The sequence below is a fragment of the Abramis brama genome (genome assembly GCF_963993115.1).
Source record: "Abramis brama genome assembly, chromosome: 3".
Taxonomy (NCBI): domain Eukaryota; kingdom Metazoa; phylum Chordata; class Actinopteri; order Cypriniformes; family Leuciscidae; genus Abramis; species Abramis brama.
Genome location: NC_139965.1, coordinates 17,883,867 through 18,172,224, shown reverse-complemented (window position 1 = coordinate 18,172,224; position 288,358 = coordinate 17,883,867). Strand labels below are relative to the sequence as shown.

The 288,358-nt window shown below is 36.9% G+C and overlaps 5 protein-coding genes and 1 long non-coding RNA gene across 10 annotated transcripts; 3 read left to right on the top strand and 3 right to left on the bottom strand.

The window, feature by feature from the left end:
- The first annotated feature begins 2,179 nt into the window (after positions 1-2,179).
- Positions 2,180-9,212, top strand: rhcga (Rh family, C glycoprotein a). 2 transcript variants are annotated; one of them, XM_084108917.1, is made up of 11 exons: positions 2,180-2,528; positions 2,679-2,871; positions 3,089-3,239; positions 4,224-4,371; positions 4,480-4,646; positions 4,735-4,872; positions 4,958-5,094; positions 7,703-7,827; positions 8,191-8,264; positions 8,419-8,495; positions 8,929-9,212. In XM_084108917.1, exons 1-11 carry the CDS (start codon positions 2,303-2,305, stop codon positions 8,960-8,962), a joined length of 1,470 nt encoding a protein of 489 aa, XP_083965043.1. In that variant the 5' UTR covers positions 2,180-2,302; the 3' UTR covers positions 8,963-9,212. The 2 variants fall into 2 exon arrangements, with proteins under 2 accessions (XP_083965043.1, XP_083965044.1); XM_084108918.1 differs by having other exon boundaries at positions 2,268-2,528; positions 8,419-8,547.
- A 36,345-nt stretch (positions 9,213-45,557) lies between these two features.
- On the bottom strand, positions 45,558-59,227 carry LOC311078788. The gene is made up of 4 exons (XR_014605272.1): positions 59,106-59,227; positions 56,794-56,859; positions 55,166-55,406; positions 45,558-46,888 (listed from the first exon to the last, which is right to left on the bottom strand). It is a non-coding gene; the product is annotated as an uncharacterized lncRNA (long non-coding RNA).
- Positions 59,228-66,089: 6,862 nt separating this feature from the next.
- On the bottom strand, positions 66,090-92,252 carry kif7 (kinesin family member 7). 2 transcript variants are annotated; one of them, XM_084109818.1, is made up of 19 exons: positions 92,140-92,252; positions 89,290-89,680; positions 88,633-88,833; positions 86,608-86,995; positions 85,386-85,929; positions 85,056-85,223; positions 84,059-84,256; positions 82,587-82,735; positions 81,147-81,271; positions 80,852-81,013; positions 78,140-78,342; positions 75,013-75,210; positions 73,945-74,070; positions 72,311-72,487; positions 72,007-72,222; positions 70,520-70,726; positions 68,864-69,062; positions 68,439-68,600; positions 66,090-66,765 (listed from the first exon to the last, which is right to left on the bottom strand). In XM_084109818.1, the coding sequence occupies exons 1-19, from the start codon at positions 92,155-92,157 to the stop codon at positions 66,386-66,388; spliced, it is 4,212 nt and encodes a 1,403-aa protein (XP_083965944.1). In that variant the 5' UTR covers positions 92,158-92,252; the 3' UTR covers positions 66,090-66,385. The 2 variants fall into 2 exon arrangements, with proteins under 2 accessions (XP_083965944.1, XP_083965945.1); XM_084109819.1 differs by having other exon boundaries at positions 85,056-85,199.
- Positions 92,253-108,484: 16,232 nt separating this feature from the next.
- Positions 108,485-119,420, bottom strand: mrps11 (mitochondrial ribosomal protein S11). 2 transcript variants are annotated; one of them, XM_084110180.1, is made up of 7 exons: positions 119,253-119,420; positions 118,571-118,687; positions 117,861-117,959; positions 117,262-117,391; positions 116,454-116,519; positions 110,574-110,637; positions 108,485-110,031 (listed from the first exon to the last, which is right to left on the bottom strand). In XM_084110180.1, the coding sequence occupies exons 1-7, from the start codon at positions 119,330-119,332 to the stop codon at positions 110,021-110,023; spliced, it is 567 nt and encodes a 188-aa protein (XP_083966306.1). In that variant the 5' UTR covers positions 119,333-119,420; the 3' UTR covers positions 108,485-110,020. The 2 variants fall into 2 exon arrangements, with proteins under 2 accessions (XP_083966306.1, XP_083966305.1); XM_084110179.1 differs by lacking the exons at positions 108,485-110,031; positions 110,574-110,637 and adding an exon at positions 113,529-113,864.
- Positions 119,421-119,679: 259 nt separating this feature from the next.
- Positions 119,680-123,553, top strand: mrpl46 (mitochondrial ribosomal protein L46). Its single transcript, XM_084109567.1, has 4 exons — positions 119,680-119,935; positions 121,156-121,357; positions 122,302-122,472; positions 123,034-123,553. Exons 1-4 carry the CDS (start codon positions 119,696-119,698, stop codon positions 123,279-123,281), a joined length of 861 nt encoding a protein of 286 aa, XP_083965693.1. The 5' UTR covers positions 119,680-119,695; the 3' UTR covers positions 123,282-123,553.
- Positions 123,554-160,739: 37,186 nt separating this feature from the next.
- ntrk3b (neurotrophic tyrosine kinase, receptor, type 3b) lies at positions 160,740-286,432 on the top strand. Of its 2 annotated transcripts, XM_084108181.1 has the most exons (18): positions 160,740-161,287; positions 180,500-180,574; positions 187,399-187,470; positions 216,041-216,109; positions 222,652-222,806; positions 223,801-223,943; positions 224,031-224,172; positions 230,478-230,783; positions 231,367-231,381; positions 232,629-232,678; positions 232,772-232,874; positions 260,138-260,326; positions 270,658-270,788; positions 273,789-273,961; positions 276,942-277,185; positions 281,213-281,251; positions 283,051-283,209; positions 284,977-286,432. In XM_084108181.1, the coding sequence occupies exons 1-18, from the start codon at positions 161,040-161,042 to the stop codon at positions 285,160-285,162; spliced, it is 2,499 nt and encodes an 832-aa protein (XP_083964307.1). In that variant the 5' UTR covers positions 160,740-161,039; the 3' UTR covers positions 285,163-286,432. The 2 variants fall into 2 exon arrangements, with proteins under 2 accessions (XP_083964307.1, XP_083964308.1); XM_084108182.1 differs by lacking the exon at positions 281,213-281,251 and having other exon boundaries at positions 160,759-161,287.
- Positions 286,433-288,358: the final 1,926 nt, after the last annotated feature.

The following is a 288,358-nucleotide window of genomic DNA, read 5'->3' as shown; positions in this document are numbered from 1 at the left end:
GTGTCACATGATCTATATTCTGTGGAATAATATGGAAAGAAGAATGAAGTTGTGGAGAGAGGATGCCTTCAGATTAAAAAACATCTAGCCTAATGATATGTTCTCTAATGGCTCTGTCAAAAATGCTAAAGCTAGCTATGTTAGAGTTCAGAAGTGTTAAGATTATTTTGAGGCTGTTTTGTGAAACTCCCCAGGCTCAGCCCCTCCCTCCCTCCATCTGAGAACACAGCAAGCACCTTAACTACGGGTCATTAACATGTCAAAGGTCTTCACACCTAACAGCCATCAGTGTTTCAGCTGTGAATGGCCATGACATTTCACAGATTCCTGTATATGTCCATGTAGGCCAAGTATCTGGGTATTTCTGGAAATGTACTGTTCTGTGTAACTTAGCTCAGGTTTTTTTACGCATACATCCGGCAAACCTGAAATTACACGCAAGTTTACCATGGCCAGAAATGACCAGATTCGACCATTTTCATGCAGTGCGTACCTGAAAATTGTGATGTTTCCCTGGTATCTAAATATTTAAACCACTGACCCAACCAGGCTAGTAGAAAAAAATCCTTAGCGTTGAGCCCTACTGGAGCAGCTCTTAATATTCACTGTGCTATTAGTTTTTCTCAATTGCTTAAACGCATTTCTTGAACTATGCCTCGTATTCTCAAAACGGTAAACACAAATCCATAACGTCTCACCCAATTCCCCAAACGTGTGTAGAATTTTGCAGTGACAGTTCAACAAATCTGACTTATGTGTCAAAACAGGGGAATAGTGTAATTTAGGAAAATGGGTGTGCTTTTTGATAAATGGAATTTTAGTTCAAAAGCCTGGTTATAGTGTTGAAGCAATCAAGAAAAACTGTAAATGAAAGATAAAATATGAGAGCAATGGAATAAACAGTGAAAGTAACAGAAGCTTCTACAATACATTTTAAGCCAACTAATTTGATTCATATTATTTTGGGTTCTCTACCCAATTTTTTTTTTTTTAAATTACAAATGCAATGAATATGCAGGTGTTGGGTATAGACCTCGTGCTAGAAAAAGTGGTATCGGAGAAATCCTAATATTTTCATAATGAGGTGATCTGGTTATGTAACACAGCAGTTCAGCTACTTCAGAAACACTGATAGTATCTGGTATGTACCCAACAGAGAACAATGTCAAGCATGAGATATTGACTGTTTAGATGTGTCTTATGACTTATGAGTTGAATGCCTGCAAAAGAAGCTTGATAATAACTATTAAACTGGTCATGCTCACCTGGCTATCTCTTTAAGATAAAAAAAAAAATTTGCAGAAAATGCAGATTTTAATAATAATAATTAATTACATTTATATAGCACTTTTCTCTGCAATCAAATCGCTTTGAACATTTTTCTTTTACATAGAAATATAATTAATGACAGCATCACTCAATTTATGCAACATCATTAATTCAATATTTTTAGGTTAAAATGTACATATACTGTATAAATGAAGCAACATTTATGTTTTGTAACTGAGCACTATTTCACTAACACATTCTTAATCATTTTTAATGATATTTTTGCCTTCACTAGGTCCTGTAGTCAGATTTTTTTCAGACAGATTTTTTATTAAAAAAGTAGAAATATGTAGTCTCTTATATAATTATTTTAGAATAAAATGTTGTTTAACCTAGTTTTATCTTACTCACGCTGCTGAAAAGTTCAAGTCAACTACTTGTGTAGAGTCTAATGATCAGGAACTGAATAGATAATTTTTTTGTTGCATGAGTTAAAAAGGCGATTTGATTTATTCAGATACTCAAAAGAAGTGCAGTTTTTGCCCTGTAGACCAAAAGAGACAAAGCAGAATAAAGAGCTACATTGAAAGTTTCCTACTCTTGCGTAACATGTTTGCCCTGATTTTCTTGATTTTGACTGTTTGCACAGCAATCTAAATCGGTTATATTATATAAAGTCCAAAACTTCTAGTAGTGGTAAAAAAAAAAAGCAAAGAAAATAATCTCACCTGAAGGTGAATTGCAGTTGTCAAAGAAGAGGGTCTGAATTGTCTATAGTCCAAGTGTAATTATAATTATGTCTAGTAAGACTAGTATGACCTCTTTAAAAAAAAAAAAGAAAAAAAAAGTCACAAGACAAGATATTGATCAGTCTTGTCAGGTGACTGTCAGACACCCTGATTTCATTTCCAGAAGACAGACCTGCACCAGGTGAGCAGTGACACACCTCCAGATCCCCAGCTATAAATGCAGCTGCACTTCACTCAGAAATTACAGGAGAACTTCACCCAACAGGTCATCTCTTTACTTCACCATGGGGAACTTCGTTGACTGCTGCCGAGGCTTCTGGTGCGGGACCAAGAACCCTAACGTCCGGATCAGCCTGCCTCTGGTCTGCTTCGTGTGGCAGATCGCCATGATCATCCTGTTCGGAGTGTTTGTGCGTTACGATGAAGAATCAGATGCGCACTGGTCTGAGCACAAACATCAGAAGAACATCACGAGTGACATCGAGAACGACTTCTACTTCAGATACCCAAGTGAGTTTTCATGTTCTGCAGGGTTGGATACTGATAAGGCCATTAAAATCAGTTTATAGGTCAAATTTGTAATGAATAAAATAGTTTTGTTGAGCCTTCGGTAGGTAGAAAGTTACGGAAGTTAATCACCTTCTCGACCACTTTTCTCAGGTTTCCAGGATGTACATGTGATGATCTTTGTGGGTTTCGGCTTTCTCATGACCTTCATGAAGCGCTACAGCTTCGGCGGGGTGGGATTCAACTTTCTCATCGCTGCCTTTGGTCTGCAGTGGGCTCTGCTCATGCAGGGCTGGTTCCACTCTCTGGACCCGACTGATGGCACAATCAAGATCGGGATTGAGAAGTACGTTTTGCACCTCACTATCTTCGAATAACTTCTTTTGATTCATTTATTTAAGGTCCTTGGTTCCTCTTGCACAAAAAGAATGTGCCATATAGTGGCATCAGAGGGCCGTTTAAATCACCACATTGCAAATGTGACTGTCTTGAACAGTGCATCAGAAGATGGTGACTTGTGTGATACAGCTGATATTCATCATTTCCCATCTTGCTTTCACCAGTATCATCAATGCCGACTTCTGTGTGGCGGGATGTCTCATTGCATATGGAGCTCTCCTGGGAAAAGTCAGTCCAGTTCAACTGATGATCTTGACGCTATTTGGCATCACACTGTTTGCGGTTGAGGAACACATCATTCTTTCTCTTCTCCATGTGAGTAGCAGTGTTATTTTAGTATTGTTTATATACTCAGAGCTTTTATTGTTATACTTTTCATTTTCATTTTAGTTACATATTTATACATTTTGTTTTCAGGGTAATTATTGTTAACTAAAATTAAAACTGAAACCATATAAACATTTTCGTTACTTGAAATTAAATAAACGTTAACTGAAATAAAAGAATATATATTTATATAAAAAATGTACTTATTTTATTTCAGCTAGTTTCAAACGCACCATTTCTCATTTTCTTCTAGTTTAAGTACTAAAATAACTAAAAATAAAAATAACTAGAACTATGCAGACATAAAAAAAGAATAAAAATGACAAAAACTTTGCTAAAATTAAGTCATGAAAATAAAAACTAATTTAAATTATTATAGTCTATCAATGATACTGAAAATAATACTGTTTGCTATGTGCATTCTTTTTTTTTTTGACCATTTAGAATATTTTTTATTTATTTGCAGTTATTAATTTCAGTGCTTTGAATTAAACAAAATTAGTTTTTCACCTAATAACGATATTTTATTTCAGCTTTATTTCAATTAAATGGATAGTCATCTTTTACTCAGCCTCAAGTTCAAGTTCCTCAAGTTCAAACCTGTACGAATTTCTTTCTTCTGCTGAACACAAAAGAAGATATTTTGAAGAATATGAGTAACCAAATAGCTGATGGGCCCCGTTGACTTCATAGTATGGGGAAAAAAATACCATGGAAGTCAATACCGTCAACTGTCTGGTTACCGACATTCTTCAAAATATCTTCTGTGTTCAACAGAAGAAAGAAACTAGTACAGGTTTGGAACAACTTGAGGGTGAGTAAATAATGACAGACTTTCATTTTTTGGGGGGTGAACTAACCCTTAAACAAAAATAGTTTTACTTCTTGATGATAACTCAGGTGAGTAGCCATCATCCTGAAAATTTCTGCCTAGATTAAGAGATTTTATTAAATTGTTCTTGCGTTTCACAGGCTCGTGACTCTGGCGGATCCATGGTCATCCACACTTTCGGAGCCTACTACGGTCTGACAATATCATGGATTCTTTATCGACCGAAGCTAGACCAAAGCAAGCATCTGGGCAGCTCTGTCTACCACTCTGATGTCTTTGCTATGATCGGTATGTCATGACTGAGTCCTTTTTATATGTTACACACCCTTGATAAGATCTTACATGAGCCGCTTTCAAAAAATCCAGTCCTTTATCTGAAGACGTTTCCTCTTACAGGGACCCTCTTCCTCTGGATGTTCTGGCCCAGTTTCAACTCTGCCATCTCAGATCATGGAGATGGTCAACACCGGGCGGCCATAAACACATACCTTGCTCTGGCTTCCTCGGTACTGACTACATTTGCCATATCCAGCCTTTCAGCCAAGAAGGGAAAACTGGACATGGTAAGTTACAGCACTACATTATGTCACAATTACGTCTGCAGCATCCTATCTGTGTTTCTTAACATTGCACCTGTTTTGTGTAACATAGGTGCATATCCAGAATGCAACTCTGGCTGGGGGCGTCGCGATGGGAACAGCGGCCGAGTTCATGATCTCACCCTACGGTTCTCTCATCGTGGGCTTCATCTGTGGGATAATATCCACGTTCGGCTACCTGGTGCTCACTGTGAGTGTGACAGAAGAGCAGATTTGAGCGTCATTTGCGCTGTGTGAACAGATTCATTTATACCTGCTTTTTTTCCCCCATGCAGCCCTTCATGGAGAAGTACATGAAGATTCAAGACACCTGTGGCGTCCACAACCTGCATGCCATGCCCGGCATCCTCGGAGGAGTTATAGGTGCCATCACAGCGGCTACTGCCAGTGAGAGTGTCTATGGACATGAGGGGTGAGTGTGACTGTTTACTTTCTATTAGTATACAATTCAATTTAAACATTTAAATCATACAAAGATGATTTATTTGTAAAAGTCAAGTCAAATGTATTTATATAGTGCTTTACACAGTACAGATTGTTTTCAGGCAGCTTCACATTAAAGGTGCACCATCTAGCACTTAAAAACAAAACTGCGTGCATTTTGCCGAAGACGATTGTTTTGGTTGTGGATGAACATGGTTATTTCTCATAACTAAAAGAGAGAGAGAGAGAGAGAGAGAGATAGTATCCTACTGCTAATAAAACATTCACTACTGGGCTTAAGAGATATAACCAGTTTAGATGGAAAGGATCTCAAGCTGACTAGCTGAAGACATTAGCTTTACCCAACCCAGGGCTCTACAGTGCGAGTAATTCACTCGCATTTGCGCCTAAAAATAGTTATGTGCGAACTTGAAAAATAATTTACGAGCACAGTGCGCGAGTGACGGGCTGTTCTCAATACACTGAAGACAACAGCGCGATGAAGCGAAGCATACCATTGATTTCACATGGAAAGCAAGCAAGAGGACAGGGTCGCAACTGCGTGATGTGAACATTTGATGACGCGCTTAACTTTATTCAAATGGGAGCGACGATTCGCAACCACTGAGCCAATCACTGAAATAGTGTGGGAATGTGCGGGAACTGCTGGATTTTAAGTGAGAGAGTCCTCCCAACAGTGCTAAAAATAAACGTGTGAGAGCGTGTTATTGGCTATATGTCATGTTATAGCCAGATATGATGACGCTACTGCAACACGCATCACGACAGATGAGCGATCCATTCATCAAGCTAACGCGAAAACTGCCGCGAATTAAAGTGAAAGTAAGTCGTAGACGCTCATCACACAATCATATTCATTAATAGTAAAGAAACGAAATGATATTAGGCTAACGGTTACCAGTGCTGCTGTCGCTCTCTCCTATCGCTGATTTTTTTAAATGAGCTTATGATGATCAATAAAATGCTGGTCATATCTGTTGCTTTTGGTGACGTGAACTAGGCCTACATTAAATCTGCATATAACGCGGGAATAGAAGATCCGATTTAGTTTTGCGAAAACACACAATGTGACTAGGTGTAAATGGAATCATTTTGATCAGTAAAAACGCATGAAATCGTTTTGATCAGTAAAAACGTATGCAGTGACCAGGTGTAAACAGGCCGCTACACCATAAAAAAGTAAAGTAAACACTTAGTGAGCTAGATACGCAACACAGTATGAAGCCTATAGTCATTATCTCAAAAGACCAAGTGCAAAAAAAACAAAATAATGAACTCCCGCACACTATCAATAGGCCTACTTGCAAATGAGTATCAAAATTTTATTAGCAACCCACCAAATTTTATTTTAATTATGTCCCACCAAAAGACCAAATGCATAAACTGAAGTTACGACCAAAACAGTCCACACTGAGGACAGGAAGACGACAAAAACTCATTTTTGATGTAACTTAATATTGGCTACTGCAAGTACTGCAAAGGAAAAAAGCAAGCAGGCATTTGTTTTGTTTTTAGCACTTTATACTTTATTGAGGTGTTCATTCTTTTTATATATTTTATATAAGTAGGTTAAAATAATAATTGCATAATTATTAAACAGGTAACGTTAGTTCACCCAAAATAGAAAATTCTGTCATTTATTACTCTCCATCATGTCGTTCCAAACCCGTAAGACTTTCACTCATCTTCGGAACACAAATGAAGAACTTTTTGATGAAATTGAGAGATTTCTTTCCCTCCATTGACAGCCTACACAACTACCACTTTGATGCTTCGAAAAACGTTCATAAAAAGATCATAAAACTAATCCATATGAATTGAGCAGTTTAATCAACTTTTTTCACTGTGCTCCTATATTTCTTTGTGCGCTCCTAAATTTTTTCATTTAGGAGCACATGTACTCCTTGGGAAAAAAGTTAGCGTAGAGCCCTGCAACCCGATCTCACAGCAATTTGTACGAATTAGCCACCTTTTACTCACTCGTACGAATTCGTACAAATTGGTCATGAGACAGCGTCGCTATACCTGTTAATATGGCGAGTGACATGTATGCGATTTCCCACAAAAAACATCCTGCCCTGTCTAAAATATAGACACTTATAATAGGCTTACTACAGTGAATCAGGGAAAGACAAAAACACGTTTTGGAAGAAGGATTGATGATGTATTATTTCAATTTCGTTAATTTTGAACAAAAAAGTTATAGTATACCTTTAATAAATTGTTTTAATATAGTCCAATCATGAAATGACTGCAGTAAAGCAGCTCTACAAAAGGCAATAGTGTCATTACTCAGCTCAGTTGTTTCAATTCAGTTTTATAAGAATGTCAGTGTTGCACAGTTCATCAATTATGAAACAAAGTCAGTTCAGCTATAAGCAGCTCTGCAGTGGCAATAGTGTCATTATTCAGAAATTCAGATTCAATTTAGTTCAATGTTGCAAAGTTAGTTTCATCATCAAGTTCAAATTTTGTTCTCTTCTCAGATAAATCGATAATATTACTGAATATTGATAGTCTTTTTTGAATAGTAAAAGTGTGTATATGTTGCTGATACAAATCCTTTTCTTTTTCAGGTTGGTAAACACCTTTGATTTTGAAGGGGACTTTGCTAAGAGGACACCTGCCACGCAAGGAGGCTTCCAGGCAGCTGGTATTTGTGTTGCTCTCGTTTTTGGAATCGTTGGTGGAATTATAGTAGGTGAGCATCCAAAAAAGAAAAAAGAAATGATAGGGATAAACTGAAATACTGTCCATCCACACGTAAGAATATAAAATGTAGCAGCTGCACAATGTAATATAAATATATGTCAGTGTTATTTTAGTATCGAGATATTACATTTTTCTTTTACAAATATTTTTGTTGTATTTTCTGTTTTCATTTAATTAATATCCATAATTATATATATATATATATATATATATATATATATATATATATATATATATATATATATATATATAATTACAGTTATTGTTTATTTTATTCCAAATAATGAAAATGTATTTGTGTTATGGTTTTAGTTTTAGTTAACTATAATAAACCTGGTATATGTATATACAGGTTGCATCCTGAGACTGCCATTCTGGGGAGACCCATCAGATGATAACTGCTTTGATGATGAGGTGTACTGGGAGGTGAGTGTATTTGTATTTCATTGTTGCACAGCTAGGTGGCACTATAGAACTCAAATGAGAATGTAATTATATATAAATGTGACAAGTAGCCTGGTTTCTTCTATACAGTGTCCAAGGTCTGAGTTGTGTTTAAATAAAACTCATTCTTTTACAGGTGCCTGAAGATGAGGAGAGCATCCCTCCCATTCTAGAATACAACAGCCACATGGTCGGCAAAACTGCTGACAGGATGTAAGGATGGACTCCTAGATTCTCTTGATGTTATGCAAAGAGACACTATACTGTAACTATTTATATACGATTGATCAAAATATCAAATGTTTGTCATTTTATTTTGTTAAAATTCTCTATATTTGAAGTAAATTGAACTTTGAAGTGCTTCTTGCATTCTAATCCATCACCATGAGATGGCAGTACACACCACATAATAGACTTCCAGCTTTATGATCACAGTAACGGAATGATCGAGTAACTGTGTAGTAGCATTTCAGTAAAGAAATGAATTACATCAACTCTATTTTTATACAAAATGACTAAGATGATGTGTCAGATTGACTGTTTTATATATTTTGTTTCTGTTATTTGGGAACTATTTAACTACCTATTAATGAATGAATTAATTGTTTTAGTCTAAAATATTTCTTTCTTTTTTTTCATCCTTCAGGTCAGATACTAACTTCTCTGTGGAACAAAGCTAATGCAAGAATGAAGAAATCCACAATGTCTTTATGACACAAGAAGATGAACCTGATCACATCATATTGGGACAAAATAACAATAATTAAGAGACAGAAAGAATGTTCAGACCAAGTCTGTGCTGAAGAGAATCTAGCCCCTGTAATACCTTTAGGAGGTATTGGCCTGCAAGGCTAAAAGGGTCAGCTCTTAGTTCAATTTCAAGTCTGTGTGTTTTACAGTCCTTAAATTAATTTAATCAAGATGTTTATACATGTATAATTTCTGAAACTAATGCATATATATTTCATAATTCACCAGTACTAGTTCTAAACTTAAATTATATTAAGTTTCAATCATTCTGTAAAAGAATGAAATAATAATTATAGTACTTTATCATGTTTGCAATGTTAATGAATTGACTAGATTATTACAGTTTTGACATGATGAATGTGTTAATAATGTTAGTTATTTATCTATAGTTATTTTCAAGAGTACAGTGATGTGATATTGTTTCCTTCCTGGCTATTATATTTGATCAGGAAGGATTAAATGAGAACTTTTGAGAGCTCAATGTGTCTGCAGACCATGTAGAATGATAGCAATATTATTTCTTTGGATTTTTAAATTATAAAGCTTTATATTCTTTGCTATTTTAAAAATACTATAAAAAAATAAAAAGACAATATTACAATCTTCAACTCAATGACTTTACATTGGTGCTAGATGTTTGTTTGTTTGTTTGTTTAACATTTTTACTAAAGGCAATACTGCACTTTATAATTTAACTAACTGTTGCTTTAATTCTCTCAAATATACATTAAGGCAGCTGTGCAAAACGTCCATTTAAACCTCTCTTCTCTGACCAAATCGCTACTATACTTTTTCAAATATTACCTTTCATTAAAGGGTAATTCCGGTATTTAGCACTTTGAGTCTCTTTTCTGGTTTGTTTTGAACTAGAGTGGTGGACAGAAATTTTGACGATGGGTCCTGTCTCGACTTTTTGACTTGTTTAGAATCGCCTTTGACCGCTTCAGAGTGGCTGGCTACGGGCATGCACAAACATGTCCTTAAAACAACCCTTAAAGGAGACATATCATGCTTTTAAATTGTTCCTTTTTACATATAAATCATACATTTGTAGTCTATATAAAGCGGAACTGCAATGCTTGGGTCTGAATTCCTCATTATTATAGCTCCACAGGCTCCTTTTCTACCCCTTTTCTGATGTGCGTCTGAGAGCAACTCGTTTTGGTGCGGTCTCTTTAAATACAATTGAGACACTTCATACCCCGCCCCCTCTCCAGTTTGCAGAGGTTCAACTCCACCCAGTTCGGTCATTTTTGTAGTTTGATAGCAGAGATACGATTATCTAGCGGGACAGAAACTTTTTATTCACACGTTATTAACAAAATGTCAACAACGGAAGACTTGTCCAGCCAGCCTTACATGTTCGAGCCAGAGTCGGAGCCGGAGCGAGATGAAAATGAAGACGACGAACCTGCAGAGCAACGTCTTCATGGATGTATCGCAATGGTGTGTTACTGTATTTACACATGAAACTTTGGGCTTCCGACCTTTTACCACTGTGTCGATTTATTTTGATTAATATGTGCGAGGGAGAGAGAGCAAGACAGCGTCTAGTTTGGAGACGGTGAAGTCTTGTTTACACTTTCGCCTGGCTCCGAAGAGAGAGAGAGAGCGTGCGCGCGACCGGGTCTCTCTCTCTGCTCGTTCTTTCAGTTAAACATGCGCCCTGTCACGCGAAGCAGTTCATCTACATTAGACGGTGTAATGAAGCGTGTGGGTTACTACATCCAACAACCGAACATTTTAACTTACCCTCTCGTAACTTCTGCATCCTTTAGCTTGGACTACAAAATTGCAGCGAGAAATAAATATGGCGGATTGCTTGAAGTGTTGGGCCGGAAGTCAGTGTCCTTATTTGGCAGTTCCGCTGCAAATACTGTGACGTAATAGTTCAAAAAATGTCATAGATAACAGAAAAATTGGAACAGGTTGAAAAGTATGACCAAAACAGAATATAAAGATATCAACGAAGCACCTGAAGAGAATAATTTCAACTTTTCTGTACTTCTAAACACTCCAAATATACAACTAAATGCATTTAAGGGCTAAAAAAGTGGATTTAGCATGATATGTCCCCTTTAACGTTCGTTTTCAAAACTGTGCAACTCACTGAGTGGTTAGTGGTGTTCGTTGATGATTAAAAACAAATATATCGGCGCAATGTATGATTTAAATCCGTGTTATTTGCTATAGTGGAACTATTTTTTCAGATACCTCACAACCGCGTATAAACTTCCGCTCGAGCGAAAAGACTACAACCAAATGTAAACAGCCCCTTTTTCCGTTTCCGGTAGCGCAGTAATATCAACGAGCAATGAGTCCTCCAACAGAAATCAATGGGATTTTACAAAATGCCAAATAAAACACAACAGAAACTGTATTTCGCTACGCTACTTGTTTTGGAACATCAACGAACATCACTAACCACTCGGTGAGTTGCACAGTTTTGAAAATGAACGTTCAGGGTTGTTTTAAGGACATGTTCGTGCATGCCCGTAGCCAGCCACTCTGAAGCGGCCAAAGGCGATTCTAAACGAGTCAAAAAGTCGAAAAATTTCTGTGTCCACCACTCTAGTTCATCCAAAACAAACCAGAAAAGAGACTCAAAGTGCTAAATACCGGAATTATCCTTTAAGTGTGTAATATAGCTGTTTGTGAATGTAAAAGGTCTGCAGTTATTGTCTCTTAAAAGTAAGAATCGATTCTGAACTGCTGAAACAAGTCGCCTGCAATTCCTGTCACACTTCCTGTTACAAACCTTTGTAACAAATTTGCATAGTGCGTCTATGGTCTTCATTGGCTGCCCACAAACAATGTCGACTTTGCCCCGCCCTCAAACACTGTAGTTATGTTATCTGTACATGTCGAAAAGATGCTTTTCTGTGCTGTGAATCCACATTGCATGCACTTCAGAAGAATGAGGACTCGCGCTAAAATTGATACGAAAAAACAGACGCCATTGTTACTGATCATACCGCTGTGTATCAAGTGCTGAGGAGCTGAAATTCAGATATGGTAATAAGCGTTTTCGTTTCCAATGCATTGTAAGCGGTAAACCAATCAAACTGACTGGGCCGTCTGACCAATCAGAGCAGAGTAGGCTTATAACTCTATTACATATAAAGGTTTTGACATGGACTTAAAATAATTTGATTGTCTTTTGACATGGCAGAATTTTTTTAAACAAATAAATCTTGTTAATGAATACATTTGTTTGGTTACTATTAATGATCAAACACTAGATTTCTGGTTTCATTTCATTAAAATTGCTTAAACGTTGCTTTGAATATAGGGTGACCACCCGTCCCGCTTTGCGTTGTACCGCACAGCATTTTCAGCCCTTGTCCCGCACGTCGCATATTGATAAAATGTCCCACATTTTCATCAGTCTGTCGGTTTTTAATTATCATATTGAGAAAACGTGCATGCTTTCTTTTGCCTTTTTAAGAAAGCATTTTATTTATTATTTTTGCGGCATAGTTTTTGACCTATATTTAACAGCGCTTCGTCAGAAGTACAAATACAACAGCCGTCTTTTAAATCCTATCCAATGGTTGAAAGGAAAGGAGTAAACATGGTCACTAGTAGGTTGTGACGGCTGTCAATCAAAATGTGGAGCGGTGATTCGTTCCATGTGTTCCCTGTCAGAAAACAAATGGATAATTCGGTCAATTAAAATTAAAATTTAACAGAATTTATCAACTTGTTGCCTGCTGTGGTTGTTTTGATTCACATCCTTTCTAAAAATATGAAAGTTTTTGGTTTAATATATTCTTAATATATAAGACTGTCAATGATCTAATTTCATTTTATATTTTATTTGTTCATTATTTATTTTGTTGGATTTTAATTGGACTTGGTCAGAACTGTTTGAAAAATAGTTATCTGCATGATGCCTGCTGCCTTAGGGCTCAGTGATGTTGAATTTAAATGATGTAAAATAAAGACATGTTATGTTACATTGTGATATAATGGTGTTTTCTGGAAGGGACTAAAGAACAAAGCATTTTTATCAGCTGAAAGGCAGAATACAAATGTTTTTTTATTTAGTTAGATAAACATTATATAACAGTTTCAGGTTATGTTTTAGTGTTGGTAACATGTCCCACATTGTCCCACACAAACTTATAATCGTCCCACATTTGGTTTGTTTGATGGTGGTCACCCTAGTTGAATACCGTGTAACTGCTAGAGACGCGCAGCGATTAGCGGTTATCTAGAGTCTGTCAAAATCCCAACAAAACGTTGTTTAATTGAGCTGCTGGTCATCTGTTAGCGTGCTTTCTGGTCACCCTCAGGCCAGACTCCTCCATTCTAATGGAAATAGACTCCTTGTAGAGGGTCAAACGGGGTCAATTGGGTCATTTCCTGATCAATCAGCGTGACATTTAATGAACTTCAAATACGCACTGCTTTTGTGAATCAGCACAGCAAGACGCCGATGATGGTGTTGAGTGATTTCGTGTCTTTATGAAGGACTTCAGTTTGTGCATGATTTCATGTTCATGAATTTAATAGGTCTGCTATTATTAATGCTACTGACTGTGTAATACTGCAGACAAAAACACTCAGAATAGGCTGAGTTGAAAAATGAATATTATATCTGCAGAGTATATTATGGATATTGAGTACAATATATACATTTTAGATGCATAAAATACACAGAAGACCAATAACAACATTTCCCAAAATGCGCAGTAGAGCACACTGTATCCCACAATGCAATGTGCCCGACTTGACCCTCCATTTCCAGTGTGACAACTGAATTTTGGCTCAATATTTGTTCTGACTGACAAAACTTTAAGCACTGAAAAGTTTGCTTCTTTTTTCTTTTTTTGTATACTTTTTGTTGTTGATTTTTTTGCTTGTATTTGTTTATTTGATATTATTCATTCAGTTTGACTTAGATTGTGGATACTATCTATATTTAAAATTTTTACAATGAAAAAAGTGCTGTTTAATTTTGAGGCTGGAAACAATACACAATATGTTTATTGAGCACAATATAATCAGCTGTATTGACAGAATACACGGACCTACTATTTTCCAAAATGTTGAGTATACAAAGCACACTGTATCCCACAATGCAATGTGCTCGACTTGACCCTTCAATTTCCAGTGCGACAATTGAATCAACCACAATTTTTATTATTTGGTTGGTTCATTATTTGCTCTCTGACTGCCAAAAGTTGAGATATTTATACAAAATTGGATAAAAAATGAAAAATATCAGCAAAAATTATTTCAATGCATTTACTCATTGTTTGTTATTATCTTCCAGCTTATACAAATCTCCTAATTACACTCTAGTATGCTGCTTTTTTTCTTTTTTTCTTTTTTCTTTTTGTTGTGCACTTCGTAAATATTTGTTGTTTGTCTTTGTTTTATTATTCTATGCAGTTTGGTATAGATTGCGGATTCTATCACCATTTTTTGGTCCATGTTTACCATAAACTTTTCAAAAAAAAAAAAAAATCTCCAGTGCTATTTTCCCTCTATGTTTTGCAGTGGCTTTTTTGAAGCCTCCTTGAAGTCAAAGTAAAAATAAATAAAAATAAAGTCAAGGCACATATACACAACAGCTCACTCAGGTTTGAGGGATTACAAGGTATAACCGCACGCCAGCACGTCCACTGATTCCGATCGGCTTTCCCATGGGGATGAGGAAGAGGGAGGCGGAGCCCGGAGTTAAGGATCTACCGCCGCATTGGGGCTGAGCGGCTGAAAGCAAGAGAGCCGGGGTCAAATCTCTTCTCCTCTCTAATCAAACAAGTCTGCAGGGGACGGGGGGGTCAGGGTCTGAGGAGGGGGAGGGTGTCGCTCCTGTAACAGAGATGTTCTGGCTAATCCCCTGTGTGAAGGGGAGCGGGCAGGTGGGCCGACCCAGCCTTAGTTTACTCTGAAAAGAACTGCCAGCGGAGTTAGAGCGCCCAGAGATCCACACTTGGATCACATAGCTCAGAGGCTGTGTGTGGAACCACTTGGCCTGCCATTGTTCTACATGGCCGGTCTTGTCTGAAAAGCTGTAGAAAGCCTGTAATCAGATTAAAGATTGCCAGGATGAAGGGGGCTAGTTTTTCTTTTCTTTTTTTCCTCTTTTTTTTAAGAGAACAGGGAGGGAGATTGCAGCCCCTCTAATCAGTACCTGCCATTGAAGAGCAGGAGAGGAGCTAAATAACTCGGCAGGGAGTGTGGGTACAAGGGCCTCATGGACAAATTGGCCTGTTGTTGCTTGGGTATAATGGTGGGCAGTGAGTGTGGGGGGGTGTTGGGGGGGGCTGGAGGAAAGGTGGTGTCTTTCATTCAGCAGTCTTTCCCCTCCTGACCTGACAATTATATCACTCTTAAGGGCTGATTGGCACTGGCTGATTGGTACATCTGTGTCGATAGACCTTTTTACCCAGAATCTGTCACTGAATCCTTCGGTACTTGTGGTCAGGGGAAAAAACACTTCATTTCGCTTGGGTCCCAAAGCCGAAGGTCCTGTTTAAGGGTTAAATTGAGTTTCTGAAGAAATGATGGGAAGAAGTTCTGTGGCTGTAAGATCAAATGGCTGTTTATATTGTAAACACTGCATGACAGATAGTGTGAAATATGTAGTGAGATCGTAATGAAGAAAACGGTAAATTCTTCTTATTTTTAAATTGTTTTTTAAAATATGAATATTTATACAAACAAACATTTTAATATTAAAATATTTGAAAAACTACGCGAAATCAAAGTCAGGTGCAGCCAACATGCAGGAAGCCATTTTGTCTCATAAAACAGGAAGTGATCCTCGTGACTGTGGCTGCATCCGAAATCGCATACTTCCCTACCATACTTCCATACCATACAAAATCATGTTGCATTTAAGCATGTGAATATAAATAAGACCTTTCATAATCTTGGGCCCGGTTTCACAGACAGGGTTTAGATTAAGGATTAGGCCTTAGTTCAAGTTGGACATTTAAGTAGCTTTTATAAATGCGCATTATAAAAAACAAAAAACATTATTGGTGTGCACCTTGAGACAAAACAATGGCACTGACATATTTTATGTCAGTACAAGTTGTTTTTAGTTAAAACAGCTCAAACATGCATTTTAGTCTGGGACTAGGCTTAAAGTCCAACTGAAATCAAAATTGACCCTATTTACTTTGTTAGCGCATATTACTAGTCTTGTGGTGAACAATTAATCCGTGCAAGTTAAAACACAGAAAAAAATTGTTTGCCGTCGTAATCTTTAATCAAAGTCTGAAAAGTTACTTCCGGTCTGGAATGGCGTCCCTTCTCTGATGACGTAGGTTTGAGGACTTGGGTTGGGAAACCCTTAACCACTCCCCTCAAACCGTTAGTCTGCTATGAGTGAGAGATGGAGAGGAGGAGCGCTAGAGTAAAACCCTGCCCTCTGTTCAATATTCCGTTTCACTGGGAAATACGTCACAGCACTGGAGAAAAGTCGTTTGCAACTTCCGGTTCACGCGGACTTTAAGCCTTGTCTGTGAAACCGGGGCTCGGTTTCCTAATAGAGAAATGTCCATATATAGCATCATGGGCTCTCAATCCAAGCCCTGTTTGTCATGCTAATCCTTATTATTTGTCCCCTTGTTAGAGAACCTTCCTTCTCTCATGTGTTGGTTTTCCCAAACTGCTTCTCATGTCGGCCGTTCCTTTATACATATTCATTGGTTTCTACCACCAAGAGCATTAAGCCTTGTTAAAACAGAATCAGGCTTTTTCAGTGTGACATGAATCCATTCGCATGGGTCAAAGGGTCAGGTTTGAGAGAATATGACCCCATGGACAATAAATATAGGGGTCCATTTACGGCAATGCATAGCAGTCGCTCTCTTTGATTCGGACACAAGAGGAAATTTATGGTGGTGGGACAATAAAGATGGAGCACGAGCAGCTTAAACTAAAATGTTCTTCTAATTAGAGGATCCACCTGCATTGGGAAAAACATGAATGGATGTGGGAGGGATGAAGCAAGAGTCCATATAATGGCAGTTCTTTTGAAAACATTATTTGCATTTTCAGTCACTCTCTGTGCTTGATTGGTGGGATACTGGATGAGAAAAAATACATTTTAGGATTATGTTGCAAAAAGATAGCTTTTAGGCTACATTTGAGATATGGCCACATAATAATGAATGCAGGTTCCTTTAAATTAGAAAAATAGGCCACACGTTAACGTACGTTATAAGCACGCGCTGCAGTTTTGTCGTCTGTTGTTTTAAATGCTTAAGCTTGTTAAAGCAGGATGGATTCTGATTGGCTGTCAATCTTTTTATTGTTCATCAGCTGGAATAATTTTTTGGCGGGAAAGTGATTATCAATAAAGTCGGCATGAAACAGTTAGTATATAATACTTGCGATTGTCTTTTCTTCCCAATTGTGACATATCCAAGACAAATGGCTTCTCAAACAAGAAAAAATCTAGGGCGGGGCATGATTTTGTACATCGTGAATTGATTGGATTGTTGGATGGTTGTGGTCTGCTATTGGTCGATCTCTTGTGAGTGACAGGTTGTCCTGCTCTTGTGCCAGTAAATACATCATCAGAGAAGTTGCGGGGAAGATTTTTTGGTTAAAGATAACAAGGGCATATTAATAAAAATAATAATAATAATGTGCACTGATAAATCATTCATAATAAATACTGCAATATTCCATTAAAAAGCAACAACAATTGTCATGATTTCATGGTCACTTAACCCTGTTCACACCAAGGATGATAACAATAAAAATATAGTTTTCAAAATCATTCTGAATTTAAAAGAATAGCTGAGTCCTCACCACAGCTATAATGTTAAATGGATAGTTCACCCAAAAATAAAAATTCTGTCATGATTTAGTCACCCTCAAGCTGTTCCAAACCTGTATGGATTTATTTCTTCTGCTGAACATAAAAGAGGATAATTGAAAAATATGGGTATATCTTCAAAATATCTTCTTTTGTGTTCAGCAGAAGAAAAAAAATCATACAGGTTTGGAACAACTAGAGCGTAAGTAAATGATAACAGAATTATAATTTTTGGCTAAACTATACCTTTAACATCAAAGAGGAACATCCCTTTTTTTCCAGCTGATGAACAATGAAAACATTGACATCCTGCTTTAAGAGCTCCAGCATTTAAAGCAGCAGACAACAAAAATACAGAGTAATAATAAACAGAACATGGCGTGTACGCTGCAAGTTATCATTTTTTGGTGTGAACGGGCCTTTATAGATGAGGTGTGTACTATTTTTTAAAACTATATCTTTATTGTTATAGTTATTGTCCCTGGTGTGAATGGGCCTTTACTGTGGTTCTCTTCTTTAACACATTAATCTCACCTTTTTTTTATTTGGCCAGTCCTTCTTTTCTCAGCTCTCCTATCAGCTGTGCACTGCTCAATATGGAGGAGGAGAATGGAATCAATAGATGAACACATCTGTCGTGTTTAAAGAGACGGTAGCCTTTCCTGTTCTCAGTTCTACGTTCCCACCCCCAGAGTGACAAGCACTATAAATGAGGATCTTAAGCCATGTCAGCACTAGAATTACAACTAATTAGGAGGTGGAACCGATGATTATGGTCGGCTCCTTTAAGCCAATGCTCAGGGAAAAAAGGGGACTAATTGGTCGGGATAAACTGATTGGCTCCTTTGATCGATTCCTCTGTTGAGTGACACAGACAGGGACAAATTATTTTCCTTCAGTGGACATGGAAAAAGGGTTTCTATACCTGACCAAGAAGAAGAAAAGCAGAGAGCTCTGAAGTAGGGATGGACTTACAGGGCAAGCTGTCAAACAAAAGCACTTGAGCAAAGGAAACACCTCTCTCCCTCTGTTCCACCATCTGCTGGTGTTTAACATGTGTTTAAGGTGATGTGCAAAGGAGGCACGTAGTCATTAGCTGCATTTTTGCAAGTTTCTTATGTAAAGTTTCTTATTGACTGATGTGTTCTCTGGGTTGTGGAGAACATTATATTTTCCAGCTCAAATTGAAGAGAATTTTGTTTGTAAAGCAGCAGCACCTGTTTAGCCAATAATAGTTTACATGTCACTAAGATAACGTCATGTTTATTTTATTTCCACATGTACCATGGTAATACCATGGTATTCATTGAAATACATATGTAATTTGAAAATTAATTAGTATTATTTGAATATTAATTAGTATTTGAATATTATAATATATACATTATATGTCTATGTGGTGTTTATAAGACAGACCATGTGCAAATTCAAAAGTCAACATCATTGCTGAGTATTTTATCCCTAAAACGGCAGTGAACCAAAGACAGTCTCAAAAACGCAGTTTGAAATCTGCTGTGTAGCGTGTGAATTATGTATATGAGGTATATATTATGATGTTATGATGAATTATATGCCTTTCTCCACTGATGTTTTATGATGTTCAAAGGGTTTCTAAGGATGCTGATTGTTAGAAGGTAGCTGTCTGACTCTGAGATGGCGAATGGGAACATGGTTTTTGTTACATTAGCAACACATTATTAGCTGTTTGACAATGTAGTCAAGCAAAAAGCTAATCATATTAATTACTGTTATGTGTCCAATGTTGTAAAGAGCGATACCATTGTGTAGCATTTACTACAGTAACTTGAGTAAAGTTGACCATCTACCAGCTGGTGTGAGTGAGTGGAGGTGGGGCTAATATCCATATTCATGGATCAGAGTATAAATGATGCAAAAACATTCACAGGAATTTTTTTTAAAATATGTGGTGATCAAATATGAGTTTACATAAAAAAGTTTTGAACAACTTTTGGATTATTATTTTTGTTATCCCAGATGATGGCTTCACTGGCTTTAATTCAGAAGAATTAATTTCTGAAGAAAAACATTTAAAGAAAAAGTCACAGCTTCTACTGAATTCAAACAGCATAAAGTCAAATATAAGTTGGCCTATGTATTAATCAGAAATCCTAAATCCTTTGCATTGTATTAGTGTTTTTTAGATTGGCTCTGATTTTTAGATCTGAGGTGAAGTGCATCTGTGAAGTGAAGAAAGCGGTAAGAGAGATTTTAAAGCATATTTTTTTGTGTGGCTTACAGATAACCAATACTTACAATATTTACTTTAAATGCTGATGTAGAGTTTTGTACATTTTAGACGTTTTCCTCTTTGTTTATGTTAACATTCATTATAAAGCCAGTTCAAATGCTTTCTTTTTCAAGATTACAAAAACTTGATTTAATTTAAATAACACAAAGCAGAGGAACCTACAACAAGATTCACTATACTGTTAAAAAGTTAGGGGGTCAGTAAGATTAAAAAAAAAATTTTTTTTTAAAAACGTCTCTTATGCTCACCAAAAACTCCATTTATTTGATTAAAATACGACAATATTGTACGTCAATATTATACTATTTAAAATAAATGTTTTCTATCTGAATATACAGTAGTGGCCAAAAGTGTTCAGCCTAAGAAAACTGACATCTTTTTAAATATTATTAAAATGTTTTAAAGATTTTAAAAGCATATTGCATAGTTGAGTTTGGAGTCAATTATTTGTAATAATGCATGAAACATGCCTAATTTTCAGCATCATTACTCCAGTCTTCAGTGATCCCTAAGAAATCATTTTAATATGCTGATTTGCTGCTCAAGAAACATTTCTGATTATGATCAATGTTGAAAACAGTTGTGCTGCTCTAATATTAATAGTGGGAACTGATTTTGCTTTGTTTTTTGTTTTGTTTTTTGATGAACAGAAAGTTCAAAAGTAAAAGTAATTTTTTTCTAACAATATACAAGTTTTTATTGTCACATTTACTGCATCCTTGCTGAATAAAAGTAATTACTTAAAAAAACGGAGACAAACATTTGTATTATGTGAAGTGACAAATAAAATGTCCATAAATTCTTGTATTATTCACATGAGTATCACACCAAGAGGTTTATTATATGGTCTAGATAATTGACAGGTTTTTGTGTTGCAACTGAATATATAATGGACAAAAAATCGATCGAAGCTTAAATATTTTTTAAAAATGCAGGGGAAAAAGTTGCATCTCGTCATAAAGTTGTTTCCCGCCCAAAAATCGGCTCAGGAGCCCCTTGTATCCTCATTCCCACCCCCTGATCCGGAGAGGAGACCCAGCGTCATCTGTGTGCGCTGCTGCCAGCAGCCCTTGTGAGGTTTTTGTAGAGGCCCCGTTGGATCTTGGAAGCAAAAAACAACAGATTAGTCATGATCTTATCCACCAAGTATCTGCCCCTTTCTTTTCTCCATCTGACAAGTGTCTGAGAGGGGGAGGCTCCGCTTTTCAGAGCCATCAGATGAACTTCACACCAGAAAAAGAGGTGGGGGATGCGGGGAGAGGGGCGTCTTTTCAGTCACACTTAGAGAAGCGCCCTTCTCAGTTGCAGGGGCCTTGTTGCTAAGGTATAAGACCTCTCCATCTCTATGCTCTTGTTGCTAAGGATGAAGCCTCTCTGTCACTGGACAGCAGTTGCTAGGCAGGGCAGAAAGTGGAGGAGTGCACGCTATGCCGTCTGGCAGCATTGTTGTCTTGGTTGAAACATCTCTTTCTCCTGATGTTTGCTGAATGACAGGTCGGTTGCGTACCTCACGTGGGACCCGATTCCTTGTGAAGGGGACCCCAGACTTACTGGGTGGTACCATCGAACAAAACGCTGCTTTGAATGCAATGGGCTGAATATGGGCAGGGCCGGTTTCCCTGATTGCTCTTTGGCTGATTTCCACTATATTTCTATATAGACCAGGAGCATTGCTAGCCTTTAGGGCACATGCCCCTATCAATAAAACTGTCCCTATAGTTTGATACTTTTTTATGTACTGTTATGGGTATGGGATATGAATTGTCTTCACCTGCAGTAGAGTCGTTCACAAGCTGCATGTGCAATAAAAAACTGCTTCATCACTGACAAACGAAAGAAGTCACTGCCAAGATCTGTTTACAAAAATGGTTGTAAATATCCATCTCATCCGATGCTCTTTTTGTTTTGTTTTATAAAGTATCCTGATACTATTTCAATGTAAGAAACCGCTGGAAACAATTCAGTCTGCAGAGGTGGGTGGTAACAGTGACTACGTTTACATGCAGCCAATAACCCGTTCAAAACCGGGATATTAGCAATAACCTGGTCGCGCACGGCCATGTAAACACCGGCAAAAACCCGGATATGCTCATATCCCGGTTTTTAAAAACCCGGATATGATCCCTGGGGTACCCCTTTTCTAACCCGGATATTTGGTCATGTAAACGCATATCGGCATATCCCCATCAAAAGGAACATTGATTTATGTTCTGCGCATGTTCTATTCGCAAGGAATCTTGGTCTTTTGAGGAGAGACGGCGCATACAAAAACCCGCGTGCAGTATACCGGAAGTAAACAAGAAGTAGAGGTAAACATGGCGAGACGCAGCACAGCACCACACTTTTGGAGCGAGGAGGAAAGCGCAAACAAAGGCGATCGCTATCTGCCCCGAACTATTCACTATCCACGTGCTGCTGCTGTTGTTGTTGTCTTTGGATACAGGAAGAAGAATCGGAAATGACACATATTGCATCTTAAAGGGTCATTCCACCCGTGGAGACATGAATGTGTATTGAAAGTGGGTCATTTATGTAGAAGAAATGTGAAATTATTTTTGAATTTGGAGCTTTCTAGACTGAGAAAAGCCAGAAAATGTATTTTTGGCTTATGTGGATGAAAGACAACAACTCCCAGAATGCACTTGCTTCGCTGCCCTACAAGGCCACTCCCAAGCCACGCCTACCGGTAAGACAGCGAGCGCAGTTGAAAACAACAAGGCAAGGCTAGGCTACGAGTGAGTCTCCGTGACGAGTTTGCCCAAAATGTCCGGGATTCGGCTTTTGCGTTCTACAGTAGCCATTCATCATGTTTACTGTGGCGAGCAGGACGAGGCTGAGGGGCGCGGGAGAACGGCGCGAGGCCGGTGGCGTGATTACTGACGACCGACACCTGTGAGGCACTGTTCTCGTATCTCGCACGGAGGAGCAGGTATTTTCTTAGCAATGGTAAAACACACATCAACCGATCACGCCACCGGCCTCGCGTCTTTCTCCCGCGGCGCTAGCCTCGTCCTGCTCCCTGTATTACTGTGATTACTGATGAGCGCGCCTGTGAGATGCACCGGTCTCATGGGCTATCTCTCACGGAGGTGCGGGTATTTTCTTAGCAATGTTAAAACGCAAATCAACCGATCACTTGTTTAGCATTCATGTAAACATTACATTCAGATTCACCAATCGGGGTGAATTCAGTTAAATTGAAACAAAAGGTGAGCATGTAAACAATGAATGGCGACCGCAGAAAGCAAAAGCTGAATCCCGGACATTTTTGTCGATCTCGACGGCCGGACATGTCCGGGAAAAAGAGTATGGTAACCCCTACTACTCAGCTTTCTTCGTCCATGTTTTCTGCAGGTTTCTGCCGGTGAAATCAAACGCACTGGCACTGATCTGTGATAGGTCTGTTAGCGCATTAGGTCCAACCCCCTATGGGCGGGTTTGAAAGGGTGGATCTAGTGCTTGTAGTCTCAACAGAAATCCCCCCCACAAATGACGATTTTTGCGTCATTGTAGGAGGAAGTGTAAAGAGGTAAATACAGATTTCTCTCGTCTCGGGGGAAAATGAAAAAATGTTGCATGACCATTCAATAGTATGACTGGGTTTCTAACAATGCAAAGCTTAATGCAAATGGGTGAAGTGTCCCTTTAAGGTTGTCTGTACGTCCAGACGCTAACCGTGCGTAGCCGTTTACATCGGGATATTGCCAATGGATTACAAATTCCATACAGGAGTAACTCTCTCTGCTCACGCATGTAAACGGGTTATTCCGAATGTTTCAGAAACCCAAATAGTGACCTTAACCCGACCATAACCAGAATTTTAACAGCTTGTAAACGTAGTCACTGTACATTTACTCCATTACATGTAAGAGTTTTTAAGAGTAGATTTAAATGCAGGTACTTTAACTCGAGTACATTTCTAATGAAAAAAAAGAAGTATTTTCATTAGTATTGACATTCCTCTCATTACTTTATTTTAATGCAATACATGGGTCATTTTTTCTTGGGCATAAGCAATTTCCCATTCACTCTTTTGAGTCGATTCAAAGACTTGATCAAACAAGTTGGCAAAACTGGCTAAATTGGTTCGCGAATCAGTTTGAATGATTTGTTCAGTTTCCTGCACACACTGAATCTTTCTCACTTGGAGTCGTAACAGGAAATTTAAGAACATCAAGAGTGCTGGATGAAGTGCCCGTGGACCTACAGAGTCAATTGAAAGTGAATCTGCAAATGCATCCTGTAAAAAATGACATGATCAATAAGTCATGACCACATATGTTTTTACATTACTTCAACTCATCAAAATAAGCTAAGCCATTATTAGCCATAATTTTTTTTAAGTCAGTGTAATGTAATTTAGTTGAAATGACACAGCCAAATGTAAGGCAGCAAGTGTTATTTTTTACAGTGGCCAGCAATGAAGATCTTTATTAGTTGAACATCTGCGTATCCTGTTAGTGAACGATTCCACGGGTATAGCTACATTCGATTTCATTTTGATTTAATTTCATACAGGTAATACACTTTACAACCAAACAGATTATTACACTAACTACACAATACCACTACTACAAAGTAGCCTATGACATTACCAGTTTTTTGGACATATAGGCCTACCTTGTATACATTAAATAAGCTACCATTGTTCACAGAGTATGAAATGAACACCCACCAGCACGCAATTTGTGGTATTGTGAAGTGGCGGCGAACTGTTCGTCTTGAAAAGGAATGCCTTTGCTAAGACACAGTTAACCAGTTTACACGCGCCTGCAGAAATCCAATTCAGAAATGATCCGAAGTAACTAACTCGCTACTTGAGTAGTTTTTTCATTGGATACTTTTTTTTCTACTTTTATTCAAGAAACTATTAAGATTATTACTTTTACTTTGAGTAAATATTTCTAATAGTACTTGTACTTTTGCTTGAGTACAGTTTTTGCATATCCGAATTAATCAAACTGAATCACAAACAATTTCAGACCTTTTTGTAAAGCTGTTTGAACCATTAGCCTAAATGAAAAGTGATTCACTTGCGAATCTGGAAACACATGACTTGATTGCTGAAATAACATCAGGGAAAATTATTCTCATATAAGGTAATCTCCATTGACAGGCAAGGGTCAGTAATATTATACTGGGGCACAGAATATTTTAAGGTCAAGCGATACCCCTATTATATAGATCTTGATTTGCTCAAATGTGTCCAATAAACCATGAGTTTGAAAAGGTAATATTGGAATATGCTGTTTTCTAGCTGTCATTGGCAACCTAATTAAATAATTAACATAAATGCTCCCAGGTAAAAACAGACAACACTGTAAAAAATTTCTAACCCTCCCAAATCAAAATTTTCAAGTGACCGATAACATCTAAATTTTTCAATTGGCCCAAGTGAAATTCTTGTTGCAATAGTCTGTTAACATTGGCTCAATGAGAAATAATACGTCAGACTAATTGAAAAATTTAGATGTTATCGGTCACTTGAAATTTTTGACTTGGGGATGTATTTTTTTTTTACAGTGAATATCTTCCACAAAAAGAGCCCCAGACAGTCTCTTGCATCTAAACCAGGGTCCAGAGAATGGTCAATGGGGCCTCTACATACTAAGTTTCCAGGACATAAAGCAGAACTGCTAATGCACAATCACAACTCAGCCAGACTCCATTTATCAAAGCATGCATATTCATATCTCTGCATGCAGCTCTGAGAACCAAAGAACACGTGAGGCCCCTGGGAAACGTTTTGGGGTTCCCAGAGTCTTGCTTCAGCATGACAGCACCACATAGGATGCATGAGGGGAGATACGCCCTCAAAAGCCTCTTAATAGACACCATCCCAGACAGACCCTTGTCTGGAACCAGACTGAGCAATGTTCAAGTGCAAAGACTGCCAGACGAGGATGGGTGGAGCTGGAGGGGTGGAGTCACGTTACTCCATTGACATCACAGACATCACCGTCTGATCAGATTTCTGGCTTTCAAAAGTGTATGCTTTTGCCTCCCACGACCATCGGAGGATGCAATTCCCAGACACTGGGGTCAAAAAGTCAGTCTGAGGCAACTAATCTGCCATTCTGTAGACTAGACTGCATTGCAGATGCGCCGTCTATTGTGTTCAATCCATGGGAATTCTCACATGGCGGCTGAAATTAAACCATCAAAATGAAGCCGTTGTTACGTTCTAATCCCTTGAGCATTTCGGGTTATGTATCTAAAGATTCTTGACAGTACTGCAATTGCAGTAATTCATATACGTGATTATATTTGAGACGTATTCTCTATGACAGAACATTTAATCTCTCCTTCAGACATTATACAAGTGTGAAACACTAAGATGGGCTCATGCAGGAGCACATCCATTTACCACTGTGAGGAATTTTTCACAATATATTGCCATTCAGAAATTATTGGTATCCTAAGGCTTTGTACAATGACTCATAATACTGTAATAGCTTAATACTTTGACCTCGAGCAGTGGAACAAATCTATATGGAATAATGAGTCATTTTAACCTTGCTCATACCTTCCATCATCCTGATGGTTTTGCATTTGCAAATCAGTTATTTACTATTGCTAGCTGTTAAGCATGTTGAGGTGTCTAAAATGATTACTTGTGCGATTCATTAAGTGTAATGATTGCTTTGCATTCCAAAGCCAAGGAAGCATTATCGACCCTGCCGACACTCTCATATACTGCTAAACAAATTCAAGAGTGTCTACATGAAGTGTGAAGTCAAGTGCCTTTCATGCCCTTCATAATCAACAGACATTTATAGGAAAATAGAACAGCATGTGTGAAAGAAGATTTCAAGGGTTTGCCTTCCACATAGAGTAGGATTTTGTAGGCTATCTATTCATCTATCTACAGTAGGACTGATTTATCTAATGAAGGACTGAAGCTATTCTTAAGGCAAATGATAGCCTGATTAGAGTTTTGATATCAAAATAATGTTTTGTTTTGTACTGTAACTGTTTTATGTAGTTTTTGTTTGGATGGTAAAACCAAAAGTAGTAATGATCAATGTGAATCTTCCACATACATAAGCCAAAGATAATTTTATGACTGTTAGTTTTTCAAGGACTTAACATTACTTACTGTGTGTATTGTTGATTCATGCAACAGCAGAATACCTCACACAAAGCATTGCACCCATGGTGTAATAAACTGACTACAATAGCCTATAGCATGCAAGAAGTTTAACTGGCAAATTGTGGCAATCCAGTATAGACATCCGGGGTTGCACTATTCAACAGTGGTAACCAACATACACAACATGCACTATCACACACAATTCTGATCCTTTGCTAACTAAGAACAGACCCACAAACCCGTTTCACAATTTTTCAAAATCTTTGAGAGCATTTGGACCCAAACCAGGTCAAAACTCATCCAGCAGCAAGGCACACTGGGAAACTGGTGACACAACATGTAGTATTTTATCTTGTTTACACTGTGATTTGTCAAATGTTGTTCAGCAGCACAAGGGTTTCTCTGAGGTGAGTTAGTATCTTTTTGTATTGTGTTTAAGTATTACCACGTATTGGTCTTAATTCATAAACTCCAGCTGGGTTCCTTAGTTTGACCTGCCTGAGTAAGTGCTACTCTAACACTGTGCTAAAGGACTGAATCAACTTCAATATTGATTTTTAACAGTGTGCTTAAAAAAACGATCAAAAGATGCAACAGGTTTCAGAGTTCACCGGTCCTCCTTCACTGCTACACTACCTCATTCACACTCTGGACTGCATTTCCCAGCATCCCTCCTGGTTCTCATCTGCACTCATTCAACTATCACCCGCACCTGTCACTGATCATCACCTCACTGATAAAAGCACACACCTCGATACACACATTATCTGGTCTCGTTTGAGCAAGCTCTACTTACCTGCACTCCCAAGCGCCAGCGTTTCTTCTGTGTGTAGGCCTATTTACTCCCTCGTCTTCTGTCCTTGTGAGTAGATTACCTGTTAAATTACCTCTACCCAGACAAGGTGTGTGCATCCCCACACCACCGAACTCCTCATTTACGATCCCCACCATCACCTGCAAAACAGTAAATCAAATTGCTACCATCCATTTATCACCACGAACTGCTAGTACTATTCTGAATTACTTGCCTGTTTTGCCACACTGTAAAAACATAGTTTTTGGAAATGGAAAATTACATTTTGGCTCAATAAATTACTTTCCAAATAACTCTTGCTGCAAAAATATGCCTTGTAGGCTACTGTGTGTGTGTGTGTGTGTGTGTGTGTATGTATGTATTTACCGAAAATTGTTAATTGTGCTCAGTCAATCTATCAAGTCGAAGTGAAAAAGCTTGTGTTGGCTGAGCAAGTCCTATGTCCAAAATTGTATGCGCAAAATGCGCCTGAGGGAAACCGTTGATATAATTCAAATGCAGATGCGCGGGAGAGCTCAACCATCCGTTGCTGAAGTGAAGACAGAAACAAACATTCTGAAGAGAATACAAATACTCATCGCCACAAGTTTCCAGACATTTGAGGTGAGTATTGAGCACTGAACTCCGAAACCCCGGTAAAAAGTTTAAGGCATTTTGTAGAATCTCATTGCTTTCATGATCCTGTTTTCGATGTTTCCATTTACAGGGTATACATTTACATAACCCGTAGTAGGCTAATAAACGATAAAGAAAAATCTACATCGACTTACAGTCATCCTCATTATATAATTAAGTAGCCTAACTTTTGTTTTGTCACTTGCCAGATGTGATGGATGGGAACTTTGTCAATAATGTTAGTTTTTATTTTGATTTGCATGTTTTTAACAGTGCTGCTTTTGAAAGTTTTTCACATCAAGACATCCTGTTATGCGGAAGACTTCTTGAATGTATTCAGTGTTTTCCTTAATTTTAATAAGATTTTCACCAAATATCCCGTTGGAATGGATTTATTAAAGTATGTGATAAAATGTCAACCCTGTTGTCTGTTTTGTATTTTCCTTAATGTATTCCCTTTTCTTTTTTTTGTGAGAAATGAACAATTGCTACTTAAAAAAAAAAAAAAAAAAAATAATTATTTATATATATATATATATATATATATATATATATATATATATATATATATATATATATATATATATATAATTTTTTTTTTTTTACTTCCTAAACATATTTAATTGAGCCCATGTTAACAGACTTGCCACAATTGATCAAATCCAGTTCACAGAAATTCAAATAGGCCAACTGAAAATTTTAGATGTGAGCAGTCACTAGGTGAAGAGGTCTGAAGTTTTTATTATTACTTAGTGCATTTACTCACTTGCTGTAAAGTTCTGCCATTTTCTCTAATCCTTCGCCTTGCGTTTGCGATCCCACAGGCTTATGCTCAATGATTATAAAACCACTCTTTAGTATACTATCAAATCTTTACTAAACTACATCTCACTGTATTTCCTGCTGTCTCTCACCCAGTCCTGCTATTTAAATACCCTTTTTAAAGTCATGTCATAAATGGTTTCTGTTCCCCTAACCACCCAAGATCTAGCAGTTCTCCAGTGCATTTCTTCTCAGCTCTGTGGCAAAGCATTTGAAAGGATGTAATTATGGTTATAGACATAACACTAGGATGTCCCATTAGGGTGTAGTGGTGGGTGATTACACAGGTGCCATGTTGCAGAGCACAGGCTGTACTATTAAAAAGCATGACCTATGGTGAGTGTCCACTCATCTCTGCCAACATTAAAGTGAAATGAGAGTTGATTACTAACCTCTGGCCCCAGGCTGGCTGCTGATTGACATCCAGCTCAGTTCCACACCACTCTGTTGCCCACCAAATGGGACCATGCTTCAACAGTGGTAGCTAGCCATCGCGTTTGAGCATATAAAAAAACTTTAGTTTTATTCTCAGATCCTAAAACATCAACAACAAAAGTTGACTGCATTGCATTTGTTAAAGATCTGAGCTTGAAACTGGAAAGTTGAAGGTTTGAGACCTGTAAAGGACAAATCTTGACCTGTCATCATTGTGGTTAGGGTTACTGTCACAAATATACTGTAAACTACTTTGTAAAAAAGTGTCATGTAAAAGACTTAGTAATGACGTGGTTGCCAAGACATACAGGGGGGACAGTAGTACATATGAAAGTGCTATATAAATGCCTTCATTCATTCTTTGTGTTTTTTTAAGCCTATGAGGTTGCTTTAGGTGGTTGTCAAATCATTGATATATTACAGGTGTTCTAAGTGGTAGCAGATACAGTTGCTAGGGTAGTCTGGATTGTTGCTGGGTAGTTCTCTGTAGTTTTTAGCATGTTGCTTTGCCAATGTGTACTGAGTGGATTGGGCATAGATATGCAGTTGCTAAGGTGTTCTAAATGTTGTGAATGCAGTTGATAGGGTGGGCTGCTAGTTGCAGTAGGCCTACCGCCGCTACCTATATGCAGTTTGTAGGGCATCAAATCCCAGGGGCGGCACCATCTGTTGCTTAAAAAAAAAACTTTCATTCTATATTATTTACATAAAAATAAATCTAAGAATACATAAACACTTTGAAGTATTTTTGAAGCACACGCGATGCAACATTCCCGCATCCGCCCCCACCTCATGTTTGCTTCATGGCTGCAAATGATACCAGGAAAAAAACAACAGCAGTCTGGCTTTGAGAAGCGAAAAAGAAAGAAATCCCAAAATGAACCCCAAGCAGTGCATCACTTAGCATAGCATCATTTTTGGCTATTGGAGTTAATGGGCGATATTAATTAAACGTGTTTAACCACGATAATAGTAATTTGACCACCATTATCGCATCTGATTTGATACTAATTCAATTTATAATTTCAAAGTCTATTAGGTGCTCGATTAAAAAAAAAAAAAAAAAAAAAAATCCCGTAGTTTTAAAAAATATACATTTTCATTAAAAAGACCCAGTGTATGAGCAACACTAATGCTTTCCTTAGCAGCTTGTACAACATTTAAAACTAAGCTGTAAAAACTCTCCAAGCGCGTGCATGCATGAAGGCCAGCGGTGCATTGCAGCACCAGGCAGAAAGAGGGCAGCCGATTCCCAGCACAACGCTTCAGGAAAGAGGGAGATCATTGAAGAGGCGGAGGCAGGGAGGAGTACTGTGAGGGTCTGGGAGTGCGCGAGGGGGTGTTTGGGTGAGAGGCGACAGCGTGAGTATTGTTCCAGCGCCTGACTCGCCACTCTCAAGAGGCTCGGGGTTCCCACGGTCCGCACAGCAAACAAACGCACCTCAGCCTTTCTTCCCCTCGCTTTGCAGTGATGTCATTAATTACCATCAAAATGCGCGCGACGGCGAACGAGAGTGTGAGTCTGCTCGCGAGTGTATATGCGTGTGAGGGAGAGAAAGAGCGAGCGAGGCAGCCATAAAGAAAGGGACCATTGTCTGTTCTGAAATAAAGAAATCTCCACTGAACCATTATAAATGGTTAAGGCTGGAAAATGCACCAAAATGCAGGGTTTGGTGAGTTATAGTTGGGCTGTCACATCTTGTCAGGAGCCCACAAATAGTGATGTTCAAATGCAAACAGCCCTGGCCTCTGAGAGATACCCCTGTTTTATACTATATTCTCAGTTCTGTAACTCTGGCTTGTATTTGAACATCAAAAAGAGGGAGAGAATGATCTTTTTCAACATTGGCAAAGATACTGTGTGTGTGTGTGTGTGTGTGTGTGTGTGTGTGTGTGTGTGTGTATCTGTGAGTTTACATAGCTATAATTGGTGGACAGAATTGTCCATTCAAGTTGGCTAAATCTGACAAAAGTTCCCTTTGTTGGACATTTAAAAAGAAACGTCCCTTTTCCAGGATACTATATTTTAAAGATAATTTTGTAAAATCCCCAAAAAATCTTCACAGATCTTTATTGGAAAAGGTATAAACAATGTTTTTCATGCTTCAGTGAACCATAAACAATTATTGCTCATGCACCTGTGGAACAGTTCTTAAGACACAGTTTACAGACAATTAAAGGAAAGGAAAAATAGAAGTGGTCTAAATATTAAAACATGTACATTTCTGCGGAAGTCTCAGAACCAAAAAAAAGTTAATCCAATCATTGCATTCGGTCTGAATGCAATGATACGATGTCCTACCTGCCTGTCAACATATAGGCCATGTATTTCCATATGTGCAGACATTACACGTCATCAGTGTGTTCCTTAAGGCTATGCAGAGTTGTAGACAGACGTTCACAGAGCACCACAAACAAACAGCAGCCACCTTTTACAGTTCTTCCTGAACCAAAACAACGAGCTTATGCTATTCCCGCCATGTTATAACCGTAATTACGAGAGATGGCAACCTGTGATGTTCACGTCAGTCGGATTTATGCGTTTCTATATCAACACAATCAAGTCCGAAATGAATCTGCAGAAGTCAGGTTCATGTAAGAGCTCTGTAAGTTGTTTACATTCATTACTATTGTAATATTATGTGTTTTGAGACATAAAGGTAATTTAACGCCGTGTCTCGTGACGCTTTGCAGAGGCTGTTGTGTGCGTTCATGTGTTTTGAAGGAGGCGTGGCTTTGGAGACGCTCTGAAGGGAGGGTGGGATATCATGCTTTCAAAGCTAGCTTGCTATTGCTAGCCTCTCCGAAATTGCCTACCCTACCTTTAAAGGGGTGGTTGATAATGATTTCACTTTTTTAACTTTAGTTAGTGTGTAATGTTGATGTTTGAGCATAAACAACATCTGCCAAGTCACAATGCTCAAAGTTCAAAGAAAAGGGAGATATTTTCTTTTAAAGAAATTGCTTTTTAAGGACTACAACAAACGGCTGGCAGGGACTACACAACATTCCTCCTGGGTTAGTGACATCACTAACCCTAAAATTTACATAAACCTCGCCCCCGGGAACGCGATTTATAGATTATCATGACAGAATATGCTAATCAATGATTAGAGGATAGTTAACTCCACATCAGCTACATAAATTTAAACATAAACAAAGTTTGTGAAATTTTCAGAGCACAAGCTGTTGTAGCTCCGCCCCCCATTCTGGGAGCTGCTGCTCATTTGAATTTAAAGGGACAGATACAAAAACAGTGCATTTTTGCTCACCCTTAAAAATTGACAATTTTAACACGCTATATAAAAATATCTGGGGGGTATTTTGAGCCAAAACTTCACATACACACTCTGGGGACATCAGAGACGTATTTTACATCTTTTGAAAAGAGCATTATACCACCCCTTTAAGGTTGCTACTGGCTCTAAAAAACGGCAGGAGAAAGATGCCTAAGGGTCCCTGCTGACCTGTGTGAACATGCTATAATCCTGCTGCAGGGAGGCATGAGGACTGCAGATGTAGCCAGAGCAATAAACTGCAATGTCCATATAATGTAAGACGCCTATAACAGTGAGACAGAGAGACAGGAAGGACAGCTGATTGTCCTTAGTGCCAAACCACATGTAACTGTCACCCTAGATGTGTTGTTAATTCTTTGAGGGTAGCATGGGTTAGGTTAATGCCTATATTTAAAAACTAGAAATGTGTATAAATGACCATAAATATCTGATGGTTCTTCATCTGGAATTATATTTTTAAAAAGATTCATAAAGATTTTTCATTATAAAAATGCACTTTAGTCAGTAAAAATAATGTTAGGATTACTCAGTAATTGAGGATGGCACATCTTCAATTGCTATTATTTAAAATTTTGTTTGAATTATTGAGAGTAAATGTGTACATTTTTGTGTGTTTGGTTAAATTTGAAAACTCCTCTTTAGGGACATTTGGGGATGCCCTCATTTGGAAATATAATTTGTGAATAAAGTGGTTTTTTTTTTCACTTTTAAAAATGCTATGGGCTCATTTAAAAGCTTAGTAAATGTGTGTAGACGTGCATGCCAATTTGTGTGCATTTGTTTGTGTGTTTGCTCGCATTGTCTTTCCTTTAAGTGCCTGAACACTCTCCTAATCATGTTTTTATGCATGGATAGAAGCATGTTTTTAAGGATGCCCAGTACCGGCGTCTTTCTGAATGCAGCAAATCTCTGACGGGCATTAGCGGTGCCCCGGCAGCATTGTGCCCTGGAATGTGAGTGAAATGACCCGAACCTCCAATCTAGCACTCATTACTTCTGGGTTGCCCAGCGGATGAATCCACACGAAACACTGTCCTGCCTCATTGTGCTGTGTGTGGACCCACAAAGATTGTTTTTAATGTTCATCCACTGGAAGTGATGGCGAGTCTGCACCATCAAAGCACAAGCAGATAATTGTGGGCATCTGATCTCTCCAAGGACATTCAGTGTTAATTGGGAGCTTCAAATGGGCAAAGCGGGCAAAGTGAGGAGAGTGTTTTGTTTGTGCCGTACAAAGCGAGAGGTAAACTTTGCTCAGGCCGTGAGGTACATCTCAGCCCCTGACTGGACGCCTTGTTCTCTTCTGCAGGGCAGGCCTTGTGAAAAGGCACATCTACCTCATTTATTCAAAGGCTCTCGGACATCTCGATAATTTTAAACAATGACCTCCACTCAGAATGAAGAGTGGGATGGAAAGAAATTATTTTTCCTGCTGATTACTAATTATTTTTTTTGTTTTTAGCTCATTGTTGCAAACCAACCGTGAAAATCGTGTTATGTATTTCCTGATCTTTCAGGTCAACTTTCTCTACTTGGCACAAAGGAATTGTGGGATAATACTTGAAAGGATTGCTGACTGGCATGATGGGCTTGCCATTACAAGCTTGACTGCCCCTGTTGCCACAAGATGGTGCCACCGTGGCATAATACTGTCCAGAGACGGGCATTGTTGGCTTCTTTGACACAGAGTCCTGGTCTTCCATCTTCTTATGTATGTGCCGTTGCTATATTATACAGTATTTGAATGTGTGAACAAAGTAGAGCTGCACAATTTTTAAAAATAGATATCACGATTCTGAATAGACAACTAAACAAAATAACGTAATTTTAGAGGTTCTGACCAAATGTTAATTGTTGCAGTCTGTTTAAAAAATATTTAATCAATCCGAATTAATTAGCCTACTTTTAAAAAATGGCGGTTTAAATGAATGATTAATGACTCACTAAGATTTCACTTTAATTACTGGATGAATCCGCGTTTTTGAACGAATCTCTGGAATGAATGATTCAGCGACGAATACATTTTTTAACAGTCACTTGTCGCCACCTACTGGTGTGTCATGATGTAATTGATGCAATCTTTTATTTGAAGGTAAAGTTTCTTTCAAAAGGTGATTTCCTCTATTTTGATCGCTACCGTAGACAGGCGTTTATATCCGAACTATAAACTTTATCCCAGTAGCCTACTTCTGTGATAATTTGAAATGTTTGTTAAGCTGTTTCATACATGGCCTATACATGACAACTGCTCTATCTGAGTCTGTTTAACGATTAATCGTGCAGCTGTAAAACAAAGGGCATTTCCATATATGGAAAAAATTATATGGAAGTCAGGGCTACCGTCAACTGTTTGGTTACCAACATTCTTTAAAATATTTTCTTTTGAGTTCAGCAGAAATTCTTGGAACAACATAAGGGTGAGTAAATGATGACAGAATTTTCCTCTTTGGATGAACTATCCCTCTAATGGGGTCTTTTAGTCACACAAATAAACTTGAACCCTGTTTATTTGCCTTGAGCTTTTGCTGAAGTGATCTTTTAAACATGTTTGTATCTGCATTATGCTATAGCCACACTGCCCTTAAAATGTGTGTAAAAATGTATGTATATATATTATTCAAGGTAGCTCAAATTATATGTAGCTTCATGATTTACATGATAAAAATCAGTATCAAGTGTATCTGTGCCTCAAGTGTGATGTACAGTAGTTCAAAATGCCATTGATTTATTCCTTATTCAAGGGAAAGTAAAGAAGGTGCTTCAAAATTGCTGTTATATAGGCATGACATTTATAGTTCATTTAAGATTGGGAATGAACATAATTGTAATTAATGAACATTGTTTTGTTTGTTTTTCTGATTGGCTTTGGCAAGAAAGCATATTTTACAAATATAATTCTATTTGTCACTTCTTAAATAAAGGGACATACAATTCCTTGTAAACATTTGTTTTTGATAAGTTGCATGTTACACCTTAGTCTAAATCTCTGCTAAACTGAAAAATTAAAGATGTGTACACAGTGTAAAAAAAAGAAGAAAAAAAAAGAAGAAAAAAACTGAAATAAAAAGATAAATTATTACTTAAAAATAAAGGTTCCAAATAGGGGTTTTCTATGATGCCTCAGAAGAACCATTTTTGGTTCCCCAAAGAATATTTAAGTGAACAGTTCATAAAATAACCATTAATAATCTAAAGAAACTTTCCACTATCTTTTTTGCAGTGGGAAGATTCCATAGATGTTAAAGGTTCTTCATGGAACCATCAATGCCAATAAAGAACCTTTATTTTAGAGTGTAACTTTATTTATAGAGTGTATTTTAGAGTGTGATTTTAATTAAGAGTGTAACGACAAATTGTTCTACAGTTTATGTAATGTTGCATTTACTTAGAGTTCTAATAATCTCCATTACTTGGACATTTTATGTTCTAAAACTACATGACTCAAATGTATATACATATGCAATATTCTCAGAGAAAGAGTCTTATCAACACTTTATTTTGTCAAAACAAACCAAAATAGCTCGGAAACACAGCTTGCCACATACCTGGGTGGCACTAACTGACATCTCGGGGGGTTGCCAGAGTCTCAACCCCCCCAAATCTTTCATTGCCTTCCCTCTTTCAATGGGCTACACTTTACTCAATGCAACGCAGGAAGAAGAGGACGAAAAAAACAGTCAACAAATCACAACGTCCCCTTGCATGTGAAAAGAACCACAGCAGTGTGTACTTGCTCTCACAACGGCCGGAGTGCATTAACATTCTGTGTTAGTCCTGTGCAGGATTCTGGGCCCTGAAAAGGCGAAGCTGAATCGCTGTATGAGTGTGGTGGTCTGCTGGACAATGACTCCTCTGTGTGACTTCCTCTTTTTTAACTTCCCTCTTTTGACAAGTAAAAACTCCCTCACTGCACTCACAAAATTAATCGAACTTAAATGGCTCATCTTTTCAGGTTTTCTCTTGGTCATCACCAACTCCCACTTTGAATGTCTCTGTGAGTTATGGTGCAAGCGTTGCTGAATGGAATGAAAAGGACACTTTTCTCAACCCTTAGATATAAGCTGATTCATTTATCCTCTTTATATAGCCTATTATTATAGGCCTATGTTTGTTGATAATTTAGACAAGCTTTTCTAAATCTAAATGTTAGTGAAGTAGATTATTATTTTTGAACTATGCAAATGTGTTGAAATTTTCTGCATACTGACTATGTGGTCTCATATCTGATTGTGCTTGTACAAGTTCTCTTGGTTTTATGATTTTATTTTCTGGTGATAATCCATCTAGCACTAGGTTCCATTTTAATGAGTATAGGCCTAGTTTAGTTGTTTTTTTGTTTTTGTTTTTTCATCATGTTCTGCAATACAGAATGCTTCACATAGAAACAATCTTTTTTTTTTTTAAACAAGTTTGTTTTATAGAAGAGAGATACATTTTTATGCAATTTGCTTCTTTTTTTTTTTACATAGAAATGTATGAACTTGCAGCTGTTCAAATTGTTTATAATCTTTCAGATGCTTGAAACTATATGGAGAAATAGTTTTTTTAGAGTTTAAATGTTATTCTTAATTTTTTTTATTTAATATATAATAAAAAAAACACATATACACATTATAAAATTAATACCAGTAATAATTATTATTATTTAATAATAATAATAATTATTATTATAATTATTATTATTATTATTATTACATTCAGCATCATGTGAATTGCAATGACATTTCGGAGACGAGTGTCAAATCTCAAAACTGATAAAAAGCTTTACACGTGGAGTTTAGAATGTCTGCGTTCCTTTGTCATCAGGTCTTTTGTCTACTCATTATCGTCTCAGAAAAATCCTATAGATAGACTACCATGAATACTGAATCGTTTCTATAGAGACAAAGACATTATGACTTGTATTGATGCTTTAGCAGCATATGTGGAAAACAGTCATGCCCATAATGCATTTTCAAACTGAATAGAAAATCAAATGTCATTCTTGGACATTGAACAGTATAGGTATTATTCGAATTCAAAAGCTTGTTCGTAATAATATTAATAGCCTACATCAAAATATTTAGATATACACGACATAACCTATTATACAACACATTTGTTTTAACTGTAGTTACAAGTCACCCTTTTAGTTATTTCGTTCATTTAAAACATACTCTGTGAGATGTAAAAGGCACATATATCTCAGATTAATATTGATTCTCCATTGGTCGCTTTAATGCATTAATTACGCTATAATTTGAAAGAATGAAAAGTGCTTTTACGAAATACGTATATGCTTAAGCAACATTTCTGATCTCATATGTGAAACAAAGGCTCACAGACTAATGCAAGTGTGCAATTAACCAGAGGCCCATTTGGCAGTGCGCCAAATTAGGGGAATATTTGCATCACGAACAGTAGAGATTTTCAATGAGAACGAAAGATGAGGGTTCATCTGAAAAACAGCTTTGTAGTATTAGAATGAAAAGTACAGCACATCCTGAAAACTTCATTAGAGCATTTATTTTCTTTACAAGATGAAAACGTTCTTAAAAATGGTATTAATTAATAATATAATTCTTAATGCATGTGCTTTCAAAGATTACGTAATTTGATAATTGTTCAAATAGTTCAGTGGCTACACTCTTCATGTGTTGCTGCATTCAAGTGTCTTTTGATGTGACAATCAATGCTGTTCATTTCCCTCCTTGTGATTTGCTTATTTAATTCAATCTTATGTTGATTCCTCTATTTAAAGGGCCCCTACAGTCGTCATTAAAAATAGCTGTGGCTTCTGAAAGATGCCAGTGGGAACATATTTTAGAAATATTTGATGTTTAATATTTGGACAACACTGTTCTTTCGAATTGGAACGATTTTTTTCCCCCTGATAAGCCAGTATATATTTGTTTAATTAACATTTAATACATCTTGTCCATATAATTAGTTAGAATTGTTATCTCAGTGTAAAAAATATTTTCATGATTTGTTATCAAAACATTTGTCAACATCAAATGATTCAGATAACATAATATGTTGAGTTTCTGTTGATTAAACCTATCTCCTTCATTGTATTCATTCAAATTAAGTTCAATGAACTCAGAATTAAGGCAACCAAGTTACTTAAATTCTAAGTTTAACCAACAATTTACTTACAGTAAATAATGTACTTTTTTATTTTTTTGCAGTGTATATTTATACATGATCTAAGCAATTATATAATTGTTAACAATTAAAAAAAACGCATAAGGCACATTTGGTTGCATTTTCGTTAGCAGCATATGCATCCATCATGGCGGGTTTTTGTACTGGAGCTCGTCTAGTGTTGGCTACGCGCCAAATGTGGCACCTTCCTCTTGCCAAGTGTTACATTAGCTGTAATTATGTGTAAAGGGTCTTTTCTGTGTGCTGAACACTGCACCACAACCACTAAAAGCCAAGTCAAAATGGAATTACAGCAGCAGACCTCATGAACCGCAGAGACAGGCTATTTATTTAGGCCTCCATGAGTTTTCAATCGACAACTCTAAAACTTTTCCTTTCTCTCAGACATGGTCAGATTTTAAAGTTACTGGACAATAAGCCATTAACACATTGTTAACTGCTTTAATAAAAGATGAGCATTATTTTTAATATATATCAAATATAGTAGGCCTATACGTTTGATAGGCCATTGTTGTAGGCTAAATAAATATAGCGCTTTATTCAATAACGTTTAAAATATATATTTTTTATTCACAATAACTGTGTGATTTGATAGCCATATGAGAATGGTTGCTGGTGTTTACCAGTACAAGGAAAAGACTGAGGCTAAAAGATCTGTTTATTCTCGCGATACAACGAGGTGCAATGTGACATCACACACAATTAGCCTATGCATAAATTAACTCGCGATAATTAATGTTGTTGATGCCTTGATGTTCACACAGTTTAATATCCACCCAGCAGCATACACCAACGCACATCCCCTAGATGGAGGCGTAGATCACTGTGGGGTAGGCTATCGATACTTTGACTATTTAGGGTTTATATTCATATGAGCTGTGCCTATAGTTCAGTATAATAGCATGCGTCTGTTTCAGGATAAATTCGAGTGGTTGTTCAATGCCTTGTTCAAAGGCTTGTCTTCTATTGTTGTTATTCCAGCCAAAAGATGTCGCCTTTTTCCTTTAGTTCTGCAGATGAGTGAATAGGCAGTACGCGTGGGGTGCACTTGACGGGAAAAAATTGAGGTCTCCGATCCTCAGTGTCTCATTATTATTATTGGAAAGCCATTAATAAACATGTGTTACCTTTAAATCAAATATGCATTATATTGCATTATCAACAAACAATGAAAAGTACAGTAGGTGCCCATCTGCCTCATTAGATATTCGCCATTCATCAAAGAGGCAGGGGCATTTGTTAGACTCTTGCGCACGCGCCTAATGCCTCAAACCTGTCTGTCACTGGGCAATGAAAGAGCCAGTCATGAGCTTCAACTTACTATTTAGTAATAAAAAGAAATCGCTTCCCTCATTGATCCATGAAAAAGCATTCAAAGAGTTTGCTTTATGAAGGCAAGCGTGCATATCAGTTTGTTACGCGCGGTTTTGGGTAGATTTTGACAGTGTTATTGTTGTAGAGGTAGACTAATTGTACTCTATTTTCATAAAAATGATACTCAAAATATGGGAAGACCATTCACCGTGGCTTTTTATGTTAACGAGAGAAAGCTAGTCCCGTAGCAGCCCTAATGACAGGGTGAGGCGACATAGATGCCTACATCAAACTATAGAAAAACTGGACTCATGCAGCCGGGGGCTTAAGATATATTAAATTACCATGATTGGGAATTTAGGCATGGTTCAAGCCTGTTGAAGAGGCTGGGGTGTCTGAAAGTGGTACTATTCATCTCGGAAAAGAGGGTCAGAAGGTCGGGGAAGTTCACAGGACCTGTTCCTATTCTTATGCTAACTTACAATACAGACTTTAATGCTTACTGGTTTGGAAGATATAAATGATTGGACAATAATCCCGGCGCTCTTGGCTTTGCTGAGCTGCTCTGTTGCTAATTGCTGCTCGTCTGGCTCTTAATGAAAGACTTTCGGTGTCGAGCTTTTTTTCTCTCCGTGGATCTTTCAGTATTTTGGGGATCGCATGTAAGGGGAGACCGAGGAGTGTTGCAACACATTCTCTACGTCATGTAATTCAATGTTATGTGTCTCAAACTATGACATAAAATTCAATTTTTTCTAGGAAATCTATGACGTAAAATTAATGTCAGATGTAAAGAATGCTGTCCAACAGAAAACACAGACAGTTTCAATTTTGTGCATGCATTTATTGTAGTTGGCTAATCAAAATAATATTTATCTCATCAGCACCCATACTCTTATCTCGTTTTAAATATGTAAATTAAAAATGTAAATAGCCTACACGAAACATTTGAACTTAAAAGAGTAAATAAAATGGGAAACAAAATCAGAAATAAATGATTAAGATGAACAGTTCTGCCGTTTATTATCAAACGACGTGGTCGAAAATCCATACACTATAAAACAAAGGTTCTTTTTTTTTCAGCGATGCCATATAATAACCATTTCTGGTTCCCCAAAGAACCTTACAGTGAGCAGTTCTTATGAGTTTTTTAAAAAAAGTAAAGAACATTTTAATTATCCTATCAATGCAGAAACTTTTTCCACTATAAAAAAACCTTTTTGTGCTATGGAAATTGAAAGGTTCCATGGATTTTAAAGGTTCTTCATGAATCAATGGCAATAAAGAAACTGTATAAAACTAGACGTGAATTTATTTCTCTAACTTTATTCTCTCTCTCTCTCTCTCTCTCAACTTCTACTGTCACCTCAGGGGGTGGTCCTCATGATTTTAGTCATGTATCTTATTTCTAATGTTTAAACGTCCCTCCAATGCTAGTTTGTTTGTTTACTTTGACCATTATAACGAAAAAAAAGTGTGTGTTTTTTCTCCCCAACATCAGGCCTAAAGATTATTTTCTCAGTGCATGCTTTTTTAATAGGTGAGCCCTCAGTGCCTCTTTGTATAATAGTTGCTATTTGTCTGCTTATGACAAGCAGAAAATCCGGGCAGAATAAATGAATGAATACAGACGATCATACAGTGCCACGTGACTTAACACCTGCAGTTAGCGAGCGCACTTGGTGGTGGGTCATTTCCGGCCTTTTTTTTTTTTTTGCGTTCTCATGCTTTATATTTAATACAAAATATGACGCAAGGATATACATGAGAATTCACCAGGATAGGAGTGGTGAGGGTGTACATAGCCTAATAATAGGCTCATACAATGGCGTCCTTTGATGTTTGGAAATGTTTTATATTTCGACGCTTATTTTTATTCTCTAAGCTTTAACTGAAATGCATTTGCATTGTTTATTTTGACCAAATAGCTTATTTTGTCCCGACATTACAGGGCACGCGAAATAAATCTGTGTTTTGTAGCCTAAATAGAAATATCTGAAGGCCTAAATCTTATGTATCTAGATGCTTTCCACTAAAAATATTGTCTTTTAAAGCAAAAGGAATAGTGGGAAACAGGAAACAAAGTCATGTCATCAAATTCATGTCATCTCTTTTATCTTCATTATTCGATTGGCCCTTTGGGAATAACTGGACAAACCACTTGAACCTTGCACATGACCTCTGACCCTTGTGTCAGCTGTGACAGTTCTCAAGAGACTATATGTTGACATCAACTTCAAATGACACTGAAGAGCTTCGATGAGGTCCACTCTTCGGACTGTTGGATTGCAGACTGGTTAACATTTATATAGTTCTAATGACCCATTCAAATGGATTTCATGGTGGTCTGACTTTTTTTTATTTAGGTTATTTTCAAGACAGGTATGCATGTTGATTCAGTTGCAGAATTTCACTAATAACATAGCCTAACACTTTCCACACCCTCACCAGTTGCCATTATGCATTGATGTTATTTAAGAGGCTTGTTTAGAGCAAAGGGTCAGTCTGGTCTGGTCAGTGCTGTATCAGTCTGCCTCCTTGGTCCACCATAAACAGGTTACAACCCTCTTCTATTGTCTAAACCGCAGAGGTCAACCAAGACAAGCTGTGGTAAATATAGGGGAGATCATGGAGTGTGTGTGTGTGGTTTTTTTTTCTGTCTCCAACATTGATACATCTTCACATAAATATTCTCTAATTTGTTGTTTTTTTAATGAAAGTTTTTTTTTTTTTTACTCTACAACCTAAAATGTGTAAATTATTGGCAAGTAGTCTACAAAGAGAGCTTGTTACACCTGTCGTGATGTTGAAACATTAATAGAATAGACATTTTGAACATTTTCATTTAATAGATAGAACCACTATAAGAAAGAAAATACTGTTGCACTTTATTTTACAGTAGGCTACGCGCTCTTACGCGCACGTGTACGTAAGAAATGTAATATAAGGTAGGCCTAACTACATGGGTTAAGGTTGGTTTAGGGGTAGGTTCAAGGTTAGTATACCTAGTTACGCAGTTATTGTAATAACTATAATAAGTACATTGTATGTACATGGGGAATAGGACTGTAAATTAAAGTGCTACCGAAAATACATTTTAGAACAGGCTAATACGCGAACAACTCTAAAGACAGTTATCCAGGAGATTGTGCTCAGTCTTTCTGTATAGGCCTACATTAGAAATGGTTACAACCCTTACCGTCTGGTCAGGTAGGCTATAATATTTTGAATTAACATATAGCCTAAATGACAAGGTTGAGTGTATTTCAAATTAAACACGATAACCTGCTGAATCATGATATCTAGCCCATATCACTTAACATATTTTTAACCAAAATAAATTATAAAGCAGACGTGAACTTATTTTATTGCCTCTTCCTTTTTAGTCTTGTAAATCCTTTATATTTTTACACAGAGTAGCCTATTACAACTTGATCTTCCACCTCAGATGAGTGATGCTCATGTGTGATTTCACCCCGTAGCTGATTTCTAATTGTAAACTAATGGTTACACCTTACCCCGTGTTATAGCAGTCCGGGGTCTTTCCAACAATATTAACTTGATATCCGACGACTAACGAGTCTCCTGTTTCTCCACAGGCTTATGCAGATATGAACGATCTGTGCTTGTTAGGGTTAGATTGCTGGAAATCTAATACAGAGGTTGTTTACTGCTTACTGTAAATTGAATAGCATACACGCTGGATCTTCGTTCACCCCTCAAATAAATAAATAAATAAATAAAATAAAATAAATGAATTCTGTTGATATTTCAGACCTCTTGTCTTTTTTAATTAATTTCCTTCTGTTTATTTATTTAACCCGAGCCAATTCCACCATAATATAAATGTATAAACAGGTGGGAAGGATTTTCATTATCCAACAACATTTCAAAGTTTCCGCATCTCTTTTAAACTATTTTTTCTCGGATAAAGCTGAAGAAAAAAAAGTCTCACCTTTAACATGGGTCGAAATAGTTCATGCACAGTAGGCGACCCATAATTTGTGCTCAACTATTTCAACGTATTAATTTAACCATGCTGCCTGCAATACACTTTAATAGATTTTAAAAAGATAATTCTGATATTGTTTATATTTTTAATCTGTTTAGCTCATCTGTAAAGACTTTGCGATCCACAAACACTAAATGTAACAGGATGGGGGTTTTAACGTTTTGATAGGCTACATGAAAAGTATTAGAATATTGAACTTCCGACATTGATTTAAGGTATTCCAAGAAAGAGCAGGCCTATCATAAAATATAGCGCACATTAAGCCAACAAGCTATAACCGCACGATTTCACCTTGATCACAGAACACAGAATATCATTGCTAATTTGTATAAAGGTTTAGCTGAGGTTTGACGCTTAATGAACGATTAATTTACAGGACTCCCAACTCTTCAAATTGTTTTGTGGTTTTGTGATTCTGGAACCGCGGAGGGAAAACCCATTCAAATTCAATTTTACTTAAAGATTGAATCTTGTGAAATTTGGCAAAGAGACATCCATTTTAACTTTAGATGTGTGAATCATACTTTTTACGACGCAGTGTAATTTAACCAGTGTTTTACATTAGGTGTATTTCTCATCAGCTGTCAAGGTGTTTAAATGAGTATTCCAGCTCAGTCATAAAAATTTTAAAACTAATTTTTTGCTTATAATATCCTCAATGTTTACTTTATATGTTACATATTTTGATACTCTTTACAACTTAAAAATATGCGTCACATTATCTCAGTAAATAGAAACAATCATTGACAGAAACTCTGCCAATTAAGAAAATCCCATTGAAAATGTTTGATCTCCTTCCCAAATCTTAAAAACACAAACACATCACCTTAAGCGCATTAAGCTGACTCATTCTCAGCCCAAATGTTGTTTTTCGTGTGTGTGATTTCTGCATCAATAAGGGAGGTGACTCATTGCTCGTTATTTTCCACACTTTATTATGTGCTGTCCAAGGTGCTGACAGGAGTGCCAGAACTCTGAGCCGTCAAGCTGCTTACAAAATAGCTTGTGGCCACTACATGTGAAGCTGTGGTTGACGTCCACATCCTTTTTAAAGTTCATTTCTATACCGAAATGGTTTTTCAGTGTCAACAACCATTCAGACTAGCTTTAATGCATGTTTATTAGTAGGCTGCAGTTTATCATTCATCACATCACATCGTTTTATCATTCATCACATGTTCATACATCACACAATCAGACAAATTTAGCTATAATTAGCCTACATGTATTAAACACCATATACATAGCCATGCATGTTAAACAATTTTCTGTAAATCAAATGAAACGTACATTTTGTAAATATAGGGCCTTATTTATAAAGTGTCGCGTATGAAACCGTCCTACACTTGATCCTACGATAATTTCTCAAGTGTGTGTATACGTGTGATTCAGAGAACGAACATGCGCACAAAAAACGTGCGTTCGCCTCTCTTCCAGATGTGAAATTTATAAATCGCAAATGATCTTGAAATTGTGCGCAGCTGAAAGGTTTCAGATCTCCGCCTTGTAAACGCCGCCTAATGGCGTTTAATGTCATTAACATATAAAAGAGCTTCAGTCAACGTCCAAATCCTTTACTTGAGAACGGCGAGCGGCAAGAATTGCTCAGATTCCTAAATAACTGCAGTACTCCGCCTCTCTGCCACAAGGAAAAGTGCGTACGTCTGCTTAGACCCTGACGTGCTTCTAAGCACTTTTTCCACGTAAAAGATATAAATATGAACGTTGGTGTGGTTTTTAGCTCATGCACACTCTCAAATAAATGAGGCTCCCCATCTCAAGCATGAAAGTTCATTTTATGCAAGACAAGGAAGCATTAAAAAAGGGCGGATCACAGATATTGACATTTGTTTCAATAATGCCAAATCTCATTGTAAACATTTGACACATTAAGGCACATTATTCTCTTCAGTGTGTACAAAACTAATAAGATTGTCCGACACATTTTTTAATATCTAAGAATTAACTGGGTGAACAGCCCAAATGTGTTCCCAATCCACATACCCATCCGGTATTAGTGTTTGTTTGAAGACTGAACGGTTTTAAGACACCCAGTGAAATCAATTAGTGCACATTTTGAAATCCATCCCTCACGTCTGCTTATTTAATCTTCACAGCGAACCATCTGGAAGAGATGCTGGACGCTGGATTCCTGAGGTGATGTGATTGACCATTTGAGTCAAACGTAGCTGGATGGCCTCAGTTTCTCCGGAAGCTGATGACAATGATGGGAATTTTGGACAGGAGCCTGGTTAGAGAGAGAGAGAAAAAACAAAAGAAGATAAATATCACATGGCTTACTGTTATGATACATAAATGTAAGATAACATAATGGAATGGACAACAATGTGCACAATCAAAACTCAAGTGAAGATTACAGTGATGTTAATCAGTGCCATACATTATAAAAACGATATGAAAAAGAACATTAGAAATAGATGCAAAGATATGGAGTTGCATGGTCACAAGGGATAAATAAAGCCTCTGACGTTGTTTTCTACATTTCTGAAAGGAAAATAAAATACTTCTATAATAGAAAAATAATCCTGTGTGCCAAAACTTTAATGTCTCAAAACATCTGATCGACTGAAATGCAAATGACAACCATTCTCTTCTATTTTCTGCATTTCTTCTCTTCTTTAGCTGGTTTCCTAATCTAGTTGTCTAATAAACCTGTCATTGTGTACTAAAACGATTGTTGGCTCTTTGATGAATGCTTTGTTTTTCTTCTGCAAGTCTCTTTGGATAAAAGTGTCTGCTAAATGCATAAATGTAATGTAAATGTCTATGGGAAGAGTTTTTAGAATTATCAACCAGTCTAGCTACTACGAAAATGGTGAACCGAAACACAACACAACGCAACGCAATGCAAACACACAACCTTCAACCATTTTTAATGGCTTTTGTTTTTCACCACAAATAGATGAAAGAGGAATTATGGGTTTGTAACACACCTAAAATTCAAAGGTTGCAGATTTTGGAAAGGTTGGAATCCATATTTGTGGCTTTTTCAATTGTTCATTTTAATGAGAGCAATCAAGCATCTAAATTACTGTGTGGTAATACGTTTTTTCTTTGTGTGTGTGTGTGTTATTCTACAATTTTCACCATGTTCACTCAGCTTAGTCATTATAGTCTTAAAAGGATGACATTTCGAGATAATTTTAAGTATTTTATTTTTGCTTCAAATAATGCGGTAAAACAAATTTGTTATATCTAGAGAAGGGTAATGCATACAACTTCCCGACACCTTTACATTCATTGACCGTATTTGTTTACAATTCCTCATTCTTCATTTGCTTCCAAAAGTGGTGCGAATCTTTTCTATACCCCGTCAGCCTCAGAATTTGTGTACGATTTGTACCAACGCCATTACCAGTTTTCCCAAATTATATGTAGAGAGGTTTATGGACAATTTAATCCCTGCAGGAGTCTTGGCAAGACCCTTTTCTCTGTCAATTTTCACCCTCTGCTTCATTCAAGACCCCTCTCTCTTTCTGCGCCTCTACAATGTGGGGTTTCTTTCTGTCTCTTTTTTTATATTCCTGCATATCTCCCCCCCCCCCCCCACCCCCGTCCCAAAACCCTCAGACAGCATGCAGCTTATGCAAATCACTGGCCTTTTATTCTCAGTTCTCGTCCTCAGCCTTGAATGAGACCTCAAGAAAACACACACTCACTCAACTCTCACTTGTTCTCATCACCACACTCTACTGTAATGAGGACAGAGCCCTTCATGACATTCTATGTTGATTATAGTAGACCTATAATATTAAAAAGTTCCTGATATCTTCGCAACTGAGCAAAGGCCTAAGAGTGGAACTTGTATTCACACTGTAGAACCAAAGGCCAGGGATCATTTTTACCATCAGCCTCAGATATTGTTCCTAGATGAGAAGTTGCGATGAGGAGGATTATGGGATGGAAGTAGACTAGACTTTTTAGTGGGGGGTGGGGGGTGGGGGTGCTGTTTACCAAAGTCACTGTGACAAGAGGAGGTGGGGGGCTGATGAATATAAAGTGCTTGCTGCCATTCCCAGGGTCTAGAACACACACACACACACACACACACACACACACACTCACACCCAAGTACGCTGTGTATATATAAGAGTGTGTGTAAGGAGGGGTGAGCCAACCAGCCTGACTTCCCTCAGACACTTTGACAGGCGGGCCTTTTCACCAACGCATTGCTGGGCCAGCCAGCTCTCGCTCCCTTAGCAACGGCCCCCTCCAGCCGGCCACCAAAATGACAGGGGTGGGGAACAGGGGCAGATAGGGTGTGGGTTACAAGGGGTGAGCTGGTTCACAGGGGTGGATGAAGAAGTTCCCAGTCTGGCTGGGACTCCTACAGACATTGAACTTGAACTTGACTCTGAAAGAAATGACGAGGATCGCACATCCTTTCATTTACTCACCTTAACGAACACAAAATCATATTTCTCTTGTCCGTACAATGAAAGTCAAAGGGGTCCAATGTTGTTTGTTAACAATGGAAGACGTTTTATTTTTTGTGATGGTGAACCATCAATTTTTAGAGTAATCATGATAGATCCACAAATGACGTTTCAAGAAATTCTAAAACTTACAACATTGAACAACATATATTTCTTTTCTATGTACACTTTAAAAGCGATGGTAATTCTCCTCATTAGGATGTAAAGTGGGCAAAAAGCGAAGCAAAGCTACAAAGTGAGGATAATTATATCCCAAGGTCTTTTATAATGGTGGGGCCATGATGGAGGTTTAAGTGTTCCCTGGTCTCCACTCTCCTGTTTTTGAATTCCTAGTCCTGCCCTTTACTCTTGCGTCCTCCAGGATACAGTTTATTGACGTTCCTGTGAGTGGCTGCTTTAAGGATTTGCAGAGAAGACCTACAGCTTCGGTCTCATTTTATTGCTTTATTACTAAAAATTACATTGTCAGATCTTTTCAACGCAACTCTAGACAGGCTATTCCAACCTCATCTTTAGCACTCTTCATTGTTATCAACAAAAGAAAAGTCTGAAATAACCGCTTTCCAAAGTGACCTCATTTTTTTCAAGGTTATGCTCTCAATACGATACAGAACTTATTATTTTAATGGCACAGAATGAATAATAAGGAACAAAAAAGTGCATTTGTCATTTAAACTGATTTGAAGTCACGTGAGGGTACTTTCATATACTTAGATTCAGCGTAAAACCCCACTTTAATGCATTATTCATAAATTCACCCTTTCAATAAATTCATGTTGTTCCACACTTTCTTTTTTCGGTTGAATATACACACACAAAAAGATATTTTGAAAGGCAATCTTACTTTTTTTGAGGTTTGGAGCAACATGAGGGTGAATGAATGACGATTTTCATTTTAGGGTGAACTATCCCTTTAAGGTACAATGCTCACTTTCATCCATCTGTCAATCTTAGCAGCAGGTCACGATTAAGGTGCCGTATAATTCAGTGATCCTAACGTCTCCATTGTCGTTATGGATTACCTGCGTCTAATAGTTCAGTTTAGATCTACCACTCTGCTGACTGCGGTTCTTTTTGCTGCCTGTTATTCCAGCCAGAGGAATCCCAATCCCAAGCTTTTCATGACCACTCGTCCAAGGACGGGGAGAAAAAGGTGGGGGAAAGAATTTCAAAGCTCCCCCGTAGCTGATACAAAGCTAAGAACAACCCTTCGCGGGATAATCGTGTTTATCCCCAGATTAAAACGAGATCGACAGCTGAGGTATCCACAAGGGGAAAAGAAGGGGAATTTTCCCATAAAACACACAATGGTCTTTAACACGAACCCAAGAGATGCTTCTGAGTCATTTCTCTCCACTGTTCATTTCTCAGTTATGACCACTGATGAAAGCCTACCCTTGTTAAGTGCCTTCGTTAACACTATCCATTCTCAACCTTTCCTCGAGAGATGACTTCGGTAACGCATGGCAAAAATATGACTCCTCTTTCTTAGAAAGCACCATAAGCCTCTGCTGTCATATTATATACGTTTCCAAAGCTAATGTGGCACAAAGTTTTTATCAGAGCAAGAAGAGCAAGAAATGAAATGTCACAGAGCTGGCTTTTAGAAATAAATATGTGAAGCCCTAGCAATGGACATAAAGATGACATATGATGGGAAGAAAACTGTTAGTATGCCAGACAAATATTCCCAGATAGCCACCTCCCATAGGCCTTTGATATTAACATGCCAGCTGCAGCAACTGCCACATGGGGCCACAGACTGAGCCAGACAGTAAAAGCCCTCCCCCTCCACATCTATTCTCCACCAAACACATGTTTCCTCCATATTTTATTGTTCATCATCAGTGTATTTATTAACGTCAATTGTTTATCTCACCCTATTTTTTCCCCCACCGAGAACAGAAAACCTCAGTTGGTGACTGTCCTCGTAGGCTTTGTATGCATCGCTTTCAAGTCCTCCAACTGTTCTGCGGAACTTTTTTTTTTTTTTGATTTTATTTAGCATAAATAATTCCTCCTTTCTTTGTGATTCCCCTTTTTGCTTTGCTGTGAAATACTGTCGCTGTCCCGGTGTAAACTTTCTCTGTGGTTTTCTGTATCACTGTCTCCATTTTGCTGGGTAATATATTGTAATGGAGCTTTAATTAATAGCTTGCCCAACTGCTGTGCCCTAGCAGAAGGGGGGAGAGGAACAATATCCTACAAATTCAACTTGAATTTTACATCCAGAATGCATTAATATATGCTTTTGTTAATATATACTTTGTCAAAGCGATCCATAGAAGAACCATTTTTGGTTCTCCAAAGAAGCTTTCAGTGAACAGCACCATTTTGTCTAAGATTTTTATACTCTAAAGGAATTGAATAGTTCCATGGATGTTAAAGGTTCTTCAAGGAACCATCAATGCCAATAAATAACCTTTATTTTTTATGCATTATATCAAATAAATAGAAGATAAAACGTGTATAATGTAAAATACTGCCCCTTTAGAATACACACGGATATGAATTACAAACCCTTTGCATAACAACTCGATACTCTAGCATGCACTGCAAAAATACGTCACATCTACTCGCGCGAGCACACATGATTGTGCAAATGATCACGCAGTTCCGGGCTGCACAAGCATACAATGGCGCTAACACACTGCACGGATGAGAAATAAAGCCCTCAGCCGTTCCCTGAGGATAGTCTCTTAGGGTTTTGGTGCTAATTTAGGCATCTGGCTCTGTCTGGGCCTGAGCATCTTTCTCAGCTTATTACCCTCCACTGTCTCTGGCACTCCATCCGTACAGACAATGGTGGGAAACAGGGGGGACCGCGGACCCACGTCAAGTACTCGCCGTACAATGCTGCCATTGTAGAAGAGGAGAGGGGTCTGGAATAATAATGTGGGCACTATCAAACTGTTTACCAACACAGAGCCTACAGCTGAAGATTTGTTCTTTATTTATCGCAAATCATCATTTGTGGTATTGCTATTGATGCTTGAATATGTGTAAGGAGAGTCTGTGTAAAAAAAAAAAAAAAAGTCTCAAAACAGACTGACTTTCTTGACACACACACACACACACAAATAAAACACATTTATCATATACACAGATGCAAATGACCTTGTGCTAAAGTGATTATTGTGCCAGACACCTTGGGAGACATTTCAAGGATTTGCCCTTTTCAGTCCATGGGAAAAAAAATATAATCAGAGTCATACCTAAAAATCCACATATGCCACATCCATCAAGCACATTAAGCTGGACCGCTACCAGACAGTAATCCAAATATGACAAGGAATATGATTAGAATTTCTTGAAATAATTCCATTTGTGCATATATGCTTATATGCATTTGGACTGGAATTATTTCACAGCAATATAGTGCAATTGTTAAAAAACAAAACAAAAAAACATTTAATTTTTACCCATACTTGTATCCGGACTCAAATATTTGCGTGCGCATTCTGTTTGACTGAAAACACAAAGAACTGGTAAACCACAAAAACAATACACAGTTCAGAGCGTGATTTGCATATTGAAAACTGGAAAAATCTGGTATGGGTTTGGCACCGTGCCAAGCGGCATAATTAACACTTTTCAGCCACTGCTCTGCAGCAGTCACATTATGCTCTGACAAGCATCCACTCCCCCTGCTCGACCGCATATACTCACACAACCAACACCAACACATGCAAACCTGAACATTTATTCTTGCTTCATATATTCGTGAATACAAATTTGCTGTTAAACCATCTCCAGTTCTGATAGTGTTATTTGCCACCTAGGAAAATGCAATGTTGTTGTGTAACAGTGTTGCATTAGACTCTCTTTTCAAGAGTAAAAAATGAGTTCTGTGTCCCTATCTGAGATTTTTAAGCACTGAAGGTCTTTTACATAAAACCCTGAGAGATGCAGAGGGAGGAAACCCCTCCCCCTCCTGCAAGATACACAGCCTAATTAGAAATTCCATATTAAAGGTGCAGACTCTCATTTCCATGCTACTATTTTGTCTATGGATGAGTTTAAAATATATAGAAATAGAGACTCTTAGTCGTCGAAAAATCCCCCCGCATGTAGACGGAGATAACTATTTCCATAAATTAATAACATCTACTGACACAAATGGGCTGTGTTAAATCTTAAATCTCTAGCTTTGTGTTACACCAGTTCACTGTGTGTAATCATGGGTTTTTAAGGCCCATGAGAAATCCTAAAACCTATGGGTATTTCTTTTAAAAAAGGACAGAAATTGTTCTTGTCTGTCACATGCAAATCAGAGAAAGCAATATTGCAAAAATAGTGTTTGCATCCAGAATAGACAGATTTTTACACTGCACATTTGAGTGTGTATTCATCCCTGGAAATTTCCAGAATGCATGTAAACACTATAGATCTCTGCTAGAAAAAACAAAGCATTTCTTAACGCAGATAGAACATAAGCACAACAATAACATCAAAGTCTTTTTTTTTTTTTGTCTTTGCTTTGAAATGCAACAATTTGAATTCAAATTTAAATTGAAACATTCAAAATATAGAGCATTGCCACGTGCCGTTTCTAAAGCGCCACTGTGCCTTTAATTGGGGGCTCAGTCCTCTCTGCTTGTTCCTATGCAATTATGTTAATATGCAGAGCTTGTCTGGTCTTTTTCATTAACAGAGGCGCTTGCATCATTGTTTCCTTTATTTGTAAGCTCCACGGGCACCTTCCGTACATCAGTGATCTTTTTTACACGTCTTTTTTGATGGGCTATTCTGCCAAGCCTCCTCTTTTTAGGATAAAATGTCAGTCCTTTTATTTTTCATTTATGGACAACGAGGTCTTTTAGGCACACAGGGTTTCCACGCTCAGTAAGTATGCAAAAACGGTTTTCTGTTATTACGAGGAGGATTCAATGGCTTTAAATATTCAGTAGATGACGCATCATTTGTCTCATCTTCGCATCTCAATACATCTCAATGTATTTTGGATATTTGCGTTTTATTCATGTGTTGTTTTGGTTAAAGCACAAAAGCCATCTGTTTTCCTAGAGCAAATATGTTTCAGAATGCCTGTGTTCCACCTACTTTCATAATTTTCTGCAACAAACACACCAGCACAGCTCTGCGTATCACCAGCAATCCATTATGACGCAACCATTCACCTTTGTGAGGAACATTTCAGTGTCTTCCATCCATTTCAATGACATAACACGCAGCTCTCTGTAACCAAGCGGCCTGCGTAAATTTCCGTTTACCACGTAACATCCTAGTGAACCGAGAGAGCAATGTGATGTTTTGCATCTCTCACTTTCTGACCAGCTAATGATACAAACTGTGGCTATTTTGCGAGGCACAAAATATCATTAAAAACATGGCACAGCGTGAGAGTCGGTAGACATCTTCTCCAACATTAAAGTCGGTACATGCTTTTTGTAATGTGGTGAGGGGCACTTGGCACCTTTGTGCCAGCGATTTAGTGTATCATTAAGCAGCAGAAACAAAAGTGCTCTTCAGTCCAGGTCGACTCAGTTGCGCTGGTCAAGAGGATGCAGTGTGTCAATTAACTTAGTCTCTCGAGTGAGTTCGAGCAGCTCTCGCTTTTTTGGTTTCATCTGAAAATCTGGTCACCTGGTCATTTTTTTTGTGTCATCGTTGAACTGGCATGGCTCAGTATTTAGTTGCACGAATTTGTCCTTTGCAAGCGCATAACACAACCTCCAGTCAATTAACGGGGTGAGTGCGTGAATTAATAGCTACGTTCCGTTTGAAAATATGTATACAGAAGCACGAGGGCTTCATTTGCCTTCAAAACTCGCTATATATCAGCAAGAGTGTGTGCATATAGATAACGGGGCTAATTAGTCAGGAAAGATGAGAGTGTGATAGTCTTTTTAAGGAAAATGATTTGGGCGACAGGGCCTAATCTTACGCTCAGAACAACCACGAAACACATTCAATCTTTTTTAGAGACAAATTCGTGTAAGCATTTGCCCCATTGGTTTGCTCAACATTTCAAATTCCCTTGCAACACAACCGGTCGAGCTAAAATCAGTCGCAATATCTAGTCTGATATAGGCAACGATGCAGCTTACCTCATGCCAACACAGCCATTTTAGGAAGCAGCAGCCAGTTTCTCCATCAAGATGGCTTCCTGAAAGCACACCCCTCATTCAGACTTGCAGTCTTCCAGCATCTGGTGGTCCGTGGCAACTGGCAGCCTCTTTGTCCCCATTGGCACTTGGGATGTAGGCTCTCACTCCTTTCTTTTTTCCCTCTTTTCTCCGGGGGCACAGATGGCACTAAATGCTTCCGTTGAAGAAGAAGGGAGGGGAGCTGGTTGAAGAAGGATGAGGGTTGACTATTATTTTTCTTTTCTTTCATTTGGACAATTGCACCATTTTTTCCCTCTCTCTCTCTTGCTCCAAAAAGGCAGTGTAAATGGCTGGCAAGGGGAAACAAGAAAATAAAGGACAAAAAGCCCCTTTTTAGCACTGCCAAAGCAGATGTCATGGCTACTACTATATATCATTTCTTTGGATTATATAAGCGGTAACATTTCTTCTTGCTGTCATGCTAAGCAACTTCACCAGGGACAGACAATCCCCTATTAGTAATGTTAATAGTTGTGCATTAGCACTACATGAATCGTGCAAAGGCACGCAAGTCCGGCTTTTTGTGTTATCATAGCTGTGCGATTACCTATGCTGGTCACTGTGAAGGTATACTGAATCAGCCCACATCAATTACTGTCCACCCATAATTTCATTGAATAACCCTTATTCAATTGTGCTAGGTAACCGGTTTAGCTGGAAAAGATCATTGTTAATGAATGATGACAGAATTTCTTTGCTCACATTAATTTTACATAAAGTAATATGCGATGTGATAGTGGCCCATACATTCTTATCATTATCGAGATGGAGACGGACATATAATTTCCTCTCTCTGATCATTCATCGCATTGAAGCCTTTGGCCTAATGTCCTGCAGTCACACTAACCACGTATTCTCAGCCATGTTAAAACACATCGCGATTTAGATTTATTTTCGTTCTTTTTTTTCACACGGGTCATGCCTTTGAGGGATTTGTCTTGAGATAATTATGCGCTTTGTGTTTTTTTCCTGTTATGATTAACAGCTATAGCGAGCCCTTTCCTTATTCATTTGCTAATATGTGTGTGTGAACTGCACAACGTCTGCCCGAAACGATTCGAAAAGCACAAGTAAACATATGCCATACAGCATAATGCAACATTAATATATAGAATAATTAAGAGAGCCTTTTGGATTATGACATGCACTTTTACTGTAAAGAAATTATTTGTGGCCAGCACAAATATGAAACTGATATTAGTGTCTTTAAAGGAAAAATATCTATAACTGACATTTATATATGCAATTTGTCAAAGAATGCCTGAGGATCGTTGAGGCTTTGATGAGAGGGAAAAACTCGCATATGCATAAATACAGAACATGAATATGCATATATGTTAGAAAGAGAGATAGATAATAGATATATAGATTTTCTGATGAAAGATTCATGTAATGCATGTAGTGTCTTGGACTTGATTAAGGATTACTATTTGCATTTTTGCTCCTTTCAAGTGCATGCATTCATTAGCATATACTTTATGATGTAGTGTGTGTTTGAATTAGATTAACTATACAACTAATTGTTCTAATTACAATGTTGCATTGTAATACGCTTTGATTGCACTTACCAGATGGCGTTTTCTCCCTTAGCTCCAGTCCTCTGGTCTCTCACAAAGACACTGCAGTTTGAGAGGCTACAGTAAGTTGGAGTAATAAAAGAAATTAAGATGAGACAATAATCAGAATATTTTATTTTTACATACAAACACACATACATTTTATTCATTAATTATTATATATAATTTACAAACGAAAATAAATAAATAAATAAGCCAGACAACCTTGAATTAAAAAGTTGACCTAAGGCCTAATTTACACCTTAAATCACACTTGTGAATGTGAATGCATGTGAAACTTACAAATCTCTTCTTTTTTTTTGGAGAGTGGCAAATATAGAGAATGTAAATCTGCTTAGTCAGCTCATTACACTTTTTTTTTTTTTGGTCTCTATAATTTCTTTGTGAGTTCTTACAATTTTACACCTTTTTTTTCTCTTTAAGATGTAATTATCAAGATCATTTTTTTTTCTTCTATTCATTCAGTTTAATTGGCACTCTGATAGTGTTTACACATCCTATTTTGTAGCCTTAGAAACCTTTCTGACTGTTTCTGAAAATAAAAATATGCATCTTGTGTATTTAGTATTATCCTTAGAGCAGTAAAACAAGGACTTTCAGGCCAGGAAATTTACTAAGTCCAAATCAGGTTAAATTTTCCTACATTTTAAGTAGCCTATACACGCCATTGGATTAAAAAAAAAGCAAAAAGAAAAAAGATATTGCGTCAGGATTTTTTTTTTTTTTAGTTGGTAGGCTAGTTAAGTAGTTTGTTGTCTCACTAGAACACGTATTTTACTCAGACTTTTTTATTTAATGATAAAGTATTTTTGAATATAGGCTAGGTTTACTAAAGAGCATCGTAACACACAGACTGTGTGTGTGTGTTGCTCTGCGTGACGCGGGCTTCCAAAAGCGCTTACACTTCTTATGATTTTGAACTCTAAACATTTTCAACTTACATTTTGTTTAGTCTTTTTTACAGTGGTGTAGGAGTGCTGTCTCACAATTACGTCTTATGTCATAAAAAAAGGACACAGGGATAAAATATAAGCGGATATTTTCCGCTTCATCTTTGACGTGTATAGGCCTACAGCCAGATTAATGGCCAATCATAATGAAGCTGCTTCAGCATGATGTCATTGCTTATGATTTGTGATTGCTAGTGAGTCAATGACGTCACGTTAATTTTTTTTTTTTTTTTACCCAGATCGAAGTTGTTCAAAGATGCAATAAAATTCAATTCATACAAAAATGACTTGAATGGCCAGCCTCTTTTATAATTAACAATTTTTTCTATATATAAATATATATAAAATATATATTTTGGGAGGCAAAAATGTCTAGCAAGTGTATATAAAAAAGATAAAAATTATTTCGTCTGAAATCCTTTAAAATAAATAAATGAATAAAAATGTTTCATAATTTTGTCTCTAAATCTGTCAGTGTGACCAACACGCAGGAAGCCATTTTGTACAAGATATGTTTAAAATTATCATCTTAGGATGAGTCTGACATTCTCATGTCATAATGAGAGAAGAGATTAACAACCAAGCATTTGAGCGCTAATTTATCTTCGATTAGTAACAGACTAATTGTAAAATCCACATGGAGTCCCTTTTTCTAGATCATACCAAGATTGAGATCCGATACACGCGCATTATTATAACGCAGGCCTCATTTGCGCGTGTCAGGTGCGGAACAAAAGCAGGCGTAATAACAGCAATGAGTTTTGCCTGGTTTAGGTAAATGATATCGGGTGGTTTTAGTTTGGGAATGGGAACTAGCTAGGAAGTTTATAAACTTAGTCCGCGTAAAGTTAACAATGCACAACACTAGGCTACTGACAAAAGTTTTTCATTTGCATGAAATTTAAAATACAAAACAGTCCTACAAATTAGCAACTAGATTGTGATGTATAGCCTAAGTAAATAACTGCTGTTCATTAAGCTTTCTTTTATATAGCTTTTTAAATAGCCTATTTGTCAGACTAAACACCACCTTTGCCAACAAAACCAATATTGATTGGGCAAATGCTAACTTTAAGAAACAATTAAATAATAAGCAATAATAAAAAATAAATAATAGTGTAAATGTAGTCATTTTATATAGTGCCAAACACGTTAAATCGTTTTCTTTTTTTAAACAAAGGCACTACGTTTACGAAATTGTCTGAAATTGAAATAGTGAATGTGCTCACAAACGTGCACGCGCCCAAAGGTGTATTGAAAATAATAAAGGCTGAAACATTATTTATGATCGTATTCCTTTACATTGCAGTGATTTAAAGTGCCTGTATGATTCACACAGAGGGGCCTGCTTACCTCATGCAGTTTCCCTGCAATCATTGCTTCAACTTGTCCACATGCAGTTAAGGAGGACGTTTCTACTTTCGGTTATCTAGCTTTATGAAGGAAGATAAACACTCATACAGCTAGATAACCAAAGACAGCAACTACCTCCTGTCAACACTTTTTAAATGTGGAACATCTCATAAAGTTGACCTGATAAATGAAAACAGGGTTAATGCGCAATAAAATAAATGACACTCAAATTCCATTTAATTGACTCTTTTTATAGACCTGTACTGTTAACAAGTCAAGTGTTGAAAGGACTTGTGAGGTTCTGAATGTGGATTATGTGGTGAAGACATAATCCACAAGTTGCGGTTTCTGTCTGGATGCGTTTCAAATTGAGCCTTTGGAGTTATTGTCAGGGTTTCCATTCATCAAACCGATTTAAACAGGATTGTGTCCCTGCCTTCCGGTCAGTAATAATCTCTTAAAATGACGATTATTAGGTCTAACCATTTCATTTGGCTCGTTAGGCCCCAACAATCACACCACATGTCTACATCATGCATCATTTATGCCGTGCATTATAATTCAGAAACTGCAAAAGGTAAGGCCTTTTTGCAGTTTGATTTCAGTCTAAACCCAAATAGTTTATAAAAGACGTGCATCATAAGCTAAATGTAGCCTAAAAATATAGAGCGTACATTATAGGATAAATATATAGGCTACAAGAGTTCTTCACCAAAACACATGCCACTCATTTCAAGATCAAGGTATTAAAGGGCTAAAGAACCACAAATGTTCCAGATATGCTATATGCACCTGCTGAGAGTGCACAAAGTGTTCAGGGGGCCACATGCACTTACCACTGAACATGGCCTTGTCTGTCACATGGGGTCAGTTATAAGCAATTCATGTCAAATGTTAGGATTATACACATATCCATGCATTTGTACAAATATGCATTTAAAGTCAACTTATGGACTACAGTCTAGAGTTCTAATTTATTGTGACCAAACAGTGATTCAAGCTGTACTATGAGTCCGTTCGTTTTAAAAACGCACAAAGAGTAAGCAGAAATAATTGAGGTAATTCAAAAAATCTTACTTTAAACAATTGACGGACATATTCCTCTCTGTCAGAAAGTAAGCTACGAGTGGCCGTGTGTCGGGGACAAATAGAGGTTCCCGTGCGTCTTGCGTTAAAGAACATGACGCTGAAATCTGCGCAGACGTATCTAGTCAGAAGCCAAACTCTTCCGTGCATCTCTTCAGTGATGCGTTTTCCGTTCAAAACTCGCAGTCCTTAAGTATTCAGCCATCGAATGTTTTACGTCTCAGCCATCCAGGGATTGGAACGGGCAGTTTAATTTCCAAGATGGGGAATTCCACCCTTGAAAAGCATGCTTACAGTGTTCGTGCATGGACGTGAGAGGAGACGCAAGGTTTACTTTATGAAAAGTACACCTGCACGCGATGTTCTCATTCGCCCTGTGCATCTGATGTTCTCTCTCTCCGGCTTGAGAGAGTCTAGTTTCTGACTAAATGCATCCTCCTCTGGCAGTTCTCTCCTGCAGTGACGTCACTCCAGCAGCAGGCAGCCGAGCGACCAATCACACGCGCGTGCTCCTTTTCACCCTCTCTCTCTCCCCTTTGCGCGCGCGCTTTCCCTGGTTTACTGAGTGCGCGCGCGTCAGAGTGTCGCCTATAGGTTCCAGAGTTCCTATAGTTACCTAACCTAAAATGAATTAAGTCATCACTAGTTTCAGCATTCCCCTGCAATATTTGCCTTTTGAAATGAGTAAGAGGTTTGTGAATTTTAAGTGATGAAACTTTGTAAAAGTAGGCTATATTTATCCTTTTAAATTTGCGCACATTTACATGGTAACTCACTATAGGTAGCCTACATCTTTATTTGACTGCACTCTTACTCTGTTATCATGTGTCTCATTGCTATGTTTCCAAGTAAGCTGCCCGAACCGATGACAAAATCCTTGTGTGTGCAAACACACTTGTCCAATAAAGCTGATTTTGGGTCTGAAAAGAAAATGCAAGGGTGTAAGTGCAACGATGCTTTAAAAATAAATCTGATAACCATAGGTTGTAGAGAATTATATTAATAAGGTGGATTATGGTAATGAGGGACACTTTTTGCAATTGTGACTTGTGTGCCATATTTCCATATATGAACCCAAAACAATATGCTATCAAAATCTTATGCCATTATGAAATCCTCAATATGCTCCTTTATTAAATCATGAGAATTATTTCAGATACTGTACTCAAAATGAACATGGCACATATATTAGTGATTCTTGTGGCGTAAATCGAGATGAGAATTTTGTGGATTTTCTAATGCGGAAGAGTTCGCGCTGAAATCCTATAAGCTGTTTTGGGTTAGAAATAGTTTAATTTTTACGAAGCAAACTTGCAAAAACACTCCTGGTTAAATGCGCGTACACATGTTTGCTTTGTTAATTTAGTAGACCTACAGTGTTTGCTGTCTTTATCAGTTTAGCCTGTTCACATGTGGAATGTTAAATACAACCATATTGCCTAACACAGAAGTAATGTACCTACTATTTAAAATAATGTATTATAAATATGTCAGACGGGAGCAACAATAATAACCAATGAAGTAAAATGAAGTTAATAAATAGCACAAAAAAAAAAAAACCGATTTAAACTTTGGAACAGGGAATGTCTTTAAAACTGTTATTTAACTTCTATAATCTGCACATGGTAAGACCATGGAATATGTATTTTCAAAAGCATGTGTTAAGCAAATTGTAATGATAAAAGCACTTCATAACAGAATAAGTTCTTACCAGTCATGGACTCATCATGGTCAAGGATCCAATTGTCCTCTAGTGTCTAGTCCAAGGTTTTGAATCCTGATCTTAAAACAAATAATATTGCTGCATAAGCCAAATAATTTAACAAAAATAGGCCTACATATGTGGCATTTAACTTTCTTAATACACATTTTCACTTCTGAAACAGCCTGGGACGACAAAGATCACTTCAATATTCTAAACAGATTTTAACAATATTATTGCAACTTTTGATGTACAAATAAATCACTAATATAATTTGAACATTTTATTTATAACAAATTCATATCCTCAACATTAATTTTGTCTAAATCCTAGGCTATGTCACTGACCTTTGAATGGTCTTCATTAGAGGTAGGCTACTTACTGTTTGATGATTTTTATGACCACAATTATGGCATTTGGGGAGCGCGTGTGCGGAAAATTCTGTTGGAAATTGGTCATAATAACTTTGATATCCACTGCATCTGTTTGCTCTGATTGGCCCACTGTATGCTCTTTTCTAATAAAAAAGAAATACATAATTGAAATACTCTCATTCCTTTTCTCTTCATCGTTTGTTTTAATTATAGGCCTCATCTTCTGTATGACATTCTAAGCATTATAATTATCATTATTAGCTATTATTATTATTATTATTATTGAAGGTTCTTATGGGTCTGGCGCAAATAGTTTCGTTTCGTTTTTTTAAGGAGTTTAAAAGCAATCTTCACTTTACAATTTATTAGAATTACTTTATACGAATACGCGCGCACAATTAGCTGAATGTGCGTTAATAATTAGGCCTACTCAGTATACGTGAAAAATGCATGTGTGCATTTTGTAGGGCTTAAGAATGTCCATTCTGATGGCGGATAGCCTAAATGATGTTATTTTCTTGACCCCGCCACACGTTATGAAGGGCGTTTAAGTGAAGAGTCCACTCTGTTCATTCACAAAGGTCACTTGGTTTGGGTTAAATGTGGCTGTGAGTGTCTCGTGCACTGCATCAGCTGAGTGTCACGCAGAGCATCGCTTGACATTATACAGCACTTTACTATGTTGATTTGAATCTATAGAGAACTAAACGGGAGTTTAACCAGACAATGAGCCTTTCGCAGGCTAACATCAGAAGAGCGCATTTCTATCTCGAGGTTCTTGGGATAGATAGACAGATCTCTGAGATAGATAATGACCTTGGCCTTGGTTACATTTTAAATCACAGTCTCCATGTTAACTGATCGCCTAATTTATAATAGATAAGCTAGAAAGACTTTTGTGGTAGCCTAGGCTACTGCTTGTAAAATCGTTATTAATATCCTTATTGCTGTAGCTAATTGCTTATTAACACGTGATAAGTGGACACTAATGTAAAGTGTTGCAGGCCTTTTATAATCCTGTAGCCTAAAGTTTCACAAACGCGCGTAATGAAGGACATGTAACGTGTGCAAACTACAGTTTAAACAACAGCGACCCTTAGCGGTGAGTCTTCTCATCTTCAAGCGAGTATTCAGGTGCTTCATATAATTAAGTTTAAACGCTTTTTAAGATTTTATAAAGTTGCGTGAGTTCTGTGTAGAAATCCCTATTTTCAATGTTTTATATATTTTTTTATTATTATATTTGACCTAGATATTTATGCTGCGGCACTGAATTGTCATTAGCCTATGTAATGGTTTAACATTGTTTTCCATATTAATGACAACGATAACCAGCCACCCCTAATAAAACAAATACAAAAATTGGAAAATTTGTATCTAATCATTTCGACTAAAACGATACAAGCCTTTTGAAATGAGAATTTGTTTACAAAATGTTTGGCTACCTATTTGTTTAATACAATCTAATCTTAAATTTGCTTATAGGCTACAGCTTATACAGTTATGTCTATTGGTGGATTTTAATGTTTGTTTTTTTTTTTTTTTTACATTGTAGCCTAATGTCAAATGATGTTTATTAAGAGTGCACAGTCATCACTAATGTGCAATCATTTAGACAATTTGTTAATACATAGGCCTAGTCTATTTAATGTCTATACAACATCTTTAATAAATCTACAAAAGAAAGAAAGAAAGAAAGAAAGAAAGAAAGAAAGAAAGAAAAAAAAGAAAGAAAGAAAGAATCGAACGGATTTGTCTATTTTACTTTTTTATTTTTGCCATTGAAGGTCGTTTTTTTTACACATTTGTAACTGTTTCTTTGTCATTCATTTATGCCTATTTACTCGTGCGTGGTCAATAGTCCATACTGTCTGTGGTTACAGATTTACATGTGCACATTTATAACAAAATATAGAAACTCCAACCTAAATCATCAACCAACCAAGATGATCGTTGACCATTCAAAAACCAAAGCATGTAAAATAAACTTTGGCTACCTGGATGGTTATCAACAATCATAAAAAATACACAGGGCCCCATAGCCTCATTCATAGGTAATGTATTTTTCAATTGATCAAATAGGCTTTTTGTCCGTAATGACTTGTGTTGTTCTTTTGATAAAACTGATTTGATTCCCCAAAATATCACAGAATAGCACATAAGCCTATAAAAGCACTAAACATATTATACGCAGACTTTTAAATCGAAATAATTCTCTTCTGTTTTCAAACTCTATTTTTAAATCAACTTTCCCATAGAAAAAAACGGGAATAGAAAAGTAAATTGAGACATAACACATAGACTACAGCGGTCTAGATCAGAAAATCTTGAAGTGTGGGCTTATACCGCCACCTGGTGGTTATTTACGCACTATCATCTTGTTATTCACCTTATAATAAATCTAAAGCAAAACTCTCTTTGAAACTTCACTTGTTAATAGGCCTAATTAAGTGCTCTAATTGAGCAAGATAAGTAGCCAAGCAGTTAGTGAACTGTATTGTAAAATTGTAAAATTACGACCCCGGCAGGACTCGAACCTGCAATCTTCTGATTCGAAGTCAGACGCCTTATCCATTAGGCCACGAGGCCTACAAAAAAACATCACTGATCACGTGTCACACTCCAAACGATAGAACATTATATCCACCTTATTTTTCAGGTAAGAGCGGCTTCCAGTGTCATTTGCTTCCAGTTATTTTTAGCTGTACAAAACAGCTCGTTATGCTGCTTGATATTGCAAACTGATATTTCTTACCATATTATTTTAATGTAGTGTCTTAATTATAAACACGCGGGTTTGTAGCGTAAACACTTTTACAGTTCACTGAACTTTGATATATTATTCTCGTCATTTCCTTATAGCGACTAATAAATGTAAAGTCTCGAACATTCATAGAAAACACCATACTTCCGTGTTGAAAAATGTGTTTTCGACACCGACAGAGGGCGTACGTTTATTTTTTTAGCATCAAGCATCTGGAGGGGCTAAATATATGCTGTTTCTAACAGAAGTAGAGAGGAGATTCCTCAATTAGGTTATCTTCCTCCAAATGTTGTTTTTGCTTTTTATGAACTGTGTACCTAAAGAGGTTGCAAATATTCATCACTTCCACCGATGGACCAGAGGAGGGCGCACGCAGACAAAAGATCACTTAGCCCTTCATGCCACCTGTAAATCGAGGTTATTCTTGGTTATGACAGCCAATCACGTTCCCTGCTGCAACCAAGATTCGTACTATTCTTGGTTATGACAGCCAATCACGTTCCCGGATGCAACCAAGATTCGTATGCTATGGCCAATCACGGCGTTTGAGTCGTTAAATGTGTCGTCAAATGAGTCTTTTGACTCAAATTCAGGTTTATGTTACTACAAACCAACTTGGCTATTAATTGTTAAAACCAGACAGTAAAAATGAGTAAATACGCTTTTAGCTATCGCGCATAACGTTAGTCGCTGCGTACAAAGGATACAGATGATAGGCATTGGTGGTATTGAGCGATTTACACATCTCTGCTTACGGCGTTACGTTTTACGCCGCTCTAACTGATTTATTTAACACTTTTAGAATATAATTACATAAACGTACAGTATATACAGATGTATAGACTTTTATCAGGTGGTCAATATCACATGGGCTACATCATGCGGGCCAGTGGCGCAATGGATAACGCGTCTGACTACGGATCAGAAGATTCTAGGTTCGACTCCTGGCTGGCTCGTTCATCTTTTCCAAATTCACTTACAATCGCGATGTGTTTAGTCTTGCTTCTTCGTTATTATACTTTATTTGTTTTTGATTTCAAATGAAATGTGGTCTGATTGAAGAATTTTTGTTGTGTCAATGCAACAGTTTTTATTTCACTATTTATATATAAAAAAAAAAAAAAAAACTTTACATTCACTAAAATTTTGTCCAGGAGTGTCAGAAACCTGCAACAGTTCCCTAAAAAGTGCTTGAAACGTGACCAAATGCATCTACAGTACATTTCAAAGATAACCGATGACCGACAAAGTACAAGTAAATAATTTCAGATTTTTTTTGCAATAAAAAAGAGATTCAGTATAAAAAAAAAAAAAAGGAACGATACTGAAGATATTAACTGTACAAAGTTCTTTACTACATTGGATTTTTCCGAACATCAATTATTGTTGAATTGGAATTAAGTGGTCCCGTGTTAAGGCTCGATCTCCTTGATTCTCTCCGTGGTCTTGTGAGGGGCAGGGAGGCCGTCCCACTCCACTGTGTGGAATTCAGACCAGGCTGAATTATTCTGTTATTTGGCAGTTCACAAGCTGCTCTCTGCCTGAGCTCCTCCATGCTGTACTGGTCCTCTGTGGGGAGAGAAGAGCGCCTCCATGTCGGAGGAAGAGGGGCATGAACCAGCTCCCGCATCTCTTCTCTTGACTTCTGAACTCTTTCCGACTCAGGCTTCAGACTTCCATCTTCAGTAACTCTGCCTTGGATCCCACAAGAAAGCCGACCGTCACAATTTGCACCTGAGGAAAGGTGTAGTAAAAAAAACAAAGATGGTAAAAAAGTAAAAAATCCTGAAAATTAAAAATGTGGTTCCAGCCCCATATTTCTTGCTTGATTCCAAGAAACAAAGATTTGCAGTCTGCATTGCAATGCATCACAACATGACCAAGGAGTGCCTGCAAACCTGGCATGTTTTTTGTCCAAGGCACCATTTTATAACTAAAACACAAGCACAAGTGAGATCTTTGAACTCTGGCAGTGGATAACGTCTTAATTTAAATCTGTTCCTTGCACACCAACTTCAGAAGACTTGAATATAATCCTACAAATCATATGGATAACTCCTAATTATGATATTTTGAGCTTTGATGGTATAAATTGCACCAAAAAAAAAAGTTTGGTTTTATTGAAAAAAGAAAACATTAGGCCAGAACAACAAGATTTAAAGTGCCCCTATTATGGATTTTTGCACAATTCCTTTCATTCAGTGAAAAGGTATAATAATAGGGGAGAGTGTGTAATGTAGCTGTATGTGAATGTAAACAGTCTACATAGTTGTAAAGCTGAAAGTGCATCATAAATAAAGTTATTTTATCTCAAAAGAGAGTTGACTCTAACCCGCTCGTTTGGACTTAAAATCTATTTTCGTGAAGTTCACACGTCTCAACTTACTACATTTGCATAATGCCCACCTACGTTCTGCGTGGATAGGACATCTTGCTGTAGCTTGTTCGTGGGGATAAATTCAGTTTATTTTCACTTCCAAAGGATGAAGCTGTGAAGAATCAGTGGTTAAAATTCATCTTTACTACGATACCACAGCAGTATAATCCCTTCATTTTACTGACTACTGCTTCTCAAATCTCGGAGTTCAACATGGGATTCGCAAAACGCTTGCTTGCTGGCGGTTTTTTTCAGACACGCAGTAGACCAAATCAAAACAGACTGAGCTGTCTGGCCAATCAGAGCAGAGTAGCTCACGGAAAGGAGGGATTTAGAGAGATTGATTCATCCATCGAATCGTTTGAGAATCAATGAAAAATGTGGTGATGTGCAATGTATATTATGAGAAAATTAAACCGTGTTTTGACCTTTGATGCATGTAAACCTGTTGTAGGAGACCTTCAAAACAAAATTAGGAGACTTTAAAATAGCATAATAGGGGCACTTTAAAAAAGAACAAGTTTTTAGAAATATGTTTTTAGATTAATGTTTCCTTTAAGACCTAATATTTACTTTACTTCTTAGTAGTGCGGTCGAATCTATTAATTGCATCTAACATAAAGTCTTTGTTTACATAATATACTTTATATAATATATGTGTGTGTGTGTGTGTATATATATATATATATATATATATATATATATATATATATAATTATTATTATTATATTTATATATAATATATATATATACGTCTGTGTGTGTGAGAGTGTATGCATACATGCACACACACACACATACATACATACATACATATAAATATAAATAATATACACACACATGTAAACAAAGGCTTTTATGTTGGATGCGATTAATTGAGATTAATTGATTTTACAGCATTACTTGGTGAAAAAACAACTAATTTTATGAAGGTGGGGGAGGAGACTGTAAAAAAAATAAAACATTGACTCAAATACTGAGCATTTAAAAAAAACATTGAAAATGAACATTGTTACCGAGTCGTTCTCACCTTTGCTTTGTTCCCCAGCATGATTTACAGGGCCACACATTTCCCTCAGTTTGATGTTCAGCTCCTGATTTGCTATTTTGCAGAAGTTCAGCTCTTTGCTGAGGTTGTGGATCAAGCACTCATACTGCCGCTGTCTACCAGCCAGACCCTCATCCATTTGCTCTGGAAACACAATAAATCGCCAATACTTTCACTTTATTTGCTCATAATGCAAATCCGTGGATAGTATTGCCAGTTCAGAAATATATCTACAGCTGCTATGAACAAACCAGAGATACATTCTCCAATGTTGTTTTGCAATTACACATTAGCACTGGCTATGTTCTATAACCATGGATAATAGAGCATAAAACAAGGATAAATCTAGTGAATGTTCTTGAGTCTGTGCTTATGTGGATGAAGACTGCAGGAGTCGGGACTCAAACCTCGGCACTGCTGCAGCAGAAGCTGGATGTTTCTCTCGAGTTCTTTCTGCTGCTGGGTGAGTCTGCGATCCGCCTCGAGCTGCTGTCTTTCCAGAGCTGCTTCCAACCACACAACCATATTCTGCTGCTCCTCGACTCTCAGCTCCAGCTCAGCTAGAGCCAGCTGCAGCCTCCGTTCTTCCTCCCGAAGACACACAACCTTTTCAACACACACCAAGCATTATATCAATCATATGCTTAGCTAAAGAGTGGCAGTTCAAGCAAATATTTCAATTTACTTGCACAGTGCTTTCACAAGGCATGCTGTTCCAAAATCACACAATAACACAAGTCTTCACCTTTCCCTGATGTGTTAAACAGCTAAACTAATAAGCTGTATTAAAAGGAAGCATGAATATAAAAATAATGTGAGAAAACGTGTTTCTACATTTGCCAAAACTGGGTAAATGTGACCACTCAGGCTAGAAGCTAATGTGTGGCTGTGATAAACACTGATAAAATGTTGTTATTGTTTGACAAAGAACTGGTGCTGGTCTGCCAACTGAAACGATAATAGATCGCACCTCTTCAGAGGTGGACGAAGTACACAACTTCCTTACTTGAGTGAAAGTATAGATACTGCTGGTCAAATATTACTCCATTACAAGTAAAAGTTGTAAAGACCTATTTTTACTTAAGTAAAAGTACAGAAGTACTCGTTTTTAAAAGTACTTAAGTATCAAAAGTAAAAAGTAAATGTCAATGCATTGTTTTATTATTGTTGCATTGTTGTATGTAATACTTAAAGTACCGTATGCCTCTAAATCTATGCCTGCATACCTACCCTCATATCAATATCAAATTTATTTCTAGAACACAGTTCCAGTAGTGGGATTAAATGTGAGATTGAATAAGTGCTCCCAATAACGTCCACAATGGTTTCGGACACCCAAATGCCTGTTCCCTCAAATATGGCCCTATTTAAAGTTGGCTTTTAGTATGAATATGTTAACCTTACTGTTATCTATAAGCTAGTGTGCTCCAAAAAAGTGACAAAAGTCGCATTTAGAAGACCAAACCCAACGTTGAAAATGAAAATCAGGTTTATGTCTGAATCCAATGTCAGATTGACGTTGATCTCCAACGTTGGACAGACGTTGTATTGTGGTTGAAAATTAAAAACTCGGGTTGACGTCAGAAACCAACATCAGTCGGGTTCTGACGTCAACCCGACTTTTATTTTCAATCAATATCCAACGTCAATCTGATGTCGGGTTCTGATGTCAATCAGATGCAGGGTTCTGACATCAACCCGACTTTCATTTCCAACCACAATGCAACCCCTGCAACCAAAATCATCCACTGACTGATGTTACTTTTTACTCAAGGACCTTGACAGATAGAATTGTAGTGGAGTAAAAAGTACGATATTTGTCTTTCAAATGTAGTGAAGTTAAAGTAAAAAGTTTCCAGAAAAAATAATACTCAAGTAAAGTACAGATACTCAAAAAGTGTACTTAAGTACAGTACTCAAGTAAATGTACTTTGTTACTGTCCACCTCTGCACCTCTTCGAATATCACTCACCACCACAAACAAGTACACTTAAGTGTCAGCCTAATAACTTCACGAAGAAGGTTAATGAGAATAATCTGAGGAAACTCGGATGCCGTCTGACCTTATCGAAGTATTTACAAAGCAGAGCTCTAGTTTCCGAGCCGGACAGGTTGGAGAGTTTGGCCATCAGGTTCATCTCCCACTGGGTTAGCATGCTCCCTGACGCCCGCAACTGCCTCTGCCTCTGGGTGATCGCCTCGTTTTTGTACTCGATAGCAGCATCCAGAGCCTCAATGGCCTCGTCCAACTGGAACAGTGTTCGCTCCTCCTGATGTTTAACAGAGGACAGGGCAGCTTTAATAAATGGAATTCGCACATCATGCAAACAAGGTTGGTTTGGAAGTTTTCACGCCAAAAGTTGCAGAATTCTAAAATTCTAAACCATAATTTTGGCTAGGACTTTCTCATTTCAAAAGTTAAAATTTTAGAATTCTTAAAACTTGCAAGAATTCTAAAAGTTTAAAAATTCTAAAATTCAATTTCAGAAGTTGAAATTTTAGAATTCTTAAAACTTTTAAGAATTCTAAGTTTGACTTCAAAATTCTAAAACATAAATTAGGATGGATATTTTAATTCCAGAAGTTAACATTTTAAAACTTTTAAGCGTTTAAGAATTCTAAAGTATAAATGTGGCTAGGATATTCTAATTCCAGAAGTAATTTTTTTTAGAATTCTTAAAAGTTTAAGAATTCTAAAAGTTTAAGAATTCTAAAATTCAATTTCAGAAGTTGAAAGTTTAGAATTCTTAAAACTTTTAAGAATTCTAAGTTTGATTTAAAAAAATGTAAAACATAAAATTGGATAGATATTCTAATTCCAGAAGTTAAAATTTTAGAATTAAACTTTTAAGAATTCGAAAACTCTAAAGCATAAATTTAGCTAGGATATTCTAATTCCAAAAGTCAAAATTTTAGAATTCTTAATAGTTTACAGCATTTAAGGTTGGAATACACTACACAACTTTTAAAATCTGAGGCATCATACTCTTGCTGATTGTAAATATATTTACAGAGAAAAACATCATACACTAAACAACTGAGGATCACACACTACTAGATTTTCAAGTCGTTCCAAACACAACAAACTCACACAGAAACATGCACCTTGCTGCTAGGAGACGCATTGGATGGAATCATAGTTTAAAGATAAAAAATCTAAGTGTGTGCACATCATACACTACATGATTTTAAATGAAATGTCAATTTCAACTACCGAAATTCTGCAGACTGGCTAGTGTTGACTCTTCCAGACAGCAAATTGGGGCAAAAATCTGGGAAAAAGTGTGTATTAAAAGTAAAGTGTAGTGTATTCCATTAAGCCTTAAGTTAGCTAGGACATCCTAACTCTACAACTTTAATCATTCTAAAATTCTGAAGCCTGCAAATGAGATGCATAAACATGTTCTGTGTGAACTGGCCTCAGAATTATAATGTTGTAAATTATAAAATGATGCAAACAAATCTGAATGGGGATTTCACAATTCTAACACATTCAAACAATGTTTATTGGGAAGTACTTCTAAAATTCTGAAAATCAAAGTGATGTCACCTCAGGAGAGAGCAGGTTGCCCTGTCTCAGTTTGTCGTCCAGTTCCACCCTCTGTTTGAAGAGCTGGTCCTTCTCCTGCCGGAGGTTGGAGATCTCCTGTCTGATCTGCTGAGAGTCCTGAGCGCTGCCACTACGCAGAAGACCGTTCCTCTCAGTGAGCTCCCGTTCCAGAGACTCGATTCGGCTCGACAGGGTCAACAGGTCTTTACTGAGAGCCTGCAGAGAAAATAGGCCATACCAATTTTTAAAGACTCATAAAGGGGTGTATGATGGGACGAAGCAAAGCCACAAAGTTTACACAGACCTGACTAGAGCGAAGCTTTTTGGATTCCAAGCCACTGCGTTCCAAGAGCAAGGCCTCTTTTTTGGCTAAGATCTCCTCTCTCTTGGTCAGCTCTCCTTCCAGGTCATCAAGTCCACGCCGTTGACCCAGAACCTTCTCCATTTCCTCATCAAGCCAGCGTTTCTGCTCCTCTATCTTCTGCTCAACCACAGATATTTTGAATACAATTCTTTATATATTAAATACATGGAACTGCTTCTGAAACGTCAAATGATCAAATACGTTTTGCAAAAATATATGGGAATATACTGCAAAATATAATGCAATATATTACATAAAACATTTCCATATATGGAAAACTAGTGCTTATATTTTTCAATATACTGCAAAATATGCATTGACCATGTATGGCTATATATTAATACATATAAAATGTTTATAAATGAAGACAAAAATAGCATTACATGTAATATTCACAAAATTGTATCCTTTAGTGTGTACATATGTATATTGCACATACATGTTCCCATATAAATGTGAATGTATGTGTATATATACACACACATTTACGGAATGAGTTACAACAGATTTCTAGTTTCCAGCATGCTTTGCTTCTGACTGTTAAAGGAGAGCAAATGTTTTGATTGAAATTAAGTGTTATTTAATGTGTTTTGCTCAAAATTATTTATGGGGGAGATTTGTTAGTGTTTAATGTTCTATTATTTTGGAATTTAAAAGGTTTTCTGGTATATCTGAGAATTTGGGGTTACCATTGTGCTGAAGAGTAGAGCCCGTTGTTACGTTGACGATTGGCCAAAACCACCATCAAGACTATAATTACTATATTTTAAAAGTAATGGCTGTGCCCTCCTCAGCACTGTGATAGTCTCTTGGTTAAATACTTTAGTACATGCAGGTGTGCTTGTGCTTTTGTGAATTAGCTTACAATTATGAAATATTTATAATGTAAATGATTAAAAATATATATATCATTATATATTTCTCTATAAATGTGTGATTATGCTGCATAAGCAAATATATCTGTGATCTATTACACATGCAGTACCATATCTGATCACTTATACATCTATATATTATGAAGTGTATTACTGAATATAAAATTACATACATTATGATATACATTATGTATTCAATATATTGTAATATATTAACACAATATATTATTCTGTATATTTTCAAATATACTGTTAAACCATTAAAGATATTGATCATTCATATATATAGGGAAATATATTTTCTTTTCATAAGGGTTTACTCATCAGATGCTGTTATTCAAAGTGGAACTGCATTCAAGGTATACATTTTAACTATATGTTATTAATTCCCTAGAAATCAAACCCACAACCATGACCTTAGAAATAGCAAATGCATTGCTTCAAGGTAAATAACATACAAAACCTGTATCAATATCAGGCTGAGAGGGATTTGGGCAACAAAATGAACTGTTGAAACAAGCTACTGAAATATACCCTCAGCCACAAGGAAACAATAATAAAAGCCTTTCGAACGTCAGTCAAACTATTAAACACCATGTCTGAGCAAACAGATCTAAAAATAATATTTTATTGCGAGGTAATAGCTGTGGGAAGGGTTTGATGAAAAGACCACAATTTCGTTTTTCTGTCTGAACCCACCTGCTGTTCCTCTAGTGATACGACCGAGCCGTTACTTCCACTTCTCCTCTGTCGCTGGAAGGCAGCGATTTCCTCCGTCTTAATCCTCAGAATTTTCTGCTGCTGTTCGTTCTTTATCTCCAGCTCCTTTGAGAAAGAGAAAGACGCTGTTTGGTAAATCATTCACTATTGAAAAAACAAGAATAACTGGGAGGCTCTGTAGATTTGTATTGTACAGAATACAGAAACAAAAATGACTAATGCAGGCCCTTACAGAACAGAACTGAGGAAAAAAACCCTGTGATGAACACTCCAAAAAAGACCATTAAATGTGTAATTTCTGCAACACCAGCGGCACCACACAAAGAAAGGCCTGATCTGAAGTGAACAAGACAGAAAAATAGCATAAATTGTATATTTTATGAAGAAATTTTATGTTTTTATTTTATACACTACTACTCGAAAGTTTGGGTTTTTGTTCATGTCTCCAAAGATGCCTCACCAAGGCTGCATCCATCTGATAAAAAATACAATAAAAACAGTAATATTGTGAAATATCATTACAATTTACTCCCGTGATGGCAAAGCTGAATTTTCAGCATCATTATTCCAGTCTTCAGTGTCACATGATCCCTAAGAAATCATTCTAATATGCTGATTTGCTGCTCAAGAAACATTTCTTATTATGACCAATGATGAATCCATATTTTTTGGTGGAAAAGAAATACATTTTTTCTAGATTATTTGATGAATAGTTTAAAAGAACAGCATTTATAAAAAAAAAAAAATCTGTAACATAATCAATGGTTTTACTGTCACTTCTAAAGTCAGTCACTTAATTTCTCTCTCTTTACGAAAATATCTTACTGAACCTCAAACTTTTAAACGGTAGTCCATTTTATATTTTATGAAAAAAAAAACAGTATAGAAATAATTATTTCTGCAATTTCACTGCTAGTGAAGCATAAATTACACACTTCACTTTCAATTACATCTGTACTCTGGATGTCTCCCAGGCTCCGTTCCCCATCTGCGCCGATAATAGACCGAACGCAACACTGAGGTCAATCGCACAGCGAGTCGGCTCACCTTGACTCTGTGCTTTCCTTTCTGCATCTCACTCTCCAGCCGTCTCTTCTGCTGGCTCTCCTCTCGCAGGCGGCGCTGCAGAAGGTCCTGCTGCTGCTTCATGTTCTGCACGTTCCTCTCCAGCTCCTGCACACGGCGCTCGCTCTGCGCAGACAGGGAGGCCAGCTGTGCAGTGTCCCGCTGCTTCTGCTTCAACACCTGAAGGCACAGCACATGTGCAGGGCTATATTTATATTGCCAGAAAGCCAGAATATACAGAATAAGAATGATGAATTGCTGTAGCATAGATAGGGACATTTCTTAATGCCTCCGTTAACTTATTCGAAGGTTCTTCAGATATGATAACTGAACCTGAATGCTGCTCTTTCAATAAATATCTGCAGTATATATATATATATATATATATGTATACACAGTGAGGAAAATAAGTATTTGAACACCCTGCTATTTTGCAAGTTCTCCCACTTAGAAATCATGGAGGGGTCTGAAATTGTCATCGTAGGTGCATGTCCACTGTGAGAGACATAATCTAAAAAAAAAAATCCAGAAATCACAATGTATGATTTTTTAACTATTTATTTGTATGATACAGCTGCAAATAAGTATTTGAACACCTGAGAAAATCAATGTTAATATTTGGTACAGTAGCCTTTGTTTGCAATTACAGAGGTCAAACGTTTCCTGTAGTTTTTCACCAGGTTTGCACACACTGCAGGAGGGATTTTGGCCCACTCCTCCACACAGATCTTCTCTAGATCAGTCAGGTTTCTGGGCTGTCGCTGAGAAACACGGAGTTTGAGCTCCCTCCAAAAATTCTCTATTGGGTTTAGGTCTGGAGACTGGCTAGGCCACGCCAGAACCTTGATATGCTTCTTACAGAGCCACTCCTTGGTTATCCTGGCTGTGTGCTTCGGGTCATTGTCATGTTGGAAGACCCAGCCTCGACCCATCTTCAATGCTCTAACTGAGGGAAGGAGGTTGTTCCCCAAAATCTCGCAATACATGGCCCCGGTCATCCTCTCCTTAATACAGTGCAGTCGCCCTGTCCCATGTGCAGAAAAACACCCCCAAAGCATGATGCTACCACCCCCATGCTTCACAGTAGGGATGGTGTTCTTGGGATGGTACTCATCATTCTTCTTCCTCCAAACACGTTTAGTGGAATTATGACCAAAAAGTTCTATTTTGGTCTCATCTGACCACATGACTTTGTCCCATGACTCCTCTGGATCATCCAAATGGTCATTGGCAAACTTAAGACGGGCCTTGACATGTGCTGGTTTAAGCAGGGGAACCTTCCGTGCCATGCATGATTTCAAACCGTGACGTCTTAGTGTATTACCAACAGTAACCTTGGAAACGGTGGTCCCAGCTCTTTTCAGGTCATTGACCAGCTCCTCCCGTGTAGTTCTGGGCTGATTTCTCACCTTTCTTAGGATCATTGAGACCCCACGAGGTGAGATCTTGCATGGAGCCCCAGTCCGAGGGAGATTGACAGTCATGTTTAGCTTCTTCCATTTTCTAATGATTGCTCCAACAGTGGACCTTTTTTCACCAAGCTGCTTGGCAATTTCCCCGTAGCCCTTTCCAGCCTTGTGGAGGTGTACAATTTTGTCTCTAGTGTCTTTGGACAGCTCTTTGGTCTTGGCCATGTTAGTAGTTGGATTCTTACTGATTGTATGGGGTGGACAGGTGTCTTTATGCAGCTAACGACCTCAAACAGGTGCATCTAATTTAGGATAATAAATGGAGTGGAGGTGGACATTTTAAAGGCAGACTAACAAGTCTTTGAGGGTCAGAATTCTAGCTGATAGACAGGTGTTCAAATACTTATTTGCAGCTGTATCATACAAATAAATAGTTAAAAAATCATATATTGTGATTTCTGGATTTTTTTTTTAGATTATGTCTCTTACAGTGGACATGCACCTACGATGACAATTTCAGACCCCTCCATGATTTCCAAGTGGGAGAACTTGCAAAATAGCAGGGTGTTCAAATACTTATTTTCCTCACTGTACTATGACAGTCCTTTTATCATTTTATTTTATATTTGGTATTAATTTCCAAATGTTCTGAACGTAATACTTAAAGGCACACTATGTAATTTTTCGCCACTAGAGGTCGTTTATTCAAAACAAAGGCGTAGCTTGATGACACTTTGATTTCGCGGAATCATGGGAGTTGTTATCTTCACCTCTACAGCCGATGGAGAATACGACAGGACTCGGGCAGAAATCATATTCATGGATGACCGGTAATGTATTAAAGATTTATTAATGTTACGAAGGCTGGTGGAGCGATTGCTAATGAGAGACAAGTGCGACACACGGCTCAAGAGCAGTGGAGTTTTTACCATGCTGCAGACGCCGCTTCGGTTTCTTCCAGTCATGCGTATGTCGGGTAATGCAGAGCTGTTTTATCATATTAGATGCATTTGAGTGTGTTGAAAGTTGTTATAAAGCTACTCTGTGTGTTCGCTCGGCGGCTACTATATGATACACTTGTTGCACACTGCAATGAGCTAGATCGATATTAGGCATGGTAAAAATGGTACTCACGGTAAATCAAGACTAACTGTGTTGAGCTGTATAACAATGATTAGTTTTCAGTCGATGAATATATCCGAACAGTTGATCACCTGTCTAATAAAACACATAATATATTAAAGCGTCTTTGGTGTTTCCATGCTTTCTACAAAATATAACCGGAAATCGAGGGTAACGCGGGTATGATGTCATTGATAGGCAACGCACGGATACGGTCCGTGTCCTGGTTAAAACTGCTTATTTCTCTGGATTTAAACATTCTTAGACTATGTGAGATAAGTGCACAAATCAACAAAATATATAACATTGTTCTAGAGGTTTTTGAATATTTTGATCCAAAAATCTTACAAAGTGTGACTTTAATGCTGTTATATACCTAAAAAAAACATTTATATATATTTTTTCTATATTTTGTAATTTGTGTCTTTGCTTCTCCTTTTATTATCGTTTCAGTTCATGCTGTAGAAATACTGCAATTTTGATATTGTGACAACCCTAAAACCTTTATAGAGAAACGCCACTCAAAAGAGATTTCCATAATGATGCCTTTCGGCAAGGCAAAGCTGGCAGACACAGACCTGAACTTTGCTCTGCGCAGCTGCGATTTTCCTCCTGCACTCCTGAGCTTTAGAGCGGTCAGCGGCATTACGGCCACCCTGAACCTCCAGGTCCTGCAGCTGCTTTTGTGCCTCTGTAAGCTCCGCACGGGCCTGCTCCACCTCGGCTTCCAGCTCAGAGATCTTACAACTGTACTGTCTGTTCATGGCCTGGGCATCCTTACCTACAGAGAAAGACAGGACATGACCATTATAACAGAACACTGATAATGATGAACTCATAATGGACGATGAGAAAAGTTTGGGGTCTGTATGTTTTAGAAGACAAGGATGCGTTAAATTGAACAAACGTGACAGTAAAGACATCCATAATGTTACAAAATATTTCCATTTCAAATAAATGCTGTTCTTTTGATATTTCTATTCATCAAATAATCCTTAAAAATAGATAACACAGTTTCCACAAAAATATTAAGCACCAAAACTGTTCTCAACATTGATAATTATAAGAAATGTTTTTTGAGCAGCAAATCAGCATATTAGAATGATTTCTGAAGGATCATGTGACACTGAAGACTGGAGTAATGATGCTGAAAATTCGATTTACATTGAATAAATTAAAAATTTAAACTCAATATAAACATTTTTTAAAGTGAACAGTAAATATTAAATAGTAACTATTTTTAAAAAAAAAAGTTATTAGAAATTGTAATATAAAATTTTTTCTTCAGTTTTTTATCAAATAAATGTAGCCTTGGTGAACATAAGAGACTTCTTTCAAAAACATTTAAAAAATCTTACCAACACTGACCTTTGAACAGTAGTATATGTTTAAACGAGTTGCTACTGTTTCATCACTTTCTAATGCAAACAATGAATTTTATAGAAAATTCAATATGTTTCTTTTTGGAGATCTAACTCAAATCATAAGTCCCATTAAAATGTGCCATCTGTTGGAGTCGTGACCTAGCGGTTTGCATACACGCTTGGATATATTGAGTTGGGGTGTCGTCATGCAAAATAAAAGTGAACATTTACAGATAAGACTATAACCATAAAATATCCTTTAAGCAGCTCTCAAGCACATTAAACAGCACAAGCATCTGTCACAAAACACTGGGCACATGAAACTCAATGAGCTTTTTTAAAGCATTTAATATAACATGCTCCCACGCTTTGGACTTGTATCGTGAATGTTTCCGCTGCAGCAAAGCTCTGTGACCTCTGCCATTTTGTTTCATAGAAATGTGTTTTTCACTGCTGTAAAGTGGTACAACTGATGATGGTTCCTGATTGCACAGACAGATGGTGGAATTGGTTGTTAATACTTTTTTCATTATTTATTATTAATGATTTTATTCATTACACATTGTTTGGGCGGATAAAGTGCTGCAGGGATGACGTATTTCACGACGAATAGGTCATTATTTTTGTAGGCCAACCTGGAAGAGCTGATAGGATTTTTCCATTGGACTGAAGTGAGTTTATGAAGTATAAGTGAGGCTTTATATTTTGTTATACAATTAAAAAAGACTGTATAATTGCATTTCTTCAACTAAATAAACAGTTTTTTCTTGGTAATTATTCAGTAAATTAAAGGCGACATATTATGCAAAATTCACTTTTAAATTATTTTTGAACATATTTATGTGTCTGCAGTGTGTGTACACAACCACATTTTACATTGTGGTAAAAATCCATCCACCCCGTTTGTTATTTTCCCCATAAATCTGAAATTGAACCTCGCCAGAGCATTTAACAGCAGCATTCAAGTAAGAAATGTATTCTTTTTAAAGACACAAAGCTTTTCAATCAAGATCAGTGAGTGATTTTCTGTTTTCCTTTAGTTGTTTGTACCATATTAACAGCATATACAGCAGTGGGTACTGTATATTACGGTGCGTCACTTTAATACACAGATCTAATATACATCAGACATAACCGACTGTGTTTGTGAACTGTGTGTTTTTGACATAATCTTGAGTGTATTTGACAGTTTAAGCGCAATAAGACGTGAAAGAGAAATTAGTTCAATTCTCAAGGGATGCGCCGTCTGACAGGCAGCTTTCTCTGTGTGTGCGCTCAGAAAACCATATATCAGAAGTTTAAAAATGATATGGCTTTATGCAAATAAATGCATCCAAATAAAAAACTTTCAGGATGACGAAGAACTGCAATGCCACGTGAGCGTGGCCGCCATATAGATGATAATCAAAACCAAACAGATTTTGTCAGTTTGAGTATCCGAGGCATGAGCTGTAAAGGCTCTGCCCACTTCTGGAAAGCAGGTTGGGAGCAGCAGCTCATTTGCATTTCAAGATACATGCACGAAAACATCCCTTCCACTCAAAAATGAGCATTTGCAACATGGTACAATAAATGATCCGTGGAGAATTTTGAGCTGAAACTTTACAGACACATTCTATGGACACCTAAGACTTATATTACATCTTGTAAAAATGGGCATAATAGGTCCCCTTTAAGTAAACACAGGCAGTCGTAAAATAGAGAACTAAAGAAACAAATTGAAAGCAATTGAAAAAAATATATAAATCATGTAAACTGCTTTTCCAGTTGAGATTAATGCAATTATCATAATAAGTGCATACAAATATTTCCAGGCATTTCAGTCTGTACTATATACTACAGATACTGTAGAAAACATGTTTTATGTTATTTTAATATTGACTTTTATTTTAGTACTGGTGCAATAGGTTTTCCCAATGACCTCACCTGTTTTGACCAGCTCTTTAATGAGTTCCTCCTTCATGCGGATGGTGATGGAGAGCTCTCTGATCTTCTGCTGTGCCTGGAGAAGCCCTCTCTCCGAGCAGAACTCACCTCCAAAACCTCTCACGCTCTCCCACACCGAGCTCTCGCCAATGCTGCTGTTAGCTGGAGAATCAATCAAAACAAATCAAAGTGAACTGACTGAATGCTGGAAGGAAACTACTGTGGACCGGAGTCCTTCCGTGAAACACTGAGACCCTCAAGGCTTGTCAAATGTTTTCAAGGATGTTTAACTCACATGTGCGTCTTGTGCATTGTATGCCCAGAGGATGGCCAAGCCCAAGCGCCTGAGGCAGCGGAGCCCTGGCAGAAGATCCTTGGAGCAATGGAGCTTCTTTTTTCGTCCAGGTTACATTGATAGATCTGACAAAAAAAATGGCAATGCTAAATAGATTTCTAAATACAGTAGATAGCCATTCCTCAATTAAAGGGGCTACATGTAAAATTCAGAAACCCTTGTTATAAGTGACACCGGTGGCTGTTAAGTGAACTGCAGCCAGCAACTTATTCCTTGTGCTTGCACCTGTACTCACGTAATGCACAAGAAACTGAACGTGATTCAGGGCCGGAGTGGGGCCACTTTTCAGCCCGGGAGTTTCAGGCCCAAGAAAGGGCCCACTTTTTCCATGGTGGAATTCCAAATTAACACTTTTTCCAAATTGGATAAATGAAGCAAAAGTTCAGCTCTTACTATTGTGTAGTTTGTATTAATACCATGGTTCAACAAATAATGTAAAGGTTAAATAATAATTCACTTAGACTTTATAAGAAGCAGTTGCGACTTTATTTCACGCAATTCTGACTTTATATCTCGCAATTCTGACTTTATAACACGCAATTGCGACTTTATTTCACGCAATTCTGACTTTATATAAAGTCAGAATTGCGAGATGTAAACTCGCAATTGTGAGATAAAAAGTCGCAATTATATTTTAAAATGTTTTATTCTGTGGTGGAAACAAGCTTCCATACCTCCTGGCCTCTTCCTCCCATCCATCCTCCCTGACGCGTACCGTTACGGTAGGGCCGGCCCAGCTATCGGTAGGCGGTGCCGCGGTAGCCTACCTGATTAAACGTTTTAGAAAAGACGGGCTATGTGTAGCCTAATGTAACTAACGTGACAAATGTGGAAAAAATCCTCGACCAGCCCAAAAGTGAAGCGGCCCACCGGGAATTCTCCCGATTCTCCCGATTACCCACCCCGGGCCTGACGTGATTCAAGGCCCAGATATTTATTTTTTATTTATTTTTTGCTTAAAAGTAAAAATAAGTTGGAAATATCTTTTCAGTGATATACTGTTAACAAACATCCTGACGCTGTCCACGCTGTTGAGAACGATGTTTGGATGAATATGTAAATATGTTCTGTGTGCTTTCCTCTAAACAACAAAATAACCACACAACAACAAATGACAGCCGTGAGAAAACAGCAGTCAAGAAAGCACCTGAGCATAGCAATCGGGCTGCAATTCACCAGCATCATGTCGAGTCCTTCACATACAATTCAGTCTGCAGGCTTTCACAGACAACCTAGAAAGTCGAAGGTGATCTTGTTTTTTACATTTCGATACAAGCGGATCAAACATTGGCAATAATAAAGCGATCAATACATGGAAATTCTTACACATAGCCCCTTTAACCTTCTCATCAGCATTATGAGTAATACCATCTTCCATACTTGCGTTTATCTCTGGTGGTTTGAACATGTCCATCTTCATCTCGGTTCACTCCTTTTCCAGAAGTTTCATAGTATGCGTTTCCATGTCCGCTGTCCCACTGGGTCTGGTCTGAAAATGAGCTACTGTCCACTGACGGACCCATTTCAACCTAAAAAACATGAAGGTAAAAAAATGTCAACCGCAAATCATTTGAATTCATATTAATGCGCTAAATCTATATCTACAATTTGAAAAAAAATAATGCTAATGAACTATATTATTTGGGAGAAGAAATTATTTTATTAGTATATTTAACAAACTCAAAATATTTTCAATAATCATTTTTTTAATAATAATTAGAATTTATAATATTTTGGGGGTTGTTAGGGCACCAGATATACTGTAAAATACCTGATATACACACACGACTGCACATCATTTAAATTCATATTAATGCTGCCAAAATTTGCTCCCCATGCATTTATCTGATAAAAAAAAATCCAGTAATATTGTGAAATATTATTACAATTTAAAATAACTGTTTTCTATGTTAATATATTTAAAATTGATTATTGTGATGCAAAGCTAAATGCAAAGCAGTCACATGATCCTTTAGAAATCATTCAAGAAAGATTTCTTATTATTATCTGCTTAATATTTTTGTGAAAATATATATTTTTATTTAAAAAAGGAATTTATTTGATTTTTTGTAACAATGGAAAAACAGTTTACTGTCACGTAATGAATTTAATGCAACCTTGCTGAATAAAAGTATTAATTTTTCCACAAAAAAAAAAAAAAAGACTTACTGATCAAACTTTTGAACAGTAGCTTTAGATTACATTAATAATCTTGACTAGGACTGTAAAATATAAACACTAGAATGTGAACCAAAGTCAAAGTCACTGTAAACGTATGTGTTTCTGTTGTTTTATCCTCCTTTTGCAATTGACAAATTTTCAATAAACACAAACAAATAATATAAGTGACAAATACTTTATAGTAAACAACAATATAGGCAAGCGTAAAATTCAGCAAGTTACTTCATCACTGCTGTTACAGCTGATATATTCTCGTCACTGCCATCTGTCGTTTCGGAGAACGGCTGGTGCCAAGCGAAAGCACAAACAAGGCTTAACACACAGCCGCTCATGGCTTATTGCTTTAATAAATAACCCTATTGTCTCCAGACAATACATCAAATGCCAGCTTGTCATACAACAGGCTTGAAAAGTGGGTTTAGGGTGTATAATTGTCTATTAAGAAATCACAGTGTTATCTTGGCAATTAGCAGAATTTGTTTGGATCAGAGAATATGTGGGTGAAGTAAAAACACAGAACAAGACAGCGTGTGTGACAACTGTTTGAAGATGTTTGTGTACTACTAACGGCTCAGCCCAGGTGGCGGCAGCTGTGTATTGTATCTTGAATTAAAATTGATGCGTGTTTGCGGCCGAGGATGCTGTGATACAAATCAAAACATATCAATTACCTGTCTGGCGAGGCTTCTGCCCACATCACCGTCGCAGGGAGGAGTGAGGCGGCCGGAGCTGTCGGATGTCTGCAGCAGTGAGTGGATAGGAGCAGTGTGAGGTCTCTGTTTCAGGTGGAGCAGTCCCACTCCACCAGGCTGGGTTAACAGACTGTGAAGCTCTGCTATTAGATCCTGCTGCTCTTGTAGCTTATCGCTCTAGGAACGAGAGAAAACAACAAGCAGTTAAATCCTTGTGAAAATACCAAAGATGTCCCCAGTACTGGTTTAAGGATTAAGTGTGTTCAGACAGAAGACAGTGTTTTACCAATGCATTTTCATGATTTCCCTATGACATTTCCAGTTTGTTTGTAATTACTGGATAAGGATTTAAAAAAAATCATTTTTGATTCAGAATAGTTCACTGCTAAATTACCCTTGTGGGTAACACTTTATAATAACTGCAGTCAAGCATTTGTAAATAGTTAATTCATCATTTATAAAGCATTAATAGACATTAATAAACAGTTTATAAATACAGCTATAAATGTGTTATTCTTGATTTATAAACATATCTATAATGTGTTTAAAATGTGTTTGTATTTTCATATTTTATTAATGATCAATTCATCATTTTTTAAGTATTACATTATTTACAAGCCAGTTATTTAGGAGTTGTCAGTGGTTCATAAGATCATCTAGAAAGTGTAAGTAAATTATTAATAAACTATTTAAATGTACATTTATACATATTATTTAGACATATAGTAATAGTTACTCGGTGTGTTAATAAATGCTTTATTAACACGTATTCCTACTGTAATTCATGATTAATTCAGGTAGTTATAAAACATTTAGTAGTTGTCAGTTAACTATTTTTGCGAGCTCTAAAGTGAGGACTATAAAGCTTTTACAAAGGAGATTTGTAAAAACTCTGGAATATAACTGGAACATATAACACAATTAAATCTTCATTCAAAAACACAACTAAAAGCGCAGAGAATTTCAATCCCCTCACCTGCTGTTTGTATTGTTCCATGGCATCTTCCAGAGCAGCTAGAAAATCAGTGTTTTCTTGTTCTAGTTGCTGTATCTGGGCTTGCAGATGGGAAATGTAGTCCTCGCGGTCTCCGTTCCAATCCTCTTTGACATGGTCAGGATCCTTTGGCATAAATAAATCCCACTTCTGTGAGAATTATGCAGATAATCACATAGTTTACATCATGCGAGCATATCTGAAATTAATGCTTCAGAAATAATGACCTGACAAGATGCATAATTGCCATTTTATGATGAAGTGTTAAACATAAAATATTCATATTTGAAAATGGATGTGCCTGCAGCCAACCTGGTTGTTCAATGCTGCCCGCCCCCTTTTTAGCGCAGTGCTGTCCTCAGTAGAGCTGCTCTCAATGCCACTGTCCAGCCCCGATGCTGAGGTCAGGCCGCTGCGTTCCTCCTCAACGGCACAAAGCCACTCTTTCACCCGCAGGAGCTGACCTGCGTTCAGAGTTCCTTCCCCCTGCAGCTCCGTCAAAAGCCTGTAGGCCGAGTCTGTGCACGTCCGGTAGTGGCCGCTCTCTGCTTGCAGCTTTCTCACGTCCAAAAGCTCAAAGGGCCGAAGCCTCTTCTCGGGGTCAGAGCGAGCGATGATACGGGTTTCAGAGCGCTGGCGGTTTTCAAGAGCTCGTCTTAGCGCTTTGATCTGGAGTTCAAGGCCCTCGACGCGGTCTGGTTCCCCCCGGCAGTTGACTGTGGCCCGGTTCTGGATGTTACGAGCCCGCTTGGCATAGTTGAGTGTATTTAGGCTCTCATCAAAGTCTGAGGAGGAAGGGCTTATGCAGGCAATCATGAGGGTTTTGGCGTTGCCTCCAAGAGAATCCTTTAAGATCCTGACAACAAGATGCAACGCAGATTTACATCTTCAACCTCGAAAGCCTTTAAACTATATAAAGGCGATGTTACACATTACACACTCTTTCCAAAACTCTTCCCTATAAAAATACCACTGAGAATATTTCAATCAGAGATAGGGAAGGTGAGCAGCAAAGTGTGAAAAAGAAGTCTCTTATGCTCACCACGTTTCATTTATTTGATCAAATACAATACAGTAAAAATACTACTGTTTTTTTTTTGTTTTATTTTATTAACACTATCAAAATTATTCATAACATTTTATATTTTACAATGTAATTTATTCCTGTGATGCAAAGCTGAATTTTCAGCATCATTTCTCCAGTCTTCAGTGTCACATGATCCATCAGAAATCATTCTAATATGCTGATTTGCTGTTCAAGAAACATTTCTTATTATTATAAACAGTTGTGCCATTTAATATTTTTGTGGAATCATTGATAATTTATTTTTATGGTTTCTTTGATGAACAAAAGGTTCAAAAGTGCAGCATTTATTTGAAATGGAAATCTTTTATTAAATATGTTTTCTTTACTTTCACTATTCCTCAGTTTAATGCATCCTTGTGGAATAAAAGTATTCATTTCTAAAAAAAAACAAAAAAATAGTGATTCTTGCATTAGCAAACACTACTATTAACATAAAAAGATTTGTACCTGGCGATTTTGGAATCCCTGTATGGAATATGGGTGCCTTTTCTTTTGGGGTCCCCAAGCGCTCCAATGACATTTCCGAGAGCGAGAAGTCCACTGTTGATCTGAATGCTCTCCTTGAGCCGTTCACCAGTGTTGCCGGTTTTGAGGATTCGCTCCGATCCAGCCAGGTCCACAAAATGGAATTTGGAAGAGAGGATCTGCACAGTCCCGGATGCTGCTCGAGAACCTCCACGCCTCTGTTCCATGAGCACCGTGAAGATGGTGTGAGAGCGACTGGAGTGGGGGTTCATCTGGGTGGCCCCTGTGTGACGGGCCGTCTTTCCTGACTCTAAGAGACTCAGCACCTCGTCAAGTCCCTCCACTTCACATTCCTTCACACCACAAAGCACTGTGGGAATACACAAAAGATGTCTTTCTTTTTCTGAACAGTCACGTATTACTGAAAAACACTTCAGCAATCTAAAATTTCCTGATTAGTCAACTAGTCTAAATGGGCAGTTTTGAAGAGTCACAACACAAAACGCTAAAGTTGTGTCCCAAATGACGCACTATTTACTCAACAGTGTAGTGTATGAACTTTATAAGGTTATTTTGTCACACACCCCCCCGCCCCGCTACATAATTAAAGCTGCAACAGTCAAGTGCATGAAATGTCCAACATTCCACAATTCGTTTTTTCTGTTAAATAAATGCATCATCTGGGTATTTAAATTACACTTTTCTTTTTGGAATTTTCAGTGTGAACAAATGACTTTTTCTACTACAAAATGGCATGGAATAGTACATAAGTACGCAAATTGGGACACACCTTAAAGGGATAGTTCACCCAAAAATTAAATGTTGTCATTTACTCACCACCTTCAAGTTGCTTCAAAAGTGTATGAGTTTCTTTCTTCTATTGAACACAAAAGAAGATATTTTGAAGAATGTCGGTAACCAAACAGTTGACCGTTGACTTGCATAGAAGGAAAAAAATACCATGCAAGTCAATGGATACCGTCAACTGTCTGGTTACCAACATTCTTCAAAATATCTTCTTTTGTGTTCTGAGTCTTTTATCTTCTGAGTAAATGATGACAACATTTAAATTTTTTGGGTGAACTGTCCCTTTAAGTACATAAAAAACAGAAACAGAAAATGAAGCATTTTAACAAAGGAGAAGCATACCAAAAGTAAAAATAAGGGGTCTTTTTCGACTTATGGGCAGCTGACATGATTTCAAGTTTTATGTGCAATGTGACATACTATAATTAATCCAAAAAAAATAAAAATTAGGGGAAAAAAATTCAACAATAATTCTTAGAAATGTATTATTATGTATTATAGAATAACATTATTTATAAATATAAATTTTTAAACAATAATAATTCTTTAATAAATGGAGCAATTCCAAGAGGGTCCTCACACCATCGGTGCTCGGGCCCTAATTATTTATTTTTATGATTAAAAAAAATTTAGTCAGTCAACTAGCTTTACAGGAAACCCACAAAGTAGTTGATTTTGAGAAAATGTACACTAGCATTCGAAAGTTTGGGCTCAGTAAAAAAATGTTATTAACACTTTTATTCAGGACTTTTTATAAATGCATTAAATCGATCAAAAAGGACAGTAAATACATTTTTAATGGTACAAACATTTTCTGTTTCAAATGTTCTTTTGAACTTTCTATTTATCAAAGAATCTTGAAAAAAAAATATTACAGTGTCCACAAAAATATCAAGCATAATATTAAAATAATTTTCTACACTGATAATAATAAGAAATGCTTCTTGAGCACTGCAGCAAATCAGAATATTTGTAAAGGATCATGTAACACTGGAGACTGGAGAAATGGCTGATGAAAATTCAGATTTGCATCAAAGGATTACTTTCTTTTCTGCATTTTTGGTCAAATAAATGCAGCACTGGTGAGCATAAAATACTTTAAAAAAAATATCTCACCAAACCCAAACTTTTGAACGGTAATATAGTTTTGCACATCCCTGCTTATTCTACATCTTGCATCAGTTTTCCTCGCAAACTTACCTATGTTGCCCTTTTCATCCTCTCGAATATGTATGTCTTTACTGGCCGTCTCAACTTCCAAAAGGTCTCTGAAGACCTCTTTGTAAACCTCCATGTACGACACTCGGACAGAGAAGTCAACGAGGTCATTCTCATCCAGCAGTTTGAAGATCTCGGCCACAGCTCTGGGAATGATGCCCTGCTCGTCATCCCTAAAAGCAGCTGCGGCCAAAAAACCAACAGAAGGTTAATGAATAACTCTATGAGGCAGAATGCTAAAACGCAAGATCTCAGATTGCGAGTGGAGCGGTGGCAACTGAACCGGGGGAGGTGTTGCTGGCAGAACGAACGTGCAAACTTGTGGAAGCATTTTAACAAGACAGACAAAGCCTTTCCTATCCTTAATGTGAATCATGTCTGGTCTAGATGAAGCACATTTATAATAATATGCTGTAAGGAATTAAACTTAGGCATGCTTTTGATCTGTTTACTCAACACATTAGCTGCCACAATACTCAATACACCTCCAATAAAATAAAAACATTGCACTTCTATATATTGATGAATTTTACATCATTGACACTATTATTTTACTGTTTATTAATGTGAAGCTGATTTGAAACAATCTGTACAAGCACTATGTAAATAAATGTGACTTGACTTCCATAAAAGACTTACAAATGTTGGCTTCTCCAATGGTGTATGTTTTGCCTGAGCCGGTCTGCCCATAGGCAAAAACCGTGGCATTGAAACCATTAAAGAAGGCCTCGATGAGAGGTTGAACACAGTCTGTATACACATCCTCCTGTGTAGAGCTTTCCTCAAACACAAAGTCACAGTGGAAGTGGCGGCCATTGCCCAGGGTGACCCTCTTCTCCTCTGGATCTGAAGTGATGCAACTCTCATGGTTGTGCAAAATCTCTTTGGGAAGCAGGGGACGCACCCGGATGGCCACCTGTACAGCGGTTTCCTCTACCTTACTTTGGCCAACTCCTTTGGGAGACATTTCTGAGATGATTAGCAGACCCTCATTACTTCTGTGGTGCTGTGATACTGCTTCCTTTAGGCGCTGAATTAAATAAGAAATATGGATTAACAGAGTAAAGGCCAGGGCAAAACATCTTTGACAAAGACCTTTCAATTAACCTCTAGGTCAATAATAATAGGGTCATTCCATGTCAACTCAACCTGAGGTTCTGAAGAAAGACTAACATAAATAGTGATGATAAAAGGCAAAATATTAAATACCATATATAAATAATTTTTAGATTAGATTAGAAGGTCTATTAGTAAATTATTTTGTCTTTAGCAATCTTTGTAGCATTAAATACCAACTGAGACAGTTTTTCCCCCAAAGCTAGCATGCCTGTAATTTAAAAAGTACTAAAGATTTCTCAATATATTTTTAGATTCTGGTTCTTAACAAACTTTTCTTTTGGTATCTTCATTTTTTTAAGTGTGGCTCAGTGTGGCTCCATGAGTAAAACTGTTCAATTGTACACATTTTCAGTGGTCAAAAACCAATTGTAACTTATGAAGTATTAAAGATAACTCAAGTTAATAGACCTAGGTTTTATGCCTCTTAAGGCATTGTTGTTGCTCTCCCCAGGTCTAATAACTCTTGGTAGCACCAGAATCAGTTGAAATGAACAAAAACTGAATCCCTGAAACTGATTCAAATATATAATCCTATGAATAAACTATTATTTCGAGCAAGTTAATGCCTCAACTTGACCATTTCAGTATTTTTGGTATGTTCAATGCAGTTGTTTTGATAGAGATACATTACTATTAACATTATTTGTTCATCAGACATTCCTATTTCAATACAATGAGTATCAGCTGTTTGAAAGTTGCCCATACTTGGTTTTCAACAATTTGGAGCTGCATTGAGATCCTCATATCTCTGGCAATGGACCATAGCCTATACCCTACAGGGTCTTAAAAATGAAGATACCAAAAGAAAAGTTTGTTGAGAACCAGAATCTAAAAGGATATTGAGATATCTTTAATACCTCTAGAGTTACAGACAAGCAAACTTTGGAAAAAATAATATTTTGGTACTAAGCAATTGTTTTGGAGAGTAACGAGATACATTTCTAGTTTATTAATATTATTTAAGACATTCCTCTTCAAAAGTAAGTATCAGCTGTGTGCAAAGTGAACCACATTTGTTTTTTTGACCACTGAAAATGAGTTCAATTTAACAATTTACTCATGGAGCCACATCGTGATCCCAATATCTCTGGAATTGAAACATGTGCCCTTTACAATTAAGATACTAACAGAAAGATTTGTCAAGAAATTATAAAAGGATATTAAGATATATTTAATACATCTTGAGTTACAGGCATGCAAACTTTAAGGGTGGGGGAGTCTCCATTGGCATAATGAAAGGATTGCTAAAGAAGACCACAGAATTTACTAATCGACCTCTTAATTTATAAAAAAAAAAATACACAAAGTCATTTTCTCCCACTTGTAATTTGGCTTCAAATCTCAGGTGAAAACTGTCATTTTGACCCCCTCTACAAAATAGTGGATTACTCAGTAAATATACTGTGACATTTAACATTTTGGATGTCATCAATACTAATGGTTGCCTTCAGAAAAAAAATATTATCAAAATAAAAAATGTGGTTGATTTGACATGGAATAACTCAATCACTTTAAATAAAAATTAAGCAACATTTCTATTCTACTACAATTTCTAAATTTCTACACAACACTAAAGCTGAAAATAAACAGATAATTGAATATACATACATATACATATGTATTTTTTTATGAAATGCATATCAAACAAGCAATATTTTTAAAAAAGCATATTAGAATTTTTTAGTTAATGCAAACAAACATTAAAATGACATGGTTTAGCTGATGGAATGGTATTTGCTTACGTATAATTTAGTAAAAAAAATTTTTTAATGGTTTAAAGTGCATCTTTTGTAATTGAAGTAACATACTGATCTGTCACAACATAATAAACCAATTATGAAAAACAACTATGCAGACAAACACAATTTATGGAACAACAATCACTAGGCTAACTTTTATACAATAAATTAAAACAACTAAAAGACAATAAAACTACAATCATGAAATAATCACAATCTACAAACGAAACAATAGACCATAAACAAACAACTTTCAGTGTTCGTATCCAAAACTAGTTTTGAGAAAAGTTTCATTTGGATCGAAACAAAAACATGCAACAGCAAATAAAAGTATTTCCTAACACATTTCCAACACAACAAATGACAACAATGACGAGATATGGAAAGTCTCAGCGAGTTCATAACTATGCAGAGGAATGTGTTTAACTTTTTTCCCTAGAGTCAGATTAGCCTAGCCGCTAGCAAATGTATTAAAAGTTAAAATCTCTTTTAACACACACAGCACACACTGAAAACAAAGCTCAAAACACGCACGCGTGGATTTGCCTGCAACACATATAGCGCGTGCACGCACGCAAGCTGCAACTGTTATGTAAAGTTTTTAGTGGTTTTTCATAACTTCCAAACTTACTGTTGTTTCCGAGTCCATCAATCTGAGTCCTCAGGGCACATCCCATTCCTATTCCCAGAGCCCATTCCCTGGATCCAGACCAGCCCATGACGAGCGCAGTGGATGCAGTGATGTCATTCAGTCGGCTCCCCAAATGCCTGAGTAAAATCTGACTTGCAGCGGCTCTTTGTTTAGTTTTGTTTGTTGTGATATTTTGATATGCTAAAGCTAACTAACTTAGAGAAATTATCTTTATCATGAAACCTATAAAACGAAACCTTTGTGTTTCACAAACAAGTGAAAAGTACCATTGTGTTTGCATTTGTAATAGTGATAATAAAAAACAATATTAAATTGATGATTTTGTTTGTAACCAGCCTGTATAGCTTATAGGGGATACTGGGGCTAGTTGTCACAGTTTAGCCTACTCGTTTGAAAGTCATCTATCTATCTATCTATCTATCTATCTATCTATCTATCTATCTATCTATATAGCCTATATATATATATATATATATATATATATATATATATATATATATATATATATATATATATATAAACAATCAATTGAACACATATTTCCCACAGTATATGGGGTTAGCTGTCACAACAGAACCTGTCATCAGCCAAATTAAAAGTGTAAAATAATTTATGTAAAAGGTAACATAAAAAACATTGTTTTGTCCAGCAAATATGTATGTAATTACTTACATGTATAACATTTAAAATGTAACTGCCTTTCCCTGAAATATACTCTTGTCCTGGATTCAACCTTTCAGTTAAAATCTGTCTTGATTATTTAGTTAACTCTAAATCTATGCCAATGTGATTTCTCCCCCCCACCCAATTAGAAACCAATCAATTAAAAAAAAAAAAAGTTCATTAGACAGAATTCACAGAAATAAGATGGCTACTTTAAGAGGGTTTTGAACAGTGAGCAAAAGCACATTATTTGTGTAATTAGACTTTTTGCTTTACTTTTTATTCCCTATGTGACAACTAGTTCCACCGTTAGGAAATTAACTACTTTCATAACTGTAAAAAGTCAATAGCAATAAAAAGAAGAAAAAAAATAGCAATCCATTTTTAATGTATTTGCATGTAATTGTTTTATTAGTCATTAAGCAAATGGATAAAAAAGAGACTTTTTTTTCTTTTATTGATTTATTTGGAAAACACAGCACACTGTACACACAATAAGAGTGAGTGGACTAGTGGATATCACATTTTGTAAAGTAAAAACAGTTATTGGGATGGCAGTTTTTACAAAATGTTCCAAATGGAACAGAATAAATTTAGCATTTTTAACCTCTTGCCTCTTATAGGCACAATGCCAGCATCACTGATCAATGTCATCTTTGTAGCTGGAAAGTGATGATCTGTCAGTCGAAGGCAGATGAAGTTCACGGTGAGTGGATTCTGGTCACTGAGGCAGACTGTGACTTGTTGTCAGTACTGGTGACTTCACAACAACAAAATCACTAGTCTTCCATGGTGACCAAAATATGTGAATGTGAAATACAGCAGCATTAATGTCATTTTAATGACAGCAGTTGCAATTTGTAAGGATGAATATACTATGACTAACACTATATAAATAAATAGTACCAGAACAGTTAATCATGGATTTGAAACATTTCAGATTCAAAGAAAAAAAGACCAGAAAGCCAATAAAGCCCTCGTTTAATATAAAGTGACTTGAAGACACGTTCAGAAATAATGTCTGGAGTTAATAATGTCAAGCCATTGAATCCCCATGCCCTTTCCAGACGCAGTCTCTGCTGTCCATATCCGTCTTTATATCCACAGGTTATCAACTGACTCCTCATTACTCAAGCCACTTACACTGATCCTTTATTACATTTCAATGTTGGCTATACCAGTTTAAATGTGGATGCACAGGACCTGCCCTCATAAAACATTCACTGCCTCTCTTATGCTGAATAACTTTGACTTGCCTGGAGGTTAAAAAAAAAAAAAAAAATAGCTCTATTGGAGGAACACCATCCATTTGTACAGAACATTGTACATACATCGCACTGGGATGACACAGACTGTCATAATAGTCGAGATTGTAACCAAAGACAGACTCTTTTAAACCATTCTGCACATCCGCATGCATTCAGGCATTTACTAAAGGTCTCGCCTCATGAAAAAGGTCTCTTTTACTGCGGGCTATCCAATCGACCTCTTGGCGGATATAATGGTTGAATAGTAATGTATTATTAAAATCTTAAGAAATCATGTTCTCTAGTTGCAAAGAGGGTCTTACATTTTGTACAATTTCCAATGAAGCATTTTGGGTAAAAGTGGGCGTATGGTTAGTGTGTCCTTGTGTGGTTTGAATGGACACAAATGGTCATAATAATCACTTGTGCAACTTGCTTGACTTGCCACTCACGAACCATTTTCACATCCTCTCTGAAACGAGGGGGCAAACAATGCGAACAACAGAAATATTGTTCTGAGAAATTGTGCCCGCTGTTGAAATAAACAACCGGACTACACTTTCCAAAAGAAGAACCTAATTAGTCAGTTTTGTGGGGAGAATACAACTCTCTATAGCCACTTATGTTCCGGTGACTGACAGATGTAAGAATGGGAAGGACATTCACAGATCATATTTTTCAGAGAATTTCCGATGCTGTGCAAGTTGATTTTTTTTTTATAGTTACCATTTGATTTGTATTGTATTTTTGTGATATAAAAAATGCAACATGAATATGGGGAAACATTTTATATTGATTTTAATGACATCAGTTTAATTAAAATTAATTCAATTTTTTGCCTATTAGACAAACATGCACTGTAAAAAGTGGTAACCTACATTTGTTACCTTAAATTTAACTTATATATTATTTTTGTTGGTATAAATGAATGTATTTAGGTTAATTCATCAATATGAAATAATAATTTATATATATATATATATATATATATATTAAATGTATTGTTTTTTAAGTTTTTCTTAGAACTGAATTCTACACATTTTCTACATAAATTCTACACAAAGGCATATGGCTCAGATAAATAACAACAACAATCCTATGTCTGTAAGGTGAAGCAGTTTTCTCTGTCTGCGGTAATTTAATTATAATGCCTCATCAAGCAAGCTTGTTACTCACAGAGTGCGACAGGAAGGTCTAATATTCTTTTTTATTCATATTAATTTTATTAATTTCCTCCTCCTGAGCGCTGAACTGAAATGCCTTGCAAAAAATAAGACCTTTTTTATTATTTTTTTCCCCCTACCCCAGGCTGTTCTTTCACAAACAGAGAAACACCGTCACACACAGATATACACCAATAACATGGCTGTAAGGTGTTGTTTGGTTATTTGTTTTAACAGAAGGTTATCAGACCTCTATAGGGAAACTAATCAGAGGTTGATCATGCAATAAAACCTCATATAGTCAATTAGTGTGGATATAATAAGAACAAACATCTAGAAACCCTTGTTGGCATAATGCCGCCCATCATAAACAAGTTTACTAATTTAAATGCTGACCCTTCTGTGTTTGTAATGTTATGGATGCAAACAACAAAGATTAGATCCATAAAAGAAAAGCATTAGAAAAACATGTTATAATGCCGGTAAATAAATGTTAAGGCCCATTCACACCAACTATAACGATAACAAAAAGATATTGTTCTAGAAATTGTTCTAAATATAAAAGAATAGCAGAGTCAACGCCACAACTATAACGATAGCGACACAGAAACAATATCGCTGGAATCACTTTCAGAACAGCTGATGAAAGATGAAAACATCGACAGCCAATCATAATCCATTCCGCTTTAAGGGCTTGAGAATTTAAAGTGGTAAGACAAGAAAGCTGAGGCGTACGCTTAGAAGAAACTGAGTGTTATCGTTCGCTGGTGTGGACGCTAATATAGTTATCGTCCTTGCTGTAAACGGGCCTTTAATGTGCTTATCAAGAATGCAATATTCTGTTCTGACTGACAGATCCATGTAACCATCTACTCTGAAAATTATAATTATAACAGTAGACTGATTTTTTTAAGTACACTCCAACACAAACAAATGAGATATCATTTGATGATAAATCATACACGGTTATTTGCCTTCCCAGTTACCACTACCTGAACAGATCCTGTGAATGTTCATAAATGGGAAATATTGATGATAAGATCACTGTTTAACTTCTAAACTTCAATATTTGTCATGCAATGCTTATTTTAATAGTATTTATACATAAAAACATTATATATTTGGTTATGCTTATAACAAACAGATATAAATTGCATACAGTCATTCCAAATTTATCATGTATCAGAAGAGGTCTATAAAGAGCAAAAAGAACAGATGCTGTGTTCTTCCTCATCATCTGTTTCATAGCAATTATTTAGTTCGACTGAATTACAACACAGCAATGTTGGTATATGTTTCAGCTTTGTATCTCATGATTTCGTCTTTTTTTCCTCCAGGTGAATTCTACAAACGCACTGTTTTTTGAGTCGTATGCATGAGTCATATTTTATACCTTCGTCTGATTGAGGAGAGGTGGGAACGGTTCTCCTCATCCGGGTGTCACGTTTGCTACAAGGCTGGAGTGGAGCAGGGAGTTCTTATGACATGGGTCCTCATTAAGGCCGCTTGCTGTGTAACACGCCAGATCTGACCCTGAAATAAACCCTGTGACACCAGCATGATCACATTATATGACAATTTTGTGAGTTAACCTTATTTAGCATTCTAACCCTGTTTATCTAGCATAGTTTTTCATTTGCCTTTAACACTGAGATGAAACTCAGGAAGGCGCAAATCAGACATGGCAGTAAATTGACCGGTCCATCTTTTGTCATCAGATTACAAACGTCACCAAAATTAGCCAATACATTCTTAGAAAAAAATGGTTAAATTGGTTCTATATCGAACCCTAGGGTTATTAACTCATTTTTAAAAATGTCTTAAATAATTGCATAATACTATTATGTTTAACAGGTTATTCTAATGATAAAGTATATTTACAAGCTTTAATAAAATTTAATGACATAAAACATCATATAAAAGCTAAATCTGATCCCATTATGTAAACCCCTAAAAAGCACCTAACAGAATGAAATGAAAATTCTGTCATCATTTACTCACCCTCAAGTTGTTCCAAAAGTGTATGAGTTTCTTTCTTCTGTTGAACACATATATATATATATTTTAAAGAATGTTGGTAACCAGACAGTTGACGGTATAGCCACTGACTTCCATAGATTTTTTTTTCCTACTATGGAAGTCAATGGCTGTCAACTGTTTGATTACCAACATTCTTTAAAATATCTTATTTTGTGTTCAACAGAAGAAAGAAATTCATACAGGTTTGGAACAATTTGAGGGTAAGTGTCATCCTTTTTGAATTTTCATTTTTGGGTGAACTATCCCTTTAAGGTTCTAGAGAACCTTTTAATGATGATTTATTTGGAATGTTGCCATTTTAATCCAATAACAGATACTAGTGCAAGGCACCAAGGACTTATAGTGTTCATTACATGCCCTTGTAAGCATGACATGTTTTTTATTACAGAAGTCAGTACTGCTACCTGGGTCTATGAAACACTAGATCAAATACTGTCCTTGCTCCCTGCTGCCTGTAGGGACTATACGGCAAGCTTATAGGTTCTCCTCTAGGCCTGATTGTAATGGCACATCAAATGTGTCCCTGTTTGTGCACATTCTATCAAGTTTTGATCTTTTTTTTTTTTCTAAGGCCATGTGGGGCTTCAAAAGGCCTGCTCCTTCAAAAGCAGGTCCTCTTCAAAGTTGTGTGTACATTCAAGCCAATATGTGAACCCACCTATTTTCTAATCACTTATCTGTCTAGTTGCTGCCACGCTGACTGAATTGCATGCAAAAAATATACAGCATGACATTTGATGTGTTGATAACAGTGATGCATGAGGGTATACATGCACATAGTGATGCCATGATTATTTTAATCGATTTGCATGGGTAAAAATAGATTTTCAACAAAAAATATATAAGTATGCAAATTTTGGCCAGCTTGAATATTTGCAAGCTATGATATCAGCCTAACATATTTTATGTTGTTTAAATGGAACAGTGCAATCTAATCTGAACAGGTGATTTGCATGAAACATATAAAAAAATCTTATAAATTAGAAAACGTTGCATTTTTAAAATTGCATATTTATATGTTGTTATTAGGTTTGATCTAGTATTGGACATTGACCTTGAGTTCAGTTATAGAGCCCACTTCCATAACTGTTCAGAAATATAACTCAGATTCTCACAGCTTACACATTCAAAATCACTAAGGGGCCTTCAGAAGCAAAACTGGCATTTTTAACCTAGAAATAAAGCAAAATCCAGTTTAAAATGATACTGTTCATGCACAAAGTCTGTACACAAAAACTATACAACGCAACGGGGAAAATTATGAAATAATCGTATGCAAATTATTGCAAATCATCAAAATCAAAACACGAGCACAAGTAAAAAAATAATAGCCTAATAATAATGGATTTCAAAATTCAATCTAGGTTGTCTCATATAAATACACAAAAGGACAGAATCACTCAATATATGCAACGGGAGTAACAGGCGTTGACAGGATGAAAATAAACGTGGAAATCTTAAACATTCATTTGTAATCAACAGGTCTAAAAGACCCAAACAGTTACATTGAAAAGTTACCAAAATGAAAGAGGAAAATAAAAATAGAAGAAGAAATAACATTGAGCCTTAACTCTCGATTTAGCCCCAGCCACCCCCCCCCACCCCCCGCCGTGCCGTGAAAAATACCACAGTTTCTCCTGACAACATTCACAGAATTTTTCTTTATAATAATCAAGCTTTAAAAATTTGAAATTAACGATTGAAGCTACCTGTTGCTTCGTCCAGTGATGTCTGTGGCACTCACTCCCACGCCAACACACACAGATGACATTTTATCAACATGGCTATTAAACTGAGAACATGTGAAAGCTACACACTGTGAAAACGACGTCTTGCTCCATGGATTCCGCTTCCCAGCAGTGGCTCTTCAAACTGTTCACATGTTCTCCGGCATAAACTGTGTTTCTGTGCCGTTCTGTGTCTTCGCTCTCGATAATGTCTCGGCGTGCTCGGCTTCGTTCAGCACCATGTGCTGTGAACAGCTCCAGTGTTCATCCTGCAGGAGCTTCTTAAAGGCGAGGTCCATTCCACCGACAGGTGGCCCGTCAATTTCACGAACGCCGATGACGTCACCGCGATTGGAACGAGGACAAAACCGAGCGCCCATTACGTCACCGTAATTTAGATGATAAAATAAAGAAAATAAAAAATATTTATATTATATGACATGCATTATACATATGCACACAAATAGACAACTAAAATGTATGTAGAAAAGGAAAGGCTCAAATATAAGATTTTATGATCACTATTATGTCAATGCTTCATAGTTTTACATAGACTACACTATTATTCTAAACATTTAAAACATTTATGTATATAATATATAAGCTAGTTAAAGTTAATTAATAATTTGTATTATTACAACATAATTTATATAATATAAAAATAATAATATAAGGTACAACAGGGCTAAAGGCACACCGGGGTAAAAGGTTGACTAAATTCTTCTCTTTTAAACCATGTTCTCAACAACCGCATTTGACGATGAAAGTGGAAATGTAATCCTTAACACCATCTCGGACAGCAACACAAAGTTGTTTCTGCTCTAAATATATCTAATAGGCCAATTTAATGTTTTTTTCTTTTTCTTTTTAATGTTAGATTTATGTAGCAAATAGAATCATTAAAATTATAGACTATATTTTGAGACAATGGTCTTGTTAACTCTTTCCCCACCAGCATTTTTGAAAAAAGTTGCCAGTCAGCGCCAGAATTTTTTTTATCATTTTAAAGCTGCAGTCTGTAGATTTTCCTCTTTGTCGCCATCTCTGTTCGAAATCTGCAATTGCAGTTATTCGCGGAATTATCAACTTTACGTGGGTTGTGTCTCGGCACGGCACAGCGCGGATGAATCCAATGTTTTGAGGAGAATGTGCGGCTGTCAGTCACCATGCAGGTGTGTGGATACTGGCATTCGGAATCACAGATTCTACTTTTCGGAAGTATGACCAACATAAGAATTTTCATGTCATTAAAATGTCGTCTGAACAAGTGAGTAACATCCACTTTTTTTCTGACCAACTAAGGGAAAAAAAGCATTGCAGTAAATCACGCCGATTAAATCTAACGATAGTTTATTAGGCTATATCATGTCAAACCATGCAAATTATACTTTGTTCTCAAATTGTTAATGTTAACAACATCAGCATTGCGTGACTACATTTAACGTCCTTCTGATATTTATCCTTGTTTTCGCATGGGGCCGGTTGCAGTCTCTTATTTTCTGTACCACTCCGAAGTCCGAACTCTTTTGCATTTTACAACGGGTGAATCTCCAGTTGTAACTGCGAATGTCGTTTGAACCTTTCTGGATCCGCCATCACATTGCTAAGTTTAATTACATCAAGTGCTGTGAGAAAAGGCTATAAATATCCACCTCCAACATCCGCACACGCAACATAGCCTACTAGTCGAGACACCTTTATGTGTACAGATGTGATGTAATGACTCAAAGACATGCTCGAATTTCCCGCGGAAATCCACCAGTACCACTGGAATTAAAAACCAGTATACTGAAAAAATGGAATTTTGATTTATATGCTGTTTAATGTTCATGTCGCGTTATTTTACATATGGTTACATATTATGCAAGCGCTTGTTTCTGCTTGTTTTCTCCTGTGTTTTGATCAGGAGATTCAGTACTCTTTCAGAAGATGTGTCATAGCGCCCCCTACCGTATAGCAGTGAAAACACGGAAAATTCCGTCAATGGCGGGGAAAGAGTTAATGATTTTCAGTGTTTGTTCAAGGTAATTAAAACAACAGTTATTCAATAATGGAAGAATATCTAAATGGTATTTAGGGTAAAAGGCGCCCCTGCTGTTGGGGCTAATGGCACTGTAGGGCAGATACAATTTCACACATCACTGATCTACTGACATCACTCTGCAATCCTGCTGGTTATTTTTTCAATCGCAATCCGTGTATTTTTTATAGCTCAAAAAGCTACAGCACAATAATTAACATGATAATAAATAAATTGCTTTTCTATCTGCTGAAATGACATGGTTAGATTCAGATGGCAAATATCATATATAAAGGTGGGTGTCCACCTTAGAGATAATCACCATATTTATAACAAACCATTTAAAAATATGATTTTAATAATTTCATATAATTTCATATAATATTTATTTGTAGTAGGCTATATTATTATCTCATTCAATGCAGCAGAAACTTTACTTTTTTTGTTGTAATTAATTAATTTTTAAAATGAACTTATTTTAATGACTATATTTATTGAACAAAAATGAATTATTTTATTTATCAAAATAAACCAAAAATAATATAAACTTGAACAAGTATTAACATAGACATTATTAAAAACATTTAGCTGTTTATGCTTTGTATTAATAATTTGTGCCTTTTGCCACTTGTGTGGGGTAAAAGGAAAAAGGCCCACCTTGCCACCTCATACATTTATAAGATTTTTTAAAAAACAAAACCACCATGTTCAAACAAAACCTGTTGCTCCATCAATGTTCAATAAAAATATGTATTTTTTCTGCAATCATACGAGTAGTGAAAAGCACATTTATTCTTAGGGTTTGCCTTTAGTCCCGTTGTACCCTACTACTTTATAATAAGAGCACTTGGTGGGCAAGTGAATTGTGCCTTCTTTTAATTATTTTTTTTTTCAGTAATAATAACAAACATGATTAAAAACAACAAACATTATTAAGTTCTGTATTTATAATACCATTATACCAAAAATATGAAATATATTTATTTATATAGAAACCCTTTTTCACAGACCCTTGCACTTAAGCACTATATAGATTGTGTATGAAAACCCTTATCTAAAATGAATAATACATATATTGTTACATATTATTTTATATTTCTGAATATCTGGTGCTATTTGTGTGCCACAAAGTGGACATTTAACATAGTCGAACTGTGTGCAAAAACACTTACCAACAAATTACTTCCCTGAGTACAAATGATTTTAGCTGTTTACTTAATAGCTAAAGCAACATTTTTTTTTTTTTTTACTTAATTGTCTTTTGCACTCAATTTTATTATGTCAAATGGAATTAAATTAGTAAAATGTTAAATTAACTTTCTTTGTTGCATTGACTGAAACCGAGCAGTGGATTTCTAATTCCCAGCATGCTTTGCATAGGGCTGGATTAGGAGAGTACATTTTGAAATTAAGTGCTATTTAATGTATTTTTTTAGTAAAGGGAAATACCTGTTAATGTTTAATGTTCAGTTATGTTTGACATTTAAAAGAGTTTCTGTTTGTGGATTTTTGTGGTTACCATTGTGCTGAAGAGTAGAGCTTATGTAGACTGTGAGTGGCACAGATGCAAAGATATACAAATACAAAGATGCTATACCAATGAGCCATAACTGTACTAATTCCAGTGAGAAGTATATATATATATTTTTTTTTACTTATTAATTACATTTACTTGTTTGTTATTATGCAGCTTAAACACAATCTCACCTCTTTACGGCACAAAAAAACTACAAAAAACACAAGTTTAAGTTCAAATCAATCTATTCAACTATCTGGAAATGTGTTTTGTTAAGTTAGACCAACAAGCTATTTTTGACTGCAATTGAGCAATCAGGTTTGTATTGTTGCTTGTTCATTTTTAATTCTGTAAAGCATTTCAAGAGGTAAGTGCGGTCAAGTATTCTTGCTCTGGAAATAAGCAGGACCACTTACACTATAATCCACTAATTACCTTTATGCCCCCAAAGGTTTTTAACTTACATTCCCATTAATTTAATCACACAGAGAAGTTTCTTTCAACCCTCCTAGTAAAAAAAGGTATATAAATAAATATAAATGGAATGATGCAGTAGGCCTATTTGTAAAAGCAATCATAAGAATTATAAGTTATATAAATTATAAATTATAAGAATCAAAAGTTATAATGAGCAGCTAAAGCAAGGCCTAAAGCTAACTTTTTGCCACAAAAAAAACTTTTTAAACTTTTTTTTATCAGCCGAGAAACGTAATTAATCCATATTAAAGTTACAAATGTTATTCAGTCAAGAGCAATGAGTGGTTGTTCTTTGTCTTTTGTTGTTTGATAAACACTAAAAACACAGACAGCAACAGGACTATTTAAGAAGCAATCCCTTTAAGAGCTAATGGACGGATCCAATGAATATACTGTCACATATGTGTTTTATTTCTTGACTGTTTATGTTCATAACTGACTGTGTTCAACAAGGATACTTGCCAAGACGGGTATGATGACATTTTGTTTGAATATGTCTGTTCAAGTGCAAGAATACGTCAAAGAGAGCTCAATTCAGTATTTGCGCACTGTCAGAGACGCGCATTTCTGGGCGATCAACGAATTGAATTCTCTTTCGCGTCTTTTTGAGCTTGAATATTTAAACTGGCAAGGCTTAAACTTTTGTGACAACGTAACACATTCACGTTTGTTCACATTGATGTTCTTACAATTTTGCATTGTTAGAATTAATTAAAATGTTACCGGTCAACTGGCAATTGACGCTGTTTCATATATACACTGATTTCTACTCGCATTTGGCGAGAGTTAATTTAAGGCCCTCAGCTGAAGTATACATGGCCAAGCCAGAAGGCTGTTTTGGTGGCTAAGATGTCTGTTCACCATGTTTGAATACAACACTGACATTTAGGTCAAGCTTATTTGAAATGATTGCTGGTTTGATGTGAAAAAATGAAAATATTTTAAAGTGGAAAATATAAGGTAACTCAGGTTTACTTAAAAGCTTTCGGTACCAGCTCATTGTGTCCTACAACCATACACATATAGTCCTGTTAACAAAATTCAACATAGAGCACAAGGGCAGTCACCCACTTGCATCGGGGCTCCCCCTCCCCTTCCTGTTTCCCCTTTTGTTTGGTTCCTAGAGGTAACCATAGCAACCAGCATCATAAAGCAACCAGTACTTTCAGAAATGTTTGCAAGTGACTGTCACTGTCAGGATAGTCTACATATATAAACATAAATGTGTCTTGTGCCACATGTAGGAAAAATAAATAATAATAATAAATAAAAAAAACGACATTAACATTTGTCAAAGCAATATGGCACCAGAGCCCTCAGTGGCTTGTGCTGCACAATAAGGCATTAAAAATAGGGGTTGTGTGCAATAATTGTATGTAAACACACATATGAAGAGGGGACTACAAGTGCTGTCACTGTGAGTCTGCTTGGAGTAGATCAAGCGATGCAACAATTCATGCAGTCTAGTCATGTTCCTAAGCAACAGAGACCTGTCATTTTGATGGCTAATCATCCAAGCAATCCCTCGTTGGACATTTTAGACAAACCAAATGCTGCATGAGGAGAGTTTGTTTTGCTGCTGCCAATTTACTGAATTGATGTGTGCTGGATTCTGACGGTCATTTACTCGCATGGATATTTTGCATGGGTATAGGGACTTCTCACTTGGCATTCTTTACCAAAACTTGAAGGTACTTGAAACCGAGGATCATAAAAAGAGGCTCTAAAACAATCATAGTGATGATTTTAGGACATTTGAAATTCTTGTAACAAATACAACTAAAATACAATAATAAAATAAACCATGAGGAAATTCTTTGTGTATATTTATGATAATCATATTCATAGTTCCCTATCTGTCAGTCACTGCAACGTTATGTTGACTGACAAATGGGGTCTCACTTGGGAGCCCCACGTTTTAAAAAAATGGCCAGTGGAATTGGCATGCCAAGCCACTTCCCTGTTCATACGGGTATATAAGATTTTTGCTTCGGAGCCGAGTGGTTGCATACAGCAATCTCACTTTTCAACCTCCAGGCGTCCTCCCCGGTTCAGAGGCATCTTGTTTACCTCTGTGCCAGGCAAAGATGCCCCTGTCCTGTGTGCTGAGATTGCAGTCCTGCTGGTGAAGGACGCAATAGAGCCTTGTCCCTCCAGCCGAGATGAAGACAGGGTTTTACATCGTAAAATATTGTACATCGTCGTACCCAAAAAAGGCGGTGGGTTACGGCTGATCTTGGATCTACGAGTTTTGAACTGGGCCCTTTACAAACTCCCGTTCAAGACTCTGATGCAGAAAAGCATTCTCACATGCGGTCGCCCCTTAAGATTGGTTTTCAGCTGTCAACCTGAAGGACATGTACTTCCATGTCTCAAATTTTACCTTGACACAGACCATTTCTTCGGTTTGCTTTCGAGGGTCAGGCTTACCAGTACAAGGTCCTCCCCATTGGGCTGTCCCTGTCTCCCTGCGTGTTTACCAAAGTTGCGGAGGCTGTCCTCGCCCCGCTAAAGGAATGGGGATTCGCATTCTGAACTATCTCTACGACTGGTTCATTCTAGCTTACTCTCGAGATCTGTAGTGCGAACACAGGGACGTGGTGCTCAGGCACCTCAGCCATCTGGGGCTTCGAGTCAGCAGAGCATCTCTTTTCTCGAGTTGGACTCGGTCAATATGACAGCATGACACCATCGGTGCTGAACTGCCTGAATGCATTCACGAGGAAGACAGGAAGACATGCCTCCAGAACGGTCTGGGACGCTGTATGCAATGGACACGCAGCTTTGGGCTCTTGGATGGGACCTTGACTGCAGTGGCATACCAATTTCCTAGAAACTACTGGCAGTGCTACTCACCCGTCCCACTCCCTCCAACTGCCCGCTCTTTTACTCCCTGACCAATGCACTCCTCGGCACGGACACGCTGGCACACAGCTGGCCCCAGGGGCCTACCAATGGCAGTTGTAGACACTATCACTTAAGCCAGGCAAGCTTATGCTTTGGAGTGAAGTCTGTTTGCCGAGCGGTGCTCTTCCCAGTGGGAAGACCCCTGGAAATGTCTGATCAGCTCTGTGCTTTTTCTGAGGTTCCTGAGAGGCGCCAGGAGGCTAAATCCTCCAAGGCCGCGCCTCATCCCCTCCTGGAGTCAGTCAAGCTTAAAATCCTATCTCTAAAGCAAGTGTTACTGACCGCACTGACTTCCATCAAGAGGGTGGGGGACCTGCAGGCATTTTTAGTTAGGGAATCATGCCTTGAGTTCGGGCCGGCCATTTCCCACATGATTCTGATACCCGGATGTGTTCCCAAAGTTCCCACCACTCCTTTTAGGGACCAGGTGGTGAACTTGCAAGTGCTGCACCCGGAGGAGGGAGACCCAGCCCTGGTGTCGCAGTGTCCTGGTTTCTTCCCGTGTGTTGGGTACAAGTTTAGTGTCTTGCATGCAATGCCATTCCCCTATATGCGCATCCCTCTTTGCTCTCCAGGTGAGTTCCCCACTTGGAGAACTCTGGATTGAGTTTCCACAATCATACAAGGTCAGCCCTTGTACTGGGCTAGATGCTCCATATGTTGTGATTCCCTCTTGGTAATCCCATGTGTGTATTCTTCCATGGTAAGGTTTCCTTGTCAGTAAACCTGTCTCTTTCCCTGGGCAGATTCTGCTCTGCCCCACCACTGCATCTGTAGTAGTTCCATCACTGTCTAGGCAGGATGTGGCCTCCGTAGAGTCCCACTCCAGTGGACTAGGTATCTTTTCCCAGTGTTAACAACACTGGACATGGCTGAAAAAAGGAAATAGAGAAGCAAAGTACTCTTCCCATGAAGTAACATCAAAAGGAACAGCAGCGACGTCAGTCTCCACGGTAAGCCTTGTCCCTTCTACCCCATTGGCATGATGGAGGACTATGACTTTTTGGCAACAGTTGCCAAAAAGGCACACTACAGCTTGCCAACATCTGCATCTCCAGCACTCGTAACAAAGTTCAGTGATTGTGGCGCTTTTCATAGGGACCTCATTTGTCAGTCGACACAACGTTGTAGTGACTGACAGATAGGGAATGTCTTTGTTTACTGATGTAACCCCCATTCCTTGATGGAGGGAATGGAAACGTTATGTCCCTCCTGCCACAACCCTGAACCACACCGCTGAATGGCTGGGATCCCGTCTCAGCTCCTCAGCATAAACCTCAATGAGTGGATGCGTGCCACAATCTTATATACCCGTATGTACGGGGGAGTGGCTTGGCATGCAAATTCCACATGCCAATTCCATTGGCCGTTTTTGTAAAAAAGGTGATTGGGGTTCCCAAGTGAGATCCGTCTCTGTTACCCTCCATCAGGGAATGAGAGTTACATCAGTAACCAAGACGATACTCTTACACCTTTTAAAATACTACTAAATGAGACAATATTAAGCCAACAATGTTTTTTAAATTATATATATATATATATATATATATATAGATACCTATATCTAAAATAGGATACTTTTTTCCCCCCTTTTTTATATATAAAAAAGGGGGGGGAAAGTGAAAAAGGTATCCTATTTTAGATATCCTTTTTTATAACCATAAACACCTACTTATATATATATATATATATATATATATACACACCTATAAGTAGGTGTTTATGGTTATAAAATAGGATATCTAAAATAGGATACCTTTTTCCCCTAATGTTTGATTTTGAGATGAAATACTGTATTCCCCAGACATTTTTTTTGACAGGTTTTTGTGAAAATAACCTATGTAGCGAGTAGAAACATGGTGGCAAAATTTCTAAAAGAATGGCAGCTGACCTTAGACTAAATGACTAAACACTAAAAGTAAGAATGATACATACAGTGCAGTACATAATTGCACAATGCACATGTCAACTGAAAGGCTATAGGCCCATTGTTTTGTATAAAGTATATAGCGCTTTTAAAATGGCTACAGTTCTGCAAAATTACGCTAGTTAAGGAGCAGAATTAGGGGTTAGGGAAATATAGGCGCATAGGAGGTCTACCTGAAAGGTTAGCTGGGTAGCTTGTCATGTGGAGTTGTTGAGAAGCCTGACAGCTTGTGGGAAGTCTGTTAAATGAGACGACATTGTCCACAACAGGGTTACAGAATGTGTAAGTGCTCAAAAGATTTGGATAAATAGTTCCAGATACAATATGTATGTATGTGGTCATGAAGTGAGCAGGCTCTGGCATAGAGGCCATGAACTGATTTGACTCTGGCGTGGCGGGTTCTGCTGAACTGCTTAGTTTCTCATCTGTATTTCCATTTCTTATCAACAGGGCATGTTAAATATATTGGGCCAGAGGGCAACATCATTAAAGTCAACCTGGTGACAGTCCACAGTACTTTTCTACATAATACTCAATGGTGCGATCACCTTGATGAGGCGGAGGAGGGTAACTGCTGGGTTCATTGTTGTGGTCTATGCTGTAACGATGCTGACAATGAAGCAGACAAAGACGATGGTGAAAAGAACCCAAGTGCAGTTTATTTACAGTGTTCACCAAGCCAAAAACATGAAACATACTTTATAAACAAAATCCAAAACATGACACAAACCATGAACAAAAACTTTACTATGAATAGAGCTGGCGTGTGGAAACATGGCACGGCGTACTTCAATAAATGACAACTAGACAAGGCAAATATGAGGGCTTAAATACATGATACAGAGGAGCACATGACTATCACAACCAATGAACAAACAAAACTAATGAAACAAGAACCAATCAGAAAATGACATATTAGACAAGGGAAGCACATGACATGATCACATGAGGGCAAGGGAAACACATGACAAAACCAGGAACCTTGACCAAAAAAATGAATGAAAACATAAACTTGAAACAAAACCACAAGACGGACGTGATAATATTAATCCATAGATGTCCTTTTATATAAAAATAAATAAATAAATCCAAATACAATAAATGAAATAAAATAGCAAAATAAAATAGGTGCTAAAACATTTTTAAACCATTAGGAAAACATTTTTTGTGTGGATATTTCTGAAACTCCTATTTACAGATACCTCCTATATGCCTTTGAAAATTCTAATACATGAGTCTACATTAAGCCAGAGATGTTTTTCTTTGTAGAAACAAGGATGGGGAAAAAAGAGCCCATTACTGAAATGCTTCAACAATTAGCGCTTGTCTCAGGGTTTTACATATGCTTCATAATATCGTCTACAAAATATCTTAGCCTTTGTTGTTGTGAGTCTCATAATGCTTTGTGCTGCCGTATACATTCACTACTGTAAACCCGAGCGGCTCTACTATCTTCCCCTGCTCTTCGCCTTTAGAACAAAGGTGCTATTCAATGCAGCAGGACAGGTAAGAGCACCCAAATGGAGCTCAAGTGGGCACTAGGCTTCTTGACTAAATACCCAATGAGCATTCTGATCTTCCATTCTCTGCCTCCTATTCCATTTTGATAATGTACCATCGCCAGCAGCTGCTAAAAGCCTGAGCGAGGAGAGGGAGGGGTATTATAGGAAATTTTTGGATGAAAACAAAACGAGAATGAGGTTGTCTTTAAGACGCTTCTGCAGGCATATTACACTTCAAGATTTCCTAAAGGGCAGCACATTCAGCTCCGGTGGTCCAAAAATGGCAGAAAATCGGAAAAATATTAAGCAATGCATATTACGGTTCTTCCAATGTCGTCGTCTTCTTTTTTACTTTTCAGCTCCCATCCCACCCCCATGTCCACAGCCTGCCATTACAGAAAATTACAACTTATATGTCTACATTCTTGGAAGTGGATAATTGGACGGAGGCCCATTATCAAGCACTCAAGCCATGCATGGAACTGTATTTCCTGCTTTTAATACTCTTACTCTTTCCTGCTTTTAATTTTTGGCTTTAAGAAATATGTGTACTGTAAAATAGAAAAAGATGTCAGCCAAAATGATGACTCCATCAGCAAGGTTCATGAGTCATCGGACTTCTTTTCATTTCTTCTTCTTCTTCTTCTTTTTGTTTGGGTAAAACTTACTGCTTAGCAAAAATCTGAAAAGAGAAGTCAAGTCATTCTTTTTATTTCAGGACTCATGGCCACATTTCACCACAAAATCAAAAGGAGAACACTTATTTTTTTCAAAACTAAATCAACATAAATAAGTACAACAAATAATAGCGTAATGTATGTATTCACATAATCGCATGAGAACTGGGGGAAATGCTCTGTATGTCTACATGTCATGATGCAACGATCTTTATGGTTATAAACTAGGATATCCTTTAGTCAAAATACTATTTTTTTTTCTTATGTTTGATTTTGAGGTGAAATACTATACTCCCCAAACATTTTCATGAAAGGTTTTTGTGAGATTAACCCAAAATTTTATAAAAGAACAGCAGCTGACCTTAGACTAAACGACTAAACAATAAAAGAAAGAATGATACATACAGTGCTGTACAAAATTGCACAATGCACGTCAACTGAAAGGCTGTAAGTATAGCGCTTTTAAAATTGCAAAAGTTTTGCAAAATTACGCTAGTTTAGGAGCAGAATTAGGGGTTAGAGAAATATAGGTGCATAGGAGGTCTACCTGAAAGGTTAGCTGGGTAGCTTGTCATGTGGAGTTGTTGAGAAGCCTGCAGCTTGTGGGAAGTCTGTTAAATGAGGAGACATTGTTCACAACAGGGTTACAGAATGTGTAAGTGATCAAAAGATTTGGATAAATCGTTCCAGATACAATATGTATTTGGCTTTCCTATGATTACCTCCTTTAAATAAGTCTGCAATTAAATCAAGAATGCACATTATGATTGCAAAATCTATGCAGATATCCAGCAGTGTATGTCCCTGCAGCGTATGAAAGTGTGTGTTATAATATGTGCAAATGGATGCCTGAGTAGCTCTCATTATATGGTTCCCAGTGTTACTAGGGTCTAGGTCATGTGGGCTTACAAATCCATCTGCAATATTTACAGCCAGATTAACCCTTGGCCTTGAAGGAACCTTAAGTGAAGGCAAAATAGCATTCAAGTAAAATATCCATTTCAAGAGAATGCCACATTATAACAAACTATTCACACAACGAGCAACCATATTAATTGCAATATTGGGTTGTTTTTTTACAGCTGCATGAACACATTTGTTAGTTTGAGTAAGCCCTTAGTTATGGGTTACCACTACTGAGACACATGAATGTCAAAACCAGAGAAACTGAACAAAATCCCCAGTGGAAGTTATAATTTCAGTGCAATCAATTCAGCATTTTGTCACAATAGGAAAAGGTGAGATTTGTGTGGTACTTTAATTAGGAGCAAATTGTATATTGAAGTAATTGCATAATAACCCATTAAAACTTTCACCTCATTTCCGAGTGCATTTGTTGATGTGAGAACAATGTGGTTTCAAATGCAAACCATGGTTCAAAATAATAAAAATTTAAGTCTTGCATGTCAAAACGGTTGAGTTGCATTTTAACGAAGACATCATTATTTGCCTTGTTCACAATTTTTGAAATAATAATTTAAAAAAACATTTGACAAAACATGTTAGTGGTAGCTTGCTAATGCAAATATCACTAAATTTGTATTAAGATAATGGATGTGAACAAACCTCTAACTCTAATTATTTAACTTGGAACTAATCATGTGGCTTGTTGAGGAAAAGTGTACTAGTACATTTCGATGGGATGACTTATGATTTTTATCTGGCAAATGATGAGTGGAAAATCCCATAGATTAACAGCAAAGAAGGGACCCTAACCAAATCTACATGACAGAATATTATAAACACTTGGGGTTGACGAATTAAAACCCATCCACAACAACTTAACATTGTGGCGGCAAGTTTAGCATTTTCTTCAAAAATATAAAAAAATGTAGTTGAAGCTAATGTAGATAAAACTGTTTGTTTAATAATTGATTGAATTATGCAACATAATGCATAATTCAACATTGTCAGTTTTAATACGGATCTACGAAAATGCTATATTATTCATGCCAGGCCAGTAAGTTGGCGATGTCACATTGTAAAGAAACACTACGCGACTATAGACTGAACACGTGATATGTATGCTCATGACATCACCGTTTTCAGAAATTCGCGTTTTGTAGTTTACACTGAGACATCTTTTTCAAAAACCTGCAAACTTTTGAAAATGGGTTTCAAAGTGTTTTTTCTGTCCCCCAAAACTCCATTGTCGTGTAAAAGAATGACCAAAACGCATAAAAAGTTTTCCGTTTTTGGTTGAAAATGGTGTCGTGTAAAAGGCCCCTGAGATGATTAAAAGACATTTTAATGCATCACTTTTACTAAAGCAGACATATTGCAGGCAAACCATTTAACTCTATATTCAATCAACCTTGTTGGCTCCGTTTCTAATCACTGCCCACAAAATCCCAGCAGGGATACTCAGGTTCCATGTCAGAGCCTCCACCGGATGCACAGGCTATCCGAGGACATCTGAGATGCTCGGCCATCTGGGTTAAACGTTGGTATAAGTCACGCTTTGTCGCTGGTGAGACGTGTTTTGTGGTGGCTCTGACGCTTGGTGCGAAAGGAGACTGGAAAAAGGACAGCTGTTGCTGGAGAGGCACAGAAGAACAGTTCCTGCATAAAGCACGAAACATCCAAGAGGTTTTCGACAAGGAATCTTTGCTTCCCTTTGAAAAAGCGAACTGTAAGACTAAACCACAGATGTCCAGCCAGCTTATACATTGTTAACATATCTGAGAATAATTTCCTGTTGTCATTTATGTATTTTTTTTCTTCCAGTCCTCGAGCAACAGCGCGCACTAAAGCAAGTATAAAAGCAGATGTGCGTTGCAGGCCTGACCTTGGTTGCTATGGGTACTAGGGACAGACTTATATTCAACCGCCTGCCTGAGTTCCTGCTAATTGCCGTTGTCATAGCAACGAAGCACCTGATGTAATGGTAGGAAAGGGCAATAATCTTACAAGGGTCCATTTATTTATAGGGAGCTATTCCACCCTGTGCCTGTCAACTTGGAAACGGACTCAGATTAAGTGCTAACATATCAAACAATAATGTTTATTAAAAAAAAAAAAAAACACATACATTCGAGCACACGTCTGGTAATAAGTTTGTGCAATTTCCTGCAACAATACGTTTCTGTTTTGAACACTTAAATTAATCACAAAATACAGTGGGGACAAAACGTCTGAAACCACAAGAGAAAATGGTTCAACTTTTTCTAATTTAATACAATTCTATTTTTTATTTATATTTGTATCATTTATTATCAGCATACCAATGTAAGGGAAAGGATGATAAAATAAAAAAATAAAAAATTCTTAACTTAGTATTTGTTTTGTTCCCTTTTTACTTTAATGACAGCAATGATCGAGCTGCATGAACTTCACATATTCAAAACCTGATGATCCATGCTATCCAGCATGATCACAGTCACTTTGTTTATTTCTTGGTTTAATTTAGATTTTGAATCCCAGGGTTGCATTTTAAACAATGCAGCCATGCATAGCCGAAAGCCGTGCATGTACTAATAAGAACGAAAACAGACATGGTGAGTGACATCTTTACACTTTAATTATTATCAAAAATGTAAATAACATATTAACAGCACTGCAGCTGCAAAAAAGAAAAAGAAAAACATTACTCTCAATTCCGCATTCAACTCTCAAACAGCGTTGACCTGAATTAATTCCACATTCAACCTCTCTATTCAGACTGGATGGTCAAAGATAATGCAGAGAGAAAGACAAACAAGACTTCAGGGTACAAGGGGTTTCTTCCTCCTCACATCCTTCGTGCTTTGCGAGGGCGACAGCCATTGTGCGGCACTGGGGTGTTGTCGGTGATGGAAACAACCTCTAGTCCTCCCATGGTTAACCCTTTAATGGCAGACTACACACGGGGGAGCAAAATCAATGCAGGCCAAGTCAGCTACGAGACACAGTTCACAGAAATACACTCTTTCTAGAAGAGATGTGTGGAACAGACGTGAATCCAATGACAAAATTATCCAATGAGTCCTTGAACTTTATTTGTGAAAGCTGCCGATTTAGCCAAAAATAAAGTTAGTGGAATTTTTCTATAAGGGATGCTTAATATATCTGCACCGTATCTAATATTGGAGGATGTGACAAACTGTTAAATGGAATCTTTAGCAAATCTGAAAACAAATATTGATTTTTTCAAACTGCGCACTATGATGTTGTGATGCCTAAATTCAATTGTAGCATTTGAAATGTTTGATTTTAGCTTTCAGGGTTTTAATTTGAATTTAATTAGACAGAATAGTCTAGAGTATATTCAGCTATTTACCAGCCACAACAAGAACAAAACTACCGGCGAGAACTTCAACATCGATGTTGAATCCAATCTATTTTTGCTACAACAAGCACAAGTATTTACCTTGGCTTGCCTATCTAGTAATTTGTTAGCACAGCAGTCGGTGGCTTTGCATTGATTTATGTATGCCCAACCACCATCTGCTTAAATGCAACTTAGTCTGGAAGCTTCTGACTGCTAAAAAAAACAAGGGTAGGTAAGAGTAATGCGAGTCTTAAAAGCCCCCTGTTGCCTGCTGCTCTGGAGGGGCTCATTAGATTCTCACCCAGCCTTAATGTCCTCCCACCCGGCTCAGAGTAAGAGCATGCAGACCGCCGCTGAGCTCACAGAACTCATCATCGGTCAGTTTCAGAGTATTGATTGAATAGTTAGCACGCACAACTGTTGCCTTTCCATATGGGCACATACAGAGAATAATAAATAATCATTGCTGCCATTCTACTGAAACGATCATGAAAGGATCAGGTGGTATACAGTCAACTAGATTTAAATTATTTCTTAAAGAGGACTTATTATGCTTTTTTTACATTTTAAACTTTCTTTAGTGTGTAATGTTGCTGTTTGAGCATGAAAATCTGCAAAGTTACAAAGTCACTCCAAAGGGAGTTGTTCTTGTATATCAGTAAACACTGTTTCTGAACTCCCTGAAATGCCTCAATTGCAGTCTTGAGTTTTCTTCCGGGAACATACACGTCACAATATTACTCATTTAAATAATTCCAAATACATACATGCAAAATAAAGATGTGTTGTTGCCATGTCCAAGAGACGCTGTTTTTTCCACTCCGGATCTAATGTATAGTTATGGGAAGGGGTATAACATTTCTGAAACAGTCTCAAAGTGGTTGACCAATCACAACGCACTGATCCGGCCCACCAATCAGAGCACATTTTGCTTTTTGGAAGGAGGAGTCTTTATTTAGACATGAACTAAACAGGGGTGCGTTTCCCAAAAGCATCGTTAGCCAACTATGTTCACAAGTTCCGTCGTTATCAGCATAGTTCAACGAGTCGTGTTTCCTGAAACCATCGTTTTAACGAACATTCGCAAACAGCATTGCAAAGTTGTGTGGTTGGAACGACAGCTCTCGACCTGTGGTTAGAAGCATAGTTTCTAGTTTGCATGACATGTGGACTTAATAAATGCTTATCTTGAGCAAAATAAGCAAGCTGACATTTAGTACGACCTGTGTTTTTTATTTAGAATACATACAAATGCCAATTACGTCTTTTAGTTTGTCATGAGATTTAAAGCAGCGTTTTTGAATAGTGCGCATATGCGAACATGCTCTACTATAAGAATGAGCCTATGATTGAATCTAGAAATAAAGCAAAATAACTGAGAAGTATGAGAAATAGTCCTCAGATGCCATGTCTGTAATTTATAGCAAAACATCTACCGTTAATTCGATCTCAAACAGATTCATTAAAAGAAGTTATTACTCCACCACGTGCGTGACGTCATAAACCAACGTGGTTGAACGACCACTTTGCGACGATACAGTTTTGGGAAACAGCTGTGACTAGCTAGTTGATTTCTTCAACGAAGCATCGTACTATGGTAGTTAAGCAGCGAGTTACGGCGTTGTTCGGGAAACGCACCCCAGAGCGTTACTGACAGACTAGGAAGAGAGGTGCTGCAACAATGTAAAATATGTGAAAGATATGTTTTTTAACATTCCAGTATGAAAACCTATTCTAGTAGACCCCAAAAGCAAAATCAAGACTTTGTAAAAGAGTCATAATAGGTCTTCTTTAAGAAAATGTGACTGTCTGTGCAAAAGTCGCTGCTATGACACTTTTCTGTGTCCCTGTGCAGTTGGGTGTTCTGGGTGGTTCACAATTCAAAAGAGCTCCACTAAGTCTTAATGATATTTTGGTCTCTACATACTGCTCAGGCCCCTCAAATGTCAAAAAATATATTTTTTCAAATGTGCAAAGGATTCACTTTGGATTTCACACTGTTACAGACAAATTGTGATTTGAAAGTCTTATTGCAATCAATGGCAAATATCACAGTAACTTATATTACAGTAAGTAATATTCCCTAGCAGTTCTCAACTATAATCTAGTTGAATCTACAAGGAACTAATAAGGATCCATCTTTATAAGCGTTAAGTAAGGCCTTAGTAAGCTACTCACCATGCGCCCTGGACCGAGTCCTTTCACCAGCACACGGACGTAGGTGACCCCCTTCGCCCTCGCCTTCTGCTCAAGACAAACATACATACATTTAGATCATTTAGCATAATAAAAACTAATCAATCACTGAGGAAACACAAAACTGCAGGAGCCTAGAATCTGAGGTCTGTCCGAAACTACTAATTTAGATCATAATGCTTGTGTCCATACAGCAAATGAATGGTCATCAGTGAGAAGTCATATACTGATTATACAGCCTGCTGTGACTCAGGGTTGCCATTAGACTCTTCATGGCACACGCTGATGAAATTACAAACAAATAGCGTGGAAGTAACCGAAGAGAAGTATAAACATGAAATGGAAGATTTGAAATGTTATTTTCAATTTCTCGTTTATCAGCATAAACGTCACTGCAACAGTCAATAAATATACCGCTGATATTCTCGAGCAAGAACCAATAATAAAAATAATAAAAAAAACGAGGATACTTAAATGCACATAAGACATTCATATTTAACCAAAAAAATAATAAAAGTCCTTTATCTTCTAATTATGTTTTTGACTGACCCTGTTTCTCATATTATGTTACATTTGCAGCGTGACTTTAAAATAAATATTCGAAATCAAGCAGCAAAACCAGCCCAACACAACCGAAAGAAATCCTTAATTACTAAGCAGGGTGTGGTAAATTACTACAAAGAAATGTGCTGCCATCAAGTGGACAACATCCAAATTACAGACTGGTATTGTGACAAAAAGATGCACAATGCAAATTAAAAGTATTCTTTAATAGTTTTGTCCATCTTACTGCAGCGGCTGAAATCCCAGCGGTCTGTGCTGCAATAGGAGTGGATTTCTTCACATTCTTGAAGCCCTCTGATCCACACGAGGTTCGGACCATGTACTGGCCAGCGCTATCTGTGACCTGGATATGTGTGCTTGAGAAAGAAATTACGGACAAAAGACAGTCAGCTATATGTTGTCAGCCTGCAGTTTCATGGACTCCTAACTATAAAATCCTAGTATTTTGGAGAGATGGAGGACAAATCACAGGTTGTGAGCACTCAGGCATGCATCGGTTATTAAGTTTGTGTGTGTGGGGTGAGTTAAGTAAACATGCAGTAATAGGTATAAATAACAATTATAATGCAGACTGCACCTATGAACATCTGTAGCCCTGAGATGAGCACAGTAAATACCGTAATTTCACTTAACATGCATCAAAACTGAACTGCATGTTAGGGCATGATATGCAACAAAAACACTTTGACCCACACACATGGATAAATGAACAATCATAATTAAGAGCTGATATAAGTTTATGCTATAGCTGCATGCAAACAGCAGCCAAACTAATTCCATTTCCATTTGTCAATCACGACTGTTTAATTTTGTCAGGAAACTTACTTGTTATATGTGGCTTTTATGTGTGCGATCGGCAACTCTTCGAACTTCTTGCTGTCCCATGTCAGGGAGCTTTCCTGACCCGGAAATGGAGGGAAGAGGCTAAATGGGGAAGAGCAATAAACAAAAAATGACAAACATTTTCCCATAAAATCTAATACAGAATACTCTATCTATCGTCTATCTATCGTCTGTCTGTCTATCTATCTATCTATCTATCTATCTATCTATCTATCTATCTATCTATCTATCTATCTATCTATCCATCCATCTATCTATCTTAACACTTAACAATAAGGTTTCATTTGTTAACTACTTTTAGTTAATATGAACTAAGAATTAACAATACTTCTACAGCATTTATTAATCTTAGTTAATGTTCATTTCAACATTTACTACTATGTTTACTATTTCAACATAGCGTTATCACAAATAAAACTATTGACTCCAAACACAACAACGCAATATGCTTACAAAATCGTTAACAAATTTTCAATAATATTTGAATATATTTGAATATAGATGCTTAATATGTCTGTGAAAACCATGATGCACTACCATTCATTCAAATGTTTTGGGATAAGAAATCTCAGTGGTTCATTTATGCAATGATTTACTTCATAAGATCTGATCTGAAGTTTGTGAGCACCAGGGTTAAAGCTATTTTTGAAAGCAGGTGTGCTGAAATGACTGTCAGTGTTTCTGTGTCTTACTCTTTCAGTCGTTTGACTGGTGCTAATGGGCTCCGGGTTTCCACTGGTTTGGCATCAGGCTCTTGTAATCGGATGGCGCTGCATGACAACAGACGCTGAAACCCCACATTTCCACCACTGCAGGAGAAAATAACCAATTAGACCCTTTAGTAACAACATATGTCCAGAGTGTGCAGAGCTGGAATCCAGACGAAAGGTGACAACATCAAAAGGTGACTTCATTTTTATTGTAAAATGTGGAAATTAGTAGTAATAAAGAATGAATATGTGTGTCCAAGCTTTTCACTTATAGGGAATATGGTACCGTACCCTTGTACTTATACTTAAACAATACCACTGTATAATCATGTTAGATGTAAACAACAACAACAACAACATTGTACTAGCATAGTACATGTCCAAGAAACCATGGTGTTATCAAAAAGGCATCATCACATGTTCGTTGTGTCGTTTAAAAAAAATAAAAGTACCACGGTACCTTATCCAAAACATGGTATGACTGTTAATGTCCTAAAAGACATACCACGCATGGTACCATAACCAGGGTACTATCATGTCAAAATTTGTTATGACAGTGTATGCATTATTAAAGTAACTCAAATAAAACGAAATTATAGAGAATATTTGTCTATTAACGTTACACAAATAAAACGCTGCTTTTCCAACCACATAAGCCACTTACATTAACCGTCCAGATGAATTTAAGCCCTCAAAAAGCTGCTGGCACGAACCTCGAACGAGGCTATATACCCTAAGATACATAATGTGAGTTTTAAATTATGCAGTTTATTCACGAACACACACATGCATGACTTTAGTTGCTTTGCGGACGTTGAGGGTCGCGTAGTGTGTGTGTAATGGGGACGTCACAATTATACTATTTTTCAGAGGGGTGTTTTACTTATATTTTAGACGCCAACATGTAGAATGCGATTTTAAACGTAGTAAAGTATTTTGTATTATGTTAACTACAATAATATTTCATGATTGAACTACAGTATTTTCATTTTCTTTTGTAAATAACACCAAAAGTTTGTTTTTCAAAAATCAATTCCCCCTTTTTTCGAAATAGTGGCGTCTATTTCGCAAACTCCGCAAAGCACCTCGGGAACACGTGTGGTCAACATGGCGGCGCCCTTCACTAGAGTTTATCGACCGTTCTGGAGGATAATAACTACAACTACATCAAACAGAGGACTGCGAAATGTTTCGTACACTAGTCAACAGTGGTCTGCGCAAAATGTCAAAACTGCGGGTGCTGCATCTCCGTGGGCGCTGCATGGAGCTGTATGTGTGCAGAGGCTGCCTGTGGTCTCTCAAGACAGGAGCCCCATAGAGGAGGAGTTCATGGAGCTTATGAGTAAGGTACGAAAGAATCAGTATACACATGAAACTAGTATTATTGTTGTTTTATTATTATTTTAAATACACCATGCTCGTACCATAGTTTTGGACGTGGTACAATGTATGTATTGTGGCACTATGTACAGTACCGGTCAAAAGTTTGGAAACATTACTATTTTTATTGTTTTTGAAAGTCACTTATGCTCATCAAGCATGCATTTATTTGATCAAAAATACAGAAAAAAAATAATAGAAAGAATTGTGAAATATTATTACAATTTAAAATAATGGTTTTATTTTTTTAATATATTTTAAAATGCAATTTATTTCTGTGATGCAAATCTGAATTTTTCATCAGCCATTACTCCAGTCTTCAGTGTCACATGATCCTTCAGAAATCATGCTAATATGCTGGTTTGATACTGTTATTATCAATGTTGAAAACAGTTGTTGATAGTGTTGATATTTTTTTTTAACCTGTGATAGTTTTTTTCAGGATTCATTGATGAATAAAAAGTTAAAAAGAACAGAATTCATTTAAAATATTCTAACAATAAATATTTATTATCACTTTTTTTAATCAATTCAAACACACATCCTTGCTGAATAAAAGTATTAATTTCTTTCAAAAAAAAGAAAGAAAAGAATTACTGACCCTAACCCTTTTAATGGTAGAAATCTTTGTTACAAAAGATTTCTATTTTAAATAAATAATGTTCTTTTTTAACTTTTTATTCATCAAAGAATCCCGAAAAAAGTATGACAGGTTATACATTTTTTTGAAAGCAGCACAATTGTTTCCAACATTGATAATAAATCAGCATATTAGCATGAATTTTTTAAGGGTTATGTGACACTGAAGACTGGAGTATTGGCTGATGAAAATTCAGCTTTGCATCACAGAAATAAATAAATATTTTAAAGTGTATTAAAATAGAAAACAATTATTTTAATTGTTATAATATTTCATAATTTCTCAAATAAACGCAGGCTTGATGAGCATAAGAGACTCCTTTCAAAAGCATTAAAAATAGTAATGTTTCCAAACTTTTGACTGGTACTGTATGTATATTTTCTCTTTTTTTTTCTAATTTTATTATGCTATGTATGTAGCATATTTTGAGACTGTCTATGTATTTTTTAGTATGCATGCATACCCTAATAATGCTGTGCATCCATAAATCTGCGTGCTACGAGCCACCTGTCAAACACATCTCATATAGGATTGTTTATTGTTTCAGATGGAGTTCGAGAGAAGTCTGCTTGCGGACCATGAGTTGAAGCTCCTGGATGATGCTGCACGGATGATTCGGAAACAAGAAGATGATTATGATTCAGATGAGGAGGAGGATTACAGAGACAAAGAAATCGTTACAGCCCAAGATCTGGAGGATATTTGGGAACAGAAACTGAAGGAATTTCAACCAGCTCTGAGGTCACAAGGTGAGCAATCAGCCAAAAGTCACTTTTTTTTTTTTTTTTACGGTGTCCCCATAGAGTCAGTCGGCATGAAACGGGAGGTCTGATAGTCTTGTCTTCCCAATTATGACGTATATCCGAGTAAAAAGGCTTCTCGAACAATAAAAAATATAAGGCGGGACTTGATTGTGTCCATCAGGAATTGATTCGATTGATTGTGTTTTGCTGTATTGCTGTGATCTCATGTGAGTGACATTTTGCCCCCCCTTCGCACCAGTAAACGCATTATTAGAGAAGAGAAGAGATGTCGCTGCAAGAGGGAGGGGAAGCTATTTTGATTAAAGATTTCGAGAGCACATGGATTATAAAATGAAATCTTGATGTGCACGGATAAATCATTTATAATAATTCCATAAAAAACAAGAATTGTCAATTACGATTTCATGGTGACTTTAAGTCGTTGCTTTGACATAAGTCTTGTTTTAAAGACATTTCAGATTAATTAAAGTCCCCCTGTAGTCAATAATTTCATCCACCAAAAGGACATATTTAAATGTTTTTTTTCTTGAACCAAAAAATCTTCATGCTTTAAAATAGCTTGAATGTAACCCTACACCCTTGCCTCATTTAGTATACACTGTTCTATGAATATGCAAATTAGCCCCGCCTCCACTCACTCACACCAGCTCAGAGATCCACTCGCTGACGTGATTGGTTACAAGGTAGTTTGTGACGTCAGAAACACCAGCGGTTTGATTTCAAACAGCGTTTTTGAGACTGTCTTTGGTTCACTGCAGTTTTAAGGAGAAAATACTCAGCAATGGTGTTGACTTATGAATTTACACATGGTTTGTCCTAAAACTTATTCAAAACACCACACAGACATTTAAACAACATTAAAAGCTTGATTTTCACCACAGGGTGACTTTAAGCATGTTGAATTCATCTCTCAATGAATTACTCTACAGGTAATGACCAGAAAGACGCGAGTTCTTCAGAGCGTTGTTTAGCAGACAGTCTCATATTGCTGGTGAAGAAGGATGTTGGCAGTCAAAAGCTTTGGCTCCTGCCTCAAATACAGTGGCAGATGGGAGAGACACTTCGACAGACAGCAGAACGTGCCCTTGCAAGTCTTCCAGGTAAGATTTCTATGGTAATATCCATTTAGACGGCTTCAGGTAGGTCTGTTTTCACTGTGGAGTTGATATCAGCTTTAAAGGAGTAGTTCACTTAAAAATGAAAATTCTGTCATTGTTTACTCACCCTCAAGTTGTTTCAAACCTGTATGAATTTCTTTCTTCTGCTGAACACAAAAAAAGATATTGGACCCTATCAGCTGTCTGGTTACCGACATTCTTCAAAATATCTGCCTTTGTGAAAGAAATTCATACAGGTTTGCAACAACTTGAGGGTGAGTAAATGACAGAATTTAAATTTTTAAGTGAACTATTCCTTTAACAGGAGCTGAAAATCAAACATTTTAACAACTGTAATCATTAGATGACAGCCTTTTAACCGCTTAATCACTGGTTAAAGAAAAGCTCAGTACGGTTTGTAGTGTACTTTTGAAAAGATTATGCACTAAATTGTAATATCAGGGAAATTCAGCCTGAAAGTGATGATATGACAAGACTGTAATTCATAAATTGAATGTGCTGCAGGTTAAATTATTAGCCTTCTGTTTAAATTGACTTCTGTAGGTGCTGATCTGAAGGCTACTTTCCTTGGTAATGCACCCTGTGGATTTTACAAATACAAATACCCAAAGGACATTCAGAAAGAGGGCAGTGTTGGAGCCAAAGTGTTCTTCTTCAAAGCTGTGCTTTCCAGCCATAAGCACTTACCCCTGGAGAAGAATTCATTTGCCTGGGTAAAAAAGGATGAACTCCAGGACTTCCTGAAACCAGAGTACCTGAAACAAGTCAGACGCTTCATTATGGCTCTGTAATATGGGAAGAAACGGACATAATGGACAATATGTTGAAAAATTGGAAAAGGATTTTTTTTTTTTTTTAACTAAGATTCCATGAGTCTGGACCCCAGATTCAATCTGATGATGGAATCTAACAATATGAGCAATGTTTATAGGGGTTATACAGTATGTCCCATACACTTGTATGTTGTCACCTGCCCTGTATCTGTATATTTATTTATCTTGCTTGGTAAATGGAAACCTCTGTGACAGTGGATGCAATATTAAAAAGGGTCCATTTCATAGCATGTGATCTCATTGTTTTATGTATTTGCAAATTGTGGCAAAAAATGTTTTCAGCAGGGTGAGCATTATATTGTGTGCCTTTCCTTACACTTTCATTTCTTTATCAGTGCACATATTTTGTCTTTTAAAGTACTACCACTTGAGGGCAGTAGATGGACAAATAATAGTGGACACAGATCATCCAGTGGGACCCCCTTCCCTCTTTTAAAAAAAAGGATATCCAATTATGCTTTTGGTCGGTATATATTGGTCTTGTCAAATTTAAATGCCTTGTACTTGAGATTTCTCTTATGCACTTTTATGTCTTTCTCTTGCTCAGCTGTCAAATAGTCATTGACTTTTGTGCTGCGCTGGTGGAAGTGGGGATTAGTAATCCCATGAATTATTTAGGCACCTTGATTATGTAGGTCTCTAAAAATTGGCTGTAGACTTTCATTTCTGCCAGTGTTTTGGAATTTGGAGAAGTTACTTTCAGAATTCTTCATTAATAGTGCAGCTATGTGGGCTGTGCGGTGGGTGACTTTTTAAAGAGCACATACTTGAGAAAGGAGCCACTTTTTATAAGACTTAAAGGAACACTTCGACTTTTGGGACTTTAGCTTATTCACCTTATCCCCCAGAGTTACGACCCACATGTTGCTTGACAATTTTTGTGAGATTAAGAGTCATGGTCCTCACAAGATGTGGTCTTTACACCAAAGCTGCAGGCTACACTCCCTAATTTTTTTTGTCATTGATCAACAGAGAAATATTCTTTCATGTTCAAATTCATAATAATTTGCATAAGTATTCACCCCCTTCAACTCAGCATTAGTTAGATAACAGCAATTTCAGCCTTGAGTTTATGTGGATACCTTTCACTGACCACTGCAATGTTTCTACATCATTTTTTTCCAAACTGCAAACTGAATGCTTCTTTCTGCAAAACTGCTATTTTCCTATCGATAAATTCTAAATTGGATTGAGATTGATCTGGCCACTCCAGGATATTAATTCATATTAATTCCTGTGTAGTTTTGGGGCATTGTTTGGTTGGAAAGCAAATCTCCCAAGCCACATGCAGTCTTCCAGTTTTCATACAGGATTTACTTGTATTTTGTGGCATTTAAACCCTAACAAGACTTCAAGGACTTGCTAGTGTTTTTCAACTCCAGTCCTGGGGACTCACCTCCCAGAAAATTGTACACATCTCACTAATTAAAAGACCTGATTCAGTTCATCAGCTTCTTAGTGTGAATAGGGAAATATCTAAAACATTCTGGGAAGTGGGTCCTGGGGACTGAGTTGAGAAGCACTGCTCTATCTAGCCCTTGAGCTAGGCTGAAAATCCTTTCCCTAAATTGGTGTTCCGGCCTTTAAAAACTGCTTGTAAAGCTCTCATTATGCAATATTATGCCAAATATTGCATTCATTCTTTTTGTCAACTTGTTTTCTTTCAATTAGCACAGGTTATGTATATCTTTTTGGAACTGATTGATAGGCCTCATTGATCTGAGTTTATACACTTCTTTTTTTTTTTTTTTTTTGAGGTGAATAAGCTTGATTGAACTCTTTTTTTTTTTTTTACTGAGGTGCATACGCTAAGATCAATGAGGCCTACGATCAATCAGTTCCAAAAAGAGATACAAAACCTGTGCTAATTAAAAGAAAACAAGTTGACCAAAAGATTGACTCCAAGATTTGAACATATGACACTTGAAAACCTGACACTTGAGGGGGGAAAACAACATAAAATGTGTTATTAAATATGGGTTCCTTTAGCACAAAGCAAAAGGTGCCATTAGGTGTCATTACCAGTTATAGTCTGTTATTTGTTGCTTTTCCAAACCTGTCCTCAGGTCAGCTCTCAAACACTGTGCTGCAGATGCACTTTTGTGAGTGCGCTCCTTTGAAAAGTCATTACATTGGTGAGAAAGCAAGATGGGTATGACCTAATATAGCATAATGAGAGATTTACAAGCAATTTGCCGGCCATAGGCCACTCATTTTTGACCGCAAACACTGCAAGTGTAACAAGGTAAAAAAAAAAAAAAAAGATTAGCTCTGGGTCAAAATGACCAGAACACAAGATAAAAAGCATCCCAACAGCATGAGACTGCCTTCATCTGCTTCACAGAAGCTGTTTGGCTATATGCATTTTGTTTGATGGCCAGAAAGCTTCATTTTGGTCTCTTCAGACCACAGAACCATCTCTTTCAGCTGGCTCTTGGTGACCTTCCTGTTAACACGTGCACTTGGTTTTTGAGGACAGCCAGCTCTAGGTAGATTTACAGCAGTGCTGTGCTCTTTCCATTACTTAATTATTGATTTAACTATACTCCAAGGGATATTCAATGACTTCTTGAAGTCTTCTTCTAGCCATCCCCGGACTTGTGCTTTTCAATTACTTTTCCGCTGAATTGCTTGGACTGTTTTGTTGCTTTAATGATGTCAATTCTGCCACAAAATTGACTCACCAGAAGTTGGATCTTCCAGTTGTTTTTATACAATCAATTGAAACTCTTTTACTATACACTAGCGATTTAACTCTATTTAGGAGTCATGTTAAAGGGGGTGGATATTTATGAAATCAATTCGATTAATTTTTTGTTTTATTTGAAATCCCTTTATAGAATCTTTTTCTGTTGATCAGTGTCAAAAACAAAAGCCAAAAGAAGTCCACTGTGATTCATTGCTGTAAAGCAACAAAACATGAAAAAGTATTTTAAATATAGGCACTGTATCTCAAGTCTACCATTATTTCAGATTTGCCATTTTGTTCTAGGTTTATTAGTTCACGTATGCTTTCTGCACCTAAGCGTACTCGAGTGTCTAACCTAATAACGGTGAGAAAAAGAACATTATGCATGTTTGCTGGGAAGACATTTCAGCCCAACTCCCATTTCAAATTAAATTGGCCACATTTAGCTCATAAACACGCTTTACCTCAACAACCTAATTTATAATTGAAGGTTAAAACAGGGGCTCAGAGGTCTTAAGAGACATCTAAATGGAACCGGGAAAGCAATAAATGGGTGCAAGTATGAACCTTCCCTCCCTTTAAAGACCTGAAGCGCTGAGCTCAGCTGTATGAGATCAGTTGAGGTTATTGAGGGTATGTACCACAATTAGCTGATCAGCATGTTTTGTCCTCGCTCATGTCTCACACCTCTATCACGGTGCTTTGTCATATCGAGGATTAAACACTCTCTGACAATATTAGAATTGATTTTAGACATGCACTTTTTTTCTTCTCATCTGTTTGTTTGTTGTTAGACACCAAGTCCCATTTCAAATTAAAGTGAATGAAAAACAAAGCCAAGAATCAATCGAGCATTTATAATGCAGAGAACAATGCAAAATCTTTGATTGTAAGGAATAAAGTCCCACGGGAGAAATTTAACCCCATTAACCGAACACTGTTTCTATTAGCTTTCTTTTTTCTTTTTCTTTTTAATCCACAACTTAACTTAGCCAACTTAATTGAACAGGCAAAAAGTCTATTGGTCTATAAGACTATGCTTATATTATAATATTATATATTATATGCTTATATTATATATGCTTACATGAAACCCCTTTGTGGGAGATCTCTTCTTAATATATATATATTTCATTTTCATGTGTAAAGACTCATTTATACTGTATGAGAAAGTGCAATATTACACAGAGAACTTGTTTCCAAAATTACATAATTAGCTTTATATTGCCAAAACAAATTATATATATATAAACCTGATGAAAACATTTTTCCATGTTAAACTTTTCTTAAACGTATATAGAGAAATAGAGAACTATGTTTATTTTGAAAGAAATTAACAATTTTATTCAGCAAGGCTGTATTAAATTGATCCAAAGTGACATACAGTGAAGACATGTTACAAAAGATTTAAATTTTAAATAAATGCTGTTTTGAACTTTGCACCAAATAAATTTGCACCAACCCCAAACCATTGAACGGCACTGTATGTTAAACATTTAATTAATGTCTTAATTTAATGTGTTAACTTTTGTATACATAAAAATACATTTTAAAATCTTTTTTTTTTCTTCACATTTTTTCAAAAAAAAAAAAAAAAAAAAATCAATTAATTAATTTCACTAATGTTTCGAACTCATTTCTAGAACAGACACACTACTGTTTGCTGGGGATTAATCAAATCGAAATTCAAAGTGTGGCTTGACATTTCAGTGACACGGTGACGTACAGTACTGTGCAAAAGTCTTAGGCATGCAAAAAATGGTTTTAAGCCAGTTGTTTAATTGCTGTAGTGTGTAGGAAATATCAGTTTACATGTCCAAATATTCCTTTTCCCATTAATTGTAATAATCCAGTGAGAGTTTTGCATGCACAAGGAGTCGGTGAGCTCCACACAGAGATCATGATCACCATCATCGAGTCTATCTGGGATTACTGTACTTTTGAGGAAAACCTGACACTTGATAACCTTCACGGGGGAAAAAAAACAACATAAAATGTGTCATTAAATATGGGTTCCTTGAGCACAAAGCAAAAGGTGCCATTAGGTGTCATTACCAGTTATAGTCCGTTATTTGTTGCTTTTCCAAACCTGTCCTCAGGTCAGCTCTCAAACACTGTGCTGCAGATGCACTTTTGTGAGTGTGCTCCTTTGAAAAGTCATTACATTGGTGAGAAAGCAAGATGGGTATGACCCCCTTGGCAAAAAAAAAGAGCTTCTGGAAATTGCCCCATCCATCATAATTACACCTTTTGGGCAGCGCTAAGGAAGACGGGGGGTGGGAGCGAGCCCCTTCCCTGACCTGGTACGGATTCAGACAATGTGAAGACTAAAATTGAACTGAAATCCCTTTGGGTGAAATAGCTGGATTAGGGATGTTTGAAGAAGTCCCTGTTAGGATGAGAACTAGACTTTACAATGGCTTTTGGGACATTTCCCATTGTCTGGATATTATCTATCTCCATCCATCTGATGCAAAGCCCTTGATTTGCTCTTGATTTGTCACCCTACCAACCATTTACGACTTCATCGTCTCTCTCTCAAGCTTCTTTCACGACAATCTAGCCATAATGTGTAAATGGCAGAAGCTATTTTGAGGGAGTGTTGGCATATTTAAAATGTTTGCATCTGAAAAAGCTGAAATAGTGTCAGTGAATTGCAGGAATTAGCTTTGTTAAAACACTGTGAATCACAATAGATGCACATTTTTGAAGGCAGTTGCTCCACACCGGCTTGCCAAATGAAGCAATTACTGTTTGCACTTGTTTGTTATGTTTAAATTAAGCCATAGAAGCCAGGAAAAGACGCTGAGGGTCATCAATCAATTAATGCTCAACAATTCACATTAACATTCAAAAACACTGCATGTGGTGCAACACAAAATGCATAATTAGTGAGACACATGTGGCTATATTATGTATGACTCCTTATTCAATCACTCCACCAAAAGTAAAAAACTAAAATAAATAAAAAGTATATGAAAGGTTTATGCACACTTTATTCTGCAGCCAAACACATTAAGCTAAACAGGACAGTGTTTTTCTTTCTGCACGTAAAGTGAGAAAGCATTTTAGGCTATGTGAATATTTAGTAATAAGACCCAATAATAAATTGCACTTCATTTGAATTTAACATCTTGCTTTTTGTACTAACTTGGAAGTGCATTAGTCAGCGATTTCAGAAGAAGAAAAACACAAACAAATTACTTTCAGCTACAACAAGAGTCACTTAAACTTAAGACTAAAGTTTGATCAAAGTGGTTTGATTCATTATTTGAGCTCCATATCGTACAGTATTTACTTTTGGATTGCTAATTTTTTTATGTGTTGCTCAGAAAGTTGAAATAAATATAGCTTATGTGCTTTTTTAAAAAGTGCACTGTGTTCACTTGTGTTGGTTTGTTTCAGCTTACTCCAGTTAATGGAACATACATATTGCATTAGAAAAACCAATGCATTTCTCAACGTCCTACTCTGACACCTGAATGTTTTCCAAGGTGGTCTCCTCAAATGCTCTTTTGAATGTTAAAGTGCCCCTATGGTTTTTCAAATATTCCCTTTCATGCAGTGTGTTCATATAGCTGTTTGTGAATGTAAAGGTTCTGCAAAGTTGTAAAGTCGAAAGTGCACAAAAAATAAAGGTATGTCTCCTAAACACAAGATTCGACTCTGAACCGCCAATATGAGTCGCTTGTGTTTCGAATCCTACTGCGTGACGGTTCTACATTTGCATAAAGCCCGCCTATGTTCTATGTCGTCTTCCCGCGAACAACTTGACCAGTCCACAACACGTAATTTTACTGATGACTGCTTCTCAAATCTCTGAGTTCAACGTGGGATTTCCAAAATGCTTGCTCTTGAAAGATGGGTCAGTATAGTAGTAATCACGCGTCAGTAGTAGTACCCAGTTTATGGACCAACTTTTCCTCAGAATCACAACCTGTAACTATGATTAATTATTGATGTATATATTTTCTACCGGGTGTTCAAAATATGTCGTTTTGTGTTTTATATTGTGTAAGTTTCCGGCCAACCGGCTAGCTCACGTTATTACTGTTTTACTGAAATAATTCTGCTAAGCAGCTGTGTGCCACTGTTACCTAAAACTGTGTCTATTAATGCAGATTGTCTGTCGTTCTTACTACTTTGAGTAAATTTTGTTTTGCAAACTTTAATGTTACATCAGTCATTCAAGATAGTGCTCGGCTAACATATGCACCGTTACAGTTAATACAGTTCCCGCAATAAATTAGAAATATATGCATCGGTTTGTTGATGGACATACACTTGTTAAAGCTGATGTTGAGGAATTACAGTTGCAACATCTCATAATGTACCTCAAACTGAGTAGCTTATCACTGAGAAATGTCCTGCTCAAGTTGTCCTTATGATGGAGGTTCGGGTTAAATAACTAATTCTTCCAATGTTTCATCATCAGACTCGCGCTCAGATTGGTATTGTAAAATCAACGTCATTGTTACTGTCTTTACAGTGTGTACAATAACTGAGGAAGCCTCCTGAGCTGAAGTACAGTTATGGTAATGGGCGTTGGCTTCCAACACATGCTGTAAGCGGTAGAACAATCACAACAGACTGGGCCGTCTAGCCAATAAGAGCAGTGTGAGCTCACGGAAAGGAGGGATTTAGGGCAGATTCCAAACGTAAGTGAGCATCCCTATGCCCTACTCCCTTCGAAGGGCAGAAGAACTGAGAATCATTGAACAATGTGGTGATGTGCAATGTATATTATGAATATTATCATTAGAAAATGAAAGTGTTTTTTGACCTTTGATGGATGTAAACCTGTTGTAGGAGACCTCCAAAACAAAATTAGGAAACTTTAAAATAGGAATAATAGGGGCAATTTTATACATTTTTATGGTCAGGATAATATTATAAATACTCAGTATGGACCATTAGACATCAAAACACAGAGTGTGTCTAACCTGTGCAACATTTCCAGTTGTGGGAAATGATTTGTTATAATAGTGCACCACTGAAACTAAATCGAATCACACGCAGCCACTTTGAAGGTGTGATTACCAAACTACTGCTGTTGGATTTGTTGTCATAGGTCAGTAAATACTGGAACATGAAACAGCCAAAGCAATTTCACAGGTTAATTGAAAGTTTACTGGCATCACCCTGTCTATAATTTTATGTCCAGTTCTAATTTTTTATCACCGTAAATATCTACAGTGATAACACTAAAACCGCTTTTCACTCCAATATCATCATCTCCCTAAGGATTTCTCCGAGTCCTTGAGAAATCCACTCTCACTAGAAGGAGATCACATAATTAGATCTGTCTCTCTTAATGCATTCATGATATAGATGGCATGAGGTGTTAAACCCATGTGCGTATAATCACCATTTGTGCTCCTTGCTGCCTTTTTAAATGTTTTCTTTTCTTTTGTGGTCTTGTTTTCTGCCTTTCCCCATACGGCAGTATCGATTAGGTGGCATTTGTCAGTCAATAGATTGCTATAGATTTGAATGATTGCTGTGTGGTTCTATTAGCCGCTGCTCCATCATGTTGTGTGGAACCGCTAGGTCTTGTTTCTAGGTGACATGAATCAATATGCACTTCACACTAGAGCTTTCCATAGCAGTCTGTTTGTCATCAGTTAGTTGGTGTGAAAGCAGTATTTCAAACTAGAGTGTGTAATAGGAAAACTGGAAGTGGTGGGCTTGTATGAACACAGTCCATTCTAAATCACAAAAGTGAACTGCTACAGATTTTTGTATTATTTGCATCTTTGCACACTCTTGGTCACACTTATATATTACATCTCTCGTGGCGCCTTGTGTCTGAATAAATTTGCATTCACTCTTTAATTTCATACCTCATTTCACCGCAGATAGATTAATAATATAGTCCCAATATAAGATAGACAATCTCTTTCTGGCAGATTGTCATTTGGCAACACTGGACTGGCATTCCTCCTTTTTATCTTCTTCACAAGCTAATGATCCAATTATGTGTCCATCTTAAAAAACGAAAAACATTTCAACTTCAGATTATGTCAATCATAGAATTATTTTTGTTTATGGCTTTAAAGCTACACTAAGATTTTTGGATCAAAATATTCAAAAAGCACTAGACCAATGTTATATATTTTGTTGATTTGTGTACTTACATTATCCCAAATGTTTCTAAGAATGTTTAAATCCAGAGAAATAAGCAGTTTTAACAAGGACACGGACCGTGTCCGTGTGTCGCCTATCAATGACATCATAGCCGATTTACGAAATGGCACCCTAAGCACTTGCGGTCTTACGAGTCTGCACTTTCGTGACGTAATGCCGCTTTGACTGTCGGGAAGTTTCAGTTGCTTCAGTGCAGGCTCTGCAAAAGTGCGCATCGAGGGCGCATATCGACCGCAAAGGGGGTGCTCGCGAGCACCCTTCTGAAACCTAAAATGACAAATGGGACGCACTACGATCTCATGGACTTAATGGACATGATCAATCAGGCTAAGCCTTTATTTTGAATAAATGACCTCTAGTGGCGAAAAATAACATAGTGTGCCTTTAATATACTGACCACTATTGTGCTTTTTAAGGCAAAAATCACTATTATCTTTACTTAAATTTAGGGCTTCACCAGAACCTCTAATTTTAAGTATTAAACATTATCCCTCACCAATTTTGGACATGAATAATACCTCATGTCTTGGAAAGTTGCGCTTTAATTGTCTATGTGATTAAACTCACACTTTTGTTTTGAGTCAGTAACTTAAGAAACCACCTGGCAACACCAGAGTAACCAGCAAGAGCACCATAGTAACCACCTAGCAACACCCTAGCAACCAGAACACCTTAGTAACAACATTGACACTCCCGACAACTACCTACAAACTCCTACATTATTTTGCGCAAGCAAGCACCACATTTCTTCAGAAAATGTAACAGTCGATTTGCTTCCTAGCAGAGAAGGAGATCATTGAAAAAGATTCATAATTTGCCTTTGTGATACTTTTATTCAAGGGAATAATTTAGGTCATGTGGATGGATGTTGTTTTATTTCAGTTAAAACTAACTGACATTTAAAACTAATTAACCAAGACTTTTACTTTACTGAGATACTGCAAAATATCCATTGGTAATAAATTGACCTCATATGGAACCAGCATCAACATACACCCCAATGGTCTGGATGAGTGACAGCTTGGCATTACCTTCTATCTGCTTAAGATGATTGAGGTAACTCTACAGTCAGTGGAAATTACGCAAATGTTACATTCCCATTTGTTAAACTTGTCATATCTGAATGTCACTGCTGATGTATTGCCTATAGAATTTGAACATAACCATACTATGGATCTAGATGGTATTTTATTGTTCATTGAATTTGAATGGCTAATGGATTGACTACTTAAATCTCTATGTCTGTCATCCTAAATTCTGCAGTAATATTTTACATGATCTACTCTCACTTCAGGTGAGAGGCATCTGATTGGCATTCAGTAGAGTGACAGCACTCACCTGCTTTATTTTACATTCAGCCCAATCTATAATATCCTTCTTTCTGCTCCTTTAGAGAGCAGTCATCATAGCATCCTAAGTACCGGTAATCTTTATTTTTGCAAAGCGGAATCAATACTTACATGGGTCACATTCATGTCACAGATAGGCTAAATGATTTGTCTCAAATTAAACTCTATTAAAAGGAGGCTGTGTTATGTATTGCTATTAAGAAGTCAGGCTCTGTAAAAACGATACTGTCAGACTTAGATAAATTACACAAATGTGGAGAACTCTGCATGACTAACAAACAATGAAGTTATGCTGGAGGCGGTTGTATAGGCTATGACTCTCATTTCATCTGGTAATACAATGGACTAATTGCATTTACATCTGTTCATTTAGTGAAGCTTTCATCCAGAGTGGTTTGAAAACAAGTACTGCTACAATGCATTTATCCCATTTGGATAGGTTCAATACATCGGCCTCGTGGCCTAATGGATAAGGCGTCTGACTTCGGATCAGAAGATTGCAGGTTCGAGTCCTGCCGGGGTCGCAATTTTAAATGGGTTAAATGAGCTATTCGTCAACCACCCACCAAATCTCAATGCGAATTTCATTCCTGATTGAGTGTTGTTGTTTCCTGCTCACATCACAATTGCCATTTGCTAATGGTACGTTTTTTCCTGCAGGGCATCCAACAACTGTTCCGTTTGAATAGTGCCCCCTTCAGGCAGTGCAAATTACTGGGTTTCAGGACAGCCAATAGTATGCAACGGTCCGCATTTTGCTAACGCTACTTTTGTTTAATGTGGGGAACGCGATCTACCGTTCAGGATGTGCGTGGCCATGTGCAAAGTGCAGTGCGTTTTGTTTAGCGTGGGAAACAAATGCCACGCCCACGAAGATACAATGTTAGTACATCCTAATAGGACTTTCCATCTGTAAGTATCCATATTTATCCTCATTTATTGTAATGATCCTGATGCGCTGCTCATGCTTTTATCTTAAAGTTTTGCTTGCATGAATGAGAATGCAACGCCCTACATCACGACAAACTCCAGCAAATAATCTTTGCTTGCTTGCTTGCTTGCTTGTTTAACTGTCTCAAGTACCAGTAATCCAGCAAAGTATGTTTGGAGGACCTTGTGATGGTCTAAATAGGCTAAGCAAAGCCATATCTTAATCCATAGCATAATACATCTATTCTTGTGATACCACTACAGTTGCATTGATCCGGTTGACTGCTGTGTTTTTACAATTTGTGGTTTAGTTATAGCACTTTCCCTTCTTAACTTTTAACTGAGTCCAAATGTACAATATACAAGTATTGTAAAATGCAATTTGTGCACAACCAGCTTTAACTAAAAATGAAGCAGTTTGTTGTTGAAGACTCTGAGGACCATTCAGGGTTTATATACACTGTTTAATATTCCTCTATATTTAATTGCACAAATATTATTATCTTCACTTTGTTGTTGTTCAGAACAACAACAATCTACTTTGGACTCCACCATAAATCTAAACATCTACACAGCTACCATAAATATATTTTCCTCCTCACATAAATAACCACTAATTGAAGTTGTAGCGACACAATATATTTGTAATCAATTGAATGCCTCTCTTTAAAGTAGAAAACAGCAACTCAGCACTTTAGCGAACATTAGACTTAACCAAACACATTAGAGAAGGGAAGATTAACTTTCTACAAATACCTAACGTAACTTAATAAACTCACAGACTTACTGATGCAGTCAATAGCATGCAAAACACTCACATTAATGGTTTTGATCAGATTGAAAAATGCTGATAAAGGCTGTTTTGGTTACTGGAAACCATTTGTCTATAGAGTATAATTTGAGAGCTACTAGCATTACTGTGAAAATGTGTTTCATAATCGTATTAAAAATGACTGCTTACTTAAATAAAGGCTTCCATTTTTATGTACGACTTGGGAGCTCCACAGATTTGTCTCTGCACCGTTATTGCCCTGTTAGGTGTTTTATGGCCTCTGCTGGTAAACTGGACCCCAGCAAAGAGATGTTCTGAAAAGAACAATTCAGCACCAGTTGTGTACTGCACTTTTTTTTTCTTTAATTTTATGAGACAACTGTGGTTTACTTAAGTAGAACAGTTAAGCAGACTAAGGTCTACAACAGAGAATGTAGATTTCCTACACCATAAACAACTGTAAAAGTTGCTGCACATTGTAGTTTGTTGCATTACTGATATTTATCTTCAGTAGCTTATTTTTGTCCACTACAAAAGTTCAGTATAGCCTTGGAAAAACAGTTTTATTTTTTAAGTATTCAGGGAAATGCCTAGTTTTGTATTTAATCCATTACTGTTACTATTATCCAGTTAGGGATTTGTGCTATAAGTAACACATAATAAGTAACACATAAATGGACATGGTGATTAATTGTGTGGCTGGTTGAGGAAAGGTGTGATATTGCTTTCAAGTAGTCTGACTTATGATATTCTCCTGGCGTGAAAAGAATACTTCCTTGCAATGGTACAATGATATATAACAGGGATGGTTCTGTCAGTCAGAACGTTCTGGTAAGGTTCTCTCAAAGTTATGAACAAATGTTACTTGTCTCTACCAGTAACATTAATAGAATGTTCATTCAAATGTATCTGGTCTTTAGGCCTACAGGTCTACCCAGCTAACAGGGAATGTTCTCAGAATGTTCTGGCAAGGTTCTCTCAGTTATGAACAAATGTTCTTCCAGTAATATTAATAGAATGTTCATTCAGATTTAACTGGTCTTTAAAAATGTTCTCAAAACATTAGCACAAAAAAGTTATTTATACATCAGTCTTTTCTGAAATGTTTTATTTGGAGATTTGTCTAACATTTTTTTTTTTTTACGTACGTAAAAGTAACTTTTCCATTATGTTTGCAAAATTATAAAACAGAAGGTTCCCTTAACATTAGTATAACCAAGAAAAAAACTGGACATTGGGAACGTTCAGCAATAACATTTTTATAATTTAATGGGAACGTAAGCAAAACTTTCTTAGAATATATTTTTGTTAGCTGCAGGAGTGCTTTTATTGTGATCAGGAAATGTCGATAAAGCAAGAAAAGTGCTGTCATTTAGCTATTTATCTAATCGTGATGTCAAATTATAATTTGCATTGTGCAAGATGTTCGAGTTGTAAATGTCTCAGCCCCTGAAAATATTCGCTGTAGTTTTGTAGTTTACCATCTATCGTCCTCAAGACTTTGGTATGAGCAAACAGTTTATACTGTCATCTTACTGTACTGTCATCTATCATCTCATGTCTTAATGTTGCAGACCAGCACAACTCAACCTTCACTGTCTCTTACATAATGACATGGCCATGAATTTTCTGTCTGGAAAGGGTTTTGATAAATGAAAACCCAGGGAAAGTACATTTTGTTTAAAAGTCCTCTCCCCCCACGATTCATAATTACTTCATCACGAAGCAGACACTTAGTTGTTTTATAAATTCATTTTTAAGGAGCATATTTAATATCATAATAATGCCCTTATCTCTACTCTTTGTGGTTTAGTTATAGTTAATAAATGTCATATAAAATGAAAGGTCTTTGAACAACGATAATGACCTCGCTAATAGGTACGCAGCGCTTTACAAGCATAATCCACAGAGCTAATTGTTGGTACTGCTAATAGCTTGCTGTAGCCTTTTAATTAAACACTAGATGAGCACAAAAATGGATCGCTTTGCCTATCTATTGGTTCCTTCATCTTCAGTGATTTACATTTAATCACATCTTTCCTGCATGTGCACTAATAGATATGTCTCAATGGATATGCACACAATTTTGAGACTATAGGAGAGAATTAGAGACAGACATATATATATAATCATGTTTAATGACCTTATATGAAATATCATGCAAATCATGCTCAGTTCTAAGTTCAGCTCCATAGTCCATTGCAGGAACATATTGTGGGTTGTGTTTTTTGTTGGATGTGTTTGCTGTCCATAATATCAGAATAAATTCATGAGAAGTTTTGTATTATATATAAATGCAATTAACCTTTCTCATGGCAGCTGTATGCCACCCTGGTCATTTCATGAAATAAACAGATAATTACAGATTCTAGGCATTGCCTGTGGATCAAAGCTAATGAGTGAATTGAATAGAGAAAATGGGATTGTTCTACCTTTGTTGAATAATAATTGCATCACACCTCTGCAGTGATCTTGATGTCCTTAAATAATCTGCACTTTAAGGAAACAATTAATCAGAAAATCAGTCAAATATAATCAGTCAAATATGAAATGTCTAACATGATCACAAATGTCTTTTTAAAAAGTTTATCTATTTTATCTCTACATTAAAAGTTTACAAGAATGACAGATTCTTGTTTAGTAAAAGAAACCAAATAAGATTTGATCATGGCTGCATGAACTAGTGCTGAAATTCAAAACTGTCTTGAATTGAATGATTGGATCTTTTAAAATGTGTGATAAAAATTATAGAATTAAAGTTTCAGTTAAAGTCTGATCAGCTGACTAGATATTTTAGTAAAAGCATTTTAAATGGCTGTAAATGGCGCTTGCACTCAATTCAGTTCAATTTACTTACGCAACTGGCAAGAAGAGCTTTAATAAAACTTGGTTATGCAGTAGAAATGTGGAATCAGGGCTACATATCTACACCCATAATGCACTTTTGGTTTTGGGCCTCCCCTTTGTTGATCTGTTCACAAAATCGGGGGGATGTCATGATCAGGAAGCTATAAAGAGCCTTGACCAGATAATGTCAGCATCTGATAGGCCGAAACAAGTCGATCACATGCATGCAGGAAATATGGCAGGTTGACGCAGAACATTTTGTTACAGTCATATTCTGAGATGTTCCCTTTTGTGTAAATCCACAAGCACAACTAAGGGTGCATTCACACTGGCAGTTTAGTTTGAAATGGGGCATGGTTCGCATGAAAAATTAATATGAAAGCTGTCATGCGGACACGGGTGCGCACCGGGGCACCAAACCCAAGACTACCTGAAGGAGGTGGTCTGGTTTTGGTTGCACTTGAACTGTGGCGTGATTCGCGTGAATGTGAACACGACTCAGAGGCGCAGTTGTTCAGGAAGAAAAGGGAACCTGCGCATGTGTTTTAGTGTAGTTTACACTAAAAGTGTCGTTTACTCTGCTGCGCATAATAGCACCAAATTAATTTAAAAAAGCACTATATGGACCGTGTTCTTTCTGTCATGCTGTGTGTATGTTTGTGATGACGTAAGATGAACGCAAGTGCTCCAGGGTTCCATGGAATCAAGATAAGTGTGAAACCAGACCAACACCGTGGGTGCACTGGGAACAATCGTGCTAGGACTTGAACCACAGCAAATGTGCCCAGTGTGAAAGCCCCCTAATACATAAGCACCTTGCTGAGCCCAAGTCCACATCATAAAACCTAACAAATGTGAGCGAAGAGGACCAGCCCGCCTCATCACACACATTGTGAAGGGATACTCCTGACAATGAGGCTTTAGAAGCCGATATACTTCTTGTCAAATAAGCTTTAACAGCCATTGGTGAAGGTTGTCCTGAAGCCTCGTAAGCAAGTGAAATAGCCTCGACTGTCCACTTGCCTCTGCTTGGTCGCTGGGCCTTTCTTAGGCGAACCAAAGCATACAAATAACTGATCTGACTTTTTCCAGGACAGCTCTGTGGATATAAGTGTCAAGTGCTCTAACTGGACACACCAAATTTAGCTTTCCTGGTCTGAGTTTAAAAATGAAGGAGGACAGACAGCTAGCAGAACTATGGGTCGTGGCACATTAGTTGGCACTTTAGGCACATAACCCGGTCTCAAATGTAGGAATGCTTTCACCATTCCTGGTGCAAATTCTAAGCGTAATGGGGCAATCAAAAGGGCCTGGAGGTCTCCTACTCTCCTCAGAGAAGTAATGGCTAGAAGAAACTGTTTCAGAGTCAGAAACTTAACTGGAACAGTTTCCAAGGGTTCAAAGGGTGCCAAAGAGAGACCTTCCAATATAATGGCCAGATCCCAAGCCAGTACCTTCATGCAGAATGCAGGCCTCTGCCTCAAAGCACGGCAGAGGAAACGTGTAACCAATGGATTTCTCTCCAAAGACTCACCACCCAAAGGTGTGTGGTAAGCCGCTGTAGCCGCCACGCAAACCTTTAAGGTAATGGGGGATAACCCTGCAGAAAACTGTTCCAGCAGGAACTCTAGCACTTTACCAAACGGGCAGTTAACTGAGTCCAGCTGATGATTCTCACACAATGAAGTGAATACTCTCCACTTCAGGGTGAAAAGTTTTCTTCGTGGAGGAAGATCTGAAGTGAAGTATGGTGTCCACAACCTCAGTTGAGAGACCCAAGTCTATGAGGCCAAACACACAGCTTCCACAACTCAGGGGTAGGGGTGAAAGATTAAGCCCCCCGCCTAAGACAGAAGGTCCCTCCTGATCGAAATCTCCATAGGAGAGAGGAGGGTAATAAGGTCCGAGAACCAAACTTGGGCTGGCCAGAACGGGATTACTAGCAACAGACGGGCCCCGTCCCGATGGATTCTCTCCAGAACTCTGGGGAGCAGAGCGATCAGTGAAAAAGTGTACAGACGTAACCTCGGCCATGTCTGCACCATGACATCTAACCCTAGAGGAGCTGAATGTATGAGGGAGAACCAGAGTGGACAGTGAGTCGTTTCTTGAGACGCAAAGAGGTCCCTCCATATCTGCTCCACCAACTCAGTGTGGAGATCAGGAAAAAATGGTAGGCCCTGACATGGAGGTTGAGATTTTACTGGCAGGAAGCATTCATCCAGTTTGCTTTTAGGAACATCCTGCCTCTCTGCCGGCCAGTCGATATTTAACTTGGCCACGGCATGAGTTATAACCTCCACAAGCTCCTCGTAGGCAGGAAAGCAAATCCTCAACTTCTCCTGCAGCGATACTGAGCACATCCAACTCCTCAGAGCAGGACAGCTGCAGCACCGGGCTCTCACTCCACTGTGCTTCGGCAACAGTGTGACCCGAACCGCGAGGACTGCGAGCTTAGGCGCTCTCCGCGAATAGCACCACTCCAAAACAAACAACGCACAAATTGTGTGTACCCCCACCTGTAATGTATCGAGGGCAGGGAGAAACAAACAATTTAAACTGTTGTTTGCTTGCCATACTCCTGTCTAAATTTATAGTGCTTGGACAGACAACAATAAATAGACAAGGGCAATTAGTCACAGAGCGCTTGCTGAAGGCACAGAAGCTGACATTATTTGGTATAGGCGCTCTTTGTAGCTTCCTGGTCATGGCTTCACCCCGCCTGTGACGTCCCGCCATTCCATTGGACTGATTTCACATGTGCTTCAAAATGCAATCACGCAGAGGCATCCCCACAGTGTTGCTACTGTGACGCAGAGCTATTCCCCTCGAAAGGGAACTGCTTTCTCTGGGTCAGCGGTAGCACAAACATAAATGTGTGCAGCTCTAAGTTGTGTTCCTTTGCACTTTAATCTGTTTGAATCATTTGTTTACGTTATACAATTTTGTGTACTGTTTTATTGTTAAAGGTCCGTTTTGTCATTTCAAAAAGTTACTAAACTTGTTATTAAAAGGGCAACACTGTATTTCATTGTATATCTTTTCAACCTGTTTTTGTAGCGCAATACAATACTGTGATAAAATCCCCTATCCCCACACTTACATTTGTATTAAATGCAATATAATGATATCATTATTTTAAGGTATTACTATTGCACCGGTACACGTTTCATATACAGTAAGCCAAAAGATTGCATTTAAAAAAAAATAAAAGTTGCAAAATGGGATTTTCACAGCGATACTATTGAAGAACCAAGTTCCCCAAAGAACTTTTCAGTGAACAGTTCTTAAAAAAAAGTTTCCTTAGTGTGAAGAACATGAAGAATTTTTTCCACTATGAAGAAACTTTTGTGTATTGTAAAAGGTGCATGATGTTCCAAGGTTCTTCATGGAACCACAAATGCTCATAAAGAACCTTTAATTTTAAGAGTGCATGTAATATCATGAGAATGATGAAAAATAATAATAAAAATAATAAAAATAATAATATATATATATATATATATATATAGCCTATATATATATATATATTATATATATTATATAACTAGATGATTAGATATGTATCCGAGTAAGGTGTACCTGTGAATGCAAAGATATGGTAATCTCCTCTTGGGCCGAATGGCACTCCCAAATGGTATTCAGTATTTCTCCCTGCACAAAATGTGCTGCTTCTTTGACTGTATAGTGACAGAGGTTGATTTCTGTCTGCTCAGCACTTCAATAACTTTCCATTCAGTGGTTTAACACTTAAGAACTGCAGTTTGCCTTCAATCAGGCATTTCCACCATAGACATTTCGTGACCTCAACCTGCATAAAGGAATGTTTTATTCTCGGCAGGCTCTGCCATGGCTATACTTGCCCTGTGTAAGACGTTACCTCTACATGTCTGTGTAAAACCAGAGATACACTGCTAATGCAATTATATTCCCTCTTAATATAAGGCACCAGATAATCAGGGTTCAGAGCTAATCAAATAGTCACGTCAATATTTGCTGTATTTCTCAGAGACTGAATCAAATGTTAGAGATGACTCACTTCTAGAGACATCAAAAATGGCCGGAGTGGCTGCTTCCTCTCTTTTATGTCAATTGATTGTATCTTCACTGCAAAAGGAGTGACAATATTTCCCTTTCATCTTCTTGGCTGAGCGACAGGAAGTTTCTCAATACAAGGCTTTGCTGTGTATGACGCATTTTCACAGTAAAGCTGCAGGACTGAATGGAGTCCTTGAAGGTGTCGTGAAAACAGTTTCGTGAGTGTCAGGGGAAAAGTCAGTAGCGCTCTGTGACTACTTGATAACTGTCAAGGCCTCTGAAACACCTGTGAAATTAAACACAAGCCTGGGCCTCTGACTCATCCACATGTAGCCTACAAGACACAGCATTTGTTCATTTAATGAATGACCAAAAAAAAAGTTACATCTGTCGTACAAAACGGTGAGTCCTTGATGATGATTTATATTTTAAAAAACATCTCTTTCAAAGCAGTAATGCCGTATTTTTGTTCAGGGGTGTCATTAAATTAGTATTTTTTTGAGAGGCCACCAGTGCCAGTCTTGCACCCTGGGTAAAATAAGATAACCAAGTAGTTTTTCTTAATGTAAGACATGCTTGTCAAAATGTTTTTTTTATTTTTTTTTATTAATGTTTAAGGTAACCTAGGTTCAAATCCTGACCTCTTCAAAAATAAACTGAGCAAAACTGGGAGGGTGGATGTTGGCAAAATTTTCACTTTAAAGCCAGTTATTAAATCAATTGGAAGGTCTAAATTTAGGCCTGGTTTCACAGACAGGGTTTAGATTAAGCCAGGATTAGGCCTTAATTCAATTAGGACTTTTACAATGGTGGTTGCAGCAGAGACAAACTGGATCTAAAGGCAGCAGTCTTTTATTAAATAAAAACAAACTCAAATCTTTACCAAATGGAATCTCAGGATCTAGGATCTGGGACTAGACTTAAAGCTTGTCTGTGAAACCGGGGGCTAGACTTTTAAACATGAATGAGTGATTTCTGCAAGCACTTGTCCAAGGTTATTCTGCCTAAATTATCCAAGATATAATGTATTGGGAGCTGCATTTAAAATTCACATGACTCCAAGAATAGTACCAGTTGTTTAGTTTTTAGTTTTTTTTAAATCATAGTTTATCTTTATTTCTCTCTTCTATGTTTGCTGTTGGAAAAAAGCACAGTATTTTCTGTAAAATGGAACAATGTAGAGTAACCAGCAATGCCACATTCTTGTGGCTGTAAATATGCTTTCAGCGATGAGGAAAATCGTTTGCAATCGTCAAACTTTTCGTCAAACAAAATCGTCACTGTTTGGCAATGTTTGACAATGGCAAACTTTTCAGATGCTCATTTATGCAGGACCATGAGTTATTTTATTTTTTTCTATCTGAATGAAAAAAAAATGCATGTGAGAAATATTTGGAAGCTTGACTGCCAATCTTTATTTACTTATTTATTTAAAAGAACTGCACTGTAGAATCATACTGCACATGCAAACAACACTGACCAATGCTATTGCTATTCTAAAGTGACTGGATGTGGTTATAAACATAGCCACTGTGCACAACTGTGAAGCACAGTGATGAAAAATACAACATTTAGTCTAATTCAAGTTGAAAATATATATATATATAATTAGCACACAATGTGTCAATGTGACACAATGTGACATGTGACACAATGTGACATGTGACACAATGTGACATGTGTCACATGGCTTAATGCGTAAAACATCTAACTTAAGCTCAGAAGATTGCAGGTTTAAGGTTGCCACAGCGACAGTTTAGCAATACTTACTACTGTATATCGCATTATAAAATAACATTATAAACAGGAGTGAGAGAGCCATAATTATTGCCAAATGTGATTTTCTGCCTTATGAAACCTTTTGTACTTCTATTTATTGAAGATTTGCTCATCCACAATATGTAGCAGCAATGATGATACTTCTAATTTTGTGACAACACTATACATAATGTGAAGATATTTGTGAGATTGTGCTTTTATTCAGTGATTGTTTTTGTGTAAACAAGTAATATAACTTGTAAATTAAGAAAAGTGTCACAAACTGCTCTGAGACAAGAAGGTTCAGGATTTATTGAACAGGGTAATCCAAAGATGTAATCCAAATCAGGGCAAGGGTTACACACAAACAAGCAATCCAAACAATAACAGAAAAGGGCTGAGGCAAGGAGAGAAATCCGAGGAAACAGGCAGAGAATCAAGGTAACCAGGACACAAACACGCATCGTTAATGCATCGTTATGTCATGACTTTACTTGAGGGGGCACATCATTACTAACTCATGATTGACTAACCATACACTAACATAAAGTAATGGCTTGTTAATGTATGACTCTGTCATGGCTTTACTTGATGAGGAACATCATAATTCACGTTAACTACCAATTTCAGCTCATGATTTATCAAAAACCTACTATCAAATACACATGTACCACAACTAGTATTCAGCCCAGTTAAGTGATGTTGTGTGGCTTCAAAAAGAACGTACAGTATCATCACGGCCTGCGTCTGGATGGAGAGTGAACTGTACTTATCCCAGCAAACATTGCCTTGACCTTAGTTCATGTTTCCTGTTTGGCTATTTTTCTGGGAACCGATTCCTCAGGAACTGTTGTAAGTCACAGTAGGTTTAGTTTGATGGGAAAAAGAATATCACAAAACAGATTAGGACCTTTTAAGATAAATTATTAGTGTATTTAGTATTTTCTATGTTTGATAGGGAGGATCAGTGAAATTAATGACAAACTAATCCTGTGCCTTTCAGTAATGTTTATGATGAAGCTGCTGATGTCAAAAGTTTTAATTATGACTAATAAATTGTTTAAATTTCAAAGTCAAAATATTTTTTTTTTTATTCTTATGGTGCCTGATTGATTTAACTTACTCCTAAATGTTAATTAATGCATTAACTATCAAACATGTACTAACATGTTTAAGGCTGCTGTTATTCATGTCATGATTCTGCCATCTAGTCCTTGTCATTCTTTAATTCTTGAGGCAGGATCATGACAGACCCATGTTTTGTGTACAAGCACATGGCCATTTGTTTGGGCCATGTGCTTGTGTTGTCTCGTTACCTCGTCCCGCCCCCTTGTTATCCTCGTTTTGTCATTATTGCTGTGTCACCTGTTATGTTATCATTAGTCTCCCTATTTAATCCCCTTGTGTTTGCTGTCCTGTGCCGGTTCATTGTTATTCATTGTGAAACCTTGTGAGTATCCTGTTAAGAGTATTGTCTAGAGAAAGTTCTGCTTTTGCTGTTTGTTTATCGTCTAGTTAGCTGTCAAGTCCTAGTCTAGTTTAGTCTCTCGTTGATGTTTTGCCCCCTTGTGGGTTTTGTTTTCCCTTTTTGTCTACAATAAACGTTGTTCAGTCGCATACGGTCTGCATTTGGGTTCATCTCCTTGCATCCTCATAACAATTCATGCATGAATCATTATGACTCCTGTCATAGTTAAGGATCGCTCTTCATTGGTTCATGATTAGTTCATATCTTCACCAATCATGAGTTAATGTTGAAGTAACTATTCATTCAGGTATATGTAAATGTATATGTAAAGTGTTACCCATAATCTTTTGGCAGAAATGATTTAAATGAGGAATATTGTGAAATGCACATTCCCGGAAGAAAACTCAAGGCGTTTCAAGAAGCTCAGAAAACTGTGCACTGATATAGAGAATAACTCCCTTTGAAAATGTAAAAAAGCATAATAGTTCCTATTTAATGTTTTGTACTTCATTGTGGTTTGTTTACATTTTGCTGAAGATCCAATAAAAAGACTATAAATTCTATTCATTATCAGTTTCCCATTGTGACAACCCTTATAGCGCAACAGTATGTTCTGCTGTTGAGGAGTCATTATGTTTAATGAACTGTAACTTTTTACCTGGGCAACATGGTGGAAATGGCTTTTTGCCCCTATTTTATGGATATATGCAGTAAACATGTTTTGCAACATAATGTTTCAGCTATAGGTTTTACGGTAGGTAATGTGGTTATGTATAATTGAAAAAGAGTCAGTATACATAATGCATAATGTAGATATGGAAGACTAAGATGTGAGATATTTTCCTCTCTGTTTGTCTCTCTCTGTCTTTACCTTTTCTAAAGTGCAAGAGTTGAGAAAGGTGACAGAAAACATCATTCACACATGGTCTCCAAGCTAACACAGATGCTCTCACCTTTATAACCTCTCTCATACACGTCTCTTCTCTCACATATCTCTCCTTCTTTTAATGCTGTAGATCAGCCCTATCTTCACCCGCACACTATTGCTTTACCATTGTGTGACACACACAATAACTGTGTGAGACGACACTTTCATCTCTCGTTATTTCCTCTTACTGACAAAAACACCTGTACCTGATGTTCTTGCGGCAGTTTTTTTATTTAAAAACATGTTCAGAACATAAAATGGGGATTGCAAATAATTATTCTGCTCTTTTTATATGCTTTTCACACCATCGTCACTGCCAACAGCAATATTTATAGCAGTTGTATAGAATAGGCATAATTTGAAAGATGAATATTACTTAAAGGAACTCTATTTGTATATTTTCTGTTGAAAGTATGATTGTTTGCTTGTGCAGAACTTGCTAACACAATTCCATTCCAGTGCCTGGTCGCATAAAGCACCTTAAGTTTTTTCCTTAACTTAAGTATGAGACTTAAAGGGATAGTTCACCCTAAAATGAAAATTAAGTCAGAAGTTACTCACCTTGGTGTTGTTCTAATGGCGTATGCCCTTCTTTCCTTTATGGACCACAAAAGGAGATTGTTTTAAAAATGTCACACTTGCACTCGTTGTATTTTCCAGGTGTTCTGTACAATATGAAACTTAATGTTTTTTGGAATTATTTATGGAAAATCCTGACCTTGGCCACTGGTCTTCAATGCATGGCTATGCGACGTGCGCCTTCATGTGACTCTTTTAGTGCCGCAGTTCACTCTGTTTCTCCCAAAAATGCACAGCTGTGAAAATTTGTGAGAAATCAAGATTTACAACAAATGCGACACAAAATACAATCCATACTGTACCTTAATGGTAGTAGAATGGTAGTTTAAGTGTTACGACCAACACAATCCCATGGACTTACTTTGCCACTACTTTGCTTAGAAAAGTAACTCTAAAAAGCAAAAGGTGTCAACATATGTCATATGTGATAATAGCACAAATTAAGAAAATATGCTAAATTACATGGCCACAAAACTTGATTAGTGTTAATGAAAAGGTGTGGATCTCTCTCAAGCATTAAACTGCATATCGGTCGGTGAGCTGGAAGCCTTCCCGCTCTTGGCTAACTGCCTAGATTGCCCATCTCAAATTCTGAGGCCCAAAGTTCAAATCCACCTTGGAGCAACAGCATGATCCACCCCATTAATTATTCTAAATTAATTATAGCATAATGATCACAAAATCGTGCTGGCTTATGACTGAAAACTGAGGTACCTTGTAGTTTTATTTCTCTGGGGAATCTTAAAGGTATATGCCATGCCATTTTTCTATCTGACAAATTCTCATTGCATTGCATTTTCAAACTGCACAGCCTCCAGCTTCACTGCTCATATTTATAACTTAACTTATAGCTTATATTAACGGTTATTAACTTTAGCAAGTGAAAATCCTTTCCCTTTCAGTCAGTCACGTTCGACGTTACGTCAGAACGGTAACTGCCGAAATGTGATCTCGCCAGGGAACCCATTCATCTTTGAGTATAACTAAATGAGCCAATGGACATTGGTGTGCGAGATTTGCACACGCAAGTATAAATACAGAAGCGCTTCACCAGCTACACCATCACTTCAGTGAGGGCGCCCTCTACGAGGCACGTCTACGTTTTGAAGTGGAACCTGTTCGTCGAATGGTGCTCTTCTCACCGAGAAGACCCCCGGAAGTGCCCGAATATAGCTGTGCTGTCCTTCCTGCAAGAAGTGTTGGAGCAAAGTCTGTCTCCCTCCACCCTGAAAGTGTATGTTGCCGCTATTGCTCAATGTGGTAGAAGGTAAGTCTATGGGAAAGCACGACTTGATCATCAAGTTTCTGAGGGGCGCGAGAAGGCTAAATCCTCCTCGCCCTCACCTCGTACCATTGTGGGATCTCTCCCTGGTCTTAGAGGCCGCTGCAGTCAGTAGAGCTTAAAATCCCGTCTCTTAAGACAGCGCTCCTTCACTGCGCTGGCTGTGGTCAAGAGGGTAGGGGACCTGCAGGCGTTTTCGGTTGACGAATCGTGCCTGGAATTCACACCAGCTCACTGTGTTGTGTATTTACGAAATGCACACTTTGTCTGTTATGGAGGCCAGCAGAAGGGAAAGGCTGTCTCTAAGCAGAGGTTGGCCCACTGGATAGTGGATGCCATCATCTTGGCATACCAGACCCAAGGCGAGCCGTGCCCCCTTGGGGTGAGAGCTCACTCTACTAGGAGTGTTGCCTCCTTCTCTGTGTTGGTGTCTCGTTGGCAGACATATGTAGAGCTGTGGGCAGTGCAACACCCAACACATTTGCTAGGTTTTACAACCTCTGTGTAGAGCCAGTGTCCTCCCACATACTCGCCCCTAGTAGCCACTGAACGCTGAGGCTTACGCGGAGTGCTGGAAGGGGCAGCAACAGTGGCGCTTTGGTAGGGATTCCAATTCGTCAGTTACTCTTCTGACGTAATGTCGTACGTGACTGACTGAAAGGGAATGTCTAGGTTAGTAACCCCCATTCCCTGAAGGAGGGAACAGAGACGTTATGTCCCGCCACTACAGTTGCTAGTACCACCGAAGTGAGATCGCACACGCTTACGTATTTATACCTGCGCTGCGGGGCGGGGCATGCAATGCAAATCTCTGATGATTGGGCTCCCAGTTCGTCAGTTACCGTTCTAACGCCCTTCAGGGAATGTAGGCTAACCTAGACGTTTTTCATACTGTACATCATAATGTTGCGATTTCTATTTCACTTGTAAAATAATAGCCCATTTATTGGTTATCAGCCATAAATTTATTGTAAATAATTACTGTATCTGTCAGGAGACACAGACTGGAGGGTTTCACTTTATTTTGATGGTCCCTTTAACACATTCTGTTGACTATAAGTAACTTTGCACCTACATGTCTACTAGCTCTCATTAGAGTGTTAGTAAAGTATTAGTAGACTGGTAGGGTTAGGATTAGAATAAGTTGACATGTAGTTGCAAAGTTACTTATAGTCAGTAGAATGTCTGTTGAAGGACCATCACAATAAAGAGTTAGCAGATATTAAGCAGACAGTCTACTAATAGTCTAATGAGAGTTAGTTGACGTGTAGTTGCAAAGTTACTTACAGTCAACAGAATGTTCAAAAGGGAATCAAAATAAAGTGTTACCGACTGGAGAGATCGGTAAGAATAAACAATCAAACTCTTTATTACACAGTAAGGTGGAGATGACAGAGTGAGGAACCACACACACACACACAAACACACACACACACACACACACACACGTTAAAAGTCACTGAGGAGCAATGGTAACTTTCCTTGTCTTGCAGGTATTTCAAGTGGGAACTGGGGAAAAAGGATGAACAGGAACAAGGAGACTGAATGAGGAGCAGGACAAAGAGGTAGGTATAGTTCAGGTAAGTCACGAGCTAAATGATAGCAGTCTTCGCATTAGACGAGACCAAACAGTGTGGAGTGTCCTTATATCGAGAGCTGGTGTGAAAAGTTGATTGATGACAACTGGTGATGATTGTCGAATGCGTGCAGGTGGTGGATCAGGAAGGATTCTAGAAGAGGTAGTGCTGAAGGTGACAGGCATGGTGATTGGAGATTTTATTTTAAACCATTTCAAACGTTTAAGCATCTTAAAAAAGTCTCATCTAAAGTATCGCTTTCAAAGATTACACAAACTTATTCAGAAGAATATTATGACATATATAATTCACACATTTTTGTGTGCGAGTTATTTTGATAGACGTCAACATAGCTATCATTAATTTCATTTTCTGGCATCTAGGTCATCCACTTGAAACAAAATCAAAATGCATCCCATCGTACATGGTGTCTGTCACTTATAATAATAACGTATAGGGCTGAACTGAACTCATATGATGCAATTAAATGTCTGAATTGCTAATGATGTATGAAATGCCTGAAGTTCTGACGATATATAATAATGTCTAATGTGCTGTTGTTGGACAGCTTTTGAAGCTTAGAGAGTTTTTCCTACCTTTCAACTCACTCTTTCTAACTTGTCCTTGAGCTGTATTTTCAGACAAGATCAAACAACTATCAGAATCCAGGATAAAGGTCTTTGATGTGGGAAGAAATAATGAAACTAATGGCACCTTTTTTTTGGTGAAAGCATAGAATTAAAAAGAATATTCCTTACCTGCATAGAAAGTTTACCAAAAAATACACCAGGATGTGTCAGTTCAGGTTTTTTATTTTTTTTTATTTTCGGGAGAAATGTAATGAAGTCACAATCTAATAAAAAAGGAATATTCATTTGTGATTTGTATTTAGCTTATGGATAATTTGAGGCAAAAATGTTTCCCAGAAGTTCCCTCTGTTTTTAAACAATCCCCTTAAAAAAATTTTTAAGGGGAAAAAAATCTATAGACATGAACAAATGGTGTCATTTCGGAGTGAAACTGTATTCGCAACTGTTCATGTTCAATTAACTTCAGATTGTCTTAAATGACACATATCTGAAATCATTTGAAAACTAACACAGATGCTGTTTTCGAATGTCATTTGCCTCCTCCTGGGTAATGTGGAGATGCTACATATTGTGTTTCTCTATAGACGTCTTCACTGTGAGAAGGGCAACAAATTAAGTCCAACTTTTTCATTGTGACAAACCTTGTCGGTGACCTTTAGTTGACATGAATGTCTTCAAGTGCTGATCCACTGCAGTTCTGTTGTTTGTGGTTCTGGGAAGTACGCACAGCTTTCTGTTTATTACCCTTGACTGACCCTCCTTTAATTAACAGTTTAGAGACTGTCAGAATCTAATTAGTGGTTAAAGAAGATGGGGAAACTCACATATTATGTATGTTGTTTATAGCACTGATGGAAAACAGCCAATGTACACTACTGTTCAAAGGTTTGTGGTTGATAAGAGCCACAGAGATCAACAATAAAAACAGTAATATTAAATTAACTGTAATATTAAACCAGTGTTTGGGTTTAAATAGGTAAATGCTTAAGAGTCAATGATTGGATGATTACTGCAGTGATTATTATGTTTCTAGCATGCATAGTTTGGCATCAGTTCTTCTAACCCTAACTGATGGAGTGTGTTGCTTTTTAGTTCTTAAACAACCATGTAGGAAGACTTATCATGGCCATATTCCAGGATGACAATGTCAAAATTCATCAGGCTCAACTTGTGAAAGAATGGTTAGGAGGGAGCATGAAGAATCATTTCACGCATGAATTGGAACATCTGAGTCCAGACCTTAAATTCACTGAAAGTCTTTGGGAAGTGCTGGAGGAGACTTTACAGAGTGCTGGACTCTTGCATTGTCAATTCAAGATCTTGACCAAAAATGTATGCACCTTATAACATCATAACATTTATTTTCCATCATTTTTTTATTTTTTATGATTCTTTGAAAGTTCAGAAGAACAGCATTTATTTGAAACATACAACTTTTGTTACATTATAAATGCCTTTACTGTCACTTTTGATCAATTTAATGTGTCCTTGCTGAGTAAAAGTATTTCTCTAAAAAAAAAAAATCTCATTGATCCCAATCTTTGAATGTGGTCTTGAAAGAATAAATAAACATACATTGAAATACTTTAAGGCAAGCATTACTGGTTTACATGACCAAAAATATAGTTTCTTCATTAAAGAGGACCTATTATGTTTTTAACATTTTCAACTTTCTTAGTGTGTGATGTTGTTTGAGCATGACAAATCTGCACATTTGCAAAAGCACAAAGTCACTCCAAAAGGAGTTATTCTCTATATCAGTGAACACTGTTTCTGAACTCCCTGAAACACCTCAATTGTAGTTTTGAGTTTTCGTCCGGGAACGTACACGTCAGAATATTCCTTATTTGAAAAAATTCATGCCTAAAGCATATGCAAAATAAAGGGGGCAAGGACTGGATGAGCTGCGTTAGTAATGTGTTGAAATTCGTGGTTATGGTAAGGAATGTGACATTTCCCAAACATGGTCGAAGCAGTTGACCAATCCCAACACAATGGTCCAGCTGACCAATCAGAACACATTGAGCTTTTTGGAAGGAGGGACATCGTAGAGACAGGAACTAAACAAAGCGTTACTGACAGGCGCTGCAACAATGAAAATATGTGAAAAATAAGGTGTTTTTAGTGACATTTCACTTGCATTGCCACTCATAATTCATCTTGTGCCAACTGTACTTCAGAATTCCATCTGGCTGAACAAAAGGGTTGTTATATAATTCATTATCATAGACACTGGTACGTGACCTGAAAAACTCAGTCGCTGTCTCTCTCCCCACTTCTGATGAATCCATTTTTAATTAAGGGTGACAGAATAAAGGTCCCCTGATACCGTCTTTCCCTCACTTACTCACACTTTTGCTTTGTTGCTCTGTGCCTCCAACAGCAGTATGAGCGTAAAAGTTTGCGGTCGAGAGCAGCGATGGTTGTTTTATTAAACTGCTGCTGCGCTGACAGGGGGAATCAAGCCTCCTTCAGTATTGTCTCGCTTGACCATCTGATGTATTCTGATGCTGCGAGACATTGATTCTACAGTGCGCCTAGATCATTAGCTATCTCCCAGTATGACGGAGACTCGTCTCCCAGGGGGAACCCTACTGGGAAAAAAAGACTGTTTGATGAAGTTCCTGGTAGAGAACTTCATAATGGCATTTGTAATCCCTCAAAAGTTCTCTGACTCATGGGGATTTTTGATTCTTTAGACTAGAGCAACACCTCCCTCCAACCCAATACAAGCTTTTGATGCAATACAAGGCAAAGTCAAAGCGCTATACTCTAACTGATGTTTGATGAAAGTGGGTTTTGCTTCCATTAAATGAAGTTTTTTTCAGAGAGCACATCTCGCCTAAAATAGGAAACTATATCGCACACAAGTTTTTTTGGCACCTATGAAAAAGAGTGAACAAGGAAAGCTGATCATAGTTCTTAGGGCAAACAAACGCTCACCCCAATCAAAACAACACATTCTGTGCACGATGATTGCTTTCAACACCTCACCGTCCACAATGATCTTGTAATAATCTAACTGTGGAGAACAACAAAGCCAATTTGATTCCCATTAGCAAATTGCATATTTACCTTGGGTCCCACCTGACACTTTCCATGATCAGGGTGCAAAACTGGGCTTCTTTTTCAAATAAGGATGAAAGGAGGTGATAAGCCTTTAGAACGTTTAGTTTGTCTGTGTTCTGTGTCTTTTATCTTTTCATGGTTGATAATTTTTCTTTCAGTAACCTTGGTGATGGGCTTGAATGGTTTAGCTGCCATGCTATAGAAAGGGTCCTGTTGAAGTCACTTTTTTGAGGATCACATATTTATGGAATAAATTTTGTAATGGGACATTCGTTTCAACAGGTTTTATGCCAAAACAAGGCCTTAGTTTAAGATTTATGACTTTAATTGCTTATAAAATTCCCATCCATTTGCATTACACAGTTTTAACATAATAAACTGATATTTGTCATTGCATAAATGAAACAGGTACAGTAAGAACAGAAGATTTCTGCACACACACACAAAAAAATCATGGCAGCATAGTTTATTATTAACTATTTGCAAATATTTTATTTTATTTTATTTAAATATCATTTTATTCATTAAATTACATATTTAAACAAATCATATTTTAAAATGTGTGCATAAATCTGTTCATTTTGAAAGTATTACATTTATTCAGTTAATTATGATTATAAACATTGTTAACCAAGCATTATTCAGTTATATTCAGTTAAATTGGACTTATGTATGATAAATATATAAACCTGGCATTGTGTATTTAAACCAAATTGAATTTATTAGTACTATTACGGAAATTCTACCTGTTTCGTTTATAAATAACTGAAATATATACATTGCATTAAGTTTATTAGTTTGTTTATGTTAAAACTGTATAATCCAAATGGACAGAAAATGTTGTTGCACTACAAACAAACAAACAAACAAACAAACAAACAAATAAATATTTTAAATTTTTAGTATATGTACAGCCAAAATATGTTTACTTTAGTTTAATTAAATTAAGTAATATATATATATATATATATATATATATATATATATATATATATATATATATATATATATATATACATTTATTTGTATCCTATTATTTGTGTTGCATGCTACATACAGTAGGCTATAAACAATATTTGCAACACATTGTAGACTGCATGTTGAATCAGCATTCAGATCACAGTTCAACCAAAGATCAATAAATGTCTCAATTATTAAAAGGGCAAGGTCTTTGTGGTTTAAGTCATGTAATTGCAACATCCATTATATGTTGATAAAGGAACATATTGCTGCCTTTTTACCTGAGGCTTAAAATCTGATGCTAATACAGATGGAGATGGTCCTAAAGATTGATTAGATAAACTCTCTGTCAAGACAGAATAGCAGTTTATAATGACAGACAGTCCTCAAACAGGTGATTAGGAGGATAATGTCTAAGCCGTAAGACTGCCACATTAAATGGAGAGGCAATAATATATGGCAACATTTATGTTCAGAGAAGGACAAAGGCTGTATGTTTCTTGACAGGTAAATGGAAACTAAAAGGCAGGAGGAGAAATATCTTTCTTTGAAGATGCTAAAAGGAATTAACATTCAGTTGTGAAAAAGATTTTAAAGCTTTGAGAATGTTGTTATTGAATCTTTTGAATGTTGTGCTTTGAAATGCTTATTTTCATTATTTCTTTGAATGCACTGCAAGTATGCACGCGCACACACACACACACACACACACACACAGAGAGAGAGAGAGAGAGAGAGAGAGAGAAATGGTTTGCCAAGTCACATTTTTAATAGAAAGCTGACTAAATTTAATAGTCATACTGCACAGCGTAACACAACATTCAGTTATGATTTTGGGGATGTTGTCATGAAACAACTTCAAACTGTTATTAAATATCAAATATTGAACTGAATTATTGTCTGAAATTTGCAGTCAGCTCTATGGTTTATTAAATAAGCAAAGTACTTAAATAATTTAAAGACAGTTAAATGTTTGCTATTATTGGCAACACACACCTTGAGCCAATGTGGCTGATTGATTGGTTTGAGGTGTTGGTTGGTTGATCACAGGACAGTTTAAATGTTGCTCATATTGGAGAGACACACTGCCACATCTAAATAGGCAACATTTCAACACTGACATAAATATATATATATATAGACCGCACACATAAAACACCCTCCTCTGTCTGGTTTATTATTACATCAACAAATTTCATGATGTTCTTTATTATAATATTGGAACGTTCCTTTTTTGCACCACATCTTGTCACTTTCTACTGTCACTATTCAGGGCAAGTGTCAAATTAATGTACAATCGATATGAACAATTATTATGCTTGCTTGCATTTTTCTGTATGCTTTATATAGTGCAGCTTATTGGTATTATTATGATCCCTACTGAGGACAAATCAAGCATGCAGTAATGGCCATTGACCGATCTGAATTCAAACTAATTCAAGGTTCACACTGAAAACAGTTAATCAGTAGTGTGATCTTTAAATAATTAGTCTGTATGCACAAATCACTCAAGTATAAATGAAAATACATAAAGACATATAAATGATGCTGTGGTGTTTTGTCAAAACCTGAATGTAGGTAAACTTGACAAGCAACTAATTTTCTTTTTTGTTGTGATATCTGTCTCAGTCGGTTTTGACGTATCTATAAGTGGTGGGATGCTGTGCTGACAGGCTTAAAGGCTGAACTGAAAGTGAGCCCTGCCCTTGTTTCAGCAGCCGTTTTGACAGCCCCTCATAATTACCCTCGGGCATTCTGTCGCCTCAGGTATGGCTCTAAAAAACTAATGCACTTACACTACGCAGTTGCCTATTTATTCCTCATCAACACTGATATTGTGCACCATGAGGTATCTTAAAACCCTCTGCCATTTGCTGTCATCATATGTTGATAATAATGAATTCAATCTTTTTAAATTCCAAATGTTCACATGTCTTAGTTTAAATTGTTCACACTGTAACCTTGCATGAAACATTTGTGCGTGAATGGTTCGAAATAATGTCAGCTGATTGTTATCAGGTCTTTATAATAAAGGCATATTCAGCATAATCAGTGCTCTTGTTTTGTAATCTTTTATTTTATATTTGTTTCATTTCCTGTTTCCTGTGCTTTCCTCATTCTAGGGCTGCGTCCGGAAGCTCAGGCTGCTGACTTGTTGCCTCAGGCAGCGTTTATTATTATTCAAATATATATAAACACTTATAAAACAATTAACAAGTCCCCATACAGCAACCCCAACATACACAATAATAAATGACAATAACCAAAAAAAAAAAAAAAAATAGATAAACTGACATGTTACAGAGTTACAGAGCCTGTGAATCAATTATGTCCCAGTGTTTCCAGCAGGAAATTAAAATATAAGTTAAAATAATCCAGAAATGGCTGCCAGACCATATAAAATCTCTGGGTTGAACCCCTGATCGTGTGTTTCAACTTCTCAAGTTTCAAGTGTGCCATTACATCCTCAACCCAGCGCCTGTGTGTGGGAGGCATATCTGACTTCCAATTGCGCAAAATAAGACGTCTGGCCAATAGAGATGAAAAGGCAATGGCGTCTGATTGTGCACCAGATATTGCCATCCCAGCAGGGGTCATACCATATATTGCGATTTCAGGAGCAGGGCTTATCTCTCTGTCACAAATGTAAGAAAAAATGTCAAAAATTAAAGACCAAAACTGACGGCATCGGGAGCAAGTCGGGTCGACATCTGGATATATCCTGGCAAGCTTACTCCTAGATAAATGAAGCCTGTGGAGCACCTTAAACTGAAGCAAACCATGTCTGATACAAATCGAAGTTGAATGTATTCTCTTAATTGATCTTTGCCAGGAGTCGTCCGACAGTCTAAATCCTAGTTCCCCCTCCCATCCTGCCCTAATATGACTAAGTGACGCGAGGCGATCATCTGAATATCCTCATATAATCTGCTCACTCCTCCTCTTTGATTTAGATCCCCCTCCAACCACTCCTCTATCCAGTTATTTGACGAGAGTAACGGAAAGGAAGGGAAATGTTTCCGAACAAAGACACGCACCTGCTGATACCTGCTATAATGCGAACTGGGGATATTATACTCATTTACCAGCCTCAGGCAGCGTTTGAGCATGACGGTACCTTGCAGAAACAGATTTCGGACAGACTTCTGAGGCAGCGTTACGGTTTAATGATCTACCGCAAAATAGAGAGAGCTTTGGTGATAACCAATTTGGCGAATATTTAATTACTACAATAGTGATTTCTCGCTAGAAATGGCATCACAAGTGGAAAACATTGGTCAAAAACATACATTCACACACAAACTGTTACAGAATAGAATACATAGGATAGTGCGATATCGAAAATGCTGCCTTCAAAAATTGATCAGATGAAGACATCTCAGGAGGAGACAGGGTCATGGTCTAAAAGGGTTGTCCCTATTCTCTTAATGAGTAATGGGTGTGTTTTGGGTGTAACGTGCAATAAACCAATCTGAGTCTCATGCCATGGCGGATTCGCTATTTACATGGCGGAATTTGCAAGCGGAAAAACTGAACGCTCCTCTAGCGAGGAAACGGATCTGCTCGTGCGCGAGGTTAAAGCGCGCAAGTAGACCATCTACTGGACAAAGTGTACGCGCGTTGTGGACCCACCTATAGGCGCTCTGTAAATAAATAAAAAAATACTGCGCCATTGACTTTAGACCAGTCTATTTCTGTTACCTCAAAATAGCAACGCACCAACTATGCGCCTGAACACACCTCGTTTTAATACCAGCACGCCCAGGGGCGCAATTGCATTTGCTATTTAAACAACGTGGCGCAGGACATGAAAATGATAACTGCGTCGGGCTGAAACTAGCAAAAAACACTTGTGCCGGGTGTATGATAGGGCCCGTTGAGTTTTTAAAAATTACTGGTGAATCTTTTGGTCCCACAACATAGTGTTTACCCAGACCACACACACACGCACACACACACACACACACACGATATATATATATATATATATATATAATATAAAGCCTGTTTTACTGTATACTAATACTGTATGACACGAGCTGCAGAAGTCCATTTTCTAGAAAACAAAAATGTCTTTGTGTGTTTCAATTGCTCGTGAGGGCTATTTTTGAACCTGGCTGTTTTAGCATTGATTGCTCTGAATTACTTCTTGGAAGGCAGTGCTTAAAAGATGTAATGATCGGGATGACCAGGTCACTGATTATATTGACTGTCCTTTTCCTGGATTTTAACATGAAAAGGTTCAGGAAGAGCAGGCCACAACCAGTGTCCTGCTGATCAGATAATGTGCTTTAGTCTAGCTGTGGTTCTCAGACCAGCACCAATCCGTTATAGAAGGGGTGTGAATGGATTCAATGATGGGAGGAGGAGGAAGAGGAGGAGGAGGACAGCTTGCACCAGCGCAAACCCTCTTTTGGCATTAAAAAACTACTTTTAGGATTTACTAAAGACACGCAGTGAAAAATTTGCGCTGAAAAGACGTGGACAATTATTTTTGTGGCTGACCTTATTGCATATGCATTTGTAGGAGTTTCCCATTCATATGCAAAATGTATGGGAGGAGAGTTTTTAAATGAATCATGCACAATGATTTACTAAAGTTTGCACTAGTCAATTTTCAGGTATTTGCGCCATTATTTACTGCCCAAAAAAAGCACGTCTTATACCAAGCGCTAATTTGTGCTGCTCTTGGTAGATTGCGTTGGTCATTATGGAAATGATCCGGCTGTGTCTTGTGTTCTTTAATTTGCGCGTTGTAGATCACTTGCAGAACTTTCCACTCCAATCTGCACTTTTTGGAATTGTGCTCTCATGTAGTAAATCTGGCCCTTAAGATCTACAAAACGCATCAAGATTCCGGAATGTCAAAATGCTGTAACTTGAAATGCAAGACAATACTGACTACACCATTAAAAAAACCCAAGATCTTAGCTGTGAAAGAAAATTGATCAAGTACTCAGATATTTAGAGGGCAACTCAGAATCCATTTGCCATAACTGTTCATTTGAAAATGTGCATGAAGGGTTTATTTTAAACTAGGATTTCACTGATGTTGTTATGCATTCAAAAAAGTCTCTTTGGGATTTAAAATGTATTCAAATATGCATTTTCCTTATAGACTTGTCTTGCTTGCTCTGTTTACATATAGTCTGAGTAAATGAGGATGGTAACCCATACTTGGAATTTGTCCTACATTTAACCCATCCAGTGCACACACATTATGTTTAGTGAGAAGTCAACAAACACACATTGCAAACTGTGGACACACACACCCAGTGCAGTGGGCAGCCATTTTTGTTGTCTCACCCGAGGAGCGATTTGGGGTTAGGTGCCTTGCTCAAGTCATTTAGCCGGTATTGAGAATCAAACCCGCAACCTTCGGGTTACCAGTCTGACTCTCTTACCATTAGGCCACAACTGCCACATGAAGCTATATGTACAGAACTGGAAGCTATTCCTGACTTAAACAATAAAGTGCCTTTTATTGACGTACCTCATAGTCCCGCTGATTCAGTCACATTGTAATAAAAACTGTTCATTTCTATGGCTATAGCTTAGTACTACATGAAGCACATTTTTTTTTTAGGTTCAAAGTGTTCGGGTTGAAGAAAGTTCAACTGTGTATGTGGCTTACAGGCTTGCTGTCAATTACTACACACAACAATTTGCACTCTAAATGTATAAAAAAAACAAGCAAAAATCATAATGTTAATGCACTTGCAATGGAACTTGCAACTTGCAATCTTAAAAGTAGTTGCTAGTTGTTTTCAGTCCAGGGAACATTTTTACTTTTTTGAAAACCAATATTACTGTAGACACACGTGTTAAAGGTAGTCTTTTTTTTTTCAATATTTGGCTGGCCATATATTTTTAAGTTTAAAAATATATATATATATATATTTTAAAAACTATTTGTTTCAACATGTGTGAAACTTCTCTAATGAGGAAAGTATTATTGAATGAACCTTTCAAAGATATTTTTAGTTTTCTATTTTTACAGCATATTAAACACAACGTCCACCTGACATTTATGAAAACATTTATGAAACCCTTTTTAGAACACAATTCAACCTGGAAGTCAAAATTTCGTTTGAAGTAATTGTCAGTGTGGTTTTATAGGTTATATAAAATATGTCGATATTTAAATAAATAAATGTAAGTGGACCCTATGACAACGTCCTCATGTGACAACTAGCCCCGGCCTTCTCTACTTGACAAATCAATTTACTGGGTAGCCTATAGTCTGCTACTAAAAATATCAGTGACAGAAAAACAACGGAAACATAGGGGACACCCATCACTAATGAAAGAGGAATAAACTACACTCGATTTATATATTTTTTTCCTGCGCAAGTCTTACATAAAAGCCTTTGTTGGTCGGAAGTCGGATTCCTCCTCCTCTTGCAGGTGTCAGTCTTAATTCTGTCCAGTAGGTGGGACTTTATACTCGTCATCCGGAGCATCGCGCTTTCAGCAGTACTTTCCTCCAGCCTGGACACTGAGAGCATCTCTATGATGGACTGTGGAACGGAAAGTCGAGGCGAGTTGTGGCATTTGCTCTTGTTCTTTTGATAAGGCGATTAGATTACGAGCCCAACCTCATATGATGTTCCCAGGCGCGCGCACTCTTATGTAGCCAACGCATTTAGATATTAAACACTCATCAGCGATCTTCATCATCACCATCCTCGTCAGCCCTGGAAGACGTCGAGTCGTTTTGGACCCAAAAGTCATGGATATATGGTTCTGTTCAGCGGTTCCTGTGTTCACCTGGAGGCTTTTCTTTCTTTCAAGCATCTTCCAGGGTTATTGGAGCTCCATGCTCGATTGTCCACCAACATGCAGCTGTTCGCCCACTGAGATCTATTGCAATAAGTCCGACAGTGGAAATTTCTTCCCTTTACTTGCTCTACAAGATCCGGCGGGCAATGGCAGTAACAATAATGACATTGAAGAGCTCTTCAGGAACATCACGTCCATGTAAGTGGGTTTCTGTGCGTCCCTCTCCTATACTGCGCAAAATAGATATATAAATATATATCTCGCCACGACTTCCTCCTATAGTAAAACTTGGCTTCTTTATCAAATCTGCATTATTGTTTGAACTTGTATTATGTATTATGTATATTTCAAAACTAATTCGATTATTTTAAGATTCGCAATCTCAAGATACCAATTTTTTTGTCCTTAAAGGTTTTACGAGGTATATCATTTAAGAGCATAGCCTATTATCAAACATTTTGCAATGATGCTATTGCTGTTTTGAAATTTTATGCCGTGCTTCTGCATTAATTAATGATCATTGCATGTAAGAACCTGTTTGCTTTCTCATTGATTTAATCAATGCAGCCAAGTCAGTTTTTCATATACTGAATGAAACATCCTTAGGAAACGTTCAGTTTGATATGACTGTGTGATTAGCAACCTTAGACATTGGAAATGGTAGCCTATTGTCCACACTTCCCTCATTGCTTAAAATTGATTTTTTTTGTACATATTAATATTCAGGTCTAAACAAAAATCCATTGTTGTGACATGTATATTATAGAAGGGATTGTAGTGATAATATAACACTAGCAATGAATGGTTTGGTGTGAACAGCAGTGCACCAACAGGTTACAGAGATTTCTTTCATTCAGCACTCTGGACAGCTCCTACAATCTCCATAGTGCAGGCTGATTCTATTTACAACCTCGATCTGTTATAAAACTTCTATATTCATATCGGACATGAGAAAGAGATAGCTGTCTGTTTCTCTGGCTGTCGGTCTATCTTGCTGTCTGTCTGTTTGTCCTTTTCATGGCTGGCTGTACCGTGATACATGACAGTGTGTGTGTGTTTGCAGTGAACACATGATTTATTTAGTTGCTGTCTCAGAAAATGGAGGGGATCCTTCAAAGTTTCAGTTTTTTAATCAAAATGTCTGTTCTTCAAATGTGAAATTCAGTATAAGAGTAGGTGTGTCTTTCTCACTCAAGCTTTTTGAGCCAAAATTTAATGGATGTATTTAGTTTTTTTTTTAATTAATAATATTCAACATAATTTATAATGCAGCTATTGCAATTATAGGAAGCATTCTCTCAAGTTTAAGCTACCTAATGCGTATATTTATAGCTATACATGTATATGAAACACATTTCAGGGTTTTTTTTCAAAAGAGGACACTTTTGTGTCTTTTGTGATATTCTTGCGATAGCATTTGAAACTCATCATATGACTTACAAGCACATCATCAAGTTTTATGAGGCCTTTTTTGTGTTAAGTAGGTCAGGACTGCCATTTGAGAATTAAGAAGAACGTCAGGGTTTGGCTCTTTAATGTGAAGAACCGTAACTATAGAATGGCACTGACCCTGTCTCTCCCCTACATGCAGCTAATGAAGTATTCGTTGAAGTTGTCCTTTAAAGGAAATTTGTGCTAAATTTTTGTTTGTCTCTCTTGTAATGGTTATAATAGGGATTTTTGTCGGGGAAGCTGATCGTAGAGCCATCTGCGGGGGCCACACTTTTACTGAGGAATATAAATGAAGTACTTTCCGAGGCAACAATCAAAAGACGCATTGATAACCTGTGGGAGCTAAAGAGGTTCAAAAAGGAAGTGCTTGAGATCTGGAAACGAGGCTCGGGTTGAGTTGTTTGAGCTTTTGAAGTTTGTTTCTAAGGTGATTGTATTTTAATTAGCTTATGATGAATCATGGAGACAAACGATAGTCGTGTTAGACGTACTGTATAGAGAGAGAGAGAGAGAGAGAAACTGCAGAATTGATGGTAGCCAGAAGCTGTTATTCTTCAATATTTCACAACAATCTATCAGACAACTTTGATAAAAGTCTTTGATTTCCAAAGAAATTCATAGTGTATAGAATAATAGTGATTCAATTTCAAATCAGGGGAATCTCATGAGACAGCTTTTCTTTCTTTTTTTGCATTATTTTCTGACAATTCTCATTATTTTAAATTATTATTACTGTAATGTGAATTTATTTATCAGTATGTATTTATCGGTGCAATATGTTTTTATACAATATGGTAAAAACAATTTCTAAGTACACTATACAGCAGTAATGAGAATCTAATGAGAAACACTGCTGAGAATAATGATAATTGCAAAAAAAAAGTTTTTTAAATAAATAAAACATCCAGACACATTATGGTAATGATAATTTTGAGGGAAATGTGCTTAATTCTCATGAAAATAATGAAATAATGACACACTGCAAAAAATCTTAATGGTTATAAAAACTGGCTTCATTTGCTTAATGCAAAATATAATATTTTCCTTTTTCATTTAATATTACGGAAAAATGTGACCGCCCGAAATTTGCCTCTACCAGTTTATACTTGACACTGGAATGGTCAAGGCTCCTTGTTTAAAAAGTGATAATACATGCACAATGACATGGGATATTCCATCCGTTCATACCAAATGAATTGAAATGAATGAATAACTTTGAGCTCCTTTTTCTTTCCTAGGCTAGTATAACTAAACGTGATGGGAAAGAGTTTAGGAGAAGAGGAGAATGCATTGGTGCTCTACAGTAACAGTGGGGATTTGTTTCTGAACAGAGCTTATAGTTCTTTTTAAAGTCTGCTTTTTCACTATTATCAGCAAATGTATCCCTCAATGTAATGTAATAAACCGTTGATTTACAATGCTGCTTCTTTAATTGGAAATGTGCCCATGTCAAGCTCTGTCTGTGTGTTATAATGTTGAGGTTTCTAGGTCAAAACTAGCTCTGTTCTTTATAATTAGAGAGTCTTCCGATAGCTAAAGTTCATCTGAAGGAGCTGCAGTGCGTAATGCACCATAATGCATAATTATGTTGCATGATATGGATATAGAGAAGCAGAAAGAAACAAGATTTAGATCTTCTGTTCAAATTGAGCTAGGTTAAATCTTATAACTTGAGGCAAAACACGATGCAAAATGCGTGAGGCAAAACATGTCTCAATTGTACTTGCCATTAGTTTTGAATATAACAACACTGTTCATTGTTTCTCTAAAGAAATCGTTTTTTAAAGAGGTTACAGAACTAGATTTTAAAAAAAAATTATAATGTTCTTTGAGGTCCACTTATAATGTTAGCTAGATTTTTACATAAAAAAAAACCCATCCTAATTTTAGAAGTAATAGGCTATTTTCTATCCAGTTTTTGATACTCTCTTTGAAACAATCCGTTTAGATTTGCGTGCCGTATTCAAGACTTGCAAGTAAACACCCACTACTATGATTGGTTAACAGTTTTTCATATTAAAATCAATTCCAACGTCTCTGCCATTACCAAAAAGAGGAATATGCAACCCTAAAAAGGACAGAATGCTCAAGCATATAGTTTTTTTCTCGTCATAGTCATGATGTTGCCATTACAGTTTGGTACAGAACTCTCTCAACGCACTCAACTTATTGCTGGAAGTTCAATGGTTCGCAAAGTCAACGTCCCCAATGCCAGAATTCTCTGTTATCCTGGAGCAGGGGTAAGGGATTTAATTGCAGCATTTCCTACAATAAACAAGCAACTCCCTAACACAGAACGTTTTGTTATTCATATCGGCTCTAATGACGTCATGGAAAGAAACTCACAGAGTTTAAAGAAAGATTTTATAAATCTACTTGGCCTTATCCAGGAAGCAGGGATGCTACCTGTTGTTTCCGGTCCTATTCCTTCTCTTTGTACAGAAGGTGAGAAATTCAGCCGTTTGTGGTCTCTCCATGTATGGTTACGAAAGATATCATCAAGATAATGGATTTCCCTTTGTGGATAATTTTTATTCTTTCTGGGGAAAATATGAACTTTTTAGTCGTGATAGGTGTCATCCAAATGAAAAAGGCGCACACCTACTGTCTTCTCATATCGACTTCCTTCTGAACACTATCGGATGAAGGTACATTGCTTGGACATCTCAATCAAAGGTGGATATTGACAATATTAGCTGCTCATTAATTAACACATTAATGGTTAGATGTGGTACTACAATTGCTAACACCCCTAATCCTGGGCAAGTCATCCCTACCATAATTTCAAAGCGCTTTTTTCATAGACCTACAGATACATTTGGGTTTTCTAGTTATGTTAGGCATAATAACCTCATACCTATTAACCTAGTTATCAATGTAAATTCTTGTAATCTGCTTAGGCTAGCTCCTTTGTAAACATATTACCCTTCGGATTTTAAAACAAGGCAAGGGCTTGGGTTAATGCACATTAACATTCGAAGTATCATCCCTAAACTTGACATGCTAGACTTGTGGGTAAATGATTCCAAACCTGACATTTTAGCGTGCTCTGAAACTTGAGAACGTATCCCTTTGCCTTTAAGTTCGGTGTTAAAAGTGCCAATTTGAATGCTAAACGGACCAGGATTAAATGTTTGGAGAGTTCTGAAACTTACAGGATATTTTTTATAGTACAAGGATCTCTTAGATTTCTCAATTCATGACCTTTTTAATAATTTCCATCGTAGTTTCTCTTCTGTAGCCTGTTTTGTCCCATGTCTCAAGAATCAGTGCAATGCGAGGACAGAGAGTGAAAAAGATGTGACAGTTCAAATTAAATAAGCAAAATATCTCATTAAATAGATCACATATTGAAATAATCATCTGGTAACTGAAAAGGAAGAAAAAGGAGGGCACACTTTTTTTTAAACTAACTTTTATGATTTTTAGCCCTGGTGTCTGTTTCTCAAGGCTGTACAAAACAAAGCTACGTAATCGCAGCCGCACCAGAATGACAGCAGCGCAATGCCACAATGCCACTCTTTTCGACACTGCACAGATTTCGTCTGCCACCACAAGACTTCTTTCATGGCGGCATTATTCCACCATGAAATATTGAACACTTTGAATCCATGAACAAAATTCCTTTGATCCTCCTTTTCTAGGTCACATAAAATCCTACAAGCCACAAATTCCTTACCAACACAACTATTTTTAGATCCAATTTAATTAATATTTTCTCTCTTTGAAAGCTTAATTTGTGCACACTATGCTAGTAATGATTGTGTTTTAAGCTAATAGGGTAAAGACCTAGTCTGCAAAGTTTTGGATGCTGTCCACAAGACAGAATGCATATTACAGAATGCATCATGGTCCTACCTGCTGCATAACATGCTGGAATAGATTGCAGCTTCAGTGTGGCAAAACCTCAGACGTACAGGTTCATATAATATCATGAAATGGAATCTGTCAGACATTCACGCTTTTCTTTTTTTCCCCAGACTATGAGCCAAGTAGATATGGAGATTGAAATTGAAATACAGCAGAAAGATTTTAAATGGAAAATGTCCTATCCTATTAAAAGTGTGTACAGTTCTTGTCATGTGCAAGATTCTCAGAGGGCTTGGAATATGTGTAAAATAGATGTATGAGAGTGTCGCAGAATCCGATTTGACATATATTACATGAAAAGACTGCTGTCACTGTCACCATGTTTGATTTTATATAAAATGTCTTCGTTATTATAATCCAGCCTCAAGCACCTTTCTTAGTGACTTATTTTAGTTATGCGTCTGTATACTGACAGGTTTCAAACCTGTATATTTTATATTTTTAAATATAAAAAAATTATTATCTAATTAATATATAATATATATATACACAACATTTTTTTAAATCAATTCCATACTATACAGTATACAGTGCTGGAGGTACATTACTTACAAATTGTAGTCAGTTACTGACAAAAATTGGAGTTAGGGTTAATCCATTACATTACACATTTAAGGTAGTATAATCAGACTACTTTTTGATTTCTTTCCTTTTCCTTTTCCTTTTAGATATCTTTCTAACTAACTCGTTTATCTCAGTTTTCAGTGATCGGCTCATATAGAGGCTGGTCTGTGTGTGCAATACTGTAAGCAATAGGCTTTTTTAGAAAGGAACATTTCAAAGATAAAAAATAAATAGTAGGGAGAATCAATGCATTATGAATAATGTACTGCCATGGTGAGAATAACATGTGATCATGTAATCAATAAAAAAGTTACAAGTTTTTCATAAAAAGTAAGGAATCTGATTACAGAATCCAGATTACATGTATATATAGTTTGGTCATTAATGTTAAAAGCACCCATTTTGTAAGAAAACCTTTGAAATAAGGCATTTAGTTGTTGATTACAGTATTGTATGCGTTTCCCCTCAATCCAGCTCAAAAGGATCAGTGTAAGCAGGCATACAGTATATATAAAAAAGGATTAATTCTTGCAGGAAGCTGCTTTTATGTGTCCCACAGGGACCACAATGAAAACGCAACACTTCCGAAACACTATTGCAAAATGTCTCACAATGAATATTTGTCCTTACTTCATTTGAATCAGAAGTTAGTTAACACTTGTTGTAAGCGTGGGAAACTAGAGGAAGTCAGTGTAAACTTGTTCGTGCACACACACTACGTTTACTATCCCAGCCGGCGGGCTGCAAATTATGATCAACAGCATGTATGTGCTAGGACCCCAGATGGGATGTGCTTTAAACACTTTATTTTCACAGCCAAAAGTTTCCCAGATTTGCATGCTGTATGTCACTTTGGGCTTCTTGCCAGTACAAAAGAGAACAGTGATCCAGTATTTTATTTAAAAGCTTCTCATACAACAGTGGGCTGCTAGAATACTCATCAGGGGATATGCCATGTATTGCTCAACTCAAGACAAGACATATTGAGTGCACAAAAGAAAGCTCTACATGAAATAGTACTAGAAGGCTTGTTGACAGACGTACCTGCTCTGAACACCCTGCTGCTGAAGTTTTGCACCATGGAATCAACAGCAAGCCATTGGCAGCAGTTATTCCAGGATACATATATTTTTTAATTGTTATTAATGTGGTGATAATCTGGGGTGACACACAATAAAGACTGTAGCAGTGATAAGGTTAAACCAATTAGTTATCATTTTCACGTCCTGCGCCACGTTGTTTAAATAGCAAATGCATTTGCGCCTATTTGTCACGCCTAATGGCGCGAGTGCAACTGGCTTTTAAAGGGAATGGGAGATGAGACTCTTTTTGGTTTATTGCATGTTACGCCCAAAACACACCCATTACTCATTAAAAGAATAGGGACAACCCGTTTAGACTCACCATTTTTCCCGTTGTTAAACTAGCGCTGTGCGCTTTAGACCATGCGCTTAGATCGTTAAAGGGGTCACCGGATGCCCATTTTCCACAAGTTGGTATGATTCTTTAGGGTCTTCATGTAAAGTTTGTAACACACTTTGGTTTAAATTCCTCAATGGTTATGTAAAACAACACCCTTTAACCTCCTCAAAAACAGCTCAGTTCACAGCGACCCGTTTCGCATGTCTCTTTAAATGATAATGAGCAACTGCTCACCCCACCCCTCTCTTCCATGGGGGGTGTCGACACAAGACACGTAAAGTGCTGCCTTGGCGGACAGTATACAAATGGCAGAAATATGCTAATACGGGACAGTCCGTCAGTGGTCGTCGGCGAAGCATGAGCAATATGACATCATATTGCTCAGAAAATCCAAACGGCTTGATTATTGAGAGTGTTTAGACTTTTTGAGACACATTTATATGCAAACACCATATAAAAGTGAATTTAGCATCCGATGACCCCTTTAAAATAGGGCCCTAATACACATATTGACAGTCTGTTGTGTAACTTTTAATTTTAGAGTGATGTGCAGCTTTTACAATCAGCATACAGTTTTATAATAACAAAAATATATTATGATTTATCAGAATGTTGATAACCAAACAGTTTTAGTTCCCTTTGACTTCCATTGTGGTTAAAAAAATATATAATGGAAGTCGGCGGGAACCGAAACTGTTTGGTTACCAACCTTAACATCCTCTTTTATGTTCCAGAGAAGAAAGGAATACAGGTTTGGAACGACATGAGGGTGAGGGAATGATAACAGAATTTTCAGTTTTGGGTGGATTAACAATTTAAAGCCATACTCCAGTTATACAAAAAGTACAGCATGCTCTCATGTACTCATTTATGTTAAATTAGCTGGACACGTTTTTACAATTAATGCTTTGAACTAGTGCATAGATTTGTATGTTATGACTTCCAGGCTGTAGAGTCCCTAGGAAATTGTTTGGGACCTCTGTTTAGGTTTGGATCTGGTGAAACATGAATCAATATTAGTAATGTAATTCCTCACAATAAGGCAATGCTCATAATACATATTACCCTCCAACACACACACACACACACACACACACACACACACACACACACACACACACACTTATTCACAGACTTAAATACGTAATGTGTTAGACAAAATATGCCAACAAAACCTAGAAAACGAATTTATCCCTAAAAAAATAACTCTTTTCAGTTCAGTTTGTGACTGTAATATTGTTACCCAGGGAGGGCACCTCAGACAGTCTCACCTGTCTGTTCAAAGACAGTAAAAAATAGGTTCTGCCTCTGTGTTTCTGTTTGTTTTCTGCTATGCTGAATGCTACCGTCTCCTGTGTCACACTCTGTGCGTCCCAATGACTTTCTGTCCTATTTTCCTTACCTTGCCTTTCTCTGGCTCCTTGCAAAAAACTCACTGGCTACTTAATTAGGTACAACTTTTTAGTACCAGGTTGGACACCCTTTTGCCTTCTGAACCGCTTTAATTCTTCGTGGCATATTCAACAAGGTGCTGGAAACATTTCTCAAGAGATTTTGGTCCATATTGTCATGACAGCATCACGCAGTTTGCTGCAGATTCGTCGGCTGGACATCCATGATGCGAATCTCCCGTTCCAACAAATCCCAAAGGTGCTCTATTGGATTGAGGTCATTTGAGTATAGTGAGCTCATTGTCATGTTCAAGAAACCAGTTTGAAATGGTTTGAGCTTTGTGTCATAGTGTGTTATCCTGCTGGAAGCAGCCATCAGGAGATGATACACTGTGGTCATAAAGGGATGGACTTAGGAAGGCTGTGGCATTTAAACGATGCTCAATTGGTACTAAGGGGCTCAAAGTGTGTCAAGAAAATATCTCACACACCATTACACCACCAGCAGCCTGAACCATCGATTCAAGGCAGGATGGATCCATGCTTTCATGTTCTTTATGCCAAATTATGACCCTACCCTCTGAATGTTTTACTGTATTTTTGATCAAATAACTGCAGCATTGGCGAGCATAGGAGACTTCTTTCAAAAACTTTTAAAAAAATCTGACACCAAACTTTTGAACTGTGTACGGCATGCTTTCAACAACATGCAAAAAACATAATAGCAGATGAGCAGAGAACATATTTATAGTGTGTAAAATGTCTTCTTTTTAATATGTGCCCGGTTGCGGAGTTGATGACCATCGCTGTGTTTTCTTCATACATTCCCCCCACCAGAGAGCAAAATGTTTGCCTGTTTTCCCCTGATAAGTGCAGGAAATCAAAATTGCCCACTACTCTGTGTTAAGGAAGTCATCTCGTGCAGGTTTTCCAAACAAGTGCTCACTGCAGCCTTTGGCATGGCAAGTGACATTGGCATTCCAAAACCAGGAAGATATTGGCGTCCGTGCCATTATTGCTTCTCTGTCTAATGCTCTCTGCCTCATGGGACCTAATTATGCTCATTTTCATTTTGGCTGAAGCTCAGGAGTGGATGAGGGTAGAGATGTGCAGAATGTAGATACAGCACAGAAGGGGTTTTGTTGTGCCTATATTTAGACTGCCAGTTCTGGACATGAATCATGAAGCTGCGAATGCTGCACACAGTTAATCTGAGGCACATTGATACATGGCCTAAATGCATGCCTGCCTAGACACGGTTAGTTTGGGAAAGTTAAGTCTTACGCACATTAGCTTCGATAAGATGCCCGCAGCACTTTGGATCAGAAAAACTTAATATGGAGGAAATCTCCTTGAGAATGTGTAATTGCTGGTCAGAGTTAGATACTTTGGAATGAACACTTTTGGAATAAGGAATAATTCACCCCAAAATGAAAACTTTTGACATCTATGTCATTCAAAAACTTTTTTTTCTTCCATGGAACCCTCAAGGAGAAAGTTTTTTGTTTTTTTCTTCAATACAATTGCAAAAATGGGGACTAAAGCATTCAAAAAGGATGCAAATGCACCATAAAGTCTCATAAAAGTAGTCTATATAATGTATAGAAAGTAAGTCCAGTCGAATGGGATTAAACCATGACATAAGGGTGATTAAGGACAGCAGAATTTTCTTTTTGGGTGAACTGACTGTTGAATGATGGCGCTTGCATTGTCATTTGTGTTTTCTTTTAAGAAGAGCGCTCATTTCTAGGTAAAAAAAAATCTGTTCTACATATATTCTGTAAACACACATTTTTCTAAGTGATAAAATGACAACATATGAAGATGACAAGAATGTTGAAAGGCATTGCTAACAGGTGTAGTGAATAGGGAAAATGAGGCTGAGACATTTGCACATTTTTAAAGGTCACCGCTATACGGGGACAGTGTAATTGCCCTGTGTATATACTAGAGATGAAACATTATCATGATTTTACCCCAATTGAACACCTTTCCAAAGGAAGTCAGACAAATTGACCAGAGAGCTCAATATTTCAATGCTTTTATAAGTCTAATGTGAGCAAAGAAGTCAATACAGATTTCAATCATTTCCCGTTCTCAAGCCTTTCTCACAATATCTGCCAGTGTCTTCAAAAGGTACTTTTGGCAAGCTACAACCTAATCTTAAGTTAAAATTCTTGTAAGTTATGTTTTATAAATAAAAATATAGAACTGTCCAATGATATCATTTATAATTTAATCACAGATATATGTTTGCATCTTAGTTAAGGTGAGAGTATCCAACTTGAACAGGTAGCCTAAATGTAGCTATATAGCCTACTCAGTGCAAAAAAATGCCATCATTTTTAATGAGTCATTCCCAAATGTAAATGAGTCATTTACATTACAGAATGGAAAATATATAGTACATAGTATAGGGAGTCGAATCAGTGATTCATTTTTGTGAAACTGTCCCGTGAGCTCCGCAGTAGACTTCTACCTGACAGTATAAGCGGAATTACGTCACGAAAGTGTGGAGTCGGAGGAAGATCACGAGGGCTTAGGGTTCCATTTGGGACAGGGATTAGGTATGAGAGAAAAGTCTCATCAAGCGGGTTTAGTGGGCGTGGCCAGGAGCCTACTTAGCTAATAGTGGGCGTGTTTACTGTCATACAGGAAGCAGACAGATCCTTCTCTGTTTTTAACACAGCGATTTAGCGTTTTTTTCGCACCACGTTACTTGTTGGATAAAGTTGATCGGTACTGGAAAAGATACACCAGTGTTGCCAGACGTACAAAAATGATCGTATTTGTCCGATAATTTTGACCTCTGTACGATAAAAAATGAAAAAAATCTTAGAATGTACGATCATTTCTGAATTTCGTGATACTTCAAATGATGGTCGTTGTAATCATAGGGCTTTTATACTCATTGATCTAGCTGTGGATCCTACGTCTACCGTCATGTGAGGAGAATGTGAACGTGGTGTTTCACATGTCTTCCATCTCATCTCATGTTACGTCTACGTGGCCAATCATCGTGGAGAATGACTCTCTCTCATGAGCACAAGTTAACATTCCTGCCAGGGCACTTAGGTCAGTTATTTCCAAGCTGAGGTCGATAGTTATTTGTTATTAAAGTAATTTGCAGGTCATGCCAAAAAGTTGTTGGTCTAGATAAATATCTGTATTCTATACGTTAGACTCGTGTACAGTAATTTTAAATACGATAATTTTGAGCTTCTGGTACGATACTTGGACAATTCCAATCTATCAACACTGAGATACATTTATTAGCCTGTTATGGAGGAGTGATATTATTAATGAGGAGGCTATTATTATAAATTTTTGTCTTGTTTTCGGGCGACTATTAATATAATTAAATCCGCAGTAAACATGGCAAGTGTATTGATGGTGTCCTCACTTGTATATTGTATTGTATTGTATTGTTTTGTCACATCTTTTGAGAAGGCAGTGCTTCCTTGGCATTCTTAGAGAAAATGCCATTGATTTGTTATTATAAACATAACTTGTTTATTATAAACAAGACTGACAGAGAAAACTCAAAAGTTTAAAATGTCATGTAAACACATTCTTGCATTGCATTCTTTCGGCATGTAAACATTCACTATTGTTAATACTTAGGGTAAGTATTAAAATTCAGCAAATAACTCATCCATCACTATTTATGTTACAGAAATAAATGATACAGTACCTCAAATCATGTGGCTTGTTCAGGAGGGGTGTTCTATACTTCTATTTTATTTTATTTTTCTGGCAGGCAATAAATGGGGGGATAATACCATACAAACCTAAACTGTGGGAGTAACTTTGCTCTGTGGAGAATTCTGAACACTATGCACTCTTAAAAATAAAGGTTCCAAAAAGGGTTTTTTTTCACAGCGATGCCATTTTTGGGTCCCCAATGAACCTTAAATAGTTATTTAAAGAACCATTAAAGAACATTTTAAAAGTCTAAAGAATGGATATGGAATGGAAAGGTTCAATGCATGTTAAAGGTTCTTTATGGAACCCGTATTAAAGATTATTGTTTCTTTTATTTGTATCATTGTTTACAATTCTTTTCCTGGTTTGCCTAACTAAGATACCCAAATTCATTTGCTCAGTCCTAGTTTCTCTTCAATTAGCTGCTTATTGATTTGTACACTCCCTCTGTTAATTAACCAATCACTGCAACCATGCACTAATGAGTCCTGCTTTATAAATGCCTGTATTGATGCACAATGTTGGAACTGCTTGATGTTTGTGATGTGTGTTCATTCTTTTCATTTGTTTATATTGTGTATATTTTGATTGTGTAAGTTAAATAAGATTTATCTTGATTGGAGTGTTTGTGTTTCTGTTCTAGAAACCGCACATTATGTACTCCCTGCTCATCTGCTCTGTTCTACCTGTTTCAATGGATTAATAAAGTGGTCAAATGGAATTGTACTGGACTCTGTGTTCTTGCAGACATCCCTGCTGGAATCAAGCCAGACATTTCCTCCTTAGGCCTAACCTCCCTTACAGAACCATTGATGCCAAGAACCTTTATTTTTAGGAGTGTACAATAGCATGGCAAGTATCCAGAACACCCTAGCAACATGCTGATCAGTCAGGAACCTTAGGAACAACATAGCAGTGGTCTGGCAACCACCTTCAAAACCCTAGCACAGGCAAACAACACTCATTTCTTAAGAAAATATAAATGGGTATCACCTTATTTTACACTGTTCTTGTTGCACATGCTTAAATGTATGTACTATAACAGTACATTTTAGATGCAACTAACCCTGAACCAAACCCAAATCCTGACCCTGACCCTATAGTACATGCAGTTAATTATTATTATTAAGTACTTATATGTATAACTACACTGTAACAAGAACACCTTCAAATAAAGTGTAACCTATAAATGCAACTGCTTATAATTAAAGCCTTTCTTTATCCTGCATACTCCAACTGCAATGCAACAAATGCTAACAAACCTCAGAAGTGCTGCCTCACATAATGACAAATATTTCTACCATTTAACATGCAAATCAACATCCAGGCACATACGAATGATTTATAGCTTGTTAGCGGTAAAGTGGAGGCATGTTGTATTTATACATCAGAAGTGTAAATCCTGGATTGAAACCTGAAATCAGCAACAGATGGAGGCCAGCTGTCATTTCATCGACTAGATCCATTAGAAATAAGGCATGTTGTACACCTGTCTCTGAATAATTACATTTATTCAGATGTTATGTGGGTGTAGAAGGAACAGCAGTAAAGAATAAGTGAAGAGTAAAACTATGTTTACTGACTCAAGCAGTCATGCTGAAGAGTTTTGTAGATGTGGTTGCTCTAATTGCTATTACAGTATTTGAAATCATTTCATTGGTTGAGTTCATAATCGTACTCATCAGCAGTCTAGGGCCCTATCATACACCTGTTGCAATGCGGCACCAGGCACAACACAAGTGTTTTTTGCTAGTTTCAGCCCGACGCAGTTATCATTTTCACGTCCTGCGCCACGTTGTTTAAAGAGCAAATGCATTTGCACGCATCTGTTCGCCCATGGGCGTGCTGGTCTGAAAACGAGGTGTGTTCAGGCGCATTGTTGGTGCCTTGCTATTTTGAGCTGCTAACTGAAATTTCTATTAAACAGAAATAGATTTTTTTGTTATTTAAAGGGTGCATTAGTAATATGCGCCTATAGGTGGGTGCACAACACGCGTACACTCTGCTTATTACATACACGGGGATGGGCAGCAGCCAAAAAAAAAAAGGATTACAATGTAAAAGATTATTATTGTGTACATAAAGATATGGTGGAATCCGGCTTGTCCCGTAGATGGTCTGCTTACGCGCTTTAACCTCACGCTCAAGCAGATCCGTTTCCTCTCTGGAGAAGCGTTTAGTTTTCCGCTTGCAAATTTCGCCATGTAAATAGCAAATCCTCCATGGCACAAGCGCAACTGGCTTTTAAAGGGAATGGAAAATTACACTCTGATTGGTTTATTGCACGTTACACCCAAAACACACCCATTACTCATTAAGAGAATAGGGCCAACCCTTTTAGACCATGCACCAGGTGCGCCGACCATTTTTCCCGTCGTTAAACTAGCAAAAGTGGATTTGGACACCCCCCTAAGTGCACTTGTGCCGTGCGCTTTAGACCATGCGCTTAGATCGTTAAAATAGGGCCCTTGGTTTTTAGCTTTTCAGGGTTCTTTACTCAAAGCCTGGCTCTGAGAAGAAAAGGAAGGTGTCGATCAATGCCTTGAGAGCACACCTGAGACAATCTGCTTTATTAAGTGTTCTTCCATTAAGCTATATGTACTTGTGCTGTAGATCATTTAAACAAAGTCATTAATCATGCCCAGGCATGAGTGTTGAGAAGAATGGAGAGAGAGGAGATTATGGAGAAAACAGCCATGAACTTGCACACAGCCTGAGAGAGGCTTTTCATCACACGCTGAAATGAAATGGGCACAGAGCCTTTGACTGATATTTGAGTGATTCACATGGTTTAGGGTGTGCATCTGTATAAACACTGTGCATAAACTCCAATGCATCTGGATCACAACAATGCCATCCAGACTCAGTTATATATTTCTATGCATCCAGCTAGTGAGGTCTGATTAACAAACAGAATGTTTTTTTGTTTTGTTTGTTTTTTAAGGACTTTAAGGAGTCAGGATTACTGATTTACATATGTAGATGTTAGTCTAGTTAGTCTAACTGATTAATGTATTATTTATAAATTAGTCAACTAAAAGGGATCAATGAGTTTAAACAGTATATGTGTGTGTATATATATATATATATATATATATATATATATATATATATATATGGTAACACTTAACTATAAGGTTTTATTTGTTATGTTAATATATTACCTATCATTAAAACAATACATTTTTAACTGTATTTGTTCATCTTTGTTAACATTGGTCAATAAATATCCAGCTGTTCATTGTTTGTTCATGTTACTTCACAGTGCATTAACTAATGTTAACAAATACAACTTTTGATTTTAAAATCCCCCTGTTGTCAATAATTGTATCCTTTAAAACTAATCTTTGATCACCAAAATGACATATTTAAACTTTTTTTCTCGTGAAAAAAATTCTTCATGCCTTAAAATATTATATCTTGAAAGCAACTCTACACCTTGCTTGCTTCATTTAATATACACGGATGCATGCTAATTAGCCCCGCCTCCACTCGGTCACATCAGTTCAGAGATTCACTCAGCCGAGCCAACTGACTGAGGTAACGTTAGGCTATAAACGCTGCACAATATCCCTCTTTACAACGTCGGACACATAACGGTAATTAATATGATTAGCCTTTTGCTTGACTATGTTATCAAACAGGTATTAATGTGTTGCTAATGTTACACAAACTATATTCCCGTTCGCCATTTCAGTCTGCCTTTTAACATTCATCACGCTTTGAACAACTCAGAACATCAGTGGGGTATATAGTTCAACATAACATTGTTATATAGCCTACTACATCATACACGCGCGATATTGCTAATCTAGCCGATTTTTTCATATCAACAAAAACAAATACCGGGATAACCTGGCATCTCTCGAGACTCCCCTGCTAGTTCGCTGTTAATGATATGCCAAAGCCCGCCGGCACTTTAACATGATTGGTTGTTTGCGACATCAGAAACACCAGCGATTTCAAACTTTTCAAATATTTTTTTCACTGCAGTTTTAAGGAGAAAATACTCAACAGTGCTGTTGACTTATGAATTTGCACATGGTTTGTCTTAAAGCACATGAAAAACACCACATAGACATATACAACATAAAAACTTGGTTTTCACCACAGGGGGACTTTTAACAATGTATTAGTAAATGTAGAAATTATTATTAATAGAATAATAAAATGCTATAGAAGTGCACTTCATTTTAGTTCATGTTAACTATTGAAACTTTATTGTAAAATGTTACATTCATTTTGTTAATTATTTCATCATTTTAAACTGCTTTTAATTGACTAGATTTAAAGGACATCTGTGTAAAAACTTGCCAAACTATTTTAATAACAGGTTCACTTGCAACAAGTATAAAAAGCCAGTGATTCTCAACTGGTTTTAGGCATCGTTCAGTGGTGGGCGTCAGCTGTGAAGCCCATCCTCAATCAAAGCTCTTTGTGGAAATGAGTGACCTGAAGACACTGTGTAAAACCAATGGGCAGTAAAGTAGCAGGGCCTCTGTTGTATTACATTAACTGCAGTGCGACTCATTTGTAAAGTGTCACTCTCTCCAATGCTGTAAAAAGAAACATTAAATCTACCTGATGGACTGAGCTGGACTGTGCTTCTAGGGGTTTTGTGGCATTGTCAGGGTGTGTGTGGATCTAGAAGCGTGTATTCTTGTTTGCTTTTGTCTGTGGCTGTGTTCTGTCAGCAGCACATCCTTAATTTCTCCTGCTTGGAACATCTTTCACTTCTATCCAGATTGTGTTTGTTTTAGCTGGCAGATAAAAAGCTTGCGGAATAGGAAATAAAGGCAGTGCTGCATGCCCTGGCATTAACTGAATTTAAATGCAAGCATGGTTTCAAGCAGATTCTGACACTGATAATGGTGTTTCAGTGACATGGTAGGGGAGGCAAGGGATATTTGTGTAACACCTTTGTTTCACTTAGATTTTAGTATTTATTCAGAAAAGGTTTAGCCTGAACTTGATTGAACCGATTGACACCCCTAGGTTTTATTTTTAATGCAAATTCATTTATCATGTAAATATATATATTTTTTTTACCATTGTTTATTTATTCAAAGTGTTCATGTCATGTTTTGACATCAGGACTGACAAAGAAAAACCTGAAAATTCCATGTAAACATGGTTTTCCTGCATTGCTGGGTGTTTATAATGTGCCCATTTATGATCATTATCATTGTTGTGCATGAAAACACATTTACTATTGCTAATACTTTGAACAAACCTAACCCTAATATATTACAATATAACTCATCCTGCACTATTTGTGTTATGGAAATGACTGATACCTCAAATCATGTGGCTTGTTCAGGAGAGGTGTTCTATTACTTTTCCAAGAAATCAATTATTTTCCCCCCCTGGTGGACAATAATTTATTTATTTATTTATTTTTTAGATTTATTCAGAAAATGTTTAGCCTAAACTTTTTACATTTTTGCCTCTTTAAAAAAAAAAAATCAATAAGTTTAGTTGTTACAGTTACAATAAGTTTAAACATATCTACGAATTAAAGGGTTAGTTCACCCAAAAATAAATATTCTGTTATCATTTACTCACCCTCATGCCATTACAAAGCCGTAAGACTTTCATTCACCTTCAGAACACAAATGAAGATCTTTTTGTTGAAATCTGAGAGCTTTCTGTACCTTCAGTGACAGCTATGCAACTACCAGTTTCAAACCCCAGGAAGGTAGTAAAGACATCATAATAGTAATCCATGTGACTCCAGTGGTTTAACCTCAATTTTATGAAGTGACGTGATTTGTTTGTGCAGCAAAAGATCATTTATCCACTTTATTTATAAAAGATTAACCTCCGGTGCACGTTCACGAGAGGACCAAGACGCATATGTTTTGTGTTGAGCAGACGTTGTTGCGTGAATGTGCATTGGAGACTAATATTTGGTAAATAAAGTGGTCAATTATGTGTGTTTTTTGCGCAAACAAAGCACTTGCGTCGCGTAAAAAAATTTGCTTAAAAAAACACTGGAGTCGCATGGATTACTTTAGTGATGTCTCTACTACCTTCCTGGGGCTTGAAAATATTAGTTGTGTAGCTGTCTATGGAGGGACAGAAAGCTCTCAGATTTCATCAAAAATATCATTTGTGTTCCGAAGATGAACGAAAGTCTTACGGGTTTGGAACGACACAAGGGTGAGTAATTAATGACAGAATCTTTATTTTAGTGTGAACTCTCCATTTAAAGTCAGATTCTACTGAACTCAAAATATACCAAGATATCTATATGCAAGATATACTTATAACATACTTGCTACGTAGTTGTAACAGAAAAGGTCAAAGCACTAGAATGTGCTTTAAAAAGATTTCTGTGATGGCAAAGCTGAATTTTCAGCATCGCTACTCCAGTCTTCAGTGTCACATGATCCTTCAGAAATCATTCTAATATGCTGATTTGCTGCTCAAGAAACATCTCTTATGATAATCAATGTTGAAAACAGTTATACTGCTTAATTTGTTTTTGTGGAATTGAGCAATTGAATGAGTCCTGGCTGAATAAAAGTATTTAAAAAAATCTACAGACCCCACACTTTTGAACTGTTTGTGTAAATTATTTTATAAGAAGAGAGGATTAAATTGTGCTTATTGTGAGTTTTATTACTGACGATACATTTATTTAGTGTTACAATGATCCAAGCTCTCCCATATACAAGTTTACTTGTGTCTCTGGTAATTCTACATGGTGTACATGATACTTATCTTTGTGTTTCCCATGTTATATGCATTTGACCTTACAGTCTAGGGTAAAACAAATTGTTTTGCTAATTATTTCACAGTGTGGTTTGCAAGTAATCACACCCTTAGGCCTCTGAGAGGAATGTTTCAAGAGTGCTCGCGGACTGTGATACATTTTTCAAAACTCCAGGGACCTTCCGTTGGGTTCCTGTCCAAGCCATCAAGTGGAAAAACACATATATCTTGGTTGAATAAATTGGTGGTAATGGTGCTGTTTTCAATATTTTCTCTCTTTCTTTTGTAGACACATAGAAAATTGGACTGGATTGCAGATTCTTAAGGATGTTGACATGGAACTGTACACAGGACTCCAGAGACTGTGAGTATTCAAAAACAGATCCCATAGAGGTTACATGCATTTTACACTAAAGTCTGGTGCACACTGCACGATTTGGGTCATCTGAGACATGTTTTGGGAAGATGTCTTTAACCCTTAGGGGTCTAAGGTGTTTTTGGGGTCCATGAGATGTTTTGACATGCCCTGACATTTGTGCTTTTTTCAGTTGCTTATAAACATATTATTAGCAAAGGTGTCATTACACTCTATTCAGCACAAACAGGGCTACCATAATACGTTATGCATCGTAATTGAAAAAAATTAAAGTTTCTGAAATAAGGCCACAAAACACATACTAAATATGTGTCCACAAGACTTTTGACTAATGGATGTTTTCTCCTAGAGTTTTTGATTCAAAGTGATGTGAAAATCATCCTTCCAACTCATTCACATAAAACAATACATTGATTTAAATTTGTAAGACACTTTATGTTTGGAAAGGAAATATGCGTGGGGCGTGAATGATCATGAATTATGCTGTGATTCACACCTGAGAAGCCGCATAATGAGGCTTTCAGTCAGGTATGTCACTGAGAGGGAACCACAAGAAAGAATGCGAGGACAAAAGAAATATATATATATTTCTTTTATATATATATATAATCCATATATATATATTTCTTATATATATATATATATATAATCTAAATATAAATGAAAGTCAAAATCACATTTTGAGTACACAGTCATACCCGGAAACAAATCCTGTTCAAATAGGCTATATGGGCCATTATAGATAATTGGTTCAAAGTTAGAGTTGGAAACATCTTGAAAGAAATGTGTCTTTTTCCACAAATTTTGTATGCATGCAAATTGTATAATATCCAAGGTAAACATTTATAGTAACTGTGCAGTTAATTCTCATACTGTATTTTCAGAAAGTTTTGGAATATTTATCCTCTCCCCAAATTTGTTACTAATAAAACACAATAATAAATAATTTAATGAGAAGGCTTATATTGACCTATTAAGATTTTGTTTACATCTACCTTTGTTTATATTTTTTGCTATTTTATTAAATAGTTTTCACATGTAAATCAACAACAATTACAATTTTAACAATATTTCAAGTGCAATCTTTCTTTGTAAAAAGCATACATTTTATCATACATATTTCAGAGTTAAGGATTCATTAGTTTGAATTGGAACAAACACTATTATATCATCTTAATTGATAATTCAATATACCTACTTTATTTTTGACAAAACATCCCATACTATATATTTAACATATGAGCAGAAATTGGCGAACAAAAGCTTATTTGATGTGACAGTAGTCTATTTTACTGTAAAAACTTTATAATCTATCCAAAACTAGTAACGAATTCGTCTGTAACATATCATTTTTATGAAATATTAATATAGGGCATATAAATGTTATTTTGCAGTTTAATACGTTGCTTATACAAAGAAATTTTATTTCAACATATTTCAGTCGTGATGCAAGTGTTTTTTGCTAGTTTAAATCCGACGCAGTTATCATTTTCACGTCCTGTGCCACGTTGTTTAAATAGCAAATGCATTTGCGCCCATTTGTGCGCCCATGGGTGTGCTGGTCTGAAAACGAGGTGTGTTCTGGCGCATTGTTGGCGCGTTGCTATTTTGAGGCACCAGAAATAGACTGCGTCATTGACCAACTGAAACCTGGTCTAAAGTCAATGGCGCAATATTTTTTTGGTTCCAGGCGCGTTAGTAATGTGCGCCTATAGGCGGGTCCGTAACGTGCGTGCATTCTGCTTATTATAAACACACAGGGACGCACAGCAGCACACAATATATTAATATTAAAGGCCAAATATTAAAATGAAAAGGATTACAATGTAAAAGATTATTATTGTGTACATAAAGATGTGGTGGAATCTGGCTTGTCCCGTACATCAGGGGTGCCCAACCCTGCTCCTGCCGATCGACTGTCCTGCACAGTTCATCTCCAACCCTAATCAAACACACCTGCCTTTAATTTTCAAGCGATCCTGAAGACGTTAATTGGTTGCTTCAGGTGTGTTTGATTAGGGTTGGAGATAAACTGTGCAGGACAGTCGATCGGCAGGAGCAGGGTTGGGCACCCCTGCCGTAGATGGTCTGCTTGCGCACTTTTACCTCGCACATGAGCAGTTCCGTTTGCGCTCTGGAGACGGCTTCGGTCTTTCCACTATCAAATTCCGTCATGTAAATAGCGAATCTGCCATGGTGCGAGCGCAACTGGCATTTAAAGGGAATGGGAGATGAGAATCTGATTGGTTTAACGCACATAAATCCCAAAGCACACCCATTACTCATTAAGAGAATAGGGACAACTCTTTTAGACCAGTGGTTCTCAATTCCAGTCCTCGTGACCCACTGCTCTGCACATTTTGTATGTCTCCCTTATTTAACACACCTGAACCAGATCATCAGCTCATTAGGAGAGACTCCATGAACTGAACTGAGTGTGTCAGATAAGAGAGACATACAAAATGTGCAGAGCAGTGGGTCACGAGGACTGGAATTGAGAACCACTGAAAGAGTGTCTAAAGTGATACCTTTTGGCCTGCTGTACATGAACCCTTGCAGTGGTGGCTTAAGATCAAGGGGTTTTCCCCAAGGGGGAACCCACTTCATATGATCAAGATTACGTGCAGGCGTCTCCGTGGCCTTGGTTATATGGAGGAAATCTTGGTTCTTGTCCCAGGCTCCTGTGTTAGGAGCTCATTGTCATCATGTCATGCTCATGACAGATGCTTCTCTCACAGGCTGGGTAGCGGTAATGGAAGGCCGCTCAGCTCAGGGTCTTTGGAGGAGTCATCATCTCTCTTGGCACATAAATTGCCTGGAGATGATGGCTGTCTTCATGGCATTGAAGCACTTCCTCCCAGACCTAAAAGGCCATCATGTGGTTGTCCTAACAGACAACACATCGGAGGTTTCTTACATAAATCACCAGGGGGGTCTGTGTTCGCATCCACTATGCAAACTGGCACACTAGATCCTCCTGTGGTCCCTAGGGATCATGCTCTCTCTGAGGGCAGTATACATCCCGGGGTACCAGAATGTAGGAGCAGACATCCTGCCGAGACAGGGGCTGAGGCCTGGGGAATAGAGACTTCACCCCGAGGTGGTGGAGCGTATATGGGAGGTTTACGGCCAGGCGGAAGTGGATCTGTTTGTGTCTCAGGATACGACGCACTGTCCACTTTGGTTCTCCCTAACACACCCAGCCCCGCTGATTCTTTTCCGGAGGGACCTTCTGTGTCTGGCTGGAGACACAATTCTTCACCCCCGCCCGGAGATATGGAACCTGTGGGTTTGGCCTCTGAGGGGGCCCAGCTCATAGACTAAGGTCTCTCAACTGAGTTTGTTACCATACTTCACTCCAGAGCTCCCTCGATGAGGAAACTTTATGCCTTGAAGTGGAGAGTTTTCACTTCTTGGTGCAGAATTCTACAGTGGGATTCAGTAAACTGTCCAATTGGTTCAGTGATGCTATTTTCTTCTGGAAACAAACTTTGTTGCATTATTTTCCTGTTATCTCTGTAAAGCTGCTTTGAAACAATCTGTATTGTAAAAAGCGCTATATAAATAAATGTGACTTGACTTGACTTAAAGAGAGTAGATCTTCAGGCCTTGTCGGTATCCCCCACGTGCCATGAGTTTGCACTGGGGATGGTCAAAGTATTCCTTTACCCAAAGCCAGGCTATGTCCCTAAGGTGCCAACCAATGTACCACAGCCTATTGTTTTGCAAGCCTTCAGCCCTCCTCCTTTCGGAAATCAGGACAAGAAAAAGCTAAACCCTTTCTGTGTCCATTGAGAGCACTGGATACTTATGTCCACAGAGCTGCCCTGTGGAGGAAAACCGATCAGCTATTTGTCTGCTTTGGATCACCTAAAAAGGGGTCCCCTAAGTCCAAATAGACAGTTGGCAGATGGATAGTTGAGGTTATTCATCTTGCTTATGAGGTTTCTGGTCAGCATTTGCCTTTAGCTTTCAGAGCTCATTTGATTAGAAGTATGGTGGCCTCCAAGGCCTTAATTTCGGGTGTCTCCCTTCAAGACATTTGTGATGCGGTGGGCTGGTCATCTCCACTCACATTCATAAGGTTCTATAACCTGGACCTGGGCGCTGCAGACACTTGTAAGCATGGCGTTTGGCTATTATCGTTCTCAAAGCGTCATTGATGCAGTGTGAGTTTCCACGAAAGGGAATACCTCAGGTAACGTATGCAGCCATAGTGTTTTTATGCTTTCCTGGTCATGACGTCACCCGCCCGTGACGTTCCGTCTCGCCATTAAACGAGTTGACACACATGCTTCAGACGCAATCATGCAGAGGTGTTCTCAAAGCGTCACTGACACAGCTTCTCGTTCCCTTCTCAGGGAACTATGTTTACATATGTAACCTGAGACGTTTTGTTTGTTAATGAGGATGTCAAAATATGAGAAGATTGATCGCACAGTCAACACTGTCAGTTGTGACTAATCTTGAGATGAATATCACACAGTCTAACATACAAGACAGTTGATGTCACACAGAGACCTCGCTGGGGTTGTATCATAAATTTTGTGTTGTAATTTTTTTTATATTTTAAACAATGGTGAAAATCACAATTTATACATTTATATTGTAATTGATTAGTTATTCTGAAAGCTTTATTATCTCATATATGAAGATAATAGATATTAGGTCATATTTAAGTATATGGTATTTATATACTCTTCTGTTTAAAAGTTTTGGGGTCAGAAATATTTTTCTATTATGATAGGCTTATTTTCACAAAGGCTGAATTTATTTGATCAATATATATATATATATATATATATATATATATATATATATTTAAATATATTTTACATTTAGTTTTTTCTCTAATTTTTTTTCTATATTACATTGTTCAATATAACCGTTTTTCAGTATCACATGATCCTTTCAGAAATCATTCTAATATGCTGATTTTATTATTAAAATTATAATTTATTATTATAATTTTAATTTCTAACTGAATAAAATAGTTTGATCAGATTGATCAGAGCTGGATCGGTTCTTTCATGAAAACACATACTGTATATATACTTTTTCTATAAGATGAAAAAGTCTGGTGGGATGAAACAGACTAGACATCTGCTGCTAATCCAGACCTCCCACAGTGTTTCATCACTCCCGCTTCTGATCTTCTTCACCTATGCCAAGCCCTCCCATCCTTTTCACCCCTATCCTCTTTTCGTCATAACCTCAAGACAGTTTTCCTCTCCACTCCTCTTGATCCTTCAGTAAGGAAGCCAAGTGGACTATTCCCAGCTTCCCATTTGCATTTTTCTCATTAACATTGCTCACTCTTCTGCTGATGGTGGGCTCTTCTGGTCCCACCCACTCCTGGGAACAGCACTGACCTACAGGCCTCTACATTACCCTTTGAGGTTTCACTAAAGGTCATTCAGCTTAAAGCACAAGCATCGTAGATTACATTGTTGCATAAGCAAACACATGAATGCAAGACCTGTCTGTGGAGGTTTTGGCGGGAAATAGTTTAGTTGAGTCATACAACATCTCATCCCACCTGTGGGTTTTGATGGGCTATCTATCTATCTATCTATCTATCTATCTATCTATCTATCTATCTATCTATCTATCTATCTATCTATCCATCTTAATTTCCATCCATCCATCCATCCATCCATCCATCCATGTCTTGAAGGGATAAAAAAAAATTGTGTCACCATTTACCATTCTTATGCAGAACACAAATCTGACCTTCAAAATATGTCTTTTGTGTTCCATGGAAGAAAGAAGTCATGCAGGTTTGAAACGACATGAGTAAGTAAGTGATGACAGAATTGTATTTCCGGTTGAACTGTCCCTTTATTGATGTATTGATCTTAAGGTGTTTAAAGTGCCCCTAGGCCTAAACAACATTTGAAGTGCCAGGCTTTTTAAACATTTTAAAAATTCAGCCAAACTTTTCTAGTTCAAGCATTGGTAGGAACCGCTGACCTGCTCGTAGGGATTTCTCTAGCGCATACAGAAGAACCATTGCAGCAGTGCCGAAATGAAATATCTGCCTACACTCATAATCCCACCCCCACAAGATCATGGATGTCACGTGAAGGACCATTGTTTTTAGGCTTTTAAGAGCTGAATGGTTAAGAAGAAAAATGGTATAAACACAGCCAACATCCTCCTTATATCTTTCTCATAATAGAGATGGATAATTGTATTCCTAGAAATAGTTTACTATAGAGCCATCATCATAATAAAACTAATTCTGTACTGATTACTGTTCACCGGATAAGGGTGTTGTGAGTGTAATCACTTTTTGCATTAAATTCCTGTAATGAAAAGGATGCAGTCATTACCAATTAATGCCACCCAGACTGTGCACAAAGTCTTTAGGATGCACAATTCATTCCAGCTGCCGCTGTGGCTCAGCGCTATGAAATTGGGGACCCTGATGATACCATTATTCTAATGACACTCTCTGAAGAGATGGGAAAGATGGCAAACTGAGATTGCTTCTGCAGTTTATCATCATAAACGATGTATATCAAGCTGCAAGGCTCTAATGAACTGTTGGCTTTCTCAAGTTTGAATGATCGACTTGCAATGCCAGGTGCAAATGACCAACAACAGGGCCCTCAGTCAAAATTACTGGATGAACCGTGCTGTATGGAGGCTGAGATAAATGTTGGTAGTCTTACCTTGGGAAAATTAATTTGCACTCATCATTGCTGGATTGATGCTGGTCATTTGTGGCCGGCCAATGACACCTATCATTCACAGATGTTTGAAAGGAATTGTGCATTTTCATACAGTAGTGTTTCTCTGTTTTTCAGGACAATAATGAACTGCAATTTACGGACAATCCAGGCACGTGCATTTGCACAGAACCCTCACCTCCGCTACATGTGAGTAAAATGTCTTCTATAAGTGTGCTTGTGTCATGAAGGAGTGATTGTTACTCTCTGAATGAATCTTTTAAGTGAATGAGTCATTCTTGTTTACTTCCATGAGCAAGTGCAGTAAACTGTAAACTAAAAAGTTTTGCTGATGATACATCCTATTCTTTTGTTTTCTGCCTGCGGTAACTATGAATGATACGTCACTTCATCATTGTGAATCAGACATTGCCACTTTGGCGAATAGCACTTATTCAGTCATCAAAGATTCAATTAATGTTGTGCAGAAAAAAACATACTTATAACATTTTTACAAACAAATGAATGGGAAAACAGGCATTCTTTTATAATTAATTTTTTTTTCCTTGTTATATTGTTCATAATGAATTGATTGAGGAATACTAAGGTTGATGTCTAACTTTAAAAAATGACTGAGGGGGATAGTTGTGAATGACATCCCGGGTCACTAAAGACCCGAGGTATGCGTTTAAGGGTTAAATTTGCGAATGTTAGAAAAAATGTTGGGCGAGGACTATCAATTGGTTGTTGATTAGATGGAGGCAGATTGGCCCGATGAGAGCTAGCAGTCTGTTGTAAGAAATAGGTGAGGTTTAAGTGGACTAAATGATTGGAGAAGTGCAGTATACATCAGCAGAGAGAAGTCTGTTGTTTCACTGGAAAATCAAGCCATTTTGATAAAAAATTACAGAACCATTTTCCTTTTAAAATGAAGCATGGACGGATGAATAGTTCAAAGTTAGATCAATAACCTGCATTTAGAAAAAAGAAGGGTGCATTTTTATTTCACGTCAACTTTCATGTCAAGTTTTCTGCTGATCATTTTTTACTTCTGAAATACAGGTGCCAGTTGAAGGGCATATCTCTTTTGCAGACCACAGCTTTTACTTTTCATGTTAGCTAACATTTATTTTAACCTTTGCACAACTAATGGATGGAGGTGCTTTGTACCATAGCTAGGAGAAACCATCATGATATTCTCATTACTACATTTTTTTACCATTCGTGACAGTAAGCAAAATATCTAGCTGTGACCTTTGGGGTCTGTGATAGTCTCACAACCAGAGAAATGCATGGATTTCTAGAGTATGCGATAATGGTCTCAATTACAGGCAAGCGAACAGACTAAGCACTTCATGAATGTGCTTTAAGATCCTGTGTTCATTTAAAGCACAAACCGAGCAGATGGACATGCTAATTGTGGGGTCATTAAAAAATATGGTCAGGAACTTCAGTAACAAAGATGTTGACTGCTTATGTCTTATTTAATTGTGGCTCTCAGAGGATTGAAGTGGTCGTTTTTGAAGTTGTAATAGCTGATGGAAATAAATCACATTCAGTAATGGGCAGCATTTTCAAAGACAAAACATTGATTAAGGCGATGTGGAGTAAATTAATTACTGTACAACTGTACTTGAGACGTACAGAGATGAATGGCAAAGCTCACATATAGCTTTCTCCAGGACTCTGATAATTTTTTATTTTGAATTTTCTTTAAAGTCACCATGAAATCAAAATGGACAATTCTAGTTTTTATGGCATATTGCTGTATTTATTATAAAGGATTTATCTGAGAACATATATATTTTTTTCAATTAACGTGTGCTCATAATCTTTAATAAAAGTAACTTCCTCTCGCTACTATACATTTTAAGTAGGTTATTTTAAAGTTGGGTTTGACTGAGAGCACGCTCCTTAATCTTAACCAAATTTCCGTAACAATGAATTCCCCAGCTCCTAAAGAAAAACGCTTGTTAATTCCCCACATTGACTTGAATAAATGTTTTGTTTTTTATGTGTCCTAAACGTCCTGTGTGCTAAATGACGGTGCGCCGTCTGGGTGGCCAGACATTGTGTCTCCACAGCCCACATATCAACAGGGGCCTAATAAATTTGAAGGGCCCATTGTAGGGGAGGAGGAAAGGTCATATCCTCTAGGGAGGGCAGAAAGTCTCTTCCTCATTAAGTCTTTCTCCTCTACGTGATTCTCCTGTTCCAAAATGTCACTTTCTTCACCAGACCCCCTCCTCAGACATTTCATTCAATTATAGGGCCAAATATTATGTGCTCATTTTAACATGACTCGCATCTGCACAAGAATATTTCTAACAAAATGGCTTTACTGTAGGGCTGAGTGATCTTATGTGTGATATAATACAGTCCAAATGTTTTTTTTGTTTGTCACATTTAATCATACTGTACTTGCTGTTTCAGTACATGCATGTTCTGATTTAGCCAAGTTAGACGTGTTCCAACATTTTGTTGATCCTGAAACAACAATTCCTGTCCGAAAATTTAATCATAACTTTTTCCCTACCCCTAAACCTAACCCTACCCATAACTTATCCCTAAAATCAGAGGGAAATTATGAATAACACTGATAGAAGAACCTAACCCTGGTTTTAAGCATAAATTGACATAAACTGTAAACATGTCCTTCAAATCTGTTTGATTGAAATGTGGTTCAAGGATCAGAAAACGTTGTTTATCCAGGAACATTAATTCAGGTTTGACCCAGTATACTGTGTGTGGATTATGTGAAGTATACGTCCAGATTTGTTATACAATGGCATATCTATATATAGTTTTTTCCGATAAGGCAATGTAGAGAAGGCATTGTTATTTTAGGTTGTTGTAAGTTTTTTTTTTTTTTTTTATGTACAAGTCTGCAAATATGATAATTTAACATAATACTAAAATATTATTTAAATGAGTGCTTGTTGATGCCTCATTCTTGTGGAAATGTGAACTAAATTTAGAAAACTCTATTGCATATTATTCAGTGAGGCTTAAATGATTTATTCTCAGTTTCAAATTTCTTTCACTTTAACTATAAACATGCATTTTAATTGTTAGACACTAGCTGGTCGCTGAACTAATTATCATGCATTGCACATGCTGCCATGTAAAGCACTCTGGAGCCAACAACGCAAAGCAAGTAAAGTAAAGCTAGAAAAATGACATTTAATAGGACAGTTAGATGCATTAGCTACTTCAGAAAGATGATTAGCCTACATATGCAAAATATAACACACACTATGGAATATTAAAGACAAACAAAGAAGTGGTTTGGCTTGCCAGGACAGCAAAGGGAACTAAAAATACCCCAAGCTCAATCCCATTACCAGATTCAGATCCTGATGAATTTGTACAGGAGTCAAAAATGCACATTATACATTAGTTGACATTACATTAACTGCCTAGGCTCTTTTTTTTAATTCATGATGTGAATAAAATGTATGATAACTTTTATGAAATTTTGAAATAGTTTATTACTATTTATGAAAAGACTAATAGTAAGACTAATATGACGCCATATAAATAAAATGACCTTAAAATTGACCTTTTTCAGTACAAAACCCATGAGATTCCGCACTGATCCTAAAAGCTTTTGCCCAGTGAAGCCTGATTTCTTTTTGTGGTCTTACTTATTTTGGCAGATCACTTTACTCCATCCATCACTTACTAACCAGAGAATGACATAACTGCTTTTTTTTGGCTCTAAATGTTTTAGTCAGACTAGTCAGACTCCATTTGGCAGATGCAGCATGTATTGTTCATTGAGACAACAGTGGCGGTAAAACAGTCTATTCTTATTGCATCTATTTACAGTTAGTGTCCATGCATGCTACAGTGTATATCTCAAATATGAGCTGCTGTTTGCTCAAATACTGCAGCTGTGTATGATATGAATGAAGCTTTTATTCTAAACTCCCAGAAGTCAAATATAACATGCCGATCAGATTGGAACTGTTGATTTTGGCTCTTGTCGTTTTTTGTGCAAAATGTTCGTCAGACGGTCAGTGAACAGACTAAACTATCCGCAGATTTGAATGTAGATTTTGGAGGCTGTGAATGTTTTTCAAACATCCCCATAAGATATGCAGAACACATAGCATTTAGCCTATGTGGGGTGATAAGCTAATAGCTGTGGCACAGAGGAAGAATTTAAAGGGGTTTTGCTTTTGCAGAAGGTTGAATATTACACCCTTTTATTTTGTTACACCACATTTGGATAGGCTTGGGAAGCACTTTGTCATTCTTTGTAATTTTACAACATATCATTCTTTATTATTTTTATTTTTAATACATTTTTATGCATTTTTTAAAGAATAAAAAAGGTCCTTTCACACGAAATGCGATTTTTCAGCACAAATGACAAGCCATACACAATTGTTATTAAAAAGCCTTTAAGAGTCAAGCTTTTTGTCCATTTTCATAAAATCAAATAATTTAGAATTTTCCATCCTCTAACTTAGCCTGGTAATACCAGACTCTGCTACTTCACTTTGCTTCGTAGACAGAGTCTGGCATGGCACAATTGAAAAGCGTTTTCTTTCTCGCGGGGGGGCGCTTGTCTGAAGTTTAAAATCATTGGTTACCCGTAAGCCAATCACATAACGTTTGGTTATGGCGTGTGTTTTGCGCATGCTCAGCCGCATCTAACTTCCACTGTAAACACATGTATGATGCGAAAACAAAACCACCGCGCGAAATACTGGAGTAAACATGGCTGTGAACGACTTTTGCAGATTATGTGAAGTAAATCTATACATCCACGGTACAATCAGCATCTACGTCACGGCTCTCAGCCCGCCCTCTGTTCGTTGATTGGCCCGGCCGTCCGAAGGCCGCTGGAAAACTGAAAGATAAGCTGCTATCCTACTTCCGCTCAATTTCATTTCGCTTCTGTAGTCAGTCTGACGTAGTCAGGCTACCTCTAACTGGGCTTACCAAGTATCCAAATGTGTAGTTGCTGTGTAAAAGTGGGTGGTTATGCTTTAAGGGTTTTTTTCCCGGATCTGCTAGATTCACAGCGAGCCTTGATAATAATAAACGCTATTTAATAAATATTATATAATTTTAATGAACATTATGTCATGTCATATCATCACAAGAACATACTTTGCCTTTGTAAATTTGTCAATAGAATCCAAAGATGCTTTCTAGCCACTATGATTCCAATATGGCAGGTATATGACACACAAGTCAAAGTTATTGTTGTCTCTGAAGGCTTAAACTAATGTAATTCTTCCCCCAAGATTTCTGTCTTATAAATAAGATTAGGGCGTATTGCTCCACCTCAGCTCGCATGCTTTGCTCAGTCAGCAGGTTGGATTTTGACAGACAGTTTCGGGCTCTCGGCCTGACACTGTGTGTACATAGGTAAAGACAGCCTCTCCAAGCCGCTGTCACTCATTCCAGTCCGAAGCGTTTTATCACAGCCGCAAGCTCAAGATCATCACTGTCTGCTCAAACTCCAGGGGATTGTAGGAAGATGTCTTCCATTCACACCCTGTTCACTCACGGTTGGGGTCATCTTGCTTTAGCCTGCTTTCTCAACAACTGCTGATAGTTGATTCTGCAGCACAGCATAGGATCTGTTTCATCCCAGACGATGAAAAAAAGAAAAGAAAGTTTGTTGGTGCACTGAACATTGTTCAGTCTCAGTTGGATGGCCCGTTTAACATAATTGCAGAAAAATGTGAACAAAAACTGAACTCACAGTGACATTTATTCAAGTTGTTGTTTTTGAGATGTTTCAGGCACTGAGCTAAGTTGTTTACATGACTGGTTCAGTACAGAAAATTTGCACATATAATTATTAAAAAATTTTCCCACAGTAACTGTGAGTTTCTCTGCTAATAAGAACAGTGGCGCGGAAAGGGGGTGGGGGGCTGTGGACTAACATAATAGGCCGCTGTACGTGAGCTGTATCGTTCAGTTTCGTTCCGACAAACGGGGCACTACTTTTTCTTTTGCTCAATATGTTCAACGTTAATAAAAGGTATCCAAGCAAAAAGTTCTCCACGCATTATCCTGCAGTTAATGAGAAAAGTGTAATTTATTGGCGCACTATATAGACTGCGTATTGAGACGTAACTGCACTACATGTACATATTCACAGGAATGATTATTGTAAACAAGATTTAATTTTGATTTATTTACCTACCTATCTCTCTCTCACTCACACACACACACACTAACCCGACCCCTAAACCTACCCATCTCTCTCACTCACACACACACACACACACTAACCCGACCCCTAAACCTACCCCTCTCTCTCTCACACACACACACACACTAACCCGACCCCTAAACCTACCCATCTCTCTCTCACACACACACACACACACACACACACACACACGCACACACACACACACACACACACACACACACACACACACACACACACACTAACCCGACCCCTAAACCTACCCATCTCTCTCTCTCACTCACACACACACACACACACTAACCCGACCCCTAAACCTACCCATCTCTCTCTCACACACACACACACACACACACACACACTAACCCGACCCCTAAACCTACCCATCTCTCTCTCTCACTCACACACACACACACACACACACACACACACACACACTAACCCGACCCCTAAACCTACCCATCTCTCTCTCTCTCACACACACACACACTAACCCGACCCCTAAACCTACACATCACACATATACACACAAGTCAAGCGTTTTTTGTCTATAAAACGCTGATAGCAGGCCGGGTGAAACCCGTAGTTGTTGGGACATCAGAGACCAGTTTGTCCAGGAGGGCAACATGTTTATTAGCAATAGCTAACGTTAGCTCCGTAGTGTCCGACGTTTTGAGCCATTCCTACGCACATTGCTTGATTTTTTCCCATCGGACTTCAGTAAAGGGCTGCGGACCTTTCCCACCATCTTTTCCGACATGAAGAATACACTTTACGGGTGTTAATCGAGCTTGATCGCCGCTATCAGATGAAGATGCGCTGCTTACGTCCTCCTCCATGTTTACATGTGCGTAGTGATATTGGCTTGATTTCGGCTCTGACCTACTTACATTTTCGATGCTGATTGGTTGAAAATCTAGCTCAACAGTTTTATATGTCTCAATACGCAGTCAATATAGTGCGCCAATAAATTACACTTTTCTCATTAACTGCAGGATAATGCGTGGATAACTTTTTGCTTGGATACCTTTTATTAACGTTGAACATATTGAGCAAAAGAAAAAGTAGTGCCCCGTTTGTCGGAACGAAACCCTATTTCTAGGCCTCTTTTAGGCTACCGACAGCGGCCTATAATATTGTACTTAAAAACGTGAAATAAAATGGGCATCAATGGACAGCGTTAACTAACGCTCTTATGCCTACTGAGTGTTCAAGCTACAGAGAAAATGAACTAAAGTTTGAATTTGTCATGCTTTGTTCCGATCAGAGCTCGTGAGCGGAGAGCGCATTTCTGAATATTCCGCTCCCTTGCTCATTCCGCTCAGGGTCGCTCGCTCAACCCAGAATGGCCTGCTGGTACCGAAATATGTGGAATAAGGGCTGCCTCCGACTAAAGTTTTTTTCTAGTCGACTAGTAGTTGTTAATTTAAGCCATTAGTGGACAAATCGCCCCTTTATATTAATTTAATTAAGTAAATAGGCTATATACAGGATAATGAGCGTTTACGTAATATAGCCGCACTCAAGCGCACGACCACACGCATAAAGCTTGCCACAAAGAACCGGCAAAACTAATGATTATGAATGTGTCAAAAATAGCAAGGAGACATTTAATTGTTTATTAATAAACTGGTGTTTTCTGTGTCGCTGCAAAGATGAAGTTGACGATGCGGACTCGCCATGAACGCCAGAGAGAAATGCACATTTCATATGGATTACATCAGGGGTCGGCAAGTAACTTTGGCCGCGGGCCAATATTTTTTTTAGCCAGTAGATGGCGGGCCAGCTACACAGAGGCTGGGCCTATGGATACAAATTAAATACTCTTATATAGGCCTATAATCGCGGAATATGATGGGTCCGTCACCGTCCGTGGATCATTCGTTCAATCGTTTTTTCAAATTAAAACCAAATAAAAAAGATGAACAAAAACTTGTTTTTCCATTATTTATTTCCTGAACTAAAATGAAAAAACGAATAACGACGGGTTTTCTGATTTTCTGATTGTGCTCAGATCAAAAATAGAAAAAAATAATTACTGGATTAGACAAATTTTAATTTTAATTTTTAATTTAACACCTTAGGCATATATCAAGGAAATCATTTTAAACAGATCAAGTAGGCTACTATTGTGGTAACAGATTACAGACATTTTAATAAAGGTGTGAATAGCAATGCCTCATTCGCTTATAGTCCGACTTTTGAACTTTATTCCTTTTTTTTTTATTATTATTTATTCGTGACACACACATACACACCTAAGGAGGTCTGCGCGGGACTGTTTTTTTTCCGTCCCGCTCCCGCAAGGTTCTATTCAGCAACCCTTAAAATACACTCTGTGTTCACCCGCTTTATTTCCCGACCTGACGGTCCGCAAAATTTAGATCTCGTTTCCATAATCTCACATTAAAATGTCTCTAACGAAAAGAAGGAGATTAAGTAGCCTATAATAATTATAAATGCTATACAAAAAATTGTGTTTGTGTCAATATAAATATTAGGCTATTTTAATATTGTACTGTCAGCAGAGAAAAAAAATGCCACAGAAAAAATTAATGAAATATAAATAACATAAATTAAATAGGACAAAGCCTATCACTCAAATTTCTAAGCAACATAAACGAAAATCATATTGCCCTACTGACAAATGAAGTAGGCTATTTTCTGCCGAACTATTTCAAACATCCTTGCAAAAAAAGAATGTTGTTGACTGACAATGGTTTCAGTACCAAACAGCTCCTCAGAGCTAGGTGTACAGGTGGTCAGAATTAAGTGCGGATACGCTGTCAAAAGATGTCGGGAGTGGGCTATTGTCAGCCAGACTGCCCGCTCAGTCCAAAGTACACCAGAGTTCTGACCGCTACCGTCTTTTGACGCGCGAATGGACACAAAGTGGTCAAGCGTATAACTAGACGCGGCAGGCGCGAATTTGACGCGCTATTCGCGTCCGGTGTGAACGCACAGTTATACTTTAAAATGTAATCCCGCGCCTCATGATTCCCTATGGGCGTTTCACACAGTATGCGGCTACGTCTTTTCTCAAGTAGTGGAAGAGTTTTGTGCAGCATTTAGGACTTCCAAAATAATCCGGCGGGCCAGAAAATATTGCTGGCCGGCCAGTTTTGGCCCGCGGGCCGCCAGTTGTCGTTCCCTGGATTACATAATCAGAGAGTAGCTTATTTCTTTTCATTTTGAATACTTTTGTTTAAAAGTAGACATTTCAAGCTTTCTATAATAGATAGCCTATATTTCTCAAATCTGTGATGCACAAGCTGAGTTTCGGCGCCCTCCAGTTCACGTGCAATGCAAGTGATGGTGCCGGCGCCTTATTACATTGTCTGCTATATGTTTGCTTCTTATTTATTAAATACAGGCAATTGGTTGATAACACATTGATCAAAATTAAGATACAATTTATACAAAACGAAAATCTTTTAAAAAGAGTCTTTCTACAAAACTAAAGTCAATGAAGTGGTCAAAATCATGTCTTACCCACTCCATGTCTCCAGACATATTGCGCATCTCATGATGTAGGCTATCATGTCTTTCTCATGCTGTTTACATGACTGGTTCAGTACAGAAAATTTGCACATATAATTATTTACATTTTTTCCCACAGTAACTGTGAGTTTCTCTGCTAATAAGAACAGTGGCGCGGGAAGGGGGGGGGCTGTGGACTAACATAATATTGTACTTAAAAATGGGCATCAATGGACAGCGTTAACTAACGCTCTGATGCCTACTGAGTTATTAAAATAAAATAAAAGTCTGTATCAAATTTATAAGGAAAGACCAGTACTTTGTTTAGGCTTGGTCTGTAGGGAATTCCAAACCTGCGCACATATATTCAAACGCACATAACTATAGAACCAATTCTTAATGCGCATGTGAACGCCATCAGTGTTTCTCACAGGTTCGCATTTAAAGTCTATGTAGAGAGAATGGTGTCGTCTTAGCGGCCCCTAATTTAATAACAAATGATCGTTGCGACGGAAGCGAATCAATCAAAACTAACTTTAGCTGGAAAATAACTTAATTAGAGATCCGCTATGAAGCCAAAACAATCTCTGTTACCCTAAATTATACGTTTGTCTCTGTAAAGCTGCTTTGAAACAATCTACATTGTTAAAAGCGCTATATAAATGAGGATGACTTGACTTGACTTGCTGCATGCTCACTTTCATAATTAACATTGATTAAATTAAAAAATAACATTAGCCTATAATATTTAAACATAAATATGAAACTAAATATGTTTTCTTTAATGGCTACAACATACAGTACAGAGAAATTTCATGTCTTGTTGTCTGCCACAACATAATGACGTCACATATTTTCCGACCCAGCACTCAGCCCCCCTCGCATGAAACAGCTTCCAGCGCGCCTGAATAAGAAACAATCAGGCTTTTATCGAATCATAGGCCACAGCTGCATTTGTCTTCAGTCTTTCTAAATCATTTCACTTTCTTGAACATGCAAGCTGAAATTTAAGTAACAAATAATAAACTTAAATCTAAAACTGATATTTAAATGTAAATGTGAAGCTGAAACAATGTTGAACCAGAATGATAGGCAAGCTTACTGGTTGCACTAAAATTTTCCCCTCCTAATTATATAGGATATGTTCACACTGTCAGTTTTTGGGATTGACAACCGCATTTACTTACAGTTGTGAGTCTCGAAATGTCCTGTTCACACAGCAACTTACAGTAGTGTCTCAAATACTGCAACGGGAGTCAAGCCTGTATTCTTTTACCCATTACCATAATGACAGTGACCAAAGTAATATCAAAGATTTCATGCGACGTCCATAAAACTGAAAAGGCTTATCACTTTTGACATGAAAAGAGTCCAATCGAGCCGCGAGTTCATCCATCAAATCTTCATAAACCGACAGCCGCTTCTATAGAGTGGAAGTTGCTAAGGCATATAAGCAGAAAGTTTTGACGCAAATCAACCCAAATTCGTGTCCGCCTTTTGCCGAACTTGCTCTACTCCCTTTTCCCTATCAGATCGGAAATTTATTTTCAATAAAAAACGGATATAAAGTTTCTAACGTGTGTTTAATTATAAAGTGTTTAGTGGCAGGTGTAGGGAGGGCTTTATTGTCCCAATAAGGCGGCTTCCATTTAATAATTTTAATAAGTATAATAATTTACACTCTATGCTATTAGTGCATACCGTTTCATGTACAACAACGAGGAATAGTATCTGCCCCTATTTATTAGTATAAATAACATCTAACTACTATTTACACTTATTGCATATTTCACTTAGCGTAAATAGAATATCGCTAAGAAAAGGCTGCTGTTTTCACTTAATCTAGTTGCTATTTTCACTTAGTGTAAATAGCATCTATCATTATTTGTACTTAATGCAAATAGCATCTATTGCTACAGTATTTGCACTTAGGTCAAATAGCTGCTGTCTTCTAAAAATCTTACTAAGCCCAAACTTTTGAATGGTAGTGTATCTTAAGGGCCTGCTTACACCTGGCCACTTCATGCGTTTTTACTGATCAGATAGCTATCTGATTTATCAAAACGATTCCATTTACACCTGGTCACATAAATGTGTTTTCGCAAAATGGATTTAAATTCGATCTTCAGTTCCCGCGCTATATGCAGTTAATGGAGTTCACGTCACCGAAATCAACAGATATGAGCTGCATTTTATTGATCATCAGCTAATTTCAAAATCAAAAACCACAATAGGTGAGCGGCAACAGCACTGGTAAGATCATTTTGTTTCTTTACTTTTAATGAAGATGATTGTGTGTTAAGTGTCTGCACCTTCCTTTCACTTTGATTTGCAATAGTTTTCACATTAGCTTGATGAATAGATGCTCAGCTGCTCATCTGCGGTGATGCAGCACCGTCATATCTGGCTATAACATGACATATAGCCTATAACACGCTCTCACACGTTTATTTCTTAGCATTGTTGGGAGGAGTAAAATTTACATAATGCGGTTTCAACAACCAGATACATTTAGACTTGTCCAGTTTCGTCTGGAATGCGGCCCAGACCACCTCCTGGTGTGGTTTGAGCGATCGGATTTAAATTCGTCTCGAATGCGTTTCAGAGGGCATTTACAGTACACCTGGTCTTTTCACAATCGGATAGCTATCCGATCACAGAAAACGTGTAAACAGCCCCTAACAGTCTAATCCTTTCTGCCATCTCTCGGTCTAGACTGTGATACAGCCAAACCCTATTTTGTATCTTCAAATACACTATCATAAGGTCAAAGCTTGTCAGGACAGATACTAGAGGGTCCCGCGAATGACAGAGGTGTGAGGGGCACTAATGAATGCCGAACTGTCACTGTGCCCAGGCCTGGCAGAATGCCGACACCTCACAGCAGCTCAAAGCTGTCATCCACGGAGCTGCCGTGCCCCGACACCTGGGCCCGCCACCTTCAGCTGCTCTGATGAGTTGAGAGACAGGGGCAGATGGCAGTGTTGAACTGGCACAGGGTTACGGTGTTTGGAGCAAAGCTGCACGCCCCTGCAAAACTCAATCAGTGGGCTGCCTTGATCTGGCCGATCCGCTGGAGATTTGGTTTTCCTAACGTAATTGGACCCTCTATATCCTAGAGATCAACCAAAAGCATGGAAACAGATACTTAACACTATACTCTTATCATGCTCACTAATGCGTTGCATTTATTTGATCAAACCTACAGTAAAAAAAAAACAAAAAAAAACACAGTAATACTGTAAATATTATTACAATTTAAATTAACTGTTTTTGGTAACACTTTATTTTACAGTGTCCTTGTTACATATGTTACATGCACTTACCATAGCAATAAAAGTAAATTGTGCATAATTACATGCAACTAACCCTCAACCTAATCCTACCCTAACCCTAGTAAGTACATGTAGTTGCTTATATTACTCAGTACTCAAATATATAATTACACTGTAACAATGACACCTTAAAATAAAGTGTAACCCTGTTTTCTATTTTAATATGTTTTAAAATGTAGAAGGCAAAGCTGGATTTTCACCAGCCATTCAAATATGCTGATTTGCAGCTCAAGAAACATGTCATGTTTCATTGTGTTTCCCCTCTGACCTAGTTTTCCCGTGGGTTTGATTTACTCATTAGATTCACCTGTTGCCCATCAATTAGCTGATTAGTTCTTTTTGTTATCTTCGTGTATGTATACCCTGTGTTCTCCCTCATTCTCTGTCTGTTCTCGTCCATGTTATGTTGAGTTAGTGTAAGTTTCCTGTCTGATCTCCAGAGTTTGTCGTTAAATACCATTATTACTATTCTCCTTCATCTTCGTGAGTTTTACACTACCAACCTGTGACAAAACATTTCTTATTATTATAAATTTTGAAAACAGCTGTGCTGCTTAATATTTTTGTGGAAACCATGATACATTTTTTTCAGCATTATTTGATGAATAAAACGTTTTTAAAAAGCCTTTATTTGAAAAATACATTTTTGTAACTCTATAAATGTTGTTGCTGGTTGTTTTGATTAATTTAATGCATTCTTGCTTAATTTCTTTAAAAAAAGAAATGCAAAGCTCTGTCATGAAACTCTAGATGGCTCAGGCTAATAGGTCCTTAACTCAAACTGCTTGCAATCACATCATTCTCTATAGGGCACAGCTGATTGGTTCCTGCAGTATTAGTAGCCAATGAGCTCGCTGCTCAGCCTTCAAATACTTGGTTAGCATTTGCCTTAGCAGTTCACCGCACTTTCAGAAACCCTTCATCTTCCCCAGCTCCACTTGTATAGATCTGCTACGGGTAATTCATGTATTCTATATTGCACAGCAGCAGCATGCCCTACTTACTCACAGCAGCGTGTCGTGTATGTATTGGCTGTTCCAAGTCCCATACTTGCTTTGCGGTATTAGCAGCGTAGCAGATCTATTCCGCCAATACCAAATATATCAGCATTGTCATACCCATTTCCATGCCAAACACTCTGAGAGTTGACATGTCAGAAATTCAATTATGCTATTGTTCTACTTTGAACAATTACTTTGCAAAAAACAATTTGTTATGGTTATTATTAATAAATGTACTTGAACATCAGTGTCTTTTCTAAAAGAAATAAGACAACTCCATGCAATGTGTTACAGTGATTTCACCACAGTTAAGGTTTAATCTTGGTACAATAACTGTAAAACATGACTTCTCGTGGCTTTACTGCCTGGCAAAAAACAAAACAAAACAAAAAACTAGAATTCAGCTGTGGACTATAAGGGCATTGAATAGTGATGGGATATGAAATTATATCACACTGCCCACAGAGTTTCCTGTTTTAGTTATTGGCAACATCTCTGCCAAGCTGACCAATATGGTAAAAAAAAAATATCTGAGACTTGAAAATGCCAGTGTCCCACTGTCTGAAGCCTAATCTGACAGGAGGGCTCTGGCCTGTTAGGCCTCCATGGGATTAAATTAGATCAGTCAGATGAACAGATACATGCACAGCATGAGAATAATGTTGTGTATAAAACCTGCACCTTTGGGATGCATAGTACTACATACTGCACATATGTCCAATCCTTTAAGATTTAAATCAAGCTAAACTGTAGTATTCGATGCAAATTTTAAGAGCAAATTTTTCTAATACACTAAAAACTATTTTTTAAGTCCTCACTGTGGTGAAAATGTTGTTTACCTTGTAACCAATCACGTCAACATGCTGGCAGGCTTTTGCATATCATTAACAGCGAACTAGCAGGGGAGTCTCGAAAGATGCCAGGTTATCCCGGTGTTGATATAAAAAAATTGGGTAGATTTAGCAATATAGCGTTGTTCAAAACGTTGTTCTGAGTTGTTCAAAGCGTTTCTGATGATTGCTAAAAGGCAGACTGAAATGGCGAATGGGAACATAACATTAGCAACACATTATTAGCGGTTTGATAACATGGTCAAGCAAGGCTAATCATATTAATTACTGTTATGTGTCAGACATTGTAGATACCATTTAGCATATTCATGGATTCACGTATACTAAATGAAGCAAAGGTGAAGAGTTGCTTTCAAGCTATTTTAAGGCATGAAGAATTTTTTCACGGGAAAAAACTTTTAAATATGTCATTTTGGTGATTAGTTTTAAGGGATACAATTATTGACTACAGGGAGACTTTAAGATATATTAAAAAAAACCCCATAATCTTATTTAGATAGATAGATAGATAGATAGATAGATAGATAGATAGATAGATAGATAGATTCTGATAGACAGAAAGGTTAGCAGAGGGTTCTTGGTCTTAAAGCATCTGGCTCCTATGTTTTTCTTTGCACTGTGATGAAGGAAGTCTTAAATTATAATGATCATTGCACAAAACGTTTTAGGGGCCAAGAGTCTATGTACACCCCAGTTATAATAGCTGCTACACCCCTGGCCTTACTGCCCACCGCTAGTGCAAAAAAAAGCAGAACACATTTTAGCAAAGTGTTGGTTCCTTTGCAGGCCTTCTGGAGATTGAACATGCAGCTCTTACAGACAAGTCGTACTTTTGCTAGTGGTGACGGCTGATGAGACTCTGAATGGATTCACGACTGTAATAGGGGAGCTATTGAAAGAGACAGCAGAGAGGTAGTTTCACCTGCTGGGTGCACAGACCACCTGGAGGAATTGAAACACAAGCGATTATTTGGTCCGGCTGCAGTTGCAGCTTGTCCCAAGTGTTTTTGTTCATGTCCCAAGTGTTCTTGTTCTCTATCCTTCCTTATTTCCCCACCTGGGCTTATATATTTCCTCTCTTTTCAAGCTTCCCCTGCCAGGATTATGCCTGAAAGCATGATGTCCCATCTCATGTATCTATTTCCTCTACTCATTGTGCAAACACTGAAAACCAGCGTCATCAAAGCCAGGCAATCAAAGGGGACTATAAGCTATTTGTGGGGCAGCGCGTCTCATGCAATGCAGCTTTTCCAGGTTTCTAGATCGAAGATTTTTTGCAATATGTTACATTTAAAGTACCTTTCTTCTTGTTCCTTTTTTCCAGTGCCACAAAGCATAAGTTGGTTATTTCATAATAGTATACACAGCACCGGTGCAAATTACTGATTCAGCCTTTTAAAAAAGGCATTTTCTACAGCAAAGAGGAACTGGACAGCAGTTACACTCAACAAGGCATTAATGTAGCCATTTTAAACTATTGTTGCACTTGCATGCTTTTCTATGGAACTTCTCAGTAATTAACATGAGCGTGTTGACATGAAAATAACACATTTCTTTAGCAGCACCCACTTGTGTCTGGGAAAATATTTCTGTTTTGGTTCCTGTTGTTACTTACAAGGGTTGAAAACATTTATTCCCTTTAGTCGAGTTTAGTTGAGTTGTGGCCGGTGTTGGTTGTAATGCTAAGTAATTACTAGGGGTGTAACAATATATTGTGTCACAATATATCGCAATACAAAAATGCAACAATATGTATCGTGAATAGTGTCAATATGTTTCGTGAATAGTTCACCCAAAATAAAAATTACTATGTGAGAAGTTTTCAGAGTTTTAGTGTCAGTACTACATTAAAATATTATATATAATGTTGAATATAATGTATAATAATGCAATAGGGGAATATCTGTGTAAAAAAGTGGCCTACATTATTTTAAATGTATCTAGTCAGTGACAGAGAAACATATTCGTCTGAAATAACTCTGTATTTTCAGCTTCAGAATCATGAATATTTTTATTCTGGTGCCACTATTGTCCTGTGCTTTGGGTTTCCAGCACCATGTCCAAGAATATTCATTTATACACACAATGTAATATCAAATTTATCAGTTTAATAAACAGTACATTTTTTGTTAACCTTTTATCATATGTCTTGGAGTATTGCAATAATATCATATCGTGAGTTCAGTATTGTAATATGTACTGAATCGTGACATGAGGGTATCGTTACACCCCTAGTAATTACTGTAATTTAATTAATTTTCCCTAGAAAAAGTAAAGTAAGGGATTACTCTGTAATTTAATTACAGTTATTTCTTATGTAATGACATTGAATACTGTATAGACTTTTGAACAATTCTTTATAAAACAATAGTGGCAATTTAACGTCCATTGTCCACAACAATATTTGAAGACCAGGGCCAGCAAGTTATAATGTCTTAGAAGCCTATGGAGAAGTGATCCAGCTCTCAGATTTAATCAAAAATATCTTAATTTGTGTTCCGAAGATGAACGAAGGTCTTACGGGGTTGGAACAACATGAGGGTGAGTAATTACTGACAGAATTTTAATTTTTGGGTGAACTAACCCTTTAAAGCAGGTATCTGCTGTTGTGAATAATAGACGACAGCATGACTCAGCCTCGTGCAGAGAGAGAGAGAGAGTTAGAGGAAACTGAACAGGGTTGGCGGCACACTGCATCTCCACAACACGGCTTTTAAAAGTTAGCTTTAGCCAAGCCAAAAACAGATATGGCAGAACTCCATCTCAGCCCTTGAACCAGAGCTGAGCAATTAAGCTCCCGGTTGGTATTTTTTCCCTTCAAGCATGTCTTTCCAGCGATTTTTTTTTTTTTTTTAAGACAAAATACAGAAACATTCAGCCAGTCTTTAAATGTGCACAGCTTAACACCGTTTATGACTCAATGTGTGCTTACATGGTCTGTAACCTTTTCATGATAGATTGATTGATTTGAGGAGGTTTGTACAAAGCTTGTAAGGATGTCTTGCTTGCTAGATGTTATAAGGCTGCTTTATGAGAAAAAGAGATAGTCAAATGAATAAAATATTGTGTGTTAGAGGTAGCCTAGTCAAGTCAAGTCAAGTTTATTTATATAGCGCTTTTCACAATACAGATTGTATCAAAGCAGCTTCACAGTATTAAATTAAAATAATACATCAGTGCTTGTTTCTAGTGGAAAATGTCCACGTTTGGTAATGCTGATCAATAGTATTGTTGATTGATTAATTAAATTAAATATCCCAAATATCCCCAACTGAGCAAGCCAAAGGCAACAGTGGCAAGGAACCGAAAAACTCCATCAGGTGACCTAATGGAGAAAAAAAAAACTTGGGAGAACCCAGGCTCAGTCGGGGGCCAGTTCTCCTCTGGCGTTTATGAACTAGAGGTTGGATTTAAAGTCCACATGAAATCAAAATTGACCATACTTACTTTGTTTGCCTAAATTGATCGTTTTGTGGTGAACAATTCATCCATGCAAGTCAATCCACACAAAAATTTTTTTGGGCTTCGTAATCTTTAATCAAAATCTGAAAATGCCCCTCCCCTCTGCATTGGAGGACCTTCCCTGATGACGTAGGTTTGACGGCTTGGTTTGGGAAACGCTTAACCACTCCTCTCAAACCGTTAGTCTGCTATGAGCAGAGATGGAGAGGAGGAGCGCTAGAGTAAAACCCTGCCCTCTGTTCAATATTCCGTTTCACTGGGAAACACGTCACAACACTGGAGAAAAGTCGTTTGCAACTTCCGGTTCACGCGGACTTTAACTGTAAGATTAAAAGTATTATATGAATGCCTGGCTGAAGAGATGCGTCTTTAATCTAGTTTTAAACTGGGAGAGCGAGTCTGAGCAACGAACAGTATCAGGAAGACTATTCCAGAGTTTTGGAGCTAAATGTGAAAATGCTCTCCCTCCTTTGGTGGATCCTGGATATCCTAGGTATGACCAAAAGCCTCGAATTTAGTGATCTTAAAGAGCGCGATGGATTATAGGGCGATAGAAGATCCGTTAAATAGACTGGAGCTAAACCGTTTAGGGCTTTATAAGTCAGTAGCAATACCTTGTAATTAATACGGAACTTTATAGGTAACCAATGTAGTGATGATAAAATTGGTGTTATATGATCATATTTTCTTGATCTAATAAGAACTCTAGCGGCGGCATTTTGGACTAACTGTAGCTTGTTTATTGAGGATGCAGGACAACCGGCTAATAAAGCATTACAGTAATCTAGTCTCGAGGTCATGAATGCATGAACTAATTTTTCTGCATCAGAAACTGATAGCATGTTACGTAGCTTAGCAATGTTTCTAAGGTGGAAAAAGGCTGTTCTTGTAACATATGAAATATGATTTTCAAAAGACAGGTTGCAGTCTAGTATAACACCCAGGTCTTTTACTGTAGAGGATAAAGTAACAGGACATCCTACTATGTTAAAGTTGTAGTGTGAGAGGTTTTGTGGGCAGTTTTTTAAACCGATGATTAGTACCTCTGTCTTGTCTGGATTTAATAAAAGAAAATTGTGCGTCATCCAATCTTTTATATCTTTAACACACTCTGTCAAATTGGATAATTTAGCTTTTTCATCTGGCCGTGATGAAATATAGATTTGAGTGTCATCAGCATAACAATGGAAACTAATTCCATGTTTCCTTATAATATTTCCAAGTGGCAGCATATATATTGAGAATAACAGAGGGCCTAACACAGATCCCTGCGGCACTCCATAGTTTACTGGAGTTATGATCGATTTTTCTCCATTTAAATAGACAAAATGGTAGCGGTCAGATAAGTATGATCTGAATCAACTTAATGCTTGTCCTTGAACACCAGTATAATTTTGTAGTCGATCTAAGAGTATTGTGTGATCTATAGTATCGAACGCAGCACTAAGATCAAGTAAAACTAGTATTGAGATACAGCCTTGGTCAGATGCTAAAAGTAAGTCATTTGTAATTTTAACGAGCGCAGTTTCAGTGCTATGATGCGGTCTGAATCCAGACTGAAACTTTTCATAGATGTCATTTTCTTGCAAGAAAGAGCCCAGTTGAGCGGACACCACTTTTTCTAGTATTTTAGACATAAAAGGAAGATTTGAAATGGCTCTATAATTTGCTAGATTATGCGGGTCTAATTGTGGTTTCTTAATGAGAGGTTTTATAACTGCCAGTTTAAATGTTCTTGGAACATGACCTACAGTAAAGATAAAGATGAGTTAATAATATTGAGGAGAGGCTCTTCCACTATAGGTAGCACTTCTTTCAGTAGTTTAGTTGGTATAGGATCTAATAAACATGTTGTTGTTTTAGATGAAATGATAAGTTTATTTAACTCTTTTTGTTCTATAGTTGTAAAGCACTGTAATTGTTCTTGCGTCGTGATAATTGAGGCTGAATTATAAGGCGCGATTGAGGATTGAACGTTTACAATTGTGGTTCTGATGTTTTCTATTTTCTCAGTGAAGAACTTCATGAAATCATTACTACTAAACTGTAACGGAATATTTTGTTCAGGTGACATCTGTTTATTTGTTAGTCTAGCCACGGTGCTAAATAAAAACCTAGGATTGTTTTGGTTGTTTTCTATTAGTTTGCGGAGGTGCTCAGCCCTGGCCGCTTTAAGGGCCTTTTTATAACGTGACATACTGTCTTTCCATGCGATTCTAAAGACATCTAAATCTAAGCCTAGATTCAGTATAGGTCTGACAACTTATTTCGCCTACATTACATTCCATCTATCATGGTTAAAATAATTTCATTGTAAGCAAGTTTGAATCTGGCTTAGGTTATGTCCCTGCCCTTTTCGCATTGTTTGTTGCTTTACACTGCCATCTCCAATTAAAGGTAAAAAGTCCAGTATATACTATAAAGGATTATATATAGAAATGATCAAAATCAATTGTTATACAATTTTATAGGGTTGTAACAATATATTGTTATATTAAAATGTGACGATATGTATCGGTGATGTGAACGATATGTATCGCGATATAGAGTTAATTTGATTCAAGAATCAGCTTACTGTATAACCTTACGGTATAGTTCAGCCAAAAATGAAAATTCTGTCATACTTACCCTCATGTTATTTCAAACCAATGAGATTTTCATTCATCTTCCACAAATGAATATATTTTTATGAACATTTCTGACCCTCCATATAAATTCCCCTTAAACTTAAAAGATCCAAAAACAGGTCATAAAGGCATCGTTAAAATAATAAATCGAGCAGTTTAATCCAAGTCTTCTGTAGAGACATGATCGCTTTATATGATAAACAGATTTACTGATCAACACACATACTGTAGAAAACACGAATGTTCAAATGTTTGTGAATGCATGTGTTTAACATAATTCAGTATTTTCAGCTTCAGAATTATGAATATTTTTATTCTGGTGTCACTATTTGCCCTGTGGATTGGGTTACAGGACCAAGTCCAATCCTATTCAAGTCCACCCCATAATACTACATTTTAATATATAATATATAATAATATAATATATAATAATATATATAAATTTTAAGCATTTTAATAAACAGTACATTTTTGTTAAGTTTTTACCATATGTCTTAGAAGTTATAATTAAAAAAAAACCTTAGAAGTTATTAAAAAAAAAAGTCTTTATTTTGGCTTAAAAAGTATCTTGATACGTACCGTGAGTTCAGCATCACAATAGTATACTGGCATGAGTGTATCGTTACACTCCTACAATTTTATACATATATGCATTTTTTGTATTAGTATTGTTTTAGTCATTGTAGTGCTTTTCTAATTATCATTTAAGTATAAATATATTTTTTTCTTCTAATATTTAGCTTCATTTCGATTAGCGAAAACAATTTAATAGTTTTAGTTAATAACAACACTGCTGAACACTAAAAATGTTTGCATACTGTATACAACAATATTATGCTATATATTAATTATATTAAATATATATATATATATATATATATATATATATATAATTTATTTAAACAATGATTTTTTTAATACATATATGCATTTGTATTAATTTTATATTATAGGCATGTATTATTCAACAAAAGGCAGTAATTATATAACCATATGTAATTTTAATATTACTTATATACGACTGTAGTGTTTATTTTGAATTAGCTTTTATATCTATGTTTTCAGTTGAATTTTTGTTTTGTTTTAGTATTTGTAGTGGTTTGTATTTTTTTTTTTATATAGCTTTCATTTATTTTTATTACAGTTTTAGTAATTAAACTTATTTTATTTCAGTTAGTTGCCAACATTTCTGATTTTCATTTAAGTATACCTTATTCTTCTAATACAGTATATTAAGCTGAATTTAAATGAACGAAAAACAATTTAGACAGTTAACAATAATGACTCTCCTGAACACTAAAAATGATTTATATATATTTCTTATTCTATTTTTTGTTTATTTAAACAAGAAAAAAAAAAGCCCTCAACTTTATTTCACAATCATGGCCTCGGTTTCCTGTTTTGATCAGAGTATTCCACCCCCTCAAGCGTGTGGTTCTTGTTATAATCACTGAATCACTGGCCTGCCTCTCAATCCATGATTAAAGAGCAGTATTGAAATCGTACCCACACTGACCCAGACGTAAACAGTTGCTTCAGAACCGAGCAGCAGAAGATCTGTGAGTGGCATTATGATGAATCATAAACGGCCTCTTTATCACTGATTGTTGAGAGGTTATACAGTCTTAGTTTTCTCTGAATTGTTGTGGGAGTATATTCTTTTATGTATTTTCTTTGCATTAAGAATAATGCTGTGCTCACAATAGTCTGTATAGTGTATTTTTCCTTTTAATGTCACATGATATTTTCCCGATACTCCAAAGTACGATCATGTTATTACAATATACTCTTTATTGTTAGATTTTACATTTGAACCGTGAATTTGCATGTGCTGACGTTCTGAGATCAATGCTTTTCCGTCAAACGGAAAGAAAAATGTATTTCGCATTAGGAGCGCAGAATTATAAAATGCAAATGTTCTCACACATAGGCATGATTATTTTGGTATCTCTCTCCTAGACTGCTATTTTAAATTTTTCATAAATTCAGTGTGGCTCTTGCACAACTGGTGCCAAATTAATTTATTTCCTAATTCATTAACTACCATCCGCCCTGTTCAATTTGCACTGACATTTTTCTTCACAGTGCTGAAAGATGACCTTTTAAAAGAGCAGCTCCTGAAATATGCAGGTGGCTTTGCACAAAACACCAAAACATTTAGATTTACATTGAAGGCATTTATCAGACTCTTATCTGGTGTTACTTGCAGAAGTGTTTTGGTTTCTTTTGTGAGATTGCTGCTGTGGTCTAAATAAAACAGGTGAGGAAAAAGTTATTATGTTATTAATGTGTTATGCTGCATCATTAGTAGTACACAAATCTAGTAGTAAAATCTTTTTGAAAGAAGTCTCTCTGCTCACCAAGGCTGCATTTATGTGAACAAAAACAGTAACAACAGCAATATTTTGATCGTGAATTATAATTATAATTTAAAAAATATGGCAAAGCTGAATTTTCAGCATCATTACTCCAGTCTTTAGTGTCACATTATCCTTCAGAAATCATTCTAATATGCTGATTTGCTGCTCAATATACATTTATTATTATTATCAATGTTCAAAACGGTTGTGCTGCTTGATATTTTTGTGGAAACTGAGATACATTTTTCAGGATTAGATGAATATAAAGTTATTAAGCAGCATTTAATTAAAATTATTTTTTTTTTAATCTAATGTTTAAGTAATTTCTAAAAAAAGAAAAAAAAAAAAAAACTTTCTCCCTAAACTTTTGAACAGCATTTTGCTGTTTATAAGTCTATTTCAAATACTGTTCTGAATAGTATGCGACAAGATTATGTAACCTTACACCTCATTTTATTTGAATCAAATTCTGTGGCAGCAATGTAGCCTACAATCCCAGAATGCATTGCGACAGAAATGTCAATATAGTTAATTGAATACTAAAGAAAAAGTGTACACTTGTAACCACTAGGCTACGTCACCCTGAGTTGTGTTTTTTTTAACTTTATCCAAGCATCAATAGAGGGTTCATAGAAGAGGAAATGCATATGAATATCTGTCCTGGTTGAAGATCAGCTGGGCTGCAGCATTCTCCATGTGCTGCAGACATTTTATTGCTTACACTGGGCTGTCGGCCAACAGTGAGTTGCAGTAATGAAGATGAGACCAGACTAAGGCCTCTACTGTAGTAAATCTCCTGTCCAACATACAGGAATAGAGATTTAGTGTTTTGAATTCACAGATTTGTCATTATCTTAAAGGGGTCACATGATGAGCAATATCATTTTCCTTGATCCTTTGAAAGCAATTAGTTTGATGTACTATGTGCATTTTCACAACTCAAAACTCAGAACTCAAAAACACTGCTTATTAGGGTTGTAGTGATACCCTCATGTCATGATTCGATACATACTGTATCACGATACTGAACTCACTATACGATAGTATTACGATACTCCAAGACATATGGTAAAAGCTTAACAAAAAATGTTGATTAAAATGCTAAATTTGGTATTACATTGGGGGTGTAAATGAATAGGCTTGGAATTGGTGCTGGTAAACCAATGCACAGGACAATAGTGAATAAAAATATTCGTGATTCTGAAGCTAAAAATACAGAATTATTTTAGACGCATATTCTTGCACTGTCTCTGACTAGATACAGTATTTTTAAAATAATGTAGGCCACATTTTACTGGTAACATATGGCAAATGACATTTGGCATTATCAGGACCCACAAATATTCCCCCACTGCATTATTATACATTATATTCAACATTATAGTACTTTTGATGTAGTACTGACACTAATCACACATTTTTTCCTCACACAGAAATTTTATTTTGGGTGAACTATACACAATACATGTTGTCACTATCCACAATACATATTGTTGCATTTTTGTATTGCGATACATTAGGGTTCACCAATCTCGGTCCTGGAGGGCCACTGTCCCTGCAGAGTTTAGCTCCAACCAGCTCCAACACACCTGTTTGACAGTTTCTAGTATGCCTAGTGAGACCTTGATTAGCTGGTTCAGGTGTGTTTAATTTGGGTTGGAGCTAAACTCTGCAGGACAACGGCCCTCCAGGACCGAGATTGGTGAACCCTGCGATACATTGTGACAACGGTATATTGTTACACCTGCTTATCAAAATGAATCTGCAAAATTGTCTTTTTTGAACGTCACAACTTTCTGATATCCAACAGGTTTGTCAATGCTTGACTGTTCAGAGTTATATGTAAATGTTGATTTGTTGTGCAGACATTTGGCTTGACTGGTCATGGTGAGTTATAAGGAGAAATCAGTAGAGATGTTGTTATTCCTAAACAACGAAAAGTCTGCCAAACCCTGTGCTATTCCTAACAGTGTGTAGCGCCTGTTGCTCTGCATATCCTTCTAAACAATCCCATTGTTAGAAACGAGCAGCTGAAGTTTATTTTTAACAGAGTGCTTGATCGTTTCAGCAATATATTTCAGCTTGGATTGTTTTTCGATTCTGTCACAATGTGCATGGCTTCCCAAAGAGGCTTTTATTGAAAGATGAGAAAGTTAAAAACTATTTTGGATCCAACAGTAAAGTAAAAGTAAAGTTTTTCTTAAAGGCACAGCAGCAAAAAACAAACAAACAAACAAACAAACACACACACACACACACACACACACACACACTATAGCGCCACAGAGATTCTAGCTTGTGTTAAAATACGGAAAAAAAAACATTTTAGCATAAAAAAAATGACACTTCAGTAAGCTTCACCTTTAAGTAACACCCACAAAGATGTGCAATTACATAGATTGACTTATGCAACACATTTTAATAAGACTCCATCAGAAGCTCTTGAGGCAGGAACTGAATGGTTGAATTGCTATGAGTTTAAAATGAAAAACCGACTAATACTCAAAGGCTTCAGAAAGAGTGTAAGTGTGTGTTTTTGAGTGCGTGTTGTGGGTGGTGAAACTTTAAAGTGCACAGCAGCAACAAAACCCCTCCCCCTGCATCAGAGAGCTTGTTGCTATGGTGACAGGCTTTGGCAGCCAGCAAAGCTTGTTATAAAACTCATAAGAGTTTCAGTGACCCTAAGAATACGCCAGTCGTCTAGTCAAAATAGCTTATTAGAAATTAGTTTATGCATCCATCATTCCGGCCATCCAACAGCTGTGTTTATCTCTAAAGAGCAGATCTCTGAGGAGGGAAAAAATCGAATAAAGATATGAATAAAAGTGATGTTAATTCAGCCAGCGCACATACCTGTATTTACATCCTGTTTTCGGTCGAAGTCCACAGTAGTCGACTGTCGAGTTGACGCGCATAGGTTTAGTTACCTAAGATCACGTGCGTGAACTCGACAATCGATTACTATGGACTTCGACCGAAAACAGGATGTAAATACAGGTATGTGCGCTGGCTGAATTAACATCACTTTTATTCATATCTTTCACATCTACTGCAGTCAGATTCACCCGTGTTCACTCTGAAGGAATCATTCACATTGGCTGTGCATTTGTAATGACACATCAAGGATGTTAAGAGGCTAAAAGCAGGTTTAAAACTTGCCCCATTGAAGTCAACAGGGTGCAAATTTTAAAAAGAGGATAACACGGTGTAGGCAACACCGATTTTTGACGTTGTTCTCTGTACTGACAGCACTCCAAATTTACAAAAAAAAGAGCTCAATGTTAAAATTGACCGGAGTTCTCCTTTAAAGGTCACACAAAATGATATTTAAACTCACATCAAATTTTTTTAACAATAAATAAAGCGCATAATCAGTAGCTGAGATTATCATTGTCGCATTGCATGCTGTTGTTCCAGCTGGAACATTGCAGAAATAGAAACGGTCCCTAAAATAGAAATGTCATGTATTGCCGTTGCTGCTGGTTAGAATAAAAACTCTGATTAACGTGGAAAAACATACATTTTAACACGTGTTGCGGCGTCAGTCACGTCTGGGTATATACTAATATACTAATTTATTGCTCAAGTAACATTCCATATTAATATATCAGTATTGAAAACAGTTGTGCTGCTCAGTTTTTTTGTGGAAACCATGATTTTTTTTCACTTTCATGAATAGAAAGTTAAAAAGAACAGCATTTATTTAAAACAAATCTTTTGTAACAATATAAAAGTCTTTACTCTCACTTTTGATCAGTTTAATGCATCCTTGTTGAATTAAATAAAAAATGTAGCAAAAAATTTGCATTTTTGGCAGTCATTTTATTGCTGCTTATTTTAAATGAAAGTACGACCTTTGAATCATTTAGCCAGATGTTTTGTAAAGGATAAAACATGATCTTTTTTTTTTTTTTTACTGCGTTACCAATAACAAACTTATAAGTTTTCTCTACTTAGGAAAATAGAATTATATATATATATATATATATATATATTATTTCCTTCTGAGTGCTTCCTTCAATGTATTATTTTATATATTTGAGTCAGGCTGAAACAAATCTACCCAAAGGTTCAGACCATGGGCCATTTATAACCATATTTTGCACAGAATCTTCAAAATATACATTAATACAAATTATTATATTACCAATTTTGGCCAAATATGGATGCTTAATATGATTTAAGTTGAATTACAGACCTTCACATACTAGTTCTGTGATGTCTGTTCCTTTTTTTCCTCCATATCATGGATGTCCATCTTTTTTAAAACAAGTAGATTTATTTTAATACCCCATACCGCATATCATGCCTTCAGCTTTGTTGGTTAAAAGCCATTTACAAGTCCCAGACCACCTCTTTGTATTGAATTTGTTGGCTTTTAAAACCTGCAGTCTTTCATTGCGTCTACTGAATTTGTAGACGGCGAACTGCTCAAGTTCTCTTTATTGATTTGGCTGAGCGGCCCCTGCAGCTGCTCCTTTTCTCTCAGCTCCTCTTGGCAGTGACGGAGGCTCTCTCTGATTTCCTGTTGCATAAAGTCCTTCTCTCTCATGTTAACTCTTTCGTTAATGTCGTGTTTGACAGAGCGTGTTCACTGAATTAGTATTTGTGTAACACGTTCATTAACTATTAAGGTTTGCAGGCTTTTTATTCAAGTGCTTAATTATTTTTAGTATGTAATGTTCAGTATTTGTTAGTATTTTTTACAATATTCTGACAGTATTTGTCAGTATTCTATTTCTACACGAAAAAAAATATTGTTCAATTTACTTTATTAAAATGAGCTAAAGCAACACAATTGCTGAACAGTTTGCTGGTAAGATTTTTTTTTGAAAGAAGTCTCTCATGCTCACCAAGGCACGCATTTATTTGCTCGAAATATGTAATTCTTCTGGTTACCATTGTGCTGAAGAGTAGAGTTTGTGCTTAGGTGGCCACATGTATGATTCATTACTCAATGAGCAATAGCTTTGCTAACAATAATACTTCTTACTTGTTGTATTTGAATGCAAACGTGCTATGTGAGTTATAGAAACTATATATAAAACAAACATAACTGAAACATTAATTAAACACTAGTAAGTTCAACATGTTCAAACGTGTCAAAAATTAATCAACTAATTTCCTCTAACTACTTGCCTTAAATTTTAGTAAAATCAAAATTCTATTCTATTCTATTCTATTCTATTCTATTCTATTCTATTCTATTCATATTTTTAGGTCAATATGCAATCAAATTGACATGCTTCTAGTCTTAATGTATTGATTGGGTGTTGATTGAATTTGCTTCACCTTTCTTTCTTGCCATGAATCTCTGATCTGATCTTTTTCTCAATAAATATCCAGTTTCACTCAGAATTGCCACATTTTATAAGTAAAATGGGTCGTAACCTTATTTCATGTTGATTTGTATTGATTCATGTGTTCACAGGTTAATCGTAAATCACTATCCCTCTTTTTTTTTCTTTTTTCCCCCATCACAGAAACCTGTCCAGGAACCCTCTGACGACACTCTCTTGGCAGCTTTTTCAGCACCTTCAGCTGGCCGAACTGTAAGTTCATCCTGCATTGGTTAACAGTATTTCACCAATGTGAGATAAATCACAGTATAAACACACCAAGCAATAATTCCTCAATCTATGATAGATCTCAAAACTCTCTCTGCATAGATTTTCTGTGATAAGCAGAAATCGCCTGCCAAATTGGACGCTGAAATGCAGGCTTGATTATCAATTGCATTGCTGTGTTCATTAGAAATGTTTTCAGCAAGTTACTGATGATTAATTTGTTTGTGCACCCCCTGCTCTACCCCCTCGAACAGACTTGTGTCTCTGTCAAAGCAAAACTTCTCCAGTGATGTATCAGAAATACTGTTTATGTCTGTGAACAGTGGAGTTGCTCGTGCTGGTTAATTAAGACATGGCATTGAAATGTATTGGTCTTGTCTGCTGAGTGCCTGACCTCATTTTCTTGTTTGTCATGAATATTTGAGCAATCTACTTGTACATAAAGTGATGAGTTTGTTTATTGATTGTGAGCGGTGACGTGGTGCCGTCGCGTTGTGTTTAAAATGATAAAACAATTCAATTATTTTTCATTTGACACGTCCTGTCCTCGTTCTTTGTTGTGGCTGAACACAACTTGCAGAGCCACTGACATATGTCCTGCTTAATTTTTTATTACGCACATTTTTGGCCTTTCATTTCAGAACGTGTTAGGGGATTTCGACTGTGTGCAGTGCTGTCTTTTCCTGTCCTCGCTGATGTGGATATTGTGGATGATGATATAAACAACGCATGTCATTCGTCCAAATATGTCCTTTGGAAAATTAGAAATTAATTGTTAACTGTTACGGTGAATTAGGCATATTTTCCAGGTGGGGTGCTTTAGAGATCATTTCAGCTCAGTTCAGTGCTGAAATGTAGGATTAAATTCAGTACTAAAATATGTGTTCAACTGCATCTAAACATGCCATTATGAGCCAATATCAAAAGATTAACCTGGCTCATACTGTTTTGTGTAATTCTTTGATTTTGGGTAAATTACAGGAATAATCTATGGAAACTTAAAAGTTATTGTGACTTTTTAATTCACAATTTTGAAAAAAAAAATTCCTTGGAATTCTGACTTTATATCTCACAAGTTTTCCCCAGCGATTCAGATGAAAGGAAAATCATAATTGCAATATAAAAAGTCTGATTAAGTTTTTATTTTGTAATTCCATGGTGGAAAAAACAAAACAATTGTGAATTTCCCAGAAAAAAAATTCTGTTTGATGTCTGACAGAAGGAAAAAAAAAAAAACTAAATTGTGAGATAAAAAGGTCGCAATTACCTTTTTTATTTTATTCCGTGGCATAAACAAGCTTTCATAATAGTCTGTAAATGTCAGGGAAATTATAAAATAAAGACCTGGACATTTTGTGGAAATCTTAATGGAAATTTCTAGAGTGAATGAAAATCTTTGTAGTTATTCCAGTCAGCTCTTTTGTTATCGTTTTAATGAGTGAAATCTCTGGTATTATTAAGAATCTTTATTTATTAATGATGAATGACTGTGAAGTGAGAATTCATAAGGGACATCACTGTTGTAGTGTACAATACATCATATCTTTACTGTCACAAGCATCTTCAAAACAATGTCGTATACTGACAGCTAAAATTAAACAGGACATATGCAAATGCTGTTTTTAAGTTTGCAATGTTAAAGGGATAGTAGCAAGACAATAATTACAGACATTAAAAGGGATAATTCACTCCAAAATGATAATTCTGTCATCATTTACAGACCTTCATATTGCTCCAGAAGAGATAAAAAAAAATGTCTTGGTTGTTGTTTTCCATTCAATGCAAATCAATGGGCCCCAATGTTGTTTAGACCCCAACATTCTTCAAACTATCTTCTTTTGTGCTCCGCAGCAGAAAGCCTACAGGTTTGGAACAACATGAGGGTGAGTAAACGATGACAGAACTTTTATTTTTGGGTCAACTATCCTTTTAAAAGTCTGGGATTATTAAAACAATATGCATGATGTGTCCATTTGAAATGATGTTTCTGAGTTCTCTTGCTGCTCTGTATTATCTGAGAGTGACATTCACCACTGGCATGATGTGTCATCAAAATGATTGATCATATGGTTAAACTACACTTAAAATGAAAATGAAAGACTGCATTGCAATAAATCCGACAAAGTCATTGTCTTCAAGGACACTTAGTACACAAACATTTGCAGACTTACTTAATTAGCATAAGTTCTTAGTGTCTCCTCTATCAGAGTAAGTACTTCCTTTTTACAAAGGAAGTGACATCAAGTTGGGCTGGCGGTTATAAATTATAGCTCACTATTTTTTAGACTTTAGTTTTGACAGTATTAAATGACAGTTCCTTTTATTAAAAAGTATATGACACAAAATATGTATTTACTTTGCTCAAAGGGTGGGGTTTTTTTTCACTCAGCAAAACATTCATTATTGCCAATTAGATTAAAAAAAGTAAAATACAGACATTTTCCCATTGATTTTCACTAATGTAGGAGCAGATAAATATTTATCAAAAACTCCAAAACTCAAACTAAGTTTTAGGCCTAGATATGCGTATACTGTATATATATATATATATATATATATATACACACACACACACACACACACACACATACAGTATATATAAAGTTTGTTTTAGGCCTGGATATGTGTATGTATATATACAGTATACACATATCCAGGCCTAAAACTAACTTGTTGCCATACAGACTTATCTTTTTTTAGAATTTATCTATCTATCTATCTATCTATCTATCTATCTATATATATATATATATATATATATATATATATATATATATACACACACTGAACAAAATTATAAACGCAAACCTGAAAACCAGTCAGTGTCTGGTGTGACCACCAGTGCAACACATCTCCTTCGCATAGAGTTGATCGGGCTGTTGATTGTGGCCTGTGGAATGTTGGTCCACTCCTCTTCAATGGCTGTGCGAAGTTGTTGGATATTGGCAGGACCTGGAACATGCTGTCGTATACCCGATCCAGAGCATCCCAAACATGCTCAATGGGTGACATGTCCAGTGAGTATGCTGGCCATGCAAGAACTGGGATGTTTTCAGCTTCCAGGAATTGTTTACAGATCCTTGCAACATGGGGCCGTGCATTATCATGCTGCAACATGAGGTGATGGTCGTGGATGAATGGCACAACAACGGGCCTCAGGATCTCGTCACGGTATCTCTGTGCATTCAAAATGCCATCAATAAAATGCACTTGTGTTCGTTGTCCATAACATACGCTTGCCCATACCATAACCCCACCGCCACCATGGGCCACTCGATCCACAACGTTGACATCAGCAATCCGCTCCCCCACACGACGCCATACACGCTGTCTGCCATCTGCCCTGTACAGTGAAAACCGGGATTCATCCATGAAGAGAACACCTCTCCAAAGTGCCCACTCAAGTCGGTTACGACGACGAACTGCAGTCAGGTCGAGACCCCGATGAGGACGACGAGCATGCAGATGAGCTTCCCTGAGACGGTTTCTGACAGTTTGTGCAGAAATTCTTTGGTTATGCAAACCAATTGTTGCAGCAGCTGTCTGGGCGGCTGGTCTCAGATGGTCTTGGAGGTGAAGATGCTGGATGTGGAGGTCCTGGGCTGGTGTGGTTACACATGATCTGCGGTTGTGAGGCTGGTTGGATGTACTGCCAAATTCTTTGAAATGCCCTTGGAGACGGCTTATGGTAGAGAAATGAACATTCAATTCACGGGCAACAGCTCTAGTGGACATTCCTGCAGTCCGCATGCCAATTGCACGCTCACTCAAAACTTGCGACATCTGTGGCATTGTGCTGTGTGATAAAACTGCACATTTTAGAGTGGCCTTTTATTGTGGCCAGCCTAAGGCACACCTGTGCAATAATCATTCTGTCTAATCAGCATCTTGATATGCCACAACTGTGAGGTGGATGGATTATCTCAGCAAAGGAGAAGTGCTCACTAACACAGATTTAGACAGATTTGTGAACAATATTTGAGAGAAATAGGCCTTTTGTGTACATAGAAAAAGTCTTAGATCTTTGAGTTCAGCTCATGAAAAATGGAAGCAAAAACAAAAGTGTTGCGTTTATAATTTTGTTCAGTCTATATACAGATGCATTTGTATAGGTAAGTTTGAATTTATCTATATATATACTGTATATATATATATATATACATACAGTATTATTAACTATTTTATATAAAAATGCTTTTAAATGAAATGAATGTTTCATCTCTGCAATGGAAGAAAAGGCAAAGAAAAGAACAACTGGATAAATAGTATTTATTTTCACTGAATATCCTTTGTTACCAAACAAATTTGAACTTCACTGAACAAATTGCATGTATTATGGAGAATAATGGAGTAGATTGGTATCAGTTTTGTTGCTGTGGTGCTGTAATAATGGTGTAATCTTCAAAGCTTGATGAGATTCACAGGCATTATTGATTTTCAGACCCAGTGAATCCATCCTAACAGTCATTGTAATATAATATCAGCCCATGGGTTTGGAAAAATCATTTAGACTTTATCCTTTAGTACTGGTTCTCAACTAGTGGGTCACAGGTATGGTCTGATGACAGCTGGGGAAATACATTTGAATGTTCTTTTTTTTTTAAATATATATTTTTTTTAATTAAAAATGTAAATTTTGGAAGTATGTTGGGTCTCCACTTAATGCAAAATCTGGATTCTGAAGCAAAACCAGTTTAGACCCGCTGCTTTAAAGCACCTCCGTGTTTTGTTTTATTCTTCAAATGGAAATGATCCCATTAGTTTCAGAAGAATTTCTTTGCATTTTACAATTTCATTCCTCAATAGCTTTCAGGTGCACACACACAACTAAACCTCATCAGTGTGCATAATCATGTTATAGGCTGTCAATCATCATTGATGATAGTCAGCCGCCCCCGACCACCCTCACCCACCCCCGGTGGCCGCCGCTGGTTTATTCCTGGCAGAGAAAATGATGCCTGAGTTTAAGCTCAAAGCACATATAATTACTTAGAAAAAAAAACACGTCTTTTTTGTTGTAGTTAGACTCAGTTTCACATTTCTCTCAGAAATACATTCCTTTACATCACTTTGGCCATTCTAACTGTCGGCTCAATCCATGTCGTACAGATGAATTTCTTCCTGTGGATGACCTGACTCTTGGAGGTTTGCAGAAAGGGATTTGCAAAATAATGAAGGGCTCTGAAAACATACAGTAGTGTATTTCCTAACCCGAGTATACAGATTAATGGACTAAAGTTTCACGCTGAGATCAAAGCCTGCGGGTAATGATATACAGTTCATCACGTTGTGAGCGCCTCATTTTTCTTTCCATTCAGCTACTGCGACTGTGTTTTTCAAGAAGTGAAATGTTGTATTGTTCCAGTAATCTATGTCCGCTCAGCTTTGTCAAATATCACACATACTCATTTGTCAGCATAATGTGCAATTTTTAGAAGAGAAATTCTATTATATATTTATATAATATATAATATATTATCTAATATATTATATATGTAAATATAAATGTTTAATTAATATAGAAACATGCTATGTCATGTCAATGATTATATTTTCTATGCACATCAAATAATGATGCACCCAGGACTGGAACTATATTTTCACTACCGTAGAAAAGATTGTGTTATTTTCTTTTCTTTCTTTTTTTTTTAAGAAGTCTCTAAACCTCAGCAAAGCTGAAAAACAGTAATATTGTGAAATATTATTACAATTTAAAATGTTATTAAACTGTTTTCTATTTGAATATATTTTAAAATGTAATCCTGTGTTGTCAAGTCTCCAGTCTTCAGTGTCACATGATCCTTCAGAAATCAATCTAATATGCTGATTTGCTGCTCAAGAAAGATTTCTTATTATTAGCAATGTTGAAAACAGTTGTACTGCTTCATATTTTTGTGGAAATCTGAATTGGAATATACTAAAAACAAAACAAACATCTGGAAGCTATTCAAACCTGCCTTCAGAGAATGCCTTTTTTAAATTTTGACTTATTTTTGCATAAACTTTACTACATTTACTGATCTCATAAATACATAACTGATGTTTTAGTAACAATCTACAATGTCGCTGCTGGGAATGGGAATTCAGATATTTTTGCAGTTGCCAGTTTTACAGCTTTGAAATGTAAATATCCGTGCTTTGAATGTTGTTTATGTTATGCATCATGTATGGGACATCTAAAAAGATGCAGCTGACAAAATGGTTGTGTGCAACGCATGTCATGCAAGGCTAAATAAATAGTCAATTAGCAGGCGCTTTTTTCAAAACAGGCAACAAAACAGTCCCTCTGGAGCAGCCCATGGTTTTGTGTGTTACTCAAGGGAATGATGGGGATTGCTTATGGATCTCCCCAAGTGGGAAGCCTACCTTTTAGTAATCATCCTGGGTTACTATTTCACACCACCCTGGAGATAGTGTCACAAAACTGTTGTTTTCAACCAGGGCAGACAAAGATTGACTGATTTTGCATGCCTAGCTCTGAGTTTGGGGATTATGTAACTACCGTTAGCTGTGTGTTGTTGTCGCAGGAGGCTGGAGGGAGTCGTCTTCGACTGCGGCTGTGAGATTCGATGGATTCAGCTCTGGCAGCTGCGAGGTGAGGCCGGCCTGCACACCCAGCAACTCTACTGCAAGAACGGCGCATACAAGATTCGCCTGAGATCAATGAGCATTGCCCACTGTGGTAAGACATCTTTCTTCATAAATAATACAACTGTAGGCCAAGCATGCACTACGTATTGTTACATAAGATTATATTACTTGTATGAAGCAATGCTTATCTAACATTATGATGCAGTATTGGGGGGAGTGGGGTAAGGTTTTCGAACAATGTCCTCGTATAATCAAGGAAATTGTGCAGAGTTTTGTCATGCAAACATATTTGGATACACATCAAAACATCATATACAGATGAGAGATGCATATTTTTGCTAAAAACATTTTTTATGCCAAAAAAAACCAACAACAAAAAAACATATGAACTGCCAGGGTATAAACCATGCATATTTGAGGGTTAAGGTTCACCCTAAATGATTACAATAAGCATTTTAGTATTACATTATACATTTTACTGAATTTTATTTACTGAATACAATTTTACTGAAATGTATTGAATTATTGAAATATTTTTGAATTAAACAAATTAAAACTGAAAATATAAAAATAAAAGTAAAGTTTCAGTATTTTAGTTGTGCTTTTGTAAATTATTATTTTATTACAATTTTCCTATTCATTTATTTTTACTTATGTTTTAGTAATTTTAGTACCTTAAACCTATTTATTTGCCAAAGTAAGTTTTTCATTGAATTTTAGGAAATTATAGCAACACTGATATAGATGCTTTTATAACAGAGCAGACACCCTACTATTTTACCTTAGAGGAAAACTGAAGTAAAGAGCAGCACAATATAGTATAAATAATAGTATATCATCAAAAAACATGTCATTTTCTTACAAATAAATTATATGCTAGCTATAGCTTACACTAACTGTTACGCTTTGGTATTAACAAACAAAATGTTTACACAATATACAATGTTAATTAGCTAATTATGGACTGGTGGTAAAACATGGTAAAAAAAAAAAAGTATGTTGTTGCCGATTTAGTATTTTGCCTTAAACTATTCTTTTAAGAAAGCAATGAACGTATAGACTTAAAAGTCCTTGCTCTGATCTAGACCTGCCAGATATCAGCGTTGCTCACAGTAACCTCACTGTGTTGGAGGGCGATAACGTGATGCTCAGCTGCAACGGATCTGGTTCTCCGTTACCTGAGGTGGACTGGACTGTGAACGGCCTTCACTCCATCAACACGCACCAGGTGAGCGCCATTCATCCCACACCAAACAAACTCTCTAACCTTATTTTCAATCTAACCACAGCATAATGTTTCTCGCCTGCCCTCCAGTCGAATGTCTACTGGCCCAACATTCACTCCATCAACCTGACGCTGGTCAACGTGAGCAGAGACGACAACGGATTTGTTCTGACCTGCATCTCTGAGAATGTGGTTGGGATGACCAATGTGTCCCTTCAGCTGGCTGTGCTATGTACGTATATTTCGCTTGTTACAGGTTTTCATGTCTCATACTTAATGGCTGTTGCTAATACTGAAATATGACAAATTATGCAGCTTGTTGAGGCAAGAAATGCTGGTACTTTTAGCAATCAGGGACAGGATTCACAAAACATTCATACGAATAAAATTATTTTTAACTGCTATCTCCTTATCTCCCCCCTAGTTAATATAATATTAGTTAATATCTAACTAATTAGATATTACAGTGTAGCGACATATACTGTAATACATATTACATAACTAGTGTGCACGAGTACAGTGACACCAATCATCGATAATGTAAACAGGGATCGGTCATGATTATGTCCCACAGTGTGACATGACTTTTTTCATGAATCCAGCCCCAGACTTTCACCTGGCAGATGATAAAACATGGCACACGAAAAAAACAAAAAAAACAACAACAACAGATTTAGAGACCAGAAATTATCCACCCTAAATTCTCTAGCCATTCAGAGCACCTTGGCAACTACATTGCAATGCCCTGCCAACCACCCATTGCACACTATCAGCGAGTTTTGTACAGGAAAGCGTCACTCGGATTTCCTTCAGGAAATGTGAGGATCTAGTTCTATTAGCATGTTTTCATATCTGGTTCTTTTGTTAGGGTAAAGTGAAACACCAAGGGAAAATAAAATTAAGTTATCTTTTAAAATCTGCTGCAGAATTTATCACTTTCAGCTTTTAATAAAACACACTGAAGCTTTTCATATACCCACTGCAAAATAAGTTTTACTAAAATAAAGTGCTAAGGCTTTATTTTATGTACAAAATGAGAAGTCGAAATATCATTAGTGTTTTCTGAATCTACAGCAACTCACCATAAATGTATGTATTTTTTTGCCTAGTTAAGAGCTTGTGAATTATATGGGAAGACTGTTGCAGAGATGTAGATGAACACAACTGTTGCTTATTTGTTGTTCTATTGGCTTATTTTAATGAATTACTTTACCTGATTAGCAAATCAGACTGAATCAAACAATGACTGAATCAAGCAATGTTCAAATGCAAATGTATAAGTTTTATGAAACTGAAAGTGCCCCTATTATGCCCTAATTTTGTTTTGGAGGACTCCTACAATAGGTTTACATGCATTCAAGGTCAAAAAACACTTACATTTTTTCATAATATACATTGCACATCACCTCTTTTCTCGACGTGTCTAAAAACAGTTCGTTCGAAGATTCAGTGTCTCTAAACCCCTCCTTTCCGAAAGCCTACTCTGCTCTGATTGGTCAGACGGCCAAGTCTGTTGTGATTGGTCTACCGCTTACAGAGCGTGTTGGAAACCAAATGTCCATTACCATATCTGAATTTCAGCTCTGGAGGCTTCCTTAGCACTTGATACACGATACGAACAGTAACGATGGCATTGGTTTTACCATATCAATTTGAGTCCTCATCCTTTTGACGTTCATGCAAAGTGGATTTGCTGCGCAGAAAACAGCATCTCCTCGACATGTCGACAACACAAGCCAAACTCTTCCAGTCTCAGCTACAGTTTTTGAGGATGGGTCAAAGTAGACGTTGTTCGCGGGCAGCCAATGAAGACCATACGCTGGTATTATGCAAATTTGTTACAAACCAACATTAACAAACAGCTATATTACACACTGCATGAAAGGAAATATTCAAAAAAGCACTTTAAATCAAACAGTAACACTTAAGTTTACGGTCCAAATTCTCACTATTTACTAGTTGCTTATTATATTAGCATACATATTACTAGGATGTTGGCTGTTTATTATTACTTTACACATATTATTGCCTTATTCTTCATGACCTTATTCTACATCCCTTAATCCTTGCTAATACCTAAACTTAACAACTATCTTACTAACTATTAATAAGCAGTAATAAGGAGTTTATTGGCAAAAGTCATGTTAGTTAATAGTGAGAACTGGACCCTAATCTAAAGTGTGACCAATCAAACTAGTATTTGGAATTATACAGTTTAGTTTCAGGGTTTTAGTGTACTAAAAGGGTAGAATGTGTAAAATTCTGTAGAAAACACTGAATAATTGTTATTCAAGTGTTTTTATTTGAATAATTTGAATGTAGGCTGTGAATTTTTATTTAGAAATCATGCTATAAATGTATTTACTGAAATTGTTGCAAACTTTAACGCAGATAACACCATACTCTACTAAAGAAAAATAACTGTATGGACACATTTAAAATAGAACAAGGTACTAAATGTACTGATACATCAATTAACAGCTATGAACCTGCAAGACTTTGTGTTAATTTAATCAGAGGGTGTGCACATATTTAGGGATTGCGTTAGGTTGTGATGTATAAAAATAGATCTCTTTCCCTGCACTGTGTTAAACTGGGTTAAACAGGTACAAGATGAGAATCAACCAGAGACAAAATGTAATCTGCAATATCTCTGCAACTTTTCCTGGTTTTAATAGGAATGGAGGATTTTTCTCGCTGATGCCGTTAATGTTTTAGGACTCAGATATGATCTGACACTCAGGCATCATTATGTTCATTAAACAGCACATGATTTTAAGACATTGAGTAGATGAAAAGCATTACATTTTATCACTCTGCTGACTAATGACTTTGACGTTAAATTGAAATGACAGCAGCAAGATATAAGGCTCTGAGTGGAAAAATTGTCAAGTTTGGTATAATAACCAAGTACAGGGTCTTGTCTTTATTAAGGAAGTGAAAGGAATGATTGCTGATGGTTTATAATCCCTTTATATAGCTAATTATATTTTATTTATATTCCATTTTATCCTGTTAATTTTTGTTGTCCCATTGCATTTTCTAAAGTAGTAATTATGTGTGTGTGTGTGTGTGTGTGTATATATATATATATATATATATATATATATATTATAATTTGCCATATTTCTTTTGACACATTTATGTATGATATTGAACACCATGTATATATATATATATATATATATATATAAATGTTTTATTTATTAACATTAGTAAATGTACATCCATCCAGTTGTTATCGCAGAATAAACCCTGACAGGGTGATCAGGATCACATTGCGAACTGGAGGGGTCTTGCATCAGCCTGCCCTGAAGGGGTTTAGTTTGCGATAACAACCGGCTGGATGTACATTATCCAGCTTATTACATGGCTACTTGCCACATAACTAAATAATTAGAAATGAAATATTGATTTCGAAATATGAGACGAAATATTTTATTAGGTCTTTAAACGCAAAGCTTCCATGGAGAGAGCAGTTGCTAAGTTCAAACTAGACGGACATTTAAGGGATAAGGTACAGTCATACCACTTTTGCCACATAAATAATTATGGGAATGAGAGATATTGATTTAAAATTAAACTTTTTTTTTTTAAATCTTACCGGTTTGTTATCTTATAATCCATTACAGTGTACAAAACAATCATTGCATTGTTATCGGAGAATAAACCCTGACAGCGTGATCTGGTGATCAGAACTATCATGAACAAACAATGAACATAAACAAAGATTAATAAACACTGTAACAAATGCATTGCTCATTGTTAGTTCATGTTAGTTAATACATTAACTAATGTTAACAAATAAGACCTTATTGTAAAGTATCACCAGAATAATATATATATATGTATGTATGTATAAGAAATCGCAATTGGGTGCAGTGTCAACAAAGCCAAAAGGTGAAAAGTACACCAGTTTAATTTTTACATTCCGATCAAAAGCTTTGGAATATGAGATGCACATATGGGATGCACATCCCTCCCGTTCTCTTTCTCTCTCCTGGTGGGATTGCAGCAGGACTCCCTAAATGACAGGCCTCATGCAGTAGTCAGAGCAGACAGGCCGAGAGCAAGGGTGCTGGTGCATGCTGGTTCTAAAACACATGTCATCTGTTTAGGCGGGATGTGTGCCGAGCCGCTCTACAGGAGGGATCTATCTCTCGTCTAGTCTCATCATTCAGCCAAGCACAAATCACTTCGGCGAGAGAAGGCAGCTGACAATAATGATGCGTTTTCATTTGAATGACAAACAAACGCGCAGTGTCGGACAGGACATTTGCATGTGGTTTACCTTTGAATAGTGTACAATAATATACAGTCTGTGACAGCAAGATTACGAGATGTCCCTCTGTCAATTTATGCTCTGTCCATTTTTCATTGAAAACCCAATTTATAAACATAACAGTGGGCCAAGTTTTACTGGTTCTGCTTTTTACTTGACAGCAACTCCATTGTTAAAGGACAAGTTCGGTATTTTACACTTAAAGCCCTGTTTACAGATAATTTCTGATGAAATAGAACGGTTAAGATTAAAATTTGGACAGATGCTGCTGTCCCGAGAATTTTAGGTTTATTTCGCTTCTCCCCCCCACCTACAGAATGGCAGCCTATGTGCACTGGAATAATCCTTCATAAAAAGCATTAAACTTTCGATTACAAAGACGTGAAACTCACCGAGTGGTCAGGGGTGTTCACTGATATGCTCACACAAAAATCACTGCAAAAGATGCTTTCCAACAGGTTTTATCGTAGTTTTTGTCCAACTCCATTGACTTGTATTGGGTGACCTGTGTGAGGTACGGTATTACTCCGCCGCTTCTTCTTCTGCTTCTTCTGTGTATTCAATTAAATGCCAGTGGTTTGCTTGCAATTGGCTAAGGTGCATTATCGCCACCAACTGGGCTGGAGTGTCTATTATTCAAGCTCTCAACGGAAGAATCTACGGGTGTGAGACGTTTGGAAAAATAGATCTACAGTTTTACAACGAATGGTAAAACACCTGTTGGAAAGCATCTTTTGCAGCGATTTTTTTGTGAGCATATCAGTGAACACCCCTGACCACTCGGTGAGTTTCACGTCTTTGTAAACGAAAGTTTAATGCGTTTTATGAAGGATTGTTCCAGTGCACATAGGCTGCCATTCTGTAGGTGGGGGGGAAAGCGAAATAAACCTAAAATTCTCGGGACAGCAGCATGTGTCCAAATTTTAATCTTAACCGTTCTATTTCATCAGAAACGATCTGTGAACAGGGCTTTAAGTGTAAAATACCGAACTTGTCCTTTAAGAAATCTATCCATTTCACCCAAAAAAATCTTTCTTTGAGTCTATTATATAAAAGGAATGGAAACTTACATTAAAGATGTAGAATTTATATGATTTACTCACTCACGTCTTTGTTGTTGTAGTCACTCTCATGTTGCCTTTATTATTTTATTTTATCTGTGACTGTGAAACATAAAATAAGATGTTAGGTAGAATGCCTAATTTACTTCTGTTTCCCATGCAATTAAAGTGAATAGAGATTTATACACACAGGCTATAAATGTACTGTACACTATATTCATCTGAAGTAATTTGATCGCTTTGTGTGGTGAACAAACCGCAATTATAAAGTTGCTTTCACTGATAATTTTCCTGTCTTCCCTTCAAATCTAAATTGCAGTCAGCATGTCAAGATCTGTCACCTGACAAATGAGAACCAGTGCTGTTTAGTGTCAGCAACATATAGTGGTTCAAATTACAATAAATTTGTCTGTAGTGCACATGCAACAAATTTAGGCTCTGTTCACACTGCACCCGATTCTGATCTGTCTTTTTACATCTGACATTACACTGTCATTCTACAGGTAATGAAAATAGATCAGCTTGGTGCCATAGTGATGATGCCAAAGATATAAGAGAGTGATTGTGTAAAGAAATCTAGCCTCTGCTCATGTCTATAAATGGCATCTCAGCTCAGTGTTGAAGTTGGAGGAATAAAATGCATATAAATATGTAAAATATAGGTATTTATATAATTATATATGTAATTATAGTTATTTATATAATTTATGACTGTTTTCTATTTGAATATATTTTAAAATATGAAGAGTTCAGATGCAAAAGCCTCTAAGTGCCATCTGAAATTTTCTTCTAGAATGATCATTTTTATCAAGCTTGTATATTTAAGTTCAGTAATTTCACTTAAATGGCAATGAAAATGACCTATTAATTGTAATTTAAGTGAAATGACTGAATTACTGAAAATTACTAAATATACGAGCTTGATAAAAATGATCATTCTAGAAGAAAATTTCAGATGGCACTTAGAGGCTTTTGCATCTGAACTCTTCATATCTATATATTAATACTGCATATATTACATTTCGGCATATATAGTGCACATGTAGCATCCTACCTAATTTAAAAAAAAAAGAACAATTATGTGCATTTCATGTGTTCTTTCCTTTGCCTGACAGCAGATTACCACAGGTGGGAAATCTGTATTTCACTGATTCTGTCCTGTATCTTTTCCATTTTTTTCTTTTCTCATATCAGTTCCGCCAGTAATCCTGAAGCTGGACGAGCCAGAACGGCGCCATCACACCTGCATCGAGTTCACCGTGAGGGGCTTTCCCCATCCCACACTGCGCTGGTTCCACAAGGATCGTGAGATCCAGCAGAGCGAATATATCCGCATGGAGATGGAGTACTACCAAGATTACTTGGAAGGCTGCTTGACTTTTGAGAACCCAACACATTACGACAATGGATACTACACCCTAGTAGCCACTAACCCCCTTGGGTCAGTTACCAAAACTGTCCACGGCTATTTCCTTGAGCCACCGTTCAGTGAGGATGACGGTAAGTCTGCACAATATAATTTATCATTTATCACAAGGTATGAATTTGCTCTGATATTTATTAATTTTATTCTGATACACCCTGATATGTGTATATATACAGTACCTGTCAAAAGTTTGTTTTCGAAAGAAGTCTCTTATGCTCACCAAGGCTGCATTTATTTCATACAAAATAAAACAGTAATATTGTAAAAATATTATTACAATTTTAAATAATTGTTTCTATTTTAATACGTTTAAAAATGCAATTTATTCCTGTGATCAAAGCTGAATTTTCAGCATCAAAAAATGTATATTTAATAAATCCTTTAATAAATGTTACAAAGAAATGTAATAAATGCTGTTCGTTGAACTTTGTATTAGTCAAAGAATCCTGAAAAATGTATCACCATTACCACAAAAATGTAATAATAATAATAAGAAATGTTACCTGAGCACCAAATCAGCATATCAGAATGATTTCTGAAGGATCATGTGACACTGAAGACGAGTAATTATGCTGAAAATTATATATATATGAACCATTTGTATGTTTTTACAACATTTTCTTTCTTCTTTTTTTTCTCCTCTTGCTGTTCTTTTAGGAATAATTGAGTACAGTAAGTGCCTCTTTTTTTGACATAATATAAACAGACAAAAAAATATTGGTCACATCTCATATCCTTTATTATGTCAAAACATAATAAATATTTTGTTTCAGATACACTATGATCTATGATCTTAAATACAGCATTGAAGGAATTGATAAGATAAGATACATTTTCAAGAGTTATCTCATACACTAGGTCTTCTCAAGTGCACCCAAAACACAGAACTTATCAAACAAGAATGTATTATGTAGTAACTATGTATCATGCTATACTTGAAGTCTTCTTTATTATCTGGTGTCTGTGAAAGAGGACACCCCTAATGACAGAAGAATAGCCCTCATGAATTGCAGCATGTATTGGACACATATACAAGCTCTATGAATTAAGAGACCAGGATGGCATAATTGTTTTTGAGTCGGAGGATGGCTCATGCTTTGGGTGTATGATGTGAGCCCTGCTGCACCTCTGCCATTACAACAAAACCCTCTCTTACCAAACAATGTGGCTTTCAGGCAGCATCATAAATGTAGCCAAGAAGTGACATGAAAAAAAGGAACAGAAAGTTTTTAATATATAGGGGGGAGCAGGGATAGTTGTAATAGATTGTCATAGGGTTGAATAGTTATTGAGTCAAAAGTCGAATTAAATTAGATTTATTTCTTTAAATTAGGATATTACGAAGCTGTGAATCACACTGGGATACATTACGACGAGAGTACTTTTTATATACAGTATAAAGATTTTATAAACAATTTATTACTAATAATATATATTGGGCAAAACAATGGTTTGATTTTCAGATCATATTTCAAAAGTAAACTGAGAAATATTAAAAAAATACAAAAAAGTGTGACAACTAGCCACACTCTCCTCTGCATTAGTGTTATTTTCGTATAATTTAAATAATATTGTAGTATTTCATATTTTGAATTAGCTTTTTTATATAGTTATATTTTTAGTTTAATTTTAGTAATTAGTGATTGATTTTAGTGATTTTGTTGTGTGCTATTTTGTTTTTTTTAGCTTAATATTTCTATTTAGCTTTCTTTTTTTTTGTTTTAGTTATAGTAATTTTAGTAGTACAACTTTCAGTTGATAAGGCAACACTTCTAATTTTCATGCAATATTATATTTAAATTCAGCTTTATTTCAATTAACAAAAACAATTTTCATAGTTTGAGTTTAATAATGCTCTACATGAATGAAAGCATTTTTTGGCCTCCTCAATTGTGCAATGTCATTTCTATGTCCTGTAGCTCCAACAGCTGAAGATGAGGCAAAGAGACCTGATGAAGATTCATTCGGAGTAAGATGTCCTTTCTGTTCTCCTATAATTTCGATTGTGCTTTTCAGCAGACGTTGCTGTGTCATTGACTGCTTTATTGCTTTTTTCCTGTAGATGTCGATTGCTGTTGGTCTGGCTGGCTTTGGTTGCGTCTTCCTCATTGTGATTTTCGTCCTCATCAACAAATATAGCCGACGTAACAAATTTGGAATAAAAGGTATGAATAGATTATTCTGGTAGATTTTCTTCATGTTGAAATGCTTCTTGAACGCAACATTTAAGTCCATATTTTGATGGATATTTACAATGGATTTTTGTCTAGATGCTTTATCCATAGGTAATTGATTAGATCATAAAAATTGGTCTCTATATACGACAGGTGCTAGGATGGGAGTAATTGAAAAGTGGTGAAGACGGATGAAAAGGAAAGTCAGTTTAGAGCAAGCTATTACATTTTGGTAAAAGATTATAAAGACAGACATTTGTGTCTTAATGTGTCTTCAAGTAAAAATGGTTCATTTTGATTTCATGTTGACTTTTATTCCCAGTGGCAAAAAGCAAAAAAATAAATAAAAATAAAAATCACCCCTTCTCGAAGCAACACAATAGATTTCCTCAGTCTTTCAGTTGTCAATCACCTTGGTAACATAATAGTTCTCGGCTTTGGTTTTGGGCTATGTTTAGTGCCTGTTTTTAAACAGTGGTCTGGCACATCATGAGTCAGATAGGGTTTGGTTTGTGCTGTGTGGGTTTATGTGAATAGAATTTGAGTTGAATGCATCCTCCAGTCTCAGACCTTGGGGAGGCAGTTGGCGGAAATGCCTGTGAGTGTTTCTTTGGTTAGCTCGACTTCCTCTGCTAATATTCTAGTTAATATCACTGTGGTTCAAGTGTTTTCAGAGTTTGTTATTGTAGGGGTGGGCAGTACATCAAAAGAAAAAAAAAAAAGACATATGATGATGTGACAACAAATGGAAGGTACTTTTCTTTGTAACTAAAGTCGTACATAATGTAAAGCTGATTTTGCATTGATGCCAATGTTTTTTTTTGTTTTTTTTATATGAATCATATTATTCAAGTTATGAATCTTAACTTAAATGGATGACTTAGTTCAACCAAAAATACAATTCCTGTCATCATTTACTCACCCTTATGTTGTTCCAAACCTACATAGATATAGGCCTGTGACATAACATTTCAATCATGTTTTGCCATCCAAATAATGGAAATTATATTGCAGTTATATTATATTATATCCAACTATACCATCGCAATTATATTCTTCTCCCAGCATTGACCTCACTTCACTTTGCCTTCGAAATTTTGAATAATGACTGTGTGTCTGAGGCAATATGTCAAAGAGGAAACAAATGACAGAAAATTATTTTATGTTTCCCATTCCCATTGCAGACCTCATATCCATCTTCGCTTTTTAAAGATTATGCCCCTAAACCAATAAAAACACATTGGTCTATGCATAACCCTCTTGGACCCAAGACTCCCTGCTCTTTTCTCATATATGTATAACAGGAAAATCTATTTTTTTGTGACAGTACTGTGAGAGACAGAGAATAGGAGCTTCGTTCAATCCGAGAGGAACGGCTAATTTTGTCTCATGCTCATTGGCAAGGTTGAAGAGGCATAAAAGGATTGACACTCAAAGCGTGACGTAAATACAAGCCCTTTTCAGAACGCTGGCCCTCCCACAATACACCACTTGTTCTGTTTTTCTCTTCAAATCAGCTGGAGGTCTTAGGCAGCCATTACCTCAGATTGAGCTGTATTGGATTTTTGCCTCACTCAATCATTCTGGAGGCTTTTTTTGCCGTTGGAGTTTGATCACAGACTATTTTGGAGCAGGCAGTAAAATCAGATTTTGTTTCTTTGTGTGTGTGTGTTTTCCTTGCTTTCTGTGTTTGGACCTTTAGATTTCTATGAAATCATCAGATCATAAATGGATGTTGTGCTGCACAACGTCTGATTGATTTAGCTTGCCTTTCAGGGCACTTCTGCAATTGGTAAAGCTTTATAATCTGGCTGTCTTCACTTCAGCGTTTGGTTGAAATTGCAAGTTTGTAGAGTGGTAAAATTCGAGAGAGGTATAATTTCTGCGTATTCTTAATTTAATTCTTAAGTTATTCCTGTATCCTTCTTGAAAATTTTTTATTCTCTCTAGTGTATTTAGATTAGTTTGCAGTATTAGTATTCAGACAGTAATTATTTCTTAAAGGGATAGTTCACCCAAAAATGAAAATTCTGTCATCATTTACACACCTTCAAATTGTTCCAAACCTGTATGAATTTCTTTCTTCTGCTGAACCCAAAATATGATGGGCCCTATTTAATTCCATAGTATTTTTTATTTTCATGTTATGGAAGTCAATCCTTTAAAATATCCTCTTTTGTGTTCAGTTGAAGAAAAAAATTAGAGAACAAACCTCATTGGTTCTTGCAGAAGCTCAAACTTGCTGTGTAACACACAAGAACGAACCTCATTGGTTCTTACAGGTATGAAGTTTAATCGTGCTGCATAACACAGGAGAATGAACCTCATTGGTTCTTGTGAAGCTCAAACGTGCTGCGCAACACAAGAATGAACCTCATTGGTTCTTGCTGAAGCTCAAACGTGCTGCGTAACACAAGAATGAACCTCATTGGTTCTTGCTGAAGCTCAAACGTGCTGCGCAACACAAGAATGAACCTCATTGGTTCTCATTCATCAAATAAACATGCTTGAGCTTCCGTTTACCACAACATGCAAATTCAATCTGTTCGTCATATAAAATGATTGTCTTTTCAGAAAATTTGGACTAAACCGCTCAATTCATATGGATTAGTTTTACGATATTTTTTATTACAATATAACTTTTTGAAATGTCAAAGTAGTAGGGAACGAAAGCTCTCAGATTTCATCAAAAAGATCTTCATTTGCGTTCTGAAGATGAAAGAAAGGCTTACGAGTTTGGAACGGACATGAGGGTGAGTAATTAATGACAGAATTTTTATTTTAGGGTGAACTATCCCTTTAAGGTGATGTGCATGGATAAAAAATGACACTTATGCATTTGGATGGCAGTCGTTTTACAAGGAGAAGAGCTATTTTAGGGAACTTTTAAGTTTATTTCTATAACATTACCGTATTCCAACATTATGGCAAGAAAGCGAAGCGTTAATGCTTAGCCTGCCAGGCCTGCCTGTTGCTGCCATTGTAATGATAATTTTTTAACAGTTTACCTGATAAGATTTTGGCCCTATTGCACTTAGCAGTGCTCAAAAAGAAGCTAAATTTTACTCAATTTCTAATTTTTCTTTAAGTTTGTCGAACCACAGTGATACAACCACAGACTATCGCCTGTAAATGATTCTCACGTCCTTGTATTAATCAACAACTGTTGAAATAAGACCTCAATGCCTGCATTTTTTTCAGTGTGAGGGGCAGCTTGCTAACATCTTGTCTATTTTTATTTTTCATACATTTAAAAAGGAAGCTTTGATCTTTGTTTGAACGATTTCCTGGTTCTGTAGAGGGAAACTTCTGTTAATCAGTTCCTGTCCTCTATCAATCAAAATGCCAATAAGAAAATAATTGATTTCCATTACCAAGAAGAAAGTACACAGGAAATGTTGTTTCCAAGCATTTCTTTTTACAACGTTTCCGCTGGGGATATTTAAGATGTTTTATTGAATTGAGTTCCATATAATGCATTCATTTCCTGTCTCAGGACATGATTTTTTTTTTAAAGAGAGCTTTAGGCTTGTGTCTTTACTTGTCATTGTTTTATCTGAATTATAATCAGACATTTTGTTCAGTCTCAGATCTGTAATATAATCAGCTTGCTTCATCCATGATATAGAAGTGACATTGCAGATGCATCGGGTCTCATTCACTAACTGTGTACACACATGGTTGTGTGTAAAACCAGTGCGCAGTGGATTATTCAGAAATATTGATCCATAAATTCGATTTTTTTCAAAAAATAACACAAAAACAACTGACAAAAGAAGAGTAAAAGAACTTTTACGTGTCCTGTTTAAATGGCTAATTTACGTCTCTGAAAAACACACAAAATTATGCCAAAATGCCTTTTTTGACGAGCACAGTTAAATGACTTAAATGAAGTCTTAAATGTATGTAAAGAGTTGTGAGAAAATAGGATGTGCGTCAGATCCGCGACATGTGCGTAACATCTTAAAGTGTCAGCAGCCTATTAAACCTGCTGCTGTGATGTCTGTCATTAATGATAATCAAAAGGGAAAAAAAAGTTTGTAGCTTTAAGAAGTATTAATCTATATTTAATTCAGAATTTATGCAGTGAAAACTGTGTTTGAAGTGTTTGATAACTTTATTCAATATCTGTATTTATTACATGGCTTGGTTGAATTCTAATGTAGAATGCGGTCTGTTATTTCTTGATAACAGACCGCTGCTAAGTATAACACACCGTTGCCATGAAAAACAGAGCGTTGCTATGGACGCAGGATTCTAACCGTAGAGACGGAACGGACTATTTTCTTTAGCGGAAGCAATACAATCGTTTTTAAATCAATAAACTCCTTTTTAAATCAATATTTTGTGTCAAATTATTGATTTATTTGGTAGGTAGCCATGTAATAAGTGGGATAATGCAGAGCGAGGCGGTTGTTATAGCAAATACAACCCCTTCAGTATCCCTTACATATCCTACCTGATAGACCTACCTAAAAATCTTAAAGCACTGTTTACAAGGTTACATGGGTCAAAAACAATGAAAACAATCACTTTTTGTGCATTTTTACAGTGTAAGTAAAAATCTGAACTGGTCTGATTGGGCCAATAGAAAAAATTTAGTAAAATTGTGAACAGTATATGCACACACACACACACACACACACACACACACACACACACACACACACATATAATATATAAATATAATAATATACACACACATATCTTATATTAACAAAAATTTGTTAGATGCGATTAATCGCAATGAATCGATTAGACAGAACTAATAAATAATCCTTTTTTGTGAATATATGGCTGTTTTTTGTATTATAAGTAATACTTAAGGAACATATTACAATATTATAACAAATGTCATGACCCCTTTAGATTCTGCATAAAAATGCTGCATTGCTGCATGCGCTCTAATGCTAGTGCGCATTTTTTAAAGAGCGTAAGGATACATTTGCAGTGAGTGAGTTTGTGCAGAAAGTGCTTATATGTAGATGTGGACGGGTATTATGGTAATTACTAACTGTGGGTATGTGCTACTGCATTAAGAATAATCCGGATTCATCAGGATATGATGCTGTGCTCTAGGGCTTCTGTTTTTAATAAATAATACATCCCAAATAACAAATAATAATACATTTAAAAGTTAAAATATACTTTCACTTTCCTGCAACACTGCAAACCAAAAAGCTTTGATGTCAGGGATGTGTTCATCCTACATTGTACAAATGTACAAATTTGACCTAATTGTAAAGTATAACAAAATTGATTATGCTCACGAAAAGGCAACATTTATTATTTGATTTAAAAAAAAACTGTAAAAACAGTAATTCAGTAATAATTGAGAAATATTACAATTTAAAATAACTTTTCATACATTTTAAAATGTAATTTATTCCTGTGATGCAAAGCTGAACTTTCAGGATCATTACTCCTCTCTTCAGTGTCACATGATCCTTCAGAAATCATTCTGCTCAAGAAACATTTATTATTATTATCAGTGTTGAAAACAGTTGTGCTGCTTAATATTTATGTGGAAACCATGATGCATTTTGTTTCAGGGTTGATATAAATTTCATTTATTTGACATGGAAATCTTTTGTAACATGATAATAGTATTTACTGTCACTTGTAAACAATTGAATGCATCCTTACATAAAACTAATAATTTATTTTACAAAAATCTTAACCGCAAACTAATTACATAGAGTGCTTGGTTACATCCTAATGTCACCATCAGACATCTGAAATGGCATGAGATATGCTTTTTTTTGCCCAATATTGGGGAGGAAGAGTGAGTTATGATGACATATGATCTTAACATCACTAACTGCATGTGACAGGGTTTATTTTAGCTTCACCGCAAAAACCCTCCCCTTTGCTTCCCCTCCATGCTCTTTGCCCTGATAGCTCACCTGCCTATTAAGATCTTATCATCGCTGTCACAAGGGCTTAAACCTTCCTCGGCTACATTACCACACTAAGCCAAGGGCTGTTTAGCACACATCATCAAACCCAAAGATTTCACGCCTGACTCACCTTGCCCCAGCGAATGAAGCAGTCAATGGAGCCACACGTAGAACAACAGCTCACATGTAAAGACACCCACAAACATGTCTGAAACAACCCTGACATGCAGTTTCTTTGACAGACGGCTACGTACAAAACACACTTTGAAGCTGTCGCTGATATGGAACAATAACCATTTTCTAATGTCCAAACCACACCAAGAAACAGCTGCCCTTTTTTTTACCCATCCTTGAAAGTGAAACAGGGTCATTCAGCTCCATTTTTCAATTCTGAAAAGCACTTCAATCCATTATGATTGAGGTTTAAAAGGATACTTTCCCCATTGAAGTAATACACTGTGCTTTTTCAACCACATTTCTGCCCTACCAGCGACCAAACAATTATCTGTAATCACATCATTTTGGTAATAAAAATGAACACATGCCCCTCTTGAGATGGAAAACACCTCTGTTCCAAAAAATCCTTGCTCATCTCGTATTTTATCATTGTTTCAGGTTCATTTGTTGCTTAAGTGATCCCTAGCTCACACAATGCCAATATGAACCCATTATGCCTGACTATAGCAGTGTTTGGTATTGTAAATGGTGTTTGCTAAGGCATTTGAACAAACCTGAAACCCTAAATATTGAACTTTGACACATTACTGATCCTGCACCGTTTGCACTGCAGACATGAATGATACCTCAAATTGTGTGGCTTAGTGAGGAAAGATGTGTTATTCCTTTTTTAAGTGATCAGTCTTGCATTATTTTCCATAGCGGACTTTAGAACAGGTGAAAAAAACCCATAGACTTGCATTGAAGGTGGGATTTGAGACATACTGTATATAGAGAACATCATTTGAAATTGGATAGGACGTAACCACCCAAAACATCCTATATGCATCATGGATGTGAGTGAGCTCTGCATAGACACTCACATGTTTTCCAGAAAATTGTAATTTCAGGGTTGTGCAAAATTCAGAATTTAATAATTGTCTAATTTTAGTTCAGAATATGGAATTTGAATTGAATTGCCACACTACATAGGAAGTTGAAGTGGCATTTGAATTGGGTTAGGGTTAAACAACAGGAAGAAGAATTAACTGAATTGTTATTCAAAGAAATTCAACAAAGGTGATGCATTGTGGGTAATGAAGTTCTTCCACTAATGTCTGTCCATCCGTCAATCCATCAATCTATAAATATCCATCTATCAGTCTATTCATCTGCATGTCCATCCATCCATCTGTTCATATCCATCTGTGAGTATGTCTATCCATCCATCCATCTGTCCATCCATCCGTCCATCCATCCATATCTCTATATATCCATCTATCCCTCTATCCAACTGTCTGTCCATCCGTCCATCAGTCTATCCATCTGTCCGTCCATCCATCCATCCATCCATCCATCACTATACAGTATATCTCTATCTATCACTCTATCCAGCTGTCTGTTTGTCCATCTATCCATCCATCTGCCCGTCCGTCTGTCTGACTAGCTTACTCTGCCTCTGAAACAAGTCTATGCTTTTTAAACTTTTAAAAACTTTCAAACATGATTGACATAATTTATTTGGTTAAAACTACTGTAAGTTCGTTTTCAATTCAAAATTAATTTCCATTCATTTCAATTCTGTTTCATTACTTTGGAATTACAATTGTGTGTCCCGTTTGTTTCCTCAATTCAAATTAAGTCAGGAGTTTAAATAGCATTCTCAATTCAGTTATGAATTACGCATAACCATGGTAAAAATATATATTTTTTTGTAATATGGTCTGTGTTTGTAGTAACCTGTGGATGTGCTATGCTTCTCTGTGATTGAGCTGCTGTAAAGAAAGCAAACATAAGTACTACATAGTAAAAACACTTAGCCTCTCAGTGCCGTTCTCCAGACAGATACTGCCCATCTCAACTCTATTATATAGGGAATAGGGGACATTGATAAACGCCCATTCTCTCCCTCTTAAGGCTGTATGAAATGGAGATGAAGGTGTGTGTCATGCATAGATGAATGGTCATTTTCGGCCCCCTAAAGGCAATGCACTAAATCAATTCCATGCCATTGAAATGGCTCAGTCCCTTTTGTCGTAACACCATGTAACATGATAGAAGCTGTCGCGGTCTGGACGTGCTTTGATAATAATTGGGGTGAGAACATGTAGATTATACAAAAAATAGTTTGTGTGCCGTTAATTATGAACTGATGAGATGTAATTGTTGCAGAACATTCAGTCCATTTAGTCCAAGGACAGAATTCTAATTACAGACATGTTTCGATTTTTTTAGGGTTGTGTTTCTGGATCATTCTAGGTGAGGAGAAATATTCAGCTAAAACTTGGCCCAGAAGAGAAACTTTGGATTAGATTAGAGCAAATGCTCCAGAATGAGATCAGTATTTCTAGTTATTGTACATGTCATTTTAAAACATTATTATTATAGCTTGCTCTGCCTCTGAAACAACTTTCATTACAATCACTTAGCTATATTTGATACAGTGAGAGGTGATCGACTGTAAGGTGTAAGGCAATCCAAAGTGTGCTGGAAAATTATATGCATTATAAATAAGAAAAGGCTCTAAAATAGTCTCTGAATAAAATGTGGAGACGTGTTGGAAAAATTCCACAGTGGTCGATCAGATAAAGTGGTCTTCCAAATGGCGGTTGTGTGCTTTTGAAATATTTGATAGGATGGTTTAATAAGTGTTTCAGCTCAATTATTTTTTTTAAAATCCTTTAGAAATCATTCTAATTTGGTGCTCATTTCTTAATGTTATCAATGTTGAGGAAACCTTTGAGGAAACAGAGATACATCTTTGATGAATTGAAAGTTAAAAAGAACAGCATTTATTTGAAATATATGTGTAAATATGTACTGTGTGCATTTATCCTGATTATCTACACTCTATATCCAATTCTTCCAAAGACTCTCTGTCTGACCTGTGCAATACGTTTTTGAAAACATGGGGGCATTTTGTGCATTAACTTTAGCGGAACTGTCATCTATAATAGGCAATTTCTGTGATCGTCATGGTGTGTTGTCACGGTTGTCACAGGAGAGGGGGACGTGATAGTGAAGAGTGCTGTAGGGATGGAGAAATCATTTCTTTTCCACACCGAATCAAGACTGTGTTTCCCCCTCACCAGTGATCTGCGTCCATTGATAGGTCACTTAATTTAATAGAGGCTATACAATGCTTATAACATCACCAGTGTGAACGCAACCGTCACAGTGCAGAATCATAGAGTCTGTGTTAGTTTACACATCTTGTTTATTATTTTAGATGTAAAATGTGAAGGTCGTTTGCATTTCTTAAAGGAATCAGATTTCAGTATAGAAAACAGATGACAGAAATAAGACCAACTGCAATTCAGAATGCAGATATTCTATTAAAAAAAATATTATATTTAAATACTTAATATTCTAGCAATATTCTATCAAAGTCACTGGGACATTTTCTAACTTTCTTCTTTACTTTCTTAAAAAGTATATGACTTGTAGTAATTAAATATAGATAAGACATTATAAATTATTTATAATTATAAGTTTGAATGGAGCCTGTGTGTTATGTGGTTCAGGCTGACTTAATAACAGAAATTTAGATCAAAGGAATATGAATACAATGTTTCATTTCAAGCAGTGTAATTATATAATACAATGCAACGCAACTTAGATGTAAATTTTTGACTTTTTTGCACTGAAATATTACTTATTGTTAGCACAAAAAAATTATGTTGTATTGTAGCCATGGGAGGTCATGCATTATTATTGTTCTCTGTATTTTTTTCAGGCACAAAACATGTAATTAGCAGCTGTCAAACATAATTTTATGAGCATACAGACTCAGTTTGGCTGGAAATGAAATTGTCCACGTTCAGAATCACTAGTGTGTACGATGATAAAGGTGTAGCCTCGTTCTCAAGTGTCGGACAGTGATTTTAAAATAAACTAACACTTTTACTTAGCAAGGATGCATTAAATTGATTATAAGTGAGAGACATTTTTAATATCATTGATTCTTGAGCAGCATATTAGAATGATTTCTGAAGGATCATGTGACACTGAAGACTGGAGTAATGATGCTGAAAATTCAGCTTTGCATCTCAGGAATAAATTTCATTTATCAACAATTATTTTAAATTGTAATAATATTTCACATTATTTCTGTTTTTACTGTATTTTTGATCAAATAACTGCAGCCTTGGTGAGCATAAGAGTCTTTCGAAAAATGTTAAAGATTTTACCGACCCCAAAATTTGAAAGTTAGTGTATAAGTATTGTATTTAGAAATGGCTTTTTGTACCTCAAGACCAAGAGCAAAAAATGAGATTGAGAAAACAACTTTTGTACTTTACACTGTAAGAAAAAAATTAATTTGCTCAAAAATTTCTTGTAAATTTCATGATTGAAATTAATTAAACATGGAATTTAAGTAGAAGGGCTGAAATAGTATTTTCTTGTAAAACCTATACTCAGATAACCTTTGTTTTATTTACAAAGTAATTTTTTACACTGTAGAGAGCTATAGAGAAAATTAAGACTTGATAATAACAAAAAAAGAAAAAAATAGCAATAATGTGTGGCATCTTAGGGGTTCTGAAATAATTGACTGTAATTAGTCAGCACCCAAATGGACGAAGTTTAGATGAGTGTTCGCTTCTAAAAGACTTCTGTTCTCATGTCACAGTTTTTCTAACTTAATCTGTCTTAGTGCTGCTTTTCTGCTCTAGTGGGAACAAATGCAGCCAATTTTTACTCATTGAGCATGATAATTAGCAACAATTGTAAAAGTAATTTCCCAGATTAGGCAACCTCGACAGAGCAAGGCATGCATATTAGCCTAAAGCCGGGTGCACACTGTATGATTCTTGCCACGTTTTTCTCTTCTGAGACTAAATTTGTTGGTCACATAGTGTGGCATGCTCACTAACGGCTGATTAATTGCCTTTGTGCTGAATCTTGTACATTCTAAGAAGCAATAAATGTAAAGGACAGTAAAAAAAAAAAAAGAAAGAAAAAAAATCCCCCACTGTGCACCCAGTTTAAACTTAAAAAATGGAGTGTATGGTTGCTCTTCTTGGAATAGGAGTTCATTGAGTTAAGGCCATCTGACCAACGGGTCACCTTCATGGGAACGTGTTGTGTTTATTTCATTAAAGAAAGTGAATTATATTGGAACTTTATCAGTAATACTCTAAATTCCAATTTTGAATGTATTGCTTTCATTGTAGATTATTTCATGGTGGCTGAATGCAAGAAGGTTGCTAGTTTGAGCCCTAGAAGATAAGAGCCATAAAGTATCACCATTGTGCCTTTGAGTAAAGCACTTAACCCCAGTTGCACCAAGCGGATTGTTGCTGTAGTAAACATACTGTAGGTTGCTTTGGATAAAAACAATTTCTAAATGAAAATAACATAATTTTTTGGTCACAAGGGTTAAATTGCTGTCCTGCCAGACTGGTAGGGCTGGACCCAAATATTCGAATATTCGTTTGGTGGGTTGGTATTCGATTTGAAAATTTGACATTCGAATATTCAGGGTTTTTTTGTGTTTTTTTGCACACCTGGGATCCCCCGCGAAACGGTTCTCATTCACGCTTGAATATGTTTAAGGCCAGCGACACACTGGCTGCGTGGCGTGAGCGTCTCAGCTGTGTGGCGTGTCCGTTTTTATTTCGGCTCCCATGTTAACAGGTTAGAGCTTGCACACTGCCTGCGTGAGCCGCACGGAAAACGCGCGCATGCTAGAAATGGAACCGACGCCTATTTTTCACGCGACACGCAAGCGTGTTGGAAACGTTTCCAGGCAAAATAGAATAGGAAAAGATGTTTATATGTCATTTTGAAATGAATACATATTAATAAATGACATTTTGATGTTTGAAAGTCTCTAGGTTTTTACATAAATGCAGATATAAATGTAATTTAAAAAAATATTATCGATTTTCAAACATTGCACCTGTCAATACAGAATGAAATATTCTGTAGCCTATTTTGCCGTCAATACTGCCGACGTTGTCTTTGCTGCTATATATTTGTTTAACATGAAGTATAGGCCTTCCACAACTCTCTCCCCATATGTCGAATACATCACCAATGAGGCCTATCATGTCACCTAGCAGCAGCAGCGCTGCGTCAGACATGTTTCTTGTGTGCAAAGACATAGAAAACGCCAAGACGCAGCTGACGCAACAGAAACGCCACGCTCACGCCACGCAACAACACTATAAAATCTGGTGAAATACAATACTCTTTTTTTACAATTATCTTATATAGCCTAGCCATTTTAATAGGATGGACAGTTGAAGGAACCCAACCTCGTTATACTTAATAAATATATTTGCTTCTTGGCCTACTAAAGTGTTCCTGCAACGGGAGTATTCTCTGGCTAGAGCGCAGAACAGCGGAGTTTGTATGGACAGAAGTGCATGCCTGAGCTTGTGTTTTGGGTTAAGCTGCGTTGGTTTTGACATTGTGGAAAATAGAATAATAGAAAAAAAATGTATTAGCCGTTTTACCCGTTATTATCAATCTAAATTAATCTTGTTTTTAATTTTCGTTTTTCATTTAAATTTCGTTTTTCTTTATTTAAATTGAGTTTTTTCTTTATTTAAATTGAGTTTTTCTTTATTTAAATTGAGTTTTTCTTTATTTAAATCTACCCTTTACTGTATCAGTAATTTGTTAGTCAGAAAAATATTAGACTACCTTAAAAGTATTGCTTAAGTTAACAGACCTGTGTGTGTGCGTTTTATATCACACTGTCCGTTCTCGGAGCATATAAGCCCTGCCCGCGTGAGGCGCGCCGCTTCCCGCTCGCGCTGTTCTGTAGTTTATTAAAAGTTTATTAATTCTGAATGTGTCGCGTCTCGCGTGTCCATCTATATTGCACCAAATGCGACACTGCACTCCCTTGTGAAGTCGATTGGATGAACGGTTCTCGAAATAATCAAAATGCAAACAGACAGACAGACACATAGAGATTCCTGCCTTTATTAGAGAGAAGAATATGTTCAGCACCCTCTCTCCGAAGCTTCGAATATTCGATGTTCATTACTACCGAAGCTTCGAAGCTCAAAAAATGGTATTCGGACCAGCCCTATCATTTGTGCCATTTATGGCGTATTGTGATAATATTGCATTGTGGGATCCTTGGCAACTCCCAAACCTTTTTTTTTTTTTTTATTATATTAAGGTTCTCTGTTGAAGGCATGCGAAGAGTCACGTATCCCAGACATTAGTCAAAGACACTGTCATTCATCCAGTTGATCTGCTGGAGAAACACTTGTAGCCTTTGACTGTACATCTCAAAAACACCGTCTGCCATGTTCTGAGTACCAGCGTCATCCCTCAGAGAATGCGTCATGTTCACTGTAGATGAGTGGGCGAATGCAAATCAGTCTTATTTCCAGTGCCCCAGTGTTTGTTAAACAGCACAGAAATCACTGCGCTCTTAGAATCACACACTCCGAAAATAGTCTATAATCGTTTTAATCCCAGATGTGGGAGGAAGTTGCTTTTTTAAAGATCACAATTTGCTTTTGAAAAATGTCAGCACACACTGTGTGTCTGAGAACTTAAAGCTCTCATCTTCCTCTTACATTGATCAAACAAAAGGATATTCTTAGTGTCAGTTTTTTTTTTTCCTTTGGCCTCTACCAAAGCAAATTCTAACAAGAGGGAACAGTTAAATGTGACCAGGGATGTGCCGAGAGTTGCTCAGTCTAGACTGTATATATATATATATATATATATATATATATATGTTGCTCAGTCTAGACTGTATATATATATATATATGGCAGTTTCTTGACCTAACAGCCTACATTTTACATACTAGGCCTGTAGATGGAGCTTGGACTTAATTTAACCACTTAATTTATTCAAACTATGATAGTTTCATCAAACACTAAATCAATATGCAGTACATAAATAAATGGAGGAAATTGAACACTAACCATTAATGTGACTTCTAGTGCTGCATGGTTTTGTGGAGAGCTTTGTTTTCAATTCACATCCGATTTTTAATTGACGCAAATCACGCAATTCATTTGTAAAATGAGACTAAATGCAGATCCAGATCTCTCCAAAAATGCAATTTCTGGACTGTAAAGAACGACCCTTGTCTTTTTTCTTTTTAGCTACTTCATCTTTGTAAAAAGAAAAAAAGGAAAACAGATGTTGGCAATGTAGTTTTCAACCAATTTTTGGATAAGACCAAGTACTTCACATTTTCCAATGAAATGTGAGCATATGCCACATCATGATTAGTTTCTGTAATATACATGACAAACAGCTCATCAATGAATTATGTAATATTTTTTAAGGGGTCCTATTATGCCCTTTCACAGAGTCTTGATTTTGTTTTAGGGGTGTACTAGAATATGTTTTCATGCTTGATTGTTCAAAAATCTATATTTTTTATATACTTTTCCACATATTTTACATTATTACAGCATCTCTCTCCTAGTCAGACTCGATCAGACCGATTTCGATGAAGCCCCTCCTTCTGAAATACGAAATGTGCTGTGATTGGTTACCTGGCCCAGTGTGTTGTGATTGGCAGCGCTTAGCGCGTGTTCGGGAAATGTCCCACCCCTCCATAACTGCGAGTTCTTCTCTAGTGTAAATATTGAGGATGGCGTCAATTTCAAATCAATTCAAGCCCGATTCAGACCCTGACAGTGTTATCGAAAAAGAGGATCGTCCAGAACAAATTTCATGCACAGACTTTGCAAGCACGGATTTCACAGGACGTTTCAGAGTGGTATTTTTTGTAATTTTCTTATACATTATAGATACGATGTTATCCACCATTTAATCATGATATTTGTCGGAAAACTAAGATAATACAAACAGTAATCGATCACTAAACCATGGTTAATTCTCCTAAGGAGCGGTGATCCGTCTTACAAAAGTGAGAGCTTACAGAAACAAGCTGTTCTCCATAAAATGCGCAGAGCACAGATAAACGTTTGGGTTTTAATGTTCAGGAAAAGTGTTTAAAATAAATTTTAACTGTCTAAGTTCGTCAGCCTTAGGAAGGTCAAACAAAGGAGTTTTGGAAACGGGGTGGACAAAACACCATTCTTTGACATAACGACAACACTGTCTTCTCTAATGCAGCTCATCCAGGCCTCATCCCCTTTTTTGCGTATACCGTGGGCGGAGATTATTTAAATGAGGAACATTATGACTTCATAAGATCCGGAAAAATTTTGTTGTAGTCCAAACGAGCCGTTTGTTGTAGTTCTTGAAAAGGGGATCCTGTTAAATAAAATATCTTTGAGCTTGGTAAACGTGCAGATCTTTTTTATGCTCAAACAGCAACATTACACACTTACTAAAGTTGAAAAAGTGGAAAAGCATAATAGGACCCCTTTAATATGTAATATGTGAATTTTGTGAAATGTGAAATGTCGAATTTAATCGACATTAGTAATAACTGAGAGAGCCATACAGTATGGCCCGCATTTCTTGATCGTTTTTGTAAACGGACTGTGTGGCCACAGTTATGAATATGCAAGTACTGACTTAAACATCTTGTAGCCTATTTTATTTTTACAGTGAGCCGAATAATTACAACAACAACAGCAAAAGAGTGAATAGTTGTTAGCAAGCAAGTGGTGTCAGAATGTCCATCTCAGTCAAGTCCAAAAGACGACGCAAACCCGTAGCGACACGTTATGGTAATGACATCTCAAGTCATTGACTGACAGATGCATAAAAATAAAGAGACATTTTGAGCGATTCGTTAATTTTATATTATGTATTACTTGTCCTATTTGGTCCACACTCTGAGTGAAAATCTAATTGCCCCCTCTGGGACATGAGGTTTCTGGAAATCACTTAAAGAAAAAGCATGAATCATGTTGAATCCTCAAGAACTTGATGAATCAGACTTGTTAGTGTTTGCAGAATGGCAGCAACTTTAAGTGGCACAAAAAAGCTGCCCACTAATGTTAATCACAGGCATTAGCAGACCGTCTTTCTGAGGACTAGTACAGCAATCACAGATGGACACATCCTAAACAAGAGATACAGATACACCTTTTGATTCGTGTATGACTAAATGACTTCAAGGGAAGCATCGGAAAATCAGGAAAAGGAATGGAACTTCAAAAACGTTCCTATCGTTCAGCAGCACACTGGTTACTGGAGGATATTCTGCCTCATGTAGGAAAGAAACCGAAAAGGTTATGGACAGAATTTATTGAAATTCTAACAAGAGCTGTTTGTTTTCTCTCAAACAGTGATAAGCCTCAGGCAGCATTCGGTGCTCCAAAGCCCCCTCATTGAGTATTTATATGGCATCTGGAAGAGCAGGAATTAAGAAAACACAGTGTGAATGTTTGATAACTGTAGGAATGATTTAAATGCATCAGATGCTCTTCCCTTTGACTAAATACCATAACATTGAAGTTTGTCATTAGTGTTGTTTAGAATAGTGCTGCTTCTCATAAAACTGTTATCCTTAAAGAGGTCATATTGTAAAAAACACTTGTTTTTTTTCTTGAGGCTTTAAACTAAACAGTTTGATGTACCAATTAAGGCCCCATCCACACCACTGTGTTTTAGTTTAGAAACGGAGAATTAAAACAAATACGATCTTCATCCACACCAGCGTTTTAGCTGCGTATTAGAATTGATCTCCGTTTTAAACGAAAACGCAGTAGTGTGGATGGGGCCTAAAAAGTAAACCTGGCTATGAAAGAAACCTGACTAACATTTGAAGGGCATTATATATATACACTCACCTAAAGGATTATTAGGAACACCATACTAATACTGTGTTTGACCCCCTTTCGCCTTCATAACTGCCTTAATTCTACGTGGCAATGATTCAACAAGGTGCTGAAAGCATTCTTTAGAAATGTTGGCCCATATTGATAGGATAGCATCTTGCAGTTGATGGAGATTTGTGGGATGCACATCCAGGGCACGAAGCTCCCGTTCCACCACATCCCAAAGATGCTCTATTGGGTTGAGATCTGGTGACTGTGGGGGCCATTTTAGTACAGTGAACTCATTGTCATGTTCAAGAAACCAATTTGAAATGATTCGAGCTTTGTGACATGGTGCATTATCCTGCTGGAAGTAGCCATCAGAGGATGGGTACATGGTGGTCATAAAGGGATGGACATGGTCAGAAACAATGCTCAGGTAGGCCGTGGCATTTAAACGATGCCCAATTGGCACTAAGGGGCCTAAAGTGTGCCAAGAAAACATCCCCCACACCATTACACCACCACCACCAGCCTGCACAGTGGTAACAAGGCATGATGGATCCATGTTCTCATTCTGTTTACGCCAAATTCTGACTCTACCATCTGAATGTCTCAACAGAAATCGAGACTCATCAGACCAGGCAACATTTTTCTAGTCTTCAACTGTCCAATTTTGGTGAGCTCGTGCAAATTGTAGCCTCTTTTTCCTATTTGTAGTGGAGATGAGTAGAGAGTTGTAGAGAGAGAGAGAGAGACGCTGAACAGACGCGGGAACGAATCTCTCTCTCTCTCTCAAATAATTAATTCAAATAAATGCTATAATTCATTCTTTGAAATACATGTAATCTTACGCACTACTTTATCTCTATGTCTAATTCAAAGCGGGCAGAATGCTGGATCTAACGAGCCGTAACTGATGAAAATAATCATCAATTTTACCCTTCTGGTCAAATATTGCACTGCAAACATCAATAACAGCTTTAAGTTGTCAATGCTGGCAAATGACCATGGTATATGCGTGATAATCCACAGTTAGCTGTGTATTCAATGGTCGCGGAGGCACCGCAGGTTCTTAATAAATGTTTTATTATATTCATTTCTTCAATAATGTAGCATCTGCAAACATTTGTTACTCCAGTAATCCACTATAAATAGCTACATGAATCTAAATTAAATATTTGTCATATTTGCCTTTGATGAGGAAAAAGAGTGTTGACAGGGGAATCCCTGTGTTTTAGACACCATAACAGGGTCACAGACACGACATGAAAACAAAAATGCTTTTATTTTTTAACAAGTGTTGAATTATTAAATTAAGCGTTTTTTGCACGTTCTCTCTTTTTGTTCTCAGTTTGAACTAGTTTATTCCTGTATAATTGTCACTTTGTTCTTTTGATGCGATTAATACAGCTGCACTGATTTAAGATTTGCAGTGTGTGTGTGTGTGTGTGTGTGTGTGTGTGTGTGTGTGTGTGTGTGTGTTTGTTAGACTTGGACTACCCGTGGAATTCTACCTAGAATTAAAACTGGAGAGCTAAAAAGAAATGCTGATGTGATGCATGTTACGTAACCGTATTCGACTTGAAGAGAATCAGAACATAATTACATTCTTGCCTCCAGCACAGTGTCTGATTGAAACCATTATGCTAACCCAGATTTTAGGTGACAGTGGCTTACCTCTGTGATTATCTGTACTGCATATTTAAGATTAGCTGTTTTGTACCTCAGCTCTCTGTTTGCCGCGGTCTTCGCAGATGTATTTCCTAGACACTCAGGGTAGTGATTGAACCCACGTTGGTGCTTTGGTCTGGGGAGCTTCAGAAGATTAGAATTGTCAGTGGTTATTGATGTGATTTCCTTTTCATCAGGCCGCATGGATGCAGTGAAGAACCAAACTTGGCACCCTACATTCATTTGTCTGTAAATTCATTTGGATTCACATAGAGACATACAAACTATCCATAGAAGGTAACATGTATTATCATATTGGGAGCTTTATAATTATCGGTTTTCTATATTAATTCACCAAAATAAATATATGAGGAACAAAATACAGATATTTTATATGTTTTTATATTTAAACAGTTTTAGCAAAATACAGTTCACCCAACATTGGCAAATACTCCAAAATGTTAATTTTGGATAATGTATTTGCTTTAAACCTTTTGTGTCATCAGTTGTTGGCTCTCTTGACTACATTATTGACTGGTGGTTGTGTTCTTGACTAATTGAAGAACCTGACTGAGATTGGTTAAAATAAAAAAAGGCTCCATTTATTGCTGGTGAATGGTCCAGGTTCTGTCATTTGTCAGATTCTCATAGAAGTTTACATTGATTACCATAGTAGCCAACAATAAACCGCACACTCAAGTTAATGCAACCCATAAATTGAGATTGATTATCAGTCTTAACCATTAACAGAAGGTATGGTTATGTTTGGAATCCAATTCTAGCATACTGCACATTATAAAATGGATAGTTCCAGTCCTTTATTCTGATTGGTTGAGCCGCGTTCGAAGCATCTGTACAGTAAATTGCTCTACAAACATACAACTGTGACTTCATTCAAATAAATGTTTATGGACAAACCATTTTATAAAAACAATAAGCCCTGTGAAGCCATGGTTTACTGTTTTAGAACAGTTTAAAGCACAGATAATATAATATATGCTTTCAATTTGATAAAAATATGTGAAACAGAATGCATGTTGTATGAATGTTTCAAACAGTTTAATTCAATGAGTGGCATCCAAATTATTTCAGTATTTTTTATGAAATGAGTCAAGAAGGACATGTTATAAATTGTTGGACATGGTTACTGTGTTTTGTCTTTAGTAGTATGTTATCGCAACATGCACTCTTCGAAGAAAAGGTTTTATATAGACCTTCTTTTTAGGGGTTCCCATCATGGAATCATTATGATTTAAATAATTATGTTTTATGTAAACATACTTTATCATTAAAATGTAAATAAACCATTAAACATGAAAGTATTTTGTAAGTAAGTCTTCCTGTCAATAATTGTATCCCTTAAAACTCATCTTTGATCACCAAAATGGCATATTTAAATGTTTTTTTCCTGTGAATTTTTTTTTTTAATCATGCCTTGAAATAGCTTGGATGTAACTTGCTCCATGAATATGCAAATGAGCCCCGCCTCCACTCACTCATACAGGGTCGTCTACAAGTCGATGTATCAGAATGATAATGCGTTTTGTGTATCGCTCTCTACAATGTCAGACACATAGCGGTAATTAGTATGATAATGTTTTGCTAATGTTACACAAACAATATTCCCATTCACCTTCTCAGAGTCAGACAGCTGCCTTCTAAAAAAAAAAACAGCATCCTTAGAAATGCTTTGAACAACTTAGAACGCCAGTGAATTAAGGCATATAGTTCATATAGTATAGTTCATAATATCGTAATATACATCATATACATAATTCACACGCTATATTGCTAAATGTACACAATTTTTCATATCAACAGAAAAATATACCGGGATAACCTGGCTTCTCTTGAGACTCCCCTGCTTCAGACCATAGTTAATGATATGCTAAAGCCCGCTGGCACGTTGACGTGATTGGTTACCAGGTAGTTTGTGACGTAAGAAACACTGCCGATTTCAAACCGCGTCTTTTTTTCAGTGCGGCTTTAAGGAGAAAATACTCAGCAATGGTGTTGAATTTGCACATTTGTTGTAAAGTATATTAAAAACACCACATAGACATAAACAACATTAAAAACTTTTTTTCACCACATGGGGTCTCAAAAGACATTTCTCCTTGTATAGAACCTTTTTGGCATAAATGGGTTCCTTAAAACTGAGTCAAGAACCCAACCACTGAACCTATTTTTTCTAAGTGTGTAGTCAATGTCACGCCACTAAATGAGTGGTAAATGTGCTATCTAGAATTATACAGAATTATAACAGATATCTACAAAACCTTAAATAGTTTGCTTCATCAGATCATTTGCAGCATTTAGAATCAATATGTTGGCGACATTTGGCCCACATGCAGCCTGTAGCGTCTGCTCATTTGAGTACAGTATGAGCTACAGCGCTAACAAAGAACAGTTCAAATCTATTTTCGCTGCATCTGGACATGCCACTGTGTGTTTTCAATATGGCTCGTTGAACAGAGTTCTCTGTGCACTGTTGGATCAGTGAAGTCATGGGGCCTCAACATAGCCTGATCGATAGCAGTCTTACTGTCAGTATCTGAATGATCACATGTTTCTGTGTGCTCCCTGCGTCTCTGTAATGAAAGGTAAATATTTAATGGCATCTGTTCAATCGTGGGCCACCACTGACTGCCCAGGATGATGCAACGTTATCCAATTTTATCCCTCCTCCCTCTGTTTAAATGGTTGGAGTCTGACTGATGAAAGTGGCTCTTTATTTTTTCATTGCAGTTCAGTTCAGGAGATTGTGTGCTAGTGAAGGCCAGGAATCAAGCTGAGCCAGTGCTTGTATGGTGCTTGCTTAGCTTGGTTACATTGTGAATTACTCATGTTGAGTTGTAGTTTTTGTTTGTCAAGTTAGTCACGTCTACTACAATTCTGGTTTTTAGTCTCTTCAATACAGTTGCAGAATGTTCTTGACCATTAAGTTTAGAACATTCTGCAACTTATTTTTGCTTACATATTGTTTGAGAACTGATGTGGTTGTACAATACCAAGACAAACAAAATTTTTTGCATGATTATTTTTTGTTTCCCATGACAAAGATTCATTCCATTCATTTGTAAGTTAAGCCTTTTTTGGGACCATTAAGTTTATTTTTATTTTTCACTTTTAGGACAATTAATCCCATTCTTTCAAAATTATTTGAATCATTATAATATAATATAATATAATATAATATAATATAATATAATATAATATAATATAATATAATATAATATAATATAATATAATATAATATAATATAATATAAAATAAAATGAGAATATGAAGGGAAATAAATATAAAAAATATATAAGATGGGAGGAAAAGTTATTTAGCAATGCTTTTGCGTTCTCTTGCAAATATTTTGCATTCTCCCAAGAAACGTACACAAGTACACCATTTTTTTTGCAAGGGAACGCAAAGGTTTTGCAAGCGAATGCAAAGTTTCTCATGGAATTGGGAATGCAAACATTTTGCGAGCGAAACTTAAAGTTTCTTGGGGGAATACAAAACATTTGTGAGAGAACAAAAGGCATAAGATTGTAAAATTAAATATAAAATTGTAAGTGGTCTTAAAATGTGCTTAACTTTCTTAATGGAATAAATAAATATTTAAAGTACGCATTTATTTTAAAGGGCAAAATGTGATATTGATGTTTTGTGAGATGTAGCCCATTAACATCAGTGGCTTAAGACAAAATTTGCTTATATGATGCATGGTAGGTTTAGCATTCTTGTTGAATAAAATATGCTCCTGCTTGTCTCCCAAAGATGTTTATACAATCGTAAACAAAATAAATGATCGTCCCAAAGCAGGAGTCATACATTTTCTATAGCCTACTTCGAGAAGGACCATCAATAATGGTGTTCTGTATTTATCAGAGTGAGATTTGACTGGGAACACCAAGAGTTACAGTGAAATGTTTAAAATCGAACTCTCAGATTTACTTTGAGCCAAGAAGAAACATTTCTCACTAGGACCCTAAATGTCAAACACAAAGATGTGTGGTTCTGTTCATGGAGTGTGTTTACTTCAACCTACGCGTTCTGTCACAACATGAACTAGTGTACATAATGAGTAGAGACTTCATTAATTCAGAGAAATGCAGAAGATTGCAAAACTTCATCAATCTGACATTAATGCACATTTACATTTAAAGTCAAAATTATATAATTAAACTTTTTTTCCTGTGAAAAAAAAATGTCTTCGTGCCTTAAAATAGCTTAAATGCAACTCTACACCCTTGATTCATTTAATATATGTGGATCCATGAATATGCTAATAAGCCCCGCCTCCACTCACTCACACCATCTCAGAAATTTGCGCGGCCAACTTACTTCGATAAACGCTGCACAATGGTATCGCTCTTTACAATGTCGGACACATAACGGTAATTAATATGATTAGCCTTTTGCTTGACTATGTTATCAAACAGCTAATAATGTGTTGCTACACTGTGAAAAATTTCTAACCCTCCCAAATCAAAAATTTCAAGTGACCGATAACATCAAAATTTTTCAATTGGCCCAAGTGAAATTCTTGTTGCAATAGTCTGTTAACATTGGCTCAATGAGAAATAATACGTCAGACTAATTGAAAAATTTAGATGTTATCGGTCACTTGAAATTTTTGACTTGGGGATGTAATTTTTTTTTACAGTGTAATGTTACAAAAACCATGTTCCCGTTCGCCATCTCATGAGTCAGACAGCTACCTTCTAACAATCAGCATCCTTAGAAACGCTTTGAACAACTCAGAACGTCAGTGGAGAGAGGCATATAGTTCATCATAACATCATAATATACATCATAATGATATGCTAAAGCCCGCCTGCACGTTGACGTGATTGGTTACAAGGTAGTTTGAGACGTAAGAAACACCAGCGATTTCAAACTGCGTTTTTAAGACTGTCTTTAGATCACTGCAGTTTTAAAGACAAAATACTTAGCAATGGTGGTGATTTTGCACAAGGTCTTAAATCATATTAAAAACACTACATAGACATATGTATAAACAACATTAAAAACTTGATTTTCACCACAGGGAGACTTTAAGACATTTAGTAGATACTCTTATCCAGATTGCACATAAGAAACTGTTGTGGTCAAATATACTATAGGGAAAGCTGTCTTTAAAAAACAAACAAGTACTAAGGCTTAAACCTTACGCCTAAGGTTAAAACCTAAGGTTTTAGCCCTAGTAAAACCCCAATACAAATAAACAAGCCACGTTACTTGTGAATGTCACTTTCGGTCTGGAGTTTGTGTACTGCCTGTGGCTTTGCTTTTATGGCAAGACTTCACACACCTTGCACCTAGGGTTGTATTTGTGAGGGTTACACCTAGCAAGTCTGGGCAATGCTCCATTACACTGAGACAGTCAAGGTGAGAAATAAAAATACATTTTCAGGTCTCTTCAACTGCTACTGACACAAGAGATGGTGAGATTTATTGATTCGCTGAGAAATATTATTTCTAATGTTATCCTGTTGAAATTCAGAGGATGTTACAAACTCGGTTGAAAAACCTAGCGAGTTGCCTACATATAAATAATTTAACCTGTTAGCTAATGTAAAAAAAAGAACGCTTCAGTGCACCTGTGTCCTCCCACAGGTTAACAGGTTAAAATAAAAGCATCTTGTGTGTACATAATGCACTGTGATACTAATAATATCTGTAGTACACATCTTTGTACATCATGGGCACAAAGGTTTGAGGGGTCTTTGAAGATACCTTAATTTGACCAATTTGCATCATACTGTATGTATCCTTCACAGGGAAGGCAATACCAGAATGCATTCTGACTAGCTAAGTGAAATTTAGTCCAAGATGACTAGTGGAGGTAAATCTCAATCTTATAGAAAGTGAATATTTTACCCAATATTCTTGTGTTTTTTTTATGTGTGTGTGAGAGAGAGTGAGATAGAGAAGAGTCCTATAGGGATGACATAGTTTTGTAGGCCAAACCGGAAGTTTGCATTACCCTGGTCCCTTGTAAAAAGCCATTTGGATTTATTCCATTGGCTTTGGGTTATTGCTGAAAACAAGCGCTATGACTAAAAAAGTTTATGATGCTTACACATTTTATTCATCAAGAAAATCTTGACAAGTTAAAACAGCTTTTACGGATTTTAAAGCCTAAATACAAATCGGCAGAATAAAAAAAGCTAAAGTTAGGCTATAAACAAGCTACACCATGATCACGTGACTTCAGTGTCACAAACACTAAGCATCCGGCAACTCTTGCTGTCTCTATTTAAAATCTTAAAGTTGGAAAGTTTGAGTTAGAATAGTTTGACTATTAGTGTGATGACGTTTAACGTCCCCGGCACCCTCTGTAGACCCATTTATTTATTAATGTTCATACCTTATTTTTAGGCATTTAACTAAATACCATTAAAAGTTTTTAAAAACTTTTTAACCATGGCACATTGGAACCGGACGTTATTTCTGGGCACTCATCCCTGTATCAGAGCATATGAGCGGAGTGGAGCGGTGAGAATCTCAGCTCATCGCTCACGGAACTGTTCACCCCTCCGCTCCCCCGCTCAAAGCTACATCAGGCCGCTCCGCTCATTATCACTCAGCGCTCAACGCAGCTTGCTTCGCGCTCCAGTCAAATCGCCCCCTGCTCGCTCCAAAAAAGGAAAAAAATCTACATGTATATATAGCACTTGTAGCGGTCCCCAACCTTTTTTGCGCCACGGACCGGTTTAATATCAGACAATATTTTCACGGACCAGCCTTTAAGGTGTGGCGGATAAATACATCAAAATAAAATGATACGACCGGCATAAAAACTGGGGTATTTTTTTAAATAGCCTATAATAATAAACGTGAATCCAATGTGTAGGCCTACTAGCAACTTTATTAGCAGCGTCCTCTAACATCGCGCCTAAAAACAACTGATAAAGTCTGAACACAAACAAAATGCCCCCAAAAGAAAAAAATCTCCATGTTTTCGGTGCTGTTGCATTCATGTAACATGTAAGGGTGGCGCTGCCAATAAAGCACCTAAAAGCTGTCACAACGAACCGGCAAAATTAATGATTATGAATATGTAAAATATAGCAGGAGACATTTTAATTGTTTACTAATAAACCAGTTTTTTTTTTTATGTCTGTGTCGGCTGGAAAGATGCTGACTCGCGATCTTCGCAGTAGTGAACGCGCCAGAGAGAAATGCGCATTTCATACGGATTACATAAGAGAGCAGTCTGTTTTCTTTTGTTTTGAATTGTTCTGTTTAAAAGTAGACATTTCAAGCTTTATATATATGTCTCAGGTCTGTGAGGCAAGTAGGCTATAATAATAATAATATTATTAATGGAATAATAGACGAATATTAATGGAGTTTCGGTTAATTTATGAGACAAGCTCCAGTTTCACGCGCCGGCGCCTTCGTGTCGTGATTATTTTCTAATATATTTACTTCTTATTTATTAAATCCAGACAATTGGTTGATGAAACATTGATTAAAATTAAGATACAATTAATACAAAACGAAATTAAATTTAAAGACAGGCTTTGTGCTTTCTGTTTGAGGTCTCAGTGAAAGTTTTAAAGCAGTCTTTTAGTGCCGCTTTCAGAGCGTTAACGGAGAACTGTCCCATCCGTAACATTGTTGGGTTTTTTTTTTGTGAAATAAATTTCTAAATAAATGCGACTTATAGTCCAGTGCGACTTAGGCTAGGCCTATATATGTTTTTTCTTCTTCATGGCGCATTTTTTGACTGATGCGACTTATACTCCGGAGCGACTTATATTAATAGTAGGCTACACTGTATGACTTCTCATTTTCCTTTTTGAAGTACTTTTTGAACTCCATTATTGAGCCGAGTTTTGACTGAAAATAGTCTACTGTTGATGACTGTGCAAGACAAATGGATTCAGGGTCAGGCTTGACTGAGCATGCTTCAGACTCGTGGTGTGAGCGGAGCGAAATTGGAGCGGGAAATAGGGCGACGCTCCGTCCTTTTGAAATTGCCGCTCTGCGCTCTGGCCAAGATCCGCCCGCTCGCGCTCCCCGCTCGCTCCCGCTCCACTCCGCTCACATGCTCTGCCCTGTATACAGCAAGGCAGATTACTAGGTTTTGTGGTCACACTTTAGATAAGGGTCCAGTTCTCACTATTAACTAACTATTAACTATGACTTTTGCCCCAGTAGCCACCTAATTGCTGCTTATTAATAGTTAGTAAGGTAGTTGTTAAGTTTGGGTATTGAGCAGGATTAAGGGATGTATGGTCATGCATGAATAAGGCATTAAGTTTTGCTGTTGAGTTTTCATTAGATTTTCAGTATTCCAAGTATTCCAACAAATAGGATTCATTTCACATTAGGACAATAGAATTTCACATCAAGTATTAACTGACAAGTGCCTAGCTTGGAATTAATTCAGTGAAATAATGCTCATTGGGTGGGCTTACAGATATTTGTCTTCGTGTTTGAACTACCACATAAAGGTTTTTAAATATTTGAGACCAATGTGAAGTACTTTAGTCACTCTATATTGATGATTTGCTTGGTTGCCCATGTTCAAACTGCTCCCCTGAGTGTGCCTGTGAACAAACAACTGGTTTGAGAAGTCATGTTTTGAGGTGGGCTTCTTGAAAATGTTATGTTTACCGGCAGTTTCTTTATTCTTCAATTGAGCTCAGTGGTTTTCTCCCCCAGGTGGCAAATTTCAGAAGATTTCAAACCACTGTCAATTTCACAATAAATAAATGTAAACTTGATGAAAGTGTTTAGATGTCTGCGTAGTCGAAAACTGATTTGGATCAAAGCCATGTTGAGGTATAATATCTTCCCCTCGTGCTTGTACATTTATCATTATTTTTTGCTTGTTCTACAGGTCCAGTGGCAGTCATCAGTGGAGAGGAAGACTCTGCAAGCCCTCTTCATCATGTCAACCATGGTATCGTCACACCTTGCTCTCTCGATGCGGGACCTGACGCAGTCGTAATCGGCATGAGTCGCATTCCTGTCATCGAGAACCCGCAGTACTTTCGACATGGACACAATTGCAACAAACCAACCACCTGTGAGTACATGTCTCACTACTTGTTGATGTGCTTAATTTGGTTCTAAAAATACAATTCAAAGTTGATGTGAAATCAAATTTGACCCTATTTATACAACCATTTTGGGGTCAGAAAGAATAATTTTTTTTTTTTTAAATAAAGAAATTAAAGGAATAGTTCACCCAAAAATGAAAATTATTCCAAAATTGTATTATTATTCCACAAGCCATCCTAGGTGTTATTAACCCGACTCCAATGGGTTAATAAATGCCTTCAGAAGCGAAGCGATTTGGTTTTTGTAAGAAAAATATCCATATTTAACATTTTACAAACAGCCATACACACGTTCACGAGAAAGGCAGATCCTCTGACATTTTTCTTTAAAACTTATTGTTTGTCTGGGGTTTTGTTTTCCTCTATCTCTATCATCTCCACTTCTGTTTTCGTCAATTCTCACCTAAGCTTACGCTACGCCTGCATTATATCTCTTGGAAATAATGGTGATGGAAATAATTCCTGTGTTTACGAAAGAACGTTACTCTTGACATTTTAACTAGCCCGCAGTATATCCTCATTATATAGCGCAGTATATGGGTCACTAAGAAGATGTTTGAATAAGCACAAAAGTGTTAAAAATAGAGGACTTTTGTATGCCCTGAGCTTGCACTTATTGCAGAGTGCATGGGAACAAATGCCAACTCCATTGTTTGTATAAATGGTCATGAATGAATACGCAGAGCTCCTGCTAAGATTTATGAGATCTTTTATATATTTATTTGCTATTTTTGGGGCCCGTTGTGACCGAAGAGTTGCGCATTGACAATTACTTTTCTTGGAGCAAATGGTGTCTTAGTTTAGCCCTTTAATGTAATTAATTGGAACAAATATACTTGTCACTTTACATAAGTGTTTTTGTTAGCCAAATTTAGAGGTTAAAAGGGGGCCTGACTGATTTATGGCACGTAGTATCGAATATATGGGGACACAGACTTGCACACATCAACACACACACAGTCTATTTATATTCAAGGCACAAAACAGTGGTCTATTCACAGGGTGCACTGACGGCTATGAAAAGGAATCCAAAAGGCAGAGGACAATCACATTTTGCCCTCATGAATAAATTAACTCTTTATGCATAATGGATGGCATAAAATCTTTATAGCTGTAGATACATAACCATCATGGCCGTGCCCATATCTGATGAGTGTGTGATATTTAAATGACAGTTAGCTGCTTAAGAGAGCGTATATTTTTACTTCTCAGACTCTGAGAAAGCTCTGAGCAACTAGAAAGCTCTTTATGTGTTAGCTGTATAAGCTGAATCATTTATATAAAGATACACCTTATAAAAATGGTCCAAGGTTCAGCTCATCATTTTTTTATAGAGAGAACATAAAATAGAAGAGCGATGCGTTTCAGACCAGTTTCACCCAGTTGATACTGGGTTTACATTTGTAGACATGACTTATCACAGTCCACATCTATAAAGAATATGCAGTAATGCAAAAATTCAGTGGTCCGTGAGAAAGAAATTGAATATGTATAGCATAAATAAGACAATGTCTATTTTATACATTTTCCATTGTGATATTTATCAATGTTGTTATAATATTTGTAATAATAAAATCTAATATCATTTTATTTTTATTCAATATTTTTAAATATATTATTTAAACACTAACATTTTATTCTGCATGTTTTAATTCATGTATTTGTATTGTTTAATTTTACTGTTATACAGTATATGAGAATCTAATATTAGGAAATACACAAGAACTCAAATGTAAAATGTCTGGATATTGTGGTAATTTGTGGGGAAAAATGTTTTTCCTTGCATGATTACGGTTTTATTTGTAGACTTCTGTATTTGAAAGGATTTCAAGTAAGCAAGTCCCTTGAGCCATGACATGATGACTTTTCAGGAATTCAAAAGATGACTGACTCAAAAAAGCTATTTTGCAATTACAATTGAGTTCTGCTGCATTTACTTACCTTTTCAAACCAACACGAGTTTATTCCTGAACTACATACTATAGCATTTCAGTTGATGGTTAGCACAGAGTTTTGCTTTACCTATATCCAAGATCCAAGAATAATCTCTAGCATCCCATTTGCACATGGAGACCAAGTGTTGACTTTTCAATGTCTGTTTGAACATTTGTTCACTTTGCGTTTTGCCATGTGGATCACATAGAATTATAACATTTATAACAAATGTTAACAGATTTTATTTATTTATTTATTTATTTATTTATATAGAGCAAGGAAAATTATCCATTTTTAAGGGACGGCTCCTTTAGGGCTTGTCATTAAACGGCTGCTGTTATGATTGGCTAACGTTAGGGCTGGGTAAAAAATATCGATTTATCGATTTTAATCGATTCTCATTTTTACGAAACGATATCGATTCTTAAATCCCAAGAATCGATTAGTCATCCTGTTTTCAGTTGATGAATTAATGGAACATTGATGCGCGCATCCCATCCAATAAATCGCAATAATCTTTGTGCTTTGTTATTATTGATATGAAACAAAGTCTCAGATTTCAAATTACGTCCATTTTCTTATGAAATTCAAAAACATAATTACCGTTTTGGCGCTGTGGCGTGAGATCGCTCTGGCTCAGCTCAAGAGAAGCAGCAACGCGGAGCGCACATGATCTTCTCTTCCGCATTAATAACACCAGTTACTGCGCGAAATAAACACGAATGAGCATCTGAAAGTGTGTTAAAAGATAGAGTACAACTTATCGAAGTCCGTATCATGTCACATGGAATCGCTCAATCAGTGTTTCAACCGTGGAAAGACATAAGTAAACAATGTCATGTAACGTCACATTTACCTCAGAAAAACCATATCCAGTGACCATAAACTCGTTAGTCAGCTAGAAAAATTAACTCTAGAGAGGAGCATTTTGCTAAATATATGCACCATATTACATAATCATTATAATTTTTATTGTTCTTCAATATTTAATGCATGTTTGAATAAATCTGGAAAGTTTTTGACAGCCACCATTTAAATTTTTATATTTTCATATAACTTTATTATTATAAAAATAAATAAAAGTGTATTTTAAGTGTTTGTATACAAATCAGTTAATTTTTACCTTCAATATTATAGTAGGCTAATGAAGCCTATAGGCTACAACTGACTCCCATAGTTTACAATAATTTTTTTCCCTTTTATTTTCCAGTTTTCCTTGAGAAAATTTACAATGTATTGTACCTGATATCCAAAATAATCGATATTGAATCGAATCGAATCGTAATCGAAATCGAATCGAATCGCAAGCTTGTGAATCGAAATCGAATCGAATTGTGAAATCTGTGTCAATACCCAGCCCTAGCTAACGTCACTGGATAGGAAACATCATCAACGTCCACTCGCTATTGAATTTTATGTGTCCTTGTCACACGTTACATGTATTTACTATATTAGTAATAACTACAAATTAGGCATAATTACATGCAACTAGCCCTAAACCAAATCCTAATCCTACCCTAACCCTATAGTTAGTAGGCTACACATACTCAATTCCATATATAAAACTGTCATTTACAGACAAAGCATTATGAAATCATTTACTTTTGTGATGCAGCTGCTGTCAGATCCAATACAGTTGGCTGTTTCATCTTGCCTCGCTTACAAAACAAAATGCTCCGAACTAACATATAACAATCCGACGTGTTCCGGGACACCATTAAAATAAAATCCACTTGTTTCTGATGTTGGGATTAGGGCTGTACTCAACCAAAGAAAATCTGGTCGACTGAAGTCCTGAAGTTTTCGACTAAAAATCGACTAAAAATGACGTTAGAAAAAAAAACGTTAAATGAATTAGCTGCGCACTGTGCGCAGTACTTGGTAGCCTTGTTGTCCGCCAAAATGAATTATAAATAAACATAAAAAACTAGTAGGCTATTTGCAGTATTAAATCGTTTTTGACGTAATTATTTTGCACTGAAATGAGTCTGACACACGAGTCTGTCGGCTCTGACAGCGTTGCATCACGTGCACCTGTGCAATATCATAGCCTATGATTTCCGAAAATAGTACTATGTTGTCAACTAGTGATATCATGACAAGAACTTTTGAGGAATATGTAACATAATTTAGACAATTGTTTCTGTCATATGTATTATAATAACTGACAGACTCTATAATTTCAGCCGCTCTGTGCAGCTCGCACAGAGTGAGGCTGAACCTATTTTTTACAGTCTATGGGCTGAACATAGGAGATCAGCTTCGCGGCTGAGACACGAATAGACTATTAACTTAAAGCTTTTACTCTTAAACACAAAAGGCACGTCCACTTTAATAAAAAAATAATATTTATTAAACAAACCAGATCAAGTAATATTCAGCAAACCTTCTAGTAGCCTACTTTCTTCAATCTGTCCGTCTTCTCCGGTGAGTTGGGCTAATCCAAAAGACGTGAAAACAAGGGGGGTGTTCTGAAGACAGACTGTTACCTGTGAAACAGGGGTGCTCTGAAAACACCCCCATTAGCAATTAGTGCTTTCCACCTGATGAAATGAACGCGGCAAAACTGATGAAATGAACGCGGCAAAACTGATTACCGGTAAATTAACGCGACAAAACTATTGAAATGAACGTGGCAAAAAAATCGACCAATCAGAATTTTGGTCGAGCCAGAACGTATCGACCAAATAATCGACTAATCGACTGGGAGAATACAGCCCTAGTTGGGATCCTTCTAAAGTCTGTACAGAGACTCAAATGAACTGTTTAAACTGGACGTGACAAAGCGAATGTTCTTTCACTCTTCCATTTGTCTTGTTGATGACAGACTCAAGTGCGTGGAGTATATCAGAAACTGAACCCACATCTCTACACTGTATCCAGTGCAGACAGCGTCAGTGATTTTAATAGGCTGAATTTGCTTGTGTAGGTAAATGCCAGCAATTAAGTGACTGAATGCCAGTGGGCGGAGCCTATGGTGCGTTTTAAGTTTCTGACGTCACAGATCCCGCAATATCATAACGAGCCGTTTTTGTACTCTTTTGTAGTACACAAAACCTAGTACTTTTGGAGCTTTGGAGCTTAAATAAGTGCTTTGCTCATAATGAAGAGGACATTTAAGCTATAAAACTTGCAGGGTGTTTTAATGGTACAAAGACCTCTTATATGTCAAAAAATAAAGGCAAATTTGATTTCTCATGCAATGGCCCCTTTAATATTGAAATATTTGCTGCTGGGGTTTCTGGCTTAAGTCATGGGAAATACAGCTGGATCACGTGCAATAGACCGAAGATCATTATTCAGGTAGCAGTATTCCTAGAGGAAGTGAGTGGACTAGCATTTACAATGAGCTCCATGTGTTACAAAGGCTATAAATACATGATTGTGACTGTGCACTGCAAATATATAAGATTGTATATAAGATGTCCCTCAATTAAAACAAAAATCATAAATGATAAACACATTTGCCTACATAGCTATAACTTAATATGTTGGAAGTTTAAGCTGCCACATATGAATTTGTTGCAAGAGCAAAACTGCAATTATAAATACAAGAGTGAAAAGAATGACCTTCCATTTCAAAGATGCAGTTGAGAAGAGCAATTGTTTTATCGTACTCCTGCAATATCTGTCTATTTCTCCCGCTTCATCAGATTAGCGGCAATGGCTGCTGATATTTGTATCCTGCAGTGACTGTGTTTTGTGTCCTGTTCACATTGAACTGCTTAGGACATCTGGAGAAGATATGTCTATGCCGATGTCTCCTGTGTACACCGTCATTGTTCTGGACACAATTACTTCGATTGCATTGTTTCAAGGTAACATTTGATGACAAGCTGAATTTATCAGACTAAAGTGTGAGAGGACAAAGGCATCCGCTCAGAAAAAGGGCATTGTAAATGAATGCATGCCAGGTTTAATGAAGCTCTGAATGTGCACACCTTCACAAAGATTTTGATTCAAGCGATCTATTGTTACTGCTCATAATTGGACTACCATCTCATCCAGCCTCATTTGAAGTTCAATGAAGGTGGACACGACACAAACCAGGTGCTTGATAACAACTGTTCAGCTATATTTGTGAATAGGTGTTTTTGAGCATTTATTTCCTTTTGTAGTTGAAAATGACATTAATTACATTGGTGAATTTCTTTGAGTTTCAGTTCAATTTAATTCTACTTTCAAAAAAGTTCAAATGTGCATTTCTTTTTTTATGTATGCAGTCTTTTTCGAGTTGAAAATCATGAAAATAATTTCAGTGTATATTTCAATTTTACTTCCTTAAAATAAAATGCTCTGCATCTTGTTTTTTCTCAATTCATATTCAGGACTTGAATAAGAATTCTAAAAACATTCTCAATTTACTTCTAAATGGTGTACGACCCTGGTCCTGATTGAATTAATACTGGCCAACTTGTGAATATGTAAATATGAGTGGTCATGTGTTCATGGCTAAAACTGGTTTTGCTATTTGAATTAATGGTTTGCATGGAATAGAGACAAAGTTCTGATTCATGAATGTCAGCGTTTGTCTGCACACACTCTCGTATTTCAAAATATGAACGTTTTCACAAAACTTTCATGACCCCCTGTATATTTTGTTTCAGAACATATATATATTTTAAAAAAATGTCATGCATTTTTTTTTATCAACACTTGAATATGGATAAGTTTCATTAAAAGCAACACAGAAATGGGTTTGAACAAAAAGCTGAGAAAATCGTGTTTTTGTTAAATACTACGTCCAGATCGGATTCAGAACGATGATCAAAACATAGATGGCATAGATCACTTCCATTAACTCACCCAAAGCTTCCACAGCCCTGTACCTCTTCATTGGGTAACGTTAGGCAGTTTTGATTTATAAGCTGTTGAATGTTTGATGATCACGTTAGATCACACGTGCGTATGTTTCAATCGCTCGTTTCTGCTTCTTCTTCGCCTGTGTATTGATCCAAAGATTCTGGGCTCTTTTAGAAGGTTCCCCCCGGTTCTTTCACGATCGCTTTCCAGTCGCACCACCCTAAGGAATGCCCTGGTCATAAATCACGGAAAATTCTGTCAAAGATGGGGAAAGAGTTAACTGACCAATCTTGATGAACAGCACTATTTCTAATCATAGAGTTTTACTGCTGCAAACACACCTGCCTGTGCGTCTTTCCTAATTTCAGCCTTCAGGGTTTGATACATGTTCAGTCAGGATGAGGAATAAATAAATGACGGTGAGTCTTGGGATATTGCCTTTTTAATTCAAAGGCTTTCCACAACAGGATTGGGGTAAATAGGTTATGGGGGGAGCGGGGCTTGCCGGTTGGGTGGGGAGCTGAAGGTTAAGTTAACCCATCCCAAACTCCTATGGCAGGTGCACATGTAATTGTTCGCTTAGAGGATAGGACAAACCCAGCGGACCACTTAATGAAATAGCGAGTGAATATAAATGAGTTTTTGGGGACAGGAAAGTGCTCCAGACTTGACCTGATTCTGCTTCAGTATGCTAGATCCCTGCATCTCAAATCTCCGAGCTTTAATAATGATAGTAGCACCTGATACCCGATACTGTCAGTGGCTCAAGTGTCACTACGATTTTGTTGCCCTTACAGCAAATGTGTTACATTGAATTTAATCTTTTCAGTTTCAGTGACAGTTTGTCAATAAATTAAATATTTTAATTAACACAACTTGAAACTGATGTGTCTTACAAAAGTATTAATTATCCACATTGTAATGCATCTGAAAAATGCATTTTCATTAAAATGGTAATACCACAATACTCATCTATTAATGCAACAATAACATTTAAAATGGTCAAACACTGATGTACTTGTTGATCATATGCTGTGATGCATCATTCTCTTTAAAGAGCATCTTGCATGTAAAAAAAAAATCTAAATTAATATATAACCGTGTATGAAAATACCATATGAAAAGATAATGCAGGATTTAAAATGTTTTAAAACGACATAAGGACACCAATTTAGTAGATAAAGTGAGCGTTTCTTTGACTGCTCGTACAAACCGCTTTTTTTCAACATCGCGTCATTTTACGTCACACGAGGGAGACGTGTGCTGTGCTCTGCCGCAGCTCAGTGCAGAGTAGGTTGGTATTCAGTAAGAGCGGTCGTGAGTCAGTGTGTTTTCAGTAGTTTTTGTATTTCAATAGGAGGATTATCGTCCCGGCCCATTTTCAGATGCGGAAGTAAAATTTTCTCACAAAAACGACTCCAGAAGCCACTGTAGCGTATTTATAATTTTTTTTTAAAGAAAATCTAGTTCCTACATTATTTTTCTATACATTGACTTGTTGGGTCTTCTAACCTGCAAGATGCTCTTTAAATGTTAAACAAATGTGCACTAAAAAGTATTATAATGTATTATTGTGCATTATAAATGATCAGACTATATTAACTCTGGTTACAACTATATAAAAAGAGCATTCAGTTGATTATAAAGTGCATTAAAGGCATTATATTAATGCATTACCTATACACACAGACACTTCAATTAGCGTTACCAATTTCTGCAAGGATCTATGTTTACCCAGAACATGCTTATTAATAAAAACAGGATAAGTACAGGACTACTTGCGCTCTTTTATTGCAGACCACGCTGCTTTGACTCGGAATGGCATGAACTAATGACACCAACATAATATTTATGCACAATATCTCTTGTGTGTGTCTTCACCATAGCAACCACTACAAGTTCACGCAGTCGAAAAAAATCATTTGAGCAAATGATTTTTTTTTTTTTTTTTTTTTACTATAACAGGCTATTCAATATGATATGTTCACATCGTGTGTGAATAATAGTCTATGGTTTCGTTTGTATAATTCATTCAGAAACCTATATCTACAACTCTTCACCTTACATGTAGGCCACTGAGTAGATGTGTTTATGTGAATTTAAAGAATTAGATGTATGTATTTGAAAAATGTAAAAAAAAAAAAAAAAAATTGAGGTCTTTTTTCATGCCTTTTTGTGGTTGAGCATTTTGCTTTTAAGCTACTTTAAATTCACTCAAATAATTGAAAATGACAATGGCAAAGCATTACAAGTCCCAGGTGAGTTCCAAACAGATGGCAAAAAGAGACCTTTTACAATTGACTCTCATTTGCATCACACTCGTTTTGTTTTGAAAAAGAGAACTCAGAGGAGACAAAAAACATGCAGAAAATATCCAGCTGTGACTGTGAGCAGCAATTCTAGAACACCATCTGCACAGGAACTGACCTTTTACACAATGTGAACAACTCACGATTGAAGCCTTTATTTACACTTGTACACGTACGCGTAAACAACATGCACAACGGGCGCATACAGATAACCTGTCACTCATATTTCATTTGGCTTGCACTCGTTTTTGCCACCTGTTCCCAAGGGACATTGTCTCTCATGATGATATTATTGGGATAATTGTATGCCTGGACCTTTATCATCATTTTTTGATCATATATTATAGACATTGATGTGAATCACTGACAGTGCTTCTTCCCAACCCTAATGCTGCTTTCTGCTGAAAACAAGACATACTGTACAACAACTCGTAGTGATCACACCTACAAAAATACACAATAGAAGAATAACAAGTCCATACTATAATGCTATATCCCCATTCTGCCATACGATAGCTTTGTGTGTGATAATAGAATACAGGTTTGGAATGACATGAGAGTGAGTGAATAATGTAAGAATTTTTATTTTTTGAATGAACCATTCCCAGTGTTGTACTGGCAAACTAAAACAATTAGAAAAAATTAATTGAAATGAAGCATAAATAAAATAAAATAAATATTAGATGAAAAACTTAAAATAAGTTTAAAGGGTTAGTTCACCCAAAAATAAACATTCTGACATCATTTACTCACCCTCATGTCATTCCAAACCCATAAGTCTTTCGTTCATCTTTGAATCACAAATGAAGATATTTGAATGAAATCTGAAATCTGTCCCTCCATTGACAAGCTACACAACTACCACTTTGACGCTTCAAAAAGTTCATAAAGAATCGTAAAACTAATCCTTATGAATTGAGCGGTTTAGTCCAAAGCGAGACACGATCACTTTAAATGATGAACAGATTTATTTTAGGCTTTTATTCACGTTCATCATTCATCAACTCACACATCTGTTGTGGTAAACGGAAGCTCAAGCATGTTTGCTTGACGTGTAAGGTTCTCATGCAACAACCAATGAGGTTTGTTCTTGCGCGTCGAGCAGGTTCGGTTGAGGTGGTATTTCTTTAAGGCAGTATCCTTTCACAATCCATTTTCATATTGCTACACCACTGTGAACTTATGACCCTGACACACAAAACTTTAATAACCATTATGGTTTTCTCTCCCTTTCTGTATTTCTCTTTCAGACGTGCAGCATATTAAACGAAGGGACATTGTTCTGAAGAGGGAGCTTGGCGAGGGAGCTTTTGGGAAGGTGTTTCTGGCTGAATGTTACAACCTCAGCCCCACCAAAGATAAGATGCTGGTGGCTGTGAAGGTGAGGCATGATTTTGCAGTTAAAAGCACCTTCTTCTGGCTTTTTCTTTGCTCTGACTTCTCTAAGAATAGATGCACTTCTCCTGTGCACTATATTCCATTACCAGGAGTGTGCATTATGAAAGTAAATGCACCTTCCTGGCCTGCGCACAATTCATCTAAAAAAAAAGTTTGTCTTCAAAATCTTTGATCAAAATGTAAAACTTTTTTCTCTGAAACAGCTGTACATTCAACTAGGCTTTGTCACACCCACTTTTGACAATCCAGATCTGTTCTCAATAGATAAAATCAAGCACCAGTAGATAAAATCCATCTTTTTCTTGTTTAATCTGAAGTAAGTGTGAATGCCGTTTTTGTGTTCTTACTGGTTTGTACATAACCATTTAATTGTGCATAGTCAGGATCAGTGTTTAGGAAACTACTTTGCAGACTCATTTAACCCCATATTTAACTCCTTAAAGCCTACTGTATCACATTTGACTTTTCTATGGGTACATTGAAACGAGAACGATATACTAAAAACGGTTTTGCGTTCGCATTTTTTTATTTATTTTTTGTGCACAGATAACAACGCTGTCATAACGATCCCCATTCAAACTGAACAAAAACACTGTATTATTCATGCCAGGCCAGAAGTTGGCTATGTCACTTGTAAAAAGACACTACGCGGCTATAGACCTTATGCGTCAGAGAAACGAGGGCGCCACCATCTTTAGAATATTGTCTTTGAACTTCTGTTTTTGCGGTCACTCTGTATATTTCTATGGCATTGCTGTCCAGGAGTAATTAGCTTTTGAAGTGGATTTAATTAATGTAAAGTTAACAAAAGTTAAGGATTGTAATGTTTAAAGCAGATGTCTTAACAAATGTCAGTAGACATTAAAACGAAGATCAAAAAAGACCGGGAAGATTAAAACGAGCCGTTCATTCGTAAATACACAAGATCGCTGTGAAAATACAGACCGGAAGTCAAAAGACAACGAGCGCAGCGCTGAAAAGGGGCGGGGCTACATAAGGTCTATAGACTGAACATGTAATATGCATGTGTATGACATCACCGTTTTCACAAATTCAAGTTTGTGTCATGTACACGGTGACAATAAGGATATCGTTTTCAAAAACTTGCACTTTGAAACACGTTTTCAAAAATTCGCATTTTCAGGCCCCCAAAACGCCATTGTCTTCTAAAAACTTTGTTGAAAACGGCTGTTCATTTACAAGACAATGGCGTGGCGTGTAAATGGCCCCTAAGGCACCTAAATTGTCAACATGGTCAAAACCTGTTGTACACAGTCTAGTAAATTATTCTGTCATCTGATTGATAGTTTATGGCCTTTTAGTATAATTCTAGAAACGCCCCCCTTCAGGTTGTGGGTCATGTGTGTTTGTTTGTTTTTCTGTGAGAATAAACTAATTTATTTTTAGCAATATTTCAAGATGTACACTTACATGAGGCTTTCCAGGAACATATATGACCATCTCTCAATCATCATTTAATTGCACTGCAATTATTTTTTGCCATAAAACTAAACATTAAATATAATTTGAATAAGACATTGTTGGGAGATATAGAGGGTCAAATGATATTTATATGCCTTTTATGTAAGTAGTCTGCTATGCTGTTATAAATATCTCATTGATTTGCCTTATATTCATCTTACTTTTTGCCCATATAAATATAAAAAAAAAGTGATATTTTTTTTACTGTTATTTCATATTTCAGGCTTTTATATTACAGGGTTAAAGTATTTTCAGAATGAATTAGATCACAGGTTCACTTGCAACAAGGATCGACAAGGTTTGTGTCAAGCACAATGTGTTTAAAATAAAAAACGAACCAGTTAATGAACTTAAATGCTTTATTTTAAGGACATTTTGTTTATTTCAAAACCATCTGAGAACTGGCCTAGAATGATTTAAGGCCAGTAATATCATTTAACCACTGGAAAGCACTCTCCACATCTGAACTTGCTCTTCTAATCCAATGTACTGCCTCACCAGAGCCCACTGATACTATTACATCATAAAGATAACTGAAGATACTGTGAAAATGCTTCAGTATCATGGGGATATCTTATGAACCCGGGGCTGTCAGGCCAGTTCCCCCAGTAGAACGCTGCGACAGAAAGACAGCACGGGAGGACTGTGTTGAGTGCATGCCGCTAACACATCCCCTGACAGAATGAGTGCTTCACCATCTGTGTCATATACGCCATTCTCTGCCGATGTCTCCCTCTGCTTGTGTCAGAGAGATCAGGGGAATTCTGTAATTAAAATCAAATTGCATCATGTGCTGTTCAGGCAAGTTACCATTTAATTGCTAGGAGCAGGACTCACAATGAAAAGGCTAGTAGCGATTTGGAGGGCCTAGAAAATTGTTGTTTTTTTGTCATGGGTTAATGAAAATGCAAATAATATCCAGCAAAATAAGACATTAGATTGTGATATATTTTTCTGTTTGTGTTAATATTTTATTTGAAATGTAAATTGTTCATTCCCCAATGAACTTAGCCCTTAAGGCTGTGACACACCAAGCTAACGTCAAAGAACTAGCGTCGACAAAAGGCCGACTTTGCTGCATTTGGGCTAAAAATCTGCTCTTAGCATGTGCGTTCTGCACCTGTGTGTAAGGAAATAACTGTATATATCAGCAGGTATCAATGGTCTATATTACTAAAACTAGCCTGACAGCGATGGCCCATGTGGATGACCGTCGGCTTGGTGTGTCATGGCCCTTAAACATGACACTGTTATGCCAAGTCGTGTCCCTGAGCCACTTTTGTTTTGAGAAGTCATGCTATGGCCTTTTGTTGTACATTTTCATCTAATTTCAGTTCATGGCAGACATCCTGAAATGCAATTAGGCATATTAGTCTAACCTTCGTCTCATTTCTCCTTGGCTAGAGGACAACTTGAGTAAAAACGTGGCATCCAGCTCTCCCTCGATGCATTTGTTCTTGTCTTTACATCTCCTACAGTAAAAACACTTTCTATCTCTCAGACTCTCAAAGATCCAACCTTGACTGCCAGAAAAGACTTTCAACGGGAGGCTGAGCTTCTCACCAACCTGCAGCACGAACACATTGTGATGTTCTACGGCGTGTGTGTGGATGGCGACCCTCTCATCATGGTGTTTGAATACATGAAGCATGGAGACCTCAATAAGTTTCTGAGGTAGTTATTTTTCATGTTGTATAAAGAACAATGAATCCTGAAGAACTAAGCTTTGTCTCAAAACTCAGATTACCTACCAGGTTTGCTTTTAATGTGAATTATACACACTAGGTTCATTAGAAAAACATGCCTCTAAGCTCTACCCAAATTTTTACGCTCCAAAAGTATACCTACACATACAATTCACTGTAGTTTCCAGCTCAAATGAACATTAGAGGTAGTAAAATGCCAACAACTTTTATTCTTTTTCACTCAAATTATGATTACAGGGACAGATTATAATTTCAAGACTTATTTTTGCGCGGTTCCTTGCACAATACTATGTTATGATCTTAAAATGCTTTTACCATAGCTAATGATTTGTAAACTAATACATTTTGATGTTTGCATCACATAACCAGTTTCAGATAAAACTGATAGTGGTGTGAAACATGCAAGAAGTGACATACAGTAATATCATTTTGCAGAAATGCGCCACATGCACTCATTTTCAATGACCCTAGGTTGGAATTATAGGTGCTCTTTAAGCAAAGGCTGTCTGAAATTGTAATTAGTAAAATTATTTTAGCTCCTAAGACACCTAATTTTGGCCAAAATATGTTGGATTATCACATGTATCCTCAATGAATCATCTAATTTCATCATGCGCAGCAACAAGCAATGAAAAATTCCATTTAATATGGTGGATGGAGCCAATCCAGAGGAACATTTTATTGCTCACGTTGCACATGAGACTTAATTGAGTTCTGTTATTGTCTCATATTTCTCTTAAAATCTTTTTCAAGTATTAGGCACATAAGGTTGATAATCATTAAATTATGCAGTTTAATTTAGGTTGCAATGCAGTTTATGTAGACAGCTGCCTGTGCAGGCATTCGATATTGAAACAGCTCACTAGGTTTTGAAACACAAAATTCTTAAGATTCAAAATAGCAGTTTAGGATTGAAGTTCATTGCATGCACGTCGCATGGATTGAGGCCATGCAAATTGTAATTTGCAGGGGAGACCTGTGAAAATATAAAGGCAGACAGAGTTCTGGAGTGAGATGATTGTCTTGTGGGAGCAAAGAGATGGGTGATGATAATAAATTAGTCTTTTGTGTAGTGAGATTTTTTCTTTACACTTCTGCAGATGGCCGGACTAGCATTTCAAGAAAAAAAAATGATGAAATTCTTTTCTGAAAAGCTGCAATGATAGAAGTCTGGTTGATTTTCATGGACACTAAAAAGATTTTGGCAGCAGACTCCAGGCTTAATGCAGATGATATGCGTGTTGAATTAAAAAGATTTAGCGAGAACTTAATGTAAAGCATACTAGAAGAGTCAGTGTATATAATTTGGGGAACATTGCACAACAGTGTACTGCCTAGTTTTTCAGCAGCTTTTCATTAATTCGCTCCATAAACATTTCAAAAATATTCTCCAGGAATACGTTTTGATGTAACCAACAAATACTGAGTTGAATCCCAACTTGTGATTCAGCTTAGAGTTGGTTGTTTGGTTCATGACTCCCGAGCTTTGATTAGAATAAAGAAGGTAACACTATTTCGATGGTTCACTTTAGACATTTTACTAACTATAAGTAACTTTGCAACTACCTCTCATTAGAGTCTTAGTGGACCGTCTGCTTGATATCTGATCAAACTTATTTTGATGCTTCTCCAACAGACATGCTGGGTGACATGACATGCTGGTTGATGCTTTCTACTGACTATACTTTGCAACAACATGTCAACTTATTTTACTAACCCTAACCATAACCTAACAGTCTACTAACAGTTTACTAATACTCTAATGAGAGTTGACAGCGTAGTTGCAGAGTTACTTGTAGTTAGTAGTAGAATGTCTAAAGTGGACCATTGAAATAAAAAGTAACCTAAAAAAGTATTTGAAATGGTAAAGACTATGTATGTAATTGACTCATAAAGGATGATACATTATAAAACTAATGACTAAGTTGTTGATTATACACTACCATTCAAAAGTTTGGGATCTGTATGATTAAAAAAAAAAGAAAAAGAAAGATAAAAAATATTAATAAATGCTGTTCAAAAGAAAAAATTCTAAGAAATAATGTATAAAAATATCAAGCAGCACAAAAGTTTTCAACATTGATAATTATATTAGAATGATTTCTGAAGGATCATGTGGCACTGAAGACTGGAGTAATGATGCTGAAAATTCTGCTTTGCATCACAGGAATAAATTACATTTTGAAATATATTAAAAAAGAAAACAGTTAAATACTGTATTTCAAAACCTTACAGATTTGACTTTATTTTGATCAAATAAATACTGCCTTTGTGAGTATGAGAAACATCTTTAAAAATTTTCCAAAATGATGTTAAAATCACTCTGACTTAGGCGGCTTAATCACCTCTTTAGAATGTTGTTAAAAATCAAGTTCTTTATTGAGAAAATGAATAGGATTCTTTCTTTTTTTTCCGGAACCAGACTGTTGCATTCTAAAAAAGAGCTCCCACTTGGATTGTTAGCCCCTGATTGTTAGTTCTTCAGACATACAGTTGAAGAGCTCCCTGCTGAAGAGGCACTGACCAGAAGAGAAGCACAAATTACAGTCGAGCCCTTTTCAACATCCACCTTATGCAAATGCTGCTGCAATCAGACAAAAATCATTTTCCCTGAGTGAAGAGAAAATCGAAAAAGTTAACTGAATAGGTGATTTTATTTCTCCACAGTTGAAGTCAAAGCACATCTTTCTTTGCCTTGACTTACTCACTTCAAATCAGACAGCTTTACAGGATTAAAGGATTAGAGGGGGAATTATTTTATGGAGCAATAAGGCAGTGCGTTTGAACATTTTGACCCTTTGCCCTTTTACATTGATCCATAATCAATTTTCCCTGCTCGGATCCTAAATGTAAGTAATTGCAAAAACCTGGACGTAGCTCAGCACTGAAGGACAATTACTGCCAAGACTAACAAGTGTAACCAACATGACTTTCTCCCCACATTTCAGAGCCCATGGTCCAGACGCCATGATCCTCGTGGACGGCCAACCGATGCAGTCGAACGGGGAACTTGGTCTCTCGCAGATGCTTCATATCGGTTCACAGATAGCGGCAGGCATGGTCTACCTGTCCTCTCAGCATTTTGTGCACCGCGACCTGGCCACTCGCAACTGCCTCGTGGGTAACGGCCTGCTTGTGAAAATTGGAGACTTCGGGATGTCCAGAGACATATACAGCTCTGATTACTATCGGGTAAGTATCACAACAGTTTAATTACGTTTTAATGTTTGCTGACAAAAACTTTTTATAGCATCATTGCAAGTCCATTTCTGGACTTAAAGTGCACACTTCTGGGCCAAAAGTATAGGAATGTCCTGGGTTCTGAATGATCTCTATATTGCCACCGAAAATAATTAATATTTAAATTGTTTAATTTTATTTCATTAAGTTAAAAACAAAAACTATGGTCACAGTAAGGCACCTTCAAATCAAGGAAAATCCATGTACTTAAAAAAACGCTTTTTGTTAAAACACTTACATAGGGATGGTCGCACAAAAAAATTCACATTGAAAATTCCATCATTTACTTACCCTGATGTCATTTACAGTACAAACCTGTATGACTTTCTTGACTATTTTGAAAAATGTCTGTGTCTCAAAATAACATTGGACCCCATTGACTTTCATTGTATTGACAAAATTAGCGAAAGCATTCTTGCTTTACACGAGTGGAAATATTGTAGCATAACTTTTGGAAAGAAAAGCAAGCGATTTTAGTCTCACTTTAATATATGTTTTTTATATTTTATGTATTTTAATGTTTATTGCATTACCTGATAACTTCCATTGTAAGTGTCAAGACTATAACCATAATTTTTGCTTCTTTTTTTTTTTTTTCTATTGATGGATTACTTTAAATTATTTTCTGTGGTAACATTAACATTATGACAAGAAGCTGTTTATAGAGATTCAACTGGGGCCAGTTGCATAAATCGCTAAGAATAGTCTTACATCTTAGTCATCAAATTTTTTTCTTCAAGACTGTTAAATAAAAATGTATATTGGTTTAATCTGATACCGAAAAGTAAGACCGACTGCACCTTGATGCTATGGTTATGCATAAACATGCAACTGAGTTGCATAAACATCCTGGACAGAACATTTTAAGTCTTTGGTAAAATTATGTTCCATTTACAATCCCATCAATAAATAGCATAAATGAGGGAAGATATTTTTTGGAATACCAATAGCTATCTATTAGATCTAGTTAAACGCAAGGGCAACAAAATCTCGGAGAGACTGGACTGTGGAGAGTCTTTGCATTCAAGCCGGTCGAAAGCTGAAGGTCTCACGGAGGCCAGAAACATCTTTATCAGCCGCACATGCGCACACTTATGCACAGTCTGCAATATTGACAAAGCAGAGGGATTATGAAATTATTACCGCATTGGACACGTTCACTGTGTCAAGTGATTATAAATAGCGGATCCTGCCAAGCACGTAATCCACACATGGCGAGTCATATTGACGTTTGTTGTCCTCTGGGGCTCGAGCGTCTGGCCACAGGAACGGAGCATGACTGGAAGAGAGATTGAGGTACTTTCATCAGTGACCAATTCAACGCCTTCGTCAAGATGTTATAAGTGGCACATCGACTTCCTGCCACCTAATGGCTTGCCGAGTATCTTTTTGCATGAGATGTTTTTGATAACTCTGTTTAGAGCCGCTGATGGTTGTAAACAGATTCAGGGAAAATGACAGCACAGGCTCGGTCCCATGAATAAGCTGCAGATTGTCAACGATTGTGTCTTCACCACAAATAACTGATGACACACAATAAACAAGTGGCATGGACAAGTCACATTGTCACTTGTTTTTTTTGTTTTTTATTATAAACAGCTAATGTCAATTTCATCACTTTCAATAGCCTGGATTTTCTTTATGAATTCTAATATCTGTTTCTACTAGATATTTAGCCAAGTGTTTTAAATGGTTGGAGAAATCTGTTATCAGTCATGGATGCATGAGTCTGCTTCCCCTGATACTAAGTATACAATTGTAAATGCCCAGAGACTAGCTCTAGCAGGGCTGTAATCCATTCTCCAGCATGCTTCTTTGCTCTTCATACCCATAATCCAATCTAGCCCTCTACCACTGAGCCACAGACTAGCCAGTAATCCAGTTTATAAACTACCAAAATAAAGATAAAAACATGTTGCCTTCTTCCTGAAACCCGCTCCATGCTGACAGAATGGAAATATGGTCAATCAGCAGAGAGATTTTTTTTTCTCTCCCTTTTCAATCGTTTATTTCCTATTGGGCTTATAATTTTTTTACCATGACAGGCTAATTGTTCTAGTCTCAACCACAAAGCCCAAGGTGATGCGGTGGATTGTGGTTTGAATGATTGCTTAACCAATTTTAGTTGCTCATCTTAATGAGGGATTTGAAAGTAATTTGCATTATTTAAGGATCAGGACGTTTGCGTGTCTCCTGTAAGTCTATTATTAAGATCACTGTTACTCGGCTAGTTTAAATTGTGAATCAACAATTCACACGAATATTTCCAGTAACTCTAATACCATTTGAACTACTAATTATGCTGAGATACATGTATGTCATCATGTACTATAACATAGCACAACTTTGTTGTACTGAGGTACACCTAACTCTGAATGGCAAACAACCGTGCAAGACACTAGCCGCGTTTCCATTACAGATTTGCGCAAAACTTTTGCGATATTTTCTAAATATCGATAAAAAACGATTGCGAAATGACAGCGTTTCCATTAACCGATGTTATGCAACTGAAACTTATTTTTTTCTCACGCGATAAGTCGTTCCAATAATTATGGCAACGGATGTTGGTAGGTTTATATATCCCAGCCACCGCACCATTATTTTTAAGCGAAGGAGACATAGGCCTGTTATCCAAGCATTAATAGCAAGGAAAGCCCCTTATACTTGGGAGCGGCCAAGTATGAAGTGTTTCTGGGGGTTTCTCCTTCCTATCTGCTTCAAGGTCTTTGATTGTGGCATTTCCTTGTGGTTTAGAATCCAGTATTCCTGTAATTCTTCGGTATTTTATGAGATTAATAAAGAACTCCGTCTCGTATTCTGTCCAAACATACCACACCATATATGTCAGGTGACTTGTAAATGTGCAAAAACGGTTTCCATTGCAGGGTATACTGCAATTAACTGACATGAGAAGAATCTGTATAATACAGCTTTTTATTTCACTACATCACTAGTTTGCTGAATTTTCTTTAAAGAGAACATATCAGAGCTTAAATGACAAATAGAGCAATGGTTCTTTATACAGTATATTGTAAATTAATTTAATACAGTATGTATAGCATGCCTGTCATCTTTTTGTTCATTGACACACACAACCACTCCCAGATACAGTACAAAAGTGTGATTTCACGTGTCATTGCTTTATGACGTCACTACACAATTCATAACGTGACGCTATTATGTCTTGTTGCAGAGTAACTATTTGAAGACCTTTTTTTGGGTTGATTACCCTCTTGAGTTACCAGTTTGAGATGTTACCGCATTAAGAACTTCCAGAAACTTCCTGTTCACCCCATCGTTTCGCATCCTCTCCTGACTAGCACATGCAATAAGAGCAGTAAAAATACAAATAAACTGACTCAGACCTTTACAGAGCACAGGCTGCAAGGATTCCGATAAGACATTGACTATATGCAGTGGACAGTAGTCACAGGAACCTACTTGGCTAATTTCTAATGTGGCGGTAGACATTCATTTGTCTGCTCTCTGCCAGCCGGAAGTAAGATCAATGTAACGGCAAACAACAGAGGGAATAGTAATTACAAAGAGAACTTCACACTGAGCTGGAAGGGCTCCAGCAATACCCAGCAGTCTTCACAGGCATTTCATGCCGGCACAACGTGATGAATGTAGTGGAATTGACGTGAATAAGAAATAGATTTGAGAATAAGCCATATTAATCGAAGCTGAGTGCGTGCACAATTAATGCATTATTGTTTAGTCAATTTGGCTCAACTAGAGGAGGACTTAAGGACATGAGATCATTATTAAAGCTAATAATATCAATATATTATTTGCTTTAAAAATACTAAAGATTTGTTCTGTTTATTTGTTACACTCTCACATCAAAAAGTGTTACAGAGTGGGTCGGGATAATCGATAAGCTGTTTTGTATTGTTTTTAAGTCTTATTCTGTTACATACTGTAAGAGTTCCACATGAGCAGTGAAGAAGACTTTCTGTCTGTTGCTTTCATTAAGGACCTCTCAGATGGTCTGTCAACTATGGCTGCAGTAAAAGTAAGCGATTTACATTTACATTTACATTTAATCATTTAGCAGACACTTTTACCCAAAGTGACTTACAACTGAGGAGAACAATACAAGCAATCAAACCAACAATAGGGCAACAATATGCAAGTGATGTGACTAGTCCCAGTTAGTCTAGCACAGTACACATAGCAAGGTGTTTTTTATATATATATATATATATATAAAGATATAGAATAGTAAATATTAGTATTAATGGGTCAAGTGATTTTGCTTACTGCACCTTTAAAAAATTGGAATCAACACCCAAACAAAGACTTTTGTGAATATTTGTTAGATGTCTGGTGTGTGTATGTGTATGTGTGTTGAAAACAATATTGTGTTTGTACATAGTCTTGGCTGTGTAAATCGGGTTACGATCAGGTAAGACCTTTTGGACCCTCGTTAAAATTCTGGAGAGGCGGGAATGCCTAAAAACTTGCTTTGTTTCTGCTCGATACATGAGTAACATTGGTTTTGCTGTTTCATAGAACCAAGATATGCTGCTGTAAGCTGGTGTTGTTCTTAAATCAAAGCTGATTCATCCATACGAGCTGTCTGATGCGCCAGCTGTTTGTCTGTGTTTGTGCAATGAAATACCCTTTTGGGTAAGGGTTTGTTTGTTTTGGATGTCGATTCCAAAAATCAACAGTGTTTCTCAGAAATCGCTTACTGCATCTTTAACCCCCTGAGACCAGCTCCCTAGTGGGGAGAACTCCAAAATAGGCGACTACGCACAATACAGATATACATTTTTTGCAATCATAAAAAGTTAGGACACAAAGTCTTCTGTCACTTCCAAATAAATTTTGTTTGGGTTTTGAACACTGAATTTGCTGCATTTAGTCTTGACTATATTTGTACCAAGTTATATTTTTGCCACCCAATTTGATAGATTTTTGAGCACAACCTCATCTTTCCAAGTGAAATTTGGTAAGATCTGGCTCATAAAAATATAAAGTGTGGCAAAAGTTGAAGCTAAATGTGCACTAAATTTTGAAGTATGAACAAAGTAAAAAAAAAAAAATGTAGTTTTTTTGCGTTTTGCAGAGCGTTAAAAATGTATATATATATATATACATTTACATGCACCTCCGTTTAAAAGTTTGGGGTCGGTAAGATATCTGATTATCTTTGAAAGAAGTAACTTAAGTCTGAGTTAAGACTGCTTAAGACTGAGTTGCCACTCAAGAAACATTTCTTAATATTATCAATGCTGAAAACAGTTGTGCTGTGCAATATTCTTGTGGAAACAATGATATTTATTTTCCAGAATACTTGAATATAATGTTTCAAAGTAGAAATTTATGTAACAATGTAAAATTAATTGTCATTTTTGAGCAATTTAATGCATCCTTGCTGAATAAAAGTATTCATTTCAAACATCTTTTCGACCCCAAATTTTGTAATGGTAGTGTATATTTAGTGTTCATTCTTGTACAGTAGGTGTATGTGCTCTATCAGTAGGGTCTGCGTAACATACACACACACAAAACAGTGTCTCTCCCCTACTGATTGATGGGATTGTAAACAGTGCATAATCTGCTTGAAATTACTGAAAATATACACAGAGCCCAGTAATATGCGTTATACAACAATATATAACAATAATGCGTTATTGTGACGTACGTATGTACTGTATATTGTTTTAGTTATTCAAAAGAGCTTTTCATAACCAGTTAGAGCTAAAGTAGTTGGCTAAGTTGTTAGCTTGATTACATAGAACGGGAAATGTCATCCATACCACGTAAGATGTGTGTGAGCAATGCTTGATGTGATCTGTCTTCTAGGTGGGAGGTCACACCATGCTGCCCATTCGCTGGATGCCTCCGGAGAGCATCATGTACAGGAAGTTCTCCACAGAGAGTGATGTGTGGAGCTTTGGAGTCATTATGTGGGAGATCTTCACCTATGGGAAACAGCCATGGTTTCAGTTATCCAATAATGAGGTAAATGTTCACATGGCGAAAAGAAGCCATTATTAGAACATCAGTGTGAATATGACATTTTTAGAATGTGAGTGTGATCTCTATTGGAGGGGTGTCATGGCATGCTGTCAGATATCAGGTTAGCAGCTAACAGTACATCTAGCCATACAATCAGTCATTTCCTGCTGGTATTGAGAATCGAACCTGTGACTTTTGGGTTACAAGTCAGACTCTCTAATCATTACAGGCCACAACTGCCCAAAGTGGTGATTTGTTGCTGTCTCAATTGCATCATCATGTGCTCCTATTGGTTTTTGATTTGACTGTTATCGTAAGAGAGAAGCCGCACTGCATGACTTCTGACACTGGCAGAATTTCGTCTGAGGTAAAAGTTGATCGCAATGATATTTAATCAGTTGTTGGCGAACTTTAAACAAGCGATCAAAGACTTCACAAAAGGATTCACAAAATTGTCAAATCGTGGCTCAACAGTGTGAACCCGGCTTAACACTGAGGGTACGTTTACACAACAACATGCTTAAAACGGAGAAGTTTTTCCTTTGAGTTTTCCGCGTACAGATGACACCATTGTCAAAATGATTCCCATTCCCATGGATCCGCGAAAACAACTGAAAACCCTGTATTCTGCTGCCAAGCCCATTAGATGACGATGAAACACTATAGACTGAACACGTAATACGCATGTGCATGACGTCATCATCTTCAGAGATTTTCATTTTTGTTGTTTAAAAGGAGACCCTTTTCAAAAACTTGCACTTTGAAACCCATTTTCAAAAGTTTGCGTTTTCAGGCACCCCAAACTCTGTTGTTGTGTAAATGAACGGTCAAAACACACAAAAAGTTTTTAGTTTTTAGTTGAAAACGGTGTTGTGTAAACAGCCCCTGAATCTATTGGGAGTTTATTGTGTGTGAATTATGGGAATGGTACAAACAAGGAGTTTGTCTCAAAAATCTCACCATTGTTTCATGAAATTTTGCTGTATCGGGCTGGGGTGCGTTTTCCAAAAGCATCGTTAGCCAACTATGGTCGCAACAAGTTCCATCGCTATCAGCATAGTTTAACGAGTCTGTGTTTACCGAAAACATAGTTCCAACGAACATTCGCAAAACAGCATTGCGAACGAAAGCTCTCGAGTTTTGGTTAGAAATTTACCACAGTGGTAAGAGTTTCTTGTTTGCATGACATGTAGACTCAAATCCTTATCTTGAGCTAAATAAGCAAGCTGACATTCAGTACAATCTGTATCTTTTATTTAGAATACATGCACGTCTTTTAGTTTGTCAAGAGATTTAAAGCGTCGTTTTTGAACGACTTAAGAACGAGCCTATGACTGAATCTGGAAATAAAGTAAAATAACTGAGAAATATGAGAAATGGTCCTCAGATGCCATGTCTGTAATTTATAGCAAAACATCTCGCATTAATTCGAAATCTCAAACAGATTCATTAAAAGTAGTTATTACTCCACCACCTGCGTGACATTAACCAACGTGGTTGAACGACCAATTTGCGACAGTACGGTTTCGGGAAACAGACGTGATTAGCTACTTGATTTCTTCAATGATGCTTCATACTATGGTAGTTAAGCAGCGAGTTACGTCGTCGTACGGGAAACGCACCCCTGGTCGGGATGCTCAAACGACGAGTCACAGTGTGCAACATTACTTATATTTGACCCTGCATATGAAATAGCATAAACAAATTGCATGCATCACCTCTAAATCAATTCCAGACATTTGCTCATTTCTGTGTCTCTCTCTTTTGCAGGTCATTGAATGCATTACTCAAGGTCGGGTTCTAGACAGGCCTCGCCTGTGTCCTAAGGAGGTGTACGACCTCATGTTAGGCTGCTGGCAAAGAGAGCCGCAACAACGACTAAACATCAAAGACATTCAGAAAGTCCTTTACGCTCTGGGAAAAGCCACACCTGTCTACTTGGACATCCTTGGCTGAGACTGGTGCAACGCCAGAATGGTGCAACTCTCACCAGAATCGAACACAATCCAGGAATAACCAAACAAGCCCTTTTCCCGCGTCGGCGCTCCACTGTAAAAACACCAACACGTCGGAGATGGACTTTAAGTGCCTGCAACACTTTTTTCAATACACTGGGTATACATAAAAAAGTAAAAAATATTTAAAAACAAACTTTTACATTTTGTTTACTGGTACAGTATATAGTGTACAGAATTATTCTACAAAGACAGAAAAACGTTTCCTAAAAAGTGGTGGCGAAAGCAGAACGTTGCCTTTGATTGGCAGCACTGTGTTTGAGAAATGATTTTCAGTGTTTCATTTTATAAGCATATATACACATATATGAATATATTTTTATTTATTTTGTTTCATTTCGGAAGGTAAAGTATGGGTGCCTGTCATGTTTAGTGCTGTTGATATATTATCTTTTCAAGACGGCTGCTCTTTGGTTCTGCTCTGCTTTAACAGCTGGGATATTGTGAGGAAAGCCTTATTATGTTTTGATTATTTTCCCGCTGCTGCAGTCAGCATCTTTCTCCTTTATTTTTTTGTTCCTGCAACTTTGATTTGATGATCTATAGCTCTTAAGCGGGCGACTTGGAACCTTTAGAACACTAAAGCGTTGATATATTTTCATCGTATGTGATTGTATATACTGTACATTTATATTCTCGTCAACCTGTTAACTTATTTTTATGTGTTTTGATTTCTTTTTTGACACAAGGGTTATTTTGTGACTTACTCTTCAGAAAGGGTCAGCCAGGAGAGAACATAAATATCACACAGTATCTTTAAATGAGCACTTGGCGGCTCATTATTAAAACAGGGTCTCTAATATCGTTTGAGGGAAAACACATCACGGTCTGTAGCCATGCTGCCGTACTTTTTCTGATCACCAAAACTGAATGTGGTAAAACAAGAACTAAACTCGATGTCAAAGGTTCGATGTCACTGAGATCCTAAAAGGACACCTGTTTGAATTAATGTTTCGCAATCTTCATAGCATTTGATAAATGCCATCGCATCTAAAGTTAACGATTTCATGTTGTTGTCTGTAGCTAAACAGTTCTATGTTATTCCAGGGGCTGTTTCTCTGAGATGCTTGTCGATACGACACCGAATCTTGTTGACAGCAGGATTTCGATGTCAACGGATTCTCTTGCCTCTTTGCAGTACCACAGATATTTGCAAACGACATATTCAAATGTATGTTTAGATTAAGTATTAAATAAATATCAGAACCTTGTCAGATGAAGTCTTTTCTGTTCGTTGTGTTTAGGCAGTCCATTGTTCGTTCGAAGATTTGTGGCATAACCTAGTTTTGACTCTACCTGTCAAGAAATCCATTGTGACAAAGGAGAGAGGAGTTGGTTGTGGCCAATTGAGCATGGGGAAGTGTGAATAACAGCCTTGGTTGGTCCACACAATTGATGTAGTGCCTTGCTGGCTAGCAGTTATCTGCGGGAAAAGCCTGTGGGTGCTAACGTATTTTAATGTGGCCATTTCTTTGAAAGATTTTAATAATTCCTTGTAATAAAACAGACATTTTAAAATACGTAAATTGGGCAAATCATATCATGTATTCAGCAGTGCATTTAGTTTATTCATGTTGAAATTAAGGCCATTCGCAATGGCTGTCAGGCTTAACAGTTAATCACGATCCAACCATTAGATGTAAAATATGCTCGCATGCCTGAGATGGAAAAATTGTATGCTATGTAATGTTGTATAAATGTAAATTTATGCAATTACCATATTTCATTATACTTGATATATGTCAACACTTAATACATAGCAATCCAGGCATATAGCATGTCCATCTACAAATATACCTAGGCCATATATTTCACTCAAAAATGAAAATAAATTATATTTTGCTTAAAAAAAAAAAAATAAGGATATGATTTTTGAAATAGCACTGTAACATTTCATGACAATTAAGCACATGCAACCTCCAATTCTCATAATGTGGAACATAATGCAATGCATTCATTCATCATGGTAGTTTGTTATATTGATTTTATTATATATTCAATTATTGGAATATCTGCTTGTCATGAAAATGTTACAATGCAAACTATCAATATTGGGTTCATTTTCAGCCTCTTAAGGCTGTAAATAAAAATGTTTTTCACAAAAAAATTACTTAGTTTGGTGTGAAATGTGACCTGGACATTTAATTCATGGACATGGACAATATGGAAGGAGCATGACAAAGTGCAAATTAAAGGATGAAGAAAATACTTGTAGTTCCTCATACGGGCTTAGTCTGTAAATATGTTGCGTCCTTGTTCTGAAATAATTTAACCATCACAGTTCCCACTGGATAACAAGAGATTACTCTAGCTACTGGATCATTTCTCCATCACAAATGATGATCGTATGGCTTTTAGAGTGATAGAATTTGACACTCTACCCCTAACTGGAACTCTGTATGTATGAGCCACTCAAGCTTAGCTGGATGTGATTGCTTCAGGCAGATGAAGATGTTGCCTGTCAATGGTGTTATCATAATGAAGGATGGGCTTTCAGGGAACATTGTAAACCCTAGCTGTTTCAGTGTCACTTTTGAGTTCCTTAAAGGGATAGTTCAACCAAAAATGAAAATTCTGTCATCATTTAATCATCCTCAAGTTGTTCCAAACATGTATGAATTACATACTGCTGAAAACAAAAGACGATATTTTACAGAATGTCAGTAATCAAACAGTTGATGGACCCCATTGACTTCCATAGTATTTTTTTCCTACTTTGGAAGTCAATGGGGCCCATCAACTGTCTTGTTACCAACATTCTTTAAAATATCTTCTTTTGTGTTCAGCTACTAAAGAAATTTATACAGGTTTGGAATAAGTAAATGGTGAGTAAATGATGACAGACTTTTCATTTTTGGATGAACTATCCCTTTAAGGGTGCACAGATTGAGCACTAAACCTACAGGGGTTGGACAATAAAACTGAAACACTGGCCAATTTAGTGTATAAGGCTACACACCTATATATATGCGCGGCCTGGGGGCCAATCTTCACTTATTTTACATTCCATTAGTAAGAGCAGAGTGTGAAGGTTGATTTAGCAGAGCAATAGCACAGCTGTACATAAAATATTGCAATCCACACAACATAATGGGAGACATATCAGAGTTCAAAATAGGACAAATTGTTGGTGCATG

What these genes read in the sequence shown, in the direction of transcription:
- ntrk3b (XM_084108181.1), top strand. Translation starts at nt 161,040, where the DNA reads ATGGATATATGGTTCTGTTCAGCGGTTCCTGTGTTCACCTGGAGGCTT. An exon ending in ACTCCATCAACACGCACCAG is followed by an intron (nt 223,944 to 224,030) that starts GTGAGCGCCATT and finishes CCTGCCCTCCAG; the next exon opens with TCGAATGTCTACTGGCCCAA. An exon ending in TAACAAATTTGGAATAAAAG is followed by an intron (nt 232,875 to 260,137) that starts GTATGAATAGAT and finishes CTTGTTCTACAG; the next exon opens with GTCCAGTGGCAGTCATCAGT.
- mrpl46 (XM_084109567.1), top strand. Translation starts at nt 119,696, where the DNA reads ATGGCGGCGCCCTTCACTAGAGTTTATCGACCGTTCTGGAGGATAATA. An exon ending in TCATGGAGCTTATGAGTAAG is followed by an intron (nt 119,936 to 121,155) that starts GTACGAAAGAAT and finishes TTATTGTTTCAG; the next exon opens with ATGGAGTTCGAGAGAAGTCT. An exon ending in ACCAGCTCTGAGGTCACAAG is followed by an intron (nt 121,358 to 122,301) that starts GTGAGCAATCAG and finishes ATTACTCTACAG; the next exon opens with GTAATGACCAGAAAGACGCG.
- rhcga (XM_084108917.1), top strand. Translation starts at nt 2,303, where the DNA reads ATGGGGAACTTCGTTGACTGCTGCCGAGGCTTCTGGTGCGGGACCAAG. An exon ending in ATCAAGATCGGGATTGAGAA is followed by an intron (nt 2,872 to 3,088) that starts GTACGTTTTGCA and finishes TGCTTTCACCAG; the next exon opens with TATCATCAATGCCGACTTCT. An exon ending in TCATTCTTTCTCTTCTCCAT is followed by an intron (nt 3,240 to 4,223) that starts GTGAGTAGCAGT and finishes TGCGTTTCACAG; the next exon opens with GCTCGTGACTCTGGCGGATC.
- kif7 (XM_084109818.1), bottom strand. An exon ending in CTGCGCAGAGCAAAGTTCAG is followed by an intron (nt 75,211 to 78,139) that starts GTCTGTGTCTGC and finishes CTGTGCCTTCAG; the next exon opens with GTGTTGAAGCAGAAGCAGCG. An exon ending in AAAAGCTTCGCTCTAGTCAG is followed by an intron (nt 72,223 to 72,310) that starts GTCTGTGTAAAC and finishes TTTTCTCTGCAG; the next exon opens with GCTCTCAGTAAAGACCTGTT.
- mrps11 (XM_084110179.1), bottom strand. Translation starts at nt 119,332, where the DNA reads ATGTATCTTAGGGTATATAGCCTCGTTCGAGGTTCGTGCCAGCAGCTT. An exon ending in AATTCATCTGGACGGTTAAT is followed by an intron (nt 118,688 to 119,252) that starts GTAAGTGGCTTA and finishes TTTCTCCTGCAG; the next exon opens with TGGTGGAAATGTGGGGTTTC. An exon ending in CTGGGATTTCAGCCGCTGCA is followed by an intron (nt 116,520 to 117,261) that starts GTAAGATGGACA and finishes TGTCTTGAGCAG; the next exon opens with AAGGCGAGGGCGAAGGGGGT.